At 45.5% G+C, this 288,358-nt stretch overlaps 1 protein-coding gene across 1 annotated transcript; it reads right to left on the bottom strand.

Annotated features, from left to right (window-relative positions):
* Positions 1-51,646: 51,646 nt before the first annotated feature.
* Positions 51,647-260,345, bottom strand: KCNJ4 (potassium inwardly rectifying channel subfamily J member 4). The gene is made up of 3 exons (XM_085600075.1): positions 260,216-260,345; positions 122,028-122,152; positions 51,647-53,803 (listed from the first exon to the last, which is right to left on the bottom strand). Exons 2-3 carry the CDS (start codon positions 122,069-122,071, stop codon positions 52,513-52,515), a joined length of 1,335 nt encoding a protein of 444 aa, XP_085456201.1. The 5' UTR covers positions 122,072-122,152; positions 260,216-260,345; the 3' UTR covers positions 51,647-52,512.
* Between the last annotated feature and the right edge of the window lie 28,013 nt (positions 260,346-288,358).

Genomic DNA, 288,358 nt, shown 5'->3' with positions numbered 1-288,358 from the left:
GTGCTGATACCACTGCCTGCGAAGGCACCACTGGAGCGCCCTCATGTGCCAGCGTGCATGGTTGACCAACAGAATGCAGGAAGCAAACAGACCGAGCAGACGAAGTACCTTCAGGACTGGAACGACCGCTCCATTGTAAAACAAGGGAATAATTTCCTGTATGTCGAGAATCCTTAGTGGAGGTGGGAATGCTCGACACACAGTAGTGTCCAGTACCGCCCCTATGAACAGGTTGCACTGAGAGTAGGGGTGGGCGGAATTTGCGAAATCCACTTTCGCAAATTATCGAGCAAATGTTAAAAATTATCGCAAACACGCGGAGATATCGCGAAGATGCGGAAGTTTTTTTCCCGCATGTTCGTGAGATTTTCTGCATGGTTGCGGCTCGCCAACTTACCCATGTGGTTGCTCGCGGGCACGGCCATCTTGTTTTCAGTTGTCTCGCGGTGCATGATCGCGAGAAGAAAGACGTGATCGTGCGACGCATGACGTCACTGCGGGCGCGAACTGTCGCGAGACAGCGCAAATGGCTAAAAACAATACAACATCTCATGGAGAACGCGACCGGATCAAGAAAACTTGTCGGCGAACGCAGGGTTTCAGGTAAGGCGATCGCGCGCGTGCGAGAATGTATTATTTTACAGCGCGAGCAAGAAACAAATTATCACAAAGCTGCGGAATGCGGAAATTTTGGCATTTTCGCGATCTCCGCCGAACGCGAAAATGTCAAATTATCGCAATTTCCGCGAACGGAACAACATTTTCGCCCAGGCCTAACTGAGAGGGCACCAGGTGAGATTTGGGCACGTTTATTGAGAAACCCAATTTGTACAACAGCTGAGTTGTAACCTGCAGATGATGAAGCACCTTCTCTGGCAACTCCGCTTTGAACAGCCAGTCGTCCAGATAGGAGAAAACAGGAATCCCCGACCTTCTGAGATGGGCTGCCACCACTGCCATCACCTTGGTGAAGACTCGAGGTGCAGTAGTAAGACCAAACAGGAGAACCGCAAACTGATAATGTTGCGACCCTACCGTAAAACGGAGATACTTCCTGTGCGACTCCAGGATCGGAAAATGAAAATACGCATCCTGCAAGTCGATCGACACCATCCAGTCCTCCTGTTGCAGCGCTTGAAGAACCTGCACAAGGGTGAGCATCTGGAACTTCTCCTGCTTCAGAAGAAGGTTCAAGAGCCTGAGATCCAGGATTGGACGTAGCCTGCCATCCTTCTTGGGTATCAGGAAATACCGGGAGTAGCATCCCTGACCCCTTTCCGCTCTGGAACCACCTCTATCACACCTTTTTTCAGTAATGTTAGGACTTCATCCTGCAGGAGAAGGTGGTCCTCCGAGCAAGCACCTTGGCAAGGAGGGTAATTTGGAGGGAATTCCCGAAAGGGAAGAGCATACCCATTTTCCACAAGATTTAGCACCCAAAGGTCTGTAGTGACCGATTCCCAATCTTGCAGAAAATGGGTAAGCCGACCCCCCACAGGAGCAACATGATCCAGAATGGTGGATCTAGGGCTGCTTTGCTGTGGCAGGAGGGAGGGAGGTAGAGGAGGAGGAGGAGGAGGGCTGACGACCTTGTGGACGACCTCTGTTCTTGCCCCTGTAGGTCTTATACAGGGTATTTTGCTGCTGCTGCTGAGGCTGCCTGTAGGTCCGAAAAGGACGACCTCCCAAAACCTCTGTACCTTCTGTAAGAGGAACCTCTAGGTTGCGCCTGCAGGCCCAGAGACTTAGCTGTGGCTTTGCTGTCCTTGAACCTTTCCAAGGCTGCATCTGCTTTCTTTCCAAACAGTCCAGAACCATCAACGGGTAGGTCTAGAAGTGTTGCCTGCACATCTGGAGAGAACTCCGATGACTTAAGCCAAGCACCACTTCTTGTGGCAACCGAGGAGCCCATGATCCTGGCAACAGAGTACGCAGTGTCCAAACCACTCTAATAACTTGACGTGCAGCTGCCTGAGTGTCCGACACGACCTCAATAAAATTCTGCCTGTCCTCCTCAGACAATTTAGGAGCCAGCTGTTTTGCAGAGTCCATTAGGGCGTGGATGTAACGGCCCAAAAGACAGGTGGCATTTGTGGACTTCAAGGCCATACTTGCCGAAGAGAACACCTTCTTGGCTGACTGGTCAAGCTTTTTTGACTCTCTATCACCAGGAACTTGAGGAAATGCTCCAGAAGACTTCTTCAAACAGGCAGCTTGAACCACCAGGCTCTCAGGAGAAGGATGGGATGTTAGGAAGTCCGGGTCTCCTGGAGCTGCCCTGTACCTCCTAGCAACAGATTTTGACACTGCTGGAGCCGAAAAGGGCTTACGCCAAACCTCCATAACTGGCTCAGTGATGGCATCGTTGAAAGGAAGCAAAGGTTCTACTACAGTGGAGGGAGAATGAAGAACCTCCGTCAAGATATTGGACTTAAATTCAGCCGTTGGGAGCTGCAAGTCTAAGAGCTCCGCTGCATTCCTTATAACTGTGTGGTAAGGAACCACATCCTTAGAGGGAGCATCTGAAGGATGAGAAAGCTCCCATTCTGGGGACATATCAAGGCCACTTGCCTCCCTTCAGTCTTCAAATAAGTCATCTGACTCTTGAAGTTCACCTTCCTCCATTTCTTCTGCCCGATACCTCTGCTCTTCCAAAATCCTCTGGGCCTCCTGCCTGGATCTTATCCTCAGAACCGGCGTCGGTGGCGCCACACACGACTCTGATGAAGCCGGAGCCGGCGTCGAACACGGATCCGGATGCCCAGCCTGAGCAGAACGAGGTCGAGCTGACGGAGCCGGAGATGAAGGGAACGGCGTCGACGTCCTCGGCACCAGGAATTGCCAGGACGGCGACGCTGAAAGGAATAGCATAAAGGTAGCCTGAGCATAGGCCTGAGGAACCCCCAAATTAAAGGCCATTGGACCCATGGGACCCGAAGGTGCTCCAGAGGGGTACATTGCTCTTGTAAAGTCACCATACATGGCATTCAAGTAATGCGATGGGTCTTGGCCAGGGAAAGGTGGGTAAGGGCCCGATAAAGGTTCAGGCTGAGGCATTACCAGACTCGGGCCAATCGGCGCCGACGGTGGAGCCAATGGAGTCGACGACTCATCAGGTACAGGAGCCTCTTCCACCAGAGCAGGAGAATGCGTCGGCATCGGAGATGGAGCCGGAGCTGGAGAACGCTCTGGAGAAGCTGCAGGCGAAGCCGAACGAACAGGTGAAGCTGGATTCGAAACCAAAGGAGAAGGAGAAACATAGTCCTTACGATGCCGAGGAACTAGAGAAGTCGATTTCGGAGCCGTCTCCTTATCTGAACGGCGTCGAGAGCCATGCCTCTTCTTCTTCTTATGCTTCTTTGATTTTGAAGCATGACCCGACGTCGACTTCGAACCCGACCTGGACCTGGACCTTGATCGCCTTCGACCTCTCTTCTCCTTCCTCATCTTCGCCATGAACAGCTTGGCCTCTCTCTCCTTTAAAGCCTTCGGGTTCATCTTACAGCAGCAAGAGCATGCCTGGACGTCGTGATCCGACGACAGGCACCAGAAACAATCTTCGTGAGGATCCGTGATGGACATATGTCCTCCGCACTCTCTACAGGGCTTGAACCCTGACTTCCTTGACGACATCTTCAGGAAAGAAGCAAGAGAAGACCAGAAACACAATCCAGAAATACAAAGTAACTAGACAAGCTACGGAGAGTCCCAGAAAACCGTTAGTGTCGACGGCGCGGAAAAAAGGGAACTGACGTCATCACGCCGATGGGGCTCTCTTATGGCTCCAGTGACGTCAGCGGAGCTGCGCGCCGAGTCATGCTATTGTGACGTCGTCCTCGTCGGCGTGAAGAGCTACGAAAAATTTCCGAATGTTGCTGGCGCAGAGGATAGTCACAAGGTGAGGAATCCACTGGCAGACGTATCCATCAGAAAGGTGTTATATTTGGGATTGGTCTTGCTCAATTGCAGATGTATGGGATCACCTTGTAGGTAATCTCTGTGATTCCCCAACTATTTTATTTGCAATAAACACGTTCAGACTCAATTGAAAATATGAGTTGGAGTTTTGTTTGACAGTTTCATCATGAAGGCTGAAAGACCTAATGAACGAGGACAGTGGCTAGTCAAAGGTACGTCCCTACTCTTGATCCAGACTTCTCTTTGAAGCTCTGGAGTTGGTTTTCTGCTATGAGGAAGCCTGACAATCACCTGGGAGCCTCCATTGAGTCTTCCCACTACTCAAGAGACTCATCACGAGTATTGACCAAGTGTATGCTGTGCCTTTTGCATCAACTTCAATGTCCTTATTTGGATTACTTTGGATGACAGTACCGAATCTGAACTGGGGATCAGCTTGTCAGCATGTTTTTTTGGATCCTGGTTGGACAGAGACTGTTGTATTACCTGTTGGCAGACAGCTCATTGCGCCCCTTATTAATGGTGCTGCCCCGGGTGTGAGCACACCTCACCCATTCCTAAGGCCGGTCCTGGTTGAACTCTCTCCCTTGTTATACAACGGCCATAGAATATCCTCTAGGGGAGGGGGGTCTGGCTCACACATGCAAATATGGAACTCATGTGAATGGGGATAATGTCACTAGCACTACAACATGCCACATTGGGGACAGCTCACACATGGGTAGGTGCCCATGTGAAAGAGCATTACGTGATTAGCATTGGTTTATGCTCTCTCCAATTATATTCTGGCAGTGGCGGCTCGCATAGGGCATGCTGCGGGGCATGGGGGCAGGGCAAGGGGGAAGTGTGGGGGGATGAAACTCAGACATACAATGGAACGGAGGAACAGAATAATTACTTTCCTCCATTCTGTCGTATGTCCGGGTTTGCTACCCCCATCCTGCCCCTCCCCACCCCACCTCACCGCCTCGCAGCACGCCCTATGCGAGCCGCCACTGAATTCTGGAGTGGCAAGCTGGATAAGTAGGTGGGTTCAGGAATAATCAAAATATAAAATCTGGGCACACGCTAAGTCGTATGACAATTCATGCATGTTTTTGGCAGGAGGTGATTTTTAGTTGATTTGTGGACCGACCATTTTTCACCCAGCATGTAAATTGGTAGAGCTTTTTTTCTCTAATTATTGTACTACAGGTTGGACTTGCTGATTGCAAAAAAAGGAAGCCAAGCATATGCTCTTGGGTTACGAGGGCACTTTCTTGCATGGGATTTTGACAACACACCTGATTGTGCTGGCTAAATTATAGGGTAAAGCAAAACCAAAGGAAATGATGGACGAAGTGTTGAACATTGCAAGCACTCACCCCCAGTCAACTGATCTGGGTTTAATCCATCACCGTTCTTTAGCCCACTCTGCCACCCCAGTTCAGACATGGCCATATGCAAATCAGTCTGACCCTGTGCCTCATGGGAACACTCCAGCCCGAACTGCCAAGCCATGTCTTCCCTGGACCGGAAACAAGCTTCCTAGGACCGGTTTCTGGCATTTCAGCCGTCTTCAGCCAGGTTTGCTTGAATCCAGTGGCAAAGTGAGCAAGGGACTCACGTCTGAGCATACCCTGCCAACTTATGGCGAACAAAGCAAAACCAAAGGAAATGATGGACGAAGTGTTGAACATTGCAAGCACTCACCCCCAGTCAACTGATCTGGGTTTAATCCATCACCGTTCTTTAGCCCACTCTGCCACCCCAGTTCAGACATGGCCATATGCAAATCAGTCTGACCCTGTGCCTCATGGGAACAGTCCAGCCCGAACTGCCAAGCCATGTCTTCCCTGGACCGGAAACAGGCTTCCTAGGACCGGTTTCTGGCATTTCAGCCGTCTTCAGCCAGGTTTGCTTGAATCCAGTGGCAAAGTGAGCAAGGGACTCACGTCTGAGCATACCCTGCCAACTTATGGCGAACAAAGCAAAACCAAAGGAAATGATGGACGTAGTGTTGAACATTGCAAGCACTCACCCCCAGTCAACTGATCTGGGTTTAATCCATCACCGTTCTTTAGCCCACTCTGCCACCCCAGTTCAGACATGGCCATATGCAAATCAGTCTGACCCTGTGCCTCATGGGAACAGTCCAGCCCGAACTGCCAAGCCATGTCTTCCCTGGACCGGAAACAAGCTTCCTAGGACCGGTTTCTGGCATTTCAGCCGTCTTCAGCCAGGCTTGCTTGAATCCAATGGCAAAGTGAGCAAGGGACTCACGTCTGAGCATACCCTGCCAACTTATGGCGAACAAAGCAAAAACCAAAGGAAATGATGGACGGAGAGTTGAACATTGCAAGCACTCACCCCCAGTCAACTGATCTGGGTTTAATCCATCACCGTTCTTTAGCCCACTCTGCCACCCCAGTTCAGACATGGCCATATGCAAATCAGTCTGACCCTGTGCCTCATGGGAACAGTCCAGCCCAAACTGCCAAGCCATGTCTTCCCTGGACCGGAAACAAGCTTCCTAGGACCGGTTTCTGGCATTACAGCCGTCTTCAGCCAGGCTTGCTTGAATCCAGTGGCAAAGTGAGCAAGGGACTCACGTCTGAGCATACCCTGCCAACTTATGGCGAACAAAGCAAAGTGGCAAAAGTGGCAAAGTGAGTCCCTTGCTCACTTTGCCACTGGATTCAAGCAAGCCTGGCTGAAGACGGCTGTAATGCCAGAAACCGGTCCTAGGAAGCTTGTTTCCGGTCCAGGGAAGACATGGCTTGGCAGTTTGGGCTGGACTGTTCCCATGAGGCACAGGGTCAGACTGATTTGCATATGGCCATGTCTGAACTGGGGTGGCAGAGTGGGCTAAAGAACGGTGATGGATTAAACCCAGATCAGTTGACTGGGGGTGAGTGCTTGCAATGTTCAACTCTCCGTCCATCATTTCCTTTGGTTTTTGCTTTGTTCGCCATAAGTTGGCAGGGTATGCTCCGACGTGAGTCCCTTGCTCACTTTGCCACTGGATTCAAGCAAGCCTGGCTGAAGACGGCTGTAATGCCAGAAACCGGTCCTAGGAAGCTTGTTTCCGGTCCAGGGAAGACATGGCTTGGCAGTTTGGGCTGGACTGTTCCCATGAGGCACAGGGTCAGACTGATTTGCATATGGCCATGTCTGAACTGGGGTGGCAGAGTGGGCTAAAGAACGGTGATGGATTAAACCCAGATCAGTTGACTGGGGGTGAGTGCTTGCAATGTTCAACTCTCCGTCCATCATTTCCTTTGGTTTTTGCTTTGTTCGCCATAAGTTGGCAGGGTATGCTCAGACGTGAGTCCCTTGCTCACTTTGCCACTGGATTCAAGCAAGCCTGGCTGAAGACGGCTGTAATGTCAGAAACCGGTCCTAGGAAGCTTGTTTCCGGTCCAGGGAAGACATGGCTTGGCAGTTTGGGCTGGACTGTTCCCATGAGGCACAGGGTCAGACTGATTTGCATATGGCCATGTCTGAACTGGGGTGGCAGAGTGGGCTAAAGAACGGTGATGGATTAAACCCAGATCAGTTGACTGGGGGTGAGTGCTTGCAATGTTCAACTCTCCGTCCATCATTTCCTTTGGTTTTTGCTAAATTATAGGGTACACTTGAAATTACTCTCAGAATTGCACCACGAACCACGATTTAAGATCTTTAAATTAGAGATTGTTAATTTTATATCTCAAAGTGGCAGACTGTTTTGGATGCACATGGCATTCATCTGAATGATGGCCTAACTCAGTTTTTCATATTCTGTACTTAGAACCATATAGCACCATGATACGGGTGTTTTATGTTGTGGTGTGTTGTCTGCACACTGCAACCATGTGTTTATTGTATCTTTTAGCCCTAAAGAAGTCATGGGGAACTCCCTATACGACGAAACACGTGTTGGCTGGGCAAAAGAAGTTAAGAAAATAAAGGCAACGAAGAAGAACCATTGTGCATTAATTGTTTGAATAAATTGCGATACGATTTAGGGCGTGCTCGGGGTATATGTTTATATCGTCACAGGGATCTTTGAGATATATTGAGGCCTTTCTTATTAGCACGTGAACTGTGAGCGCCACAACTCACCCAATGTTTATTCACCCCATTTTGCTGTAGATTCAGGAATGAGACCAATTCGCCCATTCTAATAGGAATTAGCCAATCATTTTTTGCATGAGTAGTTAGGGTTAGTACAGGGCTAAATAGGTTAGCATCCAAGGCTAACTGGGAGGGAGTAGTGTAGCCCAAGGGAGGTAGGTCTGTGGGCACCTATTGAGGACCCGAGTCATTCAAGTTGCAAAGTTGAACCACAATGAACCTAGAGATGTCTTTTTTATTCAGGTGATGTTAAAATGGACTGAATGATGTAGTACTAGAAGTAGCTCAATTTTCCTTAAATGAGGGTGGTGTTGTTTGTATGTATGTGTGATCCTTAAATAGGATATTAATTTTAGATGTCTTCAAACAGGTTTCAAAAAAGGAAAACCTATGTAAGCAAAACAGAAAGGAAATTGAAAATTAGAATAACGGAGCATAAAAGTAAAATCAGAAATCACAGCTCTACGTCATCCTTAGCAACCCATTGGGATGAATCCAGACATGTCATTTCTCAGTTGAGATTTCAAGTTATTGAATCTTTGTCATTACACCCTGGGGTAGACATCACTAAGAAACTTCTCCAAAGAGATATATTGGATTAAAAATCTTAATACCATGATGCCATCTGGGTTAAATGATCGCCTAGATATGAGTTGCTTTTTGTAAAATACATATAACATGATAACTTATCATGATGATGTCAAATGGTCATTGTCACATTTCACATTTCTGTTTTATTTCACACTTAATGCCTTATTGGTGGTGGTTTATGTTTCTTTCGTATACTGTATTTTTTCATGTATCTGTAACACTAGATATAGATAACCTTCAGTTCCTCAGCGTAGTGCTATCCTCTTTCTATGAGAGGGATACTCTGTCTATTGTCAGATCTGGATTGTTTTTACTTTTGTGTCCAGACGTTTTATCTTTATGATGGCCTGTTCTTTTCTCATCTTCTTTTCTCATCATACTGTTTTGACTTATTTATTGCCTCGCATTTTTTTCCGCTTAGACAACTATCAGTATTTTCTTTGGTAGTTTTTAACTTTCCTGTTGGAACTACGGTTAGTGCATCTTCTATTTTTACCCTCATCACGAGACGCGGGTCTCTTCCGTGTTATCACCTTTTTCCCATGTTGCTCCATTTCCGCATTATTTTTCATGATGGTCTGTTCTTCACTCCTTTTATTGTGTTTACCTCACATCTTTTGCCAATAATTGCACTGCATAGTGTTTTTTAGCACGGACATCTATAGGTATTCTCTTGGGTAGTTTTTCACTTTTTCCTGGGACTATAACTAGTGCATCTTCTGTTTTTACCCCCGTCACATGACACAGGTCACTTCCGTGTTCTCATCGCTTTTAATGTTGCTCCATTTCCGTATCGCGGCAAACGATGACTTCACATCCATCTATTTTCATTATTTGTGATTACCTATACGCTTACGGTAAGACTTATTTATTGTTCCATACCCTCTAATTTTTGTTAATCGACCTTTATCATATATTTAGTGCTAATACTGACTTCATCTTCTACAGAGGATCCCGCAACATTTTTCTTTCTCGACTTCATCGACTTGTATTCATCTTTGCGTGGAACTCCCTGCAATTTTTTAGGTGAGCACATGGGAACGCTATGTTCTACATTTTGTACGTTATTCTTTCAAACTCTGGGTTCTTATGGCGTAATATGTCCTTGATTACAGCTTTGTTGCCCACATCCTGTTCCATCATACAGACCATGTAAATCTTATGATCTACAATGGTGAGTCTTTGTTCATTGTAACACCGCCACACCTTAGTTGCCAATTTCTACACGTCGGTGTTTTGGTTATTCATCATGATTAGCACAACGTGACTTATCTCTATGTTTTGAAACGTTAATTAAGTCCTGTGAAACTGCACTTTACTTTCCTATTTTTGTCTCCACTTTCTTGGTTACCTCTTTTTTGAGCACTGTTCGGGTGACTTCAGACAATACGGTTTAAACAAATCTTAATGACCTTCTGATGCAAACCTGAAGTGTCTTACACACTCTTTTTGACTAAGCTTTCACTTTTAATTTTTAATGTGGTAATGTAGTTCACCCACTATAGTTTAGCATTATCAGTAACTTCAGAATGTTTGTTACAGGTTTTCCCCTGAAGAAGGGACCTTACAGTCCCGAAATGCATCGAGCCGTACGCTAAATACAGATGAAGTATTCTCTTCCTGCATCTTTGAATTGTCAAGATTGATATTTCTTTTGTTTCGCGCCATCATTAAGATTGATTAATGTTATGCATTATTGTGTACAGAATTGAGTTCCTGCACTATCAATTAAACTATTGGAAATGTATTGATTAATCCTTGGGAAAATTGAATACAATGACAGTGCATGGTACTAGCAGGTGTTCCTGCTATTTTTGATTGTTCAAACGGGTTTATACATACGTGTACATAAGCCACAATTTCAATTGTGGTGGACTGCAAGCAAGTCATACTTGTTTAAATCACTCTCCTTATACATCTGCCTACAAATGTCTGCTATAGGCACCATGAACTGTCTTCTACACTTACTTCCCCTCGTCCTGCATTTCCTGATGTATGCCACAGACCTGTATTCTCACATCTTCTCTTCCACCGATAGACTTCTATCAATCTCTGCCTCTGTGAGTGGATACAAAAAACAAAACGCCATATAAAAGATAGCCCTATTCACTTTGTCCGTGCTTAGTTGTGAGCAGCTTGGAGAGAGTCTGTGTATGTGCTAATAAAATCGAACAGTGTGGGAAAAACCAAACAGATTGTTAAAAGAACCCTCACTCACCAACCTAGTTGGTGACATGCTTCATCATCGGGTTCCCACCAAGGAGGCCGAGTGCCTCCCTGGTGTGCTACAACGCCTGAGTTACAGCGGAGCTGGTTTTTTGATGGGGTGATAGTGTAAAGCGTGAATTTAAAAGGTGGATGGTTTTAACTGATAACAATTTTTATTCTAGGTAAACCAAAGACCGTTAAAAATCAAGTGGGACGGCCAAAAACTGGCTGGTTAGGATAACCAAAGGTTGTCCGATTTAAGATCAGTGAAACTGGGTGGTCAACACGTTTCTGCTTGTCGTGCCAATTAGCTAAGCATTCTTCAGGACCAGTTAAAATTCCACGACGGTATGCGCACGCTAAGGCGCACCCTAACCTGTTGGTCGAGTAGGATACCGGCAGGTCCACCGCGGGAGTGTGCGAGCATAGAAATACTATAGCTCACTACCCCCCTCTCGGACCCATGACGTATATCGTACACTGTTTACGAAATTTAGTAGCCCAGGAAATACCAGGAGGCTTTTCGGTAGAACCGTAAGTTTTACCAATATTCCACAGGTTAGGGTGCGCCTTAGCGTGCGCATATCGCCATGGAATTATAACTGGTCCTGAAGAATGCTTAGCTAATTGGCACGACAAGCAGAAACATGTTGACCACCCAGTTTCACTGATCTTAAATCGGACAACCTTTGGTTATCCTAACCAGCCAGTTGTTGTCCGTCTCACTTGATTTTTAACGGTCTTTGGTTTACCTAGAATAAAAATTGTTATCGGTTAAAACCATCCACCTTTTAAATTCACGCTTTGCACTATCACCCCATCAAAAAACCAGCTCCGCTGTAACTCAGGCGTTGTAGTACACCAGGGAGGCACTCGGCCTCCTTGGTGGGAACCCGATGATGAAGCATGTCACCAACTAGGTTGGTGAGTGAGGGTTCTTTTAACAATCTGTTTGGTTTTTCCCACGCTGTTCGATTTTATTAGCTTTATCAGTCTAATAGTAATCACTCTTTTGTTGTTTATGCAAACGTATCAGGGGGAACAAGAGTGACCTTTTCCCTCTCCCTCTCTTTGTTTTCTTGTGAGTCTGTGTATGTGCCTTTTAATGGTGACTTGCAGCTCTCTAGAAGAATGCTGTTACCCACTTGCTGCTCTGCCTCTATACCTCAATCTTCCTCCTCTGTGCCCCTACTATTATTGTACTACGACTGACACACAACTCAACGAACCTCGATTGTGGCACCATATCATCTCCTGCTTTTCCAGGATTCAAGTTTAGTACACCAAATTCCTGATCTGCTGCACCCCGATACTGCAGCGCTGAGACCCACGCTCAGCTCTGATAATGAGCCTCAGTCCTGACATGTAGCACATCTCTTACTACTAAGCTGGAACCTTCCGGTAGCTCTGTCAATACATGACAATCTTGACTTTTCTCACCCCGTTATTTCAACAGCGCCCCCCTTCCTGCTTGTGCCCCTCATTTTAAGCATGCAGTACCCCATCCATCTGCTACAAAACATGGGCCCTACAAAGTTCTGCCAATATATCTCCTCCCGCTGCCTATTTAATGCAAGATTTATCATATTATTGTTATTATTGTTGCTGTTAGTTTTCTGATCAACACTTTTATTGTTATTGTGAGTTTTATTGATATTAATATTATTACAATTATTATTATTTTTTTTTTGTAAAGCATTGGTGTGCCACCTCACACCCCTAACGAGACTACTCATGTGGATCTGGTGGTTGATCTGTTGGAGTCGAGCAATGCAGCTCTCTGGGTATAGGGTTATTATATCTGGCCTCGTACGATATAGGATGTGTGGATTCCTATGCGCCATTGTGGGACACCGCCAGAAACAGGTGGGTGCCATTGTGAGATCCTGCCCATTCTGAACCAGGTGATCTCGAGGGAATATTGGGTCTGCACCAATGTGTGGCCAGGCCCCTTCTGAATTGAGGGCGAGCCCGACAATGGTTGGAAGAGTGAAATAGGCATGCCCTAAGGATTCTCTTAAATCCCTTCAGCGGCAGTGAGTTACCGCTCGTGTTTGTTGCAAAGGTTAGGCCCTCCGAATTTCACAATTTTTCCCAACTTCTGCTTTGGAAGACCAACTTTGATCTTAGGTTACTTCCCCCACAAGCTATCAGTACCTAGAACCTAGAATTGGGAATTTCCCTCTTTTATGGAAGTCAGTGGAGATCTGTAAGAACTGAGGTGATGCGGTTCAACTTTTTTTAGATTCAGGCATGATCTGGAGCATTTATTTTGGATCTTCAGGCCATCTCAATCTCAGACATTGGTGTCCCATCGTAGACCAGGTTACTGTATTCTAGCCAGAGTCACACTAAGTTTATTTTGTCTTTAATTCAGTGTTGCAGCTGAAGGAGCTGTGGAACACTTCAATGCACAAAAAACTAAAAGATGGTGCTCTTTGTCACAACTGGGATCAGATAAGGAAGTGGGACGTTGAGATAAAGCCATGGATTTTTCACTTTCTGTAAAGTGGTTGTAAAGTTGTTACAGCTGAGAGTGTGTTCTTGGAAAGGTCAGTATAAGAAAAAGTTACTTACCTGTAATATTATTCTCTTTCATACCCATAAACAGTAGAATATCTTCGCACATGAGCAGAATTACTGGAGATGGTCGACGGTTTAGGGATATCAGAGAACATGTCATGATGGAGTAGAGAAATTTACTAAAGCGTCTCTTTCATGAAATGTAACTTACCTTGTAATCATAGTTCTCCTACATAGGCATTCTCTCAAAATCCAGAAAGAGTAGATCATGTTGTTGATCCTGCATGGAGATATTAACCTGTACATGGACATCAACAAAGAATCCCATGATGGAGAAAGAAGCTCTAGGTTTTGGCTTAATTCAGGCACTTATCCATTATCCAGTGGTGGGTGAGCTTTAGGCAGTTTGTAATATTGCTCCTGTTTTGTTCTCCAGTCTGCTGCAGACCTGTGCACAGCCTGCGTATAGTTGGATCTGCGGCTGGTGTTTCATGATTACACTAGCCAAGGCCCTAAATAGATGTTGAAAATTGAGTGCGAAGGGAGGAACTACAGGTGACGTGTTTGATTGATGCGACTTTTATGCTAATTCTGACCAGCCAGCTCTGATCAGAAAAGAAGGATTAGACCCCACTGTAAGGGTGAGTGAAGACAGGATCTTCTTTCTGACATCAGCTAATCAGTTTCACTGCTTTTTTTTTTTAATTTGAATCTCGAATAACAACAATGCAGGACAGTGTTTGCTTCCCTATGATATTGATCCTGGTTGTGAGCTAAGCCTACATTATCATACGTGAGAATGGGAGGCTGTGGAAGTGGCACTTGTTTGCCCTTTCTATGAGGTTTGCTGCTATTTTTTTGTACATTGGAGTTATGACAGATTGCTTAATACCCCATGGAACTGAGGCCAGCTTGACAACTGCATTTATCTTCTGAACACCTCTCTGGCACAGCCCCATCTCTTCAGGTGCCTTGCTGACCAGACTACAGCACATCGAAGGCAGTTTTGGAGAATTTTATAGATGCTCAGAGTGTGTGTGCTTTGTGGCCCTAACCTTCAAGGTAGGTGGCTTGCTGTTTCTACCTTCTGTTCTTTGCAAAAACAACAGTTGATGGACAGAATGCAGAACAATGTCATACATTCACCCAAGTACAGAGATCTGGGCCTAAATCCACCGTTTTTTTGCTCACCATGCCGTTCCAGCTTGAACCCAGCCATATGCAAATCAGTCTTGACCCTGTGCCTCATGGGTACAGTCCAGCCCGAACTGCCAAGCCAGGTCCTCCCTGGACTGGAAACATGCATCCTAGGACAGGTTTCAGGGTTTCACCCCTCTTCAGCCAGGATAGCTTGATTCCAGTGGCATGGAGAGCACGGGACCCACGTCTGGGCATATACTTCCCACTTGGGGTGACAATTGCAAAAACAACAGTTGATGAACAGAATGCAGAACATTGTCATACATTCACCCCAGTACAGAGATCTGGGCCTAAATCTATCGTTTTTTTGCTCACCATGCCGTTCCAGTTTGAACCCAGCCATATGCAAATCAGTCTTGACCTTGTGCCTCATGGGTACAGTCCAACCCGAACTGCCAAGCCAGGAACTACCTGGACTGGAAACAAGCATCCTAGGACCGGTTTCGAGGTTTCACCCCTCTTCAGCCAGGATAGCTTGATTCCAGTGGCATGGAGAACACGGGACCCACGTCTGGGCATACCCTTGGACTGTTCCCATAAGGCGCAGGGGCAAGACTGATTTGCATATAGCCAGGTCTAAACTGGGGTGGCATGGTGAGCAAAAGAATGATGGATTTAACCCAGATCTCTTGACTGGGGGATGAAAGTTTTGATTTGTTCTGCATTCTGTCCATCAATTGTGTGTCTTTTGCTTTCTCGTCCTAAGTGTGCCAGGTATGCTCAGACGTGAGTCCTGGGCTCACTGTGCCACTGGAATCAAGCTATCCTGGCTGAAGAGGGGTGAAACCCTGAAACCGGCCCTAGGATGCTTGTTTCCGGTCCAGGGTGGACCTGGCTTGGCAGTTCGGGATGGACTGTACCCATGAGGCACAATGTCAAGACTGATTTGCATATGGCTGGGTTCAAACTGGGGTGGCATGGTGAGCAAAATAATGATGGATTTAACCCAGATCTCTTGACTGGGGGTGAATGTTTTGATTTGTTCTGCATTCCGTCCATCAATTGTGCGTCTTTTTCTACCTTCTGTTCTCCCATAATTTCTGGGATGAAGAGAGAGAGTTCTTCAACCTGTGGTCTCTATTATGTCCGTAAAGTTCTCTCTAACTGGCCGACAACACAGGTTGTACTATAACCATGGTCAGGCTGAGATAACCGAGGCCTTACTAAACGTATAAGTCGAGTATATCAAAAACCCACAGGTAAAAAATGATTTCTCCTATTTGACAGCCAACCATCACGCTCCCTAAGTGAGAACCTACTTTTGAACAGTTCCTAGGGGCATGCAGAAATTGCTCTAAATGTGAAGCATATGAAAAGACAATCCCACACTCTGTCAAACAAAATATGGGCTAGGAAGATCGTTCGTCAAATCAGGAAATGGGCTAGAAACAATAATGAGGACTCTATTAGAAAACATAGTTAAAGACAAATCTGAGAGATTTACTATGGTCACTACATTCTAACCACTGTCTCATAAGATAAAAAAAGTGAATTGAAAACCACTGGAGAATTCTTAATGTGGGTAATATTAATCTGGAGAATCCTGTTTTCCTACAAAAAAAGTAAGAGACTACTTGGTCCTTAATTGACCTAGGATCACTGACAGAAATAATAATCAAATGACCTTGCAGTATCTTCCTAAAATTCTAGGGCACTGTTCCTGTGGGAACTGCACAGTATAGAAAACAAGTTACTTACCTGTAACTACAGTTATCCAGTATTGGTATCTTTCATAGATTCACATGCCTGAATCATTCCCCGTCGCCGAGGCGGGAGTCCCACGGTAAATAAAAAAGTAGTGCCAAAAGTGTTAGTAGTAGTAGTAGGCCCAAAGAAAAGGCCTAGATCTTAGCAGCCTATCTATCTCATTATGCAAAAGAACCAAAGAATTGGTACCAACCAATCAGACATCAGCACCCTTCTAGAACCCTCTCAGCAGAGCCAGTTCTCCTCAGATTTTCCTAGCACAAGTGGGAAGTAAATGTCCCAAAACATAGAGAACTGACTCTACGGGAAGGAGGGTGGGTGCATGTGAATCTATGAAAGATACCAATACTGGATAACTGTAGTTACAGGTAAGTAACTTGTTTTCTTATCCAGTATTGGGGTATCTTTCATAGATTCACATGCCTGAATCAGAATAGCAAGCAGTATACCAAGTATACAGTTGTTTGCGGATGGTGGGAGACTAGTGCTGATACACTCTCAGTTGCATCCACAACTCGTTAATAAGAGGTATAAGAAAAAACAATCTTAAAATTAAAAACATGCAAGCTACACAGGGAAAAGCAACATGTAGTGCAATAACATTCGAAGTAAAACATGTAATTATCGTAGAAAATGCAATTGTCATGATAGAAGATATATATACATATAGACATATATAACATGTGAAAAGTAGAAAAAAGGTACCTGAAACGGCCTCAAAGAAAAAGATGTCTTAGGACAGCTTGTCCGACCGCTGCATCGTCTTGATGCGTAGATTGGAGGCAGTAATGTCTCGTAAAAGTGTGGACATTCTTCCATGTCGCAGCACGGCAGATATTCTCCAGAGTCACCCCAGCAAACAATGCTGTAGACTCTGCTACTGTTCTTGTGGAATGGGCCTTGGCTTTCCTTAACAATGGCCTGTGAGCTTTGTCATGGCAGAAATGGATTGTTGATGCTATCCATCTGGCAAAAGTGGATTTTGTAACTGCATTCCCCAGAGTAGCTTGGCCATAAGCCACGAACAACTGGTCAAACTTCCTAAGGTTCTTTGTCTTTTGAATATAGAATTTGAGACATCTCTTGATATCAAGAGAATGTAAGGCTCGCTCCACTGGAGTAGATGGGTAAGGAAAGAAAGTTTTTAACTTCCCAGGTTCATTAAGATGAAACTGTGACGGTACTTTAGGGATGAATGTCGGATTAGTTCGGAGGTGCACGTAGTCTTGAGTGAAGTGTAGGAATGGTTCCTTTACAGTGAAAGCCTGAATTTCACTCACCCTTCTAGCTGACGTTAGAGCCAGAAGTAAGGCAACCTTCCAGGTAAGGCATTTGAGTTCAGCCTTATGGATAGGCTCAAATGGATGTTTCATTAATTGCATTAGGACCGTGCTGAGTTCCCACTCCGGTGGAGGAAGCCTGACCGGAGGAAACTCCCGGAAAAGTCCTTTCATGAACTGCTTAATTAAAGAGGATTAACATAGAGAAGGACGATGAGCACCCTTTCTGAATCTGGAAAGTGCAGCAAAATGGACTTTGACTGAAGAGAAAGAGAGCCCAGATCTTGCCAGATGTAACAAAAAAGGGAGGTTCTGTTCTGCAGGAGCTTCCACCGGGTGAACGTGGTTAGCTTCGCACCAACAGCAAAAATGTCTCCATTTTAGACGGTAAGGTTTTATCGTGCTGTGAGCTCGTGATTTTGTCAATATGTCCCTACAGTCTTGAGGGATGTCCAGGTCCTTGAATTCTAAGAAATCAGAAGCCATGCGTGTAAATGTAGGGACTGAGGGTCTGGGTGGAGTACCTGACCTCTGTTCCTTGACAGCATTGTGGGCGTCGGAAGAAGACGGATCGGCTGGTCCTGGGATATTAGCAGAAGCTCCTGAAACCAGTACTGGCATGGCCATCTGGGTGCAATCAGGATGAGACGGCAGCCCTCCAACTTCATTTTGCGTATGACTCTCGGTATTAGAGGTATCGGGGGAAAAGCGTAAGCACAAATCCCTGACCATCGCATGGACAGGGCATTCCCCCTTGACCCCTGTTGAGGGTATCTGCTGGCGTAATAACGGCATTTCTTATTTTCTCTTGTTGCGAACAAATCCAGTGCTGGCGTGCCCCAAGCTCTGTCTACCCTGAGCACTTGAGCCTGCTCTAGTTCCTATTCGTGGCAGTCCGATTGGGTCCTGCTGAGCGTGTCCGCTTATGTATTGCAAAGACCTCTGACATGTCCTGCTCTGAGGGTTATGTTGTGGAGTGTGACCCATTCCCACAACTCCTGAGCCTCTGTGGATAGAGTTGCTGATCTTGTCCCTCCTTGCTTGTTCACGTAAAACATGCTGGTGGTATTGTCGGTCCGAACCAGTACCGAAGAACCTGCAATCCTTGGAAGGAAAGCTTGCAGAGACAGGAAAATTGCTCGCAATTCCAGGCTGTTGATGTGCTTGTTCTTGTATTCTGGAGACCACTTCCCCTGTATCTGTAAATCTTGGAGATGACCTCCCCATCCTTCCATAGAGGCATCCGTATAGTGAGGACAAAGTCTGGAACCTTTTGTATGAAAGTGAGTCCTTCTGCTAGGTTGGGTATCTGGGACCACCAACGTAGAGCGCTTTTTATGCGTGGTGTGACTCTGAGGATGTCGTCGAAAGAACCCACAGCTTGTTGCCACTGAAGGTGTAACTCCTCCTGCAGGGGTCTCATCCGAAGTCGTGCCAAAGGGACGAGGTGTATTGCAGAAGAGCACATCCCTAGGAGTGACGCGAACATGCAGACAGAAACTGAATTTCTTTTGGAAATCAGGATTGCCAGCTTTTGAAGACGAACCTGCCGTTCGTGAGATAAGAATGCCCTGCAGCGGACGGTATCCAGCAGAGCTCCAAGAAAAGGAAGGACCTGCATTGGCCGTAACTGAGATTTGCTCCTGCTCACAGTAAGCTCCAGAGAGTGGAACAGACGAAGAGACGTTGTCACAGCAATCTTGACTGCGCTTCCCGAAGGGCCCTTGAGTAACCAATCATCCAAATACGGGATACTTGGATTCCCTGGGATCGTAACGCTGCTGCCACAGGAGCTAGGCACTTCGTAAAGATCCTTGGAGCAGATTTTAGCCCAAACGGGAGCACTTTAAACTGATAATGGGCGCCAGCCACGGTGAAGCGAAGATACTTGCGATGCTTCGGATGTATTGGGATGTGAAAGTAAGCGTCTTCCATATCCAAAGAAGCCAGAAAATCTCCCTTGTTGAGACAACCTAGAATTTCTGCCAGTGGGACCATGCGAAATCCCTGCTTCTTGAGGAATCTGTTCAGGTTGCAAAGGTCTAAGATCGGACGCCACTCCCCTGATTTCTTTTTGATGAGAAAAAAGCGGGAATAGAAACCCGTCCCCTTTTGAAGTGCGGGAACCTTCTCAATTGCATTCTTGTGGAGCATTGTTAAAGCTTCTTTGAATAATAAGTGAAGACAACGGGGAGGGGGTCCCTTGGGTGGTGTGGTGGGTTACTTAGTGACAAACTCCAAGGTATGACCGTTGTTTACCAGGTCCAGAACCCATTGGTCCGATGTAATTTCCTGCCACTTGTTCACAAAGCAAAAACCAAAGGAAATGATGGACGGAGTGTTGAACATTGCAAGCACTCACCCCCAGTCAACTGATCTGGGTTTAATCCATCACCGTTCTTTAGCCCACTCTGCCACCCCCGTTCAGACATGGCCATATGCAAATCAGTCTGACCCTGTGCCTCATGGGAACAGTCCAGCCCGAACTGCCAAGCCATGTCTTCCCTGGACCGGAAACAAGCTTCCTAGGACCGGTTTCTGGCATTTCAGCCGTCTTCAGCCAGGCTTGCTTGAATCCAGTGGCAAAGTGAGCAAGGGACTCACGTCTGAGCATACCCTGCCAACTTATGGCGAACAAAGCAAAAACCAAAGGAAATGATGGACGGAGTGTTGAACATTGCAAGCACTCACCCCCAGTCAACTGATCTGGGTTTAATCCATCACCGTTCTTTAGCCCACTCTGCCACCCCAGTTCAGACATGGCCATATGCAAATCAGTCTGACCCTGTGCCCTGAAGACGGCTGAAATGCCAGAAACCGGTCCTAGGAAGCTTGTTTCCGGTCCAGGGAAGGCATGGCTTGGCAGTTCGGGCTGGACTGTTCCCATGAGGCACAGGGTCAGACTGATTTGCATATGGCCATGTCTGAACTGGGGTGACAGAGTGGGCTAAAGAACGGTGATGGATCAAACCCAGATCTGTTGACTGGGTGTGAGTGTTAGATTGGTTCTGATGCTCCGTCCATCACCACCCCCTTTTGTACCGACTTGTTCACAAAAGCTGAAATTGTCGCACCCACAGGGAGGGGAAGGGGAGTGGAGGTGCCCTGCAGAGACCACTGCTTCCTTGTGGTCTCTCGGCCTTGATTCTGTGACCTTTTTCGTCCGCCTTGACGAGAGAAACCAGACGTGTTGGATTGTCTGTACGACGACTGATACGATTGTCTATATTGAGGCTGGTACCTATTCTGCTGGGTTTGATACCCTCCTCTGGAAGAAAAACCACGGCCTCTTGCACCTCTGAGGGTATCGCGTTTGTACTGCAAGGAAACCAAGGATCTTGCGGTATCGGTATCAGTCTTTATTGCTTGGAGTGCGTAATCTATATGTTTTCCAAACAACGATTCACCATCATAGGCCATATCCAATATCTTTGTCTGGACTTCTGGTCGGAAAGTGGTGGCCTTAAGCCAACCCTGGCGTCTGAGTACCGCTGCACCAGCCAGCTGGCGAAAATTGGTATTAACAATATCCAATGCGCAGTCGATAGAGCACTGTATTTCTTGTCTATCCGCGGAAGCACCGCTGGCACAGATGCAGGTTTTTTCATAATTTTGACCCCTTCTTTCCAGATGTAGTCGATGATGGGGACAGCTCTCGTGACCTTCCTTGACTCCTCCTTAAAATCATGGAGAAAACAGTTGGATTGTTCAATGGTAACCGGCAAGTGGAACCTGGCCGCAGCCCGCTGCATAAGATTATGAAATCCCCCTATATCCTATGGGGGCGAATCAGATGGTAGAGGGGTGGGTGGCGAAGGCATAGGGATTATATATGAATCCCAAGGATCTGCTGGATCTGGTAGTTCGCCCTCTTCAGATTCTTCCTCAGAGGTTGAATCTTGACCTTGACGCGGGTCCTGTGGAGGATCAGGAAGTTGAGGCGTTGGAACAGGAGCATCAGGTGAGGGCAAAGGATCGGGAAGCGGTGCAGGTGGTGGAACCTGCGGAATGACTGGCTGCGGGGGAAACGCTGTCTATAATCTGCAAGCATGGCTTGCAGGTCTTGAATCAGAGTCGGAGGCAGATGGGACATCTCGCTCTGACGAGGTTGCTTATAGTAAGGTTTATGATGCGGGACGACAATGTCCTCCTGATAGTAATGCTCTTGATAATTGTCCTCCTCCTCATCATCGTCATCTTGACATTTGATGTGCAATTTGGAAGGATGGCGAGCAATTCCAAAGGGCCCTTCATCCTCGTCATCCTCAAAGTCATCATCCTCATCCTGCACATATGTTTCCAGGAGATGTGAGGGAGTAAGCGGTGATATATCGCTATAGTCATGCCTTTGAAAAGTTTTAAGTTGAAAACTCCTGGGAAAATGGGAGTAGAATGAGAGGGCGCCATTGCAGGTGTCGTAGACGGAACAGGCAAATCTCCTGGCATCGTCGTCGAGGGACTCTCAGTGGAAACCTTTGATGTCAACAGGCTTTTAGTTATCGTCGTCGACGGGGTCTTCGTCGACAGGCTCGACGTCGACAGTATCTTCGTCGACGGGATCTTCGTCGACGGGATCTTCGTCGACGGGCTCGACGTCGACAGGCTTTTCGTCTATGGGACCTTCGACGATGGGACCTTCGTCGACGTGCTCGACGTCCACAGGACCTTCCTCGACGGGACGCTCATCAACGGGGTGGACTGGAACTTCGTCGACACTTCTCTTGTCGTCAATGAAGGATTTCGACGCTGGCTTCGTCGACGAGGACTTCGTCGATGATCCCTCGAAGATGGGCTTCTTTGACAGGATAGTAATCCTCGTCGACAGAATAGGAGAGGTAATAGACGTCGTCGAGATAGTTTCCGTCAATGAAGGAGCAGAAGAAGTGACGGAAATCGTCGATGAAGGAGGGAAAGCCAGAGATTTTGAAAGGCTTTTACTCACTGTTTGCGTCTTAGAGTCTTTGAGAGCAGAGTCCTGAGGAGAGTGCGCTGATTCAGAAGTAATGATGGGAGTCCTCTGAGAAGAGCCAGAAGTAGAGTGGGAAGATTTATGGTGTTTCTTCCCCTCACTGGAAGAGCTGTCATTCGACCTAGCTCTCTTGCTAGAAGTAGAGGCTCTGTCATCCTCCTCAGCCGAAGAGGATTTAAGCCACAAAAGCACTCTCGCCTCCCTATCCCTAAGAGTCTTTGTAGAGAAGTTGCGGCAAATTTTGCAATCTTTTGCCTCATGTTTGGGGTAGAGGCAGTAGATGCATTCCACATGTTGGTCATCACTATGGACTCTCTTCCTTGCGCAGGTTCTGCAGGACTTGAACAAGGCCTTCTTGTCAGACATGTTGAAGAAAGTTGAAAAACTGAGTGGTACTCAGGGAGACTCCCTTCCACACGACGTGCGGTGGAAATCTGAGGAGAACTGGCTCTGCTGAGAAGGTTCTAGAAGGGTGCTGATGTCTGATTGGTTGGTACCAATTCTTTGGTTCTTATTGCATAATGAGGTAGATAGGCTGCTAAGATCTATGCCTTAGGCCTTTTCTTTGGGCCTACTATTACTACTAACACTTTTGGCACTACTATTTTATTTACCGTGGGACTCCCGCCTCGGCGACGGGGAATGATTCAGCCATGTGAATCTATGAAAGATACCCCAATACTGGATAAACAGATTTCTTACATACATCTCTACACTAGACCTCGGTCTCAGACACCCAAGGAGTCAAAAACGTCATATTAACTGCACCACTGAATGAGTAGTTTATATGATAACTTGCTCACGTTCACTGCGATACATAGGTATGACCACACGCAAGGTCGAAATATGGATCACAGACCACCTGAGACTCATGCATATGGGCAAGTTAACCCCTAAACTAATTCGAAATTTTTAAGAAAACCATCACATTGATAATAACCTTAAGTGGACAATTATAGAAAAGATCCCCCAGTGGAGATCCAAAGGTTAAACTAAGATAGGCACAATATTGGGTGTGCTAGGAAGTTAGGGGACCAATTCGTTCTGACAAATGCCCTGGGCCTAGTGGGGCCCATGAAAGTGAGCAGAAACATGCTGGCATAGCACTGGGGTTCTTCATTTCACAGTTCTTAAGATACACTGTTTGTAACCACGTGATATGGAGCGATAAATAAAGGCAGCTTTAGGTCTCCCAGCTACACATTGTTAATCCTAATTCTTTGGTCCCCACGAACACTACAGAGCAGTAAGGCACAATACTCACTCCTCCCAAAAAAAACATAAGAGCTGTAGTGGGAACCCACTGTGTGTAGTTATATCATATGTCGCCTCCGTGGGGACGGATGTACCCTATCACGAGATAGCCAGCCCCCCTCCCTTTTTCCGGGGTATACAGCCTCTTACGAAAAGTAATGCCAGCTGCCTAATGCCAAGTCCAGGAGGACCTGGCCTGGAAGTTCGGGCTGGACTGTTCCCATTGGGGGCAGGGTCAAGACTGATTTACATATGGCTGGGTACAAAATGGAATGGCATGGGGAGCAATCAACTATGGATTTAGGCCCAGATCTCTGTACTGGGGTGAATGTATGACATTGTTCTGTATTCTGTCCATCAATTGTTCTTTTTGCATTTGTCACCCCGAGTGGGACGGGTATGCCCAGACGTGTGTCCTGTGCTCTCCATGCCAATGGAGTCAAGCTATCCTGGCTGATGAGGGGTGAAAGCCCGAAACCGGTCCTAGGAGGATTGTTTCCAGTCCAGGGAGGATCTTGCCTGGCAGTTTGTGCTGGACTGTTCCCATTGGGTGCAGGATCAAGACTGATTTGCATATGGCTGAGTACAAACTGGAATGGCATGGCGAGCAAAAAACGATGGATTTAGGCCCAGATCTCTGTACTGGGGTGAATGTATGACATTGTTCTGCATTCTGTCCATCAATTGTTCTTTTTGCATTTGTCACCCTGAGTGGGACGGGTATACCCAGACGTGTGTCCTGTGCTCTCCGTGCCACTGGTGTCAAGCTATCCTGGCTATCCTGGCTGATGAAACCAGTCCTAGGATGATTGTTCCAGTTCAGGGAGGACCTTGCCTGGCAGTTCAGGCTGGACTGTTCCCATTGGGCGCAGGACCAAGACTGATTTGCATATGGCCGAGTACAAACTGGAATGGCATGGCGAGCAAAAAACGATGGATTTAGGCCCAGATCTCTGTACTGGGCATTGACATTGTTTTGCATTCTGTCAATCAATTGTTCTTTTTGCTAATGCCAAGTCTAAAGCATTGCCAGCCTGCGCCAGGCCATCCTGGAACTGTAGAGGGTCTATGGCTTGCGCCTCCGTACCCTGAAGATTGCTTCCACATCTATCCCTTATGTCCTTGTCTTTTATGGAAGCAAGGAAGTCAGCAACCGTCAGTACTCTCGCTATTCTTCCCTCCAGCTTCCTCTCTGACTCTAGGCTTGATTAGGCGGAGGCAGAGGCAGGAAGAAGTTAATGTCTCTGGAAGTGTGTACTGTTCTGGGATGTGCCAACAGTGGCATGGGGGTGAGAATCATGTCAGTATAAAGAATACACCTAATCGCGGCCAGGCACGTGACTGGGGAGATTGGTGCATCTTGGGCAAGGAGAGCAGTCTCACTCACAGAAAATAAATGACCTACATACTGGGGCAGGTAGAGACTGTGCCTGTCTGTTCTTTTTCAAAATTGTTAAAGAAAGACATGCAACATGATAAGTGTATATTTATATATAAATGGAACCGCACAGTAACCGCTCCTTTAACACACCATGTTATTTATGTTTTTCCGACTACCTACGGTGAAAGTATTTTTTTAAAGTAAATTTGGAGCCTCCTCTACATTTTATTAAGAAGAACAATTAATCCAAGTATGAGAATATATTATTATGCCTTATGATTGAGACCTGATGATAATTAGTTATTATCCTTGGAAATTGTCTTTTGTGTTTCTTTTACGGGAGAGACTTACTACACAAATCACAGCGGAATTGCAGATCACAGCGGAATTGCCCTACTCCTTGATCAAACTGATAAAGCATATGGAGAAGGCTTACCAAACCTAAAGCCCCATGGAGCTCCCACCATGACAAAACCCATCACCGACCAAAATCCCCAACAGCAGCATGAGGCTAGAAAAATTAGTGAACACTACGCTATGTAAGGACCGCGTTGCAGAACATAACGTCTAGACCTAAGAAGTCAGTTTGCTCCTTTGCAGTTGCCACCCACAAACAGTTGATTCAATCACTCCTGCCGCGAGAATCAGTCCTGAAAAACTTGCAGTTGTGGAGGTAGTCAAGGATGCCTTGAACTGGGAGATATGATGGGAGATGAAATGACATTTTTCTTGGTTCTTCTAAATGGTGTACCATTTTTTCTAGATCTTTGCCTCGAGGTATGATCCGAGATACTTGTAATGTTGAGCGCAAGCAAGCAGACGGTTCTTTTGATATCTATTGTGGTTTATTGATTTTGTGGTGATTAACCTTAGGCTGCTATGTTTTAATTATTTTGTCAATAATCTCGAAGAGGGTTTTAGAAATATGCAGTAAATATCAGTCTCGCCTCTTTTTTTAACATAAGGTGTAGAACATCCCTTTGCTCAACATAGCCATTTAACCTTAATACTTATTTTTACCCTTACTGTTTTTCATTTTTTACATTTATTTTCTTATTTCACCGATTAATGACTACCTATTTCCTGGTTTTATTACGAGTTTTCTATCCCAAGGAACTTATTAAAAAATATGTATTTCAGTGCTTCTAGATATGTCACTTCCCCGAAACTTTTGAATAGTTCACTGGTTTGATTTGAATGTTGGCAGATTAATTTAGGGCTGTGGGCATTTATTTTACTACAGAGCACTTCTTGATAGTGTTTTGTGGGATTTGTCGGTAGCAATTCTGTGTCAAACAACTTGTTGGCAGCTTCCCGCTTTCGCCAGTCAAATTGTTGCTAATGCAACAAGAGATCTAGTAATTGTGGTGGGGAAGATGTAGAGAAGCCGTTCCTAGGGCATTGTTGATGCAGAGACTTGAGTCTGAAAGATTCCCATAACGTATTATACCAAAGTTGTCCCATGCATGTTTAAGAGGTCTGGATCGATGCCAGACTTTCAGGATCTGTAAATGAGTTCCTTTCGGATTCCTGCCATGCAAACATTTTTACGTGGATATCCTGAAAATCCAGCCCCCCTTCACTCATGCTGAATACCCTTGTATCAAGGGTGTCTTCCTCGAATGCTTGTGTGGGATGGGCTTATATGGGAGAGGTGTGAGTGGAGTCATCCTCTGTGGAGACGGAGATCAGGTAACGGTCTGACTAGGACTTGGGGTATATATTTAAGGTTGTTTCTTACCGGTAGGTGACTACTAGGCCCAGGGTACTTCATGGGGTGGTGGGGATATCACCGAGCCAACTGTAGTGAACTCAGTTTGTTGGCTAAGTTGATGATGCATTTTACTTGCACTTTCCACCTAGTATGAACCCCCTGGCTAACTGTTTTCATAAAGGTTTGGGTGCCAGGTCGCTAATTCCTGTGAGGAAGGGTGAACAGAGGAAGGTTCTGTTTTGGCGGGTGAAGCAGTAGGGGCTGTTTGAAGGGTTGTTAGCTGGATGTGACTGTCAACCCTAGACCACAGCACACCCACTAGCCAAGTCCAGGGTCTCTTACAATGACTGCCATGCAGATGCACTACAAACCTGACCACCTTAATCCTTGCTAATCCAGTAACATTTGTGGAGCTTTGCCAGTGCAACTCACTCCTTAATCATGACCGCTTGCACCCTGAAATCCTACTGCTGGCCTAGAAACATAGCTCTGCCAGTGTACGTCAACCCTGGCATGCTATTCAGTATTTGTAGCCCGGTCAGGGGTATGAGTGGTGGGGCAGGTAAAGCAAATATTTGTATACCTTCTCTATTTTGCATGAAAATACTAATTACGTAATCATTCTAAATATTTACATCTATTAATCGTTTGGAGTGTTATGATTAACCAACGTTTGCATCCCAATAAACACAAGATACACGTGGGACTAAACTGCTAAGTGCATGGCTAATAATTTTAATGATTAACTGTGGTACGCAAAACTAACTGTAGGAGGTGTTGAAATAGAGAATTGCATGATTTATGTTGCTTTTGTGATGGTTTGTGCTTCCAGTGTTGTGGAATGATGAGTATTTTTGCTTTAAATGTTGCTATAAGCTAGGCAAATACTAATATATATTGGGATTAGTGTGGGTTTAAACATTAGAATCTTCATTTCCATATATTAATTACCTTTATGTTTGTTTTTGCTTAAGTTGGCATTCGGGCCTACCAGGCCGCAGTACTTAAAATGGAGTTCGGAAGTGGCCATCGTCATTTGAGCGCAATGGCTACTGCGCAGACTCGGATGGCTCTGAAGATCCCCAGGCGACCTCTGAAACAAGACGACGCGTTCCTTGTCAAGGATAGGAACGTGGAGGATTGCCAGGACCCAGCTAGTGTGAATGACTGAAAAGACAATAGAGATCTGTACCCGGAGGTCTAACTGTTGTTACTTCTGAACTTTTCGCCTGTGAACCCGTGAAAAGAATACAATTCTGGGAGATGTCATACTCTGTCCCATGGGAAGCAGGCGTACCTGGGAACATCACCACTTCTTGCAAATTCAGAGAATCTAGCCAATCAGAACACTTCTACTCTAAAACATTGTTGCATATTGTTCTAGAAGTAAGGGGAAAAAGTGTATATAAAGGGAAGTTTAGAAGGGGAAAAAAAAGGATTTGTTCCAAATTTCCGTTGGTGATTGTTGGTTTGGAGGATCGATTTGGTAGCGCGATAACCTGGTCCCTTGGCTACGTGGGGACTGAGTCGTGCTGAGAGAGAGAACTTTCCCGGACTTATTTGGGTCTTAATTTGAGTTTAACCGGACGATTTAATCTGAATGGATTTGTATTAAGTTGTGGGTTGACGGGTTCTTCTGGAAATGGTCGCCAATATTCAAATTTAGGTAAATATAATTGTTCTGTCAATTTGTGTCCAAGATATTCATTAAAACTCTGATTTGATTGAATTTTGATTATGCTAATGAAAGCGGATTAATTAGATAAACCAAGTTTTGATTAACAAAATGAGTCCGTGATTCTTTAATAAGGTATTGATTAACCGAAAGGTTCCGAAGCTTAAATGTGTTTTAGCTGGTTCTAAATCACCATCAACCAGTCCAACTAATTGGTCCATCGACCAAGTGGTGGAGTGCCTTGATGTTAAAGTTAGGATTTTATAGGTACTGATGTATATAATGTAAAGAATTTTCCTCCAATAGGTAACAAGGTACCCCACATGTCCAGCGCCTCTTTCCTCCTGTGTGCAGATTCGAGTGAGACGTATGAGTGTTGGTGTTATGGGCCCCACCAATTAATGCGTGCGTGAATGAGTAAGGGTGATGACGGGTCTGTGACGCACGGAGGATATGTAAATTTGCCCTTTCCGCTGGAGCAGTTTTCCTGGTAGCAGATTGATGGTTTTATTGCATTGATTTGGTGATTATTGATTATTGATTTTTGATTTATGTACTAACATTCTATATTGAGTCGTGTTGCGTTTTATGTTGTTTTTGAAGACTTCCGGGATGTAGGAAGTTGGATGCCCTGTAGGTACACGGGGAAAACGTGCGGCAAGTGAAATCGCACGGTGTATTGTCTGGTTGCCCTGTAGGTACACGGGGAAATGTGTGGCAAGTGAAGTCGCACAACGCATTGTCTGGTTTCGAGTTGGTAACATCGTCGTGTGTTATCGTTAGGGACATTTCTGTGTGAATGTGTGTGAGTGCAATAGCAACAGGTTCTCTCGTGAAACTCTGGCCTTAATTCTCAGGAGCAGTGTAGTCTCCACATGTGTTTTATCCCCAGAGAAACGGTTAGCCTTTTTGCTTGTTAGAAGGGTACGGTAGGGGGGAGGAGCCTAGCGCTGAACCAAGATGGCCGCGTGAGCTTTGAGCTCCCGAGACCCTCGTGCCCTCCGTCGTCTATCCTGTATATAATCCTGTTTGTATGCATGGCATCGTGTAGATGACTTGTCAGGGAGGCGATCGATGCCACCCGAGGTCGAATCGCCCACCGGGAACCGGAGTTATGCATGGCGGAAGTTTGAGGCCCATCTCCGAGGGATGCCAGGGGCTCGAGTTGGCAGGATGCCCGACCTCTAATTGAACAACAACGGCCAGGCGAGGTGTGAACTGCCGGACGGAGGTCCCTATCCTTTCACTTTCACTTTCTCGCCCTTTGTCTGCCCAGCCCAGGGAGTGCTCGCGTCTGCTTTATTATCATTTGGACGCTCTGCATGCCACACTGGCGACCCATCGTAAGACGGAGCACTCCTGCTCTCTCTCGCTGAGAGAGGGCAGTCCTGTTTGACCCGACCTGCTCGAGCCCACCATGTCGGGCAAAGCAGAGGTGGATCGGCCGAAGCCCAAGGCCACCAGGCGGGGAGCCTACACTCAAGCCAATAACATGGACCGCTATGCCCAGCAGAAGGGGTCACCGGGTGCACCGAGCCAGTCCCCGGATACACAGAAGACTGTTTCACCCTTGGCCCCGGAGCTCTCACTGCAGGATGTCATGGGTGCACTTGACGGGCTGCAGACTTCGATTGGGAGACAGTTTGATGCCCTGGCGCACAAAGTGGATACCATCTTGGTGGATGTTAATCTGATCCGCGCGGATTTGGGCAAAACAAATGAACGGGTCAAATCCCTGGACATCAAGACCACGGGCCTCGCCGATGATGTCTCGGACCTGCAGACCGAGGTCCGTAAGTTGCGGACCGAGCATGATCTTGCAGCCCGTCGGCTGGAGGACTTCGAGAGCCGGGCCAGGCGCAACAACGTGCGCATTATCGGGGTCCCGGAGTCCTCGGACGAGATTTCAGTGGACCTGCTCGTGGAGGACTTGGTGCTCAATCATCTGCAGCCTAAGGGTCTAGGGAAGTTCTTCGCAGTTGAGCGGGCCCATAGAGTGCCTGGTGGGCGGCCCAAGGTGGGAGCCACACCGAGGCCGATCGTCGCCCGGCTCTTTCATTTTCGGGACCGGGACGCTATCCTGCAGGCCTCGAGGGTAACGGGCCCGGTCCCCTTCCAGAACGCGTCGGTGAATTTCTATCCTGACTTCACCCAGCAGGTACAGAGGCAGCGGCAGGGCTTCCTGGGGGTGAAGAGGAGGCTTCGGGAGAGGGATCTGAAATACGCCATGCTCTTCCCTGCCAGACTACGTGTGGTGTTTGAAGACCGAACATTCTTCTTTGAGTCACCTGCCATGGCGGATGAATGGCTGGACGCTCTGCCTCGACGACGCACGGAAGAGGACACTGCCGTAGACGGGGACAGTGGCCGGGATGAACAAGGTTGATGTATTCGGAACCGGACTGACTCGGACTGACTTTAGATAATGACTTGCAGTAAACACGGAGGTTGTGGGAGGACGAGGGGAGCTCTTTCCTCCCTTAGGGTACTTTTTGTAGATTTTAGGTTTGGTAGGGCGACAGGCACACTGCAAGTTGGGGGGGCTTTGTAAGCTGCAGCAGGGGTGCAGGGTGGGGGAGGTTTCCGGGATTCTGGGGTTGTTGTTGGGGGGTTTGTTTCAGCAAGGCATAGTGATTATTTCCAGGACTGTTCCATGGGGGCTCTTCGGGTGTGGGGTGGGCCTCTTTACGTTTGGGGATGGGGGGTAGGGGTTTAAGTGTTATAAGCTGGAATGTGAATGGTTTGGGGGATCGCATTAAGCGTGGCATTGTTTTGCAATTCTTGAAACGGTCATTGCCGGATGTCGCCCTGCTGCAGGAGACGCATCTTATAGGTAATACGTGCTATGCCCTGAATAGGAAGGGTTATAAATTCATAGCTCATTCGGGATTCTCCTCTGGGTCCAGGGGTGTGGGCATCCTAGTCAGAGCCTCGCTACCATTTGAGGTGGACTCCACCATTGTTGATGATAGGGGGAGGTTTGTGGCGGTGGCGGGGCGGTGGGAAGGAAGAACTTTGGTTTTAGTTTCGGTTTATGTCCCGCCGGCCCTGCAGGCCTCCACTTTCACAGATCTGGGTAGGGCCCTGCTGGATCTCCCGGGGGGTATGTTTGTAGTGGGAGGTGATTTCAACGCTGTTGGCTCCGGCCTGCTGGATAGATACCCGCCCAGAGACACGGGGGGGGCTCAGAAGTGGCTTCCAGACTTTCTAGATACGCTTGGCCTGATAGACTGCTGGAGGCTCCGGCACCCCACACAGAGCCAATACACTTTCCACTCCGGGGCGCATGGTAGCCTTTCTAGGATTGATTACTTACTCACTCTGGCTGCGCATGCCTCATTGGTGTCTGAGGCCAGGCACATGGCGCGTGGCATATCTGACCATTCGCCGGTGTGGGTCAGGCTGGATCTGGGTCGAGAGGGAGGGGGAAGGGTGGCCCCTATCAACCCTTGGTATTTCCGAGACCCCAAGACGCGCAGCGCGCTGGTAAAGACAGTAGATAATTTTTTCAAGGACAATCAGGGATCCGTGGACTCGGCAGTGTCGCTGTGGGAAGCATTTAAGACCGTGCTGCGAGGGGAAGCCCTCTCCCTTGTAGTGGCTGCCAAGCGGCGGAGAGATGGCGAGGTTTTGCAGGTTGAGGAGGAGATCGCGGCTTTGGAGGGAGCGCTGGAGGAGGAGGTTACAGAGGCCTCACTGCATGAGCTGTGCTTGAAGCAATCCGAGTATAAGGACCTGGTGACGAATGCCGCTAAGACCCTCGGTAGGGAACAGCAGGGCCGTCTGTATGATGTTGGTGACAAGGCCGGGAAACTCCTGGCTTGGCTGGACAAAAAAGAACGGGTCAATAGAGTAGTGCCGGAGTTGACGGGAGAGGGGGGAGAGGTGATTGTGGAACCTGAGAGGATTGTGCAGTGTTTCTCGGACTATTTCCGTATGGTTTATGCCTCAGTGTCGGACAAGCCGCCCGAGGACTCGCAGGACCTCCTGCGTGATATTGCATTGCCCTGTCTCTCTGATATAGATAGGGACGATCTAGATGGTGACATAACGGTCGATGAGGTGGCGGGGGCTATCCGCGCGTTGAACTCGGGCAAGGCCTCGGGTCCGAACGGCTTGCCGGTCGACCTGTACAAGCTATTTCCGGATAGGGTTGCCCCTCACCTGCGCGCCATGTTCGTGGAGGCGCGGGGGAGTGGGGCCCTCCCGTTGGATCAGCGACTGGCGACGATTGTGGTTATACACAAAGAGGGCAAACCCCGAGATAAGTGCGCCTCATATAGGCCTATCTCACTCCTTAACGCAGAGCCGAAAATTCTGGCTAAAATCCTGGCGGCCCGGTTGATCAGGGTACTCGGTGACTTGGTCCATCCGGATCAATCCGGATTCATCCCGCACCGTAACACGGCGTTAAATCTTCGGCGCCTTCATGGTGTAATCGCCAGGGCGGGCACGCTGCGTGAACCAGCTATTGTGGCGTCTCTCGATGCCACGATGGCCTTTGACACGGTGGAATGGGCATATTTGTGGGCCGTGTTGACCAAGTTCGGCTTTGGCCACGGTTTTGTGAGCTGGGTGAGGTTGCTGTATGAGGGCCCTCTTGCGAGTGTGGTGGTAAATGGCCGGGCGTCGACTCCGTTTCAGCTTGGGAGGGGTACTCGGCAAGGTTGTCCCCTGTCGCCATTGCTGTTCGCCCTCGCCCTTGAGCCGCTGGCTGCGTGGATACGCTGGCACCCGGATATACGGGGACTTCGATGGTCGCCTGAGCACGAGGACCGTATATCGCTCTATGCTGATGACATCCTGTTGTATCTTGCCTCACCCAAGAAATCACTTATAGTGGTCTGTGACGTACTCACATCTTTCGGTAGGAACTCGGGTCTCGTTATCAACTGGAGTAAATCGTATTTATATGTTCTTAGTGGCGAGGTTCCACCGATCCCTCGAACTTGTTCGATCCAGGTTGCTCAGCAGGGCTTCGTGTATCTGGGGATCTTTATCTCCATGGATTCTGCCGTGCGATATGAGAGGAACCTGCTCCCCCCCCTGGCGCGCCTGAGGCGGGATGTGGAGGGCTGGCGGAGGCTGCCGCTCTCTCTCGTTGGGCGTGCGGCCCTGTTCAAAATGATGTCTCTTCCCCGGTTCCTCTACGCGCTGCAGAATACTTTGGAATGGGTACCGGCCAACTACTTTCGGGAGGTCGAAGGCCTCCAACGAGCGTTGCTGTGGGACGGGCGGCCACGAATAGCTATTGCAAAGTTGACGCTCCCATGGTACGACGGGGGTATTGCGCTTCCAGACATCCGACGGTACTATTGGGCCACCCAGCTGAGTGCGATTAATCATGGGTTTTATGGCCCGGCCCTCAGCCCTGGATATGCCATGGACAGGTGGTTGCTGCGTGGTGGAAACTATAACAGGGCGTTGTATTCGCGGTCCCTGGACTCGTCCCTCACGGGGCCCACTGGTGTGGCGGTGCGTGTGTGGAAGATGGCAACTGACTCGCTGGGCTGGAAGGATAGGCTCACCCTCGCTACCCCGCTGTTTGAATCTGAGAGATTGGGTAGGCTTTGGCACACAAAAGGCTTTGACAAATGGGACTTGATCGGCATCTCCAGGGTCGGAGACGTCCTGATTAAGGGGAGGGTGAAGTCCTTTGAAGAGTTGCAGAAGGAGTATGAGCTGGGGCCATCTGAGTTTTTCCGCTATATTCAGGTGCGTCACGCCCTCCGATCAGTCCTCATAGAGGGTGAGAAGGTGCCTGAGGCCTCTCCTTTGGAGGACCGGGTCCTTGATGGTCATATGCCCGAGAGCACGATCTCGCTCATCTATAAGAAACTGATAAACGTCCGGGCGGATATGCTTCTGGGGTTGAGGGACCAGTGGTCTAGGGATGGCCTCGAGTTGGATGACGAGGATTGGCAGTCTGCTGTTTCCTCTCCTAAGGAGGTTGCGATCCCGTCGCGTCTGAGGCTGGTGCAGCTTAAAATACTGCATCGAGTGTACGTGACGGGGCCAAGGCTGGTTCACATGGGATTCTCGGAGGACGGCCTATGCAGGAGGGGATGTGGTATGGTGGGTACTTTCCTGCATATCATTTGGGAATGTGGTGTCATCACGGAAATCTGGCGGAGAGTCCATGCAGTGATGGGGGAGGTGACGGGCATTGCTATGCAGCCGGAAGCGCGGTGTTGTCTCCTGAATGTCTGGGGGCCCACTGATCACAATGCGGCGCAGACCCAATGGGTGACTCTGGGCAACATGGTCGCTAAGAGAGATATAGCGCGATTGTGGGGATCCGTGGGCCCCCCCACATTGACCGCGTGGAAAGAAAATATGGACTGGAGTATGCTAAGGGAGAAGACGGTATATTGCGCTAGAGGCCGCCCTCGGAAGTGGCACGCCATCTGGGGGCGGTGGAACCAATACAGGGGGGGAATTTGTCTTGCCCCTGATCTGGATCCCCCCGAGGAACAGCTTTCCTCCTAGCCTTCTTTCCAGCTCAGTATGGTTAATGAACTTCTTTGGCCTCTGCTGTCCCCCTTCTTCCTCTTTTCACGGTACTGTAAATGGTAGATGATTGGGGTCCTGCCTCCCCTGGGGGGCTATCACCATGGGCATTCAGTGTTCTTGCCTTGCTGGGGGTTGTTGTGTGTTTTGTGTTTATTTAAAAAATGGAATCTTTGCACTCCTCCTTTACTGTACTGTGGACGCGTCTCTGTTCCTCTTTACCGAAGCTGCCGAACCTCCGGGTTGTCGGCTGAATAGCTGTGTCCAGACTTTTGAAAATAAAGGTTTTTAAAAAAAAAAAGAAGGGTACGGTAGAGGGAAGTGCTACTTTTATCAGCGAAACTGAATAATTCTGTGGTAGGGTAGAGGTAAGCGCTGCCTACTGGAAATACAGAATTCTTGTGCAAATGAACAAAACTATCTCTTTGGTTTAGCGAAACAGGCAATGGTGATGTTTTTATGTCGTTACTAACAGACTTTGATTTAAGAAAACTTTAGAAAAGTTTGCCGATAAATTTGTAAAGGAGGGGTCAGCAGAAGCCGGAGTAGTGAAAAAACGCTGACGTCAGAAAGGCCACGCTGGGATTGGCCAGCCATAGAGAGACGAAGCTTTCACGGATTGGTGCGTTGGTGTGAGACGCGCTAGAAGTGGAGAATTACAGTGTGACGTAGATGCACAGGATTGGTGCGTTGGTGTGAGTCGCGCTGGGATTGGACAGCCAACGGAATAGTCGTAGAGAAGTGAATTGAGAAGTCTAGTGAATCAGGACTAAGGATAAGAAAAAATTATGTATTACAATCCACCTGAGAAGGAGAAGAAGTCATGGTTTGGGAAAATTAAAAGCCTATTTAAAAAGGTTAAGCCAATTGTGACTAGGGAAGGACAGATACTTCCTCCACCGAAATCGCCTGCATCCTTTATGGTAGCGAAATATGGGTACCATACATGTATTTGGCTAGATAATTGGGCAAAGTATACAAAAGAAGATGGAGTTCTAGCATTTCCAGAAAGTGGTTCGTTTAGTTTAGCTGTATTAAGAAACTTAAGAGAAAGAATGATGAGGTTAGAACCAAGACCTAGACCTACTCAATTCGAGGCTTTGACGGAGTGGGAAGAAGAGATGTATGAAAGGGAATGGCATCGGAGTGGAAGAAGGTATAATTACATGTTTGGTAGACCGTGTGGGCAAGAAAGCCATGATGACAGAATGAGGAGATGGTGGAGTGCAAACATGACTGACGGGATGTTTCCATTGAAAAATACTGAAGAGACAAGTGGCAGAAAGTGTACAGAAAAGAGAAACAATACAGGGTCAGAAGGTTATAAGTATGGTGTGAATGAGTCGGAGGATGATGTGCTAGAGGACATGTTCTATAAAAATCCTCCCCCGTATCAACAAAATTCCACGTTGCTGACGCCGAGTGCGCCAGTAAAAGAACCCCTGCGAAATGAACATTTTGAGCAAACGCCACCTGATTTAGGGAAAAATAATCCATTTAGAGACTCTGAAATAGCACAACCTGTCAGGACTGGAAATGAAAACTCAGCTGAACTGGCTAGAACTACTCTGGAATTAACTGAGAAAATTAGGGAATTAACCAAAAATATGGAAGCCGTAACTGTACCTGTAACTATAGGGCCTGTGATGCCTGTCTTTGACAAACAGAAAAATAGTGAGCATTGTTTAACAGTTTCCTACAATAGTAATAAACCAATCGAGACAGAAAGAAGTGAATCTGGAGGAAATGCATGGGGAAAATTTGTAGGAACATTAGGTTTAAGTACTCCTAAAAATCTGACGATAAATCAAAGTCCAGCAAGTAAAACGCTGATGACAACAAAATCAGCACCAGAGAACCCAGAAAGAAATACGGAGCAAATGAGAAATGAAACAATCCCTGTAGGTCCCACTTCTGATGAATTAAGCAAATGGTTAAGGAGTTTACAGCGAAAAGATACAGAACCTCAACCTTTAGATGTGGTAAAATTAAAGGTAACCTTGGAGGAATTAATAGTAGGGACTATTCCAACTAAGAAAATAAAAGCATATCAGGACGAAGAGTTAATGTTCCTCTGCAAGAGTAAAACTTGGAGAGCGAGGAGTGTGCATGAGAAACTTGAAGAAACAGCGAGTGAAATGGGCATTGACTTTGAAAAAATAAGGTCATTACAGAAGCCATATAGAGTAGATTTCTCTGAAAAAGATATTGAAAATCTGAATACTGCAGGAAGATTGACTCAAATTAAAGAATTGATTGCCTTGTTAAGAAAATGGGGTGATGTAGATAAATGGAAAAGTAGGTGGTTTTGAAAGAAAGATGATGCAACAGATAAGACCTTTTCGGCGTTCCCGGTAAGAAAAAAGGAGACGGTGGTAACAGAATGTCCCATGAGGGAGATCCCCAGAGGGGGTTATGTGCATGTTCCTTGGACTAGACAGGACATTTTGTCATTTACCAATGATTTTCCAAGGCTAAGAGAAAAGCCTGTGAAGTGGTATCGACAAGTAGAAAGGTTTGTTAAATTATCAAAAGTGTTGTGGATAGATTTGAATGGTCTTTTCTACATAATTGTACCGGCAGATCTATGGGCAGAATGTAAAATTACAGTAGGTTGGCCCACTCAAGAGTATCCTAGGGATCCTAAGACAGGAGCCCCCGATCCAGAGGTAATGAGAAAGTATGAACAGGTAATTACTTTTTTGAAAAACAAAGTGCCACCAAAAGAAACTGATTGGGTAAAAATTGATAGAACTCACCAAGAAGTTAAAGAATCTGTCCATGCCTATTATGAAAGGTTGCTGTTAGCTTTTAAGCAATACAGTGGTGATGAGAAATTGAGTGAGAAGGATTTAAGTCATTTTGTATATCGATTTGTTTATGGTTTAAGACCTGAAGTAAGTGAAATGATTAAACAGCATACAGTGGATTGGCAAAATAAAAAGATAGATGTAGTATTGAGACATGCAAAATATTTCAGTGACGAGATCGAAGCAAAACAACGCAAGCTGAAAGAGAAGGCCATGTGGGCTCAGGTTAAAATAGCGGAAAGACAAGAAGCCCAGCTGATTGAACAGGCTAATGCCATGGGCCAAGTGAGACAAAAACCTAATATTGGAAAGGGAAAGGGACAAATTAGCTTAGACGAAGCAAAAAAGAAGTGGCCATGTCATAGTTGCAGAAAGTTAGGGCATTGGAAATCAGAGTGTAAATTGCCCCCGAGTGCTAATGGCGATAATGCATCATTGAATACACAGGTGCAGAATGAGGTGAGTTGTCAACCGCCGCGACCGCAGCAGGTTGTTGCCCAACAGTGTCAGGTGCCAAAGCCACCTTTTCCACTCAGCGTAAATCCTCAGAGATACAGTAATGAGACAGGATTCTACACCGAGGAACAGGTAACAAAGCTACCGCGCGCTAGTGCTGTTTCGCAGTATTGGCTGCAGCGCGATGAGAGTGAGTCAGAGGAGAGTTATTGACGGTGCCTAGGAGAGGAAGAGGAGTGCGTACTTGGCGCAACTCTAGAGGTAGACCAGACAGGATCCTTTGTGGATGGAAAGGTAAATGATGAAAATATTACCTCCTAGTTGATACTGGTGCTACTCGTTCAACTGTTAGATCGGCTGACGTTAAAAATCTTCCTCTCTCGGGTGACACAATCCAAGTAGTTGGGAGTCTCAAATAGACAGATAATAACTTACCTTACTGATCCGGTAAAGGTTAAAATAGGGAAATTCACCGATATGCATTGTTGTGTGCGATACTAGCCCTGTGAATTTGTTAGGGAGAGACTTGTTGTGTAAAATGAATTGTACGATTTTCTGTACTCCGGATGGCATAGCTTTTGAAACTCCTGATGAGGATGTACTGTATAGAATGACTATGGCCAATCTGGAACCCGAAATTACTGAGGCATTTGTTGTATTTGATCCAGAGGAATTGCCTCAAGAATTAAAGAATACAGTGAAACCCGAGGTGTGGGATTTTACGGGAGAAGATATGGGATTGCCCGTAGGTTGGACGGAAGGGCCGGTTATACCACTGTGCAGGCCGGGGGGGCATCCGTGTAACATGTGTCGGAAATGCTGCAGCACGGGCTGCATTGTGCAGAACTGCAACGCCGCCGGCCCTCCGGGGTGTCGGCTAAATGGCTGTGTGAATACTACAGGACTGTCACGGACGGGATTTCTGCAGTAACCCTATGTATACGGAGTGTACGGCAGCCTGCTAAGCCTATTTACTATATCTCAATAAAGGTTTTTGAAAATTAAAAAAAAAAAAAAAAAAAAAAAGAAGATATGGGATTGATGAAAAGAGTAGACCCTGTGAAACTAACAGTAAAAGGAGTGAGCTACCCAAATATTCCTCAGTATAAGTTGACACCAGAAATAATTGCAGGAATGACTCCTGTAATAGACAAAATGATTGAACAAGGAATTTTGAGAGAGATAATGAGAAGTCCATGTAATTCACCGATCATGGGTTTGAAGAAGCCTAACGGAGCTTTCAGGATAGTTCAAGATTTGAGAAAAGCGAATAAAATTGTTGTACCTTGCTGTCCTATTGTACCAAATCCTTTATCAGATTCCCCATGATGTGGAATGGTACACGGTCATTGACCTGTGTCATACTTTCTTTTCTATCCCATTGCACCCCGACAGCCAACAGATTTTTGCATTCTGGTTCGGCGAACGTACTTTGGCATGGTGCCGTATCCCACAGGGGTATACGGAAAGTCCATCGATATTTAATCAGATTTTAAAGAAGTCCTTAGAAGATTTAAAAATGCCCAAAAGTTCAGTATTAGTGCAATACATCGATGACCTAATGGCATCCGAGGACACAAGAGGCATGTTTGGTGGACACAGTTGCATTGTTGAATCATTTGGCAGATGGAGGACTTAAGGTATCCCCATCGAAATTACAATTTTGTAAAAAAGAAGTACAATATTTAGGTCATAAGATTGAGAAAGGTGACTGCAGACAGGATCAGAATAATAAAGGGAATGAGAGCACCAATGACTCAAAGAGAGGTGAGAATGTTTCTTGGAATGGTGGGGTATTGCCGTCAGTGGATCAGCAACTTCTCGCTGATTGCAAAACCTCTGGTACGCTTGACAAGGAGTGATGTGAAAGACCCCCTTGAACTGAACAAAGAGGAGATGAAGGCATTTAGACAATTGAGAGATAGCTTGTGTGAAGCACCGGCTCTTGGAATGCCTGACTACGGAAAGGAGTTTGAGCTCTATTGTAGTGAGAGAGATGGGTGTGCACTTTCCGTGTTAGTACAGAAGCATGGAAAACTGAGACGACCAATTGCATACTTTTCAGCTGTACTAGAGCCTGTAGCTGTGGCGTTGCCTGGTTGTTTGAAAGCAGTGGCTGCTACCTGTAAGTGTTTGTAGCAGAGTGAAGAAATCGTCATGGGATATTCTGTGAGAGTGTTTGTACCCCACGATGTTGCGATCCTTTTAACAAGGAGCCGCATACAATTTAGTTATTCTGGGTGCGACGAATGTGATCCTTGTGAGGTGTCTTAATGTAAATCCCTCAACATTGCTGCCTGATGCGTGAATGTGGAAGTGAAGGATGACGTGGATCATGACTGTTTGGAAGTGCTTGACTTTTGCACTAAGCCACGTTCGGACATAAAAGATGTGCCCCTGAAAGAAAGTGACTATGTGATGTTTGTGGATGGGTCATGCCTAAGAACTGAAGAAGGAATTTTGAGTGCAGCTTATGCAGTATGTACTGTAGCGGCAGTGTTGGAAGCGTCTTGCCTGAAAGGAGTCAGATCTGCTCAGGTTGCTGAGTTGTTTGCTTTGACTAGAGCGTGCAAGTTGGGAAAGAATCTGCGAGTCACTGTGATAGCCGGTAGTCAGTATGGATTTGGAGTGGTGCATAACTTTGGGCAGATTTGGTCTCAAAGAGGGTTCTTGACGTCGAGTGGAACTCCCATAAGGAATGCTGAAGTGGTTGGCAAGTTGCTTGAGGCAATACAGCTGCCTAAGCAAATAGCGGTTGTAAAATGCGCAGCCCGCTCCAAGGGTACTGACTATGTGTCAGCGGGTAACGAATTTGCAAATGACATAGCGCAGTATTGTGCGCGAAACCAAAACTCTGTGAATCGGAAAAGGAAATTGACTCATGTCCCTTAATTTTTACTAACACTGTGAGTACCTGGGAGGAAGTGAGGCAGTTACAGGAAGAGGCAGGAGAAGAGGAAAAGAAACAGTGGATAAAATCAGGATGTGCACCACGCGAGATAGACAAAGTTTGGGTTTATCGTGATGGAAGACCAGTAATGCCTGATAGCATGATCTCTACCATGGCACGGATGTACCATGGACAAGCACATGTAGGTAGGGATGCCATGATCAGACTTTTCAAACAAACTTGGAATAATGCCAAGCTCCGGCTTGTAGCTGACAGCCTTTGTCAAAGATGCCTTATATGTCAGCAATACAATCCAGGAAGGAAAACAGTGGTGAGTTTGGGAACCATAGGACGAGAGGGAGGTCCTTTCACCAGAATGCAGATTGATTTCATTGAAATGCCCCATGTAATCGGCTAAGGTATGTTCTAGTAGTTGTTTGTCTGTTTTCACGCTGGGTGGAGGCGTACCCGACCAGAAGGAGTGATGAGGTTACAGTAGCGAAACTCCTATTGAGAGAATTCATTCCTAGATTTGGTTTTTCCAGTGACGATTGACTCAGATAGAGGAAAGCATTTTTAGAATGAAATCATAAAATTGATTTGTGAAGCATTTAATGAACAGAAACTGCATTGTGCCTATCGTCCAGAGGCTTCTGGAGTAGTGGAACAGATGAATGGCACCATTAAAATCAGATTGGGAAAAATGTGTTTGGCCACAGGTTTAAAATGGCCTGATGTCTTGCCTCTAGTGCTCATGACTATTAGATCGATTCCTGATAGGAATACTGGCCTGAGCCCCCATGACATTGTTATGGGTAGAGCGATGAGACATGTTTTCATTCCTGTCAACAAACTACTGCCTATATCTGATGACTTTGTGTTGGATTATTGCAAGGGGTTGGCTGATTCCGTTCATTCTGTGTTTCATCAGGTTGGATCGGATGCAACCACCCTTGAAAAGAAGCCAGCTCATGATATGAGTCTTGGAGACTGGGTGCGGATCAAAGTGCATAGAAGGAGAAATTGTCTAGTCCCACGTTGGGGAAAACCACGTCAAGTGATTCTGACCACGACGACCGCTGTGAAGTGTGCCAGAGTGAAGAATCGGATTCATGCTAGTCACACTCTTCAAATCCCTAGTCCCATAAATAGACCTGTGGAAGAGTATTTGGGAGAGTCTGATACCAGCTCTGAGTCAGAATCAGAAGAAACAAGAACAAGACAAACTCCAAGAAGAGAATTGGAGCCGAGTCAAGTTGCGGAGCCAGAGAATTTACCATTAAGGAGATGACTGGAAATTTCCGATACTAGCTCCGAATCAGACACTGAAAAGGTGGGAATACAAGTAAAGATAAAAGAAAACCTTGAAGAAACTGACCAAGAAATTCTTGATAAAGAAGCCCCACATGCAAACACAAGAGAAATTCCATCTGAGGTCATAGAACTAGAAGGTGAGGAATTAGACACAGAAAGTGAGGGTAAGATTGTTGCGGAAGACCCCCGAGGAGGTGTAGGGACCACACACATCCAGGTAGAAGAAGGTACAGTTAGTCAGCAGGAAGATTGTGTGGAAGAAACATGAGGAGGGAAAACTGCAGATAGGGAACCTGAGGTCCTGAAGGAAAAATCCAAAGAAGGTAAAAGTCACACAGATACAGAATCTGAAGAAAGTGAGGGAGAAGACAAAGGAGGACAAGTCTTGAGGAAGAGAGCTTGGAGAACCAAGCGAGGTGAGAAGGGAAATAGGTTGAAACGACCGTCGAAAGAGGAAATTTGGCCGAATAAAATAAAGAGATTGAGCTACCGACTGACGAGAGTAAGATCATCTCACGCTGAACAAGTGAATGAAGTGTCTAGCCAAGAGAAATCAGAAGACACTGATCAGGCACACTTAAAGAAAGAAAAGAGAAAAAAGAAACCCAATCAGAAGTATAAATCACCAGAATGGACGTATGTGGCACTTACTGATATACAAGAGGAAGCAGACAGCCAAGGAAGTCTAGGAGTGACTGTACCGGAAGTGGTTGGAGAAGAAGAAGATTCAGAAATCCTGAGAGTTATCTTGTCTGATATCAGAGAAGAGACGGAGGATCAGGAAGTTCTGAACCAAGACTGTGAAAACGAGGGCAAAGACGATCAAATGCCAGACTGAAGTAACCAAGAAAAGATGCAGAGAGATTGAAATACCGGATGAGACACATAACCGAAAGAACCAAGTAGGCGCTTAGAGCCTTGGGTTTAGACAAAATTTTAGTTGTGAATAAAAGAAGCTAAGTCAAAAGACACTGATCATTTCAGAAATGGCAAACACAGAAGGTAGAAAACCTACATGTGTGTTTCTCCGAAGATGGTGCAAGGTGTGTTGTTGTTGTACAGGATTACTAATGCTTCTATGGATCATATTAGCTATAATAATTTCGTTTAGAGTAACATTTGAAAGGGTAGAGAATCACTCTGAGAATAGGACTAATGGAAAAGAGGGTTATGATACTCATGCGACTAAACTGGTAGATAGAACTGACTTACATAAGGATAGGTCTATAACTGATTTTTCCAATAATGTTTTTTCAAAGTTATTGTATGAATATGTAAAGACTATGGACGTTAGAGATTGCTATGTTTGTATGCAGTTACCTGCATCGGTGTCAGAGGGTGTTACCTATCACCACCTTCCTGTGACATATGGAATAACATCTAGTGTATTAGCAAGTTTCTTTTATAAAACAGGAAAATTAGAATACTATTATTCTGATGTAGATAATGTTTTCGCACAGGTACCTGTAGTTCCCGAATTAAATAAGGTGATTCCTGGTAAAACTTTAGGTGAATTTTTCTTAGAAACTAGAGAATTGACTTTAGAAGAAGTGTTTAAGAACAATCTTACTTGTAGTCTGAGAAAAGAAGAGAAGATTTTCTTGGACATGGTAGAAGAAAGGAGAATTAAGATGCAAAGGTACCTGGGGAAAAGAGGGAGACGACAGTTGGGATGTTGAGAAAGAAAACCATTTGAAGGGAGAAACAAGTCCTGCTATGGCTTTGGATTGGCCTCAGAGAGGAAAGTTGTGCATCAGAAGAAATAAAACTGTTTATGATAATTATTTTGTTGGTGCAAGTGAATGCCATGATGTATATAGAATCATGGGAGGATGGGGATTTAAAGGAGGGAAAGATCCGGTATTCCCTGGAATATATTTCATCTGTGGAAACAGGGCTTATTATCGGTTACCGGACCATTGGTATGGTACATGCTACCTAGGCCTGGTCTTCCCAAAAATATTTCATGTGGGAAGGGGAGAGGACGGTTTGCACGAAATAGGTAGACAACTAACGCGTAGAAGGAGGGAAAGTTGGTCAGAAATTGTAGGGGATATTTTTGGAGCACTGATACCAGCCTTTGGAATATCTCTGAATGCACATAAAATTAGAAAATTGTCGACAGTAGTTGATCGCTTATCGACAAGCACTGCTGGAGGGTTCTTACTGGTAAATACCGAAATGGTTGCCATGAGAGCCATGATTATGCAAAATCGACTTGCCCTTGATATTATTCTAGCAAAAGAGGGAGGAGTATGTGGAATTCTGAAGGTACAACACTGCTGTACTTACATTCCTGACGAGAGCCAAAATTTAAAGAAATATATTAAGAACATAACTGATTTGCATGAGGAAATTGTTCCATTGGAGGTTGAAAGTGTTTGGGAAAGGCTTGGTAAAGGATTTTCTACTATAAAAAGTTTATTAACCAAATTAGGTAGTTCATTTTCATTTGTAGGTAAGATTCTAATGCCAGTAACTTGTGTGGTAATATTAATATTGATTTTGAGACTAGGATGTGTATGCATAAAAAGAAGAAAATTACAAAATAGAATAAAAAGAGAAGTGGCAAAAAGAAAAAAGAAGGAGATGAGAGAAAGAGAAGTAGGAGATATAGAATTGGAAGAATGGAAAGAAAGCATGTATAAGAAAACAAGAGAGGATGAGATGGGGGAAACCATGATGTAGTATAACTAAGTAAGAGAACTGAGAAATCATTTCCACAAAAATGTTATGAAATGTATTGGATTTTGTGGTGATGCTAAAAAATCACCAAAGGGGGGATTGGTGGAGCAGGTAAAGCAAAAATGTGTATACCTTCTCTATTTTGCATGAAAATACTAATTACGTAATCATTCTAAATATTTACATATATTAATCGTTTGGAGTGTTATGATTAACCAACGTTTGCACCTTAATAAACACAAGATACACGTGGGACTAAAATGCTAAGTGCATGGCTAATAATGTTAATGATTAACTGTGGTACGCAAAACTAACTGTAGGATGTGTTGAAATAGAGAATTTATTATTGATTTATGTTGCTTTTGTGATGGTTTGTGCTTCCAGTGTTGCGGAATGGTGAGTATTTTTGCTTTAAATGTTGCTATAAGCTAGGCAAATACTAATATATAGTGGGATTAGTGTGGGTTTAAACATTAGAATCTTCATTTCCATATATTAATTACCTTTATGTTTGTTTTTGCTTAAGTTGGCATTCGGGCCTACCAGGCCGCAGTACTTAAAATGGAGTTCGGAAGTGGCCACCGTCATTTGAGCGCGATGCCTACTGCGCCAACTCGGATGGCTCTGAAGATCTCCAGGCGACCTCTGAAACAAGACGTGTTCCTTGTCAAGGAAAGGAATGTGGAGGATTGCCAGGACTCAGCCAGTGTGAATGACTGAAAAGACAATAGAGACCTGTACCCAGAGGTCTACATGTTGTTACTTCAGAATTTTCGCCTGTGAACACGTGAAAAGAATACAATTCTGGGAGATGTCATACTCTGTCCCAAGGGAAGCAGGCGAACCTGGGACCGTCAAAACTTCTTGCAAATTCAGAGAATCTAGCCAATCAGAACACTTCTACTCTAAAAAATTGTTGCATATTGTTCTAGAAGTAAGGGGAAAAAGTGTATATAAAGGGAAGTTTAGAAGGGAAAAATAAAGGGTTTGTCCAAATTTCCGTTGGTGACTGTTGGTGTGGAGGATTGATTTGCTAGCGCGATAGGCTGGTCCCTTGGCCACGTGGGGACTGAGTCGTGCTGAGAGAGAGAACTTTCCCGGACTTATTTGGGTCTTAATTTGAGTTTAACTGGATGATTTCATCTGAAGGGATTTGTATTAAGCTGTGGGTTGACGGGTTCTTCTGGAAATGGTCGCCAATATTCAAATTTAGGTAAATATAATTGTTATGTCAATTTGTGTCCAAGATATTCATTAAAACTCTGATTTGATTGAATTTTGATTATGCTAATGAAAGCGGATTAATTAGATAAGCCAAGTATTGATTAACAAAATGAGTCTGTGATTCTTTAATAAGGTATTGATTAACCACATTGGTTCCGAAGCTTAAATGTGTTTTAGCTGGTTCTAAATCACCATCAACCAGTCCAACTAATTGGTCCATCGACCAAGTGGTGGAGTGCCTTGATGTTAAAGTTAGGATTCTGTAGGTACTGATGTAAATACTGTATATAATGCAAATAATTTTCCTCCGATAGGTAACAAGGTACCCCACATGTCCAGCGCCTCTTTCCTCCTGTGTGTAGATTTGAGTGAGACGTATGAGTGTTGGTGTTATGGGCCCCACCAATGAATGCGTGCGTGAATGAGTAAGGGTGATGATGGGTCTGTGACGCAGTGAGGATATGTAAATTTGCCCTTTCCGCTGGAGCATGAGCATGATACAAAAATATAACACAACTTAATGACACAAAGTGGGGTGGCAAAACACCCTGCATTTTGTGGGATTGTCCTGCAATTGTGGCTCCTGTTCCACTGCTTGCAGAGCGTGCCTGTGGGACACCCACTGTCTCACAGTTTGATTCCCTGCCACATTTATCTCTCTCTAAAGAAGACAACACCCTCTCTTTCAGCCCTTATGAGCTATAAAAGGTGCATGTCTGTGGCTGGGATAGAGGGGCTGCACCACAAAAGCTCCAGAAGCACGCTCACTATTGAGGTGCAAATACAGATGCCTGCTGAGAAACAGCCATGAATGTGTGACTGAAAACCATGCTGGGGACCTGTCCTGGGAGTAAGCCCCTGGTGTTTAATTCTTGCATTAGCCTGACTCAGAATGCTGACATATTGTCAGAACAGTGGCTACAGCCACAGGAAAAGTATGACTTGCCCAGGATCAAACAGTTTGTTGAAGTAGCGGACCCGAGAATGCAGCACACTACTACTTTCTACAAATTCTATAAATGTAGGGCTGTATTGCATTTTGGTAAATGTACTACGAGAGTGGGTACTTCTTCCCTTCCCCAGGTAATATCCAGTAATTTTTTTAAAACCACATCCTTCCTAGAAGCTTTTATATTGATTCTTAATAAATCCAATCTTGCCAAAAACGAAGCAGAGGAATACGTTCAAAAAGTGATCACCCAAAGGAACAGTTTGTCCAAATAGGAGGCCATGATTATATAGTAAGCTAGACCATAGCTATACTGACAGGGTAAATGAGCTACACTTTCCAGGGAAATGTCACAGTGCTGTGGGTCCTACCCAGTTTTAAAATCCAGTGTTTACTTCAAGTATATGTTGATGAAGTGGTAAAGCCACGGCTAGATGTCAAGTATTCCAGCTCCACGGCTAAAACATACGCACTGGACCAGGGCCTGCGTCTGTATGATGTTACTAGGCAGTAAGGGTGGTGTGTACTGATATTTATCATTGGTGTTTCAAAGCTTAAGGCTATTGCATGCCATCTGATACCAGAGTAGCTCATTTTCTAAATGTCTCGCAAAAGTTGCAATGGTGAGCAGTCAAGGCTTACTCTGGGAGGTGGTAAAGGGATTAACTCAATAAAATATGATGAGAAATCATACTCAATAAACTCAATCTGCAGCTTTGTGTCTTTTAAAATGGCCTAATTTAGAAGAGAGGGTTTAGAATTAACCCCCAAAAAGGCTCTCCGCGACTCATAGTCCTCCCGACCCCAACAAACGTCCTCTGATGCTCCGCGCCTGCAATGTGTCTTGCGAACTGATGATGGAAAGATGGCCACACTACCACAAACAACACGGACGATCCTTATCAATTTGGCCAGCACTAGATGATTTAAACCACAAAACGGATTACCGAAAAAAAAAGGTGCAATATTTTAAAAAACCACTAGGTGGCAGTATAGGAGCAGCACAGGCGGGAAAAGACAAAGCGAGAGCTTTCCTTCCCACGAAAAATGTCACTTAACCAAATAATTACACTGATTGTGGTGGGTGTTAGCACCGAAATAGCACAAGGTCCTAAAGGTCGTGTTGAGGTGCACTGACAGAGCTGTGCGTGGGCATCGAGTAATGGAATAGCCGGGGTGCTGCATTCCGGTTCCCTCTAGAGCTGGGTGTAGAAGATTGCAGTATTGGGATAGCAAGGGGGAGCTGCAGAACAGTAATGAGGTGCACTGACAAAGCTTTATGCAGACCCATGCCAGTACAGATTTTCCAAGGACCCAGCAAATAAGGAATGAGGGCCCCTAATTATCAAGAGTGTGCGTCGCGGTTGCAATGAAAACCCTAAAATGCGATTTATCAGGCCACGGAAGGTCACTTTGTGTGGCCCTGCGTTGCTTGATAAATCAGAAGTAACGCAAAGCAAATCACTGTATTTCGGTACTCTGCCCTGAGAAGATGTTTCGTGGGTGTTGCCACGCAACTCCCATGGATTTTTACTCATTCCCAGATTTACCATCTCTGGTTGTCCTGGGAATGCACTAAAAAGATACACCTTCTAAGGGGAGGAGTAACATGGAGAAAAATGTAATTTCTCCTTATTACTTCCTCTTTCTGCAGCACACATAGAAAGAGTAATATGCCTCTCATGATTGTTTTTGTGCAGGAAGGTGCCCATTGCTGCACAAAAACAATCCTGCATTCAACAAAGGCACCCTTACACCTTGCACGAACATCTCGAAGCATCTCTAAAATATGCTTCGAGATGTATTGGTAGAAGCACATGCGACTCACGGTGCTGGAACGGAAGGGCTACTGTAAACAACTGAGGTGCATTGACAGAGGTGTTAGTAGGACTTACATTTCACCAGACAGCAAAACTGCAGGTTGGGATCAAGGTCCACTGGGAGAATCGTGTATTGGCCAGAGCTGGACTAAGAGGGTTTTCTGCAATGCAGGAAGGTTGCATGTAATGACATTTTTCTCATTACTTATGACAATCCCAAAAAGAATGCATTTTTTAAAATGTTTGTCGTTTTTTTACATGCATACTTTATCTAACTGTGCCGTAGTAACCCTTTAATACCCCTTAACACTTCCCATCACTGAACGCTCAAAATGCCGAACTACCCCTTACTGCTACCATTCCCTGAATCTGAAAAACCCTTACTAACCCTTAATGCTACCATTCCATACAACCCTTTTCTGAACACTAAAAAATCCTTATTGCCCCTTAACTCTACCCTTTCCTGAACCCTATGAAACTCTTACTACCACTTAGTGCTACCCTTCCCTGAACCCTAAAAAAAGTATTACCCCTTAACGCTATCCTTTGATTAACCCTAAAAATCACTTACTACCCTTAACGCTACCCTTCCCGGATCATAAAATCCCTCACTACCCTTAATGGTACTCTTCCCTAAACCCTAAAACGTCGTATTATCCTTTAGTGCTACCCTTCCCTGAACCTAAAAAATACCTTACTACTTATTAACACTACCCTTCCCTGAATCTAAAAACTCCTTACTACCCTTTGACAACTGAACCCTAAAAATCCCAAACTACCCCTTAATGTAACCATCTCTGAGCCCTACAAAACCCTTACTATCCCTTACGGCTATCAATCCCCAAACTCTACCAACCCCTTAACAGTACCCTCCCCTTAATCCTATAAACCCCGGGCTAGTCCCTATCCCCTTCCCCGCCTCACAGTAACTGCTCCTCTGCACTTTAGCAGGCGGATGCTCCCCTGCCCCCTACATGAATACCGTAAATCTTAGGAGCTGTTCCTAAGCACCCTTAATGGAACACCAGCAGGCCGCCATGTCAGGGCTGAGGTACACTGCAAGAGCGGAACGTGTATCCCAGCAATGTGGGTGCTGCAGGTCGGGACTCGTGTTACGCATGCACACTCCCGCTGCCCCGTGTATGCCACCCAGCCACCCTTACATAACGCAGCAATCAATACTTGCGGCCTCCATTCCCCTGCCCTCCAGGCGTCAGTGATGACAGCCCTGATGCAGGGACATAGCTGGGCACGTGCAGGGAAAGTGAGGCGGGAGGAGGGGGAAGGAACAGGCTGGGGAGAAATTAGCGGCTGTGAGGGGCTCTGTTCTGGATTACCAAATAGGCAAAGTAGGCACCGGCCTATGGGCCCCAGCCGCCCTACTCATTTTAGGGGCCTTGTGACAACGGGTCAAAATAATATTGATTTGATCTCGAAAGAAAATTACAATCAAGCTGTCTTAAATTGTTTCCAAAAGATAGATAAAATGAATCAACTCAAAGAAACGAAAACTTTACATTAAAGACTCGATAGAGAAAATACTGCATTAATGTAATGTACCCAGTACCAACTTAAAATAAACAAACCAAGGACAATGCATCAGATTCAGGTAACAGTTTGGCTCATAAAAGCTCATCTTCTGGCAGCTGTTCGTGTGTAAAAAAAATCCGGGGCAAACTACGTACGTGTAATGCACAGTAGTGATGGTGACATCTCTATCTAGCAGCCTACTTATTTGGAGATAATTTGCGGGGGGAGGGAGGGGGCGAGATTCCAACTGCCAGGGGCCTCCACAAGGTTTCATCCGGCACTGGAGGTACTGCGTTTACAGGCTCGGAGCGTGTGAAGGTCGTGCGGGTGTGAGGGTGAGGTTACCGTGAGGGGTTGAAGATGCAGCCTCTCTAGAAGTGAGGGGCAGCGGAGGTCTGAGGACTCAGGCAGTTAGGGGCAGGGTAGTGATGGTTAAGGTTACACCGTGGGGTACTGAGATTAGAGTCTGTGAAGGCCTGAGATTAGGTAAAGTGTTGGACTGAGATTAGGATATGTGAAGTTCCGGGGTGAGGGACTATGAAGGATTAAGTAGAGAGGTTGTAGAGAGTTCAGGAGAGGACCCTGGAAGGTTGGGGGTTTGAAGTTCGCATATCTGATGAACTGAGGTTAGGGAGACGAATTGGGATTTGGGATTTTGTGGAACTGCATGGGATTAAAAAATTAGAAGAGTGGGGGTAGAAGGTGGGGTGGGTGAAGCCAATATGTTAACGGCTGAGTTTAGGGCTGATAAAGGGTTGGGGTAAAGGCATATGAGGACAGCTTTTGGGAATTAAGAACTATTATCAATACATGATCTGCGTTTGTTTCGACAGAGACTGAAAGCATGCCCCATCACCCTCACACGGAAGTAGATGTAATTTTATTTAGTGGTCCTTGCACGGCTATGTACAATATATCATATACAATCAGGCAACGGGAACATGGCTGCTTGCGCCCTCTTTCTCAACCCACCCTGTGGCCCTTTCGCCCACCAGGCTCCTCCTGGTCCTCTTCCTCTTTCGACTGATCTTCGTTTAGAGGCCGTCTATTCTGCATTGGTTGTAGATAGGAGGGCCTGGGTGGAAGTATTGGGGTTCCCGCCTTGAAAGTGTGTGTTGGAGGTCCTTCAACCACAGATATTTGCAGGGCAAACAGGAAGATCCAACCTAGAAATTGCTTTGACTCGCCATCTTTTCGGCCTGAGTAACTGGTTACCCCCCAAAGAGAAATTGGGAGACCTTGCAAAATGGCGACAGGTAACTAGAAATAGATTCCAAATTGGCGGTTGGACCCGTGGCAGTGTCAGCCACATGCTAAATGTAGGTCTGAAATGTGACTGGCCCAACACTCAGCCCTTCTTACGGTTTGGAGGCTCTGGCCACATTGGCAACTTTGCCAAACCCGTTCAGCCAGTTCGCCTCCCTGAGCTGCGCGAGTATTCCGTTGCCACCATTTCTTTCTATGCCACCTTCCCAGAAGCAGACATTCATCTCCTGTAGTTATTCAGTCTCAAAAATAAAGTGCAAATTTGACCTAGAATCCCCCACTATCACTATCCCGCCTTCTTCTGTCTTGTAGGGCTATAGGCGCTAAAATTGGAAGCAGGCATAGCGATATCCCCAAGATTGAGGGTGACCCAGTGCAAAATTATCCCAGATTCAGAAATGGACTATTTCTGAAATCCAGGCTGAACGCATGTGCAAAGTATACAGATGGCGCACCCACCACCATTTTTCAAAAGGGTTCAGGTCAGGTTCTGGGAACATACTTGGTCCCCTCAAACTTTCTGTTAAGGTGAAAGTCTTTCTAAATGGCTGATTCTCGTCGGTAGGAGATGTTGTCCAACGGGATGGATACTTGTAGTCGGTCTAGTTCCATGTGGCTGCCAAGCTCTAGGGCCCGCCTCAGATCATCATTCTGGGAGGTAGCTGCCCCAGCCTCCTCCTCTTCTTCTTCCTCATCCTGGCTCAGGAGTGCCAGCTCGTTCTCATAGCAGAAGGCGCTGGGTGAGGGCAGGACAGCGATCTTGCTTTCCTGTAGCTCACGAGCACTGCATACCGGCGTGTTTGGCACCTCATATGTCTTGTGGAAGCGTGAGTAGTCTACCTTGTAGTGATTCTTCTCCTCAAAGACCACAGGTTCAAAGCGGTGTCCCCACCGGATCTCGCTGGCTAGGTAAGAACTACGGGCCTGTGTGGTCATGGCAGTGGCTTCTACCATGCCCTCCAATATGACCACAATCTCAAAGTCCTGGCCCTGCAGGGCGTCACGGCTTACACTGTAAAGGGGGCTCTCCTCGTCGATCTCATGAACAATGACAATGGGTGAGACTAAGAAGATGCGGTCAAGGCCAATGTCATAGCCCACGTTGAGGTCCCGCTGGTCCACCGGTAGGTACTCACCCTCAGCAGTTACATGCGGGCGGATGAGCTGGGCACGCACATGAGCCTCCACAATGTGGCTCTTGCGCAGATTGCCCACCCGCCACATCAGGCAAAGTTTGCCATCACGCATGGCCACCACAGCATGGTGGCTGAAGAGCAGTGTCTGAGCCCGCTTCTTGGGCCGTGCCATCTTGGCCATGATGGTACCAATCATGAATGAGTCAATGACACAGCCCAGGATGGACTGGGCGATTACGGCCAGGATTGAGAGGGGGCACTCCTCTGTCACATAACGGAAGCCATAACCTATGGTGGTCTGGGTCTCCACTGAAAAGAGGAAGGCCTCCACAAAGCTGTTGACGTGCATGACACAAGGCTTGGGTAAGCCGCCTCCTACAGCCATATCGCCATGTAGGAAGGCGATGCACCAGAAGAGGAAGCCGAAGAAGAGCCAGGAGGCCAAGAAGGCGGCAGAGAAGAGAAGCAGCATGTAGCGCCAGCGCGTGTCCACACACGTGGTGAAGATGTCAGCTATGTACCGCTGGGACTTGTTGCTCAAGTTTGCAAAGTAGACGTTGCACTGGCCGTTCTTCTTGACAAAGCGGTTACGCCGAGAGCGGCGGCCAGAAGAAAGCGGGTGTCCGTTCCAGTAGCCGTTAGTGTCTAAGGTGGAGATCTGCAGGCCTTGCTCATCTGTCGAAACAATGCTGTACCTGGAGGAGGGGTGACAGAAAGAGAGAGAGAGAAAGATGGTCAAGAGTGGGATGGATAACAAGCACCACAGGGGGATACAGACCTAGGGCATATGGAACACTTCTGGGGGTTAAGGAGAAAACTCACACTGAGGTAACTGCTCCGGGGATCCTACACTGATAGGGCACAGCTGGAGAGACCTCATACAGGCAGAACACTGCTTCAGGAAGCTCACAATGACAGATCACAGCTAAGATTAAACTCACACTGTTGGCACTCCTGGAGCGAGCTTACAGTGAAAAGAGAAAGCACTGGCATATCTAGAGGGAGAGATAGATGGGACTCATGCCCCACCACCTTTTGCCCTAACACCCCTCCTTGTGCCCCACCATCAAAGCTGCTGAATGTATCTGGAGGCAACAGACTCCACACCTTGCCAGTCACATTAATTTATCCAACTACTTTTCATTGCAAAGAAGTGCTATGTGCATAAAACATGTGCATCCGACTTTGTATGTATGTGTGTATATATAGCTATATCTAAATATATATACATATATAGATATATACATACAACGTCAGAAATAAACATTTTAAGCAAGCATGTACATATATATGTGTGTGATATATATAAATATGTTTATATGCTATGCTATATATATCGTATAGGATGCCACACTGCAGAAGCCCTACAGCACTGACAGGGCACTGCTATAGGAAGCTCCTGCTGGGGCCATATTGCCCCGACGAGGCACTGCTAAAGGAAGCTCGTGCTGTTAGAGGCCGGTAGCACTGACATGGAATTACTGGAGGAAGCTTTCACTGCTAGAAGAGCCCGCACTACCACTGGTTAGGAAAAAACTCGTGCAGAACGTGAGTCTTATAGCAATTGCAGTGCACTGCTCAGAGGAAGATCAAACTTCTGGAAGAAATCACGTGGATTGAAGAAAGTTCCCATATGGCTCTGTCGAAGTACAACCAAGCCATGAGCACTCACACTCAAAGGGCACTGCAGGAAAAACTTAACACTGCCGGGGCACAGCTACAGGATGGAACTCACAGTGACAAGGCACTGCTGTGGGAAATCACACTGAGAGAGCACTGCAGGAGGAAATGAACACATCCAAGAAAATGGGGGAGGAGGTGAACACCGGTAGGGCACTGCTGGAGAAGATCACAAGGGCTTGGGGAAGCTCACACTGAGGACATTCTGTACAAAACGTACATTTAGGGCAATGCTGGAGGAAGTTCACAGTGACACAATGCCAGAATCTTCACTAACAGCACTGCAGGAGAAGGTTCTGATTGGCAGACCACTGCAGGAGAAGGTTCTGATTGGCAGAACACTGCATGATAAGGTTCTGATTGGCAGAGCACTGCAGGAGAAGGTTCTGATTGGCAGAACACTGCATGAGAAGGTTCTGATTGGCAACACGCTACTGGAGGAAGCTCACACTGACAGGCAACAGCTGTGGTAAGCTCACACTGAAAGGACAGAGCTGAAATAGAGCTCTCCCTGACAGGGCACTTCTGATAGGGAGATCACACTAATAGAGCATTGCTGGCATGGATCGTTCACAGAGAAAGCACTGTAGGAGGAACTTACAGTGATAAAATACTACTGCCGGGAAGATCAGACTTACAGGAAAGAGTTAGATCAGGCTCACACTGGTGAAGCATGTCAGTCAGGAAGGTCAAACGGATGTGCTGAAGGGAGTAAGCATAAACTGACGGCACTGCTAGAGGAAGCTCACACTTACAGGCAACAGCTGTGGTAAGCTCACACTGAAAGGACAGAGCTGAAATAGAGCTCTCCCTGACAGGGCACTTCTGATAGGGAGATCACACTAATAGAGCATTGCTGGCATGGATCGTTCACAGAGAAAGCACTGTAGGAGGAACTTACAGTGATAAAATACTACTGCCGGGAAGATCAGACTTACAGGAAAGAGTTAGATCAGGCTCACACTGGTGAAGCATGTCAGTCAGGAAGGTCAAACGGATGTGCTGAAGGGAGTAAGCATAAACTGACGGCACTGCTAGAGGAAGCTCACACTGACAGGCAACAGCTGTGGTAAGCTCACACTGAAAGGACAGAGCTGAAATAGAGCTCTCCCTGACAGGGCACTTCTGATAGGGAGATCACACTAATAGAGCATTGCTGGCATGGATCGTTCACAGAGAAAGCACTGTAGGAGGAACTTACAGTGATAAAATACTACTGCCGGGAAGATCAGACTTACAGGAAAGAGTTAGATCAGGCTCACACTGGTGAAGCATGTCAGTCAGGAAGGTCAAACGGATGTGCTGAAGGGAGTAAGCATAAACTGACGGCACTGCTAGAGGAAGCTCACACTGACAGGCAACAGCTGTGGTAAGCTCACACTGAAAGGACAGAGCTGAAATAGAGCTCTCCCTGACAGGGCACTTCTGATAGGGAGATCACACTAATAGAGCATTGCTGGCATGGATCGTTCACAGAGAAAGCACTGTAGGAGGAACTTACAGTGATAAAATACTACTGCCGGGAAGATCAGACTTACAGGAAAGAGTTAGATCAGGCTCACACTGGTGAAGCATGTCAGTCAGGAAGGTCAAACGGATGTGCTGAAGGGAGTAAGCATAAACTGACGGCACTGCTAGAGGAAGCTCACACTGACAGGCAACAGCTGTGGTAAGCTCACACTGAAAGGACAGAGCTGAAATAGAGCTCTCCCTGACAGGGCACTTCTGATAGGGAGATCACACTAATAGAGCATTGCTGGCATGGATCGTTCACAGAGAAAGCACTGTAGGAGGAACTTACAGTGATAAAATACTACTGCCGGGAAGATCAGACTTACAGGAAAGAGTTAGATCAGGCTCACACTGGTGAAGCATGTCAGTCAGGAAGGTCAAACGGATGTGCTGAAGGGAGTAAGCATAAACTGACGGCACTGCTAGAGGAAGCTCACACTGACAGGCAACAGCTGTGGTAAGCTCACACTGAAAGGACAGAGCTGAAATAGAGCTCTCCCTGACAGGGCACTTCTGATAGGGAGATCACACTAATAGAGCATTGCTGGCATGGATCGTTCACAGAGAAAGCACTGTAGGAGGAACTTACAGTGATAAAATACTACTGCCGGGAAGATCAGACTTACAGGAAAGAGTTAGATCAGGCTCACACTGGTGAAGCATGTCAGTCAGGAAGGTCAAACGGATGTGCTGAAGGGAGTAAGCATAAACTGACGGCACTGCTAGAGGAAGCTCACACTGATTTACTGCTGAGGGCACAGTTGGGGAGCCTTACACTAGTCCACTCCTGAAGGAAGCTCACGGTGAGGTCACAGGGAAGAGGAAGCTCACACTGAAGGGAATTTGGGAAAGAAGCTAATTCTCAGCCACTTACAGAAGCTCTCACTGCCATGGCACTGCTAGAGATAACTCACTTTGAGGTCACTGTTGGGGAAGCCCACACAGAGGACACTGCTGGAGGAAGCTTACGCTCAGGGCACTGTTGGGAGAAGCTCACACTTAAAGCACTCCTGGAGGGATCTTACAATGGCATGGCACTGCTCTGGGAGGTCACACTGGCAGGACACAGCAAGGGAAGCTCAAACCGACAGCAGCGCTAGAGGAATCTATCACTAACAATGCACAGGGGGAAAGAGATCAGACTGACCGTGCAGGACTACAGGAAGTTCACACTGATATAGCACAGTTGACATGAATCCCATACTGATGGCACTGATGGTGTGAACTTGCGCTAAAAAGTGACAGGTGGGCAGAGCTTTGATTCAAAGGGAGCTCAAAGGGAACTTACACCTAGCGGGCACTGCTGGAAGAAGCTCAACATGCTGCTGAGATCTCACCCTGCTGGAGGAAACTTACGCTGCAGGGGATCCCTGGCACTTTACGGCTACTGCGGAAAAATTTCACTGCTGGTAGAGGCTCTCACTGTCAGGTCTCGGAGAACTGACGGGCGCTGCTAAGGAAAGGATTCAGCACTGGAGAGTTACAGCAATGGTTGGGCACTATTTAAAGGAAGTTCACTTTGCTGGCGGAAAAAAACTGTCTCTCTTGGGTGAATGCCAAACCAAGAGCACTCACAGAGGCAGAGGTGGGTACAAGGCATGGGCCTATTAGGCCACTGCCCAGGGCACTGCATCAGGCACTACAAGGTGGGGGTGGGCAGGGAATTGCCGCAGCTTTATAATTTAATTGTGATCCGCAGAACAACGGGATAGGAGACATACAAATATTATTGCACTGACATTTTCAACAGAGAGGATGTGGCTTAATGGCTAGCGTGGTCGACTTTGAAGCTGGGGAACCAGGTTCAAGTCTGGATGGAGACTCGAACAACCTGTGATTCTGGGCAAAACCTTTAATCTTCCTGTGCCTAAAAATGAAAGTGTCAGTCTGTAACGCAACTGGTGCTTATGTAGAGCGCTCCTATACCTTAGGGTCGAGTCCGCGCTATATAAAACTGCAACAATAACAAAAAAATAAGGCAAGCATAAGGTCAGGGAAAAGGGACTGCACTGGAAGAGGGACTAAGTGCCAGGCAGTGATTGTAAATATAGATAGCCTGTCTTGGAAGTGCTAGTTCTATCATTTGGCATGACCCCTGGCTTTGTTTAATTTCAGACGCTGCTAAGGTAAGTCAGCAGACTGGCTCAGGGCATTGCATCAGTGGGTGCTGTGTTTTGGGCAGAGTATGTCTTGGTTGGGGTATTGGTGCAGGAGGTTCAGTGACACCAGGGCCCAGTGGGCGGAGGCCTTTTTACCTCAATTATGGCTGCCTTTTACTATGCAAGCAGGGAACCTTGCGGAAAACAGCCTTTACTAAGCAACCATTACAACGCATGCCATTACATCGCATAGCGTTGCAACGAAAAAGGTGTGCAGCAGTGGGTAGAAGGTGTTGGATTTAACTCCAACACCTTCCCTACTGTTGCACACACTGGGGTTGGAATAGAAAATTAATCTATTCTACCTTTCAATGCTCCCCCAACTGAAAGTCTATGTAAAAGTTGGCGTTGCAACGGCATGTGATGTAATGGCATGCGTTAGTAACTTCACATATTCAGCCTTGCATTTTCCTTCCGGGCTTTAAGGCCAGTGACACCATGGCTACACCACAAGTCTTATTACAGCTGGAAATGGGCTGCAAAGGTCCACTTCAATGAATATGCAGCAATAACTGCATCTGATGCCTTCCAACCCAGGGGAGAAAGACGCCATCCACAAACCAGAAAAGCAACAACTAAGGCAGAAAGGCCCCGCGATCCTAGACCAGGGTAGCATTATGCACCTCCACTTGTTCATATCCACTCATTCCGCAAATGCGCTGTTATAATTCCTCACCCGGCTTCATATATGTGTTCAGTTTAAATGATGCAAATCCCAATAATGTTACCTTACTGGTGAAAATGATGCCAGATGCCCTGTAATGATAACCCCTCTGGACTTTTGTAACTTAAAATACACTCCTTCTTTGTGGCTCGCAACAGGTTTTTGTTCGGAGGTAGTGAAGCAAAACTGATGGTGCATACTGCATTGGATTGTTACAGATTAGTTATTCTGAAAGTAAACAGAAAGAGTACAAGCTGTGCACAACAAACAATGCGCTCTGATGAAACGTGTATTGTAAACATTCGCCAGAAGAGTTGCAGGATCTGCCGGCCTTGATTCCTTTTTATTAGGTCTCGCTGGCATTGCAGCGCGAAGCGCTGCCGCCAACGAGTACTATTGTTGCCTAGTTGCCTTCCAAGGGAGACAGACCGGGGCACGCACAGCGATCGGGGTCTGTGGACGCGCAGACGCACACACAGACACCCGCGCGCGCACACACCCCGCCGCTGCCGACCCCGGCTGCCTAACGCGCGCGCACACACCTCGTTGCTGACTTGCTCCACGGAGACGGCTTGTTACAGGGGCGGCTGCTCCGTCTCCCTGAAAATTAGTGTCATTTGAATCCGGTGAAGAAATCTATGAAGGCATAATAAAAATCAGATGCTGAGCATGCTAAAAAACCACTCGGTGGCACTGTTTGTCTAGGATTTACCAACTAATGTTTTGATATTTCTCACCTTACTTGATCGTGGATTTCTGTTGACCTGCACTTCGACCACTTCGTAGCAGAACAGCGTGTGTCTGTCTGCTCGGTTCGATGACAAGGGGCCAGTGATTAATTGGGTATACTTAAGGGCTATTTTCCCGCCAGAACCACACTGAATTTTCCAACCAGACCTGACTATAGATTTACATATGATGATGAAACTCGGTGCGCTTGCATCAATAGTGGAAATAAACAACAGAGCAGTGGTATGGTGGCATACAGATAGCGAGTCTATTTATACTTAGCAAACTTAATTAGTGAAGTGTATTTGGATGGGGTGTGTGTCAAGTGGTGCAGGAGTTATGATACAGAGGAGAGAAACGCCTATCGCTAGGGCCTGAGAGCGTGTATGTGACGCATACTGAATACTATCCCCCCATCTTTTTTGTAGATGTCCCTACACTCCTAGGTCCTAAAGAGACTCTACATTGCACAAAGGGTCGAAACGCCGTTGACTGTTTACAACAAGCATTTGCAATGCAATAGGTCTCGCATTTATAAGAGTTTGAGCTATTGGCATTGTAAATGACAATGCTTTTTATTTAAGTTTGTTTTTTAAAAAACAGAAATAAAAGGCACTGTCATTTACAATGCTAATAGCTCAAACTCTCGCAAATGCGAGACCTATTGCATTGCAAATGCTTGTTTAATAATTTGTTATATAGTTGTGTAGCGCTTGCACTAAGGCACTGTAGCTTGTGAGCGCTAGGGACAGAGGGTGGAACAGTAACAATAGGTAATAAAGCAGCACTTATAATATTTTACTGATATTCGTATTAGGGAAGTTACTTCTTGTAAAGTTGTTTCCTTAGCGTCAACGATAAGGAGCAGTGGAGAGATGTACTATGCGGTGATGTCGCTTACCGTAATATCACTTCCTGCCAAGTCACTTTTTGTTTATGTCACTTTCTGTGAAGCCAGAGAAAATTAAAATTAGGGGGGGCATTATTCTTCCCCTTTTTGCCCTGGGCCAAAAAATCCTAGGACCGGTCCTAATCAAGGGGCAGTGTAGAGCATATGATCCAGCCTATCGAGCGGATTACCTGGCCGCTCTCAAACTCTATCATCGCCATATTTATCAATCTCGGCGTGATCATTATACCAATAAAATCCAAACTGCTCAAAGGTCTTCTTGTGAACTTTTTTCTAATGTCAAATCACTTCTCTCTGTCCCAAGTCCCAGCTTCCACCCCACCATCAGAGGCTTTAGTTCAATTTTTCTCTGAAAAGGTGGAAAACATTTATGACTCCTTTCCCGCTAAGACCAGAGACTTTCCTTGCCTTAGTGTGTGGTTCGATTCATCAGATGAGAGGTCTAAGCTGTTGAAGCTCAAGCCCATCGAATCTGAAGATCTGACTCTACTCTACCCTTCATCAAGTCTGGCTCCCTGCTTGATCCAGTATCCCCCCGCCTCCCCCCCCCATCCTGGATTAGGGCCTGGAGGTTGTTCATCCTGTTTTATGTGAGCTATTAAATAGCTCCTGCTTCTGGCCGAGTCACTCTGTGGGGGAAGCATGCCATGGTGGTCCCACTCTTAAAAAAACATTTGTTGGACCCCACCAAGGCTGAAAATTATCGTCCCATCTTGCTGCTTCCGCTATTTACTAAGATACCTGAAAATCATGTCGATAAGCAGCTCTCCAACTTCATTGAGGTCAATGACTTGCTTCATAGGACCTGGGCAGGCTTTCGCCCCTACTATAGCACTGAGTCAACCTTGCTGCTAGCGTCTGAATCAATTTGCCAGATCTTGGATGCTGGTGACTCCGCAGCACTACTAATGCTGGATCTCAGTACATCATTTACCACTGTGTCCCGCAGCATTTTGACTGAAATACTTTGGAACGGCCGCATCGGCCACAAGGTCTTGATGTGGTTTGCCTCCTTCCTGCAAGAGTGCACCTTCCAGGTATCCAAAAAACCTTTCCTGTCTAAGGTGCTACCCCTGCAGTAAGAAGTGCCTCTGAGCTCCTCCCTGAATCCAACTCTCTTTAATATATATGTTCGTCCTCTGGCTGAGGTAATTAAACGTTATGGGTTTACCATCATCTCATACACGGATGACACTCAGCTCATCATTACTCTCTCACAGAATGCCAATCATATGGCCTCCTTTCTGTCTGTGCTTTGCGGAAGTCACCATATGGATGGACTCAAACTGCCTCAAATTAAATGCAGGGAAGACCGAGGTACTGATACTAGGTAAACAGCCCAACATCTGGTCTACTGCCTGGTGGCCCAATAGCCTTGGTCCACTAACTCTCCCCAAGCCGAAGGGTAAAAACCTGGCCAATTGATGATAAACTCTCCTAACGTAGCCAAATCACCGCACTTGCAGGGAAACGTTTTGGGCTGTTAAAGACTCTAAAAAAAGTTTCTGCTTTTTTCCAGAGTCTGCCCAAAAAACAGTTGTCCAAACTCTGATTATGTCAAGGCTGAACAACTATAATGCTTTGTTTCTTGGTGTGTCTCAACCATGTTTGAATAGACTCCAACATGTAAAAAATGCTGCAGCACACCTTTTGCTGAATCTTCCAAAACGTGCTTCTAATAGGGGTGCACTGGCTTCCGCTGAAACAGAAAATGCCCTCTAAAGCCCTTTGCTATTGTTACAAGGCCTTAGCCAACAATGGCCCACTTTATTTCCAAACTTTCATCAAACTTTATGTACCATCTAGGAATTTGAGATCTGCAGATGTCAAGTTTGCCATTATTTCCAAAGTGAACACAGCTCGAATTGGTGGTAGCTGCTTCAGTTATTTAGCGCCCAAACTTTGGGACTCTCTCTTTTTTTTAAACACTTTATATAAATGTTTTAGTCTTACAGTCAGTTAAGCAGCACAATGATACATAATTAATTATACAAATACTGTTTTATATATCCCACGGTCTGCACATTATAAGTGATTTAATGAATACCGCTGTATGTCTGCCACCTTTATACACTGTTAGTCAGGGTGCGATATTGACCTTTGGGTGCATGCTCCCGCCACCTGTTATTTACTTTTCCATGCATATATGGGCTGTCCATCTTAGGTAGCCATTAGTGACTCCACCCGCCAACCCAACATCTCAACCCACACCTGTTCTGTTTGGCCCCTTGACTTTACTTCTTCCATGGACTTCTGCGTCATTTAAGACTGGTACGGCCCCATATATCCTTAGGTCTGCAACTTTCTGGAATTAAAGCATTATAAATTATAATTGTCCGGCACAATAAGCTAGGTCAGTGTGCCAATCCGATAGCTTGGGCAGAGGGCCCCGCATCCAGCGCATTGCTATCCTCCATTTCGCTATTAGTAGGCTAATAGATGCCAGTTTACGTCCTGATTTGTGTATATCTTTATCATAAAATAGGAGCGCAACCAGTGGGGTCTCTGGGATTGGGAGATCCAACATCTGTGTTAAGGCCAAGAACACCTCCCTCCAGAATGCGCGTACCCAGGGGCACTCCCAAGCCAGGTGGGTAAAATTTGTGTTACCAGCCCTGCACCTTGGGCATCTATCATCCTCATTCATGCCATACTTGTATAGCCGAGCTGGAGTGTAGTATACCCTGTGGAGGTATTTATAATGTATCAGCCTATGTCGCCCATTCTGTGAGATGGACTTCGTGTTTGCAAAGAATCGCTCCTACTGTGTCTCAGTGATTTCTATGACTAGCTCCTCCTTCCACTCCAGCTAGGTTTTGTGTGGTATCTGAGTGTTATGCCCCTTGCTGAGTGCATATAACGTCGTGATTCCGAGCTGTGGAGAGCTGATCTCAAGGAGATATGTTAAAGACTTCATCTCTTGTGGTTCTGCCATGACCTCCCCTAGTATGAAGCGCAACGCTTGACGAGCCCTGTGGTATTGATAAGCATCTAGTGGTGATATCTCAGGTTCGTGTGCTAATGATTGCTCCCACATTTTCACTGCACAGTCAAGAAAGAAATCCCCCATCCACTCAATTTATAACGTAAGTGTTTGTATAACTGCCCTATATTCACACATCGCGAACCAATCACACCATTTGATGGGCAATTTGGGAGAGGATATGAGCGCGAGCTGTTGGGCCACTGCTGTTTTCTTCATTTGAGTTCTCGTGCATCCAATCGGGTCTATATAGTGGGGTCTCCCCTGGGACCCACTTAATAGTATTTTTGGCAATGGGGTAGGGCTGACCATGTTTCTTTCAATGCATAATTGTGGTAAGTCCTGGGGACCAAGAATCCAATAATATGCATGCAACGCCTGTGCGGCCCAATAGTATCTTTCTAAGTCTGGGGCATTCAAACCACCATCTGTATAAGTTTTTGTTAACGTGTCCCATTTAATCCAGCGCTGCTTCCCGGCCCAGGCAAGCCGTATCATGAGGGTACGGAACCTCTGAATGATTTGGGCAACATAATTGGGATATTCGCAAATAAGAAAAGGAAGCACAATCATTTTCATTAGGGCTATGCGGCCTATGAGAGACAGTGAGAGTCCTATCCATTTGTCAACTGAGTCTTTCAATTTCTGCATTGAGCGCCTGTAGTTTTCGTGCACTATCATCTCGGGTCAGTGTGTACCTGAATTTCCAGATAGCGCACTGGTTCTGTGGTCCATTCTATAGGATAGTCAATGTGAATGGGGGTAGTCGCACTAGTGAGTGGAAATATCAAAGACTTATGCCAGTTGATGTTTAGGCCCGAATGTTGACCGAATAGCTCAATCTCTTGGAGCATAGGTTTTAAATTCTGTTCAGGGTTGCGTATATATCTCTCTCTTCCTTTCAGTTCCAGAGGTCCCAGCGGAAGCTCTTTTTTAAAGAAAATTAAAAACTTGGCTGTTCAGGTCTGTTTGGTCTTCTTGGTAATTTGTGCATTTTCTCTCACGGGACTCTGGACCTTGGTGCTGGGGCGCTTCATTTGAAGTAGCTAGGCTCGCTACAAGACTCGCTATTATTATTAAACGTTACACAGGTGGACACTGCTACAGGACCTCACTTTGACAAGATACCGTTGGGGCAAGCTCACATTAAGAGGACGCTGATGAGGAAAGATCGCAAGGGGATCTCATAATGAGAGGACTGCTGAATGAGGCTCTTATTGAAGGCACTGGTGGGATGTTCACAGTAGCAAGTCAGTGCTGGGGGAAGCTCACACTGGCAGGACACATCTGGCAGTACACTGCTGGCAGTAAGCTCACACCGGCAGGTCACTGCTGGGAGGAAGCGATTACAGACAATGCCTTGCAGGAGGCACTAGCAGTGACAGGCATAGCCACAAAGCTCACACCAAGGCACTGCTGGGTCAAGCTTGTACTGACAAAGCACTTATGTGAAGAAGGTTACACTGAGGGAACATGGGGCAGGGTAGCTCACAATGACAGAACACTGTTGGAATAAGGGCATATTGCAGACACCCATAGAAGAAGCTCACACTGGCAGGGCACTGCTGAAAGAAGGGGAAGCTCACAAGAGGGTACTGCTGAGGGAAGCTCATACGCAGGACCCTGGCGAAATCACACAGTGAGATCACTTCTGTGGAAAGGTCACACTGAAGGTACTTCTGCAAGTAAACTCACACTGGTGAGGCCGCCCTGATAGACCATTGTTAGAGGAAGCTCACAAGGAGAGCAAACCAAAAAGCTCACACTGGTAGGGTACTCCTGGAAGAAGTTCACGTCAGGGTACTGTTGGGGAAAGTTCATACTGAGGTCACTGGAGGAAGAACAGTGAAAGCACTGCTGGAAGAAAGTCAACTGGGCGACAAGCTCACACAGAGGGCACAGTTGAAGAAAGTTTCCTTTGAAATCACTTCTGTGGGAAACTCACACTGAAGGAGCAGCTGGAGGAAGCTCTCATTGGGGCCACGGGTGAGAGGAAGCTCACAGGCACCGCTGAAAGGAAGCTCACACCTGTCGTACACGTAGAAGCTCACGCTAGTACCGTACTGATAGGGGAAGCTCGCACGGAGAGGGCACTGCTGCTGAAAGCTCACAAGGAAGGCACTGCTGCTGAAAGCTCACACTGAGGGTACTGCTGAAGGAAGCTCACACCGATCTGTGATGTTCCAGAAGGTTCCAGCGCGTTCCATTATATAACATTTCACTTGTCAGGGGGCTGTTCTAAAATAACCATCTGTGGCTATGTTTATGTGCGATGGGGGCTCAGGACCACTCGGTTGCCGCGGCAACCTGCGGGCGTCGCGGCGCGGAAAAAGATGCCGCAGCCTGTAATTTATCCATCAAGCGGGGTGAAGTCAGACTCCCCGGGCCGCCGAGCGTCGCCGTGATCCAAAGGGTAGCATCGCCGCAAGAGTCACGCCGTCCGACCGCCTCTCTGCGGGGTCTTACACGGCTCACTGCCCCCAGTCCATATCAAAAGGTCATAGAATAGCTGTTGAGAAGTAATACATTGAGGCCGCGGCACCAGCAACCACCGCCGACCATTGGTACTGCCCTGCACAATCTTCTGTCATCGTGACGTCAGCCTTACACAACCCTGGGTCAGCGTGACATCCATGCACTGAGGCTATGACATCAACAAACTGCCGCCATTCACCCGTGCAGCCCTTCTCAACCCCCTGTCACCGTGACGTCAAAGGGCTGACATCAAACCCTTCGTGCATCGACAGACGACCCGCTACACCGTGACATCATAACACTTTCAGTCGCTCCATGCAGCCTGACGTACCCTGCTGTGACGTCAAATAACCTCTCTCAGGGGTCGGGTAACACCTGCCATCAAGTCGTCAGATATCCACCACGAGCCAAAGCGTCATCCATTGTTCATGGCCACAAGTGCCACGCCGTGTCTACCGCAGTACTCTTCTAAAGCATTCATACCGTATTATTAGACTCATCATCAGTAAACTGCGTCGCATTTCATCGGAAAAAAGTAAAAACAAAACAAATTTTGTACATTTGCGCTGACATATGCCATACACCCGCGTCATATTAAAACAGAATTACATCAAATCAATGCAAAATGGCAACTCAGAACACTGCGCCATATGACTGCAGAAATTCAACATCAAAATCGCTACATCCCAGAAAACTGCCTCACACTACATAAGAAATATGGCATCACAGATCACTGTCTTATATTGCAACAGGAATACATCACAGAACTCAGCAACATTTTATATATCATAGAAGAAATACATTACCCAACTACATGTCACAACAGAAATAGGACATCACAGAACATTGTGCCACAATACAGCAGACATGCATCACACTATATTATATGGCCACCGAAAAACAATGCAGAACAATGGGTCATCTTACAGTGTAAATACGACATCAATGCACAGCGAGTTACAACCTCAAAGCAAAAACGACACCAAAGAAACAGAAACATCTCAAAGACAAGCATCTGTAATGCAATAGGTCTAGCATTACGCGAGTTTGAGCTATTGGCATTGTAAGTGACAATGCTTTTTATTTATGTTTTGGTTTTTAAAACATAAATAAAAGGGACTGTCATTTACAATGCCAGTAGCTTAAACTTTCGCAAATGCGAGACCTATTGCATTCCAAATGCTTGTTTAAAAGTGTGTGTGTTGGGGTGGGGGTGACAATCAGAAGGAACATAGACGGGGAGGGTGTGGGGAAGCAAAACTGAAGGTGTGGGTGTGGGGAAGCAAAAATGATGTTGCAGTGGGGGAACACACATAGACAGAGCAATGTGACAGGCAGGGGGAGAAAAGCAAATGAGCGAGAGCAACGTTAAGCTGGGAGTGAAAGCACACCTTTACAGGTGATCTGAGCCGAGGAGCAAAGCGCAGCGTGCTGCCACTTTGGAACTGGAGAACTGCTCAGTAAAGTACTCCAATACCATCCAGTCGGGTTCACGCTTGCGGGGAAAGTGGGTACAAAGAGAAATTTACCACCAAAGTTTGTTTCTTTTTTGGATCCAATTCACAGAGGAAAAAATTGAGAAAAGAGGGTAAGCACGCTTTGTTGAAGTCATGGTTTTTACCAAATGAATGGAGGAGCAAACCTACAGCATATTTATGTTTAACATAGATGTTCGTTCAGAAAATAAACATGCCAGATCTAGCGGAATTTACATGACGCACCCTTGACCTCCCTAAAGGCATTGCTGAGTTGCCCCCTTCTGTCTCCCATGGCCCCTGAAGAGATCCCTGTTTGCTACGAGTTAAACAAGCCGGTGGTCACAACTACACATGAGAGACCCTCCTGCAGTAAGAGAAACTCATTAAAGGAAATAGTGCTTACAGACCAAAGATGAGTACCGTGTAACAACCAAAGTAAAAGGGCCAGTCGCCGTGGGAGGTTACAAACAAAGACAAGGCGGTACTAAGGAGGGACTAACAAGCCTAATAAAGAATCAGATGCCAGCATTTATGAAGGACAATGACACAAGCCAATGACAAATATGGGCGGGGAGTGGGCAGGGCTTCAAGTCCATACTCTAATATAGCAGGCTTCGCAGAACAGCGGATGCCCAGGCTCGACCTAAAAATGACTTCACAGAACAAGGTGTCAGTCTGCAGCAGTTACACACGGCATCACAGAAAAATGTGTCACACTGCAACAGAAATACACTGTATCACTACATCACAAAACACTGCGTCATTCTATAACGGAAATAAAGCCCTACAATACGCAGTCTAATATTCCAACAGAAATGTGACATCACAGAACACAGTGTCATATTAAAATAGAAACCCAACATAATTGGACACAGCACGATATTATCACCGGCATATCACAGAACACTACCAGCAGTATAACATCATGGAACACTATGCCACCATAAGGACTCCTAGGACGAAACCTGCTTCCTTGTGCCCCTGTCCACCCAGGCCAATTCATCAAGGTCCAGAAGGCTAGTGAGAAGGTGGCAGTAACTGGCTTCGCAGGAACCACCCCAACATTTTCTTATTTCATCGAAGGCACCAAATAAACCAATATTAAAAGACCACATCACATATTAAAAAAGGGGAGTACTGACTACAAAAAACTTTCAAAGCATCGGAAACAACATCCCTTAACGATGAGGTCAGGAAAAGCCCAATAGTAATCAGTTTATATATGCCAGAAGTGCCCGACATAGAGGGCAGAAGGTAAAGAGAACAAACAAATTAAATCCCCTCAGGGAATTTCGTTACTAGAAGCTACCCCAACTTCAATAGTGTCCTACTCTGGGAAAATAAAGCCAAATCAAAAATTCTCCTTTTTAAGGATCCTAGGTCTGTAGTCTGTGCAATGCAGGAAGAAGCATCTGGGCTGCCTGTAGTGTCATGTCTGCGTAATAAAGAGTCACGCTAAAGTAAGATCTTGCTTAGCCACACCCCCATGCGCTCAAGTAGGATGTAGACTGCTGTAATATTTATTCGTCTTGGAAGCTCACACTGCTCCAACTTTCCCTGATTCCTATATACACCTCTCTACTCGACTCCTCCCCTTCCGGTTCTCTGCCTACTTCCTTTTCCCTGCTTATCTTCACACACAGGGTTCTAGCACCATGGTGCTATCATACCATGACAACATTACATCTCCCCCCTCACTTACAAAAAAGTTGATTTTCATTATTAACATAGATCTTTAGATTTCTTGAATAAGTGTGATGAGTTTTAGAAGTGTTTGCTCTGATTAGCATAGTGAATTTGGTTCCATTTGTGCTGCAGAGACAGGAGTGGCTTCAGGATCATGCACCCTGAAAGGTTCCTGATTAGCCCAAGAGGCATTGCTCCTTGAAATAGCAGAAGGCTCATGAACTCCCATATCACACATCTCGAGGTGAGAGATTTGTCTAATTATGCTATTACCATCTGCAATCATCATTCCTTTTTAGATATGCCATTTGGAACGGAAGTTCATGATACCTGCTGTCTGTCTTTTTTCTCTGTTCTTGCCTGACTAAGACCCAGTCAAATTTCCCTGATAGTTGATGTTTTTGCTTTCCTTCTAGTGTCCACGCATTCCTTCATATTGACCTTTTTGCGAGGATTCTGTTCCACCACCTCTTCCTTGTCTGGAGATTGACAAGCCAGACCAACCGGATTTTCCCAAGTAGGGATTCTTGGGTGCCCTGCTTGGCTCAACAGGAGCATGGCTGGACGTTTTTCCATGGTGTCATGGGGAGTGGTCTGATAAGCTACCACTCCTTGACGCATGTTCTTGGGGATTACAATTTTCTTGTCTCTGATTATTAGTTTGGTGTCTACAATGGTCTATTTCTCTCTCTGACGTGCCGGAAAGAGGCCATTTTTTTTTTTAACCAAGTGGTGGGTCCTGTCTCCTTCCAGGTGTCTCCTGTGTTCTTCCTAAGATGAGGTCCCACCTTTTGAGGCGTGACTTCTTCTTCTGTAACTTCAGCGATAGCCTGACGCAAAACTGCAGGTGATTTCGCCTGGTCACTGACACAGGGAGTGCATTCCTCAGCCAATGAGGTTCTCGTCCTGGGCAATATGCTGGGATCAACAAAGCACCGCAAAAGATTGCCCACACCATGGAAGGGCAACAACTCAAGTCAAAAGGGGAAAAAAGGTGATTTTGTAAGCATCGAAAGTAACCCACCAAAATCGAGAAACCTAACAAGGTCCCCCGATTGCCAGCAATGCCCCTTCAATGAGGAAGCCATGAACAACAAACTTATGTTCAACCCAGAATAGGTAACCCACGGTCATCAGGACATTCTCAACAGGGGAAACATCATTCGGTTACTTGGAGAGATCCCTGAGCTGAAAGCCATAATATCAAAAGATATGCTAGCTAGAATTCCTGCCAAATGGTAACTCTACGCAACCAGATGCCACTCTAACAACATGGAGATCTGATGAAATAGCATCAGCGCTCCTAACCTTTGTTAACATCTTTGAAACTTGGGGCATAATGCTAAAAAGATCGTCCAGTTCCGGCTTCCATCGGTCGCGCCATCATTGAGAAGAACTGAACCACGCCGTTCTCAAAGTTGTGCTGGGTTAAGAAGGGAATAAAAGAAAGTCGCTAGGCAGCTGAAATGGGCCTTATTCAATTCCCCTCTTTGACAACGTTTGAAAAACTTAAAGAAAGAAATAAGAAACAAATAGGGAATGATAAGAACGGAGAGAACGACGAATTTTGTGCCAAGTTAATTTACATGCCAAGCAAAGTAACCCAAGGAAATTCAGGGAAACTATAAACAAACAATGCAACAAGTAAAAGGATAAACAATTCCTATTCGATAGTGCAAGTATGGGTGACCCACCTTTCAAACAAGTTTAAGATAAACCACCCATCTTATTTGCGAGAATCCTTGCAGCCAAATCGACCAGGCAAGCCACTAGCAAAGATGCTTCCATCTTTGCTCAGCAATGGAATTCCAGACTTGGGAGGCATTATTAAGTATACAGTCAGCACAACTGTAGCCCACAGATGATCATAACTTTTCCTCACCCTCAGAAATCAAATAGGTCCAATTGAAGGGCCGCCTCGAAGCAGAGCCTGGGCCAAATGGTTTACAGCAGCCCCTTTTCAAAGACGCAGAATTTTGGTCAGCGATACTGTCCTCGCTGTTCAAGGAATTCCAGCTTAGTGGCACTGACCCGCGAGTTGGCAAGGTTCCATAATAAATCCAATTTTTAAAGGAGAAGACAAGGCAAATCCAACCAACTATAGGCTTATAGGGGAAACAGCGTTTACAACGCTGTAAACACAACGTGGTAGTTTACAACGCGATCGTTACAACGACCGCGTTGTTACCACGCGTGCCATTACATCACAAGTTGTAACAACGACTTGCTGTAGGGGGCGTGCAACACCAGGGAATGTGTTGGATTTTATATCCAACACCTTCCCTGCTGTTGCACAAACTGGAGTAGGAATAGTAATTAATACTATTCCTAAGACCAGCGCGCCCCCTACACGTTGACACAACTTGCGATGTAATGGCACGCGTGGTAACAACGCGGTCGTTGTAACGACCGCTTTGTAAACTACTGCGTTGTGAATGCACGAGTTGTAACGTGCTATATTCGCTTATAGTCCTCCTGGATACTGAAGCCAGATATAATGCATCCTTGCTACTGATGGATTTGACATACTGATCAAACAAAAATAAAATCATCCCACTACACCAGACCAAGTTCAGAAAAGGTGCAGGTACAACGACGAATATTTTAGCAACTGTCTTTTTGACTGAGCAGTGTAAGCAGACGAAGAAAAAGTTATACCTTTGCTTCATATATTTTAAGGCAGATTTTGACACTATAAACCGTGAGCTGCCATGGAATAAGCTGAAAAGCTGGGGTCTACCAGATAAGTTACTTTGATCAATCCAACTATTATATACTGAGTCGTGGATCTAAGTGAAAATTGGGAATGGCACTAGAATTTCTAGGAAGATTGCAAAAGACCAACGACTTAAGCAAAGATGTGTCCCAGCACCTCATCTTTTTAATCTAGTTATGGCACCTATCACCAGCTCTGGACCACGAACATTTGCATCCCCACCATTTGGGTCTCCTTTGACTCATGCCTCTATCATATGCAGAGGATATTGTGCTATTCAGCGCAACACAAGTGAGCCTACAAAGATCAGTTAATGTCCTAACACAGTATGCCAAGACCAACCACCTAGAGGTGAATGTGGCAATAACAAAAATTATGTCCGTCTGCAAACAACAGGGGCAGGCTCCCATGATTTTACTGAATTATAGTAGACTAGAGTCTATAACTAACTATAAGTATTTGGGGCTGTATCTAGACTCCAGAGGAAATAATAGTTACCAAAAACAATACATAGCGAAGAAGGTGAATGTGCTCATTCAAGCCTATATTACTCTAGCAAAAAACCTGGCTGGATCTTCCTTCCAACGCCTTTTAACTATTATTTCCGCAAAGTTACTGTCAACCATCGTATACAGCAGTCATGAGAGAAAGGGATGCAGAAATACTGGCTAAAGTGCAGATCAACATCTGTAGACACGTTTTTAACCTCCCTCAATTTTTCGCCAGCGCAACTTCGGCTTGACTTTGGGCTCACGAAGCAAGACTTAGCTAGAAGAGCAACAACAATAAAGAGCTGGTATAAGATTAGTGGAGACCAACATTCCCCATTAAATAGTGTGCTATGGTCGGCACTTCAAGGGGACCACCAGTCTGAATATTACAAGTACTTGAAACGCCTCCATCTCAAAATTGTGTTTTAAAGAACTGTGGCATGTAGGAGCGTCAAACGATGCCTTCAAAAAGGCAACAAACTGGGCCGTAAAGCGGCAATCTTTTCCGGAAGACAAACTCAAATGTAGCTCCCGCTCACATGCATGGATGGTCCTCAAATACTACAATACTCTTATACCAGCTTCCTACCTTGCAATCTCCTATCCAGTACATATAAAACGCTGACTCATGATTTTGCGCAAGGGAATTATACCTACTGTGGCTAATCAGCCAACGTGGAAATACTGGTGCCATATCTTGTAGATTTTGTAAAGGGGAAAGGGAGCACCAAGAGGCACCCCTGAATTACAGACGTCTACCCAGGATTAAGAGGCACCCCAGCATAACTGACGTCCGCACCCGGGGACGATCTGCGTTGATCAATCTCGACCCAAACTTCACTTGCTATGATCGGACAGGGCCCACAAGCTCAATTTCAGCTTGTATTTGGCATTGCGTATTTACACAAGCGGGGCATTAGTTGCACAAATATGTCAGCACAAGTTTATATTTACACATATCACTGACAATTTGGTAATTTAAAATCCAGCCTTAATGTAATTTTCTTCCTCCCATCGCATATTTGCACAAACATGACATACTGTTTTAAGTGAAGATGAAAGCTGGCCAAAATGTACAATGGTATTGCGTCTTTAAGTGAAGATGAACAATGGCTACAATTTACATTGGTATTGTGTATTTTATATTTATAAGCCAGGCATTAATGTTGCATTTTTTAAACAATTGAACCTGGTTTAAAACTCTTTAGGTATAATTTTATTGATGGCATAAATTGTACTATTTATATTTGTATGCAAATTGTTATGGTTTTAATTAACTGAAACAATAAATAACATAATAATAATCCTATGTCACCTTAGAACATTGTGTTATATTACAATAGAAACACAACATCACAGTTCACATGTGTAACACAAGAACATCTTAACAGAACACTGTTTCATATTAAACAAAATGAATATAGCATCAGAGAACAGTGTGCTGTGTTACAAAGAATGCAATACCAAAGGAAATGATGGACGGAGTGTTGAACATTGCAAGCACTCACCCCCAGTCAACTGATCTGGGTTTAATCCACCACCGTTCTTTAGCCCACTCTGCCACCCCAGTTCAGACATGGCCATATGCAAATCAGTCTGACCCTGTGCCTCATGGGAACAGTCCAGCCCGAACTGCCAAGCCATGTCTTCTCTGGACCGGAAACAAGCTTCCTAGGACCGGTTTCTGGCATTTCAGCCGTCTTCAGCCAGGCTTTCTTGAATCCAGTGGCAAAGTGAGCAAGGGACTCACGTCTGAGCATACCCTGCCAACCTATGGCGAACAAAGCAATACCAAAGGAAATGATGGACGGAGTGTTGAACATTGCAAGCACTCACCCCCAGTCAACTGATCTGGGTTTAATCCACCACCATTCTTTAGCCCACTCTGCCACCCCAGTTCAGACATGGCCATATGCAAATCAGTCTGACCCTGTGCCTCATGGGAACAGTCCAGCCCGAACTGCCAAGCCATGTCTTCTCTGGACGGGAAACAAGCTTCCTAGGACCGGTTTCTGGCATTTCAGCCGTCTTCAGCCAGGCTTTCTTGAATCCAGTGGCAAAGTGAGCAAGGGACTCACGTCTGAGCATACCCTGCCAACTTATGGCGAACAAAGCAATATCAAAGGAAATGATGGACGGAGTGTTGAACATTGCAAGCACTCACCCCCAGTCAACTGATCTGGGTTTAATCCACCACCATTCTTTAGCCCACTCTGCCACCCCAGTTCAGACATGGCCATATGCAAATCAGTCTGACCCTGTGCCTCATGGGAACAGTCCAGCCCGAACTGCCAAGCCATGTCTTCTCTGGACCGGAAACAAGCTTCCTAGGACCGGTTTCTGGCATTTCAGCCGTCTTCAGCCAGGCTTTCTTGAATCCAGTGGCAAAGTGAGCAAGGGACTCACGTCTGAGCATACCCTGCCAACTTATGGCGAACAAAGCAATACCAAAGGAAATGATGGACGGAGTGTTGAACATTGCAAGCACTCACCCCCAGTCAACTGATCTGGGTTTAATCCACCACCATTCTTTAGCCCACTCTGCCACCCCAGTTCAGACATGGCCATATGCAAATCAGTCTGACCCTGTGCCTCATGGGAACAGTCCAGCCCGAACTGCCAAGCCATGTCTTCCCTGGACCGGAAACAAGCTTCCTAGGACCGGTTTCTGGCATTTCAGCCGTCTTCAAACAGGCTTTCTTGAATCCAGTGGCAAAGTGAGCAAGGGACTCACGTCTGAGCATACCCTGCCAACTTATGGCGAACAAAGCAATACCAAAGGAAATGATGGACGGAGTGTTGAACATTGCAAGCACTCACCCCCAGTCAACTGATCTGGGTTTAATCCACCACCATTCTTTAGCCCACTCTGCCACCCCAGTTCAGACATGGCCATATGCAAATCAGTCTGACCCTGTGCCTCATGGGAACAGTCCAGCCCGAACTGCCAAGCCATGTCTTCCCTGGACCGGAAACAAGCTTCCTAGGACCGGTTTCTGGCATTTCAGCTGTCTTCAGCCAGGCTTTCTTGAATCCAGTGGCAAAGTGAGCAAGGGACTCACGTCTGAGCATACCCTGCCAACTTATGGCGAACAAAGCAATACCAAAGGAAATGATGGACGGAGTGTTGAACATTGCAAGCACTCACCCCCAGTCAACTGATCTGGGTTTAATCCACCACCATTCTTTAGCCCACTCTGCCACCCCAGTTCAGACATGGCCATATGCAAATCAGTCTGACCCTGTGCCTCATGGGAACAGTCCAGCCCGAACTGCCAAGCCATGTCTTCCCTGGACCGGAAACAAGCTTCCTAGGACCGGTTTCTGGCATTTCAGCCGTCTTCAGCCAGGCTTTCTTGAATCCAGTGGCAAAGTGAGCAAGGGACTCACGTCTGAGCATACCCTGCCAACTTATGGCGAACAAAGCAATACCAAAGGAAATGATGGACGGAGTGTTGAACATTGCAAGCACTCACCCCCAGTCAACTGATCTGGGTTTAATCCACCACCATTCTTTAGCCCACTCTGCCACCCCAGTTCAGACATGGCCATATGCAAATCAGTCTGACCCTGTGCCTCATGGGAACAGTCCAGCCCGAACTGCCAAGCCATGTCTTCCCTGGACCGGAAACAAGCTTCCTAGGACCGGTTTCTGGCATTTCAGCCTTCTTCAGCCAGGCTTTCTTGAATCCAGTGGAAAAGTGAGCAAGGGACTCACGTCTGAGCATACCCTGCCAACTTATGGCGAACAAAGCAATACCAAAGGAAATGATGGACGGAGTGTTGAACATTGCAAGCACTCACCCCCAGTCAACTGATCTGGGTTTAATCCACCACCATTCTTTAGCCCACTCTGCCACCCCAGTTCAGACATGGCCATATGCAAATCAGTCTGACCCTGTGCCTCATGGGAACAGTCCAGCCCGAACTGCCAAGCCATGTCTTCCCTGGACCGGAAACAAGCTTCCTAGGACCGGTTTCTGGCATTTCAGCCGTCTTCAGCCAGGCTTTCTTGAATCCAGTGGCAAAGTGAGCAAGGGACTCACGTCTGAGCAAACCCTGCCAACTTATGGCGAACAAAGCAATACCAAAGGAAATGATGGACGGAGTGTTGAACATTGCAAGCACTCACCCCCAGTCAACAGATCTGGGTTTAATCCACCACCATTCTTTAGCCCACTCTGCCACCCCAGTTCATACATGGCCATATGCAAATCAGTCTGACCCTGTGCCTCATGGGAACAGTCCAGCCCGAACTGCCAAGCCATGTCTTCCCTGGACCGGAAACAAGCTTCCTAGGACCGGTTTCTGGCATTTCAGCCGTCTTCAGCCAGGCTTTCTTGAATCCAGTGGCAAAGTGAGCAAGGAACTCACGTCTGAGCATACCCTGCCAACTTATGGCGAACAAAGCAATACCAAAGGAAATGATGGACGGAGTGTTGAACATTGCAAGCACTCACCCCCAGTCAACTGATCTGGGTTTAATCCACCACCATTCTTTAGCCCACTCTGCCACCCCAGTTCAGACATGGCCATATGCAAATCAGTCTGACCCTGTGCCTCATGGGAACAGTCCAGCCCGAACTGCCAAGCCATGTCTTCCCTGGACCGGAAACAAGCTTCCTAGGACCGGTTTCTGGCATTTCAGCCGTCTTCAGCCATGCTTTCTTGAATCCAGTGGCAAAGTGAGCAAGGGACTCACGTCTGAGCATACCCTGCCAACTTATGGCGAACAAAGCAATACCAAAGGAAATGATGGACGGAGTGTTGAACATTGCAAGCACTCACCCCCAGTCAACTGATCTGGGTTTAATCCACCACCATTCTTTAGCCCACTCTGCCACCCCAGTTCAGACATGGCCATATGCAAATCAGTCTGACCCTGTGCCTCATGGGAACAGTCCAGCCCGAACTGCCAAGCCATGTCTTCCCTGGACCGGAAACAAGCTTCCTAGGACCGGTTTCTGGCATTTCAGCCGTCTTCAGCCAGGCTTTCTTGAATCCAGTGGCAAAGTGAGCAAGGGACTCACGTCTGAGCAAACCCTGCCAACTTATGGCGAACAAAGCAATACCAAAGGAAATGATGGACGGAGTGTTGAACATTGCAAGCCCTCACCCCCAGTCAACTGATCTGGGTTTAATCCACCACCATTCTTTAGCCTACTCTGCCACCCCAGTTCAGACATATGCAAATCAGTCTGACCCTGTGCCTCATGGGAACAGTCCAGCCCGAACTGCCAAGCCATGTCTTCCCTGGACCGGAAACAAGCTTCCTAGGACCGGTTTCTGGCATTTCAGCCGTCTTCAGCCAGGCTTTCTTGAATCCAGTGGCAAAGTGAGCAAGGGACTCACGTCTGAGCATACCCTGCCAACTTATGGCGAACAAAGCCATACCAAAGGAAATGATGGACGGAGTGTTGAACATTGCAAGCACTCACCCCCAGTCAACTGATCTGGGTTTAATCCACCACCATTCTTTAGCCCACTCTGCCACCCCAGTTCAGACATGGCCATATGCAAATCAGTCTGACCCTGTGCCTCATGGGAACAGTCCAGCCCGAACTGCCAAGCCATGTCTTCCCTGGACCGGAAACAAGCTTCCTAGGACCGGTTTCTGGCATTTCAGCCGTCTTCAGCCGGGCTTTCTTGCATCCAGTGCCAAAGTGAGCAAGGGACTCACGTCTGAGCATACCCTGCCAACTTATGGCGAACAAAGCAATACCAAAGGAAATGATGGACGGAGTGTTGAGCATTGCAAGCACTCACCCCCAGTCAACTGATCTGGGTTTAATCCACCACCATTCTTTAGCCCACTCTGCCACCCCAGTTCAGACATGGCCATATGCAAATCAGTCTGACCCTGTGCCTCATGGGAACAGTCCAGCCCGAACTGCCAAGCCATGTCTTCCCTGGACCGGAAACAAGTGTTACAAAGAATGCCACACTACAGAAAAAAGCAGCATATTAGAGCAGAAATACGACGCAGCAGAACACTTGTCATATTACATCAGATATGCAGCAAAACAGAACACAAGACGTTCTTGCTGCTTGAGGCCTGCCTTGCTACCCGGAGGACTGCCTTGCTGCTACCGGCGGACTGCCGACCCTCAGAGGGCTGATCTACTGCTTGAGGACGGCCCTGCTCTTTCTGAAGGAAGACTGGTCCTGCTCCCTCCATCTCAGGCTACCTGAGGGACTCCAAGGTTCAGCTGACTGCTTCCTGCCGAAACATCAGGGACACAACAAGCTCCAGAGGTCTCCCTGCAACTGCCCAGTTGACCTCCTGCACTGGATCTGCCTGGACCTGCAACTGGCCCCTGCTGGAGCGAGTTCCTGATCCCCAAGAGGTGCCTCCCTAGGTCTTGGATCCTTGCCTGGCATAAGTTGAGCTACTCCTGTAAAGAAAGGTGAAACCCTAAACTTTTGGGCAGTTCACAACTATGAACAGGTCTGTTTGCGTTCCGACTCTCTTGCCTGTGACTACCACCAACATGATGCTCCGGTGAACCCGACTCTTCATGCTACAGTGACCGCTAGCGTCTACCGACAACGCAAGATCTGCACCTCATGCTATGGCAACCACAGCCCACGGTGACCGCCAACATGCATCTTCAGCAACAACCATCTGCGACATCTGACCTGATCTTCGTGATACAGCGACGTCTGTCTGCAGTGCCAGGCCTCCTATTTGCACTACAGCGGCCATCTGCAACACTCTACCTGCTCCTTACAGCATTCTTCAGCGTTAATGTAACTTTTTGCCCTGGACAGAGAACGTAACTTTCAGCAGGACTAATCTGCTCCCTGTATCCAACCCGTGCTCCATCGTTGTTGGCTGAACGTATTAATTTCCTCCAGTCTATTGTGTCCAGATGACCGCGAGCAGTGATTTGTGCTTTTGGGCGTTACTTTCACAAAAAACTTCACAATTGCATATCACCGGTTCTACTGATTGGAGTTTTGTTATTCTGGTATCATTTTATGTATTAAAATGTACTCTGTTTTCCTAAATTGGTTGGAGATTTTCCTGTGTTGTGTTTTTACTTTATTACTGTTTGTGTGCTGCATAAATACTTTACACTTTGTCTCTAAGTTAAGCCTGACTGCTTTTGTGCCATGCTACCAGAGGATTAAGCACAGGTTAATTTAGTGACGTTTGTGGTTCACCCTGACAAGGATGTGGTTGGTGCCCGAGTTTGGCTTCCATGCCCCTCAACGAATCACACAATTTCCAACAATACTAAACAGAAACACACGACAGAACATTATCTTTTTACAACGTAAATACAACACCATAGAAAGCAGAGCCAAATTACAACACAAATACATCAGAGAACATTGCATCATATTACAATATATATACACCACAGACCATTTACATATTAGAACACAGATACATCACAAAACACGGCAGGCCTGATTCACAAATGTAAACTTACACTTTTGTGTAAGTTTACAATTGTGTACTATACACAAAGGTATTTTACTAGTAGTATCTTTACGACTGCGGAGACTCCGCACATAGAAATATAGGACTGTTCTATCTTTTCATGTGCGGAGACTCTGCAGTCGTAAATATACTACTATTAAAATGTCTGTGAATAGCAAACAAACGTAAACTTACACAAAAGTGTAAGTTTACGTTTGTGAATAAAGCCCAAAATCATTTTACTTGTGAAATATGGCAACACTGCCTCCTGTTTCAATAGATACAGCATCACAGTTCACTACATCATACAATAACACAGATATGACTTAACAAAACACTTCCTCATCTTACAACAGAAATACAGCATCACATAAAAGTGCATAGAAAACGTTAGACTATAACAAGTTACATATGGCATCACAGAATACTGCATCATACCGCAAGAGAAGCATGACACTGCATACCGCTATCATATTACAACTTAAATACATCATAGAACACTGCATTATATATTAACTAAAATACATCAGAGAAAACTGTGCCATATTACACAAAAAAACATTGCATGACAGAATACTGCATCATATTACAGCCATAGGATATCACAGGACACTGCATTTTAACATGAGCAAGAGCTTCCATCACAGAACACTGCTTCAAATGGCAAGGCAGATAAACTACAGAATGCTGCATTATATTACAAAAGAGATAGCACATCATATAATTCTAGTTTATATTGCAACTGATTTAACATCACAAAACATTGCACTATACTACAATAGACAAAACCTCGTAGAACACTGAATTACATCAAATGCAAAGCATTGAATCATATTACAGCAGATATGTCAGAGGATAGTGCATCATATAGCAACAGAGACATTAGACCACAAAGCATCATATTACAACACAGATTTGACATCATAATACATTGCTTCACTTTCAGGAGCAATACCACTTCACAGAATACTGGACTATAGCACATCAACTATATTACATCATGTCCCATTACCACACATATCCAACATCACATAATACTGCATCATATTACAACACAGATGAACAAAGGGACATCACATCATATAACTACAGATAAAATATCACAAAATGCTGCAGTATATCACAACACGGACAATACGTCACAAAATATACTAACTTCTCCCTGACTCCAGTACTTGTACAGCTAATGTCCACCTTCCCTGGGATGTTCAGGACACCTAACACATATAATTTCTGCCCAGCACAAAGGTTGTTAAAGAGGACCACGTTCATTATCGCTGGTCTAACCGCACCTAGACCCTAGAGAAGAACCACACCAAAGGACTGGTAGATCCCTGTTTCTGAAGTATGCAGAGCTATGCCTAGGATCCACTTACACTAGACAAGAGTAGGTAAGTGGGTTGACGAAAGAAATGGGTTTTAGGAAAGTTAATAAAAGCCTGACTGCAGAGAGCAACTTGAATTTACTGGGGTGTCAAGTTCCCCTACATTCCAAACCCAGGAGTCAATAAAACTAAAGGTGGTTTAGATATCGCCACACACAAAACAAAACAATGGACATCAATTAGGAGCATCCAGTGGTCTGCTAACCCTAACTTGTCCTTTGGCATCTCTGGGACTGCCCTTGTTGCCCTCGGTCCCATATGTCATGAAAGCAGTAGCAGGAACAGAAAGTACACAGGGCTCTAAGAACCACATGTGGTGGCTATTTTCCATGCCTTATCCTTTGCATAGGCCCTCAGCCCGAATAAACAGGCTGCCAAGGGTAATCAGTGGGACCAGGTATCAACCCTGTGACATCAAGGATCAGAGGTGTTGTGATGTCACTTTTTCAGACTCTGTCAGTTTGCTAAATTGGCGTCCCCCGCTCCATGGAGCTCCAAGGGAGGAGATCCAGTGAGATAGAAACCGCTATGATGGGCACCAGTGATTTAAGTTGAGGACCCATGAAACTACCCCAGAGCATAGGCACTGGAAGTAGAGGTGCAAGGGGTGCTGCAGCACCCCTAAAATAACTATTCTGGAGTTCAGAAGGTAAATGAGTAATAACAAATCCTTTAACATTCTTTTTTATCTTGTCACATTTACTGTAATACAAAGAGAGTTCAAATATCAGGCTGTGTTTTCTGAGATATTGTTGGTTATTCTTTTAACATGGAGATTGGTGCTTACTTTTATTTCTCTGACTTCCAAGTCACGGTATTTTGTAAAGTGAACTATGTGACAATCTTGCTGGGATAAAGGTCTTGTGAAAGGAAGGGTTGTAGGATGTCATTTTGTATATCAGAAGTTATGAAAACACATATGACGCACATTTTTGTAATAGAATTTTAATTAGCTCAAAACAAATCAATACACATGGTGACGCACAAATGAAATATCCACTGAACGACTAAATCAACATTTCCACATATTATCGTTTGTGTGCTATATAGTTTTATAAGTAAAACTGTATGCCTGTGCAAATTTAGGGGCCATTTCAGTGGAAAATGTAAATGACCGTATGCTACCTCACTATGCTTTAGTATTATTTTTTGTGAAACAGTGCTGTAAAATACACCACTAGCTGCACACTACATACTTACCAATCACTTGCTGAATACATGTGCTACACTTGTTCTTTGTATGATGCTTGGATTTTTCACAATCCCTAGGACGTCAGTGATGTAATATTAATAGCAGCACTTGTTCCAGCACCACCTCATAAAGAAAGCATTAATGAGGGAAAAAACACAAACAGGAGCCAGCTGATTTTTTGCACAGGTAATCCTAAGTCCTCAATACACCAAGCTCCAGGTGACATCATCCTCAAAACAACCAAGGACCTGACAGCATGGCTCTCCGCTTCTTATCTTGGAAGATGGCTGGGGCTAAATTATTGCTTCGAGATGTATTGCCTCCATCGACTGGGGCTAATGCTGACATAATTGTGCTTCAAGAGACATGGTCAGTGGCAGACCTCCCAGTAGAAGGTTACATGCAGTATCAAAAAATGGATACAAAATCGAAATGCTACGGAAGACCGAAAGGGGTACTAGCTGTCTATATATCATATGGCCTAAATATCGATACAGGAGAGCAGACCAATGTAGACCCTGGCATCCAAATAATCAAAATTAGTAATTGATCACAGGTTAAGAGACCTCCTGTCCTTTTACTTAATACCTATGTGCACCCTAAACTGCAATACCAACTTATAAGCAAAGTAATCCCTATGGGACATAATCTTGATGGGAGACTTTAACGTTAATATGCTTCACATTCCAGATGAAGAAGACATACTGAAAGTTGACAACATATTCTGGAATGTCCCTATCTATGTAAATATACCATCCATGCTTTAAAATTATATGGGAGAACAATTTGTAACAAACCTGCAATTTCTGGGATTGAGAGTCCTGAACAGAAGATTCACAGACGATACACCGCCAAACTTCACTTATTGCGGACCAAATTCACGATCAATTATTGATTAACCGATCGTTTCTCTGCCGTTGCTACAATTAGTTCAGTGTTTTTAAGCTAAATACACAATGGGTAGTGATCATTCTTATCAGTTGTTCATGTTAAAATCAGTTCTATGTAAATTGGCACGACAAAAACAACCAACCTAAAGCGTTTACGCTGGTCAAATGAGCGCATAACAGACCTCACAATCTTGGCTAAAAACCTAATGAACTATAGTATCAATAACATGCTGATCTAATAAATGCCTGGCTAGGTTTTAGTACCGCCATTTTAAAACAAGCCTCCTCGTCCAGTTCCGGCCTTCCATTGATCGAGAAGAACTACTCCATGCCATTCTCCAATTTGTGCATGGTTAAGAGGGGAACAAAAGAAAGTCGCGAGGCAGCTGAAATGGTGCTCATTCAATTCCCCTCCTTGGGAACGTTCGAAATCCTTAAAAAAAGAATTTAAGAAAAAACTATGGAATGAAAAGAACGGAGAGAAAGACGCATTTTGGGCCAAGTTAAGATACACTGCCAAGCAAAGTAGCCCAAGGAAATTCTGCGAAACTAGAAACAAACTTAATTCAACAAGAAAAAGGATAAACAATTCCAATATCAGTGAGCAAGAATGGGTGACCCACCTTTCAAGCACGGTTTAAGATAAACCACCCATCTTTTATGCGAGAATCCTTGCAGGCAAATCAGCCAGACAAGCCACTAGCAAAGATGCTTCCATCTCTGCTCAGCAATGGAATTCCAGGCTTGGAGGCATTATTAAGTATACAGTTAGCACAACTGCAGCCCGCAGATGATCATAAATTTTAATCAACATCAACAATCAAAGAAGTCATAATGAAGGGCCATCTGGAAGCAGAGCCTGGGCCAAATGGTTTACCGCAGGGCTTTGCAAAGAAGACGCTGAATTCTGGTCAGCAATACTGGCCTCGCTGTTCAAGAAATTCCAGCTTAGTAGCACTGTACCCGCAAGTTGGCAAGGTTCCATAAATCCAAATTTTAAAGGGGCAAATAAAACCAACTATAGGCTTATAGCCTTCCTGGATACTGAAGCCAAATATAATGCATCCTTGCTACTGGCCGATTTGACAGACTGGTCAAACAAAAATAAATTCATTCCACTAAACCCGACCGGGTTGAGAAAAGGTGCAGGTACAATGACGAATATTTGAGCTACTGCCTTTTTGATTGAGCAATGCAAGCAGACCAGGAAAAAGTTACACCTTCGATTCATAGATTTCAAAGCAGCTTTTGACACTATAAACCGTGAGCTGCCATGGAATAAGCTGAAGAGCTAGGGTCTACCAGATAAGTTACTTTGATCAATCCAACTATTATATACTGAGACGTGGATCCAAGTGAAAATATGGGACGGCACTAGAATTTCCAGGAAGATCCCAAAACACCAAGGATTTAAGCAAGGATGTGTCCCAGCACCTCATCTTTTTAATCTCTTTCTGACACACCTGTCACCAGCTCTGGACCAGCAACAATTGCATCCCCACCATTTGTGTCTCCTTCGACTCAAGCATCTATCATATGCAGATGATATTGTGCTTTTCAGCGCAACAAAAGGGGGCCTACAAAGATCAGTTAATGTCCTGGCACAGTATGCCAAGACCAACCACCTAGAGGTGAAAGTGGCAAAATTATGTCCGTCTGCAAACAACAGGGGCAGGCTCCCATGATTTTACTGAATTATAGTGGACTATAGTCTGTAAATAACTATAAGTATTTGGGGCTGTATCTAGACTCCAGAGGAAATAATAGTTACCAAAAACAATACATAGCAAAGAAGGTGAATGCACTCATCTATGCCTTTACTACTCTAGCAAAAAACTTGGCTGGATCTTCAATCCAACCCCTTTTTACTGCCAACCATCGTATACAGCAGTGTGGTCATGAGAGGAAGGGAAGCAGCAATACTGGATGAAGTGCGGATCAACATCTTTAGACACGTTTTTAACCTCCCTCAAGGCTCTTTGCCAGCGCAACTTCGGCTTGACTTTGGGCTCACGAAGCAGTACTTAGTTAGAAGAGCAACAACAATAAAGAGCTGGTATAAGATTAGTGGAGACCAACATTCCCCATTAAATAGTGTGCTATGGTCGGCACTTCAAGGGGACCACCAGTCTGAATATTACAAGTACTTGAAACGCCTCCATCTCAAAATTGCGTTTTAAAGAACTGTGGCATGTAGGAGTGTCAAACGATGCCTTCAAAAAGGCAACAAACTGGGCTGTAAAGCGGAAATCTTTTCTGGAAGACAAACTCAAATGTAGCTCCAGCTCACATGCATGGATGGTCCTCAAATACTACAATACTCTTATGCCAGCTTCCTACCTTGCAATCTCCTATCCAGTACGTATAAAACGCTGACTCATTACTTTGCGCAAGGGAATTATACCTACTGTGGCTAATCAGCCAACGTGGAAATACTGGTGCCATATCTTGTAGATTTTGTAAAGGGGAAAAAGAGCACCAAGAGGCACCCCTGAATTACAGACGTCTGCCCAGGATTAAGAGACACCCCAGCGTAACCGACTTCCACACCCAGGGACGATCTGCGTTAATCAATCTCAGCCCAAACTTCAGTAGCTATGATTCAGACAGAGCCCACAAGCTCAACTTAAGCTTGTATTTGGCATTGCGTATATGCACAAGCGGGGCATTAGTTGCACAAATATGTCAGCACAAGTTTAAATTTACACATATCACTGACAATTTGGTAATTTAAAATCCAGCCTTAATGTAATTTTCTTCCTCACATCGCATATTTGCACAAACTTAACACTGTTTTAAGTGAAGATGAAAGCTGGCCAAAATGTACAATGGTATTGCGTCTTTAATTGAAGAAGAAAGCTGGCAAACAACTTACACTGGTATTGTGTATATTATACTTATAAGCAAGGCATTAATGTTGCATTTTCTTAACATTTAACCTTGTTTTAAAACTCTTTAAGTATAATTTTACTGATGGTATAAATTGTACTATTTATATTTGTATGGAAATTGTTATCGTTTTAATTAACTGAAACAATAAATAAAATAATAATACTATGTCACCATAGAACATTGTGCTATATACAATAGAAACACGGCATCACAGTTCACTTGTTGTAACACAAGAATAGCATAACAGAACACTGTTTCATATTAAACAAAAAGAATATAGCATCAGAGAACAGTGTGCCGTGTTTCAAAGAATACCATACTACAGAACACTATAGGGGTTAAGCCCAACGGACCGGGGCCAGGTAGGGCTATTCAAAATTCAGAACACAAAACAATTAACCCGGCTCCGTACTACCGTATACTCCTACTACTCATGGAGTAACGAACAGTCAACTCATTTATCTGTCCGAATGGAATTTTTATTAGACCATTCCAGTTTCTTATTAAGTTAAAAATGGATCAAAAAATGTTGGGACTAGCGGCCGGCCCTGGTGGTTGTAGGCCCATATTTGTAATGATGCTATTTTGCAAAATAAAGTTTTTCAAAAAAAAAAAAACATTTTGGGTCTGAAAAAGAAACACAGACTTATCAAATTCACACATGAACTTACACGTATATACAATTCACATTAACATACATTTAAAGACAAAAATGGACTTAGACACTGTGAAAAAATTATTGGCAACAGCTTGCAACATGACAAAAGCAGCAATGAATTCATACATTAATCTGATGCAAAACACATTTTTAGGAAAATTTACATCATATACAAAATTTTGTAATAAGCATTAAAAAATATCCAATGTTATGAACCACATGTGTTATTCCAACTCCAGCGTCAAAAGAGTATCTGAATAGTATATCAATCCTTTATTCAATAATTTCCTTCAACTCTCGCCGCATTCAGAATTAACTAAATGCCCATTTGGGAGGCAACGCAAGATCTGCACTTTGTGCTATGGCAACCACAGGCCACGATGACCACCAACACAAATCTTCAGCAATGAGCCTCTGCGACATCTGATCTTCGTGATACAGCGACGAATGTCTGCAATGCCAGGCCTGCTCTTTGCGTTACAGCGACGGCCATCCGCAACACTCTACCTGCTCCTTGCAGCCTCCTTCAACGTGAACAGAACTCTTTGCCCTGGACACAGAACATAACTTCTAAGCATGACTAATATGCTCCCTGTATCAAACCTGTTAATTTCCCTCAGTCTATCGAGTACAGATGACCGTGAGCAGGGATTTGTGTTTTTAGGTGTTACTTTCACAAAATTTTTTACAATTGCGTATCACCGGTTCTATTGATTGGATTTTTGTTGGTCTGGTATCATTTTATGTAGTAAAATATGCTCTGGTTTCCTATATTGGTTGGATGTTTTCCTGTGTTGTGTTTTTACTTTAGTACTTTTTGTGTGCTGCATAAATACTTTACACTTTGCCTCGAAGTTAAGCCTGACTGCTTTTGTGTCCAGGCTACCAGAGAATTAAGCACTGGTTAATTTAGTGACTTTTGTGGTTCACCCTGACAAGGATTGTGGTTGGTGCCTGAGTTTGGCTTCCATGCCCCTCAACCAATCACCCAATTTCTTAAAATACTCAACAGAAAAGACACCGCAGAACATTATTTTATTACAGCATAAATACGACACCATAGAAAGCAGAGCCAAATTACAACACAAATACATCAGAGAACATTGCATCATATTACAATATACATACACCACAGACCATTTACATATTAGAACACAGATACATCACAAAACACTGCAGGCCTGATTCACAAAGGTAAACTTACACTTTTGTGTAAGTTTACAATTGCTTACTATTCACAAAGGTATTTTACTAGTAGTATTTTTATGACTGCGGAGTCTCCGCACATAAAAAGACAGGACTGTTCTATCTTTTTATGTGCGGAGACTCTGCAGTCGTAAAGGTACTACTATTAAAATATCTTTGTGAATAGCAAACAAACGTAAACTTACACAAAAGTGTACGTTTAAGTTTGTGAATAAAGCCCAAAATAATTTTACTTGTGAAATATGGGAACACTGCCTCTTGTTTCAATAGATACAGTATCACAGTTCACTACATCATACAATAACACAAATATGACTTAACAAAACACTGCCTCATCATACAACAGAAATACAGCATCACATAAACGTGCATAGAAAACGTTAGAATATAACAAGTTACATATGGCATCACAGAATACTGCATCATACCGCAAGAGAAGCATGACACTGCATACCGCTATCATATTACAACTTAAATACATCATAGAACACTGCATTATATATGAACTAAAATACATCAGAGAAAACTGAGCCATATTACACAGAAAACACTGCATGACAGAATACTGCATCATATTACATCATTGGATATCACATGACACTGCATTTTAACATGAGCAAGAGCTTCCATCACAGAACACTGCTTCAAATGGCAAGGCAGATAAACTACAGAATGCTGCATTATATTACAAAAGAGATAGCACATCATATAATTCTAGTTTATATTGCAACTGATTTAACATCACAAAACATTGCACTATACTACAATAGACACAACCTCGTAGAACACTGAATTGAATTACATCAAGTGCAAAGCATTGAATCATATTACAGCAGATATGTCAGAGGATAGTGCATCATATAGCAACAGAGACATTAGACCACAAAACATCATATTACAACATAGATTTGACATCACTATACATTGCTTCAGTTTCAGGAGCAATACCACTTCACAAAATACTGGACTATAGCACATCAACTATATTACATCATGTCCCATTACCACACATATCCAACATCACATAATACTGCATCATCTTACAACACAGATGAAGAAAAGGATATCACATCATATAACTACAGATAAAACATCACAACATGCTGCAGTATATCACAACACAGACAATACGTCACAAAATATACTAACTTCTCCCTGACTATTATACTTGTATAGCTAATGTCCACCTTCCCTTAGACTCTGGGATGTTCAGGACACCTAACACATCATTTCTGCCCAGCACAAAGGTTGTTAAAGAGGACCACATAAAATCCTGTTAATCGGAGACCTGAATTGTTGGTCTACCGAGGAAGGGGGAGTTGAGGTTCTAAGGAACTCACAAACCTACTGAATAATTTGAAGCTAGAAGGACACATAACTGAACCCACACACATCAAAGGGCATGCATTACACCAGCTATGGACCACCAACCTTTTGGTCTATAACTTAACTGTCAAGCCATGTGTTTTTTCAGACCACCACCTAATACATTTCACATTAAGTGGTCTATCTCTAGTTAAACCCTTGACCGGCCTGACAATATTGGCCAGGAATTGGAACCGCATCTGCTTGCCAAAGTTCCTTAACACCCTGAAATCCACACATCTGCCTCAAACAAATAATGTTGACGAGTTGGAGACAGCTATCACCAACTGGCAATTAAGAGCAAGCGAGAGTCATACCCCTCTACAAAGGAAAGAGAAACGTATGAGGCGGCGCGAGTCCTCTAAATAGTTTACTGTAGAGTTAAAATCAGTTAAACTTAAAACCCGCCAGGCAGAATGGAAATGGCGGAGAAGCTATTCTCCTGCAGAAAGGAAAATGTATGAAATAACTCTAACTGATTACAAAGCTGCCATCTTGGAGGCAAAAAAAGCCTTCTACACGAACAGTGTTCTTAGTTCTAAAAATAAATCCAAAGACATCTTTAAGATAGTTAAAGAACTTTCCAATCCCGACCGCATCACACTAGCCATCACTCCTTCCCAGGCCTTATGTGACAAACTGAATGCTTTCTTCATGGACAAAATTAAGGCTATACAGAGCTCTATTTCTCCTAGTTCACAGGATTGGAAATCACATCAGCAATTTACAAACTCGGCAACACGCTCTAGTTTTCAGAACATTACCTTAGATCGACTTGCAGAATTAAGAAGCAAGGTAAAATCTGGCTCCCACAAAGACACCTGGCCTTCTAAGATACAAAAAGACAATCTTGCACAATTCCCAGATACCTTTCTCTCCATGCTCTACCTCTCCCTGGAGCAAGGTGTGGTCCCACGTGCTTTCAAAGAGACAGTGCTAGTCCCGCTTCAAAAGAAAGCCAGAGTTGATCCTAATCAACTGAGTAATTATAGATCCAGATCGCTCCTCTCATATCCTGCAAAAGTACTTGAAGCACACGTAGCAAAACTCCTTTGTACCTTCATCGAAGAGACAAAATTCTTGGACTCTCACCAGGCAGGTTTCAGACCGTCACACTCGACTGAATCAGTTATATTAAGCGTAGTGGATGACCTGAAGGAGGGAGCAGACAAGGGGTGCACACAGGCGTTGGTCCTGCTCGACCTGTCGGCAGCATTGACACAATGGATTACACCATATTAGCGGATAGAATGGCAGTGGCAGGCCTGAGAGGCACAGCCCCGGATTGGATGATTTAATTCCTGAGGGATCGCACCCAGTCCATTAGGCTGGCACCCTTTAATTCAGCCAGAGTCAATACCACCTGCGGCGTACCTCAAGGCTCGTCCCTCTCCCCCCACCTGTTCAACCTTTATATCTGCCCCCTGATACACTCCCTCCAAAGCAGGAGGTAAAGGTATATAATTATGCAGATGATATGCAGCTCATATTCCCGATAGACGAGACGCAGGACTCTGAGGCCTTCTTCCAAAATACCATGCTTTTTATTAAAGACTGGATGAGTCACAACCATCTCAAACTCAACTCTGACAAAACAGAGATAGTCATTTCAAATAAAAGACTCCACCATTGGACGCCAGGACACTGGCCGGCTACATTAGGTACTCCACCTATCCTCAAGAATCTGGGCATCAAAATTGACGCCAGCTTATCTATACACAAACAGATCGGCCTGGTCACTTCCTCATGTATTTATCATCTAAGGACTTTTAAGAAAATCAGAAGATTTTTTACTAGGGAGGCAAGTATGGTGATCATGCTGGCCATGATTATGTCCAGGCTGGATTATGCCATTGCTATCTATTTGGGTCTCCCGTCCAATCAAACCCACAGACTGCAGCTGATTCAGAACCAAGCAGCCAGATTAATCTTCCAGCAACCGAGATACTGCCATACTAAGCCACTGATGAAGCAGCTTCACTGGCTTCCCGTGACTCAGTGGTCTATGTTTAAGACAGGCTGCATGATTTTCAACGCGCTCCATGAGAGGGGCCCTACATTTATTTCCACAAAGATTTTACTGTACCTTCCCAAATGGAATCTCAGATCAGCTTCAATAAATATGCTAACAACCCCTAGATTTAAGCGCAAGAGAATGGGTGGTTCACGTTTCTCTATACTCAGCCCAAAACTCTGGAATTCCCTACCGAATGATATCAGACTAACATCGGACTACATTGGTTTCAGGAAAAAACTGAAAACTTGGCTGCTCACCTGGCTGTTCACCCAAGCCTACTGTTAGAGTATACCCGGGACGGCTTCCAACTTCCAGTAGTGCCAAGAGACCTTTCGGTGAACGTGCGCTTAATAAATCCCCCAAACATAAACATAAACGTTCATTATCGCCTGTCTAACCACACATAGACCCTAAAGAAGAACCACACCAAGGGACTAGTAGATCCCTGTTCCTGAACTATGCAGAGCTATGACTAGGATACACTTAGAGTAGATAAGTGGGTTGACGAAATAAATTGGTTTTAGGAAAGTTAATACAAGCCTGACTGCAGAGAGCAACTTGTATTTACTGGGCCGTCAAGTCCCCCTACATTCCAAACCCAGGAGTCAATAAAACCAAAGGTGGTTTAGATATCGCCACACACAAAACAAAACAATGGACGTCAATTAGGAGAATCCAGTGGTCTGCTTACCCTAACTTGTCCTTTGGTATCTCTGGGGCTGCCCTTGTTGCCCTCGGTCCCATATGTCATGAAAGCAGCAGCAGGAACAGAAAGTACACAGGGCTCTAAGAACCACATGTAGTGGCTAGTTTCCAAGCCTAGCCTATTGCAAAGGCCCTCAGCCACAATTAATAGGCTGCCAGGGGTGATCAGTGGGACAAGAGATCAGCCCTGTGACATCAGAGGGGTTGTGATGTCACTTTTTCAGACTGTCAGTTTTCTAAATTGGCATCCCCCCACTCCATGGAACTCCAAGGGAGGAGCTCTAGTGAGATAGAAACCACTATGATGGGCACCAGTGAATTAGGTTGAAGGGGCATGAAACTACCCCAGGGCATAGGAACTGGAAGTAGAGGTGCAAGGGGTGCTGCAACACCCTCACAATAACTATGCCAGAGTTCAGAAGGTAAATGAGTAATAACAATACCTTTAAAATTCTTTTTTATCTTGTCACATTTGCTGTGCTTCAAAGAAAGGTCAAATATCAGGCTATGCTGTCTGAGATAGTGTTGGTTATTCTTTTAAGAAACAAATCTTTTATTTGTTTTATGAGACAATCAGTCGCCAGTACACAGCTGTATGCCTACAACCACATTTGCCGGCAGTGTGGGATAGATGCACACATCAATTATACACAGCTTCAATGCCTACAACCCGGAGGCTGGCAGCGTTGTCTGGATTGCCTGAATATATATTACTACAATGAAGACAAAACTAGTATCAGTACGGAAAAAGAGAAATAGGACAAGCAACACCCCCCCCACCCTCACAAAAGAATAGAAAGTGAAGAAGTGGATCCTACACCTTAGCATATTAGATCCTTTAGGTACCACTCACCCTCATCTAGCAACTCCCCCTAGAACCTGCACCACTATATATGAGGCGGCCCCGGATCCTGCGCCCCCCGGGATCAAATGCAGAATTTGAAGATATTTGGTGCATGGGAATTCTGTAAACTCTTCAGATAGTAAATATATAAAAGGGACCTATAATTTTGCATAGGTTTCACCCTTGTGGTCTTGCGCTAGAAAAAGGCGTTCCATGGCAAGGGTCAGCCAGAGTCTGTGCAACCCAGCCGTAAGATCCGGCACCGTTGAAGAGCCCCAATTCGCCAGGATCGCTTGTCGCGCTGCCAGTAACGCCAGAGCCATTTGCCTACCCCGCAAGTAGCGCAGGGGAGACGTCAGTGCGTTTGAAAGCCCCAGTAGTGTGCACGCCGGGAAGCGTGGAATTTCAGTCTCAAAGGCAGTATCTATGTCATTCAGTACCCCCTCCCAAAAGCGCTCCAGTCTCGGGCAATGCCAGAGTAAGTGCACCAGAGAGCCGGCCAGCCCACAGCCCCTCCAGCATTCCTCAGTGTGGTTTTTATCCCAGAAATGGATGCGGGCCAGAGTGAGGTACCAGCAGATTCAGCTCCGGAGGTGTTATAAGCTGTATGATGCACTCTGATATGTATGTTCGCCCATTCTTTATCTGAGGGGGCCCTCCCCAACACCTCTTCCCAACGCAGTTGGACTTTTGTGCGCCTCCCTCCCTGTCCAGTGGCAAGCAAGGTGTAGAGCTCTGCAATCAAGTGTTTATCATCTTTCTTACTCATTAGCCACTTCTTGAAGGGGGTAAGACGACGAGAAACCTGCAGCAGGTACACTGATGAGGTGGCCCAGTGTCGCAATTGCAAATAGTAAAATTCATCGGATTCGGGTAAACCATAGTCCTGGCACACTTGGGCAAAGGGAGGTATGCCATCCACATCGAACAGCGAGTCTAATATTTTGCAGCCCGCCTCCCTCCACCTCTGGGCGACCTCGGACTTACAACATGGTGGGAAATCCGGGATATCTACCATCGGTGTCATCGGCGAGGAATATGTCATAAGCCCCTCTCTGAGCGCTACAGCGTCCCAAGCCTTTAGCGTCGCTGCATTAACAGGTAAAGAGTAACCACACCTCCCTCCAGACATTCGCTCCAACTACAGCTTGGTCCATGAATTTCCAGTGCTTTTCGGAGAGAGGGCGGTTCCATTCTAAAATATATCAAAGGCGGGAGGCCTGAAGATACCTATGAACCAGCGGGAGGTCCACTCCTCCATCTCTTTGGGCTGTACCAATTGGGACATGGATAGTCACGCCTTCCCCTTCCACCAGACAAATGTATTTATGGTCAATTGCAAGGCATGCATAGCTTTTGGGGGTGGCACTAAGAGCAGGGTCTGATACAGATATAGAATCCGGGGTAACACCGTCATCTTCACCACTGCTATGTGCCCGATCCAGGCCAGTTTTAGCCTCGACCACCCGTCCAAAGCATTCGCCGTCTGGTCCACCAGTGCCGAATATGTCAGCCCTAGCGTTTGCGACAATGTAGGAGCCAGAAGGATGCCCAAGTAGGTTATCGGTTGTTGGGCCCACTGCAGTGGAAAGCTCTCTCTTAAGAGATCTACATGTGCTTGGGGAGAGGAAAGGTTAAGGACCTGGGACTTGCTGAGGTTTATTTTAAATCCCGAGACCCTCCCAGAGGTCTCCACTTCAGTCACAAGAGCGGGCAAAGTTGTGAGGCGATCTGAGAGAGAAAGGATCACATCATCCGGATAGAGGCTTATTTTATGAATGTCGCATCCAAATGGGAGACCCTGAATTCGTGGGTGGTCCTGAAACCTCTGGGCAAAGGGCTCCATATATAGGGCGAAGAGGAGAGGTGAAAGCGGGCAACCCTGCCTTGTGCCCCTAGATATCGAAAAGGGCGTTGAGGAAACTCCATTTACTTTAACAAAAGCCCGAGGGGCATGATAAATACATTGTACCCATTGGATCATCGGAGTGTGTCAAACAGGTAGCTCCAACAAACTCTGTCAAATGCTTTTTCCGCATCTACTGACAGAAATATGGCCTCCGAATGGGACCTGTGCACGCTATCCATGAGTTGTAAGAGTAGTTTTGTATTATCTTGTCCCTGGCGAGTGGGAATGAATCCCTCTTGATCCGGGTAAATCAGGCCCGCTATCAGCAGGTTCAGCCGGGCTGCTAGAATGCCAGCGAAGATGTTTGCGTCTATGTTGAGCAGCGAGATAGGGCGATAGGAGCCGCACAGACTAGGGTCCTTATGAGGCTTAGGAATCACAGAGATTGCTGCTTCTGCCATGGAGTCTGTTACCGCTCCACTGTCCAGAAAATAATTGAAGAGCCGCGTCAACATGGGCGCCGGCTCCCCACAGAAGGTTTTATAGAATAGAGCCGGATATCCATCTGGACCTGGGGCCTTGTTCAATTTCAGCCTTGCAAAGGCTGTTATAACTTCCTCCGGACGTATAGGTTCTTCAAGTTGCGTCTCCAGGGCGTCGGGGAGGCGAGTGAACTTACTTGCCTCCAAGTAGGTGGACAAATCTTGCTGTCCTGCGGCCTCCTCCCTGTATAAGGACTGATAAAACTGCCTAAACGTGGCTACTATCTGAGAGTCTAAGTGCACCTCAAATCCTGATGGCTGCTTAATCGAGGCTTTGGCCGCCACCATAGTTTTAGTCGGAGACGCTGCGCAAGCAACCTCCCACACTTGTCGCTGCTCATATAGAATTTGTGGCGTGGACGTAGTAGTGCGAATTCCGAATATATCTAGATCTAGGCGCTTTAGGAGGAGCCGTTTCTTCTCTAAGTCTCTCCATACCCTTGGTGCGCCCGTACGTTTATGTATAGCTTCTAGCTCGCTCACCTCCTGTTCGATGCTCTGCCGAACTTCCCGTCGCCTCTATTATTGGCAGAGGAAACAGCCATAAGTTCTCCCCTCATTACAAGTTTCAGAGTCTCCCAGATAGTTGCTAATGGGGTGTCCTACCTGTCATTATGCTGTAAGTATTCTATTAACTTTGTGCGTAAACCCTTTACCGTACAAGGAGATTGCAGCAGGCCCAACCGCAGGCGCCACCTCGCATGAACGTGTGTGTTCTAATCTGGTTAGATGTTGACAGTGATCGGTGCATGATCCGATAAGGATTGTGGCTCTATAGAGGCCTCCCTCGCCCTGGGCAACGCTGCAGTGAAAACTAAAAAATGGTCGAGGCACGCATATGATTTGTGAGCAGCAGAATAGTAGGTGTAGTACTCCAGCAGCTCAGGGTGTCTGTGATGCCAGACGTCATGCAAGCCATTGTTTACCCTCAGGGGAGAGTTCTCCTACCTGCGCACTCCTCTGGTCAGAGTGGACCTTATCATTATCCATTACCAGGTTAAGGTCTCCATCCACAATTATAGCAGCGTCAGGTGAAACCAAGCCCTCTGACAGATGTCTAATGATAAAAAAGTTCCTGGTGCGTGTTAGGTGCGTAGATGTTGATCAGTGTGAAAAGAGTTGACCCCCATTGAATCCTAAGCGCCAGAACCCCGCCCTTCACTTCAAAAAGGGTAGAAAGTACCTTTCTGTCGAATTTCGCCCCCAGCAGAATGGCCACCCCATTTTTCTTCGCAGTGCCTGAGGACCAGTACTGACGAGGGAATTATCGAGAGCGCATGCGGGCTGTGTCTTTGGCCAGCAGGTGGGTCTCCTGCAACATGCAGATGTCACCTTCAGTGTGCTCTATCAGGGAGAGGATGGCAGAGCGCTTTACAGGGTGATTGAGGCCCCGGACATTGAGACACACAATCTTGGGATCCCTACCCATGGGGTGTAATCAATATTATATAGTGCAGGACGGCGGACTTAGCACAGAGAGGTCGAGAAGGGGAGAGCCTAGTGGTATAACAGGTTGCTCTAGGACCGGTGCAGGAAATCCAACACAAAATAAACCCAAAAACAATAAAACAGTAGAAGCACTCTCACCCAACAGGTTAGTACAAAAGCAAAAGTCTCTGAAGACCAAAGATCGTCTAGGAAACGTTGATATGGGGGACACGCAGCCATGGCAGTCCTTCACCAGTGAACCGAGGCGGCCTCGAGATCGTGCATAACCTGCCTTCACTTCACATTCAGGGGGGAAATAATCGGGCAGGAGAAGAGGCCAACAAAGAGATAACTGCCTCTCTTTCTTTCGCTATAGTTGCTGTGTCCAGTTTGTGGGCGGAAGCTGACTTACCACTATCTGCCAGAGGAGACGGTTGCGTCTAGGCCCTTCCAAGGGCTTGTGTTGCATCTCTGGGGACGCGGGCCTCGATATTCCCAGGAGTTCTCTGGCTTTGAACGAAGCTGCCTCAGCTGACCATCGTAACAAAAGATGATTCGGAAGGGGTGATCCCATGAGTAGGCGATTCCTTTCTCTCTCAGATGTGTTGTGATCGGGCGAAATTCCCGTCGTTTGGCCAGGGTAGTGGTGGACAGGTCTTAAAAAAATGTAGGAGAGTGACCTCTGAACTGCAAGGGGTGTGCATCCCTCGCCTTCCTAATGATGAGCTCCTTGAGCTGGAAGTCAGGCACACAAACTAAAATGTCTGGTGGTGAGGAGTTACCGCCCCTTGGAAACCCTACTCGGAGGGCCCGGTCAATCTTGACTGAGTGGTCCGTGCCCAACACCTGACTGAAGAGGGCCATGACAAATTCTCTTAAGTCCTCTCCTTCAGCACCAAACTTCACTCCCCCAGATACACACATTGTTGCGGCAGGAGGGGTTCTTCAGGTCCTCCACATGGGCCTGTAGCTCGATGTGCTGTTCTTGGAGTCGGAGGATCTCTTGTTGGATCATTTCAACTTCCTCGTCGCGCCCATTTTCATGTTCCTCCAACGTCGCCACATGGTCGCCAATCTCCTCGACATCACGCTTGACTTCTCTGAGGTCGGCCGCGAGCTGTCCTTTGAGCTCCTGCAGATCCTCGCGCAAGGACGTGAAGAGCGTGGTCATGGAGGCTTTAGTAGCCGGGGCGTCGGCTCCCTCTTGACTTCCAAGGCTCACTTTCTCATCTTGCACTGTTGCCGCGGCAGCCCCCAGCGTGGGCTGCTTCATAAGCATCTCCTTGACTGAGCGCTCCTTTTTTCAGCCTGGCACCCGTCATTATGTTTGGTCTGGATCCTCCGGTACGTCTCTGACTCCTGGGCCCCAAGTCCGGTGCCCACAGTCCACCAACTCCTGCCCACTCTTTAAAGGCTGTGCAGGGGGTCTCTGCCACAGGGTGGCAGAGCTTGTGTTCCCTGGGTCTAGCTCTTCAGAAGCTGCCGGTTCTACTCTGCTGCGCTGTTCCGGTGGGCACGCGGCGTTATCCCCTCAGCCATGCACTCACCGGGGGGCAGTCAAACACTCCAGACCAGCAACGTCTGGGGGAGCCGGAAGACACTCTCCGCTGGGCCTCCTTGCTGGCAGCTTCAGGTTCTGGTTGTGCGTGCTCCCGGCCCAACACCTCATGCTAAGCTGGCTCGGGCTTCATCGGATGCGGGCTGTCGTTAGATCAGAAGCTGGCGTAAGGTATCCCATGCAGCATGGGTGGCATTAGCTCTACTGGCTCCGAGACGATTCCTCCTGCCACCGCCCGCTCGCTAGGCTGCGCGCCGCTGCACCCCAGCAACTCTGGGCCTCAGGGCTGCTGCTCCTCCCTCATCACTATGCTGGCTCTCATCGCCGTGCTTCTTTGCTTTTTTTATTTCTTCCTCCAGCCTGCTGCCAGGGGACTCCTTACGTGTATGATGCGGGTCACCCATGACCCCGGTCGCCTTCCTTCTGCAGCGGTGGCCTCCGCAGCCGACTGGGGCCACGTGGTGCCTCTCACCACCACGCCCGCTCCAGCCGCCCTGCCGTCTGCTATCCTCGGCCCTGCCGCCCTGGGAAGGTCGCAATTCTCTCGGTTACCCTGGGGGGACCAAACTCGGGAGTTCAAAGTTCTCTGCTCCTCCATGGGATCCCAGCATGCTCTAGAGCAAAGTCTCCTTCCCTCCTGCTGGCGATGGGCACATAGAGCAGGCAAAACAAAGCGGAAGCTGTGGCAGAGCCGGAGAGACCGCAAGACACATCCTAGCTGTCCACGCCCCTGGTTATTCTTTTACCACGGAGACTGGTGCTTACTTTTATTTCTCTGACTCCAAAGTGACGGGATTTTTTAAAGTGAACTATGCGACAATCTTGCAGAGATAAAGGTCTTGTGAAAGGAAAGGTTGTAGGATGTTATTTTTGGTATCAGAAGATAAGAAAACACAAATGAAGCACACTTTTTTGTAATTTTGAAGAGTGTTAGGATTTTAATTGGATCAAAACATATCATTACACATGGTGGCACACAAATGAAATATCCACTGAACCTCCGTTTCCACACATTATTATTTGTGTGCTATATAGTTTTATAAGTAAAAATGTATGCCTGTTCAAATTTAGGGGCCATTTCAGTGGAAAATGCAAATGACCGTGTGCCACCACACCATGCTTCAGTATTATTTTTTGTGAAACAGTGCTGTAAAATGCATCATCAGCTACATACTACATACTTACCAATCTCTTGCTGAATACATTTGCTATACGTGTTCTTTGTTTGACGCTTGGATTTTTCACAATCCATACGACGTCAGTGATTTAATATTAATGGCAGCACTACAACTCTGAGAACTTTTCATGTTGCAGGCTTCTAGTCCTACCCAACAGCTTCTCTTCTCCAGGAGGGTTGTGGATTCCTTCTTTAGGTATCATCGTATTGCAGGGTTACCTCCAGTACAGTTTTTAATTCAACAAGGGGGCCATTGCCTTCAAGAATCTTTACAGACAATACTTCTAGAAGGAAGCAGGACTTCAGCTTCAGTTCCCTATTTGGTGAAGTGAGCTGGCAGCCATAAACTCCAGATCTGGAGCTCAGTAGTTAGAGCAGACACGCTGCAGCTGCCTCCTTCTTTGGTCGAAAATATCCTGGCACAATGACCTGGGTTTCTACCCAGTTTTTATTCCTAATTGGAAGACACAAATGTGAATTCCATGAGCTTCTCTCTGTGTTCGGTTATGCCTAATTTTGGGGCCTTGGTGTTTCACACAGGCTGTCCAAGCTATAGTCTTTTGATTTCAAGAAAAAGCAGGAAGAGGAGGTGGAGTGGGTGTGCTTTGACAAAGAGATGAGAAACAATGCCACAGAAGCAGGAGAGATCTCCAGTGTCCATTTTGTCAGCTGTCCACCAAGTTTCAAAATGAATTAATGTCCACAAACAGCAAAGCACAACAAACACTCCACGCTCACTCTACCTCAAACATGCAGCGTGAACGTGCACTCTCCACCTATGTCCCACACATATGGAAGTGAAGGACCCAGCTGAGGTATGTTAGACAGATGTTTCAACATGAAAGGCCTGTAGGAATCTACCACAAAAAGTAGGACATTCGGTCAGCTGGATAGACCCCGAAGAGGGATACTAGAGTAGTATATGGTGGAGCCACTGACACCCAGAAGATAGCCTCAAGCCACCTTAAGGTGCTGGGAAGACAGTCACAATCGGAAACACACAACCTAGTGACTACAATCACCCATAAAAATATTCTCACGACTCTATAAATGGATTGGTCATTTGGGAAAGACACACTTCTTCAATAGATGCTGAAGGCTTGGTCAATTCTGTACGTGGAAAGAGTGTTCCATGTTTGCACAGTCCTGGAGGACCTGGAAAAGAAGACTCCTTTTTAGGTCACAAGAATGACTGTTTGTAGTCTGCTTCATAGGATCTGCTTGTGACAACCACTAACAAATTATGGTAACTAGCAGTGTACATTGAACCAGAAACCAGAGTCACTTGCAGAAGGACATGTGCCAAGCAGTGCCTAGAGTGTAATTGGTACCGGACAACTGCTAGCCACAGTACAGAGGCACCAAAAACAATGGACCTATCATAAGCCAACCAACAGAGGTGTAAATGCCTCAGATATGGCATCAGTTGCTTCTAGACCATTTCTCTGAAGGTAAATCTTAAGTGGAAAATATCAGTACAAGCTTTTCCTTTGAAACATAAGGGGAGCCAGCTGTGGCCAGTAACTGATAGATCCTTTCTGGAAGCAGCAAAGATGGAAGCCTTTCAAAGAAGAACGACCAAAAGGCATGCTCAGGCTGTGCTCATGTAATGCTCCACCACAGCACTAACCCTGAAAAGCCCACGAGGAGCCACATGGGATGAGGTTCCATGTTTCAGGGCAGCATGCTGACTAGGACTCCAAGAAAGTGAGAGTTGAGGGCCTTTTTACTAACAGGCACCAAAGCACAGCGAGGGAAGGTTATCTGGCCACTAGAGTCCAGCAAGTCATTAAAAAGGCCCAAAGGCGCTGATCAAATGGATAGAAACCTAATAGATCCAGCAACGTCTACATACGTGGGTGTCAAACTCCAGGTTGACAGAGGGTGAGGTCACCACAAGGAGACCAAGGAGGGCCATGGTGAAGCCGTACAGTGCCCCAGGATTAACCTATAGTGAAGGCGTACCCATAAGGAGGCCAGGAAGTGGGTGTAGAGGAGAACTAGCAGGGTCTTGTGAACTCAGGTTAGATGCCCCCTTTGAAAATGGCCTGAGAGAACTGTTAAATGGCCAGGGGTATGACACGAAAACCAAGGGTGATCTAGGGTCATGAAACATGAGGTACCGAAGTACACCCTGCCTATGCACTTTCTTTCCATACATACAATATGGAAAGTGTGCTTTATTCTCACTCCTTTCACTTCACTACGTAGCAAGGCACAGCATAAGAGCACCAATCTGATCCTCAGACACGACATAGAATTACTATTAACATGCTACATGACCAGCACAGACTCTTCCATCTGAGCATTTCCAAGATGTAACACACTATCCATTCACAACTGTGCTCAGGTGCTTCCTTAAATGTGTGAAGTATCCTGTTGGCAACGCAGCATAGGTGCAGCTCTGCAACACTGACTCGCAGAATGCTCAGTGAGTATCTACTCTCACCATAGCAGAGGGCCCGAGGGGTAAACAGAGCATCTGCCATGGTGTGATGCACACCCATAAGGACACCATAGAACAGAGAAAGGCATTACAGAAAAATGACACCAAGAAGTTGAAAGAGTAGAGCTGGAGAACCAGGATTTTAAGCCCGGTGAGAGGCTACCCCGAGTACTCGTACAAGGAAATCCCCACTCCAGAACCTAGGGAAAAACCCTTCTTCATAGCGAATATCCCAGTTTATGACGCCAAAGGAAAATCATCAACTCAATCCCAGAACCCCTATGTGCCCAAAGAGGTGATGTTCAAGTTGCAACAAACTGTACTTGGGCAGGGCTTGTCTGGCTGGCGTGTCCAAGGAGAGGTGAAAGGCTTTCCAGGCAAATCCTACAAGACAGCACTGCAAGGGTTATGCTGGGAAAAAGGAGTGGAGCCTTGGGTCAACTCAGGATTCCACCAGTGGATTGAGAGAAGGTCCAGAGTACTGGGCACTGAAGTGCCCCACTTGACAATAGAACTGAGGTTAGAAGGCACCAAAAGTAATGAGGGGGCCACAGAGAGCAATTAGAATATCCAGCCTCTCCCATGAAAAAGCCCTTGAAAGGTCTTGAATAGTGTGAATTCACGTGCTCCACAAAATGCCCCCAAACCACTCATAAATACAACAAAAAGTAAAGACTGGTGAGATACGGAACAACCTTGAAGATCACAGTGCCTGGACTTCTTAGGAACTCAAACCCTGGGGAAAGGCACTGCATCGACTCAGAGAAGCCTCTTAGGACAGGCTTGGTGCGGTGCTCACAAAAACCAAAGAGGAATCAAGGAAGATATCTTAGACGAACACGGTGGTGGACCTCACGGGACGCCATCCGTTGCATCACCCCATGGAACGTCAGAGACTAAACAAGGCATTAGCATTCCTGTCAGCTCTCACTCATGCCACCTTCTTTCATATAAGATACACCCTCCAAAAAAGTAACATGCAGTTATAGACTTCCATTAGGTCACTCTCTTTGCAAACAGTCCAAACGTATTTCTCAATTCACTTTAATGGGATCAGTCTCTTATAAGTTTGTCCTCACCCTCATTCGAGAGCCAAATGGTTGACAGTTAAGCTGTCTTAATCAAAATGATGTTGGTCTAGAGGTAGGAGTTCCTACGAGAAGTTCAGATGCAAACATCTTTCTGAAGCCTTCCTCTGACTCTAAAGGTTCCTCCACCCACGCGATCATCCAGCTTCCTGATACAACAAGACCACTGGTCACCAGACTTCTCACCTGCCAACCACTTGATGCCTGTTATCCTTGAGGAACAGCTTACCTGTGGAACAGCAAGTATGTGGTTTCTCAATGGGCCACCTTTCCTTCATCATACACTGAGGAATGTTCATGGCCAGCTCCATAGTGGTCAGATTTGCCAGCTGCCTCAGTGCACTTGTGGAAACTCTAGGTGGATTCTGCCATGCTCCTACTCCAAAGTTATGGACTGGAGAAACCTCATTATAGAGGATCATCTCTCCTCTGAAATATCTGTAGGTATTGTTCCAAGAGGAGGGGCATCCGACTGAAAGGTGGTCTGGATCAATAATGGGGCAGCAAGCCCTCTATCTACAGACAAATGGAATGATATTCTTCGGTTCAGTGGGAGGATTGGCACCGATGAGGGGGGAGGATGCCACTATCTTGAGTCCTGCAGAAAGTTTAGTATCTATTTGCATGTTGTTGTGTAGATACATGCTGGTTGTGCATATCCAACTGTTGGGTGTGTGGGGAAGAGCAGGACTCTGTAATGAGAGATGCAGGTGCTGTACACTTGTGTGTGTGTTGGTGTGAACTGGGGAAACAGTAGTATCCTGTTGCTAGAGGCTGTATGGGGGAGTACCATATGGTATGCGAAGTTGGGGAAGAGTAGCATCATCCTGTTGTTAGAGGTTGTATGTAATGAGTACCCAACGATACCGCAGCGAATACCCCAGCCTCACTGAAGCACCTATGAGGGAGTCAGGTGACAATACGCCGAAGGAAACACGTGCGCGGATTACCCCTGCCCAGGTTTGCAAATTCCTGCAAGTCATGAAAAACGACAAAGCCCCTGGGCCTAACGACCTCCCAGCTACTAAAGTGTGCTCCGTAAGAATGGGCCAAGCTGTCAACCCGCTTGTATAACCACACCTACATCACAGGCCAGATACCTGACTCATGGAGAGGCTCGATTTTATGCCCAATTCTTAAAAAAGAAGATCCCTCCCTTACTTCCAACTACCGACTTATAGCCTTTCTAGATCTAGAGGCCAAGGCCTATGCTCGGTGTGTTCTCACGTTACTAGAAGAATGGGTCTTGGAAAATAACATCTTATCATACTTCCAAACGGGGTTTTCTGCAGCCACCTCCACAAATGACAACATCACTGCTCTCGCCATCCTGAGCCATCAAACAGCCCAAAAAGTTGTCTTCCTCTTTACTGCTGCTTCATAGACAATAGTGCTGCCTTCGACAAAGTGGCACGCAACACTCTCTGGCAGAAATTTGACACTTGGGGATCCCAGGGGAACTACTCGGAGCCCTTATCTCTCTGTGCAAGAACACATGGGTGCGAGTGAGACCAGGTCCTTCGACCGTTTCAACAAAAATTTGCACCACAGATGGCCTGAAGCAAGGTTGCATTCTCTATACTGCCAATCTTGGGACATTCTTGAAGCACAGCAGCCTGCTTCCTCCACAATTGAGCCAATCGAAATCGAAACTGCACATCTTACAATATGCGGAGGATATCGTCATAATGGACCATGCCAAATCTGGTCTCCAACGTGCTCTGAGTAAGCTCGATGAATACAATAAAGCCAACCCTCTAAAAATTAATCAGGATAAGACCAAGGTCCTGATTTTCGGTTGCTGTCAAAAAAAGAAAAATTTTACCTGGAACATTGGGTCCGCGAAGATCAAATCGACACCCAAGTACAACTAGCTGGGGGTATGAGACAGCGAGTCCACTAGACTACTAGTCCTCCTAGCCTCCCTGAAAAAGAGAGCCGGAGCTGTGACACACCGCTTGACACGTTCCAATCAGACCCTGAGCAATGCCTCAGCCGATCCCATATAAAAGGTGATAAAAGCCACCCTTCCTCCTGCCCTAAGCTATGGGCATCAGGCCTTCCCTGAGGTGTGAGCGGCCAGTCTTGATAGTGTCCAAAATAGGACTTACAAACAAATTTTTCGACTTCCCAAATACACACGCAGGGCAAGATTACGACTCGAGCTGGGCCTCTCAAGACAATTTCTTACTTGCGAGGCCGATACACTGTAATATTACATAAGGGTACTAAAAGCCGCGGACAACACCCTTAAATCCTACTTAAAAGAAACCTTTGAGAGTCCAGGGAACTCATGAAACCGACTAATCGAAAAGGCTCTAAGATCTCTACAAATTGACGAATCAGCTCTAAAATCAGACTCCATTTCTTATGCAGTCTGGAAAAGGGCTATTAACAAGCAGGTGAGACAGATCTCGCCAGCAGGATCTCTGGACTTTAAAACGTCAACAACTCTGTCTGTTTTGAACGGTTCTTATCTCCGAGGGTTACTGCAACCATACCTCTCAGACAGCTTAAACGCACAGGCTCGCAGGAATATCATGTTTATGTGCCTCCTAGGCCTGCAAATGAATATAGCATGTTACAACGCATGCCATCACATCGCGTTCTATTACAACGCGGTCGTTACAATGACCGAGTTGTTAGAACGCGATACCTTTACATCGCAAGTCATTAGATCAACTTGCTGTAGGAGGCGTGCTGGACTTAGGAACAGTATAATTTACTATTTCAACTCCAGCCTGCGCAACAGCAGGGAAGGTGTTGGAATAGTAAATTATACTATTCCTTATGTTAGAGCGCCCCCTACAGCAAGTCGATCTAATGACTTGCGATTTAAAGGTATCGCGTTCTAACAACGTGGTCGTTATAACGACCGCGTTGTAACAGTAACACGATGTGACGGCAGCGTTGTAAGAGCTGTTTCCCCTGCAAATCATCGATTTTAACCAATGGGCCCTGCATAATATGTAACTATAGGTCCGAATCGAGGCTCTACCTCCTGTGCTGCAGTCTGTCCTCTGACGCCCTCAGGAGATCTCTTCTAAAGCCATCATACCTAAAAAAAGAACATCTACACATGCTTGGAGGCATGAACACTTTGTTTTATCCAAACAGACACTCAAACGCTCTCAAGGTGCGGAAAATATGTGAGAATGCTGGAAGACTTCCGTTCCCTTCGTACAGTCCCTTCCAAACCGGTTTCTGTTCCTCAAAAACGTATAACTGATTACTTTATGGTTTGCCCTAGAGTTTTATTAACACACTAAGCCACTTTATACGTCTTATCTCCGATTTCAATGTTTTTATTCTTAGGGCTACTGTACAAGAACACCTTTTATGAATAATGATTTTACTTTACCTTAATTGAGTACCCCACAGAACGCGAAGTTGGGAAAGCATGAGACTCTGAAGTGAGAAGTTGCATTGAGAAGTGTCACATGAGTTCAATGTGGGGGAAGAAATGTCCCATGTTGCAAGGTTGCAAGAGTGTAGTAAAAATGAAGGGAAGTGTAATAACCTGTGGGGTTGTGGGTGATAGTCACAGGTTTCGCCTGAATGTTCTGTGCTACTGGTTGTTTTTCTGTAAAATGGGTAGTAGTGTGGTACAGGAGACTGAATACATTTGTGATAGTCTTGTGCTACCATTATTCAGTTTGCATACAATGGAGTAAGTCAGTGTTGAGTTTCAATAGTATTGTTTGCTGTAGCTCTAGTGTGTTGTAGGTGAGTACTTCACAACCAGCTGATGGGTCTGATTTCAATGGCTGTATTGCTGGACTGCTCTAGTACTTGATTGTTGGACAGTGTCAAAAATTGTTTTCAGTATGCATCTGTTGGAGGCTGTCGTTATTGTGTTCCGAATATGTCTTGACTTTTTCTGGTGCATTTTTAAGAAGACATGGTACCGGGTGCAGATAGGTGTTTTTTTTCGTCTGCCACTTGGACTTGTTGATTTATCTAGCTAGTGTAACTAGTGTTTCTGTACCTGTTCTTATGTAAAGTGCTCTGACACCTAGTTTGCAGTTTATAAGCTGCTAAATAAATACATAAATAAATAAATTATAGGTTAGGCCATGCATCGCACCTCTGGCTCAGGGAATAACATGCTTCAAAAGAGCCTGACCGGCAGATGGTCCAGCTGGAAAAGACCATGGGGCAGTTGGAAACATTCCAACAGTAGACAACACATGGCACCTTATGTCAAGAGACCTGGGGCAGCGTAGAAAACCCAGCTGACACCTAGACTCTGCCGCTGCAGTTTAGGATGGAATGAAACACTGTATTATCTACCAGCCACGAATAAGAAAAACTGCCCAAAAGAAAGTATTGTGTTTGTAGGAGGGTAAATCTTCAAGAAAAATTAAACATTTCCACATGGTACCAAGAACTTTCATATTTCCCAGTGTAAGTAGCTCATCCAGGCCAGGTTTCCCTTTGCAATCTAGTATTTGTAGTCCTATTTATCCCATTATAAGATCAGGACTACAGTCCCAGCATCCAACAAATAAACCTGGACTGGATGAGCTACACACACATGGATCTGGGAAACTTGAGAGCTCTGGGTACCAGATAATGTGAGAGCTGAGCAAAAAGATCACTTAAATTGAAGACATGGGGCCCTGAATGTTAAAGGGTGTTCTGCTGGAGCAGGGTACACACCCTCAGGGATGCAAATAGGGTTTGTTTTAATCTAGTTGGCATTGGGCACCTCGTTCACCTACAGATACCAAATGTCACCTGAAAGTGACCACCCATTCTGACGTTATAAAACTACAGCCACAACTACTACATCATCAGTCCCATCACACCTCCACAAAGCCATTCGACCCCTGCCAGCTACCACCACCAGTGCCCACCACATTACAAGACCAACACCCCTCATAACTCACTGCAAGAGCAGGATGGTTCCTCCAAATGCCCCTGTGGCATCATTAAATGAACAATGCCCTCCATTATGTCATCTATGCTAAGTCACATGACAAAGCAATCGGGAGCCCGTTGTTTCTACGAACCAGCACTTTCCCAGGACTGAGGCAGTCGGGGGACTGCATCTCCCAACGACCCTTGCGCCTGGAGGCGCAGCGCCATTTCCTACGTGCCGGAGGTGCTTAAAGGCACTCTCGGGCCCTGCAGCGCAGGAGCCCGTTCTTTCTACACACCAGCACTTTCCCGGTACGGAGGCAGTCGGGGGATTGCATCACGCAACGACCGTTGCGCCAGGAGGCGCAACGCCATTTCCTACGCACCGGAGGCCGTTAAATGTACTCTTGGCCACCCCGCAGCACGGCAGCCCGTTCTTTCTACACACTTGCACTTTCCCAGTACGGAGGCAGTCGGAGGATTGCATCACCCAACGCTCCTTGCTCCAGGAGGCGCAGTGCAATTTCCTACGCGCCGGAGGCGCTTAAAGGTACTCTCGGGCCCCCACAGCGCAGAAGCCGTTTTTTTCTACGCACCAGCACTTTCCCGGTATGGAGGCAGTAGAGGAACTGCATCTCCCAACAACCTTTGTGCCTGGACACGCAGTGCCATTTCCTACGGGCCGGAGGCGCTTAAAGGCACTCTCGCGCCCCAGCAGCGCGGGACGTGCACTGGCGTTCCTGGTCTGTGCTTGGGCAAAGCCCGGGCCAAGGGCAGGCCCGTCTGCGCCCGTCAGCTGCCGGGAAGAGGCTGGGCTGGGCCAGGTCCTTTGGTTGTCTCATGTGAAACTTGCTGATTGTTTTTGGAGCGTAGGACGTGAATTCCTTTTCATCAAGAAGATATTTTAATCTGTTTTTAAATAGTGTATTAGTGTCCTCCCTGGTTTACTTGGTCCGCCCAATTAGTCTACATCGTGCCTTACATAAGGTTAGCGAATTCAGAGCTTGTAACATGGGCAAAAGGAAACCGGCCGCCCTGCAAGGGGGGCCCCCAGGCGGCTGTGCGGCAGGGACCATTGGCCCATTCTTAACCAGGGCAGCACATGTGATCACACAGGAGATAGCCCTGACTGAGAGAAGGCTTTCGCTGGAGGCAGTGAAACGTGCCCAGGAGCCTGCCGTGGACTGGAATGGTGAGGCGCAGACAAAAATAGGGGACCTTGTGGGGATCTCAGAGGGACCTTTAAGCTCCATTGAACCTGTGCCCATATCCCCAGTGGCCCTCCCTGATGAGTTAGAAGCATCTTCAAATACCCTGACAGCTATTCCGGCAGAGGGAGATGATTTAACTTCTGACTTTCCTCCGTCCAAGAGAAAACGAATAGTTTGTAATAAAGCCATGAGGAAGTCTCCACGGACAAAAACCTGACTATCTGCTGGCCCAAATCTTGAACAGTTGCTGAACATTCTTTTTGTAAGGTTGGAGCAAATGACTAAAGCCCTTTTAGCACCAACAATGTCAAAGCTGGAAGAGGTTGAGAGGGTAGCCCATGCTTCTACTGTCACATGCAATAAATGTATTATAATGTTAAATCCAGTGTGGGGGGGGAGAGGTCCTCATGTTCATTGTCTACGAACCCAAATCAAACTCTTCAGGTACTACGTTTCAAAGACCCAGTGATGAGGAAATGCCCAGTGGCCCTAGGCATAACAACATGCCTGGGGAGCTTACTTCAGCAGCCCAGAGAGCACAGGTAGTGCAGATGAGCAGGCCCCCATCCTCCAGGATAGGCCTACGATCTGTATGCACCCTGCCCCATTCCAATTGTCTAAGGATGAGAACCAATGCATCCTTGACCTGCCCCTCGAATCTGCACCACTTGTAGCAGTATTACTAGGGGTCCCCCCACGTTCTCAAGGATCTAGAGAAACCTCCCTGGATCTTATACATAAGGTTACTCACTAGTGTAGTAAGAATGTAGTAAATGCCCAGAACATATCTTCCGATATCATTATGGGCAGAAGAGTGGGACGGATAGGCCTTCGGACAAAAAAAATGGTCTGGGAGACTGCATAGTTGTTCATTTTAAGAACTCTGCACTAGCCATGTCGCTAGTTGGCTGTGCTTATAAGAGTAGCTACAATTAGAACAGTCCCCCAACAATACCTCTATCCCCCCAGGCAGCCGCCTGCCCTTGCTCAATGGCAGTTACCTGTACATCCATTCAGGCACGGCCACATAATTAATACAGATACAACTCTACCCATGAGTAACCGCTTCCAACATCTAGCAAGTCTTCAGGGCATGGATGAAAATGACTGACAAGAGGGAAATATGATCCAGGAGAATAATTTATTCCACATGGTCCCAAACATCTTAATCTCCACAGCACCTAAGCCCACCAAATGGGTGATAAATCCCCTGACATCCTTACCTTCTCAACCTCTTCTGCTGCTCCATATGAGAAGGTCCTTTCGTGGAACGTCGTGGGTCTTATGTCAAAAAGGGGCAACTTATCCTGGGAAAATTTTCTTTCAACATACCATGTTATCGCCCTACAAGAAACGTGGGAGGCCAATGACTGTTTTTTATTTAGACGGTTTCACTTCATTCCATTAACAAGCCACCCCTTCGAATATGGGAAGAGCTAGAGGGGGTTTGCTTCTAAGGTTTTCACTCAAACTCTCTTGTAAGACCCGAATGATTGAATGCCGATCAAATCATGTGTTAGCAGTAGAGTTGTCTTTCAAGTATCTCCCTACCTTGCTGGTGGTTCATTTTTAGAACTCCTTTTCCAGGAGCCATGACTTTGAACACCTCCTAGCTTTAGAGGATCTTTTGGAACGTTATCAGGAAGATAAATTAGGTTCCTACCACCTAATAATTTTAGGGGATTTTAATATCCATCAGTGTATTTCTAATTGTATTTTAACGTCGGACCAGGGGACTCTTCTTCCTTCACCTAATCACTTTGAGCACACACCTTCAGGTACTTTCTTAGAAGGTCTTCTCTCAACTCATAACCTACACTGCCCTCAGCAAAAAGACACGTTGCTTGGGTTCCTACTTATGCAGGGAATGGAAGGTCCAGTACCATTGACTAAATACTGCTGTCTGCACCTCTAGCCTTGGCTGTAGAGGAAATGAATGTCTCTTGGTCAGGTCTTAGTGATCATAATCCTCTCACACTTGTATTATCCCTTTTTGCCATTGACACCGAGGAGGCGACTACCAGTATCACAAATAAAAATATTAGCACTAAAGATCAAGCCCACATGATAAAGTGGGAAAGGATTGCCCCTGAAAGCTTCATGGACAATCTATATACCGTTTGTGCCTCTGATGTCCAAGCATGCTTAGACCCCACCACACATGGTAGAGTTATCTTAGAGGCCTTTGGAAAAATAACTAACCTAATATCATCTAACCTAACCACTGTGAGCAGAGCAAGTTGCCCTAAGGCCATGACATGGTTCGATGGTACATGCTCTGCGACCCACAGGGAGCTTTTGCAGGCCCTAAAACTTCACCCTAGGGACGAAGTGGAAATCAGGAGCAGAAGAAAGGCATACAAACTAGCAGTGCAGGAGAGGAAGAGGCAGATGAGAGATCAGGCCTGGGAGACATTAGGGCAAGCGAGTTGCCAGATAGCTCTAATTTTTGATCGGTGGTTAACAGTCCCTTTTTTCCTGAAATATCAAATTCCAACACTGACTGTATAATCCCGGCTGACCAATGGGTACAACACTTCGGCCATATTTTTAGCGGCACTAATCTAGGAGAATCTAAGGCTCATGGGGACGGTGGGCCAACCTTTATTGTAGTATAGATGAGGTCTATCATACAATCACTTCCACATCTGGAGGAAAGGCTCCGGGCCCAGACGGGGTTCTAGCAGATTTATATAAGGCTGACCCAAAGGTTTGTGCCAAGATTTTAGCTCACATTTTTAATGCAGCATGTTCATATGGTTTCCCCCATCCTGGGCAAAGGCAGTAATTATCCCCATTTTCAAAAAGGGTGCACGGGATGACCCCGCATGTTACAGACCGATCTCACTTTTAGACTCCGCTGCTAAAATTATGGGCAAAGTGATACTGGATCGCCTAACGGCATGGTTTGATCATTTAAATGTAATTTCCGATTTACAGTATGGTTTCAGGCCGGGCAAAGGGACTTAGGATCAATGTCTTAATTTACGTTTAGTGATTGGGAAATATACCATTGCCAAGAAGGGAATTTTACATTTGGCTTTTATGGATTTGGCTCAAGCCTTCGACTGTGTAAATAGGTCTAAATGATGGCTGATTTTAAGTGACATGGGCCTTTATGCAGAGCTGCTGGCTTTTTTACATACTACCCACGAAAATAACACGGCTGCGGTCAGATACAAAAGAAACGACGGTTTGATGAATACCTGGGCCATGAAGAGAGGAGTACGTCAGGGTTGCATCTTGGCCCCCCGGTTTACGATTTATATAAATAAGTTAGGGGACTTCTTAATCTTTAGTTGCAAAGCTATCCCCAGGGTTGGTGCCAAGATGATCTCTGCACTCCTATATGCAGATGACACGGTCCTGCTTGCTAGAACTGCCGTGGGCCTTCAATTACTTTTAGATGGTTTTATAGCTTTTATGGACTCTTTAGACCTGACTACAAATTTTATTAAATCACACACCATGTGCATAGGCCCCCGAAAGCCCTCAAAGGTCAAATTCTACTGTAAGGGGGCCAAACTAACTAAAGTCCCAACCGTCCCCTATTTAGGGCTACTTTTTGATGAGCGTGGTTCTTGGTGCGCACAAATTACACAAAAAGAGAACAATCTAACTAGGGCAGCGGGGGCTACACTGAGTTTTGCTAAAAGATTAGGGTCAAAACCCTTCCCCGACCTGATGAAGATCTATAAAGCAAAGTGCATCCCCATGGCAACTTATGGTTGTGATGTTTGGGGTTACAAGGATGGAAAGGATATCCAGGGAGCTGAGGACAAGTTCATGTGTAAGCTTTTGGCAGTCCCGCCCACTACCCCGGCATTTATACTATATGAAGAATTAGGGGTGGGGTACATCTCCGATCTAATAGCGGTAGCCCCCCTGTTGCGTTGGCTGGGAATTTGGGCTTGTCCAATCACTAATTTAAACCAACTTCTAATCACTGACTGTATAGAGCTGGAGGGGGCTAAGGACATCCCTTGGCTAAAATACGTAATTTATCTGACAAAATGGCTCGGCTGCCCAGACCTGTACTTGAGCCCTTAATCTTTGGGTAAATTAACAGTCAGAACCATTAAACAACAGTTCCTGGACAAACGCCAGGGGCTTAGGGAGGAAAAAGAGTTGGCAAAGCCTACGGTGAGAAGGTATGTTACACTGCCCTTGTGCAATCAATCTTACTTGTTGTTAGTAACGCCTTTCATCGCTTTGTGTTGACCAGATTTCGATTGCATTTGGTGCCCTGACTTCTGGCTGTCCCCCAAGGTTTTACAAATCCTGGTTTCCTAAAACCTTGTTCTTGTGACATCTTCTCAGAGCAGGATACCTTACATTTTATTTTTTTCTGTGACATTTATCTCCCAAGTCAGGCCCGCTCTACTGTACCTCCAAATGTTATCGGCTCCTATAGTTTGTTTCGGGGTTGCAACTTTTTTAACAGGAGACATTAGGCATAGGAAAAAGTTGTTTTTATAGTAGCTGCCTGCTTTTATCTTGTCTTGACCCCAGAGTCCATTTTATGTCAATATTTGTACTTTACGATATAATGCCTATTGCATTTGGTCTTTAGCACTTTGAACTTTATATGACACTCTTCGTCTCAACTCATAACCTAAATTCTGTACCTTTATTAATATTAAGGATGTTCTTATTTTTTCTTATTAAAGTAACTACGTTTTTTTTATTTATTTAAATCGAATATATGTTGATGAAATGTATCCTTTTTAACATGTTTGCTTTTATGGCTTTTGAGTTGCCAAATAAAGTACCTTTTGACTTGACTTTGACAAAGCAACCTTGGCTGAATAGCTCCTTGTTCAACTGCATTAAGGACTGTATGATATGTGGGAAATGTACAGGTTCTATTTTTATTGCAATTCACAGAATATTACAATATGTCACACATTACTGCATATAACCATGACAAAAGTGTGACATCAAATAACACTGCATCATATTACAACAAAGGGGTGGCAAAAGAAACATGCTACTTGCATTTAACTACATTCTTCACATTGGTATCTTTTATGGTATCTCATACTTGAGTGCCAAGGTCTTTACCATAGTAGTAAACAGTGCTACTTGAATGACTTTAAAATGATGTTTGTTTAGACGTACAGCGACCCAAATGAAAAACATCAAAAAGCAGCCAATGTGGTATATTTGGTCTGAATTCCCCTGCCCCTACAGGCCACCACTGCTCATATTTCAAAGCACATGTGTGAAAGGTTAACCTCAAATTGAGCTTCTGAATCGGGGAGGAGGAAGGGCCTCGTTTGAATCTATTAAAAAGGTACCAGTGCTAGAGGACTGTAGTTACATTTAAATAACTTGGGGCCTGAGTTAGAGTTTTGTGGATGGGGTACTCCATTACAAACATGGCACTTGTAATATAACAGACATGATATTCGTCACGTTTTGACAGAGTAGTTTGTATGCCAAGCTGTAAATAAGACCCTTCAGTCTTTTCCAGCATTGGATCTTTCATAGATCCATATGCTTGAATCAGAATAGTGAGCGGCATGTTCAAATCTTCATCGACATAAAAAAAACACACCAAGCTGCAACTAGGAGAACAAGCTCACCTGCTTGCGACAAACCGCCTACCCTACTGCTGGTTCTGTTGCAACTTCTGGTTCCAAATAGCAGTACTTGATGAATAAATTAAAGCTATTCTATTAGGCTGCACTGCAAATGTTCAAAAGACATTCTTTTCCTATAGAGCTGCTGTTTCCGCACACTGCTTGTCCAATGAGCAGTCATTCTTCCTGAAGGAGGAGTTTAGTTTTGATTAAATAGAAAGTGATGGTCACAGCCGCATTACTAGGTGTGGAAAGACAGTAGGCTTTCCCTGACTGACTAAAATTCTAAAATCGTTGATCAATGATGTTGAAGTCTTTTGTCCTTTTGACACAGAGATTTAAGGAATTTGTTAAGCTGGTGTAATTTCAAGATAAGGTACCAGCCTTTCAGAATTCTTCCAAGTGGGAAAATCCTTTGTTTCGCTGTGATCTGGGGTGGGGCTCTGGGGTTCCTTTTAGCAGCATGGAGATGATTTTTGCCTTAAAGAGCCTGGGGTCTTGATGGATTCTCCTTCCACAATGTGAACTAATGAAGTTTTTCAATGAATTCCAGCAACTGTCTAAACTGGACCCACCATGTGCCTAGGACTCACCGTTTTGATTTGACCGACTGCTGTTCCTGGATGCAGGTTACAGTTCTTCCCGCAACCTCACTGTGGTATCTGTCCATCACCTATGGTACTTGCACTGTAGAAGATAACAGAACATTGTAGAAGAGACTAGAACAATGGGACCTTGCGGTCACAAAGATCTAGCATGTAGATTGAAGAGCCTGCATGCTCCTTAACTGGCAGTTGGTAAGCTGTGGCGTATGGAATAAACCTGATGCTTCTTTCACTCTCTAGTCTGCTTATTGAGTAATCCTTATATCTTGCATTGAACACTCACCTTCTGTGGCATGGGGCACTGTGAGGAAGTAGTCAGAAAATGTTTGGGCAGCGTAGGTGAGAAGTCTGCCTCCCTTCATTGTGTCTTGAGACCTGGCCTGGGATTCTCGTCTGCATTTAACCCCAGGAGTAGGAGGATCTCTGTTGAGATCTAGAATGTGCAGATGATAAAAATACTTGTGGTTGTAGAAATGGTGTTGCTGAGGGGACTGGTAGCCTTCACAAGATGTTGGCTAGTTGCAACCTTGCACTACAAAAATTGCCTGATATTGAAATTGGAGGATAACTATGGAGCTTGCTCTCTTCGTGTCAGCTGTGATAGGTTGTTCTGCTTCATCAATACATCAATGTTGTTTCCAAAATCTTTTCTTCAGCAAAGAGTATATTTTACACCCCATTTTGCACTTCCAGCTGGAAACGTTCATTCAACCTTGGCAATGCAGGTCTGCCCTCCGCGGCGGCTGTATAATGCCATCACTTAACATATCTAGAACCTCATTAATGGTAGCCAAATACCCTCTTGCTAATGGCCTTGGTTTCTTCTTTCTTGGCTGAAGGATAAGGTCCAAATGAGGCTTTGTTCACCCAGATGGTCTATCATGTACTGCAGTATGGCCAGAAATCTTGCAGCTTTGATTAAGGTTGCAGCCTTAGTACTGACCTGTTTCACGAAGGCGATCACCCTTCTCCCTTTGCAGTGAGGAGGTGCAGTACAAAAAGAGGCAGAATTTCCGGAAGGTCAGTAAGCTACCACTAAAGCAATCACGTCTGCTCTCTCCATGGCCCTGCTAAGGATGATTGGGTCCGCCAGCAGGTTGCAGATAATGCCCTCAATAATGAGTATGTCTTGGACAATTTGTGTCTATGGTAGTTTCGTCAGGAAAACTACAGATTTGTCTTTCAGAACTATGGGTGTTCTTGAAGCATACCCAGCTTTTTTAGCCCCTTACCAGAACACTCAATGGAGATGGACTTAGACCCTCTGTCAGTGTCCCTTTATTAGGAACTTTACTTTTAGAGTTGTCTAATTCTTGAAATCTCTTGCCTAATGGTTAACAATGAAGACAGTACATGCATACCTTGTTGGACCATCCTCTTTTTATAAACCACATCAAGCACAAGGCCTTGAACAATTATTTATTCTCTTTTGAAGATTGAGCCACCAAAAGAAAGCAGAGTTTATCCTGGACTTAAACCCAAAACACCTCCCAGCTGAAGAGGCTATTAGTCACTTCTTGGGAAAAGGGTTAGGGTAGTATCTGATCTCAAGAGCATAGTTAATCTATCAAGGAACTCCCTTCACACACAGCACGCTGTAGAACTCAGATGTGCTGGTCTCCAGGGGCGCCGGCTTTCAAAGCACACGGAGCTCATTTGCTGATGTTTTTTTTTATAATAAGGTGAATGTGCTAATAAACAAACCTTACACAGTAATCTTAATCCGTAATAATAGTTTTATTGCTATTGTAAAGTATTTTGGGACTTCCAATTTGACAACCACGAATGATTCAAGCATAAAAACTCTGAAAAATCCAGTGCTAGAGAACAAAACTCTGAATTTCAGAATGCCAAAAACCACTCTAACTTTGGCACAACTTTGCATAGGGCCAGATACATCTGACCAAGATAGTAAGTCCTGTCTCCCTATTGGGTACTGTGTGGTCTTTTTCATCCTTTATAAATGGTGCAGTCATGGAATATCCCACTTGTTAAGGTCTCTGACCGTACCTACTGGAAGTTATTTGTCTACAGCAGCGATATATGGATGTGCCCACTAGATAATTGTGTGTCCAGCAAAAGCACTGGATTCCCACCAAATGTTTGGGCAATGGGAAAATTAGTCCCCATTGATAGTAACTAGTCCATTCAAATGTTTCGCATAAATCATGTATCCGCAGAATAAAATATTGTGGCATGAAATACATTTTCTATCAATGTCTTTGTGCCTGAACATTTCATGCCAGTAAAATTACCACAACCGTGTGCAAGTGTTTTGGAATCGTATGCTGAGAGATGCCACTGTATATCTGGGACTGTGCAAATATTCTAGAATGTCTCTATCAAATATGGTAGCATGTTGCCAATATCTCCCTGGAGGCTCAAATTCTCAAGAATACTACATGCTGGAATTTCCCCGAGAGTAGTATCATGGTGATGCACAATGTACCACCCTCCCACAACCTCGGCAAATGAAATGGCAGGATGCTGCTCAGAAACATGAGGGTACTGCTAAAACACACCAGAGCTGTGCGAGATTTCCAAGTGTCCAGCTCAGATAAGTAAGGGCTTGAAGAGCTGTTCAATGTTCCAGAGCTGATCAAGAACTGCTCAGTGAATAAGTGCTGCTCAAAGTAACAGGCCTGCTCAGTGTACCAAGGCTGCTACCCCACTAGGACACTCTCACACTCATCAAATGGCAAAATAAAAAGATCTCCGCCAAAGTGACCCTTCGGGAGACCCGTAGAGCATTGCAGCGTTGGCCCAACGAGGAGCACCCGCCCAATGATAAAGCATGACATCTCTAGGGATGTGTGAGGGCAACAAGAGACATTCTTGTTGACTGTCTCCTAACAATTCGAGCAGTATCTAGTAATCTATTCTCTTTCTCTTGGCACCCTCAATGTCTTATTAGGAACAGTAACCCCTTTTTGAATTGGGTAGACTGTAAAGTGCTAGTGTCCCTGCTAACATATGCCATGGCTGCTCATTGTGCCAGTGAAACTGCTTAAAAGGGCACTGATTTTACATTGTAGCTCATCCTGATATTAATTTAGTCTAGGGGTGTTACTACACGTTTCATGGGCTGCTGCTCATCGTGTAAAAAAGAGAACAGGCCTCTTCTCCAAGTCTAGCTTCTAAGTGTTTACGCCTGCAGGCTCCTTTCTACTCTGTATAGAAAAGTATTGGAAAGCATGATTAATGCCAAAAAGCCACAATTACCTCTTTCTGTGTGTATGGCACAGAGATACCCTTTGGAACCGGGTGCAATCTGAACCATCCACGGACTAGAGTATGTCCGTGGTTACTTATCACAACCCGTAAGCATGTGAATGAAGTAACCTGCTACATTTCTGTTCTTTGACAAGAAAAAATACGAGATGTTATGGATTGCTTTATGGATAAAGGTAGATTTTATCAAAAGTTTAAACCTGTTAGCCCTTAAGACCTTATTTTGATTATGGTACAATTCCTTTGATTCTTAACAAGCACATGTATACATGTAATAAGATTCAATGCAATAGATCAAATAAAATAAGAGAAATCTCGACAAGATGCTGGAAGAATTAATATTATAAAGAATCTTGACAAAATACTTATTGCGTGCACTAATCAAATGACTGACATGAAATAATGGCGATAAAACAAATATTTATTCACAGATGGTATTGGACTCTGAACAGAGATACAGATGGAAAAGAAAAGTACAACTGGGAAAGAACTTACAAGTTATCTCTCAGAGAACAACAATGATGATGAATATTAATAGGTATGGTAAGATAATAAAACTACTTGATATACTGATATAGTGGGAATGGACTGAATATGTCTGAATGTTTTTGAGATATGGCTAGGTGGAATTACTTTGAGGTTTATGTGAGGTTAATGAATATGTTTGGACTTGATGCTGCAGTTGAATAATATTCTAATATTCGAGAACTAATAGTCTAGGATGGTGATAACAGAACCACAAATACATTGACATGATTGAACTTTCAACTGTAAGTATGATGTGTTTTTTTTAGGTTTGACTGTGTATGGTACTTGCACCATTCATGATGAACATATTGTATTCTATATTCACTTTAAGCAGCTTATGGTCAGCCACTATCAGCAATTGGCTTATTTTGTCTTGGAATCTTCAACCATTTTCTTACAACACTGTCAGCACATCTTGGATCAGTCCACAGGCCTATTTTGGTGTCACCTTTTTTTGTTGGTTGTTTAAAATATATTTTTGTGACTGTATGTGGATTGCATAATGCACTATTTCAAAGTAAGGAAGTCTCCGGGTACGCACTGGGGGTCGAGCACTAGCAAAGGCATCTGAAAAACGGATACTATAGAAACAAAGCCATTAGTTTAACGCTTCCACTTTAGTACGGACAAAAGCAATTAAAATGCCTACAGTTGTACAAAACAATTTTAAAAGATTGCTTTGTGTATATAATGCATGGATAAGATGATAACTTAAAAGTGTGATGAAAAAGTATACTTTCTACATGTAAAGTAGTCCCACATGCATTCCAGTGGTGGTTGAAGGATAAACCTATATAGCATTAGAAAAAAGTTGAGACTGGAAATATTTCGTTCCCTGATCCAAGATGTGATTGACAATTTCTTAAGCCAATTGCTGAAGTGACCTGAGGAAAAGAAGCCAATAGCTAAAACAGGGTGACCCAAAAGCCCTTTTCTGTATGGAGTGTATGTATTGACTACAATATGGTCCCCATGAATCGCGCAGCACAATTACATGTCATACCTGAATAAGGTTGCTTTATTTTCAGCTGTATGAACTTTTAAGATGCTCGTGTCAGTGCTTGCCCCCAAGTACACAAAAAAAGATTTGGCAAAGCCAATAACGTCGTAAAATGACAACCAGATTGGCATTACCAATTATTGATTATAATTGGGGCTTACAAAAGATAGTACAAGATGGTGAAAGTACATGAATTGTTAGATTACTGTTTTTTGTTTATTTCACAGATGTGATGCAACTAGTAAAGATTATTGAAAGAGCACCCCTGAAAAAGGAGAATGATCATCAAAATGCATAGGATTCTGTCACGTGGTCTCCCACATGCTTAATTGAAATGGATGGTTTCAGATGGAGGGCACTGACAATCAATTTTGGGGACCGGGATTTATTTTTCATCATTAGGCTTTTACCCAGAGCAAGAGCGACCAAGGCAGAAAAGGGAAAAAGATGAAGAAGAGAAACATGGGGAAATAGAGACAAAAGGAGAAATGGGGTATAACAAAGAACTTGCATGAGTGAGATAGACTGGCAGGAAATGTATGGTGGTGGAGATACGAGGCATGACGTTAAATTAAAGCTAGGCAGCCTTAGCATTCTGGAACCACGACATTGAGAAGCACGCTTCTAAAACATTTTTGAGGATGTTTATTTTTTTTTCTACAAATTAAGCATCGGACAAATCCGGGATTTGTAAGAATAAACAGAAATTCAGAATATTAGTTTGGAGAGAAAATGATAATTCAATATGAAATAAACTAAAGCAATGCACATGAAAATAATGAATTTAACATTATAAATGAATGTAAAAATCACAAGTATATTTTTATATAATGTTTGCCGAAAAGACTGATGAATAGCGATAGATGATAACCGGGCGTCCCGAGGGACCTCCGTTTAACCCCTTCAGAAATCAAGTGTACCGGCTCCAAGAGAGCTGTTTAGATGTTAAAACCCTGAAGTTGGTGCTTCAGGCGGCAATGGCAGCAGACCGGAGGGAGGGGGTGAAGGGGGGTTCAAATGTTCACTTGAGAGGAGGAGGACTGGTCAGTCCAGCAGAATCATGTGCAGCACCCAGGAGAAAGACTGCATCTGCTCAGGAGTTGCTCGTAGTCGCCGAGCACTGGGCAGCTTCGCGAAAGATCGAGAGATCACAGGTGCCTTTACCAGCACTCTCTTTGCAGCATGAAATGGGTAGAGAAAGGAGCTGCGATTAAGGTACATACTAGTAGATTGCGTTAAATTGTCATTGAATGTTTCGCTGCTTTTTCTCACTCGTATCTAAATTCCTTTCTTTAGAATGCAGTGAAAGAGTATCTAATGTGGCTATATTTAGTTTTTGGTGTGGATTTTTTTTCGGATTGGGATAGTAATGCAGATTTGAGTGGTAGAATGAAATGACCAGGTTTGGGGCAATTCATCCAGAAGCTGGGCCCTCTTCCTGCCATAGAACAGTGGTGTCAAAGTGCTGTTAAATCTGTGATGTAAATTGTCAAAGCTTGCATACAGCACCCCAAAAGGCTGCACTATATCACAACAAAAAACACGGTGTGTTCCAGAAAATAAATAAGATTGACATTATGACAAAAACACAACATTTCTGAATATTGCATTATATTACAAAAGAGGTAAGACATCCTTAACTGCGTTACGTCAAAACAAAGATACATTACAAAAAATGTGTATGTAAAACATGCGACTTGTTCTTACAAGAAGTACATTTGCATCAGACATGCAAGACTCACCTGTTGGCACGGACAGCCCCCATAGCTGTTCTAATCCTCTGCATGTGCGGTGTTGGGGGCGGGACTCAGAGCTCTGCAGGGCAGTTCTTCACTGGGGGCCAGGAGGGGCCTGGCTGGGGTCCTCCCTGTTGGGAAAAAAGCTTGCTTAATATTTATATTGGAGAGGAGTGTTAGATGAGAATTACATTGAGGGACAGGGTTAGACAATCCAACTAGAGGCATGCCTACTACTGCCAGAAGCGTGGCCCCTTCATTTTTGACTCGGAGATGTGACCCACTGAGGCCTCTGAGTGCGAAGTAGCAAAAATGGTGTCAGAAGTGGGATTTGGGTTCTTGCTAAGGGGCTGCACAAGGAATGCATCTGTGGGTGTGGCTGAAGGCCTCAGACCCAATCTGCGAAACCTGTTATGTTACTTAGACCATGGAATGTCGCCATTGCAGCAGGGTGGCTGGAGCAAGGGGACCCAATAACCACATCATTTGGCCACACGAAACACAGTGGCCCGAGGAATGTGTTTGTCAATATCTATGGAGTTCGGATGCCCTCAAACCATTGATGGTTAACCATCACTGACAGTGCTTTAAATGGGCCAGTGTTGTCCGGAACGGAGTACCGGAACTTCTCAAGAGAGACGTAATACTTTTAATTGGAGAGTACTAGCACTTCTCAGAAACGAGCAGGTACTTTGGTTCAGAGTACTTGTGCTTCTGTTTTTCCATGTCAGGTACCTATCACCGGTATGTAGCTCACTGGGCCAGCTTATGCACACACATACTGATAGCAATGAGGGAAAATATGGTCACCAACGAAATTTACTTTCTAGGCCTCTAGCTAAAAATCCAAAGGCTTTGAGTGGCTCTGATCAAAATACAAGTGGTAATAGTGGTGTCATTCCCCCACCTCCAGCGCCTATTGGCAGCAGTAGGATTCCATTTGACACTTGAGTCATGTATCATCCCTAGGCCTTAAGCAGAGGACAAGCCTCACAAGGTGGTGTCAGTCCAGATGTATTACCTGGAGGAGGTAGGTAGTCTGCCTGAAAGAAATGGAACGAGTACGGTAGACAGCGCGCTGGATACAACAGCTGGAGTGGAATACACCTGTATTTCTATATGAGGGCCAATGAGGTACATTTGCACATTGGGTGTCTAGGTTGACCCCATCCCCCACAACAATGAACACTCTTGTGGTATTTGTTTTTCTCCACCACCAACTGCACAGAGAGCCTCTATCAGGAACCCAGGGGAAAGGGACCAGCTACACAGCTCTGTGGACATAAATCAAATTTGTGATATTATGGAAGCAGCGCGATTATAGTGATCAAGAGAAGCCACCACAAAACACCTCAAACAATAAAAAAAAAAATAGTTGCACCACAAAACCACCTCAACAGCATTGTCAACATGCATGCGCTCTACAATAGGCCCAAGGACTTTTACCAGCCCTCGGCGTCGACAAGATTTCCACGTCCTGAATGCGTTCCATCAATGCGTTCTTCAGAAAGGAGAGCCTTCACCATTGGGACACAAACGCAGAAACGTAGCACGAAAGACAGTGATCAGCGCCCAAGGCTTCAAAGCGCATGGAGGCAAAGGAAAAAGACGCACATCTCTTGTTCCAGAATGACCCTGCGGCGGGAGGAGTGGGTGTACGGCCCCGCTTAGTACCTCCAAACAATGTGTCCACCAAAAAAAGATTAAAAATATGGCGGAAGGAGACCCTCGGCAGGGAACCTCTCGGACCATGGTCCACTGGTAAAGTCGGGGCCGCGCAAGGTGCTTCTCCGTGGACGGCAATGCAGCCGAGAAATTAGAAATTACAGAACTGGGAATGGAAATAACTCAGATTCAAGAAAAAAAAAAGTATTAAAAAAACACATTTTCAAACAAGAGCGCGCAGCACGCCAGAGCTTCCCCCGAAGACATCTGCCTGCACTTTAAAAAGGGTAATTTGTGGTTATTTTTAACTGTTGAAGCAGAGGGTTTCAATTGCATAATTCGCTTTATGCAGTCACCCCTCGCGAACAGACGGTATAGCGGGGCCGGCGGTCTGCCGCACCACCGACTGTGCCAATGTTGAGCGCTGAGAAGTCTGAACTGAAGGGGAAGGAGCTATAGTTAAGTAGCAGTGGGGTTGACACCAATGACGCGTGACACAGAATCCGCTTTCCACTCGCGAGTTGAAAATGGCTATCTGAGGCCCCCTGACATATGACAGATTTTGCCACAAGTCAGGCTGCCTTTGAGGCAGGCACACAACCCGACCGACCATCCCTCCCCCGTTCACCCACGTGTGACCCTGAGCAACTTCTCACGCTCTGAGGAACAAACCAAGCCAGAAACTGAACACCAAAGTTAGCACACAAATGCATCACCGAAAGAAGGCAAAGACTCGGTGAGTTTGATGTACAATTTGTGTGTACTCATCCACGGACAAACTTACTTCGGTGTTGATTAGCTACACCGTCGGTGTTAGCGTCACGCGCTTAATTAGCCAGCCCACACGCTCGCACTGTCAAACCCTTCACCTCATTTTTCAAAGACTCACAATAGACAATTAGAGAAATCGTGCCTTCACCGTGCACTAGGCGTCAGTGAATTTGTATTATATGTTGTCTTGGTTACCCACTTAGGGCACCTACACGCATAAATGGGCAAGAACAATGAAACTCCGAAAGTGGACTAATAGCAGATGGTTTTCAAACTCTATACCTGAGAGCCGACAGATCGAAGCACGGAGTGTGGCTTGCAACGAGGCTCGTTTATGGAGCCATGCCAACTTGACAGAAGACTCTGCACAAGTCCCTGCCCACTGTGCATCACGAGCCAGCGACGGTGCCGATCCTAGATCTGCGTCACATGCTGGCGGACCGTGTTTTTAACACCACCTACCAAGAGAGCCATTTTGACATTCACTGAATGGTAATGGCGGGTGGGATCTTGCATCAGGTATGTTTTACATTTTTAGGCTCTGGTTTTTCAAGACATATTTATTTCCTGATTTTGCCACATTCAAAATTCTCCCGCAGTTTTTCGTTTAAGGCATCATTCAGGTATTCACAGAGCTGAGGGGCGATCTTGTCAGCCGGTTTCGCGTGACCATGCACAAGATCGCTGATGCTACCCAGATATAGTCAAGCATATGAGGGATCATTGATGCGGATATAGCACTACAGACATCGCGCCATCAATCAAAATCAGAATACGTGTGAACCACCCCTAAGGATTGAAAGACCATCACCAAATGTAGATGAAGGAATTGGTGCCCATGATCTCCACAGTCGTATGTCCATTCCTTCAGTCCTCTAGATAACATGCTACGGCTGGACCACGATGTGAACACTCAAGCCACACCAATCATACCCGAAATCTGTGTGACATTTACAGCTACTTTTATTGAGGAAAAGTATTCAATATTCAGACTACTGCTTACTATTCCTCTTTTGAGTAATGTTTACTTTTGTGGTAAAAATGCTGGTATAACGTGTTTTATCACGTTTCTGTAGCATTAATACTCAATCAAAAGAGGTAAAATCCCACATATGAGGAGAATATTTCAAAAATGCTTAGCAAAGGTATTACCACACCCAATTCAACATGTATTTCCAGCACATCTCTAAATCTGGACAACAGGCCATATGGTACCTTTACTGCTGCAGGCACCACCATAGATTTAGCACAACATTCTACAAGAGATCATAAGTTAGAGGCAGGGTGTTGTGCTGTGGTGGCGAGGCTCCTCAAGGGGTGGCTGGTGAACGTTCAAGCAGATAGACATGAAGGACTGTCGCAAGCGATGGTAGCTAGTGAACTATGAAAGTGACTGAGAGTGAATTCCCATTTCAAATTGCACTGACTGAGTGAGTCAACATTCTGCCAGAGGCTTTTGGATCAGGTTCGACCCCTGAGTATGGGTTGCAAAAATGATCCCAATGGATGCATTTTAGAGAACATTTTCCCCATATATTTACTTGGAAGATATCAGGGTATATTCTAGTACTTTCATAGTGAGCCAAGCAAGTCTGACCCTCAACATGGATCTTTGGAGGGTTCATGTGCCCGGTGGAGTGTGCAGTATTGGGTATTCCCAAGGACAAAAGAGCGTATTACTATAATTCATTTGCACAGGTTCCTTCCCTACAGAAAGAGGTCTCATGAATTATAAATGAACTCTGGAGCCCAGAGACTAATAGGTAAACTATTCCGTCCGATTAAAAATGTTGTAGTGAATTCAGTAATATTTCAAATCTAATATTGGTAACATTTATTCAGAAGAAGACTCAACTGCAATGATCTTGACTTGAGCAACCTTTCTGTGGATGAGGTTTGTAGGCGCACTCATCCCCAACTAACATTTTTAAAGAAATATTTGTACCCCCGTGTCACCTCTGTTGCAACTACAGCCCTTAATGACATGCCTGGCTGGTTGCGCATGACTTGAAGCATGCAACAATGACCTCCCATTAACAAGTCTCAATCAGACCCCATTGATATGTTGAACAATAGACGTATATCAAATCTCATGTGTCTAGTGAAGTTGCCGCGCAAGAGTGTAAGAATACAACTTCAAGCCTTCATTAAAGATAATGAAATACCTAGTGATTACCAAGCTGGTTTTCGTACATCACACAGCACCATAGCTGTCACTACAGCAACAGTTGGTGACTTACATATAATTGCAGGTGGTGACGGTATCAGAGTTGTGATTTCACTTCGTTTGTAGGCCACTTTTAACACTATCAATCATTCCATACTGCATTATAGTCTTGCTGAATGTTGCCTCCCTGAGTAATCTTGTTTCTTAAGCCTCTCACCGTAGTCTACTGACAGGTGAGGATTAGCAGGCAGCAGCTTTGTCACCACTCATTTTTACTATCTTTGATGCTCTAACTTAAATAACAGAACATGAGATATTACAACAATGATTTTGATCTCCAATTTATCTTTAGAATCACTTTTTTCATTGCACATTAAAAGAAAGCTTACAGAAACAATCTCCTTTAGGTTGACAGGCAACTATACGTCAACCAGCTCAAATCAAATCCAGATAAAATGGAGATAATGATCGGTGGCACACTACCTACTGCATGACCAGTGGAGATTTGGCTGGATGCTTTTGGACAATGCCCGGTATGCATCACAAAGGTAAAAACCTAGGAGCAGTGATGGATCATGAACTTTCTACGAGGGACCAGATGTCAATTGCCATAAGTTCTATTTTTTTCCCCATCTGCGGTTGCTAAAGAACATTTTCACATTTCTAAACGTTTTTCAAAATACGCAGACAATCTTGGCAGTAGTTATATCATGCCTAGACTTAACCAATAATGCCTGTTTAGGAATTTATATCTTTCTGATTATGAAAATGCAACATCTCCAGAATGCAGAGTTACACTCTCTCTGTGGTCTACACCGGCTTGATCATGTGACACCAGCACGAAGGAGTCTGCAATGGCTGCAATTTAAAGAGCATATACAATATAAATCACGCTTTTTGCTTCATGATGCCTTAGGGTTCCACATGGCATCCTTTCTTCACCAGTATTTAATAAGATATACCACCAAAATCTACCATCAGTACATCAACTAGATTGCTTGGCAGAGATTTTTCAGTAAGTGCAACCAAATTCTGGAATGCCCCCTCCAACCCCAAACCTTAAAGTGCTGGAAGATCAAATGCTTTTTAGACACGAGCTAAAATACGTCGGTCCAAGTCTGCATACAGAGGCATAATAACTACTACTCTCAGTCTTAATTTTACTTGGATATTTCCTAGCTCCCTAGCTTCAAGACACCACACTGAGTGTATGAGAAAGTGTCCAAGAGTGAGCTAAGGGAATTTCGTATTGAGGCCTTAAAGAGGCGTGAATTACAGGGCTGGAACTAGATACCAAATTTTGGCCTTTCTGTTTACGTTTCTATGGTTCTAAGATCTCTCAAGTGATTGTTTTCGGTAGAGGTGACTACATCTTCTAAAAGAACAAATTATTCTTCGAAGCTGGGGGACAAAAGATGGCAGTAATTCTAGAAACAAACCTCTCCAAAAACAAGATGGATCCACACTGCTTACAGCAACGGGTAATGTGATGCACTCATAATAATACAAAGATACATGATGGATCAAACTGCTTCGTGACAGAGGGTCCATCTTTAGATGATATCAACACTCATTCTATTCAAGAACTACCCGGAGTCTTCATCTATAGCCAAGTAACCCACCTCCTCCAGAAACCAACACTAGACCTTACTGACCTGCAAAATGCCTGGTCCCATTACTAACCCATGCTTCAATTGCAAAATGTTGAAACAAGCTGATTCAGTTGAGCTCCATGAGCACATAGTCACAGCCAACCTCTTTGGGTAGAAACCAACCACCAAATCTAGAACAGTCCATCAGACCCATCCCTGCTACAAGTCACTTCCCTTGTTAAAGACATGCTCTAAAATGGTGTGATCAATTAGACTTCCCAAAGCAAGGCCCTAGCATGTGGAGTCCCTCAGAGTTCCACATTATCTTCAAACTACATTTAAAGCCCTTGGGCTAACAAGTCATTTTGTGCCAACAGACTAACTCAATCAAGTCTGCACATGACCACCTCTGCACAGAGAAACGGATGGCCCCCTTCTCGCTAATCTCATTCCAGATGAAACAGAATCTTTGCTCAGAGATATTGCTGTGGCTCCAGCAATGTGCAACCCCTAACTCTTAAATATCCAAGAAAATATTGCAACTAACCCAGACAATTGGTACAACTCCGTTCCATATGCTGAGTACATATTACTATACAATGTTATGAAGAAGGTGCTTTACAACAATTCACAGATGATTTCAAATGATCGGTAATAGTTATTATATGGTGGTACGCAATTACAGCAGTAAACATACAATTCAATATGATGAGCAGTTAATGCTATGCAACTTTAGACATGTAAACAAGATGCTTTTCCAGACCCAACTATTGGATGGTGCAATCAAGCACCACAAGTGAATATAGCGTAGGCTCAAGATACAAAACCACGTTTACAAGTAATTAATCTCTTTCTTCCTTACCATAGCACATAGATGGTTTTTGGACCAGTACATGGTGCAATATGGCATGCAATATATGTAGTACAAAGACATACACATGTCAATTATAACTTGTTTTCTACATAGAGCATCCCACCACTGTTTGTTCTTTTGTAGAACTGCAAATAACTTGTACCACTGTGAATCGTAGGCAAATATATTTGGCTTAATGATTTCATTCAATTGTAGGTAGCTAATTCATGATATTTACTCACCACCTACATACTATTATATAGTAATATGTAGGGAGGACCCTTCTACTATCCCAGTTACCTCATTACTATCCCAGTCAGTTTTAAAGGTACCCAGGGTTTGTTGATCCCCCTGGAGGGGAGCCAGAAAATAGCCAAAATACAGCTAAAGTTTGATTTTGAAAAATTGGAAAAAAGGGATAGATGAAAGCGTCTGTTTTTTTCCCCTGCACATGTTATGAACAAAAGGGTTGTGGTGCTGAAATCACAACCTTGCCAGCTTTCAGGGACAAGCAGACTTTTGTCAGAAAAGCAACATTTTTTACACAGTTTTGGCATTTTTCTGGGACATAGGCTATTTTTGCTATTTTTTGTGCTTTTAACCTCCTTCCAGTTAATGTTAAAAATGGGTATGAAAGCAATGATGGATCCTGGAAAGCTATACGTTTCCTAAAAGTAGACAACATTTTCAATTCAGCAATGGGTCATTTGTGTAGATCCTTCAAGGTTTTCGTATAGAAACTAACAGTTGAAAATAGAAAAAATTGAAAATGAGTTAATAAAGCCTGCCATTTGTGCCAACGTTTTTACCTGTAACTTCTAATAAGTATGAAAGATGTTTGAAAGCACTATACCGTTACATCCGCTGGACCCTTCTGGTTGTCCCGAGGAACCCAGAGCCAATAACTGAACAGCGTCTTGCAATGGTTTTTTATTGTGTGCCGGGTATAAAGCAATTCATTTGGAAAAATATAAACAGGGAAAATCGGTATGAAAGTCACCTATGTATTTCTGCAATGGGAACAAAATATAGAGTTTGGAAACAGTAGCTATTTGCACATCTCCGAAATTGTGGGTACCCATACCAGCATGTAAATTATAGGTCATTTTTCAAAGTGACTTCTTTTTTACACATTGCCCTACATTTGGAAGGCAGAAATGCATTGGAAGTTAATAGGTAATAACAGTTGCTCTACAATTTTGTGTTCCCCCAGGACTCCTGAGATAAATGGTACCTTACTTGTGTGGGTAGGCCTAGTGCCCGCGACAGGAAACAGCCCAAAACGCAACGTGGACACACCACATTTCCACAGTGAAAACTGACCCTTTTTTTGCAAAGTGCCTAGCTGTAGATTTTGAACCCTAACTCTGCGGGCACCCAGGGAAACCTAGCAATCTATACATTTTTGAAAACTAGACACCAAGGGGAAGCCAGGATGGGTTGACATGTCTGGCTCTCACCAGGTTTTGTTACCCAGAATCCCTTGCAAACCTCAAAATGTGTCCAAAAAACACATTTTCCTCACGTTTCTGTGGTGGAAAGTTCTGGAATCTGTGTGGATCTACAAAATTGCACCCAAAGAAACCAATTTGGATATTGATAAATATAAGCAATGGATGATCATATAATATGATGATTTTTCTTTTTCTTTTTCTGTTTTTTCTTGCCTAATAGTAGCATTTAGTACTGGCCGCAATTAATGTACTACATGTATGTATATATTTATGTGTGTTTTTTTGATAAAAATGTAAAAAGACCATAAATATTCAAATCTAGGTGTATCTGAATCATAATTATAGAAATTTAACCACCACATTGTATGTTGTTTATATATTCTACACAGCTTTAAGCAATAGACAGTTTCCTGACGAAGGCTGTAAGCCGAAACTCGCGTAGTTCTCCATCTACCGCATTGCTTCTATCAACTCAATATGTTTATATAATTGTCTAATGTTTTTCATTCACTGCATTGTCTTTATCAATTCTATATGTCTACAATGTTTGTATAAATGTCTAATGATGAATTATATGCAAAAAAGAATAATTAACAACTCAATAGTTTCCAATGAAGGATAAAAAGTGAAAAATAAACATTTTATATATTTTTCTAATCAATATATGTGTGTGGAAGAAATATTCTTTCCCCCTTCTTCTTTTGGTATGGTTGAGAATGGTTACTTTCTTATTGTACACCTAGTATTTGTTCTACCTTTTGTTCATCTACTTGCTATAATTATTTACCTAATTAAAGATCTAGAAGAAGCCTGAAGTATTCCTGAGGCCTCTTTCCCCCTGTAAATTAAAGCAGATATACGAGGGAGAATCCTGCTCAAATCACTTTCAGAATAAACACAGTAGTACTGAATGGGAGGGTCGACCCGGATATTCCAGCTTCTCCCTCAAGAAGAGGTAATTTTGGTGCTTCCATCATTAACTATCACATCGCTAGTTATGACTTATACTCATCATTTCTTGCAATGGAAGTTATTCCCCACTTAAGGGTGCATTATGGCACTCTTCATATGACCTTGGTCTTAAAGCTAGAATAAACAGCAAGTCCCTGAATCCTGGCAACAGTACAGCAGCTGTGTATACGATGCAGGGGAAGCTCTTTTGGGATTTTAGAAGCATTAACTGTCCATTCACAACCATTGTTTCTCAACGGTCTCTGCAAATGGCAAACCCAATAAACCACTATTAATCTCTTATACTGCTTACTTAAGGATAGGTCGTTGACTTGCCACGGGCTTTCTAATGTGGCAGTTTAGATCATAAATCATTTCTGAATGGGACTGAGGCAACGATTTCTTACTGATATAAGTCTTACATGTTTAGCAACGCAGAATTTCCGGGGTTCAATCATGAAAAATGGTGATTCATCTTTAAGGTTCTTTTTAGTATGTTATTTATTTTCTGCTATTTGTATTTTGCACTATATCTCGCTAACCTTGTATGTCGTATTTTATGATTGAAATACTATGGTTATCTTTTAAGTCAAGTTTTGCTGCTATCATACTTGCACTTTATATGGTGATAACACTGTATTTATTGTTAATAGTACTGTATTTTGCTAAAATCAATTACCAGCTGCTATTGCATTTGCACTTTCAAGAACTCAATTGGTGTCTTAAGTGACTTAAGATGAATTTTATATCACATTTGAGATACATGCGATTCCGTAGCATTATCTTGCATTTGCACTTTATTCATCAGCTTGCTTTTTGGGGGAAATTATGAAAAAGTAGATTTGATGTTAATAGTACTGCACTTTTCTAAAGTAAATTACTGGCTGCTATAGCATTTGCACTGTAAATTAAGAACTTAATTTGTCTCTTATTCGATTTAAGATGAATGTTATATTATATCTAAGACATATCTGATTTCGTATGCTTTGCAATGGTGTCTTGAGTTGTTGTGATTTAATTGTTTTGATTGAAAATGTGTATTTTGGCATCTCCTTGCTCTGCTCAATAAAAAAAAAAAAAAAAAAAATCTCATACTGCAGAAGTATGATAAAAAAAGAAGAATTTTACCCTAATGAATCCCATTATTGAGAAACCTTCTGTAGATATCAACAATCTCACTTGCCTCCAAGTTGTGAACTACTCCCCTAGCAAGAAGAAAGAAATCCAAACCCTTTGGAGAAAAAGGAAAAGGCTCTGCTTTGCCATAATACGGAGAATAGTTGACAAAAACTGGATTGATTTACAGCAGGCTGCTAATACGAAGAAGTCCAGACTTTTCTGGTCTTTGATTGCTGTGCAAAGTGGTGCCAAAAAAACCATTAGACAGTTTCTATCCCCAGCCCAATCTGGACAGATTCCATTTCACATCTTTATAGCAAAAATGTACCTACTGCAAATTGTCAATCTGCTTTTCAGTCTGAATCAACCACCTCAGAAGAGATCTTTCCTCCGACACAAGATCAGGTGATTGCAAAAATAAAAAAAGCAAGAGTTTCTTCAGCTATGGGCCCTCACGGAATTCCAGTTATAGTAACAAAAAGGGCCACAAAGGCATGGGGGAAATTCTTAACTCTTGTTTTTAGATACTGTTTGTAACAGGTCAAGCCCCAAATTCATGGAAAGGAAGTATCATAATTCACCTCCATAAGAAAGGCTCACTACCCCTACCCAGTAACTTCTGCTAGATTGCTTTACTTGATGCAACAGGGAAAATCTTTGCGGGCTGCATCTTAAAACCACAGCAGGTTTGTCTTTTTGACAAGGGGATTATACCAGGGGAACAAGCAGGATTTCGTGCAAAACATTGTCTTATAGACAGTATTGCGACTGTTCAAACTTTGATAGATAAATACATAATTAGACAGTCACAAATTCTGTATACTGTATTTATAGATTCCTCCAACGCCTTCGATAAAGTTGATAGGCTTACTCTCTCTGAAAAGCCCTACTGGGGCTGGAGGTCTCACCGAACCTGTTGATAGCAGTTATAGCACCGCACACCTCAACATGGTGCAGACAGCTAAAGTGTGGGGGGGGGGAGGAGTGGGGGGGGAGGGGGGTACAAAGAGCACACCCCTAAAATCAGTACTGGGAATGAATAAAAAAAAATGCCTCACATGTCTCCTCTTCTTTTTTCCATCTCCTTACATATTTTACCAGCTAATTTTTTTAAATAAAAGAAACGTTTCCCCACTCTGTGCTGCCTAGGACCTTCATGTACTGATGTACACAAACAACGTTCTATTTGATTTAACTCCATTTTTTTGCAACAAAATGTGAGTCATTTGGAAAGCTATGCTAGGCAGAATTTTTAAAATATCAACATATATAAAATGAAAATTTTAGTTTTCAAAGTAAGAAAAATCACATCACCTCTATTCTTGGAAGGTAGGAGGAAATAATGTTGAAATAGTAAAAACATACATTTGCTTTGTAAGGGTGTTTTCCCAAAATCTGGATTGCAAATTACATCTTTGTCATTTACGTAGTAAGGCTCTAGCATAGGTTGGTGTTCTAAACAAATTCTATATAGCCTCCGGCAGGAGACATAGTAATATTTTGTAGGACAGTTTTAAGGTAAAGTTTCTTTGAACACTCACTTTTTCATTAGAACATATCTCTATTGAGAAATGGTCCTCTCTTCACCTGTATGAAGGGAAGGCCCTGCGAAAAATTACAACTGGTAGTCAAGCAACTCCAGTTCAGGCCTTATGTCTAGAATTAGCATCAATTAGTTCTGTTACATTTGCCATGGCTAGCATTATACGCTGGACCTACAGTCTGTTACATGCTTCAGAAGGTACACTTAGAGATTTGTTACAGCAGTATTTTGTAAATTCTAGTTTGAATTTTACACTTACTAAAATGTTAGGTTTGTCCTGGAAAAACGAAACTGTAAGTTTAGAATATCTTCACAAGTCTCCTGGAAAACTTAAGCATTTCTTACAAAGCGCTATCCAGAGATTTAGTTTTATAGAAGATAGTAACCACTGTGAATCACTAGTTATTTTCCTCCTTACCAAATAAAATAGAGTTTATGCTCCCACAACAGTATCTCTCATGTTCACTTGATCATGGATTATCTTAGCACTCAGGTTAGGCACTCTATCTTTGAATGCTCATAAAAGGCACTGTTCTTCATCAAAAGATGTGATCAGTTTCTCTGACCTGTGTAAAGGTGAGATCCAAGACCTAACTCTTGTTTTATGTATTTTTCCATCGATCGCACAACCTTGCATTCGTTATATTTTCTCTCTATACTTTCAATTTAATATAACTAAAGAGGATGCTTTGATTAATTTAATTCATTCTTCTCCAGAACAATTTGTCTGTGACAATGTTTTTTAAATTTTTAACTCATTTCTGAAACTTTTTTGATTGTATAGATGTTATTAAGAGATTTTTTCATACTATTTTATATTAACTGTTGTTCTCAGCAGAGTTCTTAATCAATAAATGAATTGAATTAATTCCTATTAATATGTGCAAATTATTGAGAATTGGCTGGTTACCATCATTTGATAACAACTGCGTACCATCATATGTCAATATCTACCTAGCATTTTAATCCTCCTTGTACCGTAACTTGGCATGAATTGCATACCATCAAACGGCAGTATTTACCCATAATATTGACTCATCTTTATGCCATTTATTGGCGTCAACTGCATACCACTGTATCGACGTCGACCCTTTATATGCTATCGCCTATGAAACATGACAAGACCACATAAACATACTGTATGCAATAAACTACCCACCTATGAATGGGTTGAATTAAACAGAAAAGTGATGAATGGGATGCTTGAATTAATCTTTGCCACTAGTAATTACTCGGGCTGCACCCCAGTCAATCGTTTTTTTGCCCAGCATGCCATATCAGATTAGACCCAGCCATATGCAAATCAGCCTTGATCCGGCTCAAAATAGGAACAGTCCAACCCAAATTACAGAGCCAGGCCTCCTACGGTCCGGAACACAAGCAACCCAAATCTGGTTTTACCCTACTTGAGACCCTTCAGTTGGGTGCTTCTAGGTTCCAGTAGCACAGTGAGCACAGGACCCAGTTTGGGCATATATCAGTCACTCTTAGGGATTCACACTGAAGTAACAACAACAAAATGATGGGTGGGATGCTTGAATTAATCTCAGCCATTGGTAATTACTTGGGCCTCACCCCAGTCCATAGCTTTTTTCCCCAGCATGGCACCTCAAACTAGACCCAGCAATATGCAAGTCAGCCTTGATTCTCTCCAGCAGGAACAGTCCAGCCCAACGTGCAAAGCTAGGGCTTCTCTGAACCGGAACACAAGCAACCCAAGTCTGGTTTTACCCTAGATGGGTGCAGCTTGGTTCAAGGGGCACATTGAGCACAGCACCCAGGGCATTCCTTTTTCCACACATTTCCTTTTATGCCCTTTCCTGGCTCCCCGTAAGCTCTTTAAAGTGCTCCGAAGAATCAGACAGGCTGCAGCAGCGCTATAGAAAAAAATATATACATATTGAACCAAAATGGCTCCATCCCGCCTGCTTTACAGTACCATAAAGTAAAAAAAAACTGGTGTATATATTTGGGTGGTTATTTGCTAAGTGTGATGTTACTTGTAGTTGCGTCTGGGGGATATTAAGTCTGTCCTTATGATTGGCTAAGCAGTTTAATTTTCAACAGTTTCTAAAAGATTTGGGCATTTAAGTTGTACCCTCCCATCTCTAAGGCAACCATCTTCAGGCTTGGGCACTGTAGTCCCAATGACCTGTCCTGCTGTTTTAGTCTTTCTACCTTCAGTTGGCAAGTGGCCTTTGTTTTGGCAGTTTAGAGGTTGCTCGCAGCAATCTAGCATAGCTCCCCACTTCTGCATGTACTCTGGTCTTGTTTCAGAGAGCTTTGAGCATGGTGCATGTTACTTTGAATTTAAACCTGGCTACAACAGAAGCCAGCAGAGAGTTTTTAAGCTGGGTTTGATATGGTCATGTTCGTTAGAATCGAGGGCAAACGTTACTGCCTGATTTTGCATATGATGGAGCAAGTCAACGAGTGTCTTGGGTAGGCCTGTGTAGACTACACCGAGGTAGTCTAGCAAGACCATGCTAGTGATCTGCTTAGCTGGGCTCGGTGGTCTGTTTGAAGATTTGATACATCCTTGTGGAAGTTGATTTATTTTACAACAGCATTTATGGGGCTGAACTCTAAGTCTGATTCAACAATAATCCCCAGGCTCCTTATGTTTTGAGTGGGGTTGAATTTCCCAAGGGTAGGGATATTATAAAAGGGGCTATTCTTTGCTAGCCTCACAATTTACCTTACCGTTCGTTCAGTGCACACCTCTCCATTTTGCTCTCTTTCTTTCTACCTTTGTTTCCTCTACCTCACCTCTCTTGCTACCTTACTCCTTTACTGCCACCTATTCTTTCCTGCCTGAACCTCGTTTTCTCTATCATCACCTCCTCATTCTCTCTCCTCTCTCTCTGCAGCTTCTTGTCTATTTCAACTAACCCTTTCTACCTCATCTAGCTTTCTAGATATGTATCTTTCTACATCTCTTTACCTCTCCTCTGTGTCACTATCTCTTTCTGTACCTCACAACTCTCTCTACCTCACCATCTCTACATACCTCTGCATCATCCTCACATGCTTATCTTTCTATACCTCACCTCTAACACTCTATATGTTACCTCTTTTCTCTCTGCATCTAATGTTTCCTTCCACCCACCTTTTTTCTCTGCCTTACTGCTCCCCTTTATCCTACCTGTCTTTCCGAATCCCTTTTGAGTATGCCCCTCTCTTTACCACACCAATCTCCCTATGTATTGGATATATATCTATGCTTCTCGTGCTACCTCATCATTCCACTTCTCTACTTCTACTCTCTCCGCCTCTATTTCTCTCTGACTCACATCTCTTTCTAAATTGCATTTAGCTGTACCTCAACATGCCATGCAGTCTGCCCTTCTCTATATATTTATTTCTCCTAGCTCCAGTTCTCTCTATCTCTCTCGAAAACATTCCTATTTCTCTACTACAATCTTTCTACCTTCCTCCTTACCTGTCTCCCTCTCTGCATCTTTTTTTCCAACAGGATCGTGTTTCGCTTTTTATCTTACGCTCTTCGATAGCTCGCCCACATCTTTCTTCCTTATCTCTATCTCTAGTTTCCCCTCCCTCTTTTACATCTCTCTCGCTATACTCTGTTCCCTTTACTCCCTTCGTTCCCTTGTCTCCTGACCATCTCATTTTTACTCCGCTGAGGCCGAGGTCAGTGTCTAGACAAAGAAGTGTACACAGTGTGAGGAAAGGAGGGACAAGATATAGGAGGAGAATTAAAGGAAAAAGACAGATGTCACACAAAAAATAGTTGCAAATCCTCCGAACAGTGCTTTGATTTTCACTGTTGCTGTGAGAGTGACAGTTATGAAAGGGGATATATTTGTGATTGCGATTATTCAGAAATGTAAATTATATTTAATGTTGTTATGCACTAGTTCACTAAAGATCCACTAAGTCACCCTTTACCTTGTTTTTTTCTATGATGAGGCTGGTTAGACACTGAAATTCACATCAAATACTGTTGGCGCAAAACAGTAGAAATCCAGATTCGAGCGCATAAAGAAATTACTCTCTCAATCTCTGTTCCAGCTTACGTTTGGAACTATTTGCCCGTCTGACACTGGGCAGCATGAGCTTCTGGCTGCTTGTGCATGCTCAATTCCAGAAAGTTGAACATATAATTCATTAATATTGGACATCATGAGGGCCTGGGTAGATGAAAACAGATAATAAATCCCAAATTGTTCCCAAGGTGTGCCTAAAATATGCCAGGGGCCATAAACACGAATTTAGTATTCCAGTAACAAGGCAATAAAGCCGATTCAGTACTGCCCAGCATGAAGTGCTCCACACTGAAGCCATTTTCTACAAAGCCCCAGTGCATATAGTATAATCCCCAGACCTTAAACTACAATTCCTAAAGCACCTTTCCAGGGCACTATCCTAAATGACGCATTAGGTAAAGCGCTGTGCTCACGTCAGTATCAGCAATGTCTTAGTATGTAATGCACTATCCCCAGTACACTATCCGTAGTGCCAAGCAAGAGACGTCACAACACCAGGCCAGCATCTACAGGTCCTTTGAATCTAGACCTCCATTTCATGCCTCTACCCACAACGCCTTAGTATCATAAGTGCCATTCACCGAGTAGGGTCGGACTGGCCCGCAGGGCAACGAGACATTGCTTGATGGGCTAGTCTGACAAGTGAGTGTGTAGGCCGATTTTTGGCTGTTTGTGGGCGTGTTTTATGGTCTGCCGAGCCAGTTTTTACTGTTGATGCACCTTAAGTTAAAGCAGACATTGCCTAGAGCCAGCTCAAATCCATGCTGTCTTCCATGCCATGCAAAACATTATACAGTGTGGCTTTATAAGTTCATAACTGCCCCAATTTGCAAACATGGCACACATGGCCCCTCTGCGCCCATTCGCTGACCCCTGCCTCCCGCCTCCCAGCTGCTCCTCCCTCCCACCTCCCCTTAAAATGGCGGGCACACACCGGGCGCGCCTATGGCAAGCCCTTCTGCGCCCATCCGCGCCTGGTCCGCGCACAGCGCCAGAACCCCTGGCCCCCGCACCAGCCATGAAGACTGCCGCCGATACGACGCCAGCACCCTCATCGCTCTCAACCCAGGACGAACCCCCACCTGCTGCAGAGCCACCCCGAGGCGCACCCACGGTCCCTTCGCCTGCCAGAACTGCAGCTTCTCCTGCATCGAAGACACAGAGACACCCACCACGACAAAACACAACCAGCTCCGATGCATCCTGATCAACACCCGCTCCGCATCCAAACATGCCGTCGAGCTCTGGAACCTACTTGACACCGCATCTCCAGACGTCGCCTTCCTGACCGAGACCTGGGTGAACGAAGCCTCCTCCCCAGACATCGCCATAGCCATCCCCAACGGATATAAGATCGCCCGTAGAGACCGCACCAACGGAGTCGGAGGAGAAATCACCATCGTCCACAAGAAGACCATCAGAGTCTCAACAAACACCGACGACACCCTCAGCACCGCTGCACACATGTACTTCCAGATCCACATGGAGCCCAAGACCACCCTTAGAGGCACCCTTGTCTACAGACCACCCGGACCCCGACCACAATTCTGCGACGCCATCGCCGACTTCATCAGCACGCACACACTGACCTCCACCGACTACATTCTCCTCGGAGACCTGAACTTCCATCTGGAGAACAACAACGAGAGCAACTACTCCACCCTGATAGACAACCTCGCCAACCTCGGACTGGAACAGATCGTCACATCACCGACCCACATCGCCGGACACACGCTCGACGCCATCTTCTCCTCAAGCCCACACGTCTCCTTCAGCCACGTCTCTGAACCCACCTAGACCGACCACCACTGCATCCACTTCACCTTCCGGAAACCCGTCGCACATCACCGCACCCGACAGATCCCCCGTCGCTGCTGGGGCAAAATCACCGAAGTACAACTACAAACAAACCTCGCACTCAACCCACCGACCAACCCCTCCAACCCCGACGATGGTGCGCGCACCCTTAGACGATGGATGGACAACTGCGCCAACACCTTAGCCCCGCTGAAAAAACAAACCCTCAAAGACACCAGCAAGAGAGCCAACTGGTTCACCCCGGAACTCCTAACGTCTAAGTGCACCTGCCAGAAGCTGGAGAACATATGGCACAGCGAGAAGTCACAGGGCAGCCGCGCAGCCCACAAAGACGCCATCCGCAACCACCACCACCTCATCAGGACCACCAAGAGGACCTCCTTCAAAGACCGCCTCGACAACAACGCACACAACAGCAAGGAGCTCTTCAACGTCGTGAAGGAACTCTCCAACCCCAGCTCCAACGCCAACGACATCTCACCGTCGCAAGCCCTGTCTGACTCCCTCGCCACCTTCTTCTACCACAAGATCGCCGACATCCACGAGAGTTTCAACCCCCGGACGACCCTAACAGGCCCCAACATGCCGGAACCACCTCACCGCACCGACCACGACCCCCTGACAACCTGGACCAACATGAGCATCGAAGACACAATCAAGACCATGGGCACAATCCACTCCGGCTTGCCGTCTGACCCTTTTCCACACCACATCTTCAACAAAGCCGGCAGCTCCATCGCACCCCACCGACGCAACATCATCAACCTCTCCTTCGAGACCGCGACCTTCCCTGAGAGCTGGAAACACGCAGAGATCAACGCCCTACTGAAGAAACCCAAGGCTGACCCGAGCGAACTGAAAAACTTCCGGCCCATCTCCCTGCTTCCGTTCCCAGCTAAGGTCATCGAGAAGATAGTCAACATCCAGTTCACCCGCTACCTCGACCAGAGCATCCTGGACCACTCCCAGTCAGGCTTCCGCAGCAACCACAGCACCGAGACCGCCCTCATTGCCGCCACAGACGACATCAGGGCCCTTCTGGACAACGGCGAGACGGCAGCCCTCATCCTCCTGGACCTCTCTGCCGCCTTCGACACCGTCTGCCACCGCACACTATGCACACGACTCCACGACGCAGGGATCCGAGACATGCCTCTACCCACAACGCATTAGTATCATAAGTGCCATTCACCGAGTAGGGTCGGACTGGCCCGCAGGGCAACGAAACATTGCTTGATGGGCTTGTCTGACAAGTGAGTGTGTAGGCCGATTTTTGGCTGTTTGTGGGCGTGTTTTATGGTCTGCCGAGCCAGTTTTTACTGTTGATGCACCTTAAGTTAAAGCAGACATTGCCTAGAGCCAGCTCAAATCCATGCTGTCTTCCATGCCATGCAAAACATTATACAGTGTGTCTTTATAAGTTCATAACTGCCCCAATTTGCAAACATGGCACACATGGCCCCCCTGCGCCCATTCGCTGACCCCTGCCTCCCGCCTCCCAGCTGCTCCTCCCTCCCACCTCCCCTTAAAATGGCGGGCGCGCACCGGGCGCGCCTAAGGCAAGCCCTTCTGCGCCCGTCCGCGCCTGGTCCGCGCACAGTGCCAGAACCCCTGGCCCCCGCACCAGCCATGAAGACTGCCGCCGATACGACGCCAGCACCCTCATCGCTCTCAACCCAGGACGAACCCCCACCTGCTGCAGAGCCACCCAGAGGCGCACCCACGGTCCCTTCGCCTGCCAGAACTGCAGCTTCTCCTGCATCGAAGACACAGAGACACCCGCCACGACAAAACACAACCAGCTCCGATGCATCCTGATCAACACCCGCTCCGCATGCAAACATGCCGTCGAGCTCTGAGACCTACCTGACACCGCATCTCCAGACGTCCCCTTCCTGACCGAGACCTGGATGAACGAAGCCTCCTCCCCAGACATCGCCATAGCCATCCCCAACGGATATAAGATCGCCCGTAGAGACCGCACCAACGGAGTCGGAGGAGGAATCGTCATCGTCCACAAGAAGACCATCAGAGTCTCAACAAACACCGACGACACCCTCAGCACCGCCGAACACATGTACTTCCAGATCCACATGGACCCCAAGACCACCCTCAGAGGCACCCTTGTCTACAGACCACCTGGACCCCGACCACAATTCTGCGACGCCATCGCCGACTTCATCAGCACGCACACACTGACCTCCACCGACTACATTCTCCTCGGAGACCTGAACTTCCATCTGGAGAACAACAACGAGAGCAACTACTCCACCCTGATAGACAACCTCGCCATCCTCGGACTGGAACAGATCGTCACATCACCGACCCACATCGCCGGACACACGCTCGACGCCATCTTCTCCTCAAGCCCACACGTCTCCTTCAGCCACGTCTCTGAACCCACCTAGACCAACCACCACCGCATCCACTTCACCTTCCGGAAACCCGTCGCACATCACCGCACCCGACAGATCCCCCGTCGCTGCTGGGGCAAAATCACCGAAGTACAACTACAAACAAACCTCGCACTCAACCCAACGACCAACCCCTCCAACCCCGACGATGGTGCGCGCACCCTTAGACGATGGATGGACAACTGCGCCAACACCTTAGCCCCGCTGAAAAAACAAACCCTCAAAGACACCAGCAAGAGAGCCAACTGGTTCACCCCGGAACTCCTAACGTCTAAGTGCACCTGCCAGAAGCTGGAGAACATATGGCACAGCGAGAAGTCACAGGGCAGCCGCGCAGCCCACAAAGACGCCATCTGCAACCACCACCACCTCATCAGGACCACCAAGAGGACCTCCTTCAAAGACCGCCTCGACAACAACGCACACAACAGCAAGGAGCTCTTCAACGTCATGAAGGAACTCTCCAACCCCAGCTCCAACGCCAACGACATCTCACCGTCGCAAGCCCTGTCTGACTCCCTCGCCACCTTCTTCTACCGCAAGATCGCCGACATCCACGAGAGTTTCAACCCCCGGACGACCCTAACAGGCCCCAACATGCCGGAACCACCTCACCGCACCGACCACGACCCCCTGACAACCTGGACCAACGTGAGCATCGAAGACACAATCAAGACCATGGGCACAATCCACTCCGGCTTGCCGTCTGACCCTTTTCCACACCACATCTTCAACAAAGCCGGCAGCTCCATCGCACCCCACCTACGCAACATCATCAACCTCTCCTTCGAGACCGCGACCTTCCCTGAGAGCTGGAAACACGCAGAGATCAACGCCCTACTGAAGAAACCCAAGGCTGACCCGAGCGAACTGAAAAACTTCCGGCCCATCTCCCTGCTTCCGTTCCCAGCTAAGGTCATCGAGAAGATAGTCAACATCCAGTTCACCCGCTACCTCGACCACAGCATCCTGGACCACTCCCAGTCAGGCTTCCGCAGCAACCACAGCACCGAGACCGCCCTCATTGCCGCCACAGACGACATCAGGGCCCTTCTGGACAACGGTGAGACGGCGGCCCTCATCCTCCTGGACCTCTCTGCCGCCTTCGACACCGTCTGCCACCGCACACTATGCACACGACTCCACGACGCAGGGATCCGAGACAAGGCCCTGGTCTGGACCCCCTCCTTCCTCTCCGGCAGAGCCCAGAGAGTCCGCCTCCCCCCGTTCCAATCTGAAGCCTCCGAGATCATCTGCGGCGTCCTGCAGGGATCCTCCCTCAGCCCGACGCTGTTCAACGTCTACATGGCGCCTCTTGCGCGCATCACCCGACATCACAACCTCAACATAATCTCCTACGCCAACGACATGCAACTGATCCTCTCCCTCACCAAGGAACCCCTCACCGCCAAATTCAACCTCCACCAGGGAATGAAGGCCGTCGCCAACTGAATGGAGGATAGCCGCCTTAAACTGAACACAGATAAGACGGAGATCCTTATCCTTGGGCCCAACCCCTCAGCTTGGGACGACTCCTGGTGGCCTGCATCACTGGGAACACCCCCCCGCACCCACCAACCACGCACGCAACCTGGGAGTCATCCTCGACTCGAAACTCACCATGACCAAAAAAGTCAACGCTGTCTCCTCCTCCTGCTTCAACACCCTCCGTATGCTCCGAAAAATCTACAGATGGATCCCGACAGACACAAGGAAAACAGTCACCCAGGCCCTAGTCAGCAGCAGACTCGACTACGGAAACGCCCTCTACGCCGGAGCCCCGACTAAGCTCATCAACAGACTGCAAAGAATCCAGAATGCCTCCGCACGCCTGATCCTCGACGTCCCACGCCGCGACCACATCACCCCCCACCTGAGGAACCTGCATTGGATCCCTGTCGACAAAAGAATCTCCTTCAAGCTCCTGATCCACGCACACAAGGCACTCCACAAGACCGGCCCAGCCTATCTCAACAGTCGACTCTCCTTCTACATACCCAACAGGAAACTCCGCTTCGCAGACCTCTCCCTGGCTACCGTCCCACGCATCCGTAGAACCACAGCCGGAGGCAAATCCTTCTCCCAAAGACCTGGAACACCCTCCCCTTCATCCTGCGACAAACCGAAGACCTTCTAACCTTCAGGAGACAACTCAAAACCTGGCTGTTCGACCAGTAGCATCAGCACCCCCCCTTCCTCCCCTCCCTTCAGTGCCTTGAAACCCTTGCGGGTATGTAGTGCGCTTTACACATTTTCTGATTGATTGATTGATTGATTTTTAGCTATCTAATTCAGTAATGAGGGCAACTTTTAGTTTGGTGCCTGAACCTATTTTCTGTCCCAGTCCAACCCTGTCCCTGAATATCTAGTATCAACAATGTTCCAGTATGTAAAACACTATCTGCAAGACCATGCTTCTTCCTGTCCGGTAGCATATAAAAAACAAAGGACAGCGTAGACATGATCAACAGACTCGCCCCAGATTTAGGTGGGCTGAAGAAAGAGCTGACTTCAAAGTGGTCATAGTTTGAGCTTTCCTTTGGTGCAACACTGGTGAATTTTAGGAGTAAATCTGTCAATTTCTTTTGAAGCTGATTCTATCTGTAGAATTCTCTTGATATAGTGCTGACACAGTCTAGTGCATGTTGGGAGCTATCTAGTATAACCTATGTCAAACAGCTTACACACATGTCAGTGCAGAAGGTGTGTTGACTCACTGAACTATGCTACCACATTTGGAACCTGTAGGCTACTAATACATGTGTGCAGTAGGTACATTAACCCCTGAATTTTCCCAATGTATTTACAGTCCATGACCTGTAGGACAAATAGGTACAAGTATGCATAGTTTTCTGACTTGTATAAGAAGATGTGACTTGAAGGTTACATAGGTCTTGGAATCTTTTAAATTAACAGAGTGTACTATCTCAAAAGGACTTGAGCCAGTGACCTTTTGATTTCATATAGACCTCTACAGTAGATTCATTAATCTCATGTGACATCTCACTGACATTTAAAGCAGTATATTGAGCCTGGCTGTATTTCATCTTTTTCTTTTCACTCTTTTCTTTTGTCACTTTTTAAAACCAGATTCCTTCTTTTTCCTGTACCTTCTACCTAGTCGCTTTTTTGCTGATTATTCTCCTAATTATTTTGCTTTTACTCTTTTGGGATTTCTTGCACTTACTTCTTTGTTCTACTTGTCACTTCGGAATGTGCTTTGAAGTCTAAAGGTTCTGCACCTTTTAATTAGTTCTGTAACCCCAGAACCAATCCTGCAGAACTAGTTCTATGTATTTTTTTGGGGCTCGTTAGGAGCTCAACGAAGGCATCTTACTATGACCAGGACACTCCTTGGCACTGTATCCCATCAAGGCTAGAACTAAGCCAATGACACCAGAGCCACCAAGCTGCTGTGCCCTGCCCTAGAAGAAGAATGGCTTGATTACACAAGCAGGGGAGAAGCCACTCTTACAGGGAGGAGGAAGAGCAAGTCCCAGCTGACTGAAGAACTTAGAAGAACTTAGATTGAGGTTGTCTTAAGGAAGTGAGCAACCCAGAAGTCACAAGGACCTTGCTCCCCACCAGGAAATGAAAAACCTATGATTATTCAGAAGGTGGGAAACCTTCATGGCACATTCAAGGATGGCGCCTGTGGAAAGCTTGCATCCAGCTCCTGGAACTGCAGAAGCCTGCACTGCCCCACTTTAGGGCAAGAGGAGTGCAAGGGCCCTTACCATTCAAGGTATTATACTGGCAGTATTGCTGCAGCTCAGGGCAGTCTCCCATAATCTAGTGTAATTTGACCTGTCTGCGCAACCTATGATTATGGAGATATCACATTTGAACAAGTAAGTGGACCTTGACTCTAAATCTAATGCCAATTTACAAGTGGGAATGAGTGGGTCCAGTGGGTGCATCAGGTCTGTTGGGATTTGCTACCACCTGTAACTTTCGAGCAGAGAAAGCCATTCACAAGATACACGGCCTAAATATTTGTTACCTACAGGGTACTATAATCAATTGCATGCAGCCTGTAGTCCCCTCCCTGTTTGATCTGTGCCTGTGGAGAGCAGTTGGAAAACTAAATGGTCTCCTGTTGAACTGTGCCAGTGCCCCTTGGCATTGAGCACTGAAGATCTGGTAGCCCCATTAAAGAGAGAGCGGGACTTTGCTTCTGATCAGCTCTTTGATAACTTAGGCGCCAAATGTGTTTTTTGCATGAGAATTCCAGTTCACCCCTGGCAGGTGGATTTTTGGGGCGTTTTAGTGCTATGCGACATTTCCGTTAGCTTCAAATTTTCCGGGTATCAAACCCACTGAGTTATTTCCCTCTTGCACCCATGGGCCTGAGAAACAAGAGGAAAGGGTGGCCATACTACAGCATTCTGCATACACTGCAGAATTCTCTCTGTCACCTTTGTTCCACTTACTGAGCACTGTAAACAAAAACCGTACTAAAGCAACTGAGAAACAAGAACAGGTGAGAACTCATGCTTTCGCTATATGGTAATATTGTCCATGGATGTTCTTAGTATTATTAATATTATTATTAAAGGACCATTCCACTCAAACACTAAAACTGCTTGGAGCTGCATCTTACCTCGAGGAAGTGCTAGGACCTTCTGTTGTTTAGCTAATATTTGTTTTTAGTGTTCTACACACATTGTCTGCCAATGAGTGACATTATATGTGTCACGGAGAATCCCTGTATCAAATTAACATAATTCAGAGTAATCATTGCCCAACCATACTACCCTTTGGAGACTCAAGATGCCAAAAGGAATACTTGGAACCAATTAAATATTTGACAGTTCCAGGACCTTGGAAAAAAGTCTGTGACATCTACACCTCCGTGGTTACAGTCATTACTGCTGCAACTAGTGGTACTAAACTGCATTTTGAAATTGCCGAATAATCTATGGTCTAGTGCACTGGTCATCGTAACTCTTACCTTCTTCCGGAGAGGAGGAAGACATGGATGCAGAACAGATAGGTTTTCAGTTGCATTGTTAACTATTCAAATAATTTTTCTGTTTTTTTAAGTTCTTTAAGAGACTGTACTGTGTTGTTGCAAAATTAATTTGGAAAAAAATCCTCCTACCCAAGAATGTTTGAAATTGGGAACTACCAACAAGGACTCACTAGTACTCCTCAATCAGTAAGTTTGTCTATAGATGGTAAGTAAGCAGATGCCAGGTTGTAAAAATGTAAATCCAGTACTTGTATAGCGCACGAATCACCCCCCGAAGGGGTATCTCAGCGTTTGGGGCCGTTGGGAAGATTAAACGAGCTATTGCCCAGAGTCGCATGGTGATGGGCAGACCCCTGCCGCCAGAGCCAGGGATCGAACCGTGATCCCCAGCGTCCAGCATCAGTCGCCCTGGCCGCGGCGCCACACCTCTCCCATTTATGGTTGCCCATTTATTTAAATGCTATCAACTCTATGAACACTGCCCTGATATTTTATAACCATTCACAAGATGCAGTTATTTAATACGCTATTGGCCTATTCACAAAAGAAAATATATGAGTGGAGATCTCCGCACATGCAGATTGCCGCCTAAGCCTGAGCATAAGTCTCTGCCAAGGTGCAATTCAGAAACTCTCAGTAGAGTTTCAGGCCTGGTAATAGGAGCTATGGTTCTCACCCACTTTTGAGAATGAGTGGGGAAACAATCGACCCAAAATACGACCATAAATTTACAATTGGTGGCTTTATGGGCATTTGTTAGGTGTCTGTCTACGCTATGTAGAATGTTGAATTAAAAAGAATAGAAAAACAGCCATCATCTGAGGAAAATTTCACACTCCTGACAAATGTTTCTAGTGGAGGAAAATGTGTATTGCCCACACTGTGGCGACTGCGGTCTTTCCAGGTGCAGTGAAATGACGTAAAGCCACACGTCACCTACAGCCACCGTGGTCCAGATCATTCCACTTAAGACAAAGAGGAACTTCACTGAGAAGGACACAGAACTTGTAGTTAATTTTGTAAAGGATCATTACAGGGAACTGCATGTTCTGCCCCCACAGTCCCTAAGTGGAGCAGAGAAGCGGCCTTGTGGCAGGAGATCACTGACAGGGTGAATGCATTAGGAGTGAAGGTACGCCTTGCGGGGGTACGAAAAAAGAATGGCAGGATGAGCGTAGGTGGGTGAAGAATAGGTTTCCTGCAACAGAGGCAGCAAAGACTCTACTTGGCGGTGCACTCCGATTACGCCTCCATCTCACAACCCATCAATGAGTACATCCTCTACACCATACACCCTGACCTGCTGAGGACATGCCCTTTAAAGGGAATCAAAACGCCAGGCCAAGAGGAGTACACTTCTATATCTTGACTATCTCCTGGCTCCAAAATTATGTTACGTTGTCCTCAAACAGCAGACGTTTCTCCTTTCATAAACAGGCACACATTCCACACACCGATGCAAAGTCTTCCCACATAAAGTGAAGACTGAATATAATAATGTTAGTGTCGCCTAACTAAATCTGCTGCATTGCAGGCGGAGGCCTTCCCTGGAGCCAGCTGGTCCCACTTCCGGCCCTGTACCGGCCCTGTACCAGCGTAAGTGCAGGCTTCCACTCCGTCTCCAAGGTCAACACCAGTCCTTTCTGAGTCTGTGTCCCCGCCAGTATGGCCAGGTATGGCCTAGATACCCTCTTCCTTTGACGTCCACCCCTAGGTGATGGCCCCCTTCCCGGTGCCCAAGTTGCCCACCTCCCATCTTCCCCTAAGGCACCAACTCCATTATCACAAGGGGTTTGGATTAGGGGTCGTTAACCCCGGCCGTATTTATTCAAATTTAATATTCAAAACATCATATATACATTATATACATAATACGCAGAAAGTTCAGTCCGTTACATTGATAGCTACATATGTCTTGTTTGCTATCCTTAACATATTTCTAATACATAGACAGTTCTATCCTAAGCTACGCATTCCACAACAAATAACATTATCTTTCTGCGTATCCTTGTTTGAGCCTACGGCAAGGTCAATGACTGGCCCCCAGATCCTGATCAAACTATGCCCGCACTCCAACCTGAGTGCCGATGCGCAAGGGGACCCGTTTACCGGGAGGGTGCTTCCCCCCCGAGCACCCCCTACGCCCTGTAGATTATCTCTATAAGGGGCCCATGCAGTTATGCGCAGTTTTCTTGCGCCCTTGTGTGCGTGCGTGGTGGCCAACCAGCCTACCAGAAAGCATAACTCCCCTACCCCCGCACCCTTCCAGCTGTAACTGCCCCTGGAGTTTTATGAGAGACCACTTGTCCCTCCCCCTCGGGCGTCCCCATTAAAGAATCGCCCCGCCCGCTAAGGACCTTAAATTTAACCATGGAATAGCACTATAAATACGACAATTAAACACTCTATGATGCATACATGATGAACCTGTAAATAAAACAATGACCTGTAACAAGAAAAACCACTATAAACAAACATTCAATAATCTCTGCTTTAGGGGATGGTGGGTGGGTGAAATTGATGGGGCCTCCTAGCGAGGCCCGAGGAGCTCTGCTTCTAGTCAGCTGTGGGGGCGGCGAGAAAAGAGGACGTCCTCACTGCTCCCCAGCCTTTTATTTAATTTGTTGCCGGCGCGCACCCCGGAAGTGATTCCTATCACTTCCGGGTCGTGCGCCGACCAGCCAATTAGGAAGGGAGGCGAGGCCGCCACGTCACAACTGTGCGCGGGCCAGCCCGCCTCCCTGTGGTGTCATCGGGGGACGGCACAACTGCCATACATTCGGCTTGTCCGAAGCCGGCCCCTGTCTTACTCATCTGATCCCAACACTGGCTCCTGACCCTGAACCGGTATTGACCCACGGTAAGCCTGTATTGCACTATAAGACTGCCCAGGTACAACCAGTGGCCTTTCAGCCAGATCCTCAGCCTCCTCTATTATGACACTATGGCATTATTACCAGAGACTAGAATCCCTATTTGTATTCAATTCTGACACCCTCCAGTACCTACAAAACATTCCCCAAAACCCTGATGATCAAGGGATACTCTCCCATCATGGCAATGATGAAGGTCCTCACCTAGTCTTACAGAATACCAGTGGACTAGACACTTTCCCCGAGACCAAGCTACACTCACCAATTGGCCCAAAAAAGATACAGGCGCCTCCTTTGCAGTGGTAGTACAAAGAGTAGCAGAGGCGCTAGATTTACAACTGCTTTTGGTTGAAACCAGAGCCAAATTGATGATTGAAATTCCCAACCAGGGCCCACTTCATCAGAGCCTATTTTGTCATTAACATGGTGCTCACAGATACCTTCATAGCCACTTGGTGAAAACAATGGCGATATAGGAAAGGCCCTGGCAGCCCTGATTTTCTGACAAAACACCCAAAGTCTTAAAGCCTGGCAGTGCAGGCATCGATGAGTAGGGTGAATCTAAAAGTCGTCCCCTCAAGCCCACCCCAAACAGTAACTCAAAATGTATTGACACTTGTGACAAATATATATTTTCATCAGCTAGACTGTCTCTTTGCCCCTTTAATGCATTGTGCATTCTGGGCAGGTACACCCATGCTTTTTAAGACATTGCCAGCAAGATCTTGCTGACCCTTGCGTAAGACTCAGGGTGTCCCTTACCTTAACGACTCAGGATGGACAGGATGCAGCAAATATGTATTGCACACTGGCCTGGGCACCAGCGGTTGCTTAGGCAGCACTATTGGCACCAGAGTGGTACTTATCAATATGCGTGGATGGTGGTAACTCCATTTTTGGGGGCATCTAGGCTACCTTATGGACTTCCTATGATTGATCTAGACCTTTAGGGAAAAAGCTGTTTCTACACATGAATTAATGAAAGATAGTCGCGCCTCAGCACAATCCTTGGGGTTATTGCCGCCACCTGCCAATTCCAAGAGCACTCTAGGAAATGTAGGGGTTACTCCAAAGGTCTAGCATACTGGCAATATGAAACCATCTTCGACAGTGCATCCAGCCCAGGCTTTTCGAGGCAGAGGATGTAGTGGTCATCTAACCCATTTACACCAGCGGGGTTTGCATGCATATTCTTCCCCCATGCTTGCTGCAGGTCCCCAATCCATTTTGATTTGATCTTGTTGGGCTAAATAAAGGCAGCAGGGGCGAGAAATTGACATTTCCTTTACGGATGGAAATCTGTCACATCAGACAGATGGGTTTTACAGATTGTTCAAAGGGGCTTCACCCTACCTTTAATTTCTTAACTGCTTCATATTCCCCCCACACAAGGACAACTTGTAGCAAACCCAATCTCAATCTTAATGCTGGAAGTCAACTTCCTGCTTGCCAAGAGTGCCATCGAAAAGGGGTAGCGGCTACTCTAGCTACTTCTTTGTGCCGAAGAAGGACAGAGTCCTCAGAACTATAGTGGACCTCTAGTATTGGCCATCTTTCTGAGAAAAGACAAGTTAAAAATGCCTACTCTGGTGCAGATCAACTCTGTTCTGAATCCTGGAAACAGGATGGTGTCATAGGACTTACAGAATGCCTATTTTTCATACATTTCTCCTGTAGTCCCACAGACACTACCCGACGTTCACGGTGGAGTCAGAACTCTTCCCATTTGTTGGGCTGCCCTTCTGCCTTATCTTGGGTGCTCACAAAAGCAATTATGGTGGTCACAGCTCATGTTTGGAGGTGTCAGCGATACATGTATTCCTATACCTCAATGGCTGGCAGCTCAATGAGGACTCGGCACAGTCAGTCGCTGACCACCTCTGGACAGTGGCCACTCTTTTGATCTCCTCAGGTTATTTATCAGCATGTCCAAATCCCACATGATCTCTATGCAGAGATTTCCCTTCTTAGAGGCTAATCTCGATATGGTGGATTTCAGGGCCCTTCCACCACCGCAGTGGGTCATCAATGAGTTTGGTACATTCTAAATATGGTCCTCATGGTTCAAGCTCAGTCCTAGGTCTCGGTGAGGACGGTTCTGACATTTCTTAAGCTCCTAGTTTCAAGCACCCACTGTATCAGATTGCAAATTTGGGCCATGCAGTTGAACCTTAGGTTTCAGTCAGCCCAGCACGGGCCTGTCTCTCCAAATCCATCAAGACCTCTCAGGAAAGAGCTCAGGATCTTCTGTGGGGGCAGACAGAAGGCCACTCTCCCTTTCCCACCTAGATGTCACAGTTGTGGCAGACACATCACTGCTGCGGTGGGGGTGTCATCTGGGAGAGGTGGGCATCAGAGACCTCCGGTCTCAGCAGAGCATCAGCTCCATTTCAATCTTTTGAAATTCAACACAATCCACCTAGCCCTGAAAGCCTTCCTGCCAGGCACCAAGGGGAAGAAGTTAAAAGTGTTCAAGGCCAACATGAGGCCATGTGGTGGTGCAACAAGCAGAGTGGAGTGGGTTCCTTGACCCTATGCCAGGATGCCTTGCACCTTTATAGACGGTTTTACAAACAGATCTTTCTGGTGGCCCACCACATGGCACGGTCTCATAACACCAGACCTGCTGAGCTGAGCAGGTGTTGGCTGTTGACCATCTACTGATGCCTCCATACGCAGGTGGCACTAGGCATTGCCATCAGTTTAGCTTCTCATAGCTAGATCTTTTTACCACAGTACAAATAGACTAGAATTGAAACTTTTGTGTGCATGAGCTCCCTACAGGAGTCACTGGGAAATGCATATTGTCTGTTATGGAGCATGTTATACATTACAGATTGCCACCATTACCTCTCCTGCCTTGAGTTAGGAAGAAAACCAGGACAGACAGGGCCCAAGACCCCTTGATAGCCTTGGAATGGGCTAAGATAGCGTGGTAACCAGATTTCTTAAGCCTGAGCATCCGCCCTCCGATACCGTTACCTCTAGGGAGGACCTCCTGTCCCAGCAACAGGGGAGGGGTCTACAACCAAATCTTCACCATGTGTGGGGATTAAGGGCCTGATTTGGTGTTTGGCGGAGAGGGCACTCCTTTGTAATAGCGACGGAGTACCCTCTCCACCAAACTGAATTTCTGCCCCCCTCAATTAGAGCCAGCCAGAACATAAGAATGTCAGACACAGAGACCACCCAGTCTCTGCCACTGAAATAATCCTCCTCTGGTGGCTTGACGGAGTGAGGTCCATCAAAGGTTTGGCCACTGGTCCACCTGCCATATGTAGAGTGGAAGGACAAATGGCCAGCTTTTACATTCACCCACCGCCATCTACAATCTGGTGGTAAGTGAAAGTAAAAATATTTGAATGAAAGTAAAAATATTTGAATGACCTCCCACGCCATGGGAGAAAACTCCCATGGTGAGGGGGTCATTTTTCAAAAAGAAAATCCCCCTTTGGGATTTTGTTTTTGAAAATAAAAAAATAGATATTGAAAGTGTGTTGTATGGCACTGCTGGGTTGACGGAGACACTCAGCAGATTTTCAGTGCATAGACAGGAACCTCTGTCACAACGATTTCTGCCAAAGTAAGAGATGTCCGCTGAAGTGGTAGACATCTTTCAATCCGGATAACGGTTACTCCATCAATGGGACGGAGTATTTTGCTTTATCGCCCTGACAGAGTAAATACTGTACTCTGAGATCGATTGGTGACAGCCAAGTTTCTTTGATTGATTCTTTGACTGTCTGAGGTAGTGGATGCGCACCTTGGAGCCAGACTTCCTTCAATAAAATCCATTTATGCTGGACGCTGTGATGTGGTGTGTAACCCGTCATCTTGATCCTCTGCAGGCCGAACTTTCTAGTGTGTTGTATGTTTGTTTTGCCGTTGACCAAGCAAGACTTTGCAATGGACACAGCTATGGGTTAAATGTTGGCCATTTTTTCTTTTTTACGTTTGCCAGATAAGGCTTTTTCATGTTTGCCAGATCAGACTTTCCTTTTTTAGTCTCCTGTTGCAATGGGCTTTCTGAAACATCTGACTCACATGTTTTCTCCAAAAGCTATTGTCCTGCTTGAGCGGAACCTCAGTTTGGTCCTCACATTCCTCATGTGCATGACATTTGAGCTGATGAATAGTTGTTCACAATGGCTCCTGACAATCAAAAAAGTATTTATCATTGCGTTCACTTCTGTGCGCTGTATAGGTGAACTGCAAGAGTTGTCAGTGCAATCTTGCTATACCACTTTCTTTCCCCACTCACTTCCTTCCTGCCAAAGTGGTGTCGCGCTTTCATATCAGACAGTTAGTTACCTTATTGGTCTTCTTCGCATTGCTACCCCCCCACCCCCCCCCACCCCCACTAAAGGCGAAGAGAGGCTTCTTTGGCTTGACCCTAAAAGAGTCCTGAGCTTTTATATTAACCCTACAAGGGACCACCACGTGGACGACTAGCTCTTTTTTTAATTTTGCCAGAAACAAGCTGGAAAGAGGAGAAATTAGTTGAGGCAGTGCTTCGTATGCAAATATGTTATGCTTTGGCCAAAAAAGAACCCCCTGTAGGCCAATAGGTTCATTCCATCAGGGTTAAATGTGCAACAGTTGTGTTGACAAGGAGAGTGCCTGTCCTGGACATCCGCCTAGCTGTGACCTGGGTGTCGTTGCATATGCTCATCAAGCAACACTGCTGTGAAACACAGGCCTGCAGAGAGGGCCATTTTGCCCTCACTGCCCTGAAAGACTTCCTGGTTTGAGCCCAGTGCTCAGACCCTCCAGCTTTGGGATGTACTGCTATATTATTTATTTTAAAGGTGAGAAACTTGTGGTTAAAAGTATTCATCACTGGAACAAGCTATTTATTTTTGACAATCTTCTTTCTGGTGGATACTTTACCTACCCACATTTTCGCCACTGCCCTCCCTCTTCTCTGTTCTGTGGAGTGGATATCACAAGAGCAAAATAAGGCCACATTGTCACCTACAACTTGTTTACAACTGTCCAAATCTGAGAGCACAAAAGGCCAAAGATTAAGAAACTGATCCCAGTGTTCATGGTTGGGACCTATATGCGGCCACTTATGGGCTGGTACGAGATTGCCATGTAGCCATGCGACGCTACTTGTTGGCAAGTAAAAGTTGTTGCTGGCAAATCTTTGGGATACATCCTGGTGCCTGGGATATTCAGAAGGTGAGGAATCTGTGGTTAGATAGAATATTCACTATAAAGAGCGTTACTGATGGTAAGTAACTTTTCCATTTGCATGTGCCTTTCCAGCCACTTCCCCGTGCATCTCCGACACGTACGCCAAAAACACTGTACATTGTGGCAGAGAACTTGTGCACAAAAGATAGAACTAGGGTAGGTGGAGATCTCCGTCCGTACCTTAGTGAATTGTACTTGTGTGAATGTGAGGTAGTAGCTCAGGAGTACTTCACATATTCAGCAATTCCTTAATACATATGCCTCGACCTCTAGGGCCTCAATTCTTAAATATTTACCTATATTGTGGTATTAATATTTCATGATAAATATTTATTTAGTGTTAGTGCAAACATCCCATAATAGAGCTGTAGGATGACCTATAGCCAGATATTTGGTCGAAAGACTGAATTAATTAATCAGAAACATTGAAGATTTGAATTGGAAAGTTAGAAAGGAAACAAGATATTGCAAACAAAATGTATGAAAAAGGTAGGAAACCTGAAAATAGTTCAGAAATGATTACATGTATTTTAAATAGGGCTAGTGTTAATGGAAGAGTTAGGGTTTGGTATGTATTGGGTAGGGTTAAAGGTTAGGGATAGCTTAAGAGGTAGGCTTATGATTGTGGATAGTATTAAGGTGAGGATGAAGGAGTGGGTTAGGGTTATGCTTAGTGTTCGAGATAGAAATGGGGTAGGTGACAGGGTTAATGTGAAGTGAGGGTTACAGGTTAGGATGAAGGAACATAACAGTATATGGTAAATGACAGGCTTAGTATTAGTGCTAGGGTTGCTGTTTAGTTTTAAGGTACTGTGCAGAAATATTGTTTAAAAAAAGTTAAACAAAATAAACGTTTGCCTTGCAAATTGATAGTCAATCTAATAAACAACATTAAACATTACATCTAAAACTTTCAATTTCTATTACGTTTTAGCTTTTGCTTGTCTCACTTTCAACCTAGATTCCTACGTGTTAACTCACCAACTTGTAGTGTCGCGGTCTAGTGGACGCGCGCACTACGCAATGACGTAGATGTGCGTAGCGGCCGTTTGGACGCTACTGCGCATGCGCGAGGTATAGCGCGCGAGCGAGAGACGCGATCGGAGCGTGTTGCCCGGTGCTCTCTCTGTAGGTGATTTACAAGACGTAATAAAGGTTCTATTTGCATACAGAACGTTTCCTGAGAGTCTGTGGGGGAAAGTAACATATAGCCTGGCACCCAGCAACATTACAGTGGCGACGAGACTGGGACAAGAAGAACCCTAGATGCAACAGGTGGAAGGTGTTCCCCCTAACCTGCAGCAGAGAAGAAGCCCACCAGGAGAGATACCACCCACGCGGTAAGAAGACCGGAAGGACCAAGGGCAGACACCTACACACCGGGAGAGCGCGGCAGAGGCAGATAGAAGCCGGGGAGTGGCACGTGGGCAGCGGAGGAGCCAGCCACGAGGTAGAGGATATCGCAGGCGGACAGCGGAACCGCAGAGGAGATCCTGGCGGAGTCAGGGGACGACGGAGCAGCCAGCTCGAACGCAGTCCCAGGTACCCGAAGCAGGGGAGCGGGGACGGACGCACCAGGTAGCCCAAGAAAGCAAGTGGACGCCAAAATGAGTGCACAGTCATCGACTCTGACGACGCCGATACCTTTCCTACCACGCCCGGGAGAACCCATAATGAAGTGGGAAGACTGGAGGGAGTACTTCAAAAACTACCTGGAAGCGCTAGAAGATGAGAACGAGGAGGCGTTCTCTAGTGCCAGGAGGAAGAGGATACTCCTACACAACCTAGGACCAGAAGGGATACGAGTGTTTCAAAATCTCACACCAACCACCAGACCTGTAGGGGACACAGACGTGTTCACCCACGCCATAGAAGATTTGGACAACCACTATCGACCAGCAGTGTGCACCTCCATCGACCGCTATAACTTCCAGCAGAGGAAGCAAGAAGCGGGGGAATCCGTAGATGACTACGTGGCGGCGCTGCGGAAGCTGGCGATGACGTGCAGGTATGGCGGACTGCAGGACGAATTCATCAAGGACCAGATCGTCATGCACACGACAAGCAAGTCAGTACAGGACAAACTATGGGCGAATGGAGATGCGACGCTGAACGAAGTGATCGCCATAGTGAAGAGAGCGGAGCTAACAAAACGCTGTGCGGAAGCAGCCAAGAGAGAACCGGCCCCCAGACTCACAGTCAACAAGGTAGACGACGCGGACCACCAGACGCGGGGGAAACAAACGACGGGGGAGTACAGAGGAGCGGCCACAGGGAAACCAAGACCCGGACCGACATGGAAACAAGGAAAAGGCGAGGCCATGAAATGCTACAGGTGCGGCAGCTCGAACCATGCAGCGCACGACAAACGGTGCCCCGCGTTCAGAGCCAAGTGTGCGTTCTGCGGCCTAGTTGGCCATTACGAAAAGGTATGCCGCAGAAAAGGAAGACAGCAGGCGGTGAAGTTCGTGGCACAGGACGAGGGGGAAGATGCAGAAGGCCGTGAAGAAGACGAAGAAGTCCTGTGTATTGAAGAACAGGTACTGGGCATAGAGGGGAGAAGAACGCGCAAACCCCAGTGCGACATGATCATAGGAGGCATACCCATCACCATCGTGGCGGACTCAGGATCTCCTTACACGATCATTCAACGTTCAGTATGGAACGAGAGGTTCAGACCCACGTGGGGCGCGCGACTAGAACCCCCCGACATTCGACCTGTCACCTACACAGGGGACCCAATCCCGATGGTAGGGTTCAAGACTATGAAGTTCCAGTTCAAGGAGCGGAGTGCGCTCTGCAAGCTGTACGTCGCGGAGAAGGGACCGTCAGTCCTGGGCTGGATGGACCAAGGAGTGTTGGGAATACAGCTGAACCCAGGAGGGGACACCCAGGTGATGGTGACTCTGGACGGAGAGGAGTCGACGGCAGAAAAATGGCGGAGCGGGCACCCGAAGGTCTTCGGCGGGAAAATTGGGAGACTGGAGAAGTTCTCCCACAAAATCGTCCTCAAAGAAAACGCCCGGCCGGTAGCGCACAAGGTACGGAACATCCCGATTGCGGTAAGGGAGGCGGTGCAACAGGAGCTCCTCCGACTGGAAGAAGGGGGAATCATTGAGCCCATTGACAGCGCGGAGTGGTTGGCACCCTTGGTGGTGGCCATGAAACCGTCAGGCAAAGTGCGCCTCTGTGTGGACCTCAGGGAGTTGAACAAGTGCATAGTGGTGGAAAGGTTCCCCTTGCCACGCATAGAGGAAATGTTGGCCCGCACGAAAGGAGTGAAATGGTTCTCCACCATAGACTTACAATCGGCATACCACCAGGTAGCACTACATCCGACAAGCAAAAACTTGACATCGTTCATCACGCCGTTCGGCTGCTACCAATTCTGCCGCATGCCCTTTGGTCTCGCCTCGGCAGCGGCGGTGTTCCAGAAGCTAATGGCCCGCCTATTCAAAGACATTGAGGGAGTGCAATACTTTCAGGACGACATCCTAGTGATGGGGACGGAGCTGGAGGACCATGACAGGAAACTGTCGACAGTATTGAAGATCCTGGAAGAGAAGGGCCTAACAGCAGAGTGGGAGAAGTGTCATTTTGGAATGACATCAGTCACCTACCTAGGACACGAGATCGGGGCGCAAGGAATAACGCCGAAGAGAGGGAACGTAAAGGCCATCTGCGAAGCACCGCCGCCCACCTCCAAGGAAGAAGTACGGTCGTTTCTAGGGATGGCAGAGTACTACAGTAAATTCGTCCACCACTTTGCCACAAAAACCCACCACATGAGGCAACTCACGAGGGACAAGACGGCGTTCATATGGACAGAGGAGACACAAGAGGAGTTCAACACAGTGAAACGGGAAATTGGCGGAGCGATCCCGTTGCAAGGATTCGATCCCCAGGGGCGGTCAATATTGATGACGGACGCGAGTGAAAAGGGGCTGGGAGCGGTGCTCATGCAGGAAAGACCAGAAGGCGGCACGGAGACGATCAGCTTCGCGTCCCGGACGCTGACAGCATCGGAACAAAAGTTCAGCGTGATAGAGAAAGAGATGCTGGCGGTAGTGTGGGCCATGGCGAAGTACCGTCAGTTCCTGTGGGGAACCAGATTCCAGGTGAAGACAGATCACAAGTCTCTCGTGAAAGTACTGACATCAGATGGCCATGCCAGTGCCACGCCCCGGATTGCGAAAATGACACTGAAACTCCTGGAGTACAGGTACGACGTGGAGTACATCCCGGGCTCCAGAAACAAAATAGCGGACTACCTCAGCAGGGCATCTGCGATGGACAGCGCCTCCAACGACAGGGAAGACGACGACGAGATGGTGGTGCTGACGGACGATCCGGAAAAAGCCATCAGCAGGCAGGAATGGAAGAACGCGTATGAGGCGGATGAGGACATGGAGGACATCAAGACGTACATCGTGCGGGGATGGCCGGACAGAAGGAGACAAAGATCAAAAATCAGGCAGTTTTACGAAGTCAGAGAAGAGCTGTCGGTGGGCAACGACGGAGTGTTTGTCTACAGGGGTGACAGGGTGGTGCCACCGGAGAACATCGTACCCACCCTGCTAGCCATACTTCACGAAGGCCACCTGGGAATTGTGAAGACAAAGGCCAGGACAAAACAAACTTACTGGTGGCCAGGGATGGACACGCATGTAGAGAGGCACGTGAAGGACTGTGCGCAGTGCCTAGGGGCGGACAAGACACTCAAACCTATGAGACCACCCTTAGGGAAATTCACAAACCCCAGCAACCCGTGGGAAGAGGTAGCAGTGGACATCCTGGGGCCGATACTGGACGACCAGGGGATCCCCAAATATCTATGTGTACTAGTGGATAAATACTCGAAATGGCCAGAAGTGCACATAAACGAGATCATGGACACGGACGAGATACTACGCTTCCTCAAGGCGTTGTTCCTCCGGGAAGGCATACCCAGGAGCATTATCAGCGACAATGGCCCCCAGTTCATCTCCGACAAGTGGGTCACGTTTGCGAACAGGAATGGCATAATACTCAAACACACCTCAATATACCACCCATCCAGCAATGGACAAGTAGAGAGGTTCAACAGCGTGCTGATGGGCTCCATACAGGCGGCCATCACAAGAGGCAAAGACTGGGAGAAAGAGGTGCTCAGCACGATATGGGCGTACCGCATCACCCCCACCGGTACGGGGTATAGTCCCTTCCAGATCTTACGGGGACGGCAACCCTTTACCAGAGACAATGTGGCGTGGCAGGAGAAGACCATCACCAGCAAATGGTCTCCAGCGGTGGTGCAGCACAACCTGCAGAAGGCACAGCGCATCTATACGGAACACTACAACCGCCACAAGAGGACAAAAGAAACGGCGTTGGAAAAAGGGGAGTGGGTCAGAGTGAAGCTGGCAGTCCTTAAGCGGAAAGGAGAAAGCAAGTATTCCCCACCCCTCAGAGTAGAAGAAGTGTATGACCGGGCGGCACTGCTCAGTGACGGTAACGTGTGGTCACACGAGCGCATGGCCAAATGCAATAAGATCTTACAGTGGCCCCGAGAGTGCATGGAAGGGGAAACCCCGGCAGAAGGGCCGATAAAGGACACAGAATCATCCGAAGGAGGCCATGGAGAGGACACGAGCGGTGAGCAAGAGAGAGAGAGAGACAACTCAGGGAGAAGACCCTTGGGGGAGACCACCAGAGAAGAGGGCGAGGTAAAAGAGAGAGAGAGCCAGGGCTCTCCGAAAGGTACCGACGGAGGCCCGGTCGCAGAGGGAAGCCGAGAAGGACATTCCACTCCGGTAAGACACACCCGGGGGGGAAGAGCAGTGGTGAGACCATCCCGGTTCAGAGACTTTGAAATGGACTGACCTCCGGGTCGGGGACTTTGTGTGTGTGATATGAAAAGGGGGAGATATGTAGTGTCGCGGTCTAGTGGACGCGCGCACTACGCAATGACGTAGATGTGCGTAGCGGCCGTTTGGACGCTACTGCGCATGTGCGAGGTATAGCGCGCGAGCGAGAGACGCGATCGGAGCATGTTGCCCGGCGCTCTCTCTGTAGGTGATTTACAAGACGTAATAAAGGTTCTATTTGCATACAGAACGTTTCCTGAGAGTCTGTGGGGGAAAGTAACATATAGCCTGGCACCCAGCAACATTACACAACTCCCCTATCCCTATGTCAGCGCTTTAGAAAAGCCTAAAAAAAAACAGATACAACACATATATATACCCATGCACACGCACACGTTTGTATCTTGTTGTGGGCTTCAGAGAATACTTAAAAGTATGATAGAATAGTAGTGAGAAATAGCGCTTTGCGTTCGCAAATTACATTAGATGGTGGTATCTGTACACACTACATTTATCACACACACACAATTGCTGTCATGACGCTTGTGCTGCGATAAAACAAACGTATTTTAGTAAGCACCAATGTCTGTGCGCAGGTTTATTACGCTCACACAGCGCTTGCCCCAAACTGACTTACTTTTGTTACTGTGTACAGTCCTGTGTTTAAGTGCCAGGACATCGTTTTCCCACATTCTCAGACGCAGAGAATTATCGATCGGTTGTCGGTGCGGCCTGCCACGAGAGCGCCCGGGGCGTAGCGCGCGCGGTGTGAACGCAGGACGCGGCGCCGTGCCAGGCCACGTCAGAGGTCAGGCATGAGAGAGGTCAGTAAGCGGGAAGCCAGACCGCTCTAGTACTGCGCACAAGCATCCTAAACTAAAACTGCATGACGGGGAAGAGTGCTCCAAATGCAAGTGAGATACAAAAAACAGAGGAGGGAATTATAATGCGCACGCAACACTGTCTCCAAGATATATGGGCAGAAAAACTTTAAGAAGAGCGTGACTTCAATAGCCATGACGGCAGCAGCGTTATAGATACTCACTAAAACTACTTGTCCTTGGAGCAATGCACGCAAGGATAGCACCGCAAAACTCTGCAAGCAGTGAAAGTGCACCCTGACACGTCTGTTCATAACATAAGACAGTTTCAGGGTGCACTGCTCCCGGAAATGTCCCCATAAACGGTGAACGTGGGCAGAGGTCAGGACTCAATAACTAGGGCGTAAAAGTCACAGTGAGGTAATGTGTTAAAAATGTCTCCCTGTGACAAAAGTGGAAGATTATGGCGATCACATGGACAGATCCACGATCCCAAACTGTGAGAGTACGAAAGTGCCCCTGAAAATGTGCAAGATGAGGGAGTCCCCAAAAACGTACTAGCTGAAAAACAGAGAAAGATCAAAATTATGAGGGGCGGAGCTACCAACAGCATATGAAGTGGTCATATACAGACAGCATTAAAAAGAGTTAAGAAGTCCTTTACATGGGATGACAAATGTGGCGTTTCTTAAGAGGCTGCAGAAAGAAGAGCAACTAAGAATTTTAAAAGTGGTGTGGCCTTGGTTATTAAGGGCATGCACGTATATACTTATATGTGTGACCTAGACAACACTGGCTTCCTCCTCATCAGCCTCCTCCTGGTCCTTCTACCTCTCCTGGTCCTTCTCCTCGTCATCATAAACCACGTCCTGCTTCTTCTCCTCTTTCTGAGCCTTCCCTCCTCCTCTGAATCCTCTACCTCATCATCCTCTTGGCTTTCTACTTAGTGCTCCTGCCTGTCCTGGCCCTGTCATGATCCACCTTGTCCTCTTCTCCCCAGGCCTAGTCCCCCTAGTTTTGGTCTTTATTGGCCTTGTCCATTCTTTATCCTCCTGGCCCTCGTCCTTCTGGTTTTAGTCCTCCTGATCCAAGTTCTCCTTGTCATGGGTCAAGTATTCTTGATCCTCCTGGCCTCTCTCTTGCCCACCCCCTTGTTTCTCTTGGTACTAGTCCTCCTCATTGCTGTGGTCCAGATTCTTGTCCTGCTGGTCATGATGCTTCTCCAGGTCCTGTGCTTTTTGACAGTGCTTCAGGCCTCAGTCCTAATTCTCATGCCCCTCCTGTTTCTTTTATTCTGAATCCTCCTGATGATGCTACACCTGGTCTCTTATCCTTGCTCCCTTATCCTGGTCTTCCTGGACCGGTGGTTCATTGTCCTAGTCCCTTGGTTCTTGTTCTCCTGATCCTTTCAGCCTTCCTGGTGTTGCTTCTCCTCTCCCTGATCGTCTTGAACCTCCTGAGTCTCTTGTACCTGGTCCAGGTTGTCCTCCTGGTACTCCTCCACCTGGCCCCTCTCCCAAGCCTCGTGATCCTACTTCTGATTCCAAATGTGTCCTTCTGCTCTTGGATCCAGTTATTTCTGTTCCTGACAATCCAAGTCTAGTTCTTCTGGTCTTTTTGTTATGGTTGATCTGGTCTTGGTCCTTCCTAAGGTCTTGCCCCTGGTCTTTATGGCCCTGCTCCTTGTCCCGCTGACCATAGCCCTCATAGTCCTCCTTGCTCCTTCATCCTCTTGGTCTATAACACCTAGCCCTTGTCCAATTGCTCTTTCGTGCTGTGATCCCCTATTCATAGTCTTGGTGCTTTTAGCACTGGTACCCTGTCCTTATTCTCATGCCCCTGGTCCTTATGGTCTCCCTGGTTTTGCTCCTCGTTGTTCTGGTTCTCCTTGTCCTAGTACTCTTGATCCACCTGGACTTAGTCCTGTTTGTCCCCCTTCTCCTAGTTCTCCTGAACCTTGTGGTCTTGAGCCTTCTGATTACATTCCTCCTCCAAGTCTTGGTCCTGTTCTTTGTTTTCCTGTCCTAGTCCTCTTTCTCTTCCTGGTCCTCTTACTCCTAATATGCCTTCTAAAACTACTTACGGTGCTGGTCCCTTGGTCATGGTCCCTTTAGTCCTGTCCTGGATCAAATGCCTCTGGTCCACGTCACCTTTATTTTCCGTGCCCTGGTCCTCTGCTCTATGCACTCCTGAACCCGTTTTTCTGTTTAGGTCTTTCTAGTTTTGACCTCCTCGCCCTGATGCTCTCAATCCTCTTGGTTCTGCTGGTCCCAGTTGTGCTTGTCTCCTAGTCCTGGCCTCTTACTCCAAGTTCCCCTAGTTCGCTTGTTCTCCTCATCCTAGTCCCCCAGGTGAGTCTGTTCTTTCTGGTAATCTTGGTCTTCCACTCCCCCCCCCCACCCACCTGCCAGGTCATCCAGGTACTGCCCTCAAACCTGTCATTCAGGATTTTGATTTTCTTTTTTAGTGGTTTACGGATACAGACCTTTTAAATTCTCCAGGTTTGGGTGTGAGTAGCTAATTTAATCCAGGTTTTTGCTTTGCATTCTGTGGTTTGTAGTTCTGCTTATCCTATTATAAAATCAGCGCTACAAGTCCCAGAATACAGCGCTAAAAACCTGGACTAGATGTGCTACTCATACATGGACCTGGAAAACTTGAGAGCTCTGCGGATAGTGGCTTCTGGATGTTAATGCTGGGGAAGCTGTAAAGGACAGAAAACAAGAGCCCAGTAGTACCATGTCTCTACAACATCTTTTTTCTTTGCTAGTGCTTATTTATAGTTTAGTGCTGAGAATACTGGCAGGATCTGTCCACTGACACACTGGGGTCAAGGGATCTGCACAGATCTACAAGTATTCAGCAAGTTTCAGGGTTAGAATGGTGATAAGTTATCTCCAGTGGCGGCTGCTACAAACAAAGGGTGGTAGGGTGGGTGGAGCGAGCACGGGAGGGGAGCGCGGGGGGAGGAGTCACGGGGGGTTGTTAGGAATAATATATTACCGCCGGCCGCCTCCCGCGTCGCGCCTCCTGACCTCTTTCTTGTTCCAGCAGCCCCTGGGACAGACTTCCAACCAATACCCATGCTGCAGGGCAGCGCGAGGATTGGCCTGAGCGGGCTGGAAAGAGGCTTCGCTCAGACCAGGGAGTCTGTGGGGTTTATCTAGCCCGGCTGTTCAATGCAGCCAGACTGGAGAAACCTAAGTGCGCATGTGTGTTTTGGCCAGCCTGAGACGGCCGGCCAAACACATATGAGCACTTAAGGAGTGCACATAGCACTTCTCCTCCCCCATTCCATGCCTCGGCCCGCCCTTCCCTACAGCGCTGGCTCACAGCCGGCAAATGAAAAATCAAACAATGCTAGAACATCGTTATATTTTTCATTTGCTGGCTCTGAGCCAGGCAGCGGGGTGATGATCATCCGCCATAATGGAGGAGCCACCGCTGGTTATCTCTCTAGCAAGTGCATTAACCACCACAGTTGATCATGCCCTCTCTGGTCGTAGGCCTGAAGCATCATAAGAGAACGCAGTCACCGTAGTGTGTCCGCTGAAGAGCATAACGTTTAATGTGTAGGCCACAACTTTGTGTTTTAGGTAAGATAGCTCAGTTGGTAAAGGGTTTTGTTGCAGCGATCGTCGTGTTGCCTGTTACAATTTACAAATCTGGTAAAATAGTTAAGTGAGTAATCACCTCCAGGAAACCTGCAAGCAATAATTTTATTTTAATCTGTTATAATTGAAAGACTGATAAATGGATCCCATTGGGTCTCATTAAATACTTATCAGTAAATGCCAAAAGTTATGGTCGCTTAGTGTGCTATAATAGGCTAGTATGAGTATACATAATTAGGAACATGTTCACAGACCAACATATTTTATCTACATACCGAGCTTGAGGGAAGTCTGGAAAATACTTTTCAATGTCTCTTTCTTAGCAACTTGTGAAGTGACATGATGTTTGTATCTTTGTTCCCTTCCCCAATTCACTTCAAGTATTTAGCATCTTCCATTTCTGCACAACACATAGGGCCTGCTTCACAAAGGTAAACGTACATGTCTGTGTAAATTTATGCTTTTTCAGTATTTACAAAACTGCATTTTAACAGTAAATTTACGACTGTGGAGACTCCGCATTCGGGGAAAATAACTTTGCAGATAAAAAGAAAGTCCTGTCCTATCTTTTTATGTGCGGAGTTCTCCTCCAAGACTGTGGAGTCTCCGCACTCTTAAACTTGCGTAAATGTACACAAATGTGTAAGTTTACCTTTGTGAATCAGGCCCGTATTGTGTATGAAAAAGAGTGGATCCATTTTGACACCCATGTGAGCTACTAGCACTGATCACCAGTACCATCTGCCCATTGCTCACCAGTGATCTGCTCATCTCGCTGTCCAATGGGGAAAATCATTACAGTGCCAATCACTGCCAGCTACTCACATTGCTAACCAGTGGGCAGTCCTTATGCTGCCTCCTGGTGCCTGCTTTTCACACCAAGAAGTACTAGTTCCTCACGCTATCCACCTGCCGGGTGTGATATCACAATACTGAGTTTTAACTTTCTTTCTCCAGGAATAATAAGTGCAAACTATTGGCTAAGACTATGTATAATGTCAAGGTAAGTAAATATAGATAAGTATGGATTTATTGTTCTTCACGTCTATGTGCCATTGCACTATATTTAGATCTTCCAGGTACGTAGATGAGGAATTAGGAATAGTTAATCTACTCTGACGTAGCTGTATTTACCATGACAACATAGTGGTAGTAGATATTCTGCACTTCATATTCCCCCGGGGCAATATTTGTTAGTCAGTATTGTGACATACAAACAAGGCCACTAAAATTATGTGATTCTGAGGCTGTAGTTTTTTACACATAATTATGGTTTGCTGCATTAGCCAATACATTTATAATCTGCTGCATAATCTGCAGATTTTAACAAAAAAAGAATAAGTTTTTTAAGCTCAAACGGATCAGAAGAGTCTAAAAACATCACAAGTCTTCCCGTGCAGTGGAAGGCCCTTTGCAAAAGTTGACTGGTCACCTTTCAGTTGTGTATTGCTGTATTTGGTTGTTGAACTGGTGCTAATAAGGTGAAAACTTTGCCCAGTGTTAGCATGAGTAAAAATGACAAAATAAAGAAGTAATATTATCATGAAATGTGCTGCATTAGGCTACATCATTTTCCTTTTCTTACCGCATAATTTAGTCAACTCTGACACATAATGTGGTCCTCCCCTGCCACATACTTCCAGTGGCCTTGTATACAACTCATTGCCAATCCATGCCACGTAACCCTATCCTCATACTTACCATCAGTGCCTGTTTCTCAAAGTGCCCTCCCATGCCAGTTTCTCACTGCCTGCTTCTCGCTCTGCCCTCGCCCAAGGTCTAGATACTTGTATGGTACAGCAGTACCACTCCCTCGAGAAATAGACTGCCTTCTGCTAGAAGGGAGACCTTGTGTGCACATCCTATGAGTGGCCAAAGGCCTTATGTATAATAATTTCCTATAAAGCCATAGGTTAGCAATTTTTCACAAATGTTCAATACCACTCCATGTGATAAATCCTCTTTTTATTGACCTATTGTGGCTGAATTTAAGTGGAACATTCCATAATGATTAATTTTTTTTATATCTTCAATAATAAAAGGACTGGCTTTCTTTGTAAGTGAATTAGTATCAGTCCTTTTACAATGAGTCAGAACATTCCAAAGCTTAGAATATGTTGTCATGGGGCTTCACGTATACCTCAATTACTTATAGATCTGTTCCTCTGGAACTCAAAGTTTTAGACGTGTGGTGGCATGGCGGTGAATCGGTGTTCTGTGCCCCTCCTTACTTTCTACCTTTCCCAGGTTGTTCAGCCGTCTGCCACTATTATCTCCAATCAGTGACCCCCAACCTGAGCTTCTCACACTGATTATCAGTGCCACCTTCTCACGCTGCTCACTAGCGCCAGCTCCTTATACACTCTAGCAACAATCCCACCTTACAAATTTATTAGTGTTATCTCTTCACTCCGAACCTCAATGTGGCCATGTCACACTGCCCACCAGAGCCGGCAGCACAAACAGTACAAGAGCCAGATGCTTAGAGTATCCCCAATACACTAGTCCTCACACTGACCAGCAGTATGACCTTTTTACACTGTTCTTCCGTAAAAGCATCACACACAGGTCAAAGATGCCTGCTTCTTATAAGGCCCCAAGTGCCATCTCCAGCGACTGTACCCTCAATGCCGGCATCTCACATGGTTCCCCAGTGCCAAATCCTTACTCTACTCACCAATACCCCATCCTTATAATGCCCTCTTTTCCAGCTTCTCACACTGTTCGCCAGTGTTTGTTCCTGACTCTTTCCATATTTTATCATGTTTTTGTGAGCATCCTCTTGCCTGGTAAATAGGTTTCTCCAAACTCATGCACTGATTTAAAAAATGTTTACAACCATCTAGTGTGGGAGGATCTACATTCTTTCACTGCTTCGTAATATCCCTCTTGGCAACAAGAAGTTCCAACCAGTGGAGTGCCATTTTCTATCTGTTCAAGTCCAATTCTACTTTTATATGAAGGAAAGTCATCTTGGAGTTAGCGGCCAGATCTCACCCTAACACCCTTCCAGAAGTCGAGAACTCTCCCTCCCAATAAGGGTAATGCGACTACAGCTCGATATTGTATGTATGAAATCGACCACCTTTGGTGTACATCTCAGACAGAGGAGTGATGCTATCACTCTAAATTTTCAGAGCATACTTTTCGTTAAATAGTGGTGAAGTAGGTATTTTAGTTGGATCCACAGGTATTGTGATGCAATAGTCACTTACCTAGGGGACGCATGTGCTTCCCTCCAACCATCATCATCAAATGACCCTACATCGCTTTCCCATGCTTGGCGTAGTAAATTGAATGAGTCCTGGGTAATAATGACAAGAGCCGGATATGTCTGTGTTATATTTTGTTCCTTGAGTTCCCCCAATGTTCTAGACTTTTATTTACCTACAAATCATTGCTATCAGATGTGTTAGTCTGATTAATTCAATGAAACCAAACCATGGTTACAAAACACACAATGCATTGGGTTGCCACATGAAAGCCCAGCAGTGCAAAAAGCATCCATGATGACACCGAATGGAACAGTAACACAACTAGATTTCAACTCCCTAACAAGGGTTAGGAAATAAATCCTGCACAATTCCTTCAACAATTCTTTGAAACCCATTCAGTTACATGTGCTCTCACAGCCATGTGGGTGTTGGGGTGGGGTGGGGGTGATTCAGAGGCCAGCTGATGCAAGCAGGTGCTTTTTGTTTCCACCCAAAGAAAGACAATGAATGATAAATCAGCACTGGTTTAGTAGCCAAGGAGGGGAAGGGCTGCAAAAGTGGTCGTGCCCCGGTAGTTGCCCTTCTCTCATATCTACAATTACACAGTGCTCCACTCCTGGGCGGTAGTTTAACAACCTAATGCACTGTGGTAGGTGTATCCTTTGTTCACTTCTGTTGACTCAATTAAGCTAACATATCTGAACTCAATGATTTCTAAAAGAAACACCCAGGTATCTTGCACTGCATCCTTGGTGACATGGAGCCACCTGGTAACCTTCCACGTCTTACCTGGAAATCAAGCCAGACATGCAGGTAATATGCACTTTCAGACCTTGTACTGGGAGCCTCAGAGCAGACATGGGCTGCTGGACCCCAACCGTGATGGTTGAGGTAATTTGTCACTATTTCCTGGGACTTTTCTGGCAACGCTCTGCAAACTGACCTGAATGCAACCCTTTCTGCATTTGACTCTCAGAGCAGCGAGGTCAAGCAGTCTCAGGCTTCTATGTGACGTAGTGTGGGAGGGCTAAGACAGGCCCCGAAAACTCTTCTTGCCCACTCCCTATGGCGAGTCAGATTTTATCAGGTTGAGGTATTTTTAGGACCTACTGGTCCATTATGGCAAGTGAACTTAAGCTGAAAAGGAACAGGTGTTCTGTTCATTCAGAAAGGGAATGAGCAATAAAGATGCCTTTAAATCTTGTTTTTATCTTGACACGTTTGCTGTCTACTCAAGGAAAGAGGTAAAATGCCAGTTTGTCTTGTTACTAATTGCTGCTTATCTTTTCCTTAAGAAGGGTGTTTATTTTTCTTTCTCTTAATACAGTTAGAGGTTTTTGTCTAGTGAGCTGTCTGACAATCATTGTGAAACAAAAGGCTTTAAGATATCAGTTTTCCTTCTAACTCATGTAACTAGCTTGTTAAAGAAGAGTACAAATATTTCAGAATATATCAGGAATTCCAAAAGCACATTTTTTGTAATTCAGAAGTGTGATGCAAACAAAGATTTAAATAGGAGCAAAACAAATCAGAGCGCTTTACTGAGTGATGTGCAAATGACAAATATTTGCAGAAACTTGATTTCCAAACATTATTGTTTGTACACTATATTGTTTTATCATGAAAACCGCACGTCAGTGGGATATTTTGTGGCCATTTCAATGGAAAATCTGCTGCTTGCAAAAGACAGTGTGTTACCACTTCATGCTTCAGTTATGCATTTATTAAAAGAGGTAGTTTTTAGACATGATTTGAGGAACATCCCTGCCCCTGCACTGATGAAAATGCTATTAATTAACTAAGAGGCAAGTCAGGGGGCATGTGTATCCTATATGTGGCTAGATTTGTATTATTTATGGAGCAGACGTTTAGTGTATTAAATCAAACAAAAGAGTTTTTTGTGTAGCTGACATGCTGAACTCGCGTATTTGAAGGTGCTCTCATATGTGATAATGAAGAAAATGGCAGCTCAGTGAATTAAAATATTTGCCCAAGATCACATAATTTCAAACCAGTTTATTGATCATGAACATTACAATTAGGTTGAGTAGATTACTTAAGTCACTAGACCTGCAGGTCTAGTAAAATTCTTTTGATTGTTTGAGGCCTGTAAGTGCTTAGAACTAAACAATCAAACAACAGTCACAATAATATATTGTTCAGCTCTTTTAATCCCACAGCAAAACGAAATAACACACAATTCAATCGATCCAGTCTACAGGATTGTCAATAGTTGTGCTAATCAAGAGGTACTACAACCTCCTCCCTTCCATGGTAACCGTCTTCCCTCTCTCTGATGTTGGTGATCCCACAATTGCTTTCCCATAAATTAGTAGGTAGAGATTAGGTTTAGCTCAAAGTTCTCGAAGATCTATTTGGCAACTCAGTTCAAAGTCTTTATGATGGTTTTTAAATTCTCACTTTCTTATTGAGGGTGGAGTTTTTACCCATACACGTCTCAATCTATTCAGTCCCCAGCATGGCTGATACCTGCGATTACCTGTATTCGCTTGCAGGCTGTATGGGCTGTGCAGCAGGCACAGTGGATATTCCTGCCATACAGAGGAGACTCCTCTGGGGTTTGTTCACTGTAGTGGCAGCTGTGAGCAGAGTGATCTCTTGGGACTTGACTCAGGCAAGCTCCCTTGGCAGCACCTCTTCTTGGCAGCGGCAGCCCTCCTGGGTCGCTGTTAACTAGTAATTAAATAACAAGGGTTGCAGCCTCCAGGCTGAGTAATCATATGGTAACAGACAGTTGCGGCCACCGTGGTGGTTTGGAGAGTTTTGCATCCACAAAGCTTTGGTTCTCCTGTAGGTGGTGACGGCAGCAGTCACTTAGGCCCATGGCAGGCTGCCAGGTCATTTCATAATTGCACAATTATGGTACAGTCTTAAGTGAAGCTTCAGTAATACTACATGAAGAGGCTTGGGAAAAGCACAGGTCTCCACTGGACCGCTCTTTCAGGTTTGCCAACATCCTCTGGGTGATCCTCACTCTAGGAACTTGTGAGTTTTTAATTTATGGAAGTTTCTAATGCAGGTTGAGGAACACACCTTTCCAATCTCAGCAGGCAGGCTCCCAGACTTCTTCAGGTAGATGCTCAGCTCTTCCAGCCGAAAGTAGTGGCTTCATGTGATGTCCCTTTACACCTGAGAGACTAACTGTCAGGCAGACACCAGCCCAGGTTACATTGCACCTCTTTGAGTAATCTGCGGAAACACTCCCTTCATTCGTCAAGAGGACTTTTGACCTGGAACATAGTGGGGTCGTTTTGATCCCAGTTTTATACACATTTTCTAGACAGGGAATGTGGATGCACTGTCTCAAACCTTAAAACCAATTTGCTATGGTATGCTTTTAAGTGTCCTTCTCATGCTGCTCCCCAGACAAGGCCTTTGAGTAAAGTGATGCTTCTCACAGCAAATAACACTAGTGCTGTCTCCAAGCAGACACTCCCACTTGATGTGTACAATGAAATGGGAGTTTTCTACGCCTGGATATCATCTTCCTTCCTGATTCACTAATCAGGGACAGACAAAAGAGCAGGTCTGGCCTAGAAACCTCCTCACTTGAACAACAGAGGCTGGAGTCTCAATCTTCACCCCTAGCATCTATCAAATGACATTGCTTAGGAAGTACTAATCAGCTGCACTTGCTAACAAAGTATCATGGAATTTCCAAAGTTAGGCCTTTCTCCATCCTCTTCACTCTAGTGTCTGGGTCTCCACCTTCCAAACACAGGAATGGAGGCAACACACTTCCACTGTCTGGGGAAACTATTCACACCCTCCATCTTCTGACATGCTATTCCAGGGGCATCTAAAATAGACTCACATTCACCACTAACACACACATGTCCTAGTACCATACATGTATCACAGCATCACTGTACACACACATACCCTCGACATACACACTAGTAGCTGGATCTCACATAACAGCATAACTTTACAAGAGAGGGGTCAGGTCACACTACACATTATCAAATATGGCATGCTGCCACCACTGCTTTAGGTGATGAACCCAGAACAGGGGGAGTAGTCCATGGTTCACTATAAGGGTACACTTGATGCACCCATCAAGGTCACAGGACAGGTCGTGGACCTCATGTTTTAGGGACAAGCCTAGGTCTCTGCACACATGCTAGTTTAGCATCACGCCAGGGTGGAAATAAAAGTCAGGAACCCAGAGTCACATACAGTTGGGCACTCAGGGCAAGGGAATATGCCCATATACCATGCAGCGGACATTACCATCCCAACATGCACACCGACATTTGAGATGACAAAACAATGCACATCGCAAATGTGCGCCCAACTTTCTGTGACTTAGCAACATTTTAGTCAAGGGAAGCTGCTGAAAACTGAATACCGCCAAGACTTTGTTGTTCCTGTATCTCGTGTCAAACAGACTCCCATGACTTCAGTTCTTACAAATCATACAACCTATCATAGGTGCTTTCAGCAGCCCTTCCTACCCAACCCCCCCAAACATCTTATAAATGCCAAAGAGGCTATGATTACTTGCCAACTTGCCCTCCCAGTACCACACAGGAGGTCGAACAGACCAGTAAAATTCATCATTCCTAAACTCCCTCCGTTAATACATATTAGCAATGAGTTAGAATAGAATCGAATTATCTCCCATTTCAATACTGAGCCTCCTTGGTTTTAGAATGCCTCAAGTTGCTGATAAAAAACACCTTACTAGTGATAAATTGTGTGGCTCTTAAAGGTGCCATGCGTTGTGTAATGTCATCATAGATTTTAAAAGCAAATCCGATGTCATGAAACAAGGCAACGTTCTAGAATGCCTTTTGTTGATGATTGTTGGCAATGTAGGACTGAGTAAAGAGAAGTGTTTTCCCTCACACTGGATGGCCCCTTTAAAATCTGAAATGGAATTACCAAGAAGTCCTTAATCTTACATTCCTGTAAAATCAAATATAAGATTAACCTCCCTGTATTTTCGACAGAAAATATAACTACTTAACTCAAATTGTGTAATGAAAAGCATTTTAAAACATTTGTAAAGCAAACATATAGAATACACTTAATGTAGACAAACTCAGAACATATCCCAAACCTTCTCAACTGATGGACAGCCAACCGTTGCTTGCCAAGTAGGTTTGCACTACATAAATATCAACATATAAATATGAAAAGTATCAAGGGGGATTGAAGGTCTCTAACCATTGTTAGAACATTGGAATGTTGTGTGCCTCACTGAAGACAATGGAGTGCTCTGGGCTTTTAATGGCTGGTAGAAGCCCTGAGCATCAACATTCCAATGTTTGTTCTCAGCAACAGCTGTGAACATAGGCCTCACGGAGCTCAAGGGGATTTCAACTCCCTTGGGCTATGTAAGGCCTTTGTTTTTCAAATTAGAACATTATGCCCTCTAGGGGCGGAATGTTGTGAGGGCAGAATGTTCTAATAGCCTTAGTGCCCTCCATAGCGGGCTCTACCGGCCATTAAAGGCCCACTCTCTTGTTAAAGGCCCTCGCCTTCTGCTCAGGCCTTTAATGCTGGAGCGGGCCTTTAATGGCCGGTAGAGCCCGCTACGGAGGGCTCTAAGGCTATATTAGAACGTTGGACTGTAGAGCACTCCATTGACGACAATTCAGTGGCTCTAGGCTTGTAATGGTTGGTATAAACCTTCTGCGCCAACATTCCAATATTTGTCTTTCTTCTTTGCAATTTAGAACATTCTACCCTTAGTGGGTGGAATGTTCTAATAGCCTTACAGACCTTCTGCCTTGGGTTATACTGGTTGTTAAACGCCCTCACCCTTGTTGTAGGCCCTCGCCTGCGACTCTGGCCTACAACTTGGGTTCAGGGCCTTTACAAACCAGTATAGCCCTTGGCAGCGGGCTATAGGGCTATATTGGAACACTGGAAAGCTGAGAGCTCCATTGAAAACAATAGAGTGGCTCCAGGCTTATAATGGCTGGTATAAGCATTCTGCTCCAACATTAAAATGTTTGTCTTTCTGTTTCTCCCTTTTTAATTTAGAAAATTCTACCCTTAGTGTGTGGAATGTTCTAATAGCCTTATAGCCATTCTGCCTTGAGCTATACTGGTTGTTAAAGGCTCTCATCCTTGTTACAGACCCTCACTTGTGGCTCAGGCCTATAACTTGGGTTCAGTGCCTAAAACAACCAGTAATGCCCTTGGCAATGGGCTATAAGGAAATCTTCTAGATATAGCCCTTCAGAAATACAACATTTACAGCACAAAAAACTGTTCATTACAAGTTTTGACCAAATTTGTATCAATGACAATTAGTACATAAACAAAATATGCCCATTGGAAGGGATCAATAAGAAAACAAAAAGGAAAAACATTCCACACCGAGACCTGACCAGTTGTTCAAGCCCTTACTTTCTATTTTTAGAGGTAAAAAGAGGCAGGGAAGACAAGACAGATGAGTGTACGAGGAATATAAAAATATTGCATCTGGAAGTGCATGTACACTGGCTGCGCGATAAATGATGCGAGGCGAGAAGCTATGATGAACTACAAAAGATGTGGGTGAGTATGTGTTCATCTTGTTAGTAGCAGAACAGGTATGAAGTGTAAAAAATAAAGCAAAAAAGCAGAGGATGTCTGCAGAAATGTGAAGTGACAGGCACAACAAAGTGCTCCAAGGGATGTCATGGCAGAGCGGCGGCTCTGTAGGACCCAATTACAGAGCCTTGGATGGGCTCATCATTATCCGTTGTAGGAATCCCTGCTACTCCACATTGATAGTATGGAGAGAGAGAAACAGTGGATCAGACGTCCGCGTTCAAATTCTGACAACACCTTTGGGTTCCACAATGATGACTTCAGCCTTGTATTCAGTGGGATCGGATCATCTACGACCAGAAACTCTGGCTGCTTCTATTATAGATTAACGTCATCTTTGTCCTGAACACGGTCAGGATTGCTTCAAAGCACCTGAGAGACATTTCTTCCACCAACCGTGGTGGTTCCCATTCAAGACTAAATCCTAGTACGTTGAAGATTACAATTTTTGGTCGAACTCAAAGACATGTTGGTTAGATGATGAAGTTTGAGTTAACTTGTTTCTGTCATCTTTTCGCTTGGGGAGTCAGACCCCATGATTCCTTCTTTGTCCTTGCTTTATGAGAGGCAGGGCATGAGCACTACCTCATCATGCCTGTACCCTGCTGTCACATAGACGTGCAAACTTTCTAAGACGCCTGTTAAACAAATAAAACAGTTTGCACCTACTCAACTCTCTCGGTGTAAGTAGCATTGTGGAAGGAAGGCCTTCGAAAACATGAGAGCCCAATCCAGGTAAAAGCACACACAGCCACTACGGTGATATTGTCAACATGTCTCCCTTAATCTCAGGGCAATGCAGATTTTTGCTGTAGCGGGTAGATGGTTAATGACCAAGGACTTTTGGCTGAAGGAGCTATGACCTGGACCGATAAGAAAGCTGTGGTGATCATTGTGGGGTACACAAAAACAACGGGAGAGGAAGGGAACACAACACGACTACTCCCCTCGAGGGATTAATCTCAAAAACAACAAAGTCCGTGTGAATTAAACAGAACCTCTTTGGGTCAAAGGAGCACGGGTCTGCTGACTCAAAACAATCCTGTGCGTTGTTGAAAGGAAGGTAAACCTACATACGTTGTATAGGTTTTGTATAAAGCCCTCACTCGCCAACCTGGTTGGTGACATGCTTCATCATCGGGCTCCACTGGGTATGGCCGAATGCCATCCTAGTGTGCTACAACGCCAGATTACTGCGGAGCGGGGTTCGTGTGAGGTGACAGTGAATTAAAAAAATTCCAATTGAGTCAAAAAAGCAGTTTTATTTGTTTTGCTAATTGGAAATATTAAAAGGGGAAGAGTGAGGGTCAAAAATTAGAAGACCAGATTAACTCTGTGGCGGTCAACATGTTTCTGCCTTAATGTATAGTTAACAGGCTTTCATCAGCACCAGAGTGGAAGTGGAAGAAAATTTGACCCAAAATAAGGTGACCCAATTTCAGAAAGATCTGAAGAAGTTTGAGTTCAACAAGATCTATCCCTATGCAGACCCTACCTTTGTTGCACCACGCAGATCTGAGACCAATACCTACGGCACAGACGATGATTCGTCCAATAGCAGTGGTTCGAGCAACAATAGTTTTAGGCAAGCAAGGAGAGGGAAACAAAGGGGAAGATCATGCCCCTCTTTTAACCAACCATCATGGACAAATCTCCCTCCACAACAGGGTGGCCTTGGCACATACCCGATGCAGTTCCACTACCCATTCAATCCACAAATGGGCTGGAATCCTGGTTGTGCGGCCCCAATGTATCCACAAAATCACTTCGCACAGAACCCTTTTTTAGAGCGAGGCCAAAGGGGCAAAGGCAGGTGGAGAGGGCCCCACCAAAGGGTCCAGTGGGCACAAGACGATCCAGTGGGCAATCACACTCGGAGCAAGCAGCAACAGGACCAACTGGTTGCAGGGACAAGCACTTCGACAGTCTGATAGTCAACTTGTCGAACAAAATGCTAACTACCCATGAGACCACAATTCTAGAAAAGGGTCTGGGTTTCGTCCCAACAGCACGTCCTGACAAATCCCGCCTTCATTGCGAACTCTCTGCTTTCTTTAGAAAGCTCAAGCTCAAGGCCTTCTTTGAAGAACGCACCCTTGAGCTAGCTGAATCCGATAAGGGTGATACATCTCTGCGACCAAAATCCACGTTTATCCCACCTCCACATACTATTCCAGTGGAGATCGTTACTTTTGAGCGTGCAGTTTTCGCAGAGATAGAGAACCTGGACATTCCCTCCACTTTCAAAAATCTGAGTGCAGAGGAGTTCAAAGCCATTGACTCTCTGCGCCAGGACACTAATATCACCATAAAACCAGCAGATAAGGGGGGCGCAGTGGTGTTGTTAAACACCATCGATTACGACCAAGAATGCCACAGACTTCTTGGTGACCGTAAGAATTACACGCCGCTCCACTGTGATCCCTCTAATGATCTGAGAAACCAGATCAAGAGAATAGTCGAAGAAGCTTTGACCGAAGGTGTTATCACCAGCGCAGAAGCACGGTTCCTAACAGAGAGTCAGGGAACTATTGCGTACTTCTACACCCTCCCAAAAATTCATAAGGATAGACTCCCTCCCCCTGGTCGCCCCATAGTCTCAGGGATTGGCTCTTTGTTGGAACCATTATCACGTTTCTGTGATCACTTTCTTAAACCATTGGTCCAACAATCATCCACATATCTCAAGGACACAAAGGATTTACTGAAGCTGTTGAACAACATGACATGCTCTGATGAGACCATTCTGGTGACGATGGACATCGAAAGCCTATATACAAGCATCCCCCAGGATGAGACTATCAGAGTCCTAGAGGAGTCCCTGAATTCCCACCCATGGGAACATAGAACTACAAAGGATTTCATCATCCAATGTGCCACTTTGGCTCTTAAAGAAAACTTGTTCGAATACCAGGGACACTTGTACATACAATCGACAGGTACTTCCATGGGAAGTACCTTCGCCCCAAGCGTGGCAGGACTGTACGTGTACGATTTTGAACGGAAATTCATCCTTCCCAACACCAACCCATATATATCCTCCATAGGCTTATGGAGAAGATATATAGATGATGTGCTGTTAATTTGGCAAGGCAGTCAAAATGCCCTGCTTGCTTTCTTCGAATGGGTTAACACTTTGGATCCCAATTTGAGATTCACCTATACCCATGATCACTCAGAAGTAGTATTTCTTGATGTCATAATCACGAAAAAGCAGGGAGCACTACATACCAGGACATATTACAAACCCACCTCCAGAAACAATCTACTGGAGTTTACGAGTTTCCATCCCCGTACACTGAGGGAGAATTTACCGTACGGTCAATTCCTCCGCCTCCGGCGGAATTGTACCTCACTGGGCGATTTTAAAATCCAATCTGACGATCTGACCTCCAAACTGGTAGCGAGAGGTTATCCACAACCTTTACTCTCCAAAAGCTACAAACGTGCTAGGAACCAACCTAGGGAAGTATTGTTGGAGGATCACATCAATGATGCGAGACCTACACCATTAACTTGCATAACAACTTACAACTAACAAAATGAAGAAAGTCATCAACAAACACTGGAGTATTATTAATATCAACAACCGCAAGTGGGAGAAACGGGCTCAGAGCTTGCGTAACAGCCTGGTACACACACGCCCAACTGTACAACCAAACACAACCCAAAGGACTATCACAGAGGCCTGGGGCTTACCTAAGATCGCAGGACATTTTCCCTGCTCCGATTGCAGCATATGCCACCTGACCTCGCACACAACTACCTTGAGTTTGGAAACAGGCAAGACCTGGACCCAAAGAGGACATACTAATTGTAACACATCCAATGTGATTTATTTAATCACATGCCCGTGTGGCCTACGCTACGTAGGAATGACTATCAGAAAAGTGAAACTCCGAATATGCGAGCACCGGAGTAACATCGGGTGCAAACGCATCACCACTAAACTGAGTGAACACTTCCTGGTTTCCAACCATACTACCAATGATTTAACATGGACCATCATTGAGGAGAACACCGCACGGCGGAATATTCAAAAAATCCTTTTTGAAAAGGAACAGAGATGGGTCCACCGTCTGGGGACAAATCATTGTAGCCTCAATGAAAACATACCTTGGACCACTATATTATAAGTCCCTAACACTCCCAATTCATTTCTATCTTTTTGATGAATCAAATTGCTGGTACCCTTGGGGTTCCTTCATGTTTTGTCTCAGACAGGTACACGTAATTACAAGTACTTCTGTCTACCCTTTGCCATCTATCCCATGCATGAGTGGATGTTGTTCACCACTTACTCTGAAATATTTCCTGTTGGTATATAATCTCTGTTACCCAATCACTTTACCCTTTTTGAGCAACGCGAGATTATATAGAAAGATGGTCCGGGTCATGTGCCGTGTCCAACTGCTTTAGTCTGCATTGCCTAGATTTTGTGAGCTCTAATGCTATAAGATGTCCCCATTATATACATGAGCTGCCATGTACCTAATGTAGTACACACACATTACTCACTAAGGGCTAGTGTTAGATTCGCACGCATAATAAAGCTGTATCTTAACTTTAAACCTGCCTTTTCTGTGATCAATTTCCCTTACACTATTCGGCATTGCCTATTTCCTAGCCACGAAATGATTGGCTCCATACATATCACTCACAAAGGGCAAGTGCAAGGTTCCCACGCTCAATAAAGCTTTGTTTTAACTAAAAAACCTGCTTTTTCCGCGATTATCTTCCTTACACTATACGGCATTGCCTATTTCCCAACCACGATATGATTGGCTCCCCAGCCGCCAGGATACCCAATCACGCAGTAGCAGGGGCTTAGCAGGACCAATCACCGTGGCTTTCTCTTTGTCCCGTCGCTGTACGCGACGCACGTCATCCCCGCTACCACTTATACGAGCCCCTCACCGCGGACCCTGATATTCTGGACCCGGGTGCGAGGGGCTCTACAGGTACCAAACGGGTGCTGAGCAACGAGGGCGTGAGTAGCACTCTGTCCCCCTTGCTTCCCTCTCCCTCCACTCTAACGGTAAGCGCTCTAAGAGACACCACGCTCTTGGTTTTTATTCCTGCTTCCCTCTCTCTCTTTAATTCCAGGGTGTGCCATATGCTCCCACCCCCCTCCCGGGATCCGTGAGGCTTTACATGGATATGCCTCCGAGTAAGATTGGGTTGTTTCATTCTTCCCTGTAGGATAAGTCGCTACCTATGACTTACACAGGGGACGTTTCTTCGTCCCCCTGCCCATATGCTATATAAGTTTTGACACATTGTACAGCATTCACGTGTGTCTCGATATACCTGATTAGACACGCTATTCAGGACAAGTTTCAACCTACTTGCCTGACACCTGTGCCTTGGTACTTTTAGGTGCACCGATCTCACAATTAATGCACCTGTGGTATTCGCTAATGGTACTTCACCAATTGAGCACCTTGTTTGCCGCTTGGCTGACTCGGCAGCGATTTATTACGAGTTTGACCATCAAAACTTACAATTCTTTCATGTTTTGTCTTTTGTTGTGTGTTTGCTAACTACCAGAATAAACTCGTTTCTCTCCACCACTATAATTTTTGGCGGATTTTTCACTGTATATATATTTTTCACATTTTGAGTCCACGGTAGGGTGAGCCTTAGCGCGCTCATACCGCCGGGACTCTGCACTTCCACTCTGGTCCTGATGAAAGCCTGTTAACCATACATTAAGGCAGAAACATGTTGACCGCCACAGAGTGAATCTGGTCTTCTAATTTTTGACCCTCACTCTTCCCCTTTTAATATTTCCAATTAGCAAAACAAATAAAACTGCTTTTTTGTCTCAATTGGAAGTTTTTAAATTCACTGTCACCTCACACGAACCCCGCTCCGCAGTAATCTGGCGTTGTAGCACACTAGGATGGCATTCGGCCATACCCAGTGGAGCCCGATGATGAAGCATGTCACCAACCAGGTTGGCGAGTGAGGGCTTTATACAAAACCTATACAATGTATGTAGGTTTACCTTCCTTTCAACAACGTACAGGATTGTTTTGAGTCAGCAGACCCGTGCTCCTTTGACCCAAAGAGGTTCTGTTTAATTCACACGGACTTTGCTGTTTTTGAGATCATTGTGGGGTACCTGATCCATGCTTTCTTTGTCTCCATCCTATCCGTGTGGTAGAGCAGTGGCCCTTACAATGGATAATGAGGAGTACAGCGATGGCTCTATAATTGGGTGGTGCAAAGCAGTCTGCCTCCCTTGCCTCTCTCATGGCTGTCACATCAAATTTCCATTTGCTCTCAATTGTTTCTATTCTTCATACTGCATTTCGTTTTCAGCTTCCCTCCTAACAAGATGAGCAGACAGCTTTTCCTTTTCATTTGTAGTTCTCCGTTGCTTCAGGACTCACATTATGACAAACAGGCACCAAGCATCCACACGCTTCAAAATGTTGCATTTTCTGTTATTTTCTCCTCATACACAAGGCCCTTTAATCTTTTCGCGCGTCTTGCCTCGGAAGACGGGTGGTAAGGAGGCTCAGCCTGACAGGTTACTTGCTACGTCTTTAAAGGGCCTCCCCGTATGTAGGCACCTTTGAAATGGGCAAATCTGCTGGAATGTTCATATGTTAGCAACATTCGTATAGCGCTATAGCCTCATTTTCAGTGGCATCTTAGAGCTTTCCTAGTCTGTTAGTAGTTTGTGTATGGCTGCCTGGTTGTATTTAGTTGTATTTGGGTTTGTTGCGAAGTGCTGTGTCTAGTTCAGTAATGGTGTGAAATGTGAAAGTCGAGTTCAGTGTTGGACTGGCCTTTCAGCCATTCCAAGCTGGCCCACCTGGCAGTGCCAGTGCCACACTGCCTGAAAGACCAGTCTGTCAGCAGTCAAGTTCGGTTTTGCTTGAAGCCTTTGTTTTCTGTGATAGTGAAGAACTACTTGCATACGTTTCTTAATAAACTCCTGATTGTGCTATAGATTGTGTGCTCTTGAGTGCTTTATGTACATGTCGAATACGTGCGTCGGCTCAATAAAACATCAGATTGAATCTCAACGAGGTAGGATAATTTTACAATCCGCCCACATTTTCCACCAAGCTATTACCAAGTCTAAAAACTGTAAATCGTCCTGCTTAACTGGATTCGATTTGATACTTGTATAGCACTCTGACGCCAAAGGCTTCTTGGCGCTGCTCTGGTTATATTTCTTCTTCCATGCTATTTTATCGTTTTTAACGAGTCATTCACTCGAAAGAACAAAAATGTGTGCCTGTGTGTGTTTCTGTGAGCATATTCCGTATTGGTGTCATTTTCATTTCTCCCAGATATAACAGTCAAAAGCGTTTTACATATGTAATATTTTTAACCATGTTCAACCGGCTTTTCCTACTTACGTTTGTTCTCCATTTTTTGAATGGCTTTGGGTACAGGAAATGAGGTCAGCGCTGGACAGGAAGCGCTTGGTTTTGGGGTAAGTTAAAAACAATAACTAAACTCTAGGTTTATCAGCCTTAGCAGAAACACAAATGTTGACAACAAAGGCCTGACACCAGAAGTTGCTCGTTGCTTGCAGTTCTTGCCTAAAGTACCAAGTTGTCTACTCGCTAGTGGTTGAAAGCGCTTGTTGCCTTGCAGGTTGCAAACATGTGTCACAGCACATAAAAGATTACAAGGAGAGACATATTAATTTGATCTTCATACACCATGTGCACAGAGGTGTCCAACCGAAATAAGACCTCAAAAATATTGTGCTACCATAATAATGTGTTTAAAATATTGAGGCTTTGAAAATATCCTGGACACAAATCGAAGGTAAGTATATTGTTTTTGATTTTTTTTAACCATAATGTTGAAGTTTAAAATATAGGGGGCAATTTACTAAAGTCTCTTAACTTGAGAAAATGTTTAGAGCATTTTAAAAGCGTTCTTAAGACAGATATTGTAATTACAAAAAATGTTCATGTCATTGTTGTAATATTACGATTTTCTCATGATTTTCTCTTATCCTCACACAATCCACAAGAATGCGTAACTTGGGCCTTAATGTCAAAAAGCGTAACTTACACCAGTTGATTAATTATTTTTTACACATTTTTTTAAATCTAAAATACTTTAGGGCAATTATAATGTATTTGTTATTTATTAAAATATTATTTTCAGTTTTTTATACGTTTTGAATTTTTGTTTTATATTTAAATTTAGGATTTTTACTTATATCTTTATATTGACGTTTTAAGCATATTGAACAGCCAAAGGCACAATGTACTGAAACATGTAACAATAACTCCCCCTTGCCCCTATCCCTAGCCTCCAACCACTTTTAGTAACATCTGAACACTCAATATTGTAAAGACACACAGTCTCACTGGTAGCCCTCCCCTCGCTCTCATAAGCAATTATGAACAGTTTCTCGCAAGAATAGTTGCAAGGCTCATTTCACAGAACCAGACACGCATTGCTTAAGATCTTGGGGGGAGACTTAGCAGAACCACCAGAACTGACCGCTTTTACTTATGTCATAAAAACTGGGGAACCGACGAGAATCGTTTCTAAAATCTACAAGCTTACCATGACCTATAGGGAGAACTATTTTACCAAGGCCCGCCTAGCATGGCAAAGAGATCTAGATAGGGAAATAGATGATGCTATGTGGATGTACTGATGCATCAATACGAAACGTGTTTCCCTCAACGGTCGAGACCGCTTGATCCACTTCAAATATCTCAATAGGGTTTACTATACCCCGGAAAGGCTCTGCAGGTATGGCCTGAGGGAGGAGTCGAAGTGCGAGCGTTGCAGCGAACAGGTGGCTGACTTCATGCATGTGGTGTGGTTCTGTCCGGGGATAGCGAAATTTTGGGAACGAGTTTTCACTGAGATGGCGGCGATAATTGGGCAGACACTCCCGCCGGACCCGGCTCTGGCTCTGCTGGGCTACTCTAAATCCTTGCCCAAAGGGGTGCGCAGATTAGTGAACATGGGTCTGTTGATAGCCAAGCGCAGAGTGGCGATTTGTTGGTCGAAGGGACCGCTGCCTACGACTGCTCAATGGGCAAATAATATGCTGTACTGCAGCACCAAAACGGAGAATTATAGCGACCTCCTCCACCCCCGTAATAGACCTAAGAATTTCTGGGCATAGTATAATACATATAGAGCAACTAAAAAAGGGGACGACAAACCCACAGAGAGTGTGCATCCAGGAACGAGAGTGCCCAGCCCTGAAGCTCTGTAAAATAGGTGCTGGTCCTGAAGGCGACAGAAGACACAAAGTGAGGCAGATGGGAACACTGGAATAAGGGACATACTGTAAGCCATATGGGAAACTTGAGGAGGGATGAGCAGCGCATACTGCGCATACTGCCTAATGGGGGGTGCCGTACTATAATAACAAGTTAAGGAATGATACTAGCCTGCTGTACTATCTGAATGTATAATGTAAAAATGCAAAATACCATTGCAACTGTAACGTCGTAAGAATGGGAAAGTGTCCTTTGTTTACTGTTTTTGCTAAGTAATGAAGGTTTGAAATAAAATAACTATATATATATTTTTAAATAGTTGCAAGGCTCATAATATAAGGTAGATCAAATTGTTTAAAGTATATCCTTGACAGGTATCGTAGGAGTAGGGACTATATCTTCATGAATTTCTTTTCGGTGTCATTACAATCATGAGTCAATTTGTCGAGGGCCAGTAGCTGCCACGACTTTCTAAACCACCGTGCCAGGCCAGGTAAGGCGTTCTTTTTCCAGTGCAGCGCTGCCAGAGTTTTGGCCACTCCCAGCATGTGTCAAAGTAGGATTATTTCATTCTGTGAGTGTAAGTCAACTTGGTTCACGTGATAGCTGATGAGAATCACACCAGGGTCAGCTGGCACCTTCCTGCCCAAGACTTGTTTAATTTGGCTTAATACCGCCTGAGAAGAATCTAGGGTTTTTTGTGGCCTCAAACCATCTCCAACCAGGAATTGCTCACCAGATGCCAGCAAGAGAGCAGGGAAACCAGGGGCGCAACTATACCTGAACTTCGGGGTGGGGGTCTAAGACTCCCAGCCAGGGCTATCCCTAGCACTGGCCGCACATGGTGCAACAGTCTTCTTTAGCGCTCCCTCACCCCATTTCCTCCTTCTCCATGAATTCCCTAACTACCACTCACCAACAATGCACCTCATCTCTCTAAAGCACCTTTCTGACAAACATTTCATTTTTTTTATAGAACTCAGTCCTCTGATCTGCATGGTACACGTTCTTTGTAACAGGCACATTAACCTATGTTGGTGGCAGGAGTGCCCATGTGAGTGCACGGTGAGCGATGAAAGTGTGAGAGTAGGGTAACAAGAGTGACTGCAGGGTGAGTGAGGTGACCATATGAATTTGGGTGCGGATGTAAGTGCAGAGAGGGACGAATGAATGCATGGTTAGTGATGAGCATGTTTGAGTGAGATTGCAGATTGAGCAGTGAGGGGGGAACAGGTGAGTGAAGTGTCACATGAGTGCAGGGTGAGTAGTGTGCTTTGTGTGACTGCAGTGTGAGGTACAGGGTGAACAGTGAAAGTGCACTGTGAGTGAGAGTGATCACTGTGAGTGGTGTGAGTGTGTGGTGATCAATGTGAGTGCATTTTGATCGCTGTGAGTGCAGGGTGAGCCTGAAATAAAAGAGCGATAATGAGGAGGGAGATGTCTGAATGCAGGGTGCAATCCCAGACACTTGAAGTAACTCAGCTTGTTATTGACGGCGGTGTGGGGTTTCAGATAGAAGTTAAAATATTGTTATTATCGCTTTAAACAGGGATTGAGGGTGGAGTAAATAAATAATGTGCTGATTCTGCAACAAACTTCCAGTCTTATGATTAGGGTTGCAAGCTCATTATTTTGATGTTCCAGACCGTACAAAAAGAATTTCACCTAAAGCCGTATTTTTAGCACTTATCTGTGCATACTTCAAACAGCAAATATAAATAGAAAGCACTTTTAATTGTGTTGTAGGGCTGCCTCAATGATTCATGACTGATAATTAAAGGGAGCAAAGACAGAAAAGTCACATTACAAATGAATACAAACTTTTTTTATTTATAACTCCATGTAGTGTCAAGACGAGGTCTTTGCAGGCTCTTTAAACAACACGTGGCTGGCATTTTTCTTTTGGCAACCCTACACTGCGGCAGTAAATGTAAAATACAAATGTAAGGACTAGGCAGAGTGGGGGCCTAGGGAGTACTGGAACCGGGAAACAAAACTAAGCCTCAGTAACCAGTTTACAAATTGCCTTTAAAGACCTGTGAAAAACTCAAATGCCAGAGATAAGACTCCAGACACTGCCCAGCCAAGCCCACAGCAGCTCGAGCTGCAGCAGCCCGGGTTGAGACACACGACGGGGGAGAACTGTAGCCCTTTTAGCCCCATGGGCGTTGCGCACGTGATGGACACCATCATTATGAGAGAAAGATGGAGATGGATAGGACACACCATCAAAAGAGAACAAGACTCCATTAGAAGAACAGTTCTCCCAATGGATCCTTGAAGGCAAACGGAAGAGAGGCAGGCAAAAAAACAACTGGAGGCGAACTGTGGAAGCAGAAATTAAGAGCCTGAATCACAGCTGGGGCACCTTACAGAAATTTTCCCTAGACAGACAAAAGTAGAGGTTCTTTGTTGCTTCCCTACATGCCAGTCGGCATAACGGACAGTAATTAAATATGTTAAGACCGCCTTCCAAAAAATAGTGATGCCTGTAGAGCCCCACTAAACAACCAACCTGGTTCCCTTCTCAGTTTCTCACATTTCAACATTTTTTGGAAGCGTTGGGATGGAGGCTACACAATGAGACTGGGGTTAAGTACTACCTGCACATCACTTTGCATGAAGTCTCCCTGTGGGGAACACTTCTGTAAAGTCTATAGCTCTACAGCAGGGCCGCCATACCTGGCTCCAGTCTTCCTGCTGGAATTTCCATGTTAAGGTCGCTGGCCTCTCTGTTCTTGAAAGTTCCAATTGCCCCTGTTCACCACCTCTTGCAAAACCCACCATAAGCCTGGGATCATTCCCTGGATGTCCAAGTGTGTTCTCACAAACATTCCATGGGGGTTAGGTCCCTGCTGTCTGTCTAATGATGGGGTGCATTACCCATTGCAGTATATTTTGTAAGTGCTGCATTCTGTCTTTTCCTTTCTGCACTGTTCAAATGCCTTTATCTCCTCCTGTTTAAGATCACCCAGCATTCTCCCTCTGAACAGGTGTTGAATGCCTCTCATACCAGGACTGGTGTGAAGTCTAGGTTTGTGTGTACTGGTGTGTTAGGAAATGGAAATGTTGTTATCCCTCCCTGCAAGACATTGATCCATATATCAACGATAGTCCTGCCGAGCATTGACATGTACATATTCCGGGGCTGATGTTGATTCATCAACCATGGGAGAGCCCATAGAACACTACCCACCACTAACCTGTCCATGAAAATCCACTTCTCCTTTTCCATGGCCATCCACTCTACCATGAAACTTAAGCATGCAGCTCTAAGCATGAAGCTCTATAATTTGTGATACTATCAGGGAAGGCTAGTCTTCCTCTGCTAGGGGGTGGGGGGGGGGGGGTGGTTCTGAGTAGTGTACCTTTCATTCTTGCTCTCTTCCCTGTCCACAAAAAGTCCGCATGTTTTTCTGAGTGATTTACGCTGTGCGGCTGGAACCGCTACTGAAAGAGTGTTGGGAAAAAAGCAGACACCGCAATATGGGCATTTTGGGTACCTGGATCCCGCCTATCCATTATACTTATAGGGTGTTCCACCAATGGAGGTCAGCCTTTATTTGCTTTCTCCACTCTAGCCACTTAACACTGTACCAGGATTCTGCTGTTTCTGTAATGTTTAGCTCTAGGTATCTCAGTGAATTAGTAGCCTTCGGAAGGGAGTAACTACTACCGCCCGATCTAGGTGCTCACCCATCAGTGCCCGGTTCAGGAGCTCAGAGTTCCCATGGTTAACCCTATGTCCTGATACCGCTTCAAGATCAGCTAGGAAACCAACTGCTGTTGGAAGGGATGTTTCTGGGATAGTAAGAGTCAGCAGCACATCGCCTTTGAAAAAGAAGATTTTATTCTAGTTTCTTCCAAATGAGATTCCCCTGACTTTGTCTCAGGGAAATTGCTAGGGGTACAACCACCAGGTCAAAGAGGAGAAGAGACACCAGGCATCCATTTCTCGGTCCACTCTGAAGTTTAAAGGTCTGCAAGGGGAGCCATTAACACTGAACCCTGTTTCCGGGCTCTTAAAATTGTCAAGTATCCAGCCCAACATTTTTCGGACGAAATTCATCCGGCTGGAGAGGGCCTCCAGGTACTACCAACTCACCCAGTCAAATTTTGTCTTGGTGTCTGGTCTTAGAAGGAATGGAGGATTTTCTTATGTGTCTATTAAGTGCACTATTCTCCTTTCATTGTTTCGTCATTCTCTATCTTTTATGAATCCGACTTGGTCCGCATCTAAAAGCCCTGACATGAGCATCAACATCTATCTGCCAGAATATTAGTGAAGATCTTTAAGTCGACATCAACCAATGCAAACGGTCTAAATGCACTAATCTGAGGCTTTTCCTAGCTTTTGCATTAGGGAGATTCTGCCCCTTGCATAGAAACAGTGATTCCCACCTGGCTATCGAAAGAGTTATACAATATGGTGAAGGGTTCCACTAGTAGGACAACGTAGGTCTAATAAAATTGTACTGTAAGCCGTTGGGCCCAGTGACTTCTGGCTGTTCTATTGACTGTTCAAATTTCTACCCCCCCCCCCGATCTCACAAATGGGGCATAATTTATCGATGCACATATTGCTCAATCCGTCCATCAACTTGCACGTTTTAGAAATACAGTGGCAGGAAAAATCTCCTACATTCATCTCTCTTGTCTCTAACTTTCTCACCACAAGCCATCCACCCCCCCTAATCTTCTTAATGAATCTTCTGACATATTATATGCGCAGTTGCAGCATCCACAGGGTTCTCACCTTAATGACCGTGTCATAAAGGGTGCGTCAAATCTTAAGATCTTAAGTAGTATCTTCTCTGCAATATTTGCTCGTAGGACATGTAACTGACCTCTCAATTTTGTCAGTTGCTCTGATTTCTAAGTGATGGCTTCTGTGTTCTACCTTCTCTAGCTTGGCAATATTGTCTGTTAGTCTTCCTGCAGTCCAGCTTTTTATTTTTGCTACCATAAGAGTCCCCCCCCCCCCCAGCAGTATCACCTTGAAGGCTTCCCGCCTTGTCGCCAGTGAAGTAATGCTTTCCTCTTTGAGTTATTATTTTATGTGCCAGTTTCAATTTCAAGGCTCAGTCTATAAACAAATCAGGGGAGAACCAATAAGAGGTCCCCGGGTGCACCAGCGAATATCAATCCCAGCCTCCACGTGCCCATGGTCCGATAGGGAGATCGCGGACATATCTGCAGAGATTAGTCATCGTAACATTGCTTTGGACATGAACACAAAGTCAATCTGTGAGCATGAGCTCTGCATGGATGGAGTGTATGCCATCAGTCTTACAGCCCCCCCTGGTCACAAGCGTCTTCAGTGCCCTAGAAGCAACGCCTGTCATATGGCTGCCCTGATGGCACCTGTCAAGGCAAGGGCCCCATGCCAGATTGAAGTGTCCACCTCACGTCTGCAGCTGCCTTTTCCATGAGCTTGTTGATGTTAGTTTTTGGTTATGGATCTGGTCCTATGTTTGGGAATTACATACTATAGGTGATGTGAAACTGATGATTTTGTATGTCCAGTTGTAGGTACCATCAGTCTGGGATGTTCTGGGACTCCTCTTGCCCAAGATTGCCACACATGCTGCTTTCGTAAGCCATGTCACCTAGTATTGCATACAGTAGTCTCTGTTCTTTATTCTGAAGAGATGTTTGTACATAATAATGGCCTCTTGCCATAAAATTATGCCTGGGTCATACCTTTTTACATAATCCAGGAACGTGTGCAATTTATTGGGAGAGTTTAGCCCTTGTACATTAAGTGAGATCAGTTTGAATGTGAATGCTTATTGTGCCACTAGTATGGCCCAATTGTGCCTGCCTATAGAGCAGTGCATCACCAATTTCTGAGGACTCACAAAGAATTACACCTTCAAACATCTCAACTCCTGAAAAGCAAACACTTCAAATACTCAAGTCACATTTCGGGCATTAAGAGCCAGCCAGGTCCAAACCTCCTCTCCACCCACGGCCCATTAGATCTATTGCCATCTCCAATGTCTCATCCATATCAGTTCTAGTCCAGGGTCAATTTTGGTCGGGCCTCAACTGTCCATTAGCTGCCAGATCCTTCTGGATCGGTGACCTTCAGCTCACTGATCTGAAACATTTAATCAAGTCACCTGGCTTGGCTCCTCCTGTTGCTGCGGTGCAATGGATGCATTCCTCAGTCGCAGTAGAACCCTGGTGGCAGCCCATGTGCAAATGGATCGCATACTGTCTTCCCACTGAAAAATGAAGCGGATCGGATGACCCCATCCGTATTGTATTGTCTCCTTTCTATGGTTGCCTGTTAAAGGCTTAAAGTATCTTCTTTTTTGCAGGGTTACTGTTGACAAGTATTGGTATATCTGGATCTTAGCTTGCTCTACTCTCGGCTCTTCCCTCCACTGTGCCCCATTGATGATCTTTCCCTTTAGTGTATATCGGTGCACTGTTGTTATGATGTCAGAAAGTGGACTGTTTGGTATTTCTCAGGGGTCTGGCCCTGTGTGTTCTGTTCAGTTCCATGTGATCTGGTCGACTAGCACCCAATATGACTTGGAAAAGTGAGTGAACAAAATCTTCCAACTGGCTCTCCGCCCTGCTGGAGGGAAGTCCACGGTTTTTGATGTTGTTGCAACAAGACCCGTTCCCCAGTTATCCAGTTTCCCTTTAAATTGTATGTTTTGCTCCTGGAACATCCTGTTTGATGAGCTCATGCTCCTCCTATCGCTCATCTGTGTTATCTTCCATAGCAGAGACCCTATCCCTCAGGTCAGTCGCCTCCCTCCTGATGTGAGCTCTTTAGTCATCTGCATGCAGACTCCTCAGGTCATTTCTGAGGCCTTAGAATAAACATTTCAGGTACTGGCGGTTATCTGATGCCTTTTCGTCCTCCTTGCCTGGCATTTTGTTTTGATTCTCATGCAGGATTTTAAATTTCTCTTTTTTAGGAGCACCAGGCACAGTTTCTGGGGGCTTTGACCATATGTCTTTAAGATTGATTTCCTTCTTTCCTCTGGGAGGGATCATGCTCTTAGCGGTGTTGAAAGGCTTGAGTGTAGGTACTGATGGAGCAAGGATTCAAGAAACGAAACTTGCTCGGATGCAATCCTCATTAAATGTTTATTAACCACTAAAACTGTGAATAGAGTGAAATTAACACACACATGGCATCAAATATGGGAGGAAAAGCTTTATGTGTGCTTCACATAATGTGGATTACAACGCAACGTGATTAAAACTCGCTTTATGTGCGGAAAATTCTCTGCGCATGCGTGAACCTGCACTTTGTAATAAGCACATGACTAACTTGCTTTGGGAGAGAAAACTCTCACACATGCGGAAGAAAACTTAACCTGTGGTTGTGAGGAACCACATGCCTAGCATCTGCTTGCTTGAAATTAAAAGAAGGCTGCTATCATTAATGCTTTTGCTAGGAAAAATAATATTAATACGGGACAGAGTAGAAGTGGGTGGTGAACAGAAAGGATCATATGTTTAAGAAAATACCATCTGTTTTTGATTCTTTATCAATAGTGTATGTTTGGGCCTAAAGCAACAATGACAAAAGTAAAGATGGCGGATGAGTCGCACATGCGCAGTTCAATATGGATGTGACCCGATGCCCGATGAGTTGAACAACGTCCAAGAGTCAAGGACAGAAAAATGTGGGAACGCAGTGACGAGTGTCCCTCACCTATGAGGACTGTATTATGAACATTTTGGAAATAGTTACTAATTGCGTATGAGAAAGGCTGTTAAAATGACTTAATGGAGGCGGTTTTTGTAAGACAATAAGACTACAAATAAAGATGAATACGTAAGCATGGTATGATGAGACTTCCTGGGTCCCAACCAAACACATGCAGAAACTCACTAGAACTTGTAACTTTTGAGGGTGGGACATGCAGAATTAAGACTATAACTAATAGTAGCTTAGAGTGATTGAGGTTGACATGAGCGGACATGTGATGAGAGCTGATCCGATGCTGAATCTAAGCTGTATGCTGATGAACTGAGCGGAGAGCAGAGAATTGACAATCAACTTCTGATTGGATTTGAAGACTCCTGAAGAACTTCGAGGAGGGAGAGAGTGTAAGAGAGGGAAGCGTCCCGGTGCGTCGGGTTCTAGAAAGAATATTAGTAAGTATTGGTCCTGTCTTTGATGGAGCAAGGACTCTTAAAAAAGAGACTTGCTCGGATGCAATCTTCTCAGATAACTCATAATACCGTAATAATTGTGTTTGTAAATACTAATAATGCATCAAAAATTCGTACATTTAAGCTTAGGGGAAGCTTGCCTATGTGTCGTACTATCAAGTAACCCGAGAGTGATTAACAATGGCTGCTAACGCGGGAATCTTTACTGCGCATGCGTCAACTACATCTACGTAGTAATGACGTGACTATGCTTTGGAGGGAAATCTTTGCAGCTGCGCAATCGCTTTCAAGATGGCCGCTTTGAACTTACATGTTAATGCACATGCTTTTGCTGAAATTAAATCATGCAAATTTAATAAAATGCAAAGCGAAAGATTTATATAAGTAAAAGGGGTTAGAGTAGAGATAGGTGGTATAAAGTGAAATCATTTTATTTTGAATTTAATATGTCTCTTTCTGACTTCTTTATTAGTTCGTATTTTGGGCCTCAAAGGATGACCGATGTCCATACCCCACGTGGCCTCCGCACATGCGCATTTGTAACCCGCCAGGAACCATGATGAATGAATTTGAAACTCATCCAAGGCCACAACCTCTACATGTCCTGGGAACGGAATTGTCTTCCTGACTGAAATTATTAAATTGTATAATTTTGATCGATAAAAATGTGAACTCGGTGGGAAATAAAGCATGGGAAAGTAAATTAAGAGGCGGGAACACAGAACAATGAGCTTAAAGAAAAATATTAAACTTAGTATGGTGTGAAGATCATCTCCCCTTTTTCTGTCCAATCAGAGTTAGGAGTTTCATAAATTTGAAACATTTAGGGGTGGTACATGCCATTAGAATGGTATAATTGAGGTAGTTTAGTTAGTCAGTTCAGAACACAGATCATTGATCACAGATCACAGACCGCAGCAAGACCAGAATGATGAGAGACCGAAATGCTGTCCGAGAATTAAAATAATACTGAAGAAGATCCATTTCCAGATTTACAACTCTGAGCCAATTAATTAGAAGAACATCGTGGAAGAACCGAGGAGGCACATAATAGAAGAAGATCGCGGAAGAATCGAGGAGGAAGATCGTGTCAGAGAGGGGTGCGACGCAGGCGTATCTAGAAGAGGTCATCCATCCTGTCCCTGAATCCTGTCCTGAGCCTTTGTCACCTGATCTGTCCCAGGGGACCCATTCCAATTCCTTGGCCAAGGGGTTGGTTTTCATACCATTCTAGGTAACTATAATTCTGTGTAGTATATCATTGTACTGCTCTCTCTGTTTTCTCCCTATTCAGGTTCTGTCATTGTAATAACTTTGTTTAACGATTATTCTACATACATTTTATTCCCTTCCTTTTCTTGGAGTAAAACAGTGTTCTAACTGTATTTTGGTTCTTGGCTCACATGAATTAACTAGATAAACATTTAAAACTCTCCTGAGTCTGTGGTTATTTAAAGAAGGTTTTATTCTATGTCAATTTGTACCTATACTGTTAACTAAAAGGTCCATTGACCAGAGGAAAGTACATTTGGTCAGAAAGGTTTGGTAAGAAATGGTTAGATAAATTTATCTTACAGGTATTAGTACAATAAATTGACCCTAGCGGTATCTACTAGCCTATATGGATGTGTGTGTGTTTATGGGCCCAGGTGAGTATATGATAGTTGAGTGTCTTTGTCTCCTGATTCTATTCAGAAGACCACCATCGGTTCTTTTGGCCAGGGATTTCTTTTCCAGATTTCTGTCTTTAGGTAAATATGAGCCTGTCTAAAATGTGCATAATAATTAGCAAATGTGATTTATCTTAATCCTGCTTTCTCTTCAACTATCCACGCTTATGAGATATTATTGTCGAATGTGTTTGTGTTGAAATTGAATGCTAAATACATTTTTCTCTCCTATAAAATGAATGAAGGTATCTGCACTGAGAATTTGTATCAATGATCGTTCAATTTATGACTGAGAATTTTAAATAAAACGTATGAATTTTACCCGGAGTCTGTGGTTATTTTATTGAGACCTGCAAGTTAGTTAGTTAATTTAATATCACCATCAACTTTTCAACTAATGGTCCATCGACCAGAGGAAGAGTGTTGATCAGTGAAAGATTAGTTAGTCAAGAAATATTGCAATACTATGGTTTGTTTTATTTGAAAAATTAACTAATCAGAACTGAGTGAATAATAAAACTTGATCTCCCCAACGGGATCTTGGCCAAGGATTGTGAATGAATGATTTGAGTAATATGGGCCCGTTGAATGATTGACTGAAGGATATGCTTGGCCGCGCTGGATCAGTACTGCAAGATGGCGTCCATTTCGGACGATGGAGAAGCGAGCTCCTGGCGTCTCTCCCCTTCCCTCTCTTAATAAGGATCAACGGGAAAGAAATTTCGCTATGATATTGCTGAAAAGAAGCAGTGGAAAGTGTGAGCTGTAAAAGAATTTATAATGAAGCGTTGAAAGGAAATAACGCAGTTGAAAAACCGTTACTTTTCAACAATGTTATGTGAATGCTCCGGTGATTCCTCTCACCTGCGGAGCCGGTCGAGAACAGCGGGCTGCGGGTTGCAAGTATACGGGGAAGAGATGCAGTGGAAGTCCCATAGTGGAACGGAATAAAGCTTGGAAAGTAAAGACTGGGAAAGGCTGCTACTCTGTGATAAGTCACCTGAAGGTGTTTTTGCAACTATTTTCCACTGTTGGTAAAAGGTTGAGTGCAGCGGGCTGTAAGATTAGTTGGAAAAGCTGCTACTTTGTGACGGGCTGATGTGAAGGTGGTACTGCAGCTGTTCTTCAGTGTGGGTAGTGGTCAAGCACAGCCATCTGTAAGAGGAAAGAAAACTCAGCAGGGGATGAGTCGGCGGCGAAATTTGTGAAGCAAGGATTGTAGCTGGAAAAGTTGCTATTCTGGGACAGGCCGGCCGAGGGTGTTTTTTGTAACTATTCTTCAGCGTTGGCAGCGGGCTGTAAGAGGAGGGGAAAAAACACAGCATGGCTGAATTCGATGGTGAAACTTGGAAAGCAAAGAGTGTCATTGGAAAAGCTGCCATTTGATGACAAATTGGTCGAAGGTGTATCCGCAAGTATTTTTCAGCGCTGGCAAAGGTCGAGCACAGCGGGTTGGTAGAGGAGGGAAAAACGCAATAAGGTTGAATCTGGTGGCTTGAGGTGGTTTATAGAAGCAGTGGACATTGACATTCTGCCCAAGACTTCCAGGGGTTGCAAAACAAGAGCTACAGTGGGGGCGGCGTTGGGGACCAGAGCCGCGGGTAATGGGCGGAATGCGACCACAGTTTTGGAGGGAGCATTAGGAGACATGGGTGAGTCGGCCCAAGAAGGTGAGCAGGGGGTAGAAACATTGGAAACTGCCGCTCTAATGCGAGCCTCTGCTGATGGTGGCATGAAGGGGGCTGAAGTTGGAGCGATAGGGGGAGCAGGTTTAAGAGAGAGTGATTTGGGGGAAAAGTTCTTCTCCTTGTCAGACACCTCGGATAACTCGGATGATGACTGCAACTTAGGGCATAAGTCGTGCTCCCAGGAAGGTTCATTAGTGAGTGTTGGTAGTGATCCAAGCAGTGTAAACTGGGAGATGGAAAACCCGGAAGTAACTACGGTTTGAAAGAAAAAAGTGTCAGCTAAGGTGAAAGGGTCGACGTCCGAGGCTGTGAATGATTTGTTGTGGGACTACTCATCCTCATTAGAGTCGACATTTGAAGGGCTGAGAAACGAGGGTCAAGGTGTGGGAGAGACAATAGCAAGACAAGGTGAAGAGGTTTCACTAGAATCGATCTATCAGAGTATTTTAGAGCATAGGACTGAGGCCAGGACAGGGAACTTAAAAACACACACGGCATGCTACAAGCTTCAGAATACTGTGAGGATTATTGCTAAAGCTTGCAATGAATTTACGGACAGGATGAACGAAGTGGAAGCAAGAATATCTACGTTAGAGGATGAAGTAGGGGCTCAAAAGGCGACATTGGAGGCTATGAGTTCTCAGAAAGATGATCACCAACTCGAATTGGTGGACTTGGAGAATCGACTAAGAAGGAACAACCTGAGGATATTGGGAATACCGGAGGGAGCTGAGGGACAGGATGTTGGGAAAGTTGTGATTGAGCTATTCACAGACGCCTTTCCTGAACTCTCTATGTGGGGTTGGGCTGGTGAAGTTCAAAGGTGCACAGGTTTCCCTTCAAATAGGCGACTGCCAGAGCTGGATGTTAGACCAAGGGCAATACTGATTTGTTTAAATAATTTTCTGGCACGGCAGGCTATCTATGATCTTGCAAAACCTGATAAAAAGAGGTTGGGGAAGGGGGCTCAGTTTTTTGTGCGGCCAGATTTCTGCCACTATATAGTTGAGAAAAGGTGGCAATTGTGCCAATTAATATCTCAGTTTCAGGGAAAAGGCGCACAAGCTTTCCTGCTAAATCCTGCTACATTGAAAACAGTTCACAAGGGTCAAACATGGTTCTTTGTATCAGATATACAGGTGTTAGACTTGGCATCTTTTGGCGTGTTTCCCCAGAGTTTTTGCTTTCTGACCTCCCGGTTTTGACTCTGTTTTTGTTGGTGTAATAATTCTGCGCACTTTTCTCATGGCTGATCAGTGGTAAAGTGCAAGTGCTCCCGTAGTAAAATGTGTTATGGAATGGTGTTTCCATGATTGGTCTAGTTGATTTATCTGTCAGTCCCTAGTAAATTCCACTGCGAGTGCCAGGGCCCCTAAATCAAATGCTCTTGGTGGGCTGCAGCACTGGATTGTGCCACCCATGCAAACAGCCCGTAAAGTGTAACTCTGGCCTGCCATTGCAGAGCCTGTGCGCAGCCTGGGGCTGCCATGTCGACTTGGCAAGTGCACACACTTGCCAGTCCCTAAACCTTCCCTTTTCTACATGTTAGTCACCCCTAAGGTAGGCCCAAGGTACCCCCATGGACAGGGTGCATTGTATGTGAAAGGTAGGACATGCCCTGGTGTGTGTGTTATGTCCTGATAGTGAATTATGGCCAATTTCGTTTTTCACTATTGCAAGGCTACCTGTGCCCATAGGCCAGAATGGGCAGTTTGATTATAACATCTTATAATCCTAACTGACCCAGGGAACATGGTAAAAAAACGAATTTAGTATGCCTGAACTCAGAATGATAAAATATATCTTTTAGTGAAGTTGTTTTAATATTCTGTGTTTGAAAATACCACTTTTAGAAAGTAGGTATTTTCTTGCCTAACCATCCAGCCTGCTAGGTTGCATATTGTTTGTCTGGTTTGCGAGTGATAGGGGCTGGGGAGACTCCAGGAGACAGGGTGAGTCAGCACAGGGCTGAATAGACCTATCTGCATGTAGAGTGGTGGGAGGGGTAGCACCTGGGCCTGAATAGGGCTGTGCCTGCCTTCCACAATACTGGCCCCACCTCCTGTGGTGCGGCTGATGACCCTGGCCCACACTGACAAAGGAAGAAGGTGCACACTGGCAGAATGCACCCAGAACTGGTTTGAGCTAGGTACAGGATCCTCTATCTTCAGAGGACAAAGGATTTGCTAGTATAAATATTGGGGCCCAGGCCCCAAGACTTTAGGACTCTTTTGGATCAAGAAGACTGCCAAGAAGAAGAGCTGGAGAAGCTGTGAGGAGGAACTACCACTTTGTTGTGTGCTTTGCTGTGTTGGCCTGCAGTGGCTGCTTCTGTCTTGGGCAGTGAAAGGACTGGAGTGAACTTTCTGCAATCTACTTTTGTGAGTTTCTCCAAGGGCTTAAGGTAGAGCTTGCCCCCTGTTCAAGAAGTTTCAGGAACAGCAAAGACTTCAAGCTCTTCTGCCCTCAGCACTGGGAACTGCAACTCGACGATGTCTATGACGCCGCTGCTGACTCTGTGTCCTGATGGAACCGTAGAGGGCACCGCGACCCTGGTCTCATCGACGACGCCTCTGACGCCGCCACCAAGCCGCTGCTCGCACCTCGACCTGTGGGCACCGCACTCCGCACTGCTTGCTGCACGACATCGCCTTGGTATCCTAGATGACGCCCCTCCACGCCGGAATCGACGCCGCTGCACAGTGGTTCGAGGGCACCGCTGGTAAAGTTACACGATGCACCGCCCTCATCCCGCACCGCAGCCTTGGCCTACCGAAGCCATCGACTCCAGTTCGTCAGCCGACGACACCACTTTTTACAACGACGACGATGCTGCTTGCACTGTGACCTGCCAGCACCGTGACGAGCACCGCCTTCATCTCACACCGTGACCCTGGTCTCCTCAGCGATGCCATCTGATGCCACCACCGAGCCGCTGCTTGCACCGCGACCTAAGGGCACCGCATGCCGTACCGCTGCCCTTCGCTCCTGACTTCAACAAGAGGAGTTTATCTGCAATGCATGTGACTTCGTGGGCCCCGACGACTCCTGCACCGACCTCCGGAACCAATGCCTGTGGACGCCGTGTTTTCGGAAGCTCAACGAGAGGTTATCGACGCCCTACATTCCTGAAAGGTACTGTTTGCGGGTCTTCCCGACACCGTAGCTGGCCCGCGACGCCGCGGTCAGCCAGAACTGTTTGAATTTGTTTGCTCACGGCGCCGTGATAGCCCCGGACAGAGCTATTGACATCAAGGACCTGTTTTACAAGGTTATTTTGCTAACTGAAGATTTTTAAGTACTGTATCGTGGATTTTTATCGTTTTGGTCTTGTTTTAAGTATATACAAATATTGGATATTTTTCTAAACTGGTGTGGTGTCCTTTTGTAGTGCTTACACTGTATTACTGTTGGTTATGTGCAAATGCTTTACACACTGCCTCTAAGATAAGCCTGACTGCTCGTGCCAAGCTACAAAGGGGGTGAGCAGGGGTTATTTTAGGAGTGTAACTCCCTTATCCTGACTAGAAAGAAGAGTCCCTATTTGGACAAAGGTGCAAGCCCTTGCCAACTAGAGGGCCCCATTTCTTACAACAGTCGAAAGAATATTTGCAATCAATTTAAGTAGAGAGATTGAGTATGTTAAAAGCTTAGGAGCTTTTTTGGGTAAATAGGACGTGATACTCTAAGAATAATAAGATGAGGGCTGCTAGACCAGGTGATATATTTAAGAGCAGGTGATGGCATTTCGCTTTCCCTAGAAGGAAAAAATGAAAGTGATTTGAGAGGAGAGGGGACCATCCGGTAGCAAGCTTCTCTCCATCACATGGGCCATTAACCCTATTGCCCATGTTTTGGGGAGAGGGTGGGGTGGGGGGTCAAGGGCATGGGGTAGTGAGGGTGAAGGAAGGAGGGGTTAATGGGGAGGGGGAGTAAATAAAAAAGGAATCCAGAACAAAAAAGATTTTAGTTTTTTTTCGTGCATAGAATGACATGTAGAGTATTAGGTAGGGTACTTGGCTATGGCAAGTAGGGAATTAGCCTCTAGGGTACGAATATGTTCGTTCAATGTATGTGGTTTGAACAATGTCGATAAAAGGAAGCGGGTAGCGGCTGATTTGCGGTTGATGAAACCGGACATTTTGTGTGTACAGGAAACACATATACCCTGGGCCAAACGTATGGTTTTAAAAGAGCTTGGATTTACATTAATTACGGCTTCTCAACAATCTACCATGAATAGAGGGGTGGCTATATTGGCTCGACAGGGAATTTCTGGGACAGGGCAGTCATTATCAGATAATCATGGTAGGTGGGCCACTGCAGAATGTCAAGTAGGGTGTAGTAAGAAAGTAGTATGCACAGTTTATGGATCGAACCTTGATAAAGAAGCAGTTCTAGAAGGGCTGAATGTGGAGTTGGCCCAATGGGACACTCCAATAATTGTATGTGGAGATTTTAATATACACTTGGAGTGCCAGGCAGGGGAGTTAGAGAGTAATAAATAAGGTGGTAGAAAACCCAGGGTTTTTAAAGCACTAAGGCAACTTATGGAGGACCATGGGTTGGTTGATGTTTGGCAGACCCTGAACTATCCAGATCCTGGATATACTTTCTACTCATATCCCCACCATAAATTAGTTAGGCTGGAGTACGTTTTTGCATCTCTGTTATTCATAGTGGGGGCTAGAATACAGGTGTCGCCTAGGATTACGGCGGATCATGGTCCATTAATATTGGATGTGCTCACAATGGTTCGGGAGAGGGTAGGTAATTCTTTTTCATTTGATAGAAAGCTTTTATTAGATAGCTTTTTTATGATTCATATGGAAAATTGGATTATACAATTCCTTGACTTTAATAGGGGGTCCACTACCAGTATGATGGTATGGGATGCCCTGAAAGCCGGACTAAGGGGTGAATTACTTAGCTATGGATGGAGCAGGCAGAAGCTAAAGCAGAATATTATGAAGGGCCTCCTGGATGACTTAAGAGTAGTGGAGCTGGAGTTAATGCAGAGAATAAGGAGGAGAGGCGACCTGAAGGTGACTCAAACGAAGATAGCGTGTAGTAAAGCTAAAATCAATAGGATATGGAGTAAGGAGATTGCCAGTCAGTATAAAATCTTTAAAGAGGAAAGGTATGAATATGGGGAAGCTACAGGGCGCTGTTTGGCGCCAGGATTACGGGCTAAACAATCAGCACAAAGAATTACTTCATTGATTGACAATTAGGGGAATAAGGTTGAAATAGTAGAGGGCATCTTGAAGGTATTTCATGATTTTTATAAGGAATTGTACACACAGAGTGAATGGAGTGAACGAGATTTTGCAGAATTTGTCCAGCAGGTAGAAATAGTAGGTGGAAGACAGGAAGACCTTGTAGCACTTGATGACCCGATTTCTATAGAAGAGCTCAATACATTTTTGACATTGCTGGAAAAGAATAATGTGATCAGCTCTATGATATGTGGTCAATATCTGAACCAGGTTTTGGCGTATGCAGATGATATTGCGGTGGCAACTTCAGATCCAAAGTCTGCAATATTAGAAAATGGGCGGTTGGCTTCAAGGTTTGGGGCAGTTTCTGGCTATAAGTTAAATTCAACAAACACTCAAATAGTGTGTACTGAACTGGCCTGTCCTGGGGAGAGTCGGGTAGCTGAGGAAGCTATGTATCTAGGTATAAAGATTAGAATGAATCTACATGATTTAACGGAGGTTAACTGGGGAGGGTTGATGGATGGGATTAAAAAACAACTGGACTGTCTAGAGTGCTTGCACCTCTTACTAGTGGGAAGGTGCAATGTGCTGAAGATGAATATACTCCCTCGAGAATTGTATGTTTTTAGGGCAGTTCCATTAGAGCTGACACATGTACAGCTACAGAAATTGCAATATATGTGTGATAGGTTTTTGTGGGGACAAAGGAAATCACGGAGGACGTTTAAATACATGATACTGCCGCGTAGGCGAGGTGGTTGGGCTGTTCCCAATTTTACTTTTTATTATTATGCTTGTCTCCGTACACGATTTAAGGTAGTGTGGGCAGCATATAAAATATGGAAGATGATACGCAAGATGCTAGGAGTATCGGCGCTATGTTTTTATACACCCAATAATTCTATGACGACCTTACCCGCTATTTTTTGGGATCGTAAAACTCATTAGTGGAGGGCTAAGGGAATAAGGGTTGTTGGAGACCTATTTGAGAATGAGGAGATGGCGTCTTTTACATATCTAATTGATAGATATAATCTGCAAAAAAATTATTTCTTTATATATCTTCAGATAAGAGATTATCTTTGGAAACATCAGAAGCAGAAGGGTATGAAGACTAACTTGTTAACTGAGGCAGTTAAAAAGGGAGTAAAAATAAGGGTGTTGCATGATTCAATTATGGAAGTGCAGCAAGATGATCTGGAAATTCAAGATAGGAAATGGAGTGCAAGGCTTGGTCAAGAGGGGGAATATGTTCAGCAGTCGATGTATGTTGCTGATAAGATCTTGATGTCTGCCAATCTGAAGGCTCAGCACTATAAGTCATTATTTAATTGGTATCATACGCCAGTTAAGATGATGAAATGGAGACGATGTAATGATGGGAAGTGTTTTAGATGGGCAAGGGATGAGGCGAATATTACGCATATATTCTATGCTTGTACTTATTTAACACTATGGAGAGGCCAGATCGAGGGGTTTTTGTCTGAAATTACGGGGGTAGATGTACATATAACTATGGATGTTATGTTAACGGGAGTTGGTGATACTCTTCAGCAGGGACAACCAGGGTATCCATATAGATCTTTGATAATTATGGCTGTGGCGGTTGCACGATTATGTGTGGCGTCAGTGTGGTTGCAACAATTAGCCCCATCATTTGAGATGTGGCGGGCTAAATTTTATAATATTTTTATTTTGGAATACAGTCAATATTCTGTAAAGTCTGCAAGACAACATAAATTGGGTGTTCAGATATGGGGTCTATGATTGAACATATAAAATAAGGGTATCAACAGGAATTTTGTGTTATAACAGAGAGACCAGTGTCCATCACAAAAATGTATTGTCTGTTTGGATTTAGCGTTACCAGTACCCTGTGATATATTATTATAATAATCATGTATTTAATGTATGCTGATTGCTAACTGTTCTGGATTGAGCAAAAAAAAAAGAATTCTTTCATTTGTGGAGTAAATTTATTGTAATTTATAATAAAATGTGTTTTTATCCCTTGATAGTTTTTTCCTAGAGTTATACATAATTTTAAAAATATGTTTTAGATTTAATAAAAGAATGTATAAATGTTATTTATGTTCCATATATTTTAAATGTAGTCATTTAAAAAAAAACAATCTACATTATATTTTATATTGTAACAATGTTACTTTTACAATTAAAATGTTGCTATTGTGGATCACAATATTTTTCTAGATGTTATGTTGATACTTTACATTAGATGCAGTTAAAGCTCAAATATTTGTGGCCAATGTTTGTCCACTATATTTTTGTACCATTGTATTTTCTTAGTCCATCTTTTACCATACAACCGCATCTGGCACATTTGATTGAGCCTTTCATTTAACAGTGCACCTGCATCCGGGACAAAACCAATAACTGAACTCCACAGGCGTGTTTATCTGTCTAATGAACATGATCATCCGCAACCCTGCATCACTCGCGACGATCAGAAAGAGAGCAATTACGATTCATTAACAGTTAGCAAATGCCTGGAACGACTGAGTTTAATTAACAAAGTCTTACTAATTCTGGGAAGGCACAGGATTAGATTTCATGTTGTATCTAACTAGACTAGATGGATGAGGAGTCCCAGTTAGGTAAAGGCTTCGGGAGACAGAAATCCTCTGAGAGTATCTGAGAGTACTTTGGTTCAGGAAAATAGGGCCTTTGAGGTAAGAGTCACACAGATGGGAGCAGGGTTCGAATTACATATCCTCAGGGCCCCAGGAGAGGATGGCATGTCCAAAGGAACCTCTAAACCAGTGGTTCTGAACCAATGGTCTATGGACCTAGGGGGTCCGTGACATCTACTCAGGGGGTCCCCAACTGCTTAGTAAATCAAACAATATTAAGAATAATAAAGTGATTATAAATTAAGAAGCAAAATGTACAACTGAAAATTTTAACACATTTTGCAAACATGAAGGACATTGAAATTGGAGGATAAAAAATAAATGAATATCCTCAAATTGATTTGTGGGAGCAGTGCAAGTGCATCAAACAGAATATAGTATGAATGAGTGGCCTCAACTGAAATTAGAAAAGTGCCAACCTTTCTATTAAAATACATTTTTTATATATTTTTTTACGTTTAAAAAAAATATTCCATCATTTGTGTATTTGTTTAATGAATGCCTGTTTCTGTATTTGTTGTGTATTGTTTTGCGGTTGAAATCATCGAAAATGCTTAGGTCAGGGTTCTCCACCTCCAGTAATGGCCCAGTGGGGGTCCCTGGATTCCAATGAAGATTCTGTTGGGGTTCCCGTGTCTAGAGATAATCAAGTGGGGGTCAACAGAATTCAAAAGGGTAAGAAACACTGCTCTAAACCACAGAAGGCGAGTTCTTCTTGAGTTGATTCATCTTGATTATTTCTTGCACATAGATCCAAATGCCTCTCCATTCTCTTGAAGAATTATACATTTCTCGTGGCTGTGTCTTCGTCTACGTCAGTTTTTATTAGTCTTTTTTTTATTTCTGATACAACCCAGGGGCAAGATCTACAAGGGAGTCTGAATTTACTCCTTGAATGTTTGTTCTTTAACAGCGCCTTATGTAGTACATTGATCTCAAATATTCAAGTTCAACAACTGACACTGGTTTAATCATGTAAGGTGGTTTCATCAGCAACAAGGGCTGAAATCCAGGTGGGGTAATGTGGGATGGTGTTGGCAACCGTCCAATCCAAAGTTGCACAAGATAATGTATTGTGATCAGGCAAGGAGTGTATCTATATTACCCCAGAAATTAATACACAGCCTCCCTGGGTTTTGCCCTGTGGCACGGGCTAAGTGAAGAACTGTATTTAAAGTACGTACAAATTCCTCTGCTTCACCATTGGCCTGGGACCACTAGGGATAACATTTAGGATGATCCTGTGTAAACCAAGGTAATTTGCTAGCTCTTGGTTTTGAAAAGGTGGGCCATTGTTGGTCTGCAATCTTTCAGTAACCGCTAGGTGTGCCCAGGATATTTTCTATCTTGCAAACTAATTCTTCGGCTTCGATGGGCAACATAACCTCCACTTCCATTTCCTTGAAGTAGTCATCTATGACAAATAGGAAGCGTATCCCGTCAGAAAGGTAGCCACAATCCGAATGGCTCAGACCCCATGGGTGATGTGGAATGTTCTCGTGAAAATATGAGCTGAATGATCAGGCTGACTACCTGCTTGGCACATTAGAAATTCTTGTATCATTGTGTCTAACATGTTGTAGAGTTAGTGAATGCAGACTTTAATCCCTAATCTGGATTAGGTCTTCACAAATCCCTGGTGATCAACATGGAGAACATGATTTGTGGGGAGCTGATGGAATTACCAGACAGCTGTCTCTTATGAGTAGACCCGCCATGGTCACAGGCCGAGTTGGAATCAAATGGAATTCAACCAAATTCCAGATCCAGAAGCTAATCTTGAACTGGATCTGCAAACCAGACTGATTCCAGAAAATCATCCTATCTGTGTCTTAAAGAAGGATGCTAAACCTGACCTCAGCATAAAGGACACGGCATGCAATTCACTGTGTGCTCCCTTGAGAAAGATGCAAATACCTCCCTTAAGGGTTGAGAAACTACTTTTGTCCAAATTATGTCCTGGCTGGGATTAGTTGGAGCCCAAACTAAACAGAGCTGGAGCCTAATGCTTGGCCCATCGCGGAATTGAATTTTTGGGCACTTTGTAAATCTTAGTACTATCCAACAGAAGCCATTTTATGAGCCTTAGACTAGCAATAATGAAAGATTGAGCTAGAACCTGCAAGGTTTCAAACTTATGCCTTGCAGGTTGCAACGAGCTGCTTGAAGTGGGTGCATTACTCACTCATCTATTTTGCCAGGATTGTAACTTTCAGTCACCAGGTAGCACCAGAATATCAGCAACATTATTACCGCACTGAGTTATCTTGCATAAAACACATATCTTAGACCTACATTTTAATTGCTACGCTCTGAGCCAAGCACATTAATGTTTTGAGCTATTTAACGATGTTTCAAACCTATGACAAGGAGGCACAACGATTTCACACCAGATTAAAAGTACTGTTATACCCTGAAGCTTGCTAGATACACTTAGGTACACATAGATCTCTGCGGTGGCTGTGTGAACCAAGTGTTTTAGTGGATACGTTGTGCATAGAAAAATAAAAGGATTTACAGAGGGGTGAAAGCTAGCCTTCTGCCCACCCTCCTGCACCCCCTATCCCTTCCAGGGTAAAAGTCCAGAAGCCATTAAAAGCAAGGAAAAAGAAAAGTCTGAATGACAGGAGTGGACATGGTGCCTGGTTGGTCAGCAAGAGGGAAGGAGGAGGAGGACCACGATCACCAGGAGAAACAGGACCATCAGGAGTGCCAGTGGACCAGGGCCAGATGGACCAAGAAGAGGAGGAACAGAACCAGGGGGACAAGAACAGGAAAGTGCCGGTGAACCAGCTCCAGGAGGAACAGGAACACGGTGACCAGGGCCAATAGGAACGGAATGAGGAAGATTAGGATTAAGAGTACCAAGAGGAGCAGGCCTAGAAGGGCTAGGGGCAGAACCAGCATCAAAAAATATTGAATAGGACCAAGACCTGAAGGGGGACGATGGCCGGGTTGATCAAGACCAGGAGGATCAGGACCAGGAGTTCTAGGTACACCAGAACCAGAAGAATCAGGACCAAGAAGGCCAGGAAGAACAGAGGGAGGAGGGTGAGGGGACCTGGAGCTGGACCAGAAGAACCAGTAACAGGACCAGGACCTAGGGGAGGACCAAGCCCAGGTGGACATGGTATGAGAATGCATCGCTGTTGGTTACAGGCTGGGGTTGTTGGGATGTAGTACATTGTTGTCTTACACCATAGCCAGTTGATGACAATGAATGAGTTCTCCTGGACTTTTAGAATTCATTTTGTGAATAGTGGGGTGGATCTGGATGATGACCCTTCACAAAAAAGTACCAGCTGATTGTGATTGGTTGTTCCTTGAAAGGCATATCAATATCTGTGGAGGTATCTGCATCCAAAGCGGATGACGATAGCTTATTTCTGAGTTAGGAAATTTCTTTGCTTGCTAGGTGTGAGTGCTTAGCTGAAGTAGGGTTTTGGGGGCTTATTCTCGTCATGCTTATTTGTGGAGGAGAACAGCCCTAATCATATAAAGTGTTTATTTCTACTCAACCCAAAGTTACTAATTTTATCAACCTCAGAAGAAAGAATGGCTGAGTGAGCATGCTGAGACTTGAACCTGTGTCCATGGGTCAAATACAGATCCCTGCAGTGGATGCATTCCTCCCCTGGCTATCAGATCCAGCCCATAACTGCTGTACTACCACTGTATGCAAAAACGAGTCTGTGGCACAATGATCACCCAAGGCAGGTCGGCATACTGAGTACAATATACTTAAGCAGCACCTTGGAATACGTGAGCAGCGACTTAATGAAATTGACTGTAGCCTAGTATATTTGAGTAGCACTTCTTATTTATATGGGTAGTACCTTGGAAGCAGCCAAGTTACCGAAGGTGTTTAATAGACAATGGTCCCTAGACAGAGGTAATGAATGAGGAAAGTGATGCAAAATAGACCGGGAGTCAGGACTATATTTTAACGCTGTCCAGCCATACAGGAATACTTTAATATTTATATATTCAAAAGATATGAATGACCGCAATAAAAAAGTGGGACACAAGCCTGCATCCTACTTGACATACAGAACGGAAACAAAATACACAATAGAAAAACAAAAAAAGGCTCAGGCAGAGTGACTTGTCTGTATGTTGAACATTCTGATAACACAAACAAGAATGTGGTAGGACACCGTTACACATAAATAATATTCAATGAAAAATGTGTATATGGTGTACATTAGGTCGACGACGTTTTGATCCCCTTTATACATATTGGGATCATCATCAGGACATTTACATTAACATGCCTGAATACAATTGCCTATTACCAGTGCAGGAGCACTGATCTAGATGTAAAAACACATGGATGATCTTTCATCCGAGTCAATAGAATTAGCAGCCCGGCAGGGAAACAAATGAGAGGAAGTGATGTACCGTGTTCCAAATTGGATGGTACAACTTACTCAGTCGCCATCTTGGATACGCCTATAATTCCGTATTATTTGGCATCGTGGGGCTACAATTAGTCGAAAATAGATTTTAAAAAATTCAAAGGTGGTTGGAATAGGGGTCCCTATTGTATTTCTACCCCAGGGCCCCCAAAATCCTTACGACAACACTGCAAGTATACATAGTTCCTATATCAACAGCTTAATTTCTGACAGTATCTACAGGCGGTGCTCATTTTTGCAAACCAGGACTTATTTTTCACCATCAGCCTTTGACCAGGATCAAGAGAAAGAAAGCCAGAAAAGGAAACAAAAAGCAAGAAGCGAAAGATAGGAGAACAGTGACAAAAGAGAGAACATGGATCAAAAAGAACCTGTAAGAGTGAGATAAAGATTCAGGAGGTGTAGAGTGATGGAAGAAAAAGGCCTGACTGGACAGCGTTGGTAAGAACAGCTTTGGGCCCCTGGACATCTTTCTGTTAATTATGCACTGCTTTTAGACACATGCGGGATTTGCTTCTGTGAGAAAATAGTGTATAAGTAGTCTATTCGGGACAGAACTTTGTGGGCTCCAGAGCAGAAAGTAAATCCCCGGTCCTGTGGGTGCAAGGCATGCCACGCATCCACCAAACCCATAGCCTCGAGAAATCGTGCAAAGGGAGAAGGCCCTCGGTCCACCCCTCCAGTCTTAGACATGCTGACCAGTTTCCAGTCCACAATCCCATTGAAGTCACCCTCCAGGACCCAGTGTCCGATGGGGAACTGCCCCACCAAGGCTCCCAGGGTTTTCAGGAAGTTTTCCGTAAGTGGAGGAGGGGCATAAATGCTGGTAGGTGCAATTGGGTGCCCGTGTAGAAGGACAGAGATCACCTTGTAGCGGGTGAGGGTATCATGCTAAACCTTGTCAACCTCAAGGTGAAAGATTCTGTGCAACAGAATGGCCATCCTATGCGACCCTGAGGTCCACCCAGTGTGATATATCTGCGTGTATCCCATGCGAGCAAGGAATAAGCATCTGTTGCCCACAAAGTGGGTTTCTTGTATAAGGAACATATCTGCAGAGTATCTTTTGGCCTGTTTCAACTCTGCCTCTCGTTTAAGAGGGTCTAGGATGCCACTGACGTTCCCTTTCAGAAGGAGGCCCATGCCCTGTGTCACTGTACAAGCTAGGTCGCTCATAAGACGTGTTAGTGTGATGTTGGGGGAATACCAAGAGAGGCAGTATGGGCCCAGTGTCGACTGGTGGCATGCATAGTGTAGTATAAGCAAAACAACCTAACAATAATAATAGTAATAACCCCAACCCACCTTCACCCCATACCTCGAGAACATGTTGTGGAATAATCTATGAACCATCTCAAACATGGCGACCAAAGCCCAACAAGGTTCCTTTTCACCATTCCCTAAAGCAAACCCAAGAGCACAACTCACAATAAAACAGACAGCGAAAATAAAAGAAAGAACATAGGGGGTCGACATGATCCTCAGCGAGCTACCTGCATCATGACAAAGCAACCTGGTCCAATGGGGGTCAAGGCACAAAGTAGAGCCAGGAGGCCAGGCCCCCAGCCGCTGAGAGAGTAGGAGACATTCCTCTGTGTGTCAGGCCTGGATCCAAAGATCTGGAGCAGAGGGGACCGGGAGATCCAGGCAAATCTGTAGCGGAGTTGCAGCCCCAGCCCAGACTTCATTCTGGGCCATCCCGATGGGCAGGCAAGGGGGGTGCCGCCTGCCAGAAGGAGGGTCACTCTTCCAGCCAAGTCCAAGCTGCCTCAGGCATGTCAAAAAAGAGCAGAATTTTTGGGAAGATGACGTTCAGCTGTACCAGTAAAAGTAGCATATACTGGATTTGATGTGCACGCAGTTTTTGCTTGACCTTTAGAAAGGACCGTCTCTGCTGCTGGACCTTAAGTGTGTAGTTGGGAAAGGGCATTACCCGAGCAGAGTCAGGGTTTCCTGCAGCCACGAGTCTTTCAGAATCTTGTCCCGGTTTGCAAAATTGAAGATGCGAGCTATGATAGGCCAGGTAGGCGCGCTCAGCAGATGTTTCTGTGCCAGAGATCTGTGTGCTCTCTCCACTGCAAAGAATGGTGACAGCTCCTCCTTCAGTAGCCGTGGTGTTAGCCAGTTGGTAACGTATTGGGTCGAGGACGACCTTTCTACACTCTCTGGAATCCCCACAATTCTGCCGGGAACTGCAGTCCCCTCACAACTCGAGCTGGTGCACTGTTTTTTGGAGACCTGAGACCATGGTATGCAGGGAACGGATGTTGTCTTCAGTTATTGAGATATGATCCTTGGACTCTGCCACTCTCGCTGTGGTATTACACAGATCCTGCTTCAACAACGACACATCCACCTTCAATTCCCCCATTTTCCCTTCCAGAGAGGAGCGCAGGTCCTGGATCACTTACAAAATTGAAGCTGAGGGGTCCTATGGGGTGTCACAGCCGGCATCAGGGCATCCCTTTTAGCCACCACCCCCGATCCTAGTAAATTTGTCTCCCTGGCCCTGTAATGTTTGGGCCCCAGGTTGTTTGTCCATCCCAGTAGTCAATCCTGACCCCCCAGGTGAACTTGAAACAGAGGACCACGGGCTTCGTGTGCCACACTGGTCTCCAGGGGCCACAACAAAGGGACCCCTTCCCCCAACACAGTGTCACTAGCAGCGACAGAAGCGCGTAGTCCCCTCAACACAGGCACAGCCACCAAGAAGGTGGGGGGGGGGTCCACCAAGTCTTAGGCGCATGTGTTTGTGAGGGGCCTCACGTCCGGGCATACCCTTGGCCACCTAGCGAAAACATAAACCTGGCCTGGCAGTTCAGGCTGGACTGCTCCCATGAGGAGCAGGGTCAAGACTGATTTTCATATGGCTGGGTCCAAATTGGGGTGACATAGTGAGCAAAAGAACAATGGATTAAACCAGGATCTCTTGACTGGGGGTGAGTGGTTGAAATTTTTCAGCACTCCATCCATCATCTTGTGTTTGCTATGTTCGCTATAAGTGGCGATGGGTATGCCCAGACGTGGGTCCCTTGCTCGTTGTGCCACTGGATTCGAGCGAATAGGACACGTTACAATGCAAACTCGTACAACGCATGCCTTTACAACGCGGTTTTTACATCGCAACATCCATTACAATGCATGATTTACAACGCATGCCATCACAATGCATTTTTAGAAACTACACTTACAACGCATTCCACTACAACGCATACCATTACAACGCATAATACTTTTAGGGCAACAGTAGTGTAAGTGTTGGATAGTGTAGGGGTAAAAATTACTGTTCCAACTCCAGTGAGTGCAACAGTAGGGTAAGTGTTCGATAGTGTAGGGGTAAAAATTACTATTCCCACTCCAGTGAGTGCAACAGTAGGGTAAGTGTTGGATAATGTAGGGGTAAACATTATTATTCCCACTCCAGTGAGTGCAACAGTCGGGTAAGTGTTGGATAGTGTGGGAGTAAAAATTACTATTTCCCATTACTTACCTTATAATGTGTTGTAATGGCATGCGTTGTAGAGGCGTGCATTGTAATGGCATGCATTGTAATGACATGCGTTGTAATGGCTGCGTTATAATGGGCTGCGATGTAATGGCATGCGATGTAAAGGATGTTGCATTGTAATAACTGCGTTGTAAAGGTAGTGTGTTGTAATGGTTCTTTTCCGATTCAAGCTAGCCTGGCTGATGAGGGGTAATACCCCGAAACTGGTCAAGGAATGCTTGTTTGTGAACCAGGGAGGATCTGGCCTGGCAGTTCGGGCTGGACTGTTCCCATGAGGAGCAGGGTCAAGACTGATTTGCATATGGCTGGGTCCAAACTGGGGTCGCGAGGTGAGCAAAAGAACGATGGATTAGACCCAGATCTCTTGACTGGGGTGAGTGGGTGAAAGGTTTCAGCACTCCGTTTATCATCTTGTTGTGTTCACAGCGAGATATGGACATAGGGATACAGGGGCGTATCTTTCATTGGTGCAGCAGGTGCAGTGGCCTAAGAGGCCCACTGAACCCTAATTATTGCTGTATTTCATAATTCAGACAGCAGTCATGGGTCCATTTCATTCCAAGCCCTAGGATCTATAGCACACTGGCTACGCTACTGTTGGGAAACATGGTCTCAGGGAGAAAAGGAGACATGAACATGGGAAGTCATGGCGAGAATAGGAAAAAATAAGAGGGACAGGGTAAATTGCACATACACTGGTACCAGGAGACACAGATATTAACTTGTTTGATAAATTGCTTTTATATAGTGCTTCACATCGCACCATTACAGATTCTTAACACTGTAAATAACAGATATTACTATTATCCACTTCAATGACGCTAAATTAATTGACCTTGGAAGGATGGAAAGCTGAGTTGTCCTTGCTGGGTTTCCAACAAATAACCTGCAGATCACATGACAGGTCCACAGCAAGCTTCCAAGTCATTGAGACGTATTGTAGGCATACATACTGGGACAAAGAGACACAAACACTGGGAGAAGGAGGTGTACACCATGAGTAATATGGACACTAGTAAAGGAAGACATGGATGCCACACTACCCTACCACAGAGACAAGAAGAAGGATTCTGGAACACTGGGCCTAGGAGCCGCAACGCTGTTGGACACTGTCACTGGAACAAGAGTACGGGGGTACTGGAAAAACCAAAATGCAAAGGCCACACCGGATACACAAGAGCTAACCAGGAGACACACCACTCAGTCCACCAATAGAGCTGAGCTAGCCTTCAGCGCCAAGAAGCCAAGACACCGAGAGACTTTGTACTCAGTATAAGTAGCAAATGATCAATATCCAACCTAAATAAGTGCTCATTTTAACAATTCCTAAAGGGGGAAGGTCTGAGTCAGCCTGGCCATGGTTTGAACCTGCAGCTTGCACCCAGCTCTCAGCAGCAAGCACATAATTCAGGGACCTATCTCATTAGTACTGGAGAAATACTTCTTGCTGCCCATGCACAGGAGCTCAGAATTTGGACCAGATATATATTTTCTCCAGCCAATTCCATTAAAGCCACTTGAAGTTAGTTGTCTAGTGAAATATGGGCTGAACTGAGGGTGTTTCATCAGCATCGGTCAAGGGAGGAAGGTGCTCCAGTGGAAGGGAGAGAGATGTAGTTATAATCACAAAACACCTAGAGCAAACTGACTTTTATGGAGCATTGGAAATGTTGCAGCCCTTTTGGGAAGCGGAAGATACTGCCAGGGTCAAGGCACTGCAGTCCGCTGCAAAGCGCTTGTAATGACCTTGATAAATATTGCGCCTGCTCAGAATTGTTTTTATTTTTTTATAAATGTTTTTATTAAACAAGCTCATAATGCATCACAAGGCTGAAGGTGTCTACACACACATTACCAATTATGAATGCACATGTTGTATTACAGTGTGGTGGGGTCGAGTAACACTAGCTACATAAGAATCATTTAAAGCTTTTTCTCTTATAGTTCCGTACTGTGTGGGGCATGATTAGTTCTTAGCTTGCTTTATCACGTGATTTGCTGAGTGAAATAATGTGTTAACGAAATCTCCGCCCCCTTTACATGCCTCTGTATCCCCTCCAGGGAGACCATATCTTCTCTCACTTTTTGATGCCTCCTCTGCCTTTGTATATTACTTTCTCTGCTCGTTGACACCAGTCCAGGTCGGCCTCCCATTCCACCACTGATGGGGGAAGGGGTGCTTCACATCATCGCGCTATGATCCGTTTTGCTACTCCTGCAGCTAATGCCAGCCAGAGTCTATTATGTCGGGCCAGTCCGCCTCTCCCTTTATCATCAGTAGTAGCCACTTGGCGTCCACAGCTGCCTCTGCTCAGAATTGTTGGTAATGACCATGAAAAGTATTGCTGCCCTGCTGAAAAGTGTTGGGACGGACTATGAAAAGTACTGCAGCCCTGCTGAGAAGGGTTAATACTGACAGTGAAACTATTGCAGCTCTGCTGTGAAGTATTGGTACTGTGAAAACGATTGCAGTTCTGCTAAGGAGTACTGGTGCTGACGGTGAAAAGTATTGCAGCTCTGCTGAGAAGTATTAGTACAGACCAGGAAAACTATTGCAACTCTGCTGAGAAGTACTGTACTGGACATGAAAACTATTGCAACTCTGCTGAGAAGTATTAGTACAGACCAGGAAAACTATTGCAACTCTGCTGAGAAGTACTGTACTGGATATGAAAAGTATTGCCGCTCTGCTGAGAAGTATTAGTACAGATCAGGAAAACTATTGCAACTCTGCTGAGAAGTACTGTACTGGATATGAAAAGTATTGCCGCTCTGCTGAGAAGTATTAGTACAAACCAGGAAAACTATTGCAACTCTGCTGAGAAGTACTGTACTGGACATGAAAAGTATTGCAGCTCTGCTGAGAAGTATTAGTACAGACCAGGAAAACTATTGCAACTCTGCTGAGAAGTACTGTATTTGACATGAAAAGTATTGCAGCTCTGCTGAGAAGTATTAGTACAGACCAGGAAAACTATTGCAACTCTGCTGAGAAGAAGTACTGTACTGGATATGAAAAGTATTGCCGCTCTGCTGAGAAGTATTAGTACAAACCAGGAAAACTATTGCAACTCTGCTGAGAAGTACTGTACTGGACATGAAAAGTATTGCAGCTCTGCTGAGAAGTATTAGTACAGACCAGGAAAACTATTGCAACTCTGCTGAGAAGTACTGTATTTGACATGAAAAGTATTGCAGCTCTGCTGAGAAGTATTAGTACAGACCAGGAAAACTATTGCAACTCTGCTGAGAAGAAGTACTGTACTGGATATGAAAAGTATTGCCGCTCTGCTGAGAAGTATTAGTACAAACCAGGAAAACTATTGCAACTCTGCTGAGAAGTACTGTACTGGACATGAAAACTATTGCAACTCTGCTGAGAAGTACTGTACTTGACATGAAAAGTATTGCAGCTCTGCTGAGAAGTATTAGTACAGACCAGGAAAACTATTGCAACTCTGCTGAGAAGTACTGTACTGGATATGAAAAGTATTGCAGCTCTGCTGAGAAGTATTAGTACAGACCAGGAAAACTTTTGCAACTCTGCTGAGAAGTACTGTACTGGATATGAAAAGTATTGCCGCTCTGCTGAGAAGTATTAGTACAGATCAGGAAAACTATTGCAACTCTGCTGAGAAGTACTGTACTGGACATGAAAACTATTGCAACTCTGCTGAGAAGTACTGTACTTGACAGAGCCCCCATCGCCTTGAAAAAAGTATATTCTGTTTAAATCATTGTTTCTCCTCAACAGTATTTTGGAATTCACCATTTGACACAAATCTGCATTAATAGCTGAGAGGGATAATCCCGCCCGTATAAAATTCAGTGCAGTTTTTTTAAATCAGTTTCTACTGGTCCAACATGCTTGAAGTGCACAACTTACCACCAGTTTATAATGCGATCGTGAGTGAAAATACTCCCATCCCCGTACAAACTTCTATGCACTTTTAGCCAATAACATTTGACCCACTTTGTTAAAAAGGCCCCATTTGCTATAAATTTCCCAATTCTCCCTTGGATTAAACAATGAATAGTAAAAACATCACAAAATGCTTTTGTACTCTAAAATCTTCCTATAGTTTCAATTTCCCCCTAAAAATTTCCTTTACTACCCACTATCCCCAGGGACCCCCGGTTTATTTAGTCGTCCTTACTGATGCAGGTGGAGGGCGTGCCCCCCAAACCTGGACACAACCGCTGATCTGTCAGAGCGCAGGAGGTGACAGGCAGAGGATTTTGGGAACAATGCAGACCAGTGGCCAAAAAGTAGCTGCGCCATGAAGAACCTCCCCACACCCCTCCCACTCCCTTGGTGAGGACTGTCCAGGGTCGGATTGGTAAAGCGGGTACTCGGGCAATGGCCGAGGGGCCGGTATCGAAGTTCCAGCTGTGGGCTTCCTTTTTTGGCAGGGGTGAGGGGGAGGGGGGGCGATTTGGGCTCTGTCTAGTGTGTTCAGATTTCATCAGCGGCCCAGTGGGGCCCACAGTGGCCTTTCTGGAGGCAGATGGGCGTCCATTACCTCCCTTTTATCAACCGGTAGAGAGAGGTGTCAGTCCCTTTCTCTGGCTGAGCCGGCCCATTAATGTCTGCATACTGAGCGGGGGCAGGGGGCCTGAGCAGAAGTGGCCTCACTTGTTTTCGGGTGTTTATAAAACTTCGCTGAAGCAACGTTTTGAGGAAAGGCAAAATGCAAATGTGGGTCACTTTTTTTTAGCTTGCCTGGGCCGTTTTCTAATCCCAATCCAACTATGGGACCGTCCATGTGAAAATCCCCTCCTTTTCAGGTGTCTCATATGCACCTAACCGACGTTCCATTTTTCTTGCACCCTTGACCTCTGTCCCCAATATGTAATGTAATTGTATTGGTAGCTAGCTTACGTAAATAAGTGCCCATATACAGGGCCGGACTGGGAACCAAAACCGGCCCTGGCAAAGTGCTCGGCCGGCCCCCCGGGGGGTGGGGGGGGGGGGGGTTGCTTACCGAGCTCTTTGCCAGGGCCGGTTTTCGGCCGATTTTGTTACAGGGCCGATAACAAAAACGGCCCCCAGGGGCCCAGAACCGGCTCCCACCCGTGCGGCGCACCGGGGGATTGCCCGGTGCCCGCTATGGCCAGTCCGGGCCTGCCCATATATAGCGCCCGAAGTGTAGATGCGCCATACAATGAACCTGGGCGACCGAGGGCCTAGTGGAGCTTTCAGAGACTCCGAATAGGTATTTATTCACAGAGAAAGGGTGGTAAAAGAAAAGAATATAAATTAATTCAATTCGTAGGCGGCCGATCTAAAAAGCGCGCTTCACTATGACACTCTGTGTGCTCCTCGGGCATTAATTATGCGAATTAATAAAACAAGTTCCATTGAGCTGGCTAATAATGGCGTACATTGTGTAAGCGCCAAGAGGTGGTTCAGCTGGTGATGTGCACTTGTAAACGGTTATTATTCTCATTAATATTATAATCAGTCAACTGAGATTTAAAATGTTGTTTTTATTGTTATTATGCAGTGCCACGTGATTTTCCGGCTGGAAATATATTTTTCAAAGAAAATTAAATATAAAGAGCGGTGATTGGGCAGTGATTTGTCAAATTTATTGTATGGTTAAATAAAACCTTAACAAACAAGCATGATAAATACAAATATTCAGCACACAAAAATTAAAACCGGCGCATTGTAAAAACAGAACAATATAGAGTGCAAAATCGGAGCAGCATTTTTGATCGGTGCCACATAAAACGGGACAGTATTTTAGCCCACTCAGAGAAGCAGTTTGTAAAGCGCAGTAACAGAGTAGACCGGGAACAGCAGCATGTCAATCATAGTAACAGAGCTACCCAGGTATATGTTAATTATGATCCAGTTCCAGGACCAACCCATTGTATAAACAGACAATGCAATATAAAATACTGAGTGCAAAGCACCATTTTTGATCGAGGACACATGACTGGGGGCAATCTTTTTGGCCCACTCAGGAGGGAAGTGTGCAAGCGCAGAAAGAGAAAACCCCAGGGATATATTGTTTGTCATCACCAATTATTACACAGTACGCTTTATGCAGCAACTATGAAAGTGTTGTGAGAGAATTTGGCATGGAATATGGGCCTTGAAAGGTTCCTGTATGGAGAACAGGCACGGACGTTGTAATAGACGAGCAGGGCGAAGAGACCAGGAGCCGCAGGAGTCTTCCCAGTTGCAGTCTTGATGCCCAGAGCGAAGTCCAGAATTCCCAGACCATTTACTGTGTGGGGGAATGATTCAAACATGTTTGATACCAAACATGACAGGGTTTATTACAGCCAGTTTGGAGATGGTCATTGCGTAATGACCCATGGGCACTCTTATGTATCCTAATGGCTGATGCACTTACAACCCAGGAGAATGGACTGCAAAGGTTGTAGGGGTGTAGTACTCATGCAGGGGCATTCTCACACTTAAAACTGAGCACCCTTGCTACAGGATTAAAAGGCCTGCTTTAGGGGTGATTTATAGGTTTTAAGTGCAGTGACTTTAGATATAGGGAACCTATATCTTTTGTAAGTGGTGCTAGCACCAGCTTACACAGGCTGCTATGGCAGGCCTGTATTTACAGTTTAATAGGTCTCCCATGGGTGACATAATACATGCTTCAGCCTATGGGGGACCCCTGGTGTACCTATGCCCTGTGTACCTTAGTATCATATACTAGGGACTGATAAGGTCACACCAGTATCCATTCTGGGGTGTACCTAAATACTTACCATAACCAATTTAGGGGAGAAAGCACAGAGATTGGGGTCCTGATTAGCAGGATCCCAATCAGACTAGTCAGAAACAGCATAGCACCATGCAAAAAGTGTGGGTAACCATAAAAGTAGATCCTACTTTCCTACACTACCCCTTCCCCCCAAAAGTAAGGAGATGAGACTAACTTTGCCCAACTGAGTCTTCATTTTCTAAGTGGAAATATCTGGAGAGTCAATCCGCATTGGCATGGTTAGCCCCAGGTCTATGTTCCACTGTATAGTCCATCCCCTGTAGGGAAATGGACCACCTCAAAAGTTTAGGGTTTTCACCCTTCATCTGTTTAAGCCATAAAAGGGGCTCGAAGTCTGTCTGAACAATGAAGTGAGTGCCAAACAGGTATGGCCTCAGCTTCTTCAAGGCGCAGGCCACAGCAAAGGCTCTCAATGGCTGACCAACGTTTCTCCCTGGGGGTCAACCTTCTGCCGATAAAAGCTACTGGTTGATCCTGATCCTCTGCATTAAGTTATGATAACACAGCCCCTACCCCTATATCAGATGCATCTGTCTGGACAATGAAAGTGTTAGAGGAGTCAGGACTTTGCAGGATGGGAGCAGTGCACATGACCGGCTTCAAGTCATTAAATGCCTTTTGACAGCTTACTGTCCACTGTACGTTTTTGGGCATTTTCTTAGAGATAAGATCATTCAGGGGAGTCACTATGGACCCACATCCCTTGACAAATCTTCTGTAGTACCCAGTCAGGCCCAAGAAAGCTCTGACCTGAGTCTAGGTAGGGGGAGCAATCCAGTCCACAATGGTCTGGATTTTGCTCCCCAATGGTTGAACCTGACCTCCACCTATAGGTGGCCCAAGTACACAACCTTACTCTGCCCTATCTGGCACTTAGTGGCCTTGATAGTGAGGCCTTCCTTTTGCAGGGCCTTCAGAACATTCCTGAGGTGGACGAGGTGATCCTCCCAGGTGGAGCAAAAGACAGCTATATCATCTAGATGTGCTGCACTATAGCTTTCCAGGCCTGTGATAACTTTGTTTACCAACCTCTGAAATGTGGCAAGTGCATTATTCAAACCAAATGAAATCACAATACATTGATAATGCCCACTAGGGGTTGAAAATGCGGTTTTTGACTTGGCATCCTCAGCTACTCTGATTTGCCAGTAGCCAGCAGTCAGGTCAAATGAACTCAGAAACTTGTCTGAGGCCAAAGTATCTAAAAGTTCATCTGACCTTGGAATAGGATGGGCATCAGTCCTAGTTACTGCATTGAGACCTCTGTAGTCCACACAAAACCTCCTCTCTCTTTTTCCACCCTTGGTGTGAGGTTTTGGCACAAGGACTACTGGACTAGCCCTGGGGCTACCTGAAGGCTCAATAACCCCCAATTCCAGCATCTTTTGGACCTCTGTCCTGATGCAATCCCTGACATGATCAGGCTGTCTGTAGATTTTACTCTTCAAAGGCAGGCTGTCATCTATGTCCACTTCATGGGTACACCAGGTGATCTGACTGGGTGTCAGGGAGAACATGTTTCTGTACTGATTGAGGAATTGCCTGCAATCAGTATGCTGGTGGTCAGTGAGGCTGCCTGCCAATGCTACTTTATCTACTGACCGATCATCAGGGTTCTGAGAGAGGAGATCAGGGAGAGGGTCACACTCTTCCTCATGTCCCTCATCAGTTGCCATGAGCAAGCCCATGTCAGCCCTGTCCACAAAAGGTTTCAGGCGGTTCACATGAAGTACCCTATGGGGACTTCTTGGAGTACCTAGGTCCACCAAGTAGGGGACCTCACCTTTTTGTTCAAGGATAGTGTGGGGGCCATCCACTTGTCTTGGAGAACTGCTGGGGCCACAGGCTCCAACACCCATACTTTCTGGCCTGGCTGGTAAACAGTCAAGACAGCCTTTTGGTCATGCCAAGCTTTTTTGAGTTCTTGGCTGGCCTCTAGGTTTTTGCAGGCCTTCTTCATGTACTCAGCCATGCGTGAACGCAGGCCAAGGACTTAGTCCAAAATGTCCTGTTTAGGAGGCTTGATAGGATGCTCCCAGCCCTCCTTTACTAGACACAATGGGCCCCTAACTGGATGTCCAAACAGAAGCTCAAATGGGCTGTAGCCAACCCCCTTCTGAGGAACCTCTCTGTAGGCAAAGAGAAGGCAGGGTAGTAAGACATCCCATTTTCTGGGAGTCCCATGATCATATCCTTGAGGGTCTTGTTGAACCTTTCAACAAGGCCATTGCACTGTGGATGGTAGGGTGTGGTAAACTTATAGTTTACTCCACACTCTTTCCACATGGCAGTGAAGACATGAAGTTGGTACCTCTATCTGTTAAGACCTCCTCAGGTAAGCCCACTCTGGAAAAGATTCCCAGGAGGGCCCTGGCCACTACAGAGGGTCTTTGTGGTGCCACCTGACTTACCACTGACTTGGCAAGTGGCACAGGAGCGGCAAAACTCCTTGGTGTCTTCAGACATAAGGGGCCAATGAAAGTGAGGGACAAGCCTGTCCCAAGTCTTGCTTTTCCCAAAGTGTCCTGCAAGAGGAATATCTTGTCCCAGGGAGAGGAGGAAACCTCTGAACCTCTGGGGTATTACTAATCTCCTGGTGGGACCAGGCTTGCTGTGTCTATCTCCAGAGTACAGAAGCCCTTCTTCCCAATAGATCCTATGGGACCCACTGATACTCCAAACTCAAATCTGCCCTGGAAGGGCCACCTGTCCCAAGAACTCTGTCTGGTCAGGCCCAAGTTCCTCTGGGATAGTACCTTCACAGGGGTTGAGATCACCTCCCTCAGGAGCCTGATCTTCACTGGTAGTTTGTGAGGAGGGTAAACCTTACCCTTCTTGCTCATTCTCTTAGGAAGCACCTGGTCCATTTTTGCAGGATCCAGTGCTGAGCTGTTTGGCCGGAGCCCTGGTGACAGCAAACACACTGGCAGAGATGCCCATCATCTCTGCATGAGTCCTGAACTCTACTTCAGCCCAGGCTGAAGTTTCTACATCATTGCCCAACAGACAACCTACAGGTATGTCTGGAGATACCACAACCCTCTTAGGTCCAGTTACCCCTCCCCAGCTGAGGTTCACAACTGGTCAGTCCTGACATTGCTAGTGTTGGTGACTTGGTACATTTGTCCAAGTAAGATCTGGTATGGGGACTCAAGTTTCTCTGTCACCATAGTGACACTGCCCCCTTTGTCCCTGTAAGTCATTGCTTCTTTTCCATTTATCAAAGGCTGTTGTCTGCACTTGCCCAAGTTAGTGGGACTTACCAGTAAGGTGGCAAGGTCTATGCCAACATCACAGACTAGACCAGCCTGAGCAGGAGTTCTGACTAAGTCAGAACCCATCTCAGACCCAGGGTTAACCCCACTAGTCCCTTGGTTGCTGTACCACCACTTGTACTTGTGCTAGGGGAGCAAGTGCCTTAGGGGCAGTGGTAGTAGGAGTTTCCTTCGCCTTTGGAAAATCAGCATCCCTTGTCCAATGGGTCTTTACCTTGCATAAATAACACCAAGGTATCTTTTTGCCTTTCTTGGAAGTTTGGGACTCACCCCCAGAGGAAGGTTTTTGGGGCCCTTGAGAAGACCTTTTTTTATCTTTACTTTTATCCCCACCCTTATCCTGGGATTGAGAAGAATCTGACTTCATCTGGTCACCTCCATTACCATGATGTTTCGGCTTAACCCTGGTGCGAACTCATTTGTCTGCCTTCTTTCCCAATTCTTGGGGAGAGATCAGATCAGAGTCCACCAGGTACTGATGCAAAAGTTGATTCTGACAGTTATTAAGGATGTGCTCCCTCATAATCAAATTGTACAATCCTTCATAGTCCTGTACCTTGTTTCCAAGAAGCCAGCCTTCCAGAGCCTCAATAGCACTGTCTACAAAATCTACCCAGTCCTGGGTGTGTGCCTTCTGGGTGTCTCTGAATTTAATCCAATACTATTTAGTGGTTAAGCCAAACCCATCTATGAGAGCACTCTTCATTACTGAGTAATTGTCAGCATCCTCTTCCCTAACAGCGAGGAGCTTATCTCTACCTTTGTTAGCAAAAGAGAGCCACAGGATAGCTGCCCACCGCTCTTGAGGGACCCTCTTAACTTTGCAGGCCCTCTCCAAAGCAGTGATCCATTTATGGATATCACCCCCTGCTACTGGTAAGGAGGGACTATTCTTCTCAGGTTCCTAATGTCAAAATAAGTTTCTCTGATTCTAGGGACACTGTTGCTGCCACAATGGGACTCTAGTTCCAATTTCTTCCTAGCCTTCGGGTCTCTTTGTCAAGGGCCAACTGATCTCTCCTGCACATGTCTTGCTTTCTCAAGTTCGAGTATTTGATACTCCCTGTCCAAAGAGCTGTCCCACTTACTAGAGATGTAAGTCCCTATGGAATTTCCTGAAACATTGGATTCTCTAGAGGAGGATCTCGACCTCCTTGGTCTACTCTGGACCCTCCCAGGAGGAACAAAGGGTATGTTTTCTGTGCCATCTGCACTATTTCTTGAGAGGTCAGAATTTGGCAGGTTGGAATCATTTAAGTTCTCCTGCCCAAACTCAGAATTGACATAATCAGGAAGAGCCCCTGATGCTCCCTCTTCAGGAGTATCCCCACCCACATGTTCCAGTTCCTCCGGCCTTCAGGACAGGTATCATCCTGATGCAGCAGCTCTAAGAGCAGTTTAATGGTGGTGGTGCCACCTGTCTTTATCTTTCCAAGACTACACAGGGTCCTTAGTTCCTGGAACTTTAGACCACTGTACTTAGCAGGCTGGGGTACACTGGTATCCACAACTAAAGACATGGTTCTAGGTGAAGTGAGATGGATGTTGCACCTACCTACCCTAGTGTAAACTAAACTCTCTGAGGTTGGAGAAAGTATTGTGCTAGACCCTTAACTACCCAACCCTAAGTTCAGTAGAACTTACTTATTCTAAGCTGTATCATATGTGCCTAGTATTAGTAATGTTTTTTCAATTAATCCAGACCAAGATTATCTGGAAAAACAATGCAGGCTTGAATCCCAACTGCTGCACACGAATGTGAGAAGCTAGCTTGGTATATGGATTACACTTATGTAAGTGGACACCCTGCGCCAATCCAGACAACCCTTATGGTGATTTGAGTGGTCTTAGACAACCTTAGAAAGCTCTCTAAGTGTAGCTGTGGAGAGCAGCCTTCAGGCTTAGTCCTGAAGGAGTGTAAAGCAGCTTGTTTTACCAGAATGTAATCTTATAGGTATAGATTAAGTGAAAAAGAACCATACAGTGTAGTTATAAAAATATGCATATATTATAGAACACTCACTAACACATACAGATATCTCCTAATTGGGGATATACACAATACTTTTTAATAGAAACAGGTAAGGAGCACGAACTACACAGTGGTCGTCAGGGGGAGACCAAACCATATACTAAAATAGTAGTATGCGAACCACGACTCGAATCAAGACTATACCCAGAAGACGTAGAAGTGCTGAGGACCCAAGGACCCACCCGAGGTAAGTAACCCGGAACCCCACGGAGGCCGTGTGCAGAGTGGGAACACAACCGTGGGCTCAATACAAGTCAATGGGTAAGTCGCAGTTGCATTTTTAAAGAAGAAGGACCCTTCCCAGTGGTTCCTGAAGAAACCCCATGGAAGACAGAAGGTTGGAGAGCCACACCACCCGTGGATACCTAGGAACCAGGATAACTACACCAGGGAATCCGGGTGTATAGGTGTGAAGTGGCGTCAGAAACCGCTGTCGAACCCAATGAAGGACTTCAGAAGATACCGCTGCTGGAGAAGATGAAAGTGGCCAGTGGAACTCAAAGGTGGATTCAAGATGAGAAGTACCTGCAAGCAGAGGAGATAGAGTCTATGCCACTCAGGAGTGACCAGGAGGCACAGAAGACGAATGCCCACCGATGTCGGGTGCTGCAGGAAAGCTGACGGTGATCTTGCAGCTGCAGCTGTGCAAACCAGGCAACGCTGTGGAAGACCAGGAGCAAGCTGTCCCATGTCGGATGTCGAGATTTGAGGGGTCGTGTCTGTCGGGAGCACCAACAAGCCTTGGCAACAGCAAACAATGTTAAAATCAAAGAAGGTGCAGGGTCGGGACCAGCAAGGTCCAGGTGACTCACCACAAGCAGGGGAGTCAGTGCAGGCCCTGAGAAATCAGGAGAGCCTGCTTAAATCAAGGAAGACCCTCAAGAGGGGGGCGCTAGAGGGCGCCAAGCAAGATGGCCGCACCTTTGTGAGGCTCTTGCAGTTCGGGGAAACATCCTTTCTATATCCTTGCCATCCTGGTCCCAAAACATCTCTGCAGGCAGTTTTGATCCAGTGGGCACTGTTGCGCAGCTGTTGCCCCCCACAGAACAGAAATTCGTGCTTGGATTTGGTGACCTTTGACTGACGTGCCTGCGGGGCGGCGACTCCAGTGATGGCGGCGGCGAGAGCTCCTTGAAAGAACGATCGGATCCTGCGTGAATTTGCCGCTTGTCGCCTACTGCACTGCAGCTGCTGTGAGCTTCTCTGTGACGCGGCCTGGTGTGGTGGGCTGGTGCGGCCTAGACTTGTGGGACGCCCGGGCCTTGCCGCGTACATACGCTTGCTGGGGTCCTGCGGAGCGCGGGGGCTGCCAGATCGCTTGGGGGCGGTCTCGCTGCCCCTGCCCCTGCTCTACCGCCGGTGGCAGAAAGAGATGTGCTTGATTCGCCCATGGGCCTTGCGGGGCTGAAAACGCTGCTGTTGTCGGGCCTGCTACCAGATTGAGGTTAGTGACAGCGCTGCAACTGCCTGGCCTTCTGAGCCCAGAGTCATACTACAAGATGGGGCTCTGTTGAGAGGCCATATACTCCCCACGAGCCCCCGCTGCTTCCTGCTTCTTGGGGTGTATAGGTTGCCTGGTTTGGCCTGGGGGGCCTGGCACTATCTGCCAGGTGGCACCTTTGAAGGGATCCGTGCTTCTGGGAGAGGGCCATTCCTGGGGTCCTGCTGATTGTGCTCACGACATAGAGGTTATGCAGCTAAGCGCTGGAGGGGCCCATAATTTTAATAAGCTATCTGGCCGGGTGAACACTAGCGAGAAGCTTGCGGCCCTGCAGGGTTTGCGTTAGACCGCCTCCCTGTCTAGCCGGCGTTCTAGTCCTGCAGTCCCTCGGGGGATACAGCGAGTCCCCGGGGCCCTGGGAGTTGCAACCCACCTCACCGGGCCGCAATGGGTAAATCAGACGGTAGGCAGTCGAAGCTTACCTTTGACACCCAGAAAAATACCGGAGCGCAATCAGACCCGGATGGAAACACTGCTAAGGCTCCGGCCCCGTCGACGGCGGACTTGAAGGAGCTGCTGCTGGTTATGCAGTCAAGTCTGACATCCATAGAGTGTAAAATGGACTTCATGACGGCCAGATTGGATGGCCGTACACAGAGGGCAGATAAGCACGATGACCCATTTGCCGAAGCAGAGATACGAATATCGGACCTCGAGGATACCTGCACTGCCGCCACTAGCCGTGTTTCAGAGATGGACAAAGTGTTGAGAGTGATAGCCGCTAAGAATGAGGAGATGGAATCGCGCTCGCGGAGGAACAACCTCCGTATTCTAGGTGTGCCGGAGACGACGGCCACTGGGAAGATGGAGGAATATGTTGAACGGCTGTTGATCGCTCTCTTTGGCAGGGGGGAGTTTTCCATAGTCTTCGTAGTGGAACGCGCACATCAGTCGCTGGCGAACCGCCCTCCTCCTGGAGCACCACCGCGCCCCATTATTGCCAAATTGTTGAACTATAGCGATAGGGATATTGCGCTACGGTTGTCTAGAGAGAAGGGCCGCCTACAGCATGAGGGGATGGAGATTTCCATCTACCCAGACTTTACTAAGGCTGTGCAAGAGCAGAGACGTAAATTTCTTCCAGTAAAACAGAAGCTTCGGCAGCTTAACATACCATATGCCTTGTTATTCCCAGCCCGCCTGAAGGTAACCTCCCAGTGCCGACAACACTTTTTTACCAACCCGCAGCACGCCCAGGACTTCATTAAGACGCTGCCGCGTCCAGCTGGGAGCCGCTCGTCCCCGGAGCGGCAGGAGGAGGAAAACAGGGGCACATCAGACATCGAATAAGATCATCTCACGTAGTCGGCGATCCCCCCATCCGAGTTATCTACTGGGCTAAATGGACAGCTGGAGCCTTCATGCTCCTGAGGATTGGTAATGACATCACCATGACTCTATACTTCTACAAAGGTCTTACCATTGCATGAGACTTTGCCGCACTGCTTTGCCGGACCAGCTTAGTGAATACTGTATTATCATATTGACCAGGTGCGGCTGAGACACTCAGAGAGTGGTGGAATTTACCTGCAACCCACGGCCTGGATGCACGTTTACGTGCGGATGCAGGGTGTTGTGCAAGGCACAGGACCACTCCGTTACTAACATGCAATTATTTTAGGTCGGAGCCACCTTAGTACATTTGCGCAGCCTCCAATAATGCACTGGTTCTCCTTACTTAGCTATGGATAATCCGGCGGGACAGACTTACTGATTAGCTGTGATGGACTAATACATCACAGCTTGTGAGGAGCACCTGGTCGCCCTCTGGCTGCCACCCACCAGGTGAACCCTATTACTGGACCTTTCATAAAATGTTGGGGAAAGTATCTACCCGTCCCGAGTTGGGACCAGGAATTGGGCGGTTGGGGGGGAGGGGTGAGGCATTTGGCACGGCAGGTTGGGGTTGCTTTTGTGGGTGGGGGGAGGGACCACGATCGGTTTTTCAGTTTATTTTCTGGTTCGGCACTGTGCTCACTAAATATAGGGAGGAGTTCACATGGTGTGCTGTACACTATGCTTTACTAAATGCCACTGATACCCATGTGAAATGGAATCACACCCTGAGACACCTCAGTATACCTTTTTAACATGGAACGTGTGAGGCTTAAGTAATCCCCGTAAATGCCGTCATATACTTGCATACCTTGATCGCCATAACGTTCAATGTGCTATGTTGCAAGAAACACATCTCCCCCCCAACTCATTCCCCACATTTGCTAAGCGCTGGGCGGCCCACAGAGGTTTCTCTTGCTACTCCTTCTACGCTCTGGGCACTTGCATCCTGGTCAAACACACGTTCCCGTATACTCCCATCGGATCCCACGTAGACCCGCAAGGGCGCTACAACATTCTGTGGGGAAGATTATTTGGCCAAACTGTCACACTGATATCTTGCTATGGTCCCAATACGGATGACCCGGAGTTTTTCCAGATATTGTGGGGGAAGGTACAGGATATAGACACAACACATCTAATATGGGGGGGGATTTTAATGTAACACTCAATCCGCATCTGGACAGGTCCCACCCACAATCACATCATTACACAGCAGCGCAGTCAGCCCTTAAACATATAGTCGAGGAACATGCCCTCACAGATCCCTGGAGGACACAGCACCCACTGACTCGTCAGGGTTCCTGTTACTCTTCGGCCCATGCTTCTTGGTCGCGCATTGATTACTGGCTTGTCAACCGGGGATTGGCACTTTGGGTATCGCATACGTCTTACCTCCCCCGCACATACTCAGACCACTCTCCTGTACAGCTAACACTTACCCCGATGCGAGCGGAATCTCCATATCTCTCCTGGCGCCTCAACCCACAGTCGCTCCTGGACCCTGTATTTAAAGCTGAACTTGAACAAGAGATATCAGAGTTCTTTGCCTGTAACTCTGGCTCTGTCCCCCAATATTCTACCCTTTGGGAGGCGTTTAAAGTGACCATCCGTGGAATCTGCATAGTGAAAAGTGGAGGGGTTTTAAAAGATATTCGGAACACGCTTCGTAGGATAGAGTCAGAAATAAAGAGTACCAAACTGGCCATTCAAAATACACCTTCGCCATCATTGCGAGCACATTTGTGTACACTGATTACAGACTATCAAGATACTGCGGAGCGGGAATGCAAATTTAGGGGTAAATATCATAACGCTCATTGTTACGGAGAGGGTGAGCGACCTGGGTGGGCTTGGCTCCTCAATCCAACCTTCACGGTTTGCCAATACTGTCGCAGAAATTGTCGATGAAGACGGGCTCACGCACAGGAGTCCTACGGCTATACTAGAGGCGTTTAAACGGTTTTATAAAACACTGTATTCGACGCATCTTCAGGCTCCGGTAGACTTTGCTTCATTCTTTGATGATACAGCTATAGATTGGTTGGGTGATGGCCAGAGAGAGTTCCTCTTGGCCCACCATGAGGACAAGGAGATAATCTCCGCTATTATGCAATTACAATCTGGCAAGGCTCCGGGTCCTGACGGCCTACCGGCCGAGTTTTATAAATTATATCGACACCTCATTATTCCGATATTGCGGCATGTATTCGAAGAGGCCAGGGAAACCGGTATCCTGCCTCGATCGATGCGCGAGGCACTTATAATATCATTACCTAAGCCAGGGAAATTGCCTACACAACTAGATTCGTACAGGCCCCTCTCTCTTATCAATGTAGATGCTAAAATCCTCGCCAAACTTGTCGCCATTCGGATAAGTCCTCTTATGCCGGTGTTGGTCCTCCCGGATCAATCAGGGTTTGTCCCGACAAGGAGCACTGCCCACAACTTGCGTACCCTATTCGCGCTCCTCCAAGACATAGATCCGGAAACGGACGCGGCGGACATTTTCCTTGATGCCACTAAGGCATTTGACTCCCTGGAGTGGGACTACCTCTCATTTGTTCTGGCGCACAAGGGGTTTCCCCCCCCCCTTTCCTTGCCTGGATTAATCTGCTGTATACGGGACTCCGTGCTACTGTATTGGTGAATGGGATGCGTTCATCTTCTTTTTCGCTGGCCAGGGGCACTAGGCAAGGATGCCCACTCTCCCCTCTCTTATTTGCTCTTGCCATCGAACCCCTTGCCGCAAAAATACGACAACATCATCGTGAATATGCGCTGGTATACCCAGAAAGACAGATCCTTATTTCATTATATGCAGATGATATCACGTTATACCTGTGTCAGCCCGAAATAAGCTTGAATCCCATATTGCGGCTTTTTATTCTATTCGGGGAGGTCTCCGGAGTCAACATTAATTGGGGCAAGTCCCCTCACTGCCTCCACTGCCAAATTCCAACCCGATTTTCCCCTCAAGTGGTCTGACACCACCCTCACCTATTTGGGGATCATACTCTCTCGCAATCGTTAAGAACTCATGAGGGACAACTATGGGCGGGAGCTAGATTCCATTACTGACAAAGTTACTGGCTGGATTGCGCTGCCCTTGTCAATGGCTGGTAGAGCAGCGTTAATCAAAATGGTTATCTTGCCCAAACTTTTGTATTTATTTGTAAATATCCTGTATGCCCCCAGCCGTCACTTTTTTTCGGAGATCAGGACCCAGCTAATAAGGCTTGTCTGGGGGGGGCAAGCGGGCCAGATTAAAATTGGATGTTCTCACGCGTCCTTTCGAAGTGAGTGGGCACTCGGTACCGGATGTCGAATTGTACATTAGCTGTGCACAGGCGCATTATGCCGCGCACTGGATGATACCCCCCACTTTTATGGCCCATCTGGCAATAGAGGACGGGTATATGACCCCCATACCAAGCACGGCATACCTGAGTGTTCCCCAGCTCCCGCGACACCTTGTGCACACTACCGTTCAGTCCACGGTTAGTGCGTGGCATGACCTCGCAAAAGCAACCCACTGCACTTTACTATATTCCCCGCTTCTGCCCCTCTCTGGACGACAGGACCTCCCGGTTACACAGGAGGGCGGATGTCGCCGGCTCCTCCGTAAACTCTCTATTCATACTTGGGGCACCTCTATACAGGGGATAGGTTTAAGACCAGTGCAGACTTCTTCAAAGATATCAATCCCACCCCACTGGAACGCTTTTATTATATTAGGATCTGTCAAGCAGTGAAAACTGCCACACCTACGTTCCCTCTTGATCCTCCGATTATGCTCCCATAACATGCGTTATTGCAACAGGAGGCCCCCGCCCACGTGCTCTCGCTCCTGTATTGTACTGTACAATTTAATGGGGCTTATGAGGCCCCGCTAGCTCGCACACGGTGGGAGGAGGAACTCGGACACCCCCTCACGGAGGAGCAATGGACATAGTGCTGCAAGCAGACTGGAGAGATCTCCGCCAGCAGTAGGTTTAGAATAATACATTACAAGTATATTCACTTATTATATTACACACCAGCGCGATTGTATAGGTTGAAGATCCGAGACAACGCTTGCTGCGAAAGATGTGGCCGGGAAGGGGCACACTTTAAGCATTTAGCTTGGGATTGTCTGGCCATACAGAGCTATTGGGGAGAGGTACTTGCTGCATTGGACCTCATGACAGGCCTACATATACCCAAAGATCCCCTGACTGCCCTGCTGGGCTACACTGCCTCTCTTGCAGCTAAAATACATAAATACACCTCCCTTGCGCTGCTTCTCCCCAAAAGGAGAATCGCTTGCAAATGGGGAAGGGGTAGAGCGCCGAAATTTAAGGATTGGATTCAGGATCTTATTTATTGTCAGGAGCAACTCCACACATATGCAGATCTTCAACCCCCCCTCAGTCTGTCCACCAGACATATGGGCCCCCTTGCAAACCTATTTATTGGACCATCCCATCGATACTGACGCGGGAACCACATGAGTATTGCCCACAACCCAGCTGTAGAATTTATTGATTGAGCCTGTATACACCGCACAGGGTAGGGTTGGGGATGGATCGGGGCGGCGCTCCTGCAATTATTGGTTACAACGCCTCGCCACCTTAGCCACGTCCCCTTAGAGCGCAGTGCCCTAGTGGAACCAGTCCATGGTTATGTTTTTGTTGACCGTTAGTGCACTTCTTAACTACTTGCTCGGATGTCACTACATGCATGCTTTGGACTCTCCATCAACGTGGCCGGCCCGGAAGGGTTGTAGGCGGCTTGCTGTGTATTCCCCTATCTCTTCCTGTATTGATCAATATTTGCATTTTCGTACTGACGCATTGCCGGCCAGATGGTGGTTGTAGGCAGTATGCTAAGCTGTATACCTTCTTATTTTTTTGAAGTGCAATAAGGGTTTGTAATAAAAGCAAATAAAAAAAATAAAAAAAGGGAAGACCCTCAAGAGGACCCACAGGCCAGAGGCACTGGAGTCGCGAGAGGACCTCGAGCAGCTCACCAAAGATACAAGCCCACGATGCAAGTGATGCGGTGAGGGTGAAGATCTTGGTCACAGGAAATGTTTGAGGTTGAGGCTACTTGTTGCCCGAAGATCTTGGCGGAAGGAAGCCAACAAGCCTTTGCAACAGCAAGTTGATGCAGTGCACGGGGGTTCAGTTACTGCGGCTCCTACGAGGGATACTGGCCTCAAACTTGATGAGACGACAGGGCAGGCCTCAAAGGATGTGAAGAACCACCACCTGTGTTGCTGAGCCTTTCGGAGTCCGTAGGAGCCCGGGATCAGCAGACCAGTCAGTGTAGTTGCGGCACCTGCAGATGCAGAGAATTGACTACTTCACTTCAAGGGAGATTCCTTCAGGTGTCTTGGATGTCCACAGGCCTTGGAAGGTACCTGTATGGAACACAGGCATGGATTTTGCAGCAGACGACCAGGGTGACGAGACCAGGAGCAGCAGGAGTCTTCCCAGTTGCAGTCTTGATGCCCAGAGCAAAGTCCAGCAAAGTCCAGAATGCCCAGATGGTCGAAGATGAAGTGGTGTCTTGAAATGAATCTTGTCCCACAACGAATATAGGACCCACCGACAGGTAAGCCCTTAAGTACCCAAAGGAAAGAGTTGTAACGATTCAAGGTTCCCTCCCAGGAGAGGGGTCGGACAATGGGGAGGATACTCCCATGTCCTTTGTCCAGTTTCATGCCAGAGCGGGAGCCAACGTCTCCCTGAGCTGGTTTGAACTGGACTATGCAAGGGGGACACCAAATGTGCCCTTCAAGCAGACTGAGTGGCGCTGGCCAGCACCCTCACCCTGTCCCAATACACTAAACCCTGTCTGGGAGGTGGGCACGCCTCCCTGTGACAGGATACCTATTGTTCTGCCTTTCCCTGCTCGAGCCTGGCTCAGCAGCAGGATGGCAGAATCATGTCTCTAGTCGGCAGCATCCATGGTGTACTGTCCAGGTCTGGAAGACTGGTATCGGGAGCACTGAGGGCCTCCCGGAGGAGATTTACAGTGCATGGAATCATACCTCCCACACAAGGGCGTAACACAGACCCCCGCAGAGTACTCCGGCTGTGGAGCTCCTGATTGTGCCTGGAGGGGCCCCTCCACGTACCTTGCAGGGGGGGCCCCCTCAATTTTCGTTACGCCACTGCTCCCACACTGTTTACAGTTTGCAGGTATGATTCCAACATGTTTGATACCAAACATGACAGGGTTCGTTACAGCCAGTTTAGAGATGGTCATAGCGTAATGACGCATGGCCACTCTATGTATCGTAATGGCTGATGCACTTACAACCAATGAGTATGGACTCCAAAGGTTATGGGGGTGTCCTACTCATGCAGGGGCACCCTCATACTTAGAACTGAGCACACTGCCTTCAGGATTGAAAGTCCTGCTTTTGGGTGACTTATAGGTTTTAAGTGCATTGACCTTAGATATAGGGAAACCTATATCTTTCGTAAGTGGTGCTAGCACCAGCTTACACAGGCTGCAATGGCAGGCCTGTAGTTACAGTTTGAGTGGTCTCCCATGGGTAGCATAATACGTGCTTCAGCCCATGGTGGACCTGGACACCAGGGTGTACCTATGCCCTGGGTACCTTAGTACCATATACTAGGGACTGATAAGGTCACACCAGTATCCAATCTGGGATGTGCCTAAGTACTTGCCGTAACCAATTTAGGGGAGAAAGCACAAAGACTGTGGTCCTGATTAGCAGATACCCAGTCAGACTAGTCAGAATCAGCAAAGCACCAGGCACAAAGTAGGGTTAACCATAAAAGCAGACCCTACTTTCCTACACATTGTTTTTAGGTTACTTCAGAGGCTTTCACAAGTTACTCCACACAGTGCAGTTTAGAATCTGCAACCTAACCTGGGAGAATCCTAGAGCGAACAGCACATCCGTGAATAAAAGGAGTGTTAAAAGTGTTGTTTGTAATGCACTGAAAAGGTGCAGTGTGCAAACGGCAGTGAAGAGATATAATCAAGTTTTTGCAACACAAATAGAATTGGTTTCAACCAGTTTGGCTGCAGCCAGCCGCAGGAAATTAACAGTTTTGACACTTAATATGGTGTGACAGGGTTCAGACTGGCTATCACAGACAGAGGTTTTCTTTGCTGCAACAAGGAAGGACAAATACATAAAATATGAATAAGGGTTTCCTTTTCCTGATCGCAATCGGCATCTTAAGTCATGGAGTACGCCATGCCGGGAGGAGAGTTCGCATATTCCACTGCTCCAGTCTTAGTGCAACTAACCTGGCCTTAATCTACAGCGGGTATGTACAGATGATATAGTTCTTTGTAGTAGTAAACCATATTCAGGCTTTTGGTAGAAACAAAGAGTTCTTTTTATTCGTGATTTGAATGAGCATAAACATCAAATGAACATGGACAGCCAACACGTGTTTCGCCCCCTAGGCTCAGTTGAGGCCGGGGCTTTCTCAAGGCTGTACAAGGACAAGGGAAGAAAGTACAAAAAGGAATTAATCCTAGGAGAAGTCATTAAGTGAGCTAAGAGAAGTTAGTGTGACCACTCCCTGTGAATAAAAGTTGTATTTAGAGAAGAAGAGAATAAAGGCGTGATGTTGAGCAAAACCCGTGTCTATAAATAGGTCTGAATATGACTCGTCGCTTCAAAAATATAGTGAGCAGGTTAGTTTTATTAACTATTATTCATCGATTTAGTCAGTATTAGGACTTGATAGTGCTTAACATGTGTCAAAGTTAGTTCAGTTCTTATCGGAGGTCACGTATGAAGTGACTGAGCAACCTATGTAAGGAGAGAAATGCTGCGCTAGAAAGAGTTAGTTAGAGTTGGTGAGGTATAAAGTCCAATACCCAAGAACTGTGGTTAGGGCAAAAGGGTGCGAGCATGTTATTACCTGGGGATGTGCTTTCAAATTACTTTCGATATATAACATCTCAAAACAGGTCATGATATCTTCATTATCTCGTCAATCTTTTCACAGGTTACTTGTAAAATACAGGTATACCAGCCTCTGCATGAAACAATATATATGTATACAATAACGAAAATTGCACCAGGCTAATCATATTGAGAGGGGGACAGAACAAGCAGTTGTTTATACAGTATACATTAATTTATACAGAGGACCATCCGGTAATGCGAATTCTAGTTTTTAGCTATGCATTATCATTATTACAATTATTGTAGTCTTATTCTCCTTATTTGTCTCCTCTATTCTATTTCCTATGGTAATGAGAAGGTTCTGGGGGCCCAATGGTTGATATTATGAAGGAAAGGGTTAACGGGTTGGTTATAACGGTTAAAAGGAGTAAAATAACCCGTTTCGAAACCAGTGTAATGGACCATGATGGGGGAAAAGATTGATATTATTTATAGACTCAAAGCGCCAGCCGAGTTCTGTTAACAAAGCTTTGCCTAAAAGAAGTCTACTTACTTTCAGGCATGAGAACAGGATCCCGGCGCGAATGCCGTCTCTGGTGTTCTTCCGCGCGGTGTGTTAGCCTTCTGGTCCGCGGCCATCTTAAAGAGGGGTAGTGCGACCTGTCGCGTGTTATTCACGTCAGATGGGGTCGTTTTATTGCGCCATCTTGGAGTGTTGTTATGTTACTTTAGCGAGACAGGTAATGTCTCAGATCTAGTTATTTATTGTCTATTATTGAAGAGTCGATTTTCATCCTTGTTCTTTATGTTTTAATTCGCTCTATTCCCTACTTGATATATTTTGGGAGAGTATTTGATTTTATTTGTTATTGTTTTGCGCGACCGGCTATACGAAGTTATTTGATTGGTTCGCGCCACCTTATGTTAGAAGGAGACGGAACCTACCATACGCTTCCTTACCCCTTTTCACAACGGTCATCACCACATACGAAAAGTGCTCAAAAAACATTGGAACCTATTAACACTAAACCCAACCATCAGATCTGCAATAAAAGACCAACCACAACTCAGCTTTAAGAGAAGCAAAAATCTGAGAGACTCACTATGTCCATCATTCTTTGAAGCCAAACAAAAAACGACAACATTTCTACAGAAACCACATGGATTCTACACATGCTCCAACTGTTCAATATGTAAACTAGGCCAATAAATATAGACCAAAGCAGTGAACTAACTTAAACTATACATTGCCCCCAGGCCACTCAAAGATGGTGTCGGTGTTCGTATTAAATCACTAGCGCTCAGTGATAAATTCAATCGAATTGATTGGAGATCATGTAGTCTCTATGATCATAACATAAGGTGGCGCGAACCAATCAAATAACTTCGTATAGCCGGTCGCGCAAAACAATAACAAATAAAATCAAATACTCTCCCAAAATATATCAAGTAGGGAATAGAGCGAATTAAAACATAAAGAACAAGGATGAAAATCGACTCTTCAATAATAGACAATAAATAACTAGATCTGAGACATTACCTGTCTCGCTAAAGTAACATAACAACACTCCAAGATGGCGCAATAAAACGACCCCATCTGACGTGAATAACACGCGACAGGTCGCACTACCCCTCTTTAAGATGGCCGCGGACCAGAACGCTAACACACCGCGCGGAAGAACACCAGAGACGGCATTCGCGCCGGGATCCTGTTCTCATGCCTGAAAGTAAGTAGACTTCTTGTAGGCAAAGCTTTGTTAACAGAACTCGGCTGGCGCTTTGAGTCTATAAATAATATCAATCTTTTCCCCCATCATGGTCCATTACACTGGTTTCGAAACGGGTTATTTTACTCCTTTTAACCGTTATAACCAACCCGTTAACCCTTTCCTTCATAATATCAACCATTGGGCCCCCAGAACCTTCTCATTACCATAGGAAATAGAATAGAGGAGACAAATAAGGAGAATAAGACTACAATAATTGTAATAATGATAATGCATAGCTAAAAACTAGAATTCGCATTACCGGATGGTCCTCTGTATAAATTAATGTATACTGTATAAACAACTGCTTGTTCTGTCCCCCTCTCAATATGATTAGCCTGTTGCAATTTTCGTTATTGTATACATATATATTGTTTCATGCAGAGGCTGGTATACCTGTATTTTACAAGTAACCTGTGAAAAGATTGACGAGATAATGAAGATATCATGACCTGTTTTGAGATGTTATATATCGAAAGTAATTTGAAAGCACATCCCCAGGTAATAACATGCTCGCACCCTTTTGCCCTAACCACAGTTCTTGGGTATTGGACTTTATACCTCACCAACTCTAACTAACTCTTTCTAGCGCAGCATTTCTCTCCTTACATAGGTTGCTCAGTCACTTCATACGTGACCTCCGATAAGAACTGAACTAACTTTGACACATGTTAAGCACTATCAAGTCCTAATACTGACTAAATCGATGAATAATAGTTAATAAAACTAACCTGCTCACTATATTTTTGAAGCGACGAGTCATATTCAGACCTATTTATAGACACGGGTTTTGCTCAACATCACGCCTTTATTCTCTTCTTCTCTAAATACAACTTTTATTCACAGGGAGTGGTCACACTAACTTCTCTTAGCTCACTTAATGACTTCTCCTAGGATTAATTCCTTTTTGTACTTTCTTCCCTTGTCCTTGTACAGCCTTGAGAAAGCCCCGGCCTCAACTGAGCCTAGGGGGCGAAACACGTGTTGGCTGTCCATGTTCATTTGATGTTTATGCTCATTCAAATCACGAATAAAAAGAACTCTTTGTTTCTACCAAAAGCCTGAATATGGATTATTACAAGAGAGAGAGTATTTGACTCACTACTACAAAGACTTATGAACTTTTCAGGCCATAGAGGTCCAGTGCCTTGAGTCTATTCCCTCGAGAAGTCATTCTAATTAAATTGAGCAATACTCTCCAGGACCCGGGATCCTAGGGCCTCAGAACTTTAAATCAGATAATATAGTTCTGTTGTTTACTAGAGGTGTATGAGTTGATTGTTGACCAGGCATTGGAGTGCTTACTCAGTGCAGTCATACCCTCTAGTTTTTACATTTTTTTGCTGTGCTGTCGTTAGCTTTTTGAAAACCTGCTGAGATAAATGCTTGCACCAAGCCTTGGCGAGTGAAAATTTGATTTGTTTATCATCGAGATATTGCCTGTAGGACGAGGCTGAGCCAGCGCCTTCTAGTTCGTGCCATATTAGGCCGCGCATAGAATCTTGCAGTGCTGGTCAAGCCTGTGACAGAAGTTTAAGAAACAACTGCCTCTGGCCCAATACTGTTTTGTGATATTGAACTCGAGTCTTAATTGCACCTGAGACGCTCGCTTTGGCAGGCAAAGGGCAGCTTTGTAGATTCGAGCGATGTGGTTTTCTACCTTAGTGGCCTCCCTGCCCAAGGTGACTTCGCTCCAGTAGGTTAATGCAGTCATGACCTTTGTTTTCATCAGCTGGAGAAGAGGGTCAAGACTTGGTCATAGCAGATTACGAGCGACAGATGAGAGAGCAAGCATAAGGTTGGTGCCTTTGTTTTCCATAGAACGCAGATGAGATTTGAATGATCCTTGGCTATGCAGGTAGATGTCCAGGTATTTATACTCGCAGCTGTAATGGAGCCATTCACCATTAAGATGCTACCTGCCATGAAGCGTAGATTCTTGTATCAATGGAACTGTCAACGTTTTTGTTCGACTTATTTCCAGCCCATTCCTGACATTGTAGGCGTGTATGATGGATAGTTAAAGATGAAGGCCAATCTTTGTTTGACTAAGGAGCACATGGTAGTCTGCGTATAACAGCTTGGTTATGAATTGACCCCCCCCCCACATTTGAGTGGGTGGCAGTTCGCTTTATCAAGGGGCTTCAACAGATCTGCAATATATAAGTTAAAAAGCAAGGGAGCGTGCACACATTCTTGCTTAAGCTCTAATATTGTGGGGATCTTCCTTGAAATGCATGAGCCATCTCCAGGTTTAACCTGCACCCAGGTGTTAGTTACACATGCTCAATTGATCTCAGTAGGGCTGCTGGACGACCCCAGGGCTGCAATTTGCGGCATAAGGAGCACCTAGGAATGCTGTGGAAAACAGGTTTAAAGACTACAAATCAGGAGTAAAGTGTCAGTTTGTTTCTGAGAACTTTGTCACACATAAGGGCCAACACCATCAGATTTGAGGTGGTACCACATTTATCGCTGAAGCAGCACTGATTTCTCAGAATGGCCTGGCCTTCCTCTGCCCAGGCTTTTAAATGGTCAAGTAGCAGGCTGGCAAAGAGCTTAGCATTGTTGTCGATTAATGCAATGAGTCGATGGTGGCAGGGACCAGATTTCCTGCCCTCTTTAAAAACTAGCTGGATGGTAGAACCTCTCTAGGAGACTGGAATGCTGTTAGATTCCAGGCAGTATTCAAACAGGGAAGATAGCGCCTAGGCCCAGAACATGGAGTCAGATGTAACAAGCATTGGCATAGCCAATAGGTCTCGCCTTTGGGACCTTATAAGTGTTTAGCCATGCAACAGTTGCATAACTAAACACTTATAAGGTCCTAAAAGCGAGACCTATTGGCTATGCCAATGCTTGTTTTAACTGCTGCAATCTATTGAAGCCTCACGAAGAACATCAAAGCGGCTGTGTGGCTGCAAAAGTGATCGCGATCAAACATCAAAGTGGCCGTGCGGCCGCGAAAGTGAAAGTAATAGCGGTAAAGCGCGACGCGTGCCCGCGCACATGCACTGTAGCTCTAGGCAGGCCTGGTAGCACTTTTTGGAGCCCTCACAAAATGTCTCGCCAGACCAGCGCATGCTGTGGTGAGCCCGTTAGGACTGGGTGCCCCATCTTTCCACAGTACCGCCAGCTTCAAGCTGTAGCGTTACTCTAGTTTACTAGATGTATGGCGTTCGATGAGAGAACCATCATTGAGCGTTTTAGATGCGGGCATCTTTGCTACATCCGGAGGAGCAGAATGATCACTCAATGATCAATTAAAAGGTGGTAGGGCCTCGCAGTTGGTGTCTTTTGAAAAGTGTGACATCAGGAAGGAGACCCAAGAAGGTTCTGAGATGTTTGCATTTGTGTCCCTCTTACTTACGTGGTATCTTGGTTTATCATCAACCAAAATTGTTTTGTGTTCCTTTTCTTGCTAGCGAACACTAATCGAGTTCAGAAGTTTTCATTTCTTTTCTTTTTGGCATGCCAGATTGATTTCGTGAAAAGGGTCCTAGAATTTTTTTATCTTGAGTTTTGTGGTTGGAGAGGTAGGACGCTGAACAAGGATTCGCATATTGCGGTTAACTTCACCTTTCAAAACCTTCTGAGGGACTGTAAGTTTAGGTTTAGAAGTCGGATAGCATGACTTTATGCAAAAAGGATGATTGACTAGGAAATTCTGAAGGCTCTGGCCTGTAAAGAGCCTCCGATGCCTGATGCGTAAACTTCTTTGAGAGATGGCTGCACTATTGTGAGCTCTGACCCAGGACAGAGCCTCAGGGCTGATTTTATTGTCTCATTTTAGCCGTTTAAGGTTTTCTGTTCGTACCCCAGTACTGGTGGAGGGAGCAGGTTCCAATTTTGCTGGACTGATGGCAAGATAAATTAGCAGGGATCTATGGTGGCTATCAATGCGAGCCCCTAGGGAGACGCCATCGACGTACTTGAAAAGTGAAGCTGAGCATAGAGTGCAATCAATGTAGGAAGTGAACTTTGCAGCAAATCGCGTCCTACCATGTGGTGTGTCGCCACTAAAGCAGCCATTGAGGAGCTTGAGGCCTAAGGGATCACACTCTGTCAGAAAGGACTCTGCAATATTGCTCCGAGGGTTTATTGTAGGCAGGTTTTGTGCTGATATATATTACAAGCAATGTCCAAGTTATTAACCTCACCATCTATTGATCCCCCGAACAAGTTGGTATTGAAATTGCCAGATAACATGCCATTTGCCAGCTGGAATTTTAGCTTACGGTCTGTTAAAACAGACACTCAGGGCCTTATTACAAGTACGGCAGTACATAGGACCGCCATACTCGCGGTGGTGGTCCGAACACCACCACACTGCGGGCTCACCTGCTGTATTACAAGTGTGGCAGTCAGACCACCACAGGACTGCTGCGTCTGTCGGGGATAAAGGATCCTGCGACAGTCACACAGCAATCAGGGAGCTGGAATATGCTGGCGGTGGCACTGCGGCCCTGCCGAGAATATTACGAGTTACCTGTCCACCGCCCCTTTTTTGGAGGTGAGCCTGCCATGAAAAGGGTGAGGTGAGGTTACAAAAGTATCCATCTCTTAAAGGGGCCTCCCCATTGAGTTATGTACTGAATAGATCTCCGCACTCGAAGCTTTAACCGTTTGAGCTACCCCGGAAGGGTTGGCTTGAAGACTACAGACAGTTTCAGCATTAGAAATTAGACATGTTATATGTGAGCTGCAAAGCGCCTATATGGCACTGCCTTCTTGGCGCTGTCAGATATAGCAATAACCATTTATTGCCATTTGATTGTCGAGGATCACTGATCTCTGCTGGCACACAGGTTTCACATCCCATAGACCACAATGTTAATTGGATTGGAGAGCCTTACACATACAAACAGTTGGGAGTAGTAGGTTTCCACTATCGTCTAAAGATATAGCTCTGCTCGGACATTGACAAAGGGGAGACCTTGTGCGATGGTCTGAGAAGGAAGAAACTTGTCCTAAATGTGTGGTCTGGCGGACTGGAGGTGGGGAGGCCGCAGGGCTACTGACCTGCCTGTGTGGGAGTTACCCAGGCCTACCAAACTGAATTTTTCAAACATCCGTTATTTTCTGGCTGTGTTAGGCACCCAGCTTTCAACTGACAATAGACATCATGAAAGCAAGTAATGACTTAACTGACTAGCGATCGCATTTAAATGACAGATTTCTACAGCACATGCATTGACCGACATAACTATCTTACTGCGTTCAGGACGTTTCAGCTATCGAGCACACCTTGTACAGCAGGCCTATCAATTAACAAACCTCTTTCTTGGTTTCAAATTTGTGGCCAATCAAGTTACATGCAGCTTCCTGCAGTACATTCACCCTAGGCGCTATCTTGCTCGGAGTCAAACCGAGCATTTATTTCTGTGGGCCACAGACTATGGCAGCTACACACTGGCTCCCTGAGTTAGCTTGCTGTGTTTGAACACGTGACCCTCAGAGGAGAAGCGCGTTTTTCCGCAGCAGGAACGTTTACCTCCGGAGCTATGTTGATGGGACGGGAGCATGTGACATGCAGACTACATACACATAGGTTTATGCGGCAGGGTTTTAAGTGGGCCCGGTCTCACCGGTGCCGAGCACCGGCAGTTTTATGAAGAGGGACTCGAAACGGGTCTCTATCGGGCTCTGTTTTGCGCCCTGGCACAGGCGGTCCGTTTTTCCCCCCGACTGCAGTGACAGCAGGCACATGATGTGCGCGTGCTCACACTGCTCACAACCCCGTCCAGGCGGCGAGCACTCCCTCCCCGCTGCCCCCTGGTTGTTGCCATCTCTGCGCGCTTTTCCCTTAAGTACCACTTGACCACTTCTTGGTGCCTGAAAAGGTCGCAGTTTTATTTTTACAACAAACATTTTGTAACATGAAATCTTCATATTTCAAATCTCAACATTCATGGTCTTACTATAGTCCTTCAACGACCATGTTTCACTTTTATCTATTGTTCATTCTTTTCTCTATTCCCATTCTGGACCCAGCCGCCCCAATTGCCTGGGAGAGGAGGGAGGGGCCCCAATCCCTGTGTTTCGGTTCACGGGTCTAGGCTTCAACTTGCTACCGATTTGGAGGGTGTCCCTTTCTGGGCATGCCCGGGCTGCAAGTGCCGTCCCGCTCGTCCTGTATCCTTTCGGGGCCCTCCCTTCTCCCAGGGGTCTCTGCCGTTTGGCATCCCAAGGACCTTACTTGAGCATCTACTCTATTTTCTTGCGGCTGGGTCCTTGTCATCTTCTCCGTCTGTACCCCTGCCGTAAGGCATCCCCGGGGTCCTGCAGGAGTGTCATCTCTGTTCTTTCTCTGGCGGCACGCCGCCCAATGGCTCCCCCAGTGCCCCTGGCGTGAGGCATCCAAGGACACTGTGTGAGCCTTTCATCTATCTCCTAGTACTTTCGTTCTCTACTAGGTTCCTCGTGTCAGCTCCGCTACCCTTCCGCCCCTACGGCTGCGACGCCCGTATCCATAGGTGTGGGTGGGTGGGCTTTTCTTCTTCTTCTACGCGGCGAGGGGGAGCCTTGAAATTGAATTTCCTGGGCCGTTGGCCCCTTTTAACCTCCCCCTTGCCTACCTCTCTCGCCCCCTGATTGGGGGGGGGATCTTCCTTTGTTTGTGGGCCTATCATGCCCTCCCCGGCCTAGCCGGGTTTTCCTGATTGTGGGGGCGTGGCGTGGAGGGGTCCCGCCGCCGGCCGGCGTTCTACCCTAGGCCTCTATCGGGTCCGGCTTTGCCTTCCCCGGCCTGGGTCCTTTCTCACCAGTGGAGAAGTTATGGCATGACGTCATGCCAGGTGAGCGTTGTAGGGGAAGAGAAAACCTTTAAAGAGTAATTTTCTCTTATTATCTTATGCAACTAAAAAACATTTACAAAGCCTATAGTCCTGGCTTGTTGTGGGTATGATGGTATGATGTTACTTGTCGTATCATATATCTGGATGCAATGACAGAAACAGCAAAATACAAGTCGGGCGACACACTATGCTAAGCACAGATTTTTAGCTTACGTGTTTTTAAGCCACGCCCTTAATTACGTTCGCCACTCCCCTTTGAGAGACCCCCCCAGTTTTTTCATCCCATTTAACGTCCTGTTATGCAGCATGTATATATTTACCCCTGACTTATGTTGGTATAGGACTGGGTCACGCGCGGTGCCCTTCCGGTTACCTTCTTCCCCTGCCCGCCCGACTTTTGTCACCCACACTTCTTTTGCAGCGCATTTGCCACATGAACTACCCTGCCGTGGTTCAAGCACACGGTACATAAATAACGAACAAGACAGCGCATTGTGAATTAGGCTGCGCCTTGCTTTAGTTGTATGGTCTCTAGGTACATACCAGTTGTTTTAATTGAAATACGTCTCCTAACATCGTGTCCCCCTCCCCCACAAACGAAGTAAACAAAAACAAAAAACAAACTAACACGTACATTTTGATCTGAAAAATCGACAGGTGCATACGAGGAGCGCTTAAAGACAGGCTAACGAAGACAACTGTGAACAACAAACCGTCAAGAAGCATATTGAAAAACAGACAGATTACACCACGCCGCAAAACAGGTTCACGTTTTGCACGTACGATCCAGGCATCCTCAGGTATGAATCGGGGCGGTCGGTGGGTGAGTAAGTGTGTGGAAACGTGTGTGAGTGAGGGGGTTGGTAGCTGAAGGGACGGGTGTGGGGGAGTGTGAGAAGAATGTGTGAGCTGATGGATTATTGAGTGGGTGAGCCGGCTGGTGGAGGCCTGAATGGCTGGGAGAGACCAGAGCATGGCTGAGGTAGCGTGAGGCGGTCGAAGGATGAGGGAACGTGACTGAATTAGTGAGTTAATGGAAGATTTTTCCTAGTGGGTGAATGAGTGAAATGAGTGGGTGTGAGTCAGATCAATGAGTTGGTGAGTGAGTAGGGGGACAGGTGAGCAAGTGGGCAGGCATGTGCATGACATCAGAGGTTAGCTGAATGAGTGGCAGTGCGAGCAGTTGACAGGGCGTTTGAGTGTTTCAGTGAAACCTGAGGTTGAGTGAGTGATGGTGTCCGCTGGTGATTGACAGGACATATGACCACCTCTGGGTGCCATTTGGTGTAGACAGAATGATTGAGATTTTCCAAAAGACTTCAAATGGTGAAATGAGCAAGGAAGAATTCCTTCCAAAAGTGATCTGCTGGCCTTGATTCATGGATGGATCTGCCAGGCATTGACCCGTGAAGGGATCCATTGGGCAATGGTCCAAGAGGGGATCTACCTGGTCTTGTGCTATATGGATATTTACTGCACATTGGTGTATGGAGGGATCAACTGTGCACTAGTCTGTGAAGTGATCTACTGAGCACTGATTAGTTGTGTGATCTGCTGCACAAGAGTCCACTGGAGGATCTACCAGGGCCCGGTCTTTGGACCGATCTCTTGGACTCTTGAGTCTTGACAACAGAATAGAGTAGCCTACGGAGCACTGATCCAAGGAATGATCAGCTGGGTTGTGCGTCATCTTTGCAATAGCCCACAGTGGGATCTACTGGGCACTGGCAAACAGTGCAGAGCAATCTACTGATATTTGTCCCATCTAGTGATGTACTAGACCCTGGGTCCATGTATCGGCCGTCTGGGGGTCTATCCAGACACAGAACCAGGTGGGATATGCTTACCAATGGAGGCCACTTTGAATCAAGCACACAAGCTTGCACCGACATTTATGGTGATGAAGCCCCTTAAATGACTGCTGCAAACATGTGGTGGCTTTGTCCGTCCAGCTTCAGGACCAAGCAGACTGAAGGTAAGTCACTTCATGGAGCGGGTGGTGGAGGAGGCCACATTAGGTAAATGAGGAAATGAAGGTCGTCCTCAGGGTAGTACCCCAGCTCTTCAGCTAGAGGCTCTAAGCAGAATGAAGAGAAATAGCCAAAGACAGTGGCCACCAGAAAATAGTGTATAATTTCATGATAATACCTTTAATTTATTAGTGAGATGGTCTATGAATACTATGACCAGAGGGTGGTATACAAGCAATCGTCCACAGTCATGAAGGAGACGAGAAATGGGGAGAAGATCTCTGTTTCTTGGGTGTCAACTATCAAGATGAAGTGACTTACTTCATATCCAACCATGTAGGGGTGCAGAGACCAGAATCTAGGGCTTCCAGTTGATCTGCATCACCTAAGACAAGCAGGTAAATTTACACATCAACAACGTATGAGCAGTGATTCAGAGGGCGAAAGTTTAAGAGAAGATGTGGGTTCAGATGTAAAAAGGATTTTTGGGGTTGCAAACTCTCCGCTTTGGTAAAAACACGGGCCCCGATTCACAAAGGGCCACCGCACTTGTGGAGGAGGCCCTGCTGTCGTGGCGAGACCTCCTCATTGCAGTTACTCATTGCGAAGGTCCCGTCGCCAGTGGAGAAGTTATGGCATGACGTCATGCCAGGTGAGCGTTGTAGGGGAAGAGAAAACCTTTAAAGAGTAATTTTCTCTTATTATCTTATGCAACTAAAAAACATTTACAAAGCCTATAGTCCTGGCTTGTTGTGGGTATGATGGTATGATGTTACTTGTCGTATCATATATCTGGATGCAATGACAGAAACAGCAAAATACAAGTCGGGCGACACACTATGCTAAGCACAGATTTTTAGCTTACGTGTTTTTAAGCCACGCCCTTAATTACGTTCGCCACTCCCCTTTGAGAGACCCCCCCAGTTTTTTCATCCCATTTAACGTCCTGTTATGCAGCATGTATATATTTACCCCTGACTTATGTTGGTATAGGACTGGGTCACGCGCGGTGCCCTTCCGGTTACCTTCTTCCCCTGCCCGCCCGACTTTTGTCACCCACACTTCTTTTGCAGCGCATTTGCCACATGAACTACCCTGCCGTGGTTCAAGCACACGGTACATAAATAACGAACAAGACAGCGCATTGTGAATTAGGCTGCGCCTTGCTTTAGTTGTATGGTCTCTAGGTACATACCAGTTGTTTTAATTGAAATACGTCTCCTAACATCGTGTCCCCCTCCCCCACAAACGAAGTAAACAAAAACAAAAAACAAACTAACACGTACATTTTGATCTGAAAAATCGACAGGTGCATACGAGGAGCGCTTAAAGACAGGCTAACGAAGACAACTGTGAACAACAAACCGTCAAGAAGCATATTGAAAAACAGACAGATTACACCACGCCGCAAAACAGGTTCACGTTTTGCACGTACGATCCAGGCATCCTCAGGTATGAATCGGGGCGGTCGGTGGGTGAGTAAGTGTGTGGAAACGTGTGTGAGTGAGGGGGTTGGTAGCTGAAGGGACGGGTGTGGGGGAGTGTGAGAAGAATGTGTGAGCTGATGGATTATTGAGTGGGTGAGCCGGCTGGTGGAGGCCTGAATGGCTGGGAGAGACCAGAGCATGGCTGAGGTAGCGTGAGGCGGTCGAAGGATGAGGGAACGTGACTGAATTAGTGAGTTAATGGAAGATTTTTCCTAGTGGGTGAATGAGTGAAATGAGTGGGTGTGAGTCAGATCAATGAGTTGGTGAGTGAGTAGGGGGACAGGTGAGCGAGTGGGCAGGCATGTGCATGACATCAGAGGTTAGCTGAATGAGTGGCAGTGCGAGCAGTTGACAGGGCGTTTGAGTGTTTCAGTGAAACCTGAGGTTGAGTGAGTGATGGTGTCCGCTGGTGATTGACAGGACATATGACCACCTCTGGGTGCCATTTGGTGTAGACAGAATGATTGAGATTTTCCAAAAGACTTCAAATGGTGAAATGAGCAAGGAAGAATTCCTTCCAAAAGTGATCTGCTGGCCTTGATTCATGGATGGATCTGCCAGGCATTGACCCGTGAAGGGATCCATTGGGCAATGGTCCAAGAGGGGATCTACCTGGTCTTGTGCTATATGGATATTTACTGCACATTGGTGTATGGAGGGATCAACTGTGCACTAGTCTGTGAAGTGATCTACTGAGCACTGATTAGTTGTGTGATCTGCTGCACAAGAGTCCACTGGAGGATCTACCAGGGCCCGGTCTTTGGACCGATCTCTTGGACTCTTGAGTCTTGACAACAGAATAGAGTAGCCTACGGAGCACTGATCCAAGGAATGATCAGCTGGGTTGTGCGTCATCTTTGCAATAGCCCACAGTGGGATCTACTGGGCACTGGCAAACAGTGCAGAGCAATCTACTGATATTTGTCCCATCTAGTGATGTACTAGACCCTGGGTCCATGTATCGGCCGTCTGGGGGTCTATCCAGACACAGAACCAGGTGGGATAAGCTTACCAATGGAGGCCACTTTGAATCAAGCACACAAGCTTGCACCGACATTTATGGTGATGAAGCCCCTTAAATGACTGCTGCAAACATGTGGTGGCTTTGTCCGTCCAGCTTCAGGACCAAGCAGACTGAAGGTAAGTCACTTCATGGAGCGGGTGGTGGAGGAGGCCACATTAGGTAAATGAGGAAATGAAGGTCGTCCTCAGGGTAGTACCCCAGCTCTTCAGCTAGAGGCTCTAAGCAGAATGAAGAGAAATAGCCAAAGACAGTGGCCACCAGAAAATAGTGTATAATTTCATGATAATACCTTTAATTTATTAGTGAGATGGTCTATGAATACTATGACCAGAGGGTGGTATACAAGCAATCGTCCACAGTCATGAAGGAGACGAGAAATGGGGAGAAGATCTCTGTTTCTTGGGTGTCAACTATCAAGATGAAGTGACTTACTTCATATCCAACCATGTAGGGGTGCAGAGACCAGAATCTAGGGCTTCCAGTTGATCTGCATCACCTAAGACAAGCAGGTAAATTTACACATCAACAACGTATGAGCAGTGATTCAGAGGGCGAAAGTTTAAGAGAAGATGTGGGTTCAGATGTAAAAAGGATTTTTGGGGTTGCAAACTCTCCGCTTTGGTAAAAACACGGGCCCCGATTCACAAAGGGCCACCGCACTTGTGGAGGAGGCCCTGCTGTCGTGGCGAGACCTCCTCATTGCAGTTACTCATTGCGAAGGTCCCGTCGCCAGTGGAGAAGTTATGGCATGACGTCATGCCAGGTGAGCGTTGTAGGGGAAGAGAAAACCTTTAAAGAGTAATTTTCTCTTATTATCTTATGCAACTAAAAAACATTTACAAAGCCTATAGTCCTGGCTTGTTGTGGGTATGATGGTATGATGTTACTTGTCGTATCATATATCTGGATGCAATGACAGAAACAGCAAAATACAAGTCGGGCGACACACTATGCTAAGCACAGATTTTTAGCTTACGTGTTTTTAAGCCACGCCCTTAATTACGTTCGCCACTCCCCTTTGAGAGACCCCCCCAGTTTTTTCATCCCATTTAACGTCCTGTTATGCAGCATGTATATATTTACCCCTGACTTATGTTGGTATAGGACTGGGTCACGCGCGGTGCCCTTCCGGTTACCTTCTTCCCCTGCCCGCCCGACTTTTGTCACCCACACTTCTTTTGCAGCGCATTTGCCACATGAACTACCCTGCCGTGGTTCAAGCACACGGTACATAAATAACGAACAAGACAGCGCATTGTGAATTAGGCTGCGCCTTGCTTTAGTTGTATGGTCTCTAGGTACATACCAGTTGTTTTAATTGAAATACGTCTCCTAACATCGTGTCCCCCTCCCCCACAAACGAAGTAAACAAAAACAAAAAACAAACTAACACGTACATTTTGATCTGAAAAATCGACAGGTGCATACGAGGAGCGCTTAAAGACAGGCTAACGAAGACAACTGTGAACAACAAACCGTCAAGAAGCATATTGAAAAACAGACAGATTACACCACGCCGCAAAACAGGTTCACGTTTTGCACGGACGATCCAGGCATCCTCAGGTATGAATCGGGGCGGTCGGTGGGTGAGTAAGTGTGTGGAAACGTGTGTGAGTGAGGGGGTTGGTAGCTGAAGGGACGGGTGTGGGGGAGTGTGAGAAGAATGTGTGAGCTGATGGATTATTGAGTGGGTGAGCCGGCTGGTGGAGGCCTGAATGCTGGGAGAGACCAGAGCATGGCTGAGGTAGCGTGAGGCGGTCGAAGGATGAGGGAACGTGACTGAATTAGTGAGTTAATGGAAGATTTTTCCTAGTGGGTGAATGAGTGAAATGAGTGGGTGTGAGTCAGATCAATGAGTTGGTGAGTGAGTAGGGGGACAGGTGAGCGAGTGGGCAGGCATGTGCATGACATCAGAGGTTAGCTGAATGAGTGGCAGTGCGAGCAGTTGACAGGGCGTTTGAGTGTTTCAGTGAAACCTGAGGTTGAGTGAGTGATGGTGTCCGCTGGTGATTGACAGGACATATGACCACCTCTGGGTGCCATTTGGTGTAGACAGAATGATTGAGATTTTCCAAAAGACTTCAAATGGTGAAATGAGCAAGGAAGAATTCCTTCCAAAAGTGATCTGCTGGCCTTGATTCATGGATGGATCTGCCAGGCATTGACCCGTGAAGGGATCCATTGGGCAATGGTCCAAGAGGGGATCTACCTGGTCTTGTGCTATATGGATATTTACTGCACATTGGTGTATGGAGGGATCAACTGTGCACTAGTCTGTGAAGTGATCTACTGAGCACTGATTAGTTGTGTGATCTGCTGCACAAGAGTCCACTGGAGGATCTACCAGGGCCCGGTCTTTGGACCGATCTCTTGGACTCTTGAGTCTTGACAACAGAATAGAGTAGCCTACGGAGCACTGATCCAAGGAATGATCAGCTGGGTTGTGCGTCATCTTTGCAATAGCCCACAGTGGGATCTACTGGGCACTGGCAAACAGTGCAGAGCAATCTACTGATATTTGTCCCATCTAGTGATGTACTAGACCCTGGGTCCATGTATCGGCCGTCTGGGGGTCTATCCAGACACAGAACCAGGTGGGATATGCTTACCAATGGAGGCCACTTTGAATCAAGCACAAAAGCTTGCACCGACATTTATGGTGATGAAGCCCCTTAAATGACTGCTGCAAACATGTGGTGGCTTTGTCCGTCCAGCTTCAGGACCAAGCAGACTGAAGGTAAGTCACTTCATGGAGCGGGTGGTGGAGGAGGCCACATTAGGTAAATGAGGAAATGAAGGTCGTCCTCAGGGTAGTACCCCAGCTCTTCAGCTAGAGGCTCTAAGCAGAATGAAGAGAAATAGCCAAAGACAGTGGCCACCAGAAAATAGTGTATAATTTCATGATAATACCTTTAATTTATTAGTGAGATGGTCTATGAATACTATGACCAGAGGGTGGTATACAAGCAATCGTCCACAGTCATGAAGGAGACGAGAAATGGGGAGAAGATCTCTGTTTCTTGGGTGTCAACTATCAAGATGAAGTGACTTACTTCATATCCAACCATGTAGGGGTGCAGAGACCAGAATCTAGGGCTTCCAGTTGATCTGCATCACCTAAGACAAGCAGGTAAATTTACACATCAACAACGTATGAGCAGTGATTCAGAGGGCGAAAGTTTAAGAGAAGATGTGGGTTCAGATGTAAAAAGGATTTTTGGGGTTGCAAACTCTCCGCTTTGGTAAAAACACGGGCCCCGATTCACAAAGGGCCACCGCACTTGTGGAGGAGGCCCTGCTGTCGTGGCGAGACCTCCTCATTGCAGTTACTCATTGCGAAGGTCCCGTCGCGAGTGTGGGTCCCCCGCCACTAGTGCAGAGGTCCTTTGTTAATCAGGCCCATAAGGTTTGCGACTGCAGGAACCCTTTTACATAAGTACTTACTCCTTTTTGCAATTTAGAAACATTTTTAGGAGTAGTAAAATGGGTTTAGAAAGCACTAGCGAATTGCAATGTAGAAGGGATGTATTAGAGGTGTCCCTTCATATTGCCATTTGGTAACCTATGTATCATTGGTTTGCAACCGTAATTCTGGTTGCGAGCAAACCGTTAATCAGTTATCAACCTCCAAGTTGGGATGGCAACTGATTTGCATGGGGGAAAGGGTTCCCTTTCAACCTATTCCCCTTTGGAAATAGGGGTGGCAGCTTAAAGTTTAGTAGGCAGTCATCCCATAGTCTGAAGTCTCCAAAATGAAAAACGTTTTTTTAAAGCACCCGCTGTTCCTCTAAGAAACTCAAGCTGATTTTCTGAAATCAGTGTTGGAATGCAATTACAGGGATGGTTGTCTACTTCGAGGCCACCATCCCTATGGTTGTAGCCAATCACAGGGAGTTGCAAATTGCAGCCTGCTTAAAGGATGTTAATTATTGTTCCAAGCTCCCACACAAAGAAGTGACTTCAATTTTCTGAGGGAACTTATAACTCTTTAGTTCGTCGATTTTCAAGGGTAGAGTGCATCCATAGTGAATGATAAATGGTTACTTATGAGGTTCCCTCACCAGAAGCTACATTTTAAGCACACCCTTCTTTTGAAGTCTTCAACTTTTTTGGATCCATTCTTTTGAGTTTTTTGTAGTTTCTGTCCTTAAAATAGCAACAAAAGAGATAAAGTGAAGTGCTGAGTGGTAGGTCAGTTTTGGGCACATGGTTTCTCAGGATATTACAGCATTGGAGAGAGGGCTTTTGGGGTGAGGTTTGGTGGTGCCATTTCCTTTTTCCGAGGGTCTATGGGGTGAAGGACTTGGCGGACCACTACTGCCCACGCCATACTCACACCGGTCCAGTACCCACATAGCCAGTTCCGAAGGAGAAACAAGTTCATCAGGGCAGTCAGGATGGGAGGTGGGACTTGATATACAATTGACCCACTCTACAGAAGCCTAAAACTTGCATAAAAAGACTCCAAAATTAGGTATGCAGACACTGGGGTGCATTGTTCCTGTAAACAGACATTTCGCCATCTGCCCTATAGCACCTCATTAAATAGCGCTGCAGTTGCAGATGGGGAAATGCTTGTCAGCAGGTTGGGAAGGGCAGCGGGGGTATAGGGGGCAACCCTGATAAATAAAAGAAAAACTTCAGTCACCGCGGGGCAAACACCAGTGTTGAGAGTATGTTGGTGTTTGCCATGCAGTGAAATGTCCACAAATCAAAAATCTGAGATAGCCTAAATATTCTGCATGGAATGCAAATATGGTGTGAGAGGTTCTAGCGGTGGAGACAAGTGGCGGCAGTGACCAGACCTCTCTTGTTACGAGAAAAAGCCAACCAAAAGAAGTGAGTCATTTTATGTCTTATTGAAAAAAGCAAACATATATATATATATATATGATTGCTTTTTTCAATAAGACATGAAATGACTCACTTCTTTTGGTCGCTTGTAGTTAGTTGGAATTAGGAACTGGTTTCCATATGAAAACCATTTTTTGTTTTGCCAATAAGTTTGGCGGTGTTTGCAAATCTTGACGAAATTTTCAAAACTAGTATACACCTGAGTTCACTTGGGGTGTGGAACATTTCAGGGAGATTTCGTCAAGCGGGGCTAATACAAAAGGGGGGGCGCAAAACACCTTTTTTCCCATGGAATTTACCATAGGGATTTTGAACACAACTACAGCTCGAACTGCTTGACAGAAGTGCACCAAATTTGGTAGAGAGGTAGCTCTTGGTCCAGAAAAAACCCTTTTTGTTCTTTGGTATAAATTCATTCAGTAGTTGTGGAGTTATTAAAAGAAAAACAAATTTGCATATCTAAGGACGCAAACCCTCCACAGATCCCTTGTGGTAGATCTGCAAATTCATACGCCACTAGCAATGCCCTGATTGGCTGGCCACTACCTGACCCGGGAAATGCAGCTGCCGTTTCAAGTATTGGGAAACCAGTGCCATACATTTTTATTCACAGTGATTAAAAGGGTCAGGGTAGAGGTACACTGACGCCAAAGGAGTGTTAGAGGGGTCTCAGAGGGACACTAATTTATTATTAAAGATAGGCAGAGTCTTGTTGGCAATCCTTTTATCAATGACTTGATTCTAGATGAACACCATTGTGCTCAGTCCATTTAAATTTGTTACTGCACATCTGCACTGGCTCAGATGTTTGAATAAACAAGGAGGAGGACTGTAGGTTGTGATGGATTGTAGCAGTCCTTTCTCCTTGTTTATTCAAACATCTGAGCCAATGGGAATGTACAGTAACAAGTTTAAATGGACTGAGCACAATGGAGTGCATTTGGAATCAACAGGTATTGATAAAGGGATTGCTGAAACGAAATATATATATATATATATATATATATATATATATATATATATATATATATATATATATATATATATATATATTCACTTAAAAAACCATAGGTTTCACACATGTTATAGTTAGCTGGACATTTCACTCGTAAAAAACCAATGAAATTCCCCCGTTATAGTTACTGCAGGCAACTATAACTCACGCGACCGCAATCCTCTGCTGATGACGTCAGATATTACATCACTGTATTTAGACACTTATTTACCCATGTCTTCTTCCATTAATCTTTAGCTATACATATATTACAAATATTTATTTTTCATAAAGACACATATGTCATCAGTGATGTAATATCTGACGTCATCAGCAGAGGATTGTGGTCGCGTGAGTTATAGTTGCCTGCAGTAACTATAACGGGGGAATTTAATTGGTTTTTTACGAGTGAAATGTCCAGCTAACTATAACATGTGTGAAACCTATGGTTTTTTAAGTGAATTTGCAAGGTTTTTTAAATGCTAATTCGTAACTATAACGTGTGTGAAACCTATGGTTTTTTCAGTGAATTTGTACGTTTTTTTAAATGCTAAGTTATGTATTTATAATTTTTTTTTTTTCAGGTTTTTCACCGTGATTTTTATTTTTTTTTAAATCGCGAGGTGCGCTTCACGCACCGTGCGCGCGCTGTGGGCACTCGGTGCGCTTCGCGCACCGAGCACCCACGGTTCGCAGTGTGTGCCGTGCGCGCAGGGTGCGCGCACCTCGCGATTTTTTATTTTTTTTATTTATTTTTTTCTCCCTTGGGGGTCCTTCTGTGACCCCCTGACCAAGGCTAGGGGGTCAGGACCTGTCCACTCTGCCCCCTTTTCACGTTCTCCACCTTTTTTTTTCACCCCCTCAGACTGCGAGAGACAAAATGGCAGGCGACACTTCCTGGTTTCGACCGATTCGAATGTTTACCGACATCTAACAACCAATCAGAATTGCGCACGGCAGGGTGCGCACACAGTGCGCGCACGGTGCACGCGTATAGATATTGATATGCTTTTAAATGCTATTTTCTCAGGAAATACTGAACAGATTTACACCAGACCTGAAAAAGGCACTTCCTTGACCTTATGGCTACCTCTCTGCCAAATTTCAAGTAATTCTGTTCAGCCGTTCGGGCTGTAGCTGTGTCTAAAGGTCCTATGGAAAAATGCATGGGAAAAACGTGTTTTGGGACCCCCCTTTTTTCTCGGCCCCCGCTTGACGAATCACCCCGAGACTTTCAGGGTAGGAGCTGAGCGGAGCGCCCCATTAGTTTTGAAACTTTTGCGAGGATTCGTCAACCGGCGCCAAAGTTATTCAAACTAGAATTTTGAGATTTCCTATGGAAACTAGGTTGTAACTATAACTATCTACTGGCGACCGCCAGTAGATAATATATATATATATACATATATATATATGTATGTATATATATATATATATATATATATATATATATAATGGAAGTAATATGTAACTATAGTATATAAATAGCATAGTGTACTCTGCGTATCTGTATAAATGTTTCATGCCACTGCATTTTTTCCTGTGTACTTTTTTTTAAAAACTAAAGGTACTTTACCAAAATCAGGATATTAGGGGTTAAACTTTTGAAGTGTGATAAATTCACACTGAAGAGACGTTGTGACTGTTAGGAGAGTGATTCCATTTCTAATGTAATTTTTACATGCAAATTGTGAGGCAGTAAAAAATGTTTTTCTCGTGTTCATTTTGCAGTACTTAGGAAATAAACGCGAATTTGACCTTTGCACTGTCGTAATAAACGTGCAATTGCTCGCTGATTAATTCAGTTGCTCTAAATAACGTGCCACATTTATATATAGTGAAATCAATGTGGCCCAATAACACTATATATAGTGCAACTATACTCTTAGGCACATATTAATGCAAAGGTCAAATTCCATATTACCACACAGAACAGTTAAATGTATCTTTTTTTTAATAAGTAACTTTATGCGCACAGTTATGTGTGTTACATGCTAGCCTATTGTTACACACAGACAGCAGCAGTTTCAAAGCCGTTAATTCAGTGTCTTGTGGGCAATCCATATTCCCCAGGAGTTATAGATTACAATTAATTCATTTATTTCAGTTCCTTATGACCTACTGATCAGTCTCTTAATTGGGTGTGGTATCTGAATAATCAGACCACCTCAGGACACTCTCCAGTCTAACCACTTCCGTATTCATTTAGCATGCTGGCTGTGAGTCCTAAGTAAAACCCTAAACATGCTTTGCAATAGCAGCGAATTATGGGCCACACTTTCCGCAAATCAAGAGTACTACTTTTAAGGCCTTTCTTAAAATACTAGTAGAATTTTTTACTTTTCCAAACTATTCCAGGAGTAGAGTTATAATAGAAAATAGGCATCCTGGAAACATTTGGGAGAAATTGGCACTTTCCTCAAGTATTGTGAACAATTCCAACAGTAGATGCAAATCCTATCATTAGGTATTTTTCTACAACAGCACAAATACATAATCTTCACTAAAATCCCACCTACCAAAAAAGAAAGTACAAAAAAATATATATTTTACACAAGTATATGTTTTTTTTTTTACCACTGATATTTTTTACTATGGATTCTTGAACTTGAATCAATAACCAAATCAGCTGTGTGGATATATTTGAGATCTCTTACTAACGCCTTCAATTTAACAAGTTTCAGGTCTCAATCTACGTCCGATAGATTCCTAGCCCCACTACCCTTCTCTTATTTTTTGTTGTACTTTTCGGGAGGGAGGAACTTTCCAACCCTCTATGGGGTGCTCCCACCCCCAGTCCCATGGCGTTGTCCCTTTGCCCACAGCAAACAACAAAAAATGAAATTCTTTAATCTGGCTCGGCAATATATCATTATGTAATGGTAGACCCAGTTAAAAATCTAACTGGGCATAAGATATTTGTGATCATCGAAACAGCGTTTCATGTTCGAGATTCGCACCACTCACACACATTCCAAAGTGAGAATCTCAAATTGGTTCTTGGATCTAGTATACTGAAAGTTCTAGGACTGTTAAGATCTGAGGAAGCTTTTCATGTATGATGACACCTTGGTAATGTCAGGAGGATAGGAGGTGCAGGCCATTGCACTAGCAACTAATGGAAAGTTTATAATGAACAAAGTGATAAGGAGCCGATACAGAAGCATGTTTAAAAGTCAATGCTTGTCAGTTGAGATCAAGCGTACAGTGTTACCTGATCTTGTTATGTTGTATGCGTGCTGGGGAAGAAAGCAGTAAAAAAAAAAGAAATATAAATTAAGAATATTCTAGAATTATTTTTTCAGGCATGCATTGCCTATTTGGATTCTTTAGAATTGTAAACTACACAAAAAATGCTGAACAGATTTACACCAACCAAATTACATCGAGTCACTCCTTCCTACAAAACATACTGTAATTCTGTGTTGGTGTTTGTGCTGTTTACCTGAGCAAAAAATGTTGCTGTAGTTATAATAGGAAAATGCAGAACTATGAGTCTGCCCCTTCAACATTGACCCGCCCACCCCCTACTCCCATGTTCAAACGCCACGCAATGTCGGGAAAAGATTCAGAAGAGGGTAAAAGAATAATTTTGAAACTTTATGCATATTTATTTAATTTGCCAAATTATAGATACCAAGAGAATTTTTTTTCTTAAAGTCCAACGCAACCATACCTGCAGAAGGGGCTTTGATCCTTAATAAATAATAATATTTTTTTTAAATGACTTATTCTATCGCACTTAATACCACACTTATGCTTTCTCTTACTGATAGAATTAATATATTACTGTTAGCCAATGTTATAGTATTCAATTTACCTTTCTTAGAAGAATGGAAGGCCAAGTTGGCCTTGCAGGTTTGAACATGTGACCTTCTTGTCACAGCCGGTATCAGGGACTAATTCTGATAATTTGATGAGCCATCTTGCCAGCATTATATGTTTGCAATTACGACACATTTATTAAGATATGTTTTAGAGTGCTGCTGGTTGCCTTACTGTTATTTCATGGCACTATGTATAATTCTTTGTATAGGATATATAATGGGTAATTGTGTTAAATGGTCCAAAATTGCCATTGATGCTTCTAGTGACTCCATGAACCAGGAGGCCTACTGGTTTGTACACGTCACCAGAACCCCGAGAGAGCAATATAGGACCATATTAGTCATCAGCTACTCAGTACTTTTTATATTGCATGTTTTTTGTCCAATAGTCCGCTTGAAAAAAGGTGTTTTTTCAAACAGGGAAATGTTTATTGAAAAAGGTAAGTGAAATACTGGACTATAATGTTTGGTTGTCTGCAGTAAAAAGAAGGGAGTGGTTAATTATGTAGTTAAGAAGATAGAATTTAAGGATAAAGCACTGTGTACAGTCTTAAAAAACATTCTATCTAAAGGCGGGACAGATTGTTGAAGTGGCCCTCTTTGAAGATGCAGCTAAACAGGGACACCGATTGGACTATGACTGGTTTAGGTTGTGTTTTCCTTTCATGAAAAGATTGTTGATGAAACGATAGACAAAGGTCAAGGTCAATGAATTTGAGTGAATCAGTGGCTGTGATGTTTACCTACCGATTAATTATGGATATAATGTACTTGCCACATAATTGGCAGAAAATGTTTTAGCTCAAATGGGTGGATATTATTGCCAAAAATTGTGCCAAATAATTAGCCTTTTGTTGTTGCATAATTTAGATAGCTATGCAACATAACTTGGCCATCCGTTCGCCACACAATCCTAGTGTTCTTACTAAGGATAAAGCTCTTCAGATTAGTTTGGGGCTGGTATTATTATAGTGAAAGCTGCATTTCACAGGCACCTGTGAAATACTTTACATATGTTATGGTCCCTGTGAAAAATTGGCTTTTAAACTTCTGCATTTTGCGCAATAAAAGCACCTGACCATGTAAAATATATATGTATATGGAGGATACAAAATGGGTTACTGTGTAATATGGTCAAAAATTGCCATGAGGCCGATAGCGGAGTAGTTTGTATATGTCACTAGAACCCCGTGATGGCAATATTGGACCTTCCTGCACAATTACTCTATATGAATATACCTTTTTGCCGCATAATTTAGATAATTCTGCCACATAACCTAAATAACCTGCCACCTAGTGGCCCCTACAATGGCAAAGCTCTGCAGAATGGGTTGGAGACTCATTGTGATAATGGAACCCATATTTCACAGGGAATATGGAATATTTTCAACAGTTCCCTGTGAAATATGAGTTTACATGCTATCACATTTTGTGCCATAAAATCACTAAAACGATATATAGCCATATCTATATATATATATATGTGTGTGTGTGTATATATATATCTATATATATATATACGAATCCGTGCACACACACGCTTAGAGATGTAGGATTTTCACCATTCCATTAAATACACAACTCCTGACTCCCCCTACAGTTCCTCTTCTCAAATCGTGAGAGGGATAAGAGATGATAATGGTAATTCTATTTTTAATACATAAAGATGCTTGCTCTACAGCAAACGCCCCCCACCCCCGATCGCCCTTTGATCTGTCATGAGTCCCTTTCCATCTCTTGCTGTATAGTTGTCGTGGACAACTGCCTGACCCCCCCACCACCCCACGACACCCCGCCCAAACCGCAAATGAAAACTTCAGAATAACAAATTTAGGTGTGGGGGCATAAATATATTCAGTTTATAGTGTAAACCAGGAAAATAATTACATACCTCCACAAAGGGAGTTTTGATAAGAATTCTCGCAGCATGCATTACGACGGAAATAGAGGAAAACTGAGAGGGGTTTGATATGGGGGGCGGGGGGGGGGGGGAGGGGGACGACATGAATGGAGGTCGGTGTAAGAAATATCCCGAGCGATACATACCTGAGATATAGTTTTGGGGAAAACGGGGAGTGGGTGGGGTGACTTAAGTTCCAATATCGGGGTAGGGCAGGTGCAGGGTTGGGGGTTAGGAGGCTATCTTACGCTCCCGCCCTCGGTGTGAGCCGTCCACTCTTAGACGAACAGCTAAGGGGCAGTGAAGGTAGGGCTAAAATAATTTGCCTCGGCCGGGGCTGTTACTTTGCCCAGCCGAGGAGTTGACTTGACTTTGATGGTTACGTCACACCGGGGGCTCTTCTGACCCTAGGAGAGGGAAAGGGGTGGTTTGGAGGAGTTGTGCGGCTTTGTGCCATGAGGTGTTGGTGTTCCAGGAGCAGGTGGGGTTAATTTTTGGTAGTGGGGGGTGTGGTCGCTTTGGCTCGCACCGGGGACATGGGTAGGTTTGTCCGTCTCTGTGAGCGATGCTGCGGGTAAGGAAGAGGGGTAACTCTGGGGGTGGTCCACAGGGAGCAGCCCTCCCGAAGTGGACTGCAGGGGCAGCTGTGGGGTTGCGTATGGTGGGTACAGCCATGCGTTATTACCTGGACTCTAAGGGGGTCTAATCCGCACCCGGTAGTGGAGTTGAGGGGCACCTAGTGGTGAAGGAGAGTTGGGGGGCTCTCGGTGTAGTCGCGGGGAGTTCTTACCCGGACTCCACGGGGGGATCGTCCATCCTTGGGGGAGTTCTTGGGGGCGTCAGAGTCACGAACCCCACGGGCTATTTTTAGGAAGCGAACTGTAGCATCTCCGCTCCGAGCTCTCCGCTCCGCATCTCTCTCTGCTCCTCTCTTCCTCCCTCCCCCTGCGCTTCATCTCTCTGCTCCTCTCCCCCTCCTTCCCGCCCCTATTCCTCTCTGTGGCTCCGTCTCTCTCTGTCCACCTCTCACACTCTCCGTCATCTCCCCCAGCTCGCGCTTGGTAACTTTCTAGCTCGCGCACTCCCTCTCTACCTCCTCATTCCTCCCATCCCTCTATCTTCTTCCCTCTCTTTCTATCCCTCCATCCTTCCCCTTTCTTTTTCCTCTCCATCTCTCTTCCCAGCTCCATCCTTTACTCTTGTATCGCTCACACTTTCTATAGATCCTTTGCCCAAGACCCCATCGTTATGTCTTTACCCTTCTTTCCATGTGTCCCCCTTTCAAAATATAACCCTCTTTCTCCCCTCCCCCAACGTCAATCTCTCCATGGGCCCCTCTTCTTCCTCTCTTTCTATACATTCTTCCTTCCATCTCCCTCATCCCATGGCACAGTATCTTCTCTAATTACCAGTCCTTTTTGTCCCTCTCTTGTCTCTTTTCCGGCTCCATCTTTCCTCCAGTCTTTCTTTCCCTCTTTCTTTCTATTCCTCCCTCATTCCATCGCTCTTTTTCTCCTACTTTATTTGCTCCTCTCCCTCTTTCTACCCATCATTCCTTTTACCTCCTATTTTCTCCCTCGTGCCATCCCCATGGCACACATTCCAGCTTTCCCTCCGTTTCCCCAGCTTTCTGTCATTCTCTGCCACTTCGACTCTTTCTATCTCCATCTCCTCGTTACACTCTTCCTCCTTCTGTCAACCCTTTCCTTCTTTTAACTTCCTTTATTTTTTCTATCCTTCTAACTGGCACCTTCCTCTCCCCCCCCCCCCCACATATTCCCTGTCTCTCCTCTTTTCCTTGGCGCTCTCTCATTTTCCTCCCAATGTTTTTCTTGTTTCCTCCGCCCAAACTTAGTGCCATCTGGTCCTCCCTAACCTTCCCTCCCTCGTTCTCTCGCCTTCTCTTCCTTTATCCTTTCCTCTTTCTTTCTCCTCTCCCTCCACCCGTCTACCCCTTTATTTCACCCTGTTCCACTCTCTCCATCCCCATGCCATCTCTTCCTTTTTCCTCTCTCTCTTCGCACCCATCTATTTGCCCACTTCCTCAACCTGTCCCTTTCTTTGTATTTCACATTTTCTCTTCCATACTCTGGTTTCAAAATCCTAATTAACACTCTCACCAAGCCCCTCTTCGTTCTCCCATCAATATTTGCCTGCATCGCATCGGTCTCATTTCCACGGTTTTACACTGTGCGGTAAATAGTTTACATAGTGATATGTGTTTATGCTATTCCGCCATGCTTCCTCTTTTTGTAACTATTTTCAAATGCACTTTGAGTCACTAAAATGTTGGGTCTAATGTGGGCGCTCTTTAGCAGTGGCGGGGTGTCAAGGCCTGTTTTGTAAAAGATGTCCGCAGTTATGCCGCACGAGCTCCCACGAGCCCAGCAGGTGATGACTCTTCCGGGGTGGGTGCGCCTCTGGCACCCCAGCCCAAGCTTCCTGCTCTCGGGGCTGCACCTGCCACAGTGACTGTCCGCAAACTGGATGACGCCACTCGAACCTGTGGCGATGACAGACGCAGCTGGCAGGATGAGCCTGTTCAGCATAGCGTTGTCTTTTCCGTAGATTGGAGTGTTTCTGAGCTGGTGTTTTACTCCTGTAGAGCTGGCTTGGGAGTGCACGGGGTAGTGTTTTCCTTTGGGTAGATTGGGGTCTGTTCAGGATGGCGTTTTCCTTCCTGTATACTGGGGCGTGACTGGGAGGCTGTTTTAATTCCTGTAGACATGGGCGTGGCTGGGATGCTGTTTTCATTCCTGTAGACTGGGGTGTGACTGGCGTGGTGTCCTTCTGTATGTTGGGGTGTGTCCAGAATTGCGTTTTTTTCTTCTGCAGATTCAGGTGTATCTGGCAGGGTAATATCCTTCCTAGACTATGGTATCTGAGATGCTGTTTTCATTCCTATAGCCAAGGGTGTGTGAGATAGTACTGTTCTCCAGTGTATGTCCAGGAGAATGTTTTCCTCTTGGTAGGTTGGGTGTGTCTGACATGTTATTTTCCTCCTGTAGATTGGGGTGTGTCCAGGATGACGTTTTTTCTTGAGTAGATTCGGGTGTGATTAACATGCTGTTTTCCTTCTGGTATATTGGTGTTTGATAGGGTAATTCCATTCCTGAAGACAGGGGTGTGTCGAAGATAGTACTGTTCTCCAGTAGGTCGGTGTATGTCCAGGAGAATGTTTTCCTCTTGGTAGCTTGGGGTGTGCCTGAGATAATATTGTTCTCCAGCAGATCGGTGTATGTGCAGGAGAATGTTTTCCTCTTAGTAGCTTGGGGTTTGTCTGAGATAATATTGTTCTCCAGCAGGTCGGTGTATGTGCAGGAGAATGTTTTCCTCTTGGTAGCTTGGGGTGTGTCTGAGATAATATTGTTCTCCAGCAGGTCGGTGTATGTGCAGGAGAATGTTTTCCTCTTGGTAGCTTGGGGTGTGTCTGAGATAATATTGTTCTCCAGCAGGTCGGTGTATGTGCAGGAGAATGTTTTCCTCTTGGTAGCTTGGGGTGTGTCTGAGATAATATTGTTCTCCAGCAGGTCGGTGTATGTCCAGGAGAATGTTTTCCTCTTGGTAGCTTGGGGTGTGCTTGACATGTTATTTTCCTCCTGTAGATTGGGGTGTGTAACGATGGAGTTTTCCTCTTAGTAGCCTGGGTGTGGCTGGGATGCTGTTTTCATTCCGGTAGACTAGGGTGTGAGTGCCATGGTGTTTTTCTCCTGTATGTTGGGGTGTGTCCAGGATTGCGTTTTTTCTACTGCAGATTCGGGTGTGCCTGGCAGGGTAATTTCCTTCCTAGACTATGGTACCTGTCATGCTGTTTTCATTCTGTAGCCAATGATGTGTCTGAGATAGTACTGTTCTCCAGCAGGTCGGTGTATGTCCAGGAGAATGTTTTCCTCTTGGTAGATTGGGGTGTGTCTGACATGTTATTTTCCTCCTGAAGATTGGGGTGCGTCCAGGACGACGTTTTTTCTTGTGTAGGTTCGGGTGTGTCTAACATGCGGTTTTCCTTCTGGTATATTGGTGCTTGATAGGGGAATTCCATTTTTGTAGCCTGGGGTGTGACTGAAATAGTACTATTCTCCAGCAGATCGGTGTATGTCCAGGATAATGTTTTCCTCTTGGTAGCTTGGGGTGTCACTGACATGTTATTTTCCTCCTGTAGATTGGGGTGTGTAATGATGGAGTTTTCCTCTTAGTAGACTGGGCGTGGCTGGGATGCTGTTTTCATCCTGGTAGACTGGGGTGTGATTGCCATGGTGTTTTCTCCTGTATGTTGGTTCATGTCCAGGATTTCGTTTTTTCTACTGTAGATTCGGGTGTGCCTGGCAGGGTGATTTCCTCCCTGTAGACTATGGTAGCTGAGATGATGTTTCCATTCTTGTAGTCCAGGGTGTGTCTGAGATAGTATTGTTCTCCAGTAGGTCGGTGTATGCCCAAGGGTTTTTTCCTCTTAGTAGACTGAGACGTATCTGGCATGATGTTTTCCATCCTGTAGACTGGGCTGTGCCAAAGATGGCATCTTTCTCCTGTAATTTGTGTGTGTCTTGGATGGTGTTTTCGACATATTAGATATGCTTGTTTCTTAGATGGAGTTTTCCTTCCTGTACATTAAGGTATATTGGAGTGTGTCTGAAATATTTCCCTTCTGGTAGCTTGGGGCATATCAAGAAGGGTGTTTTTTCCCCTGAATATCAGTGTTCCTAATTTGGTGTTTTTCCTCTTGAATACTGGGAGTGGGAACGTTGTGTTCCTTCTAACAGATTAGTTTTTCTAGCATGGCTTTTTCATTCCTGTAGACTGGGGCTGCATCAGGGATTGTGTTTTTTTTCCATAACTACAGATATCTCTGAGATGATGTTATCCTTCTTTAGATTAGGTTGTGTAGGATGAGTTTTACTTCTGGCAGAATATGCTGTCTGGGATGTTATTTTAATTACTTTGTGTTTGTGGGGTGGTGTTTTCCTTTCTGACTATTGAGGTGCGGCTGGCATGGTGTTAACCTTTCTGTAACTTGGGCTGTATATAAAATGGTATTTTCCATCTGATTGAGTCAGGGATATAATATTTATTCCTGATAGACCGAATTGTGTCTGGCTTGGTGTTTTCCTTTCTGAAGATTAGGGTGTGACAGATACGATGTTTTCCTACATGTAGATTGGGCGGTGTCTGACATTGTATTTTTGTTCTGGGAGATTTGACTGTAGATGGGGTAGGATTTTCCTTCAGGTAGTTTGAAGCATGTCAAGAAAGGTGCTTTCTTTCTTGTAGATTTAGTTCTGTCTGGCATGGCGTTAACCTCTTGTAGATCGGAATGCTTATGGTAAGGGACTTTAATACTTTAGATTGGGTTGTGTGGGGCAGTGTTTGCTTTCTAGCAGAATGTGCAGTGTCTGGCATACCGTTTTCCTTTCTGTAGAGTAAGATGCATCTGGGATGGTGCGAATTAGGCACACCTGACACAGTGTTTTCAGTCCTGGAAATTGCTGTGTATCTGACAGGTTTTCTAAACTGTGGTGTGTCACGGATTATGTATCCCTTACTGTGGTTTATGTTGTATATTTGGGTGGTGTTTTCCTTCTGGTAGATTGGGGTGAGTCTAAGATGCCGTATTCTTTTTGGTACATTGATGGCTGTCTAGGATAATGCTTTCCATTCAATAGTTTGGGGGGTGTCTGGCATGGTGTTATCTTTGGTGTATTTTGAGATGTGCCTGGGTGGTGCTTTCACCCTTCAGCTTGGGCCGTGTCTGGGAGTTTGTTTCTTCTTGTTGAGGATGGCCCACCCACTCGTCGAAACTGGACTGTGCTTGGCATTGCGTTTTCAATCCTGTAGACCGAGATGTGGCTGAATGGTGATTTCAGTCCTGCAGATTGGGGCTTGTCTGGAAAGGCATTTCTCTCCGGTAGATAGGTGTGTATCTGTGATGGTATTTTGTTTACTTTGGGTTGGGGTGTGCATGATGGTGTTTTCCTTCTGGCAGACTGGGGTGTGTCTGGCATGGAATTTCCTTCCTGGAAACTAGAGTTTGTCTGGTAAGGTGCCTGCCTTACTTTAAATTAGATGTCCCTCTTCATATATTGAGGAATGTCTGACGTTTTTTTTCCCCTGTAGACTTGGGTGTGTCTAAATGGTGGTTTCCTTCCGGTAGTCGGGGGCGAGTCTTAGGTGGTATTTTCCCGCTGGCAACCTAAGGCTAGTCAATATTAGTGTATTCTTTCCTGTTGGTTAGGGTGTCTCTATCGTGGTGTTTTCCTTCTTTAGACTGGGTTGTGTGGGACAGTGTTTTCTTTCCAGTAACTAAAGCAGTGTGTAGGGTAGTGGTTTCCTTCTTCCTGTAGACTGAAATGCATATGGGATGAGTTTTTTTTCTTCTGTAAGATTTGAGTGCACCTGGGGTGCTGTTTTCCTTACTTTAAATTGGGTGTGTGTGATGACATTTTCCTTCTGGCAGACGTGTGTCTGGGGTGGAAGTTTTCCTGCAGTTACACTGCGGTGTGGCTAGCATAGTGGTTTTTTTCGTGGAGATTAAGTGGTTCCTGGCATGGTGTTTTCCTTCCAGAAAATTGAAATGTGTCAGAGATATTGTTTTGCTTCCTGTAGATTGGGCTGTGTCTGAAATGTTTTTTTCCTTTTGGAAGTCTGAGGGATGTCAAGAAGGGTATTCTTTCCTGTGGATTAGAATACTCCTAAGGTATTTTTTCCTTCCAAGCTTGTGTGTATGCAGTGGTGTTTTGTAGATGCTTCTGAGATAGCGTTTTTCTTCCTGTACATGGGGTCATTTAGTAAGAGGATTTAGCTGTGGCACATAGGGGTGCATGCGTCTGTCACCAGGTATCCTTCCTATAGATTAAAGTGATCACTAGACGTGTTTTCCTTCCAGTAGACTGAGGTGCGTTGAGGTTTGTGCATTCCTTACTGTAGATTAAAGTGCTTCTTTTGGAAATTTTAACTTCTGGGAGATTGGTATATGCCTTAGATTGTGTTTTCGTTCCAGTACGTTGGTGTTTTTCTAGGATGATGGATGCTTTCCTTCAAATAGATTGGAGTGTATTGGAGATGGTGTTTTCGTTCCTACACCTTGGGAGATGTGTGGTTTGTATTATTTTACTATAGATTGGTTCGGATGTGCCTGGGATTGGGTTTTCCTTTCTTTAGAGTGGGGTGTGTCCAGGATTGTGTTTTCAGTATGTTATGTTATTAGCACTTATAATGTGCACGGCTACTCAAAGAGTGTCCTGGCGCAAGCCAAGTGGGGCAGAAGTGAATGGACCATTATATGAAAAGCAAAGTCTTCAGGCTTTTCCTGAAGAGCTTAGGGTCCTGGATGCTGCGAAGGTCCAGAGGAAGCAAACTCCAGGCTAAAGCTGCCTTGTATGCCAGAGAACTTCCACCAATTCTCTTGAGGCGAAAGCATGAAATAACAGCAAGAAGCTTCGTTCCTGAGCGAAGCTGTCGCGCAGGGACGTAGAACCTGATGCGATTCCTTAGGTAAACTGAACCAAATCCATACAGGGCTGAATGAGCCAAAACAAGGGTTTTACATTTTACTCCTTCAGCCATGGGTTTCCAATGAAGATCGTGCAAGTGTTGCCTTACGCTAGGTCTTACAGGAATATTATAAGAGTCCTTGCTGAAGCGTTCTGGAATACCTGCAGCCTCTTCAAAAGGTAACTTGGCAGGCACATGTACAGGGCATTCGCATAATCAATGCACAAAAGGATTAAGGCATGAGAAACCTTTTCCTTGGCTGCCCTAGGGAGTAGGGGGGAGACATTTTCCGAGTGATTTAAGAGTGCCAAAGCATTGCCCAGCTAGCTTCTTAATCTGTGTAGTAAACAAAAGATTTTCGTTGAACCAAATTCCAAGGTTTTTAGTGGCCAGACCCACAGAATTAGGCATTGGATAGTCTGCCGGCTAAAGCAATTCCCTGAACTGTGCAGGGAAAGTCCCAAACAGAAGGATCTCTGATTTGTCTTCATTGCATTTGAGCTGCATGGAGAGGAGCCCCTGGAAAAAGGCCGTTAGGCATGTTCTGGCACGAGAGGTGGATAGATCAGTTTTTCTCCATGTGAAGAGGAGCTGGGTATCATTAGCATATGCGATGATCTTGGCACCAGGCTCCTCTGTCAGCTGGATCAGCGGGGCGACAATATATTAAAAAGGAGGGGGCTCAGAGTAGACACCTGAGGCACTCCTGTGGTCACACTTTGAGGAGTAGACGAGGAAGGAGGGAGCCAAACTTGCTGCCTTCTGCCCTCTAGGAACGATTTCAGCCAATTCCAGGCAGACCCTGAGATACCAATGTCCGAGAGACGGGCCAGCAACAGAGAGTTAGGCACAGTATCGAATGCTGCAGAGAGGTCCAACAAGATCTTGAATGGCTTTGGAGATTTTGACAAGGGCCGTTTCAGTAATATATGAGGCTTGGAAGCCTGAATGGGCTGGGTGGAGCAGGCCAAAACCTTCAACATAGTTGGCGAGCTGTTTATTAAAAACTTGCTCGCAGACCTTCTCCACGGCAGGAAGGAGAGAGATAGGGCGATAGCTAGCAGGGACAGATGGATCCAAAGAAGGTTTTTTCAAAAGAGGCAAACGTTTGGCCTGTTTCCAAGCTGGAGCAACTGTAGCAGCCTGTAGATACATATTGATAAGACTATTAAACTCTGGGTTCACTGTCTCTGCAACTGAAGCCCACAGCCTGGCCAGGCAGGGGTCAGACTGGGAACCCGATTTTAAGGACTTGAGAACCATCAGGGAGTCAGGCGGAGCAATAGATGAGAAGGCTGTCAGAGATGGTAATGGATGAAAGGTAGATGTCGGCCCTTGTGGACCTGTGTTCCCTACCGTGGAGTTGGTGCCAGTAATAAAATTTGCCTGAAAGAATCTGGATCTTGTCAATAAAGAAACTAGATCATCCAAAAGATTGGAGTGTGTCTAGGATGGTGTTTTTCATCCTGGAGATGGTGGTCTGTGTCTGTGTTGGTGTTTCTCTTCCAGTAGATTGTGGTGTGCCTGGGATGTTGATTTATTCCTGTAGATTGGAGTTTGTGGATTAGTGTAAGTTTCCTTTAGATTGTGGTGTATCTGGGATGCTCTTTTTACTCTTGTAGATTAGGTTTGCAGCAAATGGTGTTTTTCTTGGGAAACAGCATTTACAACGTGGATGGAACCACGTGTTCCGTTACCACACAAGCTTTACCACAGTTGCCTTTACCCCTCTTATGCCTTTACCACGCATATGCGTAAAGGCAGTCAGCACTATAGATTCAGAGAAGATGGGCAGGGAGAATGGAAGGAACAGGAAGAATCGAGCCGTGGCTTGGTGAAAGTAGCTGGGGTTGGGGTAGTTTTTTTGCCTGGGGGCTGGGTTTTAGAGCTCAGGGTTGGGGGGATCATGGTAGTTTTGGGGCTGAGGGCCGGTTTAGGGCTCCGGGGGGGTTAGGTGTTTTTTGGGCTGGGTTCAGGGTAGGTTTTTAGGGCAGGGGGCCAGGTTTTAGGACTCAGGGCGGGGAGTTTGAGTAGTTTTTAGGGCTGGTAGTCGGTTTTAGGGCTCGAGGAGGGGACTGTGGTGAAATCTTTACAATGCATATGCCTTTACCAATCATGCCTTTATGAAGAAATTTGTTGTAAAGGCATGCATGGTAAAGACCGCATTGTTAAGGCATGCAATATAATCACATGGTTGGTACAGTCATACAACCATTTTCCTTCTTCTAGATTGTGCTGTGTCTAGGATGGTGTACTCCTTCTGAAAGATTAGGAGGTGTATGAGGTGGTATTTTCCATTCTGAAATTTGGTGGTGGTTTCTGGGGTGGTGTTTTCCTTCAACTAGATGTGTAGAGGGCGTTTTTTTTCTTTTGATATATTGGTGATTTGAGGATGTAGATGGACTGTGCCTGGAGTGGAGTCTTCATTTTTGTAGACTGGGGTGTCTTTAGAATGGTGGTTTCGTTTTGGTAGATTAGAGTGTGCGTGAGGTAGTATATTCCGTCCTGAAGTTTGAGGAGTGGGGTCTCTGGGTGGTGTTTTATATCCTGCAGTTTGGGATGTGTCTGAAATTGTGCTTTCCTTCAGGTAAGCGTTGGTGGTTTTGAATTTTATCCTGGGATCTTACTGAAGCTGAAGGAAGTTCTTGAACGGACATGTCCACCTACTTACATTCACTTTTTGAGTCATGAGGAGTCCAATTTCAGATATTTTTTAAATGAGTCAGAGTGACACAAACCCCGAACTACCAAAATTAGGATATTAAAGACGTGATGGTGGGAGTTAGACCCAAAGTGGTCCAAGCACGCTAGAGGAACCCCACATGCCCAAACATATTATATCATCCTAGCATGAAAACATCAGAACCTGCCTGAAATTCTCTCAGTCATTTGGTCATATCCTGCGACATGGTTGAATCTGTTGCTGAAACTGTCTTAGAGGTGTTACCCCATGGGTCTTCGAGGTGGACTTGGCTAGCCCTAAAGCTGAAGGTGGAAAGTGATCACAGGGGTAGCCAGTGTAATCCTAAGGATGTTGGGGCAAGGCATATTTTGGGGGATCCTCTGAGGGCTACATTTTTTATGTTATGTCCTGTTTCTTATTAAGTCAAGCCCCTATGAAGTCAAACAATACTAAATTATGTGTTAAACAGTAATAGGGTCACACAAAACAGTAGAAATATGTCTTGACTGGTACCCTAAAAAACATTAAGATGACTTGGTAGAGCGACAAAGTCAGAGGTTTAGAAAGAGAATATACAACACAGATAGTCAAATAGAAACAAGTTCCCCTTTCCCATGGGGCCCTTTGGAAAGGGGGGGCCTGGGCAGTTGCCCACTTAGCCCATGCTTTAAAACATCTCTAGAGGCAGTGACACCTGCAGGAGCAACGAGGTTGCCCACATTGGCTGTGAGAATCCAGTGAGCCTCATGGGATATTTTCCAGTTTTGCAACTGAAGGTGCCCTAGGTTCAAGCAACAACAACACAGGCACTGGCCGATGAGCAGCTCTCTAAAACAGCAGTGGCACAGTAAAGTATGAGACACTGGCGAGGCGCTGTGAAGGGTATTGCAGTGGCTTTCCTTGCTTCTTCTCAGGGGTCCCTGGAGACCAGTGGATCTGCCTGACCTGGCTGGCCACAGTACCTGTTGACCGCAGGGCCGGACTGGCCATAGTGGGCACTGGCCTTTCTCTGGTAGGCCGCCAGGGTGGGGGCTAGTTTTGGACCCCTGGTGTGGCGTTTTTGTAACCGGAGGCTGGTTTTGCAGCATAGCTGCAATATTGGTCCCCTGTCGCAAAAGCAGCTGCAGTGTTTTACACTCCCCCGCAGCCCGCGCGACTCAATTGCTAGGGCTTGTTTGCATTCCTAGTCCGGCCCTGGTTGGCACCTAGGGCCCTGAAAAGACATCTGGGAGGCTGTAATAACATGCTGCCCTTTTGTCACAGCAGCAGTTGGCATGTAGATTTTACACTGATGCCTTGTGGCAGTTGAGGCAGTTGGAAATCTGGCTGGTACATCATCAGAAATGTCAGTATTAGCCCTTTCCACATGTGTATGGCGCAAGCCAGGAAGCAACTTGTCTGGCTGGGCAGAGTGAGGCCCCATTGTACATCGAACGCAAGACCACTCCAAGATCAGGGAGAGCATTCCACTGATGTTGCTATTATTGTGACGTTTCTATCAGTCACAGTTGAAAGAAAAGAAAAAAAAATACCTTCTCGCTGCTTCCTCACCACGTCTCTCGTCCGTAGTCCCTCGCTCGGCCTGAATAGGAAGCTACCAGTCAGCCAATCACAACGGTGCCTTAGCAGCGTTGTGATTGGTCTGAGCGCTGTGGTTTGGCGCTCAGACTCTGACTGGGAGCCTGAGTATGTTCTCCATGCAGGTTGTAATGCAACCTGCATGGTGAACATGTGAAGTGCGCATGACCGTTTGGCTGGCCCGAGAGGGCTGGCCAAACAGTCATTGCGCACTTAGGAGGGTGCTAACACTCCTCCCCTGCCTCGCATGTGAGCAGAGCAGCCCCACAAAACTTCCACAGAAGGACAAAATAAAATGATAATAACGCAAGTTATTACCATTTTATTTTCCCTGTATTTCACTGCTAAAAAGCAGTGGGGCGATGCACCACTGCCTGGAATGCACTTCTCCTGTTGATTACCATTGGTTTTGTCTTTTGTAACTCACATTTTCTGGCTTTCAATTTGCTTGCTTTATTTGCTTTAGGCTCTCCAGGTTCACTTTGTCTCTCCGTTGCCTAAATTGTGTTTACTGTATTCTTCCACAAACTATCTTTCTGTAAACAGACATTTACATCTTGTTCTTATCTTGTGACATTTGCTGTGCATTCAAAGACCGGTCAAATGTCAGGCGAGGTCTTCTGAGGGTGCTTGTTTACTTTTCTTTCTCTGACTTCAAAGTAAGACGATTTATGTAACAATCTTGCTGGGTGCTGGTTTTAATATGGGCTACTCTACTGAACTCACATTTACAACTCTTTAAAGTAGCAGCTTGCAAGGACATGCTCTCCGCGCAGTCTACGCGACACCTACCTGTAAATTATAAATAGGGCTCCCGGTTTTATGGTATTTATTTTTTTGCCATTTCCGTCTGTATTTATCCAAATTTATTTTTGGGGCATTTTTTCTGTATTTATCCACATTTATTTTTGCCACAAGCAAAAGATGACGCTACAGCTAGTATTTTTCCACATTTATTTAAATTGACAATGCACACATGCGCTCGATTGTTATTGGTCAACACTATACATTCATCTGAAGACTTTGCCATTTGTAGAATATCCCAAATATGCTTAAAAGTGCTATGACAAGCCATTTGTCTCAGAGCCTTGCAGTTTCTGTCATCCGCGGGGTGCCACATCCTCTTCCCCAGGGCACACCATACTGCCCCACTGAGAGAAACTCACACTGCCTTCAGCTACAGCCCAATTGTGCCACCTAAACACCTGGAAGCAATTCAATTCAAATTATGCACTAGACTACAGTAATATGCTGCCTGAAAAAAAAGTTACAATATACTGGAAAAAAGCAAACCCTTATAGGGAATACAACTTAATGCTTTTACACTAATTATTCAGAAATTAATGAGTGTTTTTGCTTGAAAAGCAAACGACATGAAACGAAAAGTAGCGCTTCACTGGCAAACTCTGTAAGGTTGCGCTAATGTGTTGAGTGTAAATAAAACTAATCTGGCCCCTTTGCGACCACTCTGTCTTGCTTTATTTAGTTATGTATTTATTGGTTGTAGTTTCGGGGTGGGGGGGCTAATAACATTTTTTTGGGGGGGGGTAATTCTTCCGTAAACTGGCATTTTTTTCCCCTGTCAGCTCGGGACACTTTTCTCTTAGTTCCGCTCAGCATACCAGGCTCGTTATTGCACACGGGAGAGTTTTGGGAGGGCGTGTATTTTAAAGTTCTTGAAAGTTTGCAAGTTTGCAGTCCTTATGGAAATTCGATCTCTCACTGGAACTGAATTGTTAATATTGTTCCCGATCTCTTTGCTTCGACTTCTTGCCACCAGTGTCTGGCGGAGATGGGTCATGTGTTCCTGCTTTGCAAGAATGCTCTGCTAAGACATACATAACGACTGTCTCAGCCTCTGTTTTGCATTAGATTGTGTGTGGTGTGCAGGGCACCTCAGGCCCTCGTTATAAGGTTAGCAGGCTTTCGTGCGGGGATACCTGGGGCCAGACTCTCGGATTCCGGCTGGTGTTCTCCATCACAGCAGGTTGAACATGTCAGTGAATGGTCCAGCGGTGGTCGAGCAATCGGCAGAGTGAAGAGGCAGGTGCTGTAAGAAGGGGCGTAAGAACAACAAAGCCTCATTAACAAGTAATTGGTCTTTCAAAGACCTGTGAAGTACTAGGGTGCGGCTGTGTGTTTGCCCTGGGCTGACACATCTTAACCCTCTAAGGAGGGGGAGACACCAGATAGTTGGGGGTGTGATTTTACTGACGTCAATGAAGACCTCACTCGAGGGGCGAAGCGGAGCTGGGGCATCAACAAAAGCGTTGTTACTGTAGGCTGGTCTGCTGGAGCACGGCAGCTCCGCAAAATGTACTAGTATTTTCCCGTTTTTATATATAAATACAGATAAAGGAAAACTTGTTTTCCGTCTGTATTTATATGTAAAAATCAGTTTAAACGGAAAACCGGGAGCCCTAATTATAAACCAGGGATTATTCGGTCATCTGGCTACACACAGGTCTCTGGTGCACATGCGTTATTCAAACGAGTTATCGCCCATCAATGCTCTTATGTTCTGTGAGACAATAGGGTTAGAGCGGGAAGCACTAAAAGGTTACACTCAATTTGGACTCACAAAGGTGACGTTTCTGACTAAGAAGAGTGTTTCATGTAGTCATCTGTGAGATGTGCCGATAAGTGCAGCAATGACTGAAGTAAAAGCTAGTCCCTAAGCAGCGCTCCCCAGAAAGGTTGGAAAAGTCATTGTCTCACTTCCACCAAAAGGAAATTAAAGTAACTGTTAGCTGGACTAATTACGTAACTCACATTCACCAAACGCGATTGAAATGTATATTCTCTTGAATGTTTGGGAACAAGTGTTAAATGGCATGCATAATGTTAACAAGCATTAAAAATGCAATAGGTCTCGCATTTACAAGAGTTTGAGCTATTAACATTGCAAATGGCAATGCCTTTTATTTTTGTTTTTAAAAGATAAATAAAAGGCATTGTCATTTGCAATGTCAATAGTTCAAACTTGCGTAAATGCGAGACCTATTGCATTGCAAATGCTTGTTTATTTTTAGGAGAGGAAAAGCAAATTTCCCCTTTCCCAGAACCAGCCCAGGATGGTACCTGGTGTGAGCGAATGCTATTTTAGTCCTCTTATTGCCTCTAAACCTTTTTTCAATGTTAGCTCAGAAACCTACATTTCGTAAATGCAATAACTAACGTTTTTGTATTGTGCTTTGTGTTGGCAACCTCGACATTCAAATGGGCCCCGCATAAGAAGCTGAGAAAAAAATGCATAAGTCAGTCTGATTAATATAGTGCGAAAAATATTTCCTGCTAAAAAGAAGTTTCGCCGCATCTCAGCTATTAATCTCTCCCTGTACTCTGGGGCACACAGACTTGCCGCTTCGATTTACTGCTTGGTGTAAACGACTTTAAAATTTCGCCCAGCAGGTCGCCAGCAGCGGGAGAGTGAGGAGTGCTCTCCCCTTCCCTGAGGAACTGTGCCTTCCCCCACACAGTGCCGCCAGAGGGAACTGCGAAGCCGTGTTTTCCCCTGGATCGGGAGTCCTGTTACTACCAAGGAGGCGTCCGAGGCCCTGGTAGCTGCGAAACAGAAGCCGGAGGTTGGGGGGCGGAACGGCCCTCCTTTTTCACATCGACGGTGGGAGTGGTGTTGGCTCCCACGGGGAAGGGGGGGGGGGGAGAGCCTCGGAGCGTGGAGGTGCCCGAGAGAGACACGAACAGCAGAGGCGGTGGCGGAGTTTCAACGCGTCCCGAAGCCCTATTACCGTCTTGTAGTAACCGGGAAGAGGTTTTCTAGTAGTAATCGCACCTGGTCCGAGATTGGTGGTGGCCGGGGCACCTGTGACATTACGGGGGCACACTTTGTTTCTCTACTCCCTGACAACAACAGAGGGGGCCGTTTCACATACTCCTGCAGTAAAAAGATCACGGGGCAAACCTCTACCGGTGACATCGCCTTGGGGCTTGCTTTAAATAGTGACACCATTGTTGAGATTACACGGGGGAGTGATTCTGTGGAAACCATGGATATTGGAGTCTGAACTCGGACAAGACACAATCTGATTATTTAGTGGCTCCTACGATACCTGTCAGGAGATCAGGGTAGATGTGCTCTGCGAGACTCAGGATAAAGATTGTACCCCAGTAATCCAGCCCTCAAAACCTGCCTCGCTTAAGTAATCCATGAAAGGGATTGTATCCCTGGCCCCCAGTACAAGGAACAGTTCTTAGTTGATGTGATTTATGTACTTATTGGAGCCCGCAACTTGCTTCATTCTGCCGCCAGCTGCCTCCCGCTGTCAGAGGGGACTCCAGCCCCCAGTAAACCCCACGCCTAGAACCCAAGCGGATGCCATTACGCCATGACGCATTTGCTCGGCTTTTTCTGCCGGCCTCGCCTGCCAAATGGTTTCTTGTCTTTATGGGGCCATGTGTTTGGCCCCATAAAGATAAGAAACGTTTTGCGACGAACGCAAAGCAGGTGAGGCCGTCTGAATGGGGCGGCTCAGAAAGCCAAGCAAATACGTCACAGACTCCTCTTTTCCAATGGCTGGCCACCGTAATGCTTGTTTATTTTTAGGAGAGGAAAAGCAAATTTCCCCTTTCCCAGAACCAGCCCAGGATGGTACCTGGTGTGAGCAGATGCTACTTTAGTCCTCTTATTGCCTCTAAACCTTTTTTCAATGTTAGCTCAGAAACCTACATTTCGTAAATGCAATAACTAACGTTTTTGTATTGTGCTGTGTGTTGGCAACCTCGACATTCAAATGGGCCCTGCATAAGAAGCTGAGAAAAAAATGCATAAGTCAGTCTGATTAATATAGTGCGAAAAATATTTCCTGCTAAAAAGACGTTTCGCCGCATCTCAGCTATTAATCTCCCCCTGTACTCTGGGGCACACAGACTTGCCGCTTCGATTTACTGCTTGGTGTAAACGACTTTAAAATTTCGCGCAGCGGGAGAGTCAGGAGTGCTCTCCCCTTCCCTGAGGAACTGCGCCTTCCCCCACACAGTGCCGCCAGAGAGAACTGGGAAGCCGTGTTTTCCCCTGGACCGGGAGTCCTGTTACTACCAAGGAGGCGTCCGAGGCCCTGGTAGCTGCGAAGCAGAAGCCGGAGGTTGGGGGGCGGAACGGCCCTCCTTTTTCACGTCGACGGTGGGAGTGGTGTTGGCTCCTGCGGGGAAGGGGGGGGGAGAGAGCCTCGGAGCATGGAGGTGCCCGAGAGAGACACGAACAGCAGAGGCGGTGGCGGAGTTTCAACGCGTCCCGAAGCCCTATTACCGTCTTGTAGTAACCGGGAAGGGGTTTTCTAGTAGTAACCGCACCTGGTCCGAGATTGGTGGCGGCAGGGGCACCTGTGACATTACGGGGGCACACTTTGTTTCTCTACTCCCTGACAACAGCAGAGGGGGCCGTTTCACATACTCCTGCAGTAAAAAGATCACAGGGGCAAACCTCTACCGGTGACATCGCCTTGGGGCTTGCTTTAAATAGTGACACCATTGTTGAGATTACACGGGGGAGTGATTCTGTGGAGACCATGGATATTGGAGTCTGAACTCGGACAAGACACGATTTGATTGTTTAGTGGCTCTTACCATACCTGTCAGGAGATCAGCGTAGATGTGCTCTGCGAGACTCAGGATAAAGATTGTACCCCAGTAATCCAGCCCTCAAAACCTGCCTCGCTTAAGTAATCCATGTAAGGGATTGTATCCATGGCCCCCAGTACAAGGCACAGCTCTTTGTTGATGTGATTTATGTACTTATTGGAGCCCGCAACTTGCTTCATTCTGCCGCTAGCTGCCTCCTGCTGCCAGAGGGGACTCCAGCCCCCAGTAAACACCACGCCTAGAAGCCAAGCGGACGCCATTACGCCATGACGTATTTGCTCGGCTTTTTCTGCCGGCCTCGCCTGCCAAATAGTTTCTTGTCTTTATGGGGCCATGTGTTTGGCCCCATAAAGATAAGAAACGTTTAGGATGAACGCAAAGCAGGCGAGGCCGTCCGAATGGGACGGCTCAGAAAGCCAAGCAAATACGTCACGGACACCTCTTTTCCAATGGCTGGCCACCGTTTAGCATAAATGGCGATGCCAGCCAATGGAAAAGAGGGGCGGGGCTTAATGCCCCTTACAGAAAATACCCACATCTCATTAAATCTTGCCAGCGAGACTGCGCATGTGTGCAGCCTACGCCAGGCGAGACCTAAGAAAAGAACTCTGAGCCAAAGCCATATCCAAACACTCAAAATAATGCTACACAAGAGGATTGTGGGACAGCATGAAAGCCTTTTTTGCCCAGAATCACAGAACTGAGTCTAATGCACAAATGGTGGTTAGAACCAGGGGCGCGACTAGACCCGAACTTCGAGGAAAAGGGGGCGGGGGGACCTATCACTCCCAGCCAGGGCTGGCACTGACACTGGTCGCACACGGTGCAACAGTCTTTCAGGCGCTCCCTCCACCATTTCATCCTTCTCCATGAATTGTCTCACCACCACTCACCAACAATGCACCTCATTTCTCTAAAGCATCTTTCTGACAAACATATAATTTTTTTGAAGCTCTACTCATAGTTTACTCACACTCAGTTCTCTGATCTGCATGGTACACGTTCTTTGTAGCAGGCACATTAACCCTCTGTGCTGTGTGGGTGGTAGGAGTGCCCATGTGAGTGCACGGTGAGTGATGCCAGAGTGTGAGAGTAGGGTAAGAGGAGTGACTGCAGGGTGAGTGAGGTGACCATATGAATTTAGGTGCGGATGGAAGTGCAGATTGGGACGAATTAATGCATGGTTAGTGATGGGCTTGTTTGAGTGAGAGTGCAGATTGAGCAGTGATGGGGACAGGTGAGTGAAGTGTCACATGAGTGCAGGGTGAGTAGTGTGCTCATGTGACTGCAGGGTGAGGTACAGGGTGAACAGCGCAAGTGCATTGTGAGTGCAGAGTGATCACTGTGAGTGCAGGGTGAGCGGGTGAATGGTGTGAGTACATGGTAATTAGTGTGAGTGCATTGTGATCGTTGTGAGTGCAGGGTGAGCGTGAAAGTGAAGGGCAAGAATGAGGAGTGAGTTGTCTGAATGCAGGGCTCATTACCAGACACTTGAAGTAACTCAGCATGTTATTGACGGTGGCGTAGGGTTTCAGATATAAGTTAAACTGTTGCTATTATGCAGGGCTTTAAGTGGGATAGAAAAACTGGGGGTGTCTCTCAAAGGGGCATGGCCGATACCATTAAGGGCGTGGCTTATAACATTTTTGCTAAAAATCTGTGCTCAGTATAATGTGCCGCCTGACTGGTATTTCGCTGCATTTGTTATTGCATCCACAAAAGTAACATTACACCTACAACGAGCCAGGACTATTGGCTTTGTCAAAGGTTGTTAGTTGCGTAAGATAACTATACTATCTGCATACATACAACTATGGCTTTGTTGTATATAATATTGAAAATGCTTTAGTTCTTGCGCAAGAGGTTGTGGCGTAATGGCTAGAGCTGCCAACTTTGGAGCTGAGGAAGCAGGTTTGAGTCACAGCGTCGGCTCAACATCCTGTGTTTCTGGGTAAATCACATATTCATCCATGCCTACCAAAAAATAAATGAAGATTTCCTTGTTGGTTCTCATTTACAATACAGAACTGCAAAAAAATAAAAGTTACATCAAAATAGTGAACTGCTGCGGACGTAAGATTTTTTTTTCCATCTTGAGTGTGAGGGTGAAAATGGAGAGCCTGATAGGGAGCCGTCTCGGCACCTGCTTTTAAGAACTGCCGGTGCTGAGCACCAGCAGGACCCGGCCCACTTAAAGCCCTGCTATTATGGCATTAATCAGGAATCGAGGGTGGAGGAAATAAATAATGTGCTGACCCTGCAACAAACTTCCAGTCTTATGTTTAAGGTTGCCAGCTCATTATTTTGATGTTCCAGATGGTATAAAAATAAGCAGTCACCTAAAGCCATATTTTCAGCACTTATCTGTGCATACTTCGAACAGCAAATATAAATAGAAATCATTTTTAATTGTGTTCTAGGGCTGCCTGAATGATCCATGACTGATAATTAAAAGGAACAAAGACAGAGAATTCTCATTACAAATGAATACATACGTTTTTTATTTATAACCCTATTTAGAGTCAAGACGAGGTCCTTTCAGGCTCTTTAAACAACACATGGCTGGTATTTTTCTTTTGGCAACCCTACTTTGATTCCTTTTCATGAAATGCAAGGGGGATACTGGAAGCATAAAAAAAACGAAACCTCGCTAAGCGGTTTACAAAGGTATGTAAATAAGCAAGTGGTCTTTAAAGACCTGTGAAAAACTCAGGCGTCCCAGAGATAAGACTCCAGACACTGCCCAGCCGAGCCCACAGCAGCTCAAGCTGCAGCAGCCTGGGCTGAGACACACAACAGGGGGCAGGGGGGGGGGGGTGGGGGGGGTTTAAGCCCTTTTAGCCCCATGGGCGTTGTACACCTGGTTAGATCAGTGACATAATGGCACCAAACCCAACTACCTAACCACTACAGCACATCCGCTTAAAAAACAAAAATACCACATAGTGCTTGAGCCTTGTCATCAGAAAAAATTTCAGACTGGAACATGCGGGGACCATAATTCGGCGCATTAACTCCAACATGTCTTAATGAAAGTGACTGGTTTTGGCACAGAGGAAGACACAGGGAAGCGGCTCTGGCTATATTCAGGGCCAGGAGCTGGTGAAGAAGCATTCTCCCTTCTCAAACATCAAGGTCCCTCCTTGGTTATTTATTTATGCTGTTTTCAATAGTGTGATCGTGGCTAAGGACATTAAAGCACTTTGCAAAGGAACAAAAACAAGTTCCACATTATGATCAACAAAACCAATACCATATCGAACACAGGGTAAAAATTAACAAACATCAGTGACCAGACGCCACATTCTTTAACACAAGAAAGAGACAACTGTAGCGGAAATGTCAACTGTGGAAGAAAACCGAGAACAAGCATTGCCAAAGTCAATAGGTCTTGTCTAGCCGAGATATATTGGCTTTATCAGGGAGTTCTTAGCCATGTTGTACAGCAGTGCAGCTGCTGTGCAGCATGGTTGACCGTGAATTTTAAAAAAAGCGCTATGACACTTTCAATGCTGGCTGAGTCAAAGCACTTTATTTTCTTTTTACATTCAACCATGCTGCACAACAGCCGTGCTGCTCTGCAACTTGGCAGGAAAAAAACACTGACAAAGTCAATAGATCTTGCGTAGTCTAAACCTATTGGCTTTGCCAGTGCTTGTTTAGAACAGGGAAGTCCAGGTGCCAGCTTCTACAGGATCGTCTCACCTTATACAAGGTTTCACATGCATTTTACAGTTACTGTTATTGTGTTCTTGCTCTGTGCACGCTAACACTGCTCTAATACATGCGCATACTCTATTTGTGAGTGGATTCTATCTGTCAGAGTTGGCTTACTCTATACTGTATTATTCCAAGACAAATCACTCTATACTGTATTATTCCAAGACAAATCAAGGAATACAGTTGCTCAAGCAGGCCGGTCACAGCTGGTACTTCTAAGTAGTAGTGGTTGGCCAACAAGTTAGTCAAGCATGGAAGGTGGTCAAGGTGTCTCTATGCCATCTTCTTTCATCGAAATACCAGCAAATCCCCCCAAAATGGAAGAGTTAGCACAGGGCTTTCAGTAACTATCTTACAGCATCTGAACGAGACCAGTAGATCACTGAACACAAATTTGCTATAATTTTCTAACTGTTTGCATAGTGAACCACAACATATTTTTGATCATCTGCGTGAAAATGTTCCCAATGACCCCAATGTAACTATGAACATCTATGAAGCGGCAGTAATTCGTTTGGAGAGCCTTTTTGTCCCCCTACGGAGCATAGTTTTGAAATGTAGAAAATTCCGAATGTGATATCAACAAGCACATGAGTCGGTTGAGCAACATGTGGCAGGATTGTGTATACCTTCTTAAAATTACTAGTGTGAACATTTTGTGAACCACATGCTCTGGGACCATGTGGTCTGCCACTTACACTAAATACGTGCAAGGAAGACTCCTGGCCTGTACCAATCCTAACTATTGCTATAGCCAAGGGGACTGAACCGCCTGTGCAGGCTTCTAGGGTGTTGAACCAACATGAGCTAGAAGAGGCACACTCCCTGGCAATCGCGAATATGGAGCCTAAAAATAAAAAGGATAAGCCAGATTACAAGAAGATGGATGTTTAGAGCAAGACATGACAGGGATCCACACGTGTCTGTACAAAGCATGGTTATAAACACCACCAATCGCATCTTTAGACCTGTCTGGGTTTGGGCAAAAATGTTTGTGGGAGCAAGGGGCATTTTGTGACAATGTGTAGAAACAAGTGAACTTTTAGAATGTGCACAATTGATGACATAGAAACCGTTGAGAAGAATATGGACAATTTGGGACTATTGGTGAAGTGAAGAGGTGATGACAAACCGTTGTGAATGTTGACAATAGAGACTATAAGACATAGTATGGTGGATTCAGGGCTACCATTCACAATCATTGATAGGGTACTATTTCTGAACGAGTCGTCTGACATCAAGCTTACAGAGAGTGATATTAACCTGGGGTCATATAAAAAACCATATAATCATCAATGGGTATTTTTAGGTGAAAGATTTATTTTGAGGGTAGGAACATCTAAAGAAAGGCCTATGTAGTGGAGGATGGTAAACGCATCATAGGCAGACTCCACCTAAAGGCTTTGTACATGAAATCTGACCCGTACTCTGAACCCCAACTCTCACTTGTCGAAGTGGATGAGACTACTAAAAGCATACTGGCTAGTTATAAAGAAGTCTTTAGAAGCACTATGAGTAAACTAAAGGGTTTATATCATGTTATAAAATTAAAAGCAGATGCTGTACCTGTCAAGCACAACATACAGGATGTACCTTCATCAGCAAAACAGGAAGTGCACGATTTTTGAAGAAACTGTGTGTTTATGTAGTGAGTTAACCAACAGAATCCTCCCTATGGTTTTCCCCCCAATAAAGGTAGCCCAGAAAAATATGGTCAGGTTAGACTTTACATCGACCTTTGATGGAGCGGGTTACCAGCTTGGGTTATTCACACATACCATATACTCACCTCGGCCCCTAACATTCTTAGAAGTAAGCTAGTAAAACCCACTGTCATCAATTTTGTGATTTATCTGTAATTTGGTATTCACCTTTACCAAAACTTACCAACTTGATCTCCTTGTCAATATTTCCTCTGCTCAATGAATCAGGTTGCTGAGTTAGATTAAGTAGAAATGACATTAACTTTACCTTTGAAATAACCACAAACTCAAAAAGTTTTAAAATCTTCATCTGATCAATAATTTTGTGAGTCAAAATCAAATACAGTTAACACCTTCTTCTTTCAAGAAGAATTTAAAGTCAAACAAAGCAGAGTCACAAATAAAAGATCAATGAAGATGGTACCTGGAGAGCAGGACAAGGACATACTACACAGATTTATAATTACCTAGGATAGTGCGATGACCGTACCCCTGGCCTAGGAGTCGGGTGAAGGTCTCCCAAACAGGATGGGAGATGAAGATCAAGACAGGTTCAAGACAGGGAAGGTGACCTCTTCTAAGTGCAACTCCTGCGTCGCACCCCTCTCTGGCACTACTCTCTTCAAATAGTTCCGCCGCAACTCCCCTTCTAGGTGATTGGATTATCGATCAGTATTTCGGTCTTTCGAGCAGGGTCTCTGGCATCTGAAAGGTCTGAGACAGCGTCTCGGACAGCGTCTGTGGCAGCATACGTGTCAGGTCTGCAGTCTGCAGTCTGCGTGACAGGTCTGCCAGACGGGTCTCTGGCTCTGGTCTGACAATCGTCTCTAGCTAACTTACCTCAATTATACTATTCTGTGTCCGTGTACCACCCCCCAATGTTTCAATATTGTGTTTTCCCCTATTCTGATTGGACAGGGCAAGGAGGTGAGTTCATCACACCATACTAAAAGTAATATTTTTCTTAGGACCATTGTTCCATGTTTCCGCCCCTTAATTTATTTTCCCAAAGCTTTATTCCCACCCGCATTTCACGTTATGATCAATATATTCTGAAACATTATTTTAAGTTTCTTCCTTTGTCCGGGTCAATAGATTGAGTTCTCAGGCGTCTCTGCCCAGTTTGGCCTTGGCTGTGTTTCAACTGTGTCATCATGGTTTCCGGCAGGTTTCTGTGCGCCTGCACGCAAGTCAGGTGGGGTAGGGATTTCAGTCACCCTCCGAGGCCCAGATATAAACTAATAATAAAGTCAGAAAAAGACACACTAGAATACGAAAATAAATGATTTCACTGTATACCACTTATCTCTACTCTATCCCCATTTACTTATTTTAATCTTTCGCATTAGTGTTTAGTAGAACTTATAAGGTTTAGTTTAAGCAATAGCATATGCATTATCATGTGAGTTTCAAGCGGCCATATTAAGAGCTATTGCGCAGCTGCAAAGTTTTCCCCCCAAGCATAGAAGACGTCATACTACGTAGATGCAGTAGACGCATGCGCAGTGAAAATCCGTGTTTTTTGGTGGCCATTTTAAGACACTCGGGTTACTTGTTAGTAATACACATACAAAAGCTTCCCCTAGATACAGTATGTCATGTGTAATGCAATATTAGTATTTACAAAACAGATTGGTTACATGATTACATGTTATTTGAGAGGATTGCATACAAGCAAGTTTCTTTTATACAAAACCTTGCTCCATCACCTTCACACCCTTGACAGCAACGTATGGGTAGATTATCATCCCATGCCCAAAATAAACAAACTAGTATCTACATTGCATGGTACCAAACATTTAGCATACTGGACTTAAGAGCGTATACCATCAGACAGAGTTGCAGGAGGAATTAAAAGATCCCACTGCATTTACAAACCCGTTAGGGGCATACTGCTTCAAAAGGATGCCATTTGGGCTAGCCTCGCTGGCACCCATCTTACAGCATCTCATGCATGAACTATTTGGCAGTGAGTCTTGTGTTTCAAGATCACATTCTTGTGTTTGGACATAATGAGGATGAACATGACATGCCCTAGTGAGTGCTTTAGCAAGTTAGAAGGGCAAGGGATTAAGATTGCAAAGGGACGAATTTGTGCTCAAGCAAAAGCAAGTAATGGCTATGGGCCTTATTACGACTACGGCAGCCCATTGGACCGCCGAAGTTGTGGTGGTGGTCCGTGGACAGCCAGACTGGCGGTCCACCTGCCATATTTTGACTATGGGGGTCAGACTGCCACAGAACCACTGCTGCCGCCAAGGAGCCACGATCCCTGGCGGTCTTGCAGAAGAGTGAGGCTGGTAATATGCTGGCGGTGCTGCTGTGACTGCCATGAAAAGTGTGGCAGTGAGGAAACTAAGAGGGCCCTACAGGGCCCCTGTTGCCTCTGCTCCAGAGGATGCATTCAGGGGGGCACATATAGTGCCCCCTGTATGCATGTACCCCCAGTTTCTGCACGGCATGGACTTAACAGTCCATGTCCTATAGGAATGTGCAATGGCGCTCCAATTGCCTTGCCTTGCTAAGGCTCACATATAAGCCTTAGCCAAGCACCACCGTGGGCCAGCCACCGCAGGACCGCCTGACCTGGATTCAAGTAGGAATCCGATGGGCTGTCTCATTATGGGTTTGGTGGTCTTGGAGCGGAGCGCTGGCGTGGGGGTCTGCTCCAAAACCGTCAAACTCATAATAAAGCTCTATGTATTTTCTGACAGTGGCATTTCCCTCAAGCCAGCCTTAATTAGAGCAATTTAACAGGCGCTGGTACCCAAAAATAAAGAACAACTTATGTCGTTCCTTGTGATGTGTGAATAGTAAGCAAAATTAATTTGTTACTTTGCACTTAAAACAGAACCCCTTAAGCAAGTGGTAGAAAATAAAATTGGTGAGACACAACAGAAATGTTTTGAAGAAATAAAACATGATATGGATTCTGCCAAGGGGCTCAAAATGTTTCAACCCAGTGTAGAAGTGTCTCTTAACATTGGATGTAAGCCAATATGGCATTGTTGCTATTTTGATACAGCTTGATGGCGACAAAGTTGCGAACACTATAGCAATTACCTTGAGGGCCCTAAAACCTGTTAAATGCAGCTACTATGTAACAGCGAAAGAAATACATTATCATGGAAACATTCTGGCAGTTTCTTTGGGGTAATAGTTGTATTTCACAAACTGACAATAAACCTTAACATTTTGTCAGGGAAAAAACAATTGTAGTGTTCGGCAAGATTGACCTATTTAGTTTCTCATATGAATAAATTTCAATCCGAAGTGCTCTAAATACTAGGAAAACATGCCTGTGCTGATTGTCTTTCAAGGTTACCTGTGCAGGAAGAAGAAACTCTTGAAGGAATAATTGGCACGACTGTACTTTTGTATCGAAACGAAAGCAAAGACAGTTTTATTAGTGAGATTGAGCGGTGTAAGGAGCTTGCATATGATAAAGCATTGAGTGAGGCTCTAGGATATATGGCACAGGGCTGGCCCAAGGAAAATGGGCTGAGTCTTACAGTATAGCCCAATTGAAAAATTATAAATGAATTATCAGTGGAGGATGGTCTGTTATGCAGGGATTTCAACCTTATTCCATCTACTACATTAAGACACTGACTGGTCACCATTGCTCGCATCTGGGACGCACTTTAATTTAAAATGCTCATACAAATGTTCTGGTGACTGGCCATGAACAATGTTGATTTATGGGTCCATTCATGTTGTGTTTGTGGCATGACTGATAAATCACTGTGCACCCAGGTAGAACATTTGGAGTCAGTGCATAACCCTGGCATGGTGTGGCACATATTAGGCTTATTCTTTCGCCATAGTTCTCGTTCACCATTGGAGGTCCCAATAAGATACATACTATGAGTGCTTCATGACCTCTCACAATGACAGCGAAAGACACACAAATGATGGACAGAATGCAGAACAAATCAAAACATTCACCCCCAGTGAAGAGATCCGGGTTAAACCCATTGTTCTTTTGCTCACCATGCCACCCCAGTTTAGACCCAGCCATATGCAAATCAGTCCAACCCAGTTCCTCATAGGAACAGTCCAGCCCAAACTGCCAAGCCAGGTCCTCCCTGGACCAGAAACAATCATCCTATGACTTGTTTTTGGGTTTCACCCCTCATCAGCCAGGCTAGCTTGAATCCAGTGGCACGCTAAGCCCAGGACCCACCTCAGGGCATACCCGGCGTACTTAGGGCGATAAAGCAAAAGACACACAAATGATGGACAGAATGCAGAATAAATCAAAACATTAACCCCCAGTCACCGCAGTCATGCTAGCCTGGCTGACGAGGGGTGATACACTGAAACTGGTTCAATATTGCTTGTTTCCAGTCCAGGGAGTACCTTACCTGGCAATTCAGGCTGGACTTTTCCCATGGGTAACAAGGTCAAGACTGATTTGCATATAGCTGAGTCTAAACTGGAATGGCATGGGGCGCAAAAAACAATTGATTTAGGCCCAGATCTTTGTACTGGAGTGAATGCATGACACTGTTCTGCATTCTGTCCATCAATTGTTCACTTTGCATTTGTAACCCAGAGTGAGACAGATATGCCCAGATGTGAGTCCTGTGCTCTCCATGCCACTGGAGTCAAACTAGCCTGGCTGATAAGGGGTGATACCCTGAAACTGGTCCTAGGATACTTGTTTCCAGTCCAGGGAGGACCTTACCTGGCAGTTCGAGCTGGACATTCCCCTTGGGGAACAGGGTTAAGACTGATTTGCATATGGCTGGGTCTAAACTGAAATGGCATGGGGAGCAAAACAACAATGGATTTAGGCCCAGATCTCTGTACTGGGGTGAATTCATGACATTGTTCAGCATTCTGTCCATCAATTGTTCTTTTTGCATTTGTCCCCCCGAGTGGAAAGGGTATGCCCAGACGTGGGTCCCGTGCTCTCCATGCCACTGGAGTCAAGCTAGCCTGGCTGATGAGTGGTGATACCCCAAAACTGGTCCTAGGATGCTTGTTTACAGTCCAGGGAGGACCTCGCCTGACAGTTCGGGCTGGACTTTACTCATGGGGAACAGGGTCAAGACTGATTTGTATATGGCTGGGTCTAAACTAAAATGGCATGGGTAGCAATAAAACAATGGTTTTAGGCCCAGATCTCTGTACTGGGGTGAATAAATGACATTGTTCAGCATTCTGTTCATCAATTGTTCTTTTTGCATTTGTCACCCTGAGTGGGACGGGTATGCCCAGACGTGGATCCCGTGCTCTCCATGCCACTGGAGTCAAGCTAGCCTGGCTGATGAGTGGTGATAGTCAGAAACCGGTCCTAGGATGCTTGTTTCCAGTCCAGGGAGGACCTTACCTGGCAGTTCGGGCTGGACTGTTCCCATGGGAAACAGGGTCAAGACTGATTTGCATATGGCGGTGTCTAAACAGGAATGGCATGGTGGAGCAAAAAAACAATGAATTTAGGCCCAGATCTCTGTACGGGTGTGAATGCATGACATTGTTCAGCATTCTGTCCATCAATTGTTCTTTTTGCATCTCTCACAATGACAATCACATGTCGGTTAATATTACCAAAGTTCACCCCAGCAAATCTCTCCTCTCTCTCTCTAGCTAATGCCTGTCCAGGGCTTTACACTTGAAACAAAGGGCCTGATTACGATGCAATTCGGACTCTCGTCAGACTGGCACTGTGAAGGAAGCAAGACTGCCCGACTAGGAGGCAGCGGTCCCGCTGCCTGCATTACGATGAGACGGCCTTCACGGCGGTTGCAATGTGTATATTTTGTATTGCGGCGTGTGCTGCAGGCTGCAGCACACGCTCCAATAGAAAATAAACACATTAAAAACATCCCTGCCAGGGTGAAAGGGGGCCCTGCTAGGGGCCCCCGAAAGTCACTTTCTGCCTGCCTTTTCATGGCAGGTGAAATGCAATGAAAGGGCAGGTGGAAAGGGACATTGTAATACCTACAGCGGTGCCTGAGCAGGCACCACCCTTGTTGCAGGATTACTGACTTTACGATGCAGAAGCGAAGGGGACGGTCCCTCCGCCAGATGCTTCCACCTGCTGCATCATATTGCGGTGGGCGGACCGAAGGACTGATGTCAGTGGGTCCACCACCGACGGGCTGTCTCTGTCGGACTCACCAACATCGTAGTCAGGCCCAAAATGTCTGTGAATGGT

The sequence above is a fragment of the Triturus cristatus genome, chromosome 4_2 (assembly GCF_964204655.1).
Source record: "Triturus cristatus chromosome 4_2, aTriCri1.1, whole genome shotgun sequence".
Taxonomy (NCBI): domain Eukaryota; kingdom Metazoa; phylum Chordata; class Amphibia; order Caudata; family Salamandridae; genus Triturus; species Triturus cristatus.
The sequence above is the reverse complement of the archived record's forward strand: the minus strand, read 5'-3'. Positions and strand labels throughout refer to the sequence as shown.

What these genes read in the sequence shown, in the direction of transcription:
- KCNJ4 (XM_085600075.1), bottom strand. Translation starts at nt 122,071, where the DNA reads ATGCAGAGGATTAGAACAGCTATGGGGGCTGTCCGTGCCAACAG. An exon ending in GGGGCTGTCCGTGCCAACAG is followed by an intron (nt 53,804 to 122,027) that starts GTGAGTCTTGCA and finishes CCCCTCCTCCAG; the next exon opens with GTACAGCATTGTTTCGACAG.